This window comes from Myiozetetes cayanensis, unplaced genomic scaffold (genome assembly GCF_022539395.1).
Source record: "Myiozetetes cayanensis isolate MyiCay16 unplaced genomic scaffold, myiCay2020 scf26, whole genome shotgun sequence".
Classification (NCBI taxonomy): Eukaryota; Metazoa; Chordata; class Aves; order Passeriformes; family Tyrannidae; genus Myiozetetes; species Myiozetetes cayanensis.
Genome location: NW_026087477.1, coordinates 4,460,360 through 4,718,569, shown reverse-complemented (window position 1 = coordinate 4,718,569; position 258,210 = coordinate 4,460,360). Strand labels below are relative to the sequence as shown.

Genomic DNA, 258,210 nt, shown 5'->3' with positions numbered 1-258,210 from the left:
CTCCGGGCGGGTCCCCTCCTGGGCTGGGAGCCGGGCTGCAAACCGTGGACAAGCCCCTCGCCTTTAAACTGGAGTCAGATTGCTTCTTGCTGGCTCGGGGTGCAGGAAACCGTGCCCAGGAGCAGGTGAGGAGGGACCCCCCTGGAACAAGAAGGAGACGCATGAAATCAGCTGGTTCCACTCCCCCCAGCAGGCAGCCGGGGGGGCTTTTCCATCCGACGCCTTTTCCCTCTCGGTCCCTCTTTTATTTTTTTCATGGGGGAAGCAAAGTTCACGGTGTGTGGCCCCACTGGCAGTGGGCAGGCCAGGCTGTGGTGGAATCCCAACCTCCAGCCCACGCAGGGGCTCACCTCCACGCGCCCACAGCTGCCCCCGTGCATCCACGCATCTGGCCACAAGGCAGGGGTCCACAAGTAACCCCAGATGAGATAAGATACCTCTCCTTCTTGTGTCGTGTTGGAGGAATGAGGGTCTTCCATGAGAATCCTCAATCCCAGTGAAACAGCAGGTTTTGGGCTCTTGGAGATGATGGAAGAAGAGCCTGGGCTCCTCTCTCAGCTGGGAAAGGATATTTTCTATCAGCTCCAGCTGAACTCTCACTGCCCCTGGCCCAGCTCCTGCCAGCACATGGCTGGGATCTGGTGATCTCCTGACCACCCAGGGCTGTAAATTCAGCTTTGACCCCAATGGAGACAAATCTCCATCCAGGGATGGAACCAGGATGAGGACACAGGGTGGGGAGCTGGAAAGCACCTTCCCAACCCCTCTCATGGGAGCTGAGCCCCCTCCTTTGTAAACGCTCCTTCAAACTGTGCCGGGCACCACCCTGGAGCCACCACAAAGCTCATGTGGCCTTCAAAGATGGAAACCCCACAGAATCGGGCAGGGAAGCACCGTGCCAGGCATGGCCACCTGGGAAAACACATCCATGGGTCCCCTCTCCCCGTCCTCCCTTCGAGGACTTACCCCAAAAAGCGGAGCCACGGGTGATTCAACGGCAGCAAACCCAAACGAAAAACAATCTCCTCGTGCTAATGGGATTGGTTCTGTCCCTACCACGCACATTCCAGCCCGGCTCGAGGGACCGCCCGGGGCAGGGGCGGGGGGGGGGGAGGAAGAAGGGGAGGATAATGAAGCCAAATTATTCCCCCGTCTTCAAATGTCAGAGTTCAGCGCGGTGCCGCGGCCGGGCCTGGCGCAGCTGCTGGGCCGCGGCGATGCCGTGCGGGAAGCGGAGCGCCCTCCCGGCCGCCGGCACGGAGCGCAATCCAGCCCGGCCAAGTGACATGGATTTTCCATTCCCTGGGCTTCATTACTTCTTGGCCGGGCCGCGAGGGGCTTCGCTCCGCGCCGTGTTTATCCCCGCTGCCGTGTGTTCTCCTGCCAGGTGAGGAGCGCAGCCAAGCCAGCCGGGGAGGGCTGGGCCGTGTGGCTGCGGTTTGGCCGCGCCGATGGGAACCGGGCTCTCCTAAAGCACCTGCTCGCCCTCAGGCGCCGGAGCCGTCCCTGGATTCACGGGGTGACACGTGTGCCGGGATCCAGCACGTGCGGAGGGATCCGCTGGATCCAGCCGATTTGGGACGCGGCTCCCGCAGGCCCCAGATCCACGTGGGAGCGGAGGGAGCCCAAGATTCATCAAGGAAGGTGTTGAGACTCTCTCCCCAGGCCAGACCTCTGCTCTCTGCTCCCTGCTCACAGCACTTCCCAGAGCAGGTGTGTCCCTTATCCATGCTGGATGAGACCGTCCCAGTGCTCCACGGGCGGGTAACAATGCTGGGGGTGGGAGCCCAGGCTGGCTCCGTCCCAGCAGGGACAGGATGCTGCTCACCGGGTGTGTTGTGCTGGAGATGGCACAGGTTGTGTCAGGGTGGCTGTGAAATCAGGGACCTGCAGGGCTGATCTGCACCCTGGGATGGTGGGAGCCTACAGAGCTCATCCTGGGGGGCTCCGGCACATCCCTGGGAGTCCCTGGGGCTGGTGGAATTCTCTGAGGCGGCAACTGGCAGTGATGGAGCCCAAGGGGGAAGGAGAGAGTATCTGACCTGGACCAGAGACTTTTTCGTCTCCAGGAGATCAAACACCACCAAACCTGACCGTGGCTGTGGGGAGATCCCATGGGGGTATCCCATGGGGCAGAATGAAAGGGAGGGAGAAGGGCCAGCTCCCAGGGACAGCCCTGGCACAGCAGACACACCCCAGCCCGCATGCCCAACCCCTCCCTGGGATCACAGGCTTGCTGGGATTACACAGGGATTAGCAGAGAGCAGTCAAGCAGAAATCCAGAGGGAATAAAACCAGCCAGAAGCACTGGCACCGAGAAAGCCCACGGCACCCCCTGGACACGCGTGGAGGGTGGGAGATGGAGCCGGGATCATCCCCATGGAGGCAGGGACAGCGAGGCAGGGCCATCACGGCCTCCTCCCCAACCAGAGCAAACAAAGGAGCCCAGAGGATTTGTTGGGCTGGGGGAAATCTAACAAGAATTGGGAAAAAAACCAAACCAAAGCAAAACACAAAAAAACCCTGGATGTGGCCAGCTCTGTGCCTCCTCCAGCCAACCCAAAGCATGTGGATGCTGGTGCTGGAATTCCCGCTCCTGAGCAGGATGGAGAGGTCGGAGGGAAAGGCAGCGCTGCCAGCTCATGATTTTGTCATTAGTCTCCCAGTGTTGGCCGTGGATTTTAAAGCCCAGCTGTGGGAGCCGTGGGATACACAAGAGCTTGGCTTGCAGAGGAAGGTACATGGATAGACCTCATGTTTTGTAAGGGGGAAAAAAAAAACAACACCAAAAACCAGTAAAAATATGACTCAAATACATCCCGATGGCGTAAAATGAAGATCAGAAAGAAGAAGAATGTAAATAGTTTGGAGTTTATTACTTTTTTCTTTTTTTTTTTTAACCCAGTGCAGTTAGATTTGCGATTTTCCAGGCAGAGCACCGCTCTCCACGGTAGGAATTCCAGGACTGCCTGGATATACTGTGTGCAAGGGATAAATATATTAAAGTTGTGTGAGTTGCTCAGACGCTGTGCTAACACTGGTCGTAAAATTCACCTTAGATATAAGGCAGGCTGCTCGGGGAAGGGGCTAAGTGCACTCAACAAATAATGAAGAGAAATAAAAATAAATATCAAATGGCCCATAAAATCAAACAATAATGGTAACTAAAAAGTTCCTGGATTTGCTGCCAGAGGTAAAATCCCATCAGCAGTATGAAATAACAAGAAATACCCCCCTCTTGGTTCCTTCTCCGCATGACACAAGTCAGCACGCCTGGTCACCAGAGTAGTTTTGGAATACATCTTCCTTCCAGAGTCTTATAAATGCATTTTTCATGCTTTGAGAGACCTTCTGGGGTTCAATTTAACTGGGATCTGGGGAACACGTGAAAGGCATTTACAGCATCCAGCCCAGCCTGGCTTTTCCTGCAGGGGAAGCAGAGGTGTAACGTTCACAGCTCCCACCGTCGCCCCACCTGGGACAGAGAGGGCTGCAGCCCTTTACTGAACAGAAATAGATGCACTTAAAATATCTGCATGGGCCTAAAAATAATAGAGGGAAAGGGTTTGTTTTAACCCTTTTAAAGATCAGGGTGTGCTGATCACGTGGGGAGCAGCCGAGGGAGCTGGGGGGGCTCATCCTGCAGAAAAGGGGGCTCAGGGGGGACTTTCTGGCTCTGCAATCCCTGACAGGAGAGGGGAGCCAAGAGGGGGTTGGGCTCTGCTCCCAGGGAACAACAGGATAAGAGGGAATGGCCTCAAGCTGTGCCAGGGGAGGTCCAGGTTGGACATCACAAGGAATTTCCCCATGGAAAGGGTGCTCAGGCCTTGGCAGGGGCTGCCCAGGATGGTTTGGAGTCCCCACCCCTGGAGGTGTCCGAGGAAGGCCTGGCCATGGCACTCAGTGCTCTGGGCTGGGGGACAAGGTGGGGATGGGGCACAGCTTGGACTGGATGGGCTGGGAGGGCTTTTCCAACCTCAGGGATTCTGGGATTCTGTAAAGTGGCCCAGGAGGAAGGGGAAGGTGTCATATGAAGCAGAGCCAGTGTCTGAGGAAGCAGGACAAGCACGAGGTGTTGGTAAGGAGGGGCAGGAGCCCCCAGAAACCAGCACAACCCACAGAGGGCTGGGTGGGAGCCACGGTCCCCCCTGCAGCTCCAAGTTGCAGAAGGGGACGGGGGTGAAACGCCAGAAAGGTGATGACTTACACTATGAACGTCCATCCACGGCCTCTCCCACTCTCCCTGTGCTGACACCTCCTCCTCTGTGGAGGTCAGGTCTAAAATAACAAGGCCCCAAGGTCCTGGTCGGGGTCTCCGTGCGCCGCAGCAACACAAATAGCAAATTAATAAGCACTGCTTCCCTTTCTCCCCAAGGTTTTACGAGGCTTAATTAATGGATGTCTGTAAAACGCATTTGGGGCTGGGAATGAAATGTGCTGTGGAAATGCCAAATATTTTTAATGCTCCAGCAGATTTAGGTTTAAATAAGAAAAATACACAGCTTCTCCTCCGAAACAGATTGCTCTCCTTGAAGCAGAGAGCTCCAGAACATGAAGTTTTCATCAGGCTGACTTGAAAGAGTGTTTTCACGGCTTTCCAAGAGCGTTTATTCTCATGTACGAACTCCCCCTTTCCCTTATACAGATGTGGACACGGAGGCATGGGAAATCAAAGAAATCTACCCCCGGCCGTTGGCAGAGCCAGCGCTACGAATAATTTCCTGATTTCCACTGATGGCTGGAATGCCCTCTGGACCATCCGCTCCCTCCAGATGCTCTCCGGCTTTACAAATTACACGGACCCCGCCACGCTTGGCCTCGGCTGCAGGGTCGTTTTTTTGGGGAGAGCTGGGAGGGCTCCGGCAGGGACCATGTGTGGGGATGAAGGCGGCTTTGGCACCGGGACGCGCAGCCGGAGCTCCGGCGACAGGACTGCACCCTCTGGAGGGTACGGCTGCTCCTGCACAGGGAGGCTTTGGGCCGAAAAATATGGCCCAATATTAAAAAAAAAAAATATGCCAGGTGGCCTGGCAGGAGGCTTTGTCCCCCACGGCGTTGTCCCCACAGTCATGGGTTGGTGGCATATGTGATAGTCCCCGCAGGTGACACTTCTTGAGCCGCAGGTGACACCCTGAGGGGAGGCTTTGAGCCCTGCAGCGCAGGGAGAGCCATCGGCTGCTGTGGGAGAACGGCCAGCTGGAAGGCACTGGTGGTCTGTGGGGTGGTGACAGACCCCTGGGACCCCTCGGCTGAGGGGCAGCGACAGACCCCAAACCCCCCGGTCCCCTCAGCTGTGGGAAGGCGACATCCTCTGGGACCCCTCAGCTGAGGGACGGGGACAGAACCCCAAGTCCTTTCGGCCACGGAGAAGTGACAGACCTCAGGATTCCCTCAGCCCTGGGGGGGGTGACAGCCCTTGGATCCCCTCAGTCATGGGGAGGTGACAGACCCTGGATCCCCTTAGTCATGGGGAGGTGACAGACCCTGGATCCCCTCAGCTTGGGGGGGGTGACAGCCCTTGGATCCCCTCAGCCATGGGGAGGTGACAGACCCTGGATCCCCTCAGCCCTGGGTGGGGGGTGACAGACCCTGGATCCTCAGCCATGGGAGGTGACAGGGCCCTGGATCCCCTCAGCCCTGGGGTGACAGACCCTGGATCCCCTCAGCCATGGGGAGGTGACAGACCCTTGGATCCCCTCAGCCCTAGGGGAGATGACAGACCCTGGATCCCCTCAGCCATGGGGAGGTGACAGACCCCCTCAGCCACGAAGGGGTGACATCCCCTGGTCCCCTCACCGGACAGGGGTGACACCCCCCCAGCCCCGAAGCACTGCCACCCCCGCGGTGGTGCCGGGGCCGCCACACGGCGGGTCCCGCGGCCCCGCGGGGCGGTGACAGCCCCGGTGGCGGCGGCGGCGGCGGCGGAGGCGGCGCCAGGCCCGGCGGGCGCGGAGCGGAGCCCGCGGCTCCCGGTCCCCGCCGCTCCCGCGCCTTCGAACGCGGCGGCCCCGCCGTTCCAGCCCAGCGCGGGCCCGGCGGCGGCTCCCGGAGATGGCGGAGTCCGGCGGGGCCGAGTTCGGCGCGGAGCGGCCGAGCAGGTGAGCGGGGCCGGCGCGGCCTAGGCCGGGCGGCGGGGGCCGTGGGACGGGGCCGGGCCGGGCCGCGGGGTTCCACCGGCTCCAGACTCCTTGAGCGCCGCTCCGGTGCCCGCCGGGGGTCGGGGGTTCTCCTGAGCGGGGCCCGCGGGGAAGGGAACGGTCGTGGCGAGCACACGGCGCTGCTGCTCGTGGGTTGGGGGGGGGATGTGGGGAGTGTGTGCGGGGAGGGAGGCTGAGGGTTGGGGGAGGCTCAAAAACGTGAAATAGCGTGAATGGATTCACCCAGCCTGGGGATCCCACCCCGGTGAATCCCACCCGCTGCATCTCACCCTCTGAATCCCACCCTGGGACAGACCCCCCACCCACTCCCCGACTCTGCGGGGCCAGCAGAGCTGTAGAGGTCTGTAGAGACACCCAGCTGTGTGAGTTGCAGACACACCGAGTTTTTGGTGTTTCAGGCCTGTTTTGGTGCCCCCTTCCCCGTCCCCTCTGGTGTGTCCCCTCCAGCTTGCAGACAACCTCCCCTCGGTCCCTGGGTTTGGTCCCCACGGGGTCACCTCAGCCTTTGAAGGTGGCACAGAGCAGGTGGTGCCTGTTGGGGTGATGTGGTACCTGTCACCCCGTGGTACCTGTTGGGGTGATGTGGTACCTGTTGGGGTGATGTGGTACCTGTCGGGGTGATGTGCTACCTGTTGGGGTGATGTGGTACCTGTCGGGGTGATGTGGTACCTGTCACCCCATGTTACCTGCTGGGGTGATGCAGAGGGTGTTGTAGGTGGTGCCTGCTCAACTGAGGAGTTTCTGTCCCCGGGGTTTTCCCATCCGTGGCCATCCCAAGTCCCCACTGGACATTGTTCAGGGAGTGGTGGTGTCTGTCTCGGGGGTGTTACACTGTCACTGTCAGTCTGCCACTTCGCTTCAAAGCATCGTTTCTCCTCAACTTTGCTCACCGTTGGCTCCTGAAATAACCACCCATGAGGAGGGGAGGCTCTCACAGTCATCCTTCAGCTCTCTCTGAATTCTCACCTTGGAGATATATCCCGGTTTTTTCCCCCCTAATGACGACCTGTGGCCCATGAAGCTGCAGGCTGTGTCACCTGTGGCATCTCATTTCATCCCTCTGCACCTCCTTTTCCTGCCTCTTAGGCAGGAACTCCGGCACTTCTCTCAGGTGTTGGTAGCACTCGGGAGTTCTCAGTGCCGGGTGTGCAGCGCTGAGAAATGGAAGCAATTTGTTTCAGGGCTGTGATAAATCACCCAGGCTGGAGCTGCAGCAGCAGTTTTATTCCCCGAGCTGGAGCTCCCTCGTGTTCTCTATTGCTGCCTGTTTATTTTCTTTGTTAATTTTAAAGCAAAGCCCCTTGAAATTTGGAGCCTGCTTCTTGTTGGTCGGTAGTCTCCTGCTCTAGAGGTGGATTTATTGGGGAATACAGGGAGAAACCTGAGGGGGGGATGCTGGATGCGCGGCATTGTCTCTGGATAGCACGAGGAGGATTTCAAGGGCATTCCCCGTCGGCAGTGATTCCTTGTTAGGTGCTTCCACTTGTGACTTTTTGACACTTACTGAGTATTTACTCTCTAAGGCAAGAGGACAGAGCCCTCTCGCGCTGTTCCACACATGCCATTTCGGTGGTGCACTTCAATTCCAACGGCATGGGCAGAATTTCCATCTTTGGAATTCCTACCGCGTGGCTGCCCCGGGTTACCCGGGAGCACGTGGCTGCCCCGGAGCAGGAAAATTAACTTCTCTGCTGGGATCCTGCTCTTTCATTCAATGAGGAACAGACTGTGCGAGATGGGGACAAAAGGCTCTCTGATGGCATGAGATAAGGCCATTCCTGGGCATTGAAAAGCAAATGGCTCCAATCTTCTGTTCTGAAATAAACTTGGGGTTTGGTTTTTTTTTTCCCTTTCTTCCTCCTTGGGTAGAGTTTCACAAGTTACAAATGGGTTGCATATTTTATACTCCCAGCCCTCTTTTATCATGTAGAGGGAGAGTTTCAAGCTCTGTGGTGCTGTGCTGCTCCCGGGGATGTGATTTGGGATCGGGGGAGAGGAAACGGTGGAACCCGTGGGGAACCCTCGGCAGGAGAAGCTGCTGTGCCTGAGACAACAAGGAACGGTGCTGCAATGTTGGTGAGGTGGGGTTGTTGTGCAAAGCAGGGCTGCAAAAAATCCAGGGAAAAGCGCCATCCCAGATGCTGGATGTGCAGGCCTCTGTGTGGGAATGAATGGAGGTGTCCAGCAGACAAACTGATGGAGAGATAATTGGGAATAATCCCTTCAAGGGAGGAAGGAAGGCAGCCAGGCTGTATAAACGTTTTTCACAAACCTCCCCAAAACCCTGCTTGCTGTCAAACCCAGGATGGATGGACCAGGGAGACCCGCATGCCTTCCTCATCATAAAGTACATATGTCTGGGTCCACATCAAGGGAACGTGGACCTGAACTTCCCCAACCCGATTCCTTCTGAGAAAGTGGTGGGAAGGAGAGAAATGTGCAGGAGGGTGGAGTGAAACCACATGGAGGGGGGAATGTCAGGGCTGTGAGTCTGCCTTGCTCTCGTGTTCCTGTCATCTCCTACAGCTTCAGCCTTCAATCAGACTCGGTGTTTTTTTTTTTTTTTCCCCTTCTGGAACTGGAGTTGAGCTTTGTGGGGTTTCCATGCTCCATACTCTGCCACATGGCAAGTCTCAAACAGATTTAGTTGTTGGATCTGGTAGACGTGGTGTAAATGTTTACGCTCGGATTGAATCGCTGTAAAAATAACTTGCCGCTTGCTTTTGCAACGTTGGGAGAGTCCTGAGCTGGAGGTTTTATTTTAGACCAAAAGTGAACTCGGGTGATGCTTTAAAGATTCCCGTCCTACCCCTAAGTGTTGTAGCTTTGTAAGGGATGGTGGATGAAGTGGCTTTCCCAGTGTCTTGTTTACATGGCAGATAAACGCTGAGGTTGCAGAGAAACTGGGGACATTCCAAAAAGCTGTTGCTGCCCTTCTGGTGGCCTTGGGGTGGCTCTGCTCAGGGGAGGGTGGCACGAAGCCTGTGCAGAAAGGAGCTGCCCCAGGATCTGGGAAGCAGAAGGGTGTCAGGAGGGGTGTAAAGCTGTCAGAAGGCGAGTGCAGAGGACTCAGAGAAACGGGCTGCAGACAGATTGGATCCTGGGAGGATTCCTGAGCTGGAATTGGGTGTTGCCATGCTGGAAAACACCATTTCCTCCCTTTGCACGGCAGGGATGGTGGGTTTGCTGCTGTTCTCTGCTCGTTTCATCACCTCACCTTGCTCTTGCCCGGCTCCCCTGGCTGCTCCCGGCCAGTAACCCGGAGGGTGGAGGTGCAGGCAGAGGGGAGGTGTCTGCACATCCCTGCTCACCTGAGCACCTACTCTGCAAGTAACTACTCCTGTTTTATTGCAACACTGCCCAGACCGTGCAGCCGGGTGCCACAGGCGGAGGCAGACGCTGCTCCCAGGACCTGGCAGTCCCAGCCTGAGCTTTTCCCGAGTTCTTCCCAAGGTGTGGAGCGAAGGGCCAGGGCGGCTCTGAAGGTGGAGGGGGTGGTTTTCTCTCTGTGGGGAACTTTGTGCCCTGCTGGCAGAGCCCAAACGGGCCGTCCCCAGTGGGAAGGTGACACGGAAGCTGGGGCAGGTCCCGATGGATTTTTGGATGGCCGTGCCCACGATCAAGCTTCGCTTTGCTTCCAGAGGTGGAAAAGGTGGAAGCTGTGCTGTTGGAGCGGGGTGCAGGGCAGAGCAGGGGTGGAGGGGAGGGCGAGGTGGCACCCAGCAGGCCAGCAGTGCCTGCGCATGGGCCGGGTGACACTTTTGGGGTGGCCTTGGTGGCTCTGCTGTGCTTCCCGACACCACTAGGTGCCTCCCGGCCTTTGCGGTGCCGGGAGAGGCGCGGGGAGCGCCCGCAGAGCCCTCGGGCTGCTCGCACAGGGTCACCAAAGGGTGACTTCTGATCTGAGCCTCACTTTTGAGGCACATTTTCCTAGAGCTGGGGCCTGGCAGGGTTTGACTGCCAGGTGGGGAAATGTGGAGCTGTCGAAGGCGGCGCTGCCAGGGGAGTATCGAGTGTGGAAGGAGCCTCTGCTTAGGGGGGGACAGGGACAAACAGGCACATTTACACCCGCACCGCCCTTCTGGGGGTCCCTGCGTGCCTGGCTGAGCTCGGGAGCAGCTCTGTCCCTGCGGTGACACTGCCCGTGGCTGCCAGAGGAATTTACGCGCTTGGGGTGATTTTTCTATTTGCTCAGTTGGTTCCTGGCTCGCAGGGATTAGGCTTGGGGCTGACAAGAATGTAATCACAGTCAAGTTGGGGGGGGGTGAGGTTGTGGCAGGGCAGGGTGTTGGTGGTGACAGGGGTGTCACCGGCGCCTGCCTGAGCTCTGCGCTCACAGGAGGTTTCGGGCAGGCCTGAGGAGAATCCCTGTGCAGGACGAGGTCCTCTGTGGATGTGGGCAGAGAGAAGAGAAACAGCAGACCCCGGTAAATGGGATATTTTGTGCCCCTCCAAGCCCCTGGTGCTGCTGGTGCCCTCACCTGAGAGTTCCCCTGCTCTTTTGGGGTGGCGAATGCCCAGCCCCAAACTGCTTTTCCCCAGCACGAAGGTGACTCTGGCTCTGCCACAGCAACATTTTTAAAAATCTCATTCTATTTTTTCATGCTGGTTTTTGCCTCCCCCCTGCACAACCTGTCCTGGGTACAGCACGTACTGCCCAGTCCCTCACGTTGAAGCTCCAGGAGGTGGCACGGAGTTTAATGTGCTCAGATCTCTCACCCTCCACCTTTTTTTTTTTGTTGTTGCTCCAACGCTCTGTTTTACCAGGCCAGCCAGCTTTTTGACAGCCATCCAGTTTTATTAGTGCGAAAACCCAAAAATCCCACCCCCTCTGGCTTGCAAACAACCTACTGATTGATGCCTGGGAGCAGAATATATTCGTGTATGAGTGTGTGTGTGTGTGTCTGCTGGGCCCTGTGTGAGTCCAGCTCAGGAGGAAAGGAAAACACAGATTTGCAAATGTCTGGGACTTCTAAAGGGTATTAAAAAAATAATAATATTGGAAAAAAATAAATAAATTGAAAAGCCTCTTGCTACAAGTCACTGCCTTACCTTTGGGGCTGCAGGGTTTCCTTGGTTCCAGCTTGGGAGAAGTCTGGTGCAGATAAGGAAATCAGTAGGACCTGAGTCAGAAAGCACTTTAAAATGAACCAGGTACCTCCTGACTTAGACACTTCTTTAAGTGCTGTTTTCGGGCCCTGAAATGCAGCTAAAAAATAAGCTTAGTCTGTTGGGCTTTCTCCTCGTGTTTATTGCTTATTGGATGAAAGAGGTGGTGTCAGGAGTGGAAAATGAGTGGAGGCAGAGGAGAGAAACAGGAGAAATTAAGGGAAGGGGGTGGGAAAGGGAACATAGAAATCGATTAAATGCCTTTTTTCCCCTCAGATATCTTTCCTGAGGATGATTCTGTTCCTCGGGAAAACATCCCCTTCTTCGGGTGTGTTAATATTTAATTGGCTGCTGATCATTAAGTGCTTCTTGTGGCTGCTAATTTGGACGGGGAAGTGCTGGGAAATGCTGTTGCTGATGGGTGCTGGTGACAGTGAGCGTAAATAGGTTAACAGGGCAGGTATTTCTGTGCCTCAGTGCCTGGCAGCCCCCAAACTTCAAGGAAAGCTCTTTCTTCTTTTTTGGGGGAATGTTGCAAAGGCCATGGGAGTGTCCCTAAGTCCCACTAAGAGTCTGTGGAGCAGCAGATCCGCAGTGAAGGGTTCAGCCTTTCTGCCCCGACGTAGCATTTGTTAGTGTGGAGTGCTGAAAACTCATTTTCATCCTTTGGGCATGTGATATAAAGCCTGAGGATCTGAAATATTGCAGTCACCATGGCTACCAGTGACTTATCTGAGGGAGTTTGACTTTTGTTTTGATTTTAAGTGTCTTAATTGTAGTTTAAAAATCAGAATCTAAATGTGTTTTTTTTTTTTTACTCAGGCATGAAACTAAAGGCATTAAATGATTTGCATTATTAAAATATCTATAATGCTGCCTGTCAAAGGTTCTTAGAGAAGGTCCTTAATATTCATACTTTATGTTCTAAATAAAGTTACTCCCCAGCTTTGTGGTGTAGTTCTGCTTCTCTCACCACAAAAAAATCCCTTGCAGGTGCCTCGGTGGCTGTTTTGCAATAATCCCAAAGCTTTTGTCCAGCCATGGAAGAGCTGTGCCATTGCACACCCTGATGGATGTGAACACACACACACACACACACAGAGACAAATCCTGCTGGTTTTCCTCCTTCCTGTGTTGTCCCCAGCCATTCCCAGCAGGGTCCCACCTCTGGGGCTCGTGTTTATGGGGAGAGTTTGGCTCTTGGAAGTTTGCCCCGCTCGGGAACTCCGCCAAGCCCCTCGAGTTTGTCCCGGATGAAAAATCACCCAGCACCACCTGCCCCCAAAAAGGGGGAAAACGTGGGGATGCTGAACTGGGAGGGAGAGCACCAAAGCATCCCTCCTTCCAAGGAGAAGCAGGCTGTACAAGGAGAGGAAGAACACCACCAGACCACCAGACAGTCGTGCAGCCGAAGATTCCCCTCCCCACTCCTTAATTCAATCACCGAAATGTTACAATCTGTCCTGCTCTAATTCTCTCCACTTGTGCAGTGGTTGCAAACATGCTGAAATACGAACTCATGCCTGGTAAGCCTTTAATTCCAGCTTTGATGTTTTTAATCATCAGTACAGATTTGGTAAAAATGATTCATTAGCTCGAGAGGCGTCTTGGCTTCCACGTGACGCCGTGGGGGACGGAGGAGGCAGGGGCCGCTTGTTCTCGGGGGTGTTCTCTGTGCCTGGGCTGGTTCCTGAGGTGTGGCCCTTCAAATCTCCCAGCCCCTCAGCTTCAGGGGCCTCTTGGGTGTCCAGATGCCTTTCTGGTCCAAAGTGCTTGCTCAGAAAGCTGTCTGTGGTCAGTGTGCTCTGGGCGAGGGCGAGCTCCTGCCCCAGGTGCAGCAGCAGGAGGATTTCTGGGCTTGTTTGCCTTCCCTGCCCGCTGTCTGGCTGCAGCCACTCCCTTAACCCTTGCTGGAACATCTCCACAGCCCATCCACAGTGTTGGGGTTGGGGTTCTGGGTTGATTTTTCCCCCCAGCACCCCATGCTGAGCTCTATCCTGCGGTGACCGGAGAGGATTGAAAGCAATCTGGCTTCGGAGCAGCGGCTTGGAGGCAAATCCTCAATCCCATTACTCGTTCCCTGGCAGTCCCTGTGTGGAACTGGGGTGCCAGGGGGTGTCATCAGAGCCTCTGAGGCTGCTGCCCAAAAGGCATCACCTTGGGAATCGACGTGCCCGTGGAATTCCAGCTGCCTCGTGTGCGAGGGCTGCAGTCACACCAATATAAAGATCCCTTTCACTGCTGCAGCCATTTCCACGTGGAAAGTGGGATTTCTGCTCCTGCACAGCCACCTCTATACCAACATACCCCATGTCAGAGGCCCCAGTCATGTAAACACGTTGGGATGTCCAGGAGGCCCCTGGGACGTTGATGGGGATGTGATTTGGGAGCAGCCCCACGCTTGAGCCCTGCTCCAAGAAGGAAAGGACCTCACTCGAGGACAAAGGAAAATTCCAGAGGCTCTCCAGCCCTGCCTCCCGCAGAAAGGGAAGCGGAATAAACACTTTCTCACCGGTGTGTGCGAGGAAAGGCTTTTATCTCCCAGGCGTGTTCCGGGGAGGAGGAGATGCAGCTCTTCCCAAGTCTTGTCTGCCAGGCTGTTTCTGCTGTAACAAATTGTTAAGCAACAAGTCCGGGGGCCTGGGGAGATCCGGGCTGAGATAGGGGCAGCCTCCCAGAGGCACTCGCACACGTTCAAGGCTTCCTTTTGTGCTCAGGGTTGGTGGTTTTTTTTCTGTTGTTGGTTTTGTTTTGCTTTTTTACTCTCTGACATCCGACTGCTGCTCCTCTTCTGCACTCCATGCAGGAGCCAGGGCTCCTTCCCTGCCCTGCCTGTGTCCAGCCAAGCCTGCTCTTAGCCCAGATCCCTTTTTTGTCCCCGCCGTGCAAACACTGCTCCTTGCTGTTCTCTCACCTCTCCTCCTCCCGCTTTGTTTTCTGTAAACCTCTCGCTCCATTTCTCCTGCTTCGTGTGGGTTTTGTTTTGTTTCCAGTTTGTGTTGTTCATCTTAAAATCCTCCTTTTTTTGTTTTTTTTCTCCACCCTCTCTCTCCAGGCTGAAGAAAACTGGGCATTATCAATGCTTCTCTTTTGATTTCCTTTCCTCCCCCCTCTTCAGAGTATTGTGTAATCATCGGATCCTTTTATTCTATATCTGTAAACAGACAAAGGAACCAGCACAGGGAGTTTTTCCTGGAGTGGCTGTTCACAGTTACCTGTTGAAATGAACCTCACGTGCAAACACGTTTATTCCACACAGATGTGTCGACCCACCCCTCCTTTACCTCAAACTTGCACTCTGGTCGTTCCCAATGCCTGTAAAAGTTAATTGAGGAAGAGGAATAAAAAGAGGAATATTTGTGCAGGTAAAGCTCGTTGTTTGGAGGGCTGTGGGTACAGTGACAGCGTTCCTGCAGGGATGAGACCCTAAGGCTGGCAAAAGGAGTATCTGAAACCAGCACAGAAGCAAGCACTGAGGGAAATCCCCCTGAGAAGACTTTTGCAGCAGATGGAGTGTAATGAAGTTACAGGGAACTCGGGAGTTGCCATTCCCGGATGAGTCTGTGTGGAATTCACCTGTCCAACCTGGAGCAAAGTGGGTTTGCTCCGTGTCTGGTGCTCTGTGTCCAGAGGGAACATCATTTCCTTGCCACAGCAGATCAAAGTTCCAGGGAGGAGAGTGAAAGGAGTTTGACACGATGAGGATCCGCTCCCTCCAAGCTCTTCCCTCTTTCTCCATGGGAAGAGCCCGAGTGGACAGACAATTCTTGGCTCACAGAGTATGGATAAAGGTCTTGTCAACAACTGTTCTTCTGCTAATCCTTTTTATTCCAGCAAGGAATAACTCGGTGCTCTGATCTGGGACTCTTTAGCACACTTTGATTTTAGGGTAGGGATTTCGGACCTGTGCTGCCAGCGGCACAGCTGACCATTATCAGCCATCCCAGCAGGAGCTGGGCTGGATCCTGAGGCACGTTCCCAAGCCTGAGGAGTTGGAACCAGCCTGCCAAGGTTTGCTCTCTGCATCCCAGCGAGCTCCAGAGCCGCTGCAGGCACAGAGCGCTGCCCTCCCAGCTCTGATGAACATCCCAGATTTCCCCTCACTCGCCTCCCCTTAAAGCTTCCAGGAAATTGCAGTCCGATAAGTTAGGCAAGGAGCAAGTCCTGTCCATTGTTCCTCATTGTTCCAGGATTGTTTACATCCCCCTTTTTTGTTATCCCATCTCCCTGACTCCTCCCTGACCTCCCGGGTTTGTTTGGGCCATTGTGCGTGGCCGTTGCTGTTTTGGTCGGGAGCTCTGAGGGTTGGAGCAGACCCTGGGACTGCACATCCAAACTCTGAGGGAGGGTTGGAGCACACCCTGGGATTATTTAGCCAAGATCTGAGGCGGGGGGAAGGGTTGGAGCAAAACCGGGATGACACAGCCGAGCTCTGAGGGAGGGTTGGAGCAGACCCTGGGATTGCACAGCCCCAGCACGCTGCGTCCTCCTCAGTTCTATCCCACCTAGATAATAACAACAACAATAATAATAATACCCTTGAAGTGCATCCCTGGGTGTGCTCTCCCACTGTGGATTTGGGAGCAGCTCATGCAGCTTTCCATATATAATCTCCCTGGGATTTTTTTATGTTGCATTTCCATAAAATATCCCTTCAAAGGCAGACACCAAACAGCAGGATGCTTCTGAAAAAGTAACCCCCATCCTGAATATTGTCCCCTGGGCAATATTTTCTTCCCAGGAGGGAAGATCCTGAAGAGCCACTGGGAGTTGGATTAAATTTGCAGATGAGTTTGGGATCTCCCACCTCTGCTGGCTCCAGTTTGGTGGGCTCGGGGAACCCGCAGCTATTTCTGGAGCTGTTTCCAGAGGAGCAGGGAGCACCCAACAGCCTCTTCCCCTCGTGCAGGGCTCCCGCTGCCTCCCAGCGCAGCGTTCCCACTGACAAGTGCATCTGAGGCCAGCAGAGCTGGGGATGCTGCTCCGTGTGCTGGGGAACATGTGCGAGAGGCGCTGGGAAAAGCGAGGAAATATTTACGCTGGGAGGGGACTGTTGACAGTGCAGCTCGAGCAGTTGATGTTATTTACAGCAGCCAGGGCTGTGCAATAGTTTGCTTTTGCTCTTCTCCTGAGGGTCAGGCAGGAGGGAAGGAGCAAAGCGGGCTGGCAGGGCCGGCCTTGGCGGCAGCAGCAGCTCCAGCAGCTGCAGGAAGGGAAGGTGGTGAGAAGAACAAGCAGCTGTGACTCAGTGTGGTGGTTGAAGGCGAGGTCAGGGCGGGCTCAGTGTGGGGACACCCAGTGTTCCTTGGTGGTTCTAGGATGGCTGGATGGTCCCTGGAGCCCGTGTGCGCTGCAGGGACGGGGGTGGCAGTGCCAAAGCATCCCTCCAAAACCTGGAAGTCTCTTTTGTGCTGGGAGAAGGGAGCACAGCGTGAGGTGCTGGTGCTGCCGAGCTGGGAACGGGCGTTGCGGCCCACGGTGCCCGTGGCGGTGTCTCCCCCGGCACGCTGGGTAGGTAATACCACAAACTGTTTAAATTTCACACCAGCCTGTCTCTCTTGTTCTGTTTTTAGCATGGCTGACAAGAACAGCACCCTGAAATGCACGTTCTCTGCTCCTGGCCACAGCACCACTCTGCTGCAGGGACTGGCCTCGCTCCGAGCTCAGGCTCAGCTGCTTGATGTCATCCTCACTATAAATAATGAAGTGTTTCAGGTTCATAAAGTTGTCTTGGCTGCCTGCAGTGACTATTTCAGGTGAGAATCTGAGAGGGAAGCAGGCATTTGTACCTTTCCCGTTGGTTTGCTGTTTCCCTGTCCTCCCCCACCCCAACCTTCCCACCGCAATCCCAAACCTCCCGCCCCGCAGATCCCGTCGGAGGTTTGGTTTGCCCCAGGGATTCCCTGCAGGCAGGTGGAGGTTCAGGATCAGTCCCTCTGCACACAGATGAGGTTTGCTCAGCTACAGCTGCTGGGCCAAGGCACAAGTTCAAGGCCAGGTCTTGAACCCACCTGGGCAGGTGTTGGAGGTGTTTTGCCCTGGAGCTGCATGAGCTGCCTGGGAAGTGAGGGCTCCAGAATGACTCATCCCATGGAGAGAGATGCCCACTGTAAACACACTCCTGCTCCCTTCAACCACCACGCTGATGTGTCTGCAGTGCTTGTGGCTCTGGGAGCACCAAGGGGTGGGTGTGACCTCCCCGGGAGATCCGGGAGCATCGTCCCAGCTCCTGTAGGTAGAAAACTGAAACCCTGAGATGAGTTTTTGCAGCCAAATCAACGCAGAGTGAGCCAACTGCAGAACAGGGCATTCACTCCTGAGTGAACTGCTCTGCCCCCACCAGGTGCCAGTGGCACTGTTTTGTTCCTCCCTGCTGGGTGCAGGGCCACTGCCAAGGTGTTTTCACTCCTAAAACATAATTCCTGAGTGGGTTTCTCGCTGTGACTTCTGTGGTGCCGAGGAAGGTTGTCCTGGGGAACGAATAATCCAGCTTTTGGAAGCACTCTCCTTCTTCTGCGGGGAAGGGGAGGGGGGGGGAGAGCGAAATCGAGGCATTTATGTAATCAGCACTTTAGAACCGTAACACTTTTTAAGGGAGTTGCATTCTGGTTGATGGTTTTGGTCTCCAGCACGGCAACAACAACAACGCACACGAGAGCCCGCACGTGTCCGCGTGTCCTCCGGGGCGAGGGATCAGGGCCGGGACGTGGGAGATGCAGGGATTTGAGCGGAATGCTCTCATCTGCTGCACAGACAAATAATTGGGAACAGGATTCCTGGTCACTCGGTTACAGAAAAGCTGATTTCATGTGCAGATATTTTCCTTATTTAGGTCATTCAGGATTTCTGGGGTTTGTGCTGGACGGGGGCAGGTTTTCCAGCCTGGTTTGGACGGGAAACTTGGAACTCCTGTCTTCTGTCAGCGCTCCCAGGATAGTCCTTTATTCCTGTGTTGATGCAGGGTCTGTTCAGCATTTTTTCTGCCTGACTTGCACCTTGGAGCCGGTGCAGCTCCTGAGGGAGCTCTGATGACACCAGGGATTTACCTTTCCAGCGGAAAAAGGTGGAAAAACCAGTCCAGAATGTGCAACTTTAAGGTCTTTCGTAGGACATGGCCTTGCTGGGCCGTGTGTGCAGCGGCAGGACCGGGGACACCCCATGGCCCAGCCCTTCCTGCCCTGACTTTGCCTTCCCCACAACCCTCTTGTTGGATACTCCGGGGTGCAAACCTTTGCCCCCGAGCCCCCCACACGTAACAAAACCCGCTGAAGTGGGATGTAAATGGCTGAAATTCCCCCCTGATGTGCAGCTACACCCCCATCACACCCCCAGCCCCCTGTCTGGGGGGGCTGCAGCTCTGCCAGGGCGGGTTCAGGGAGGGATGGGCGCAGTCCTTGGCATGGAATGTGCTTCCTGTGGAATTCCCAAGGAGCTGATCCGGGGCCTGATCTCTGCAGTGGCCTGGTCAAGTGATGTTCTTGCAGCTGTGCTGTAACTAAAGCTCTTTTCTCCCTGGTTGTGTGTGATTCCCTGTCAGCCCCCCCTGCTGCTGGAGGGGCTGCAGCTCCTCCTTTTTAAGGTGGTGGGGAAGGAACCTTGGAGGGGAGGCTCTGTTGGGTGAGCAGAGCTGCTCAGAAGGCTCGGGGCACCCACAGTGTTTAACCCATCTCCTCCTTCCCTGGGACACAGTGGGATAACAGGCCTGAAGGCCTTGCTGCCAGGGGTCACTGACCTCCTGACACAGGTGTCTTCCTTGTGCTCACAAATCCTGCAGGCCCAAGCCCTGTGCAGACCCTCTGTTGCTGAGTGTTGTGGATTCATGATACTCGTTCACGTCCTGCTCTGGGAGCTCTGCCTCTTTGTCCTGTGCTCTGCTCTTCCTCCCGCTGCCAGGGGGATTGAAAAACTTCTCTGACAGCTGAATGTTCCTCCTCAGTGCACTGCAAGCCTCGTATAAGTCACTGCACTCTGATTTCTCCTGCCTTGTGGAGGTTTAGCCTTGATTTATTCCCCACACCCCCCTTCCTCATCCTCCCTAAAAGAATCAACATGTTAAATAAAATAAAACCCTGAAGTGATACATCATTTATTCAAGGGGGGGGGATTTTTGTCTGTGTGCTCTTGACCCACAGGGCGATGTTCACGGGCGGGATGAGAGAGGCCAGCCAGGATGTGATCGAGCTGAAAGGTGTGTCTGCCAAGGGCCTGAAGCACATCATAGACTTTGCCTACAGCGCCGAGGTGACTCTGGACCTCGACTGCATCCAGGATGTGCTGGGAGCCGCCGTCTTCCTCCAGATGGTGCCTGTGGTGGAGCTGTGCGAGGAGTTCCTGAAGTCTGCCATGAGCGTGGAGACGTGCCTCAACATCGGGCAGATGGCCACCACCTTCAGCCTCTCCTCCCTGAAGGAATCCGTGGACGCCTTCACCTTCAGGCACTTCCTGCAGATCTCCGAGGAGGAGGATTTCCTCCACCTGCCCCTGGAGCGCCTGGTGTTCTTCCTGCAGAGCAACAAGCTCAAGAGCTGCAGCGAGATCGACCTGTTCCGCGCCGCCGTGCGCTGGCTGCAGTACGACCCCGCGCGCCGCGCCAGCGCCAGCCGCGTCCTGTGCCACATCCGCTTCCCCCTCATGAAGTCCTCGGAGCTGGTGGACAGCGTGCAGACCCTGGACATCATGGTGGAGGACGTCCTGTGCCGCCAGTACCTGCTGGAGGCCTTCAACTACCAGATCCTGCCGTTCCGGCAGCACGAGATGCAGTCGCCGCGCACGGCCATCCGCTCGGACGTGCTGTCCCTCGTCACCTTCGGCGGCACGCCCTACACCGACAACGACCGCACCGTCAGCTGCAAGGTCTACTGCCTGCCCGACCCGGGCGGCCGCCAGTTCAAGGAGCTCACGGAGATGGAGGTTGGGAGCAGCCACTCCTGCGTGGCCGTGCTGGACAACTTCGTCTACATCGTGGGCGGGCAGCAGCTGCAGTACCGCAGCGGGGAGGGAGCCGTGGACGTCTCCTACCGCTACGACCCGCACCTCAACCAGTGGCTGCGCATCCAGGCCATGCAGGAGAGCAGGATCCAGTTCCAGCTCAACGTCCTGCGCGGCATGGTGTACGCCACGGGCGGCAGGAACCGCTCGGGCAGCCTGGCCTCGGTGGAGAAGTACTGCCCCAAGGACAACGAGTGGACCTACGTGTGCTCCCTCAAGCGCAGGACGTGGGGCCACGCCGGGGCCACGGTGGGGGACAGGCTGTACATCTCGGGGGGCTACGGCATCTCCGTGGAGGACAAGAAGGCGCTGCACTGCTACGACCCCGCGGCCGACCAGTGGGAGTTCAAGGCGCCCATGAACGAGCCGCGGGTGCTGCACGCCATGGTGAGCGCCAGCGGCAGGATCTACGCCCTGGGCGGCCGCATGGACCACGTGGACCGGTGCTTCGACGTGCTGGCCGTGGAGTATTACGTGCCCGAGAGCGACCAGTGGACCACGGTGAGCCCCATGCGCGCCGGGCAGTCGGAGGCCGGCTGCTGCCTGCTGGAGAAGAAGATCTACGTGGTGGGGGGTTACAACTGGCACCTCAACAACGTCACCAGCATCGTGCAGGTCTACAACACCGAGACGGACGAGTGGGAGAGGGACCTGCACTTCCCGGAGTCCTTCGCCGGGATCGCCTGCGCTCCCGTGATCCTGCCCCAGGTGCCCAGCCAGAGGTGACCCCGGTGGTGCCCCCCCTGGGCCCTTTGCTGCCTGCAAAAGCTGCGTTTTGGGGGGAGAGGGAAGGAGAAAACCAACCTGGGTTCGTTCCCTCCTCCCTGATGTCCCTCCTGCTCCCGGGGAGCCCTGGCAGGAGCAGCCCGGCAGCAGCGCTTGTCAGCCAGGCAGAGCGAGCAGATGTTACAGCTGGGAAAGGCTCTTCTCTCTCTCATCTGGGTGGTTTTCTTTTTTCACTGGTGATGGGGGGGAAAGCGGGGGTGCATTTTGCCAACTTTTTGTATTTTTGATGGTGTTCCACGCTGCAAACGGTGGCAGCTCAGCGGTCACTGGGGTCTGTTTCAAAGAGATCAGGTGGGGTTTTTTATTTATTAATATCTCCCCAAAAAACAAACAAACAAACAAACAAAATCATTGTATGTCACTCTGGTGTTTTTTAGCAGACAAAAAAAGCCCAACCAACCAAAACCTGTGTAACACACTGACCTCCAGAAGCAATAAAGGCACCGTGGGAGCTACAAGATCTCAGGTGCTTTTGGACTGTGGAAGCATATTCCCATTTTTCAAAGGTGACTTTCCCTTTTTTACCTGCCTGAGAAAGGGAATTCTTAGCCCTGCACACCTCTGGTCTTCGTTGCTTGGATCTCACTGCAATTCCTCGCCCCCCCTCCAGACACTCCAGAAATTCTCCCCTCATCGGGGCGTGCAGAGGTTGCAGCACTAAAGCCATGGTTGAAAGCTCGATTATGTGTAAACTGGCACGATTATTTGGTTTTATAACTGCCAAAAACTTGGCTTCCCTGGCAATAAGAGCTCTGCAGTCGTCCCTCTGGGCTGACCCCCGAGGCCAAGAGCTCCTGCAGGGTGTGGGTCAGGACCTTCCCCTTCCTGCTCTCACCAGCACACGCTCATCCAAACTCTTCCTGCAGCGAAGGAGGTGGGTGCTACTCTGTCATCAGCCTGAAGGTTTTCTTCCTTGCCGTGGAAATGAGGTACCTGACCTGATAAAGTGATGGAATTCCGAGCGGAGCAGGGCCTCGTTGTCGTGGTGGGGTTTTCAATTCGACAGGTTCATTTTGAGATGACTCCATCACCTTTGCAAAGGACTGTTACTTCCTGAACTTCCCTCTCCTCCAAGCCATCTTTCCTCTTTAATTTGATTAATGAATTGAAAGGTTCTCCTCTCGTCAGGAGTTCTGTTTCAAGGGCTTTGTTTTGTACCTGTGTCACGATTTGTGGAGGGGCTGTTTCGTTCTGCTGGGAAAGAAATCCCAGCCTGCAACCTTTTAGTGGTGACATGTAATGTCTGGTTTGCTGGTGAATCACTGAGAGGTCTGTGTAAAGCATGAACTCCACACCTGGGAGCCACTGGAAGAGATTTTTCTGGAGTGGTGGAGCCGGGGCAGCCCTGGGTGGGTCTCGGGGAGACTCTGCGCTCTGGGTTGCAGGTCAGGTGATGCATCATTTCCTCTGTTCCCCTCTGTTTGCTGGTTTGCCAATAATAAACTGATGAAAAGTCCTTGCTGTTGCTGAAGTCAGTGGGCATTTGGGCTCTCAGGCAGTTAATTGACTGCTTTGTTCATTTGGTCAGGCCAGAAACACGAGGAAGGGGCTTGGCAGAGACAAGCAGGTCCTGAGAGGGTGAGACGGAGCTCGAGTCAAGCTTCAGAGTTACAAAATGATGGGTTTTTCCTTTTTAATGCTTCCATGTGTTTACAAAAACGGTGCTATCTCAGCTGGGTAACAAGTGCAAGTGTTCTTTGCTTTCCTATTTGCAGAACAAACTTAATCCTCTTACGGGAGTGTCGTTCTGTCATCGTTGCCTTCCTGCGATGGCTTCACCCTAAGGGGGGGGTGGATGGATTGGATTTTAGGATAAAATCCTTCCCTGGGAGAGTGAGGAGGCCCTGGCACAGGTTGCCCAGAGAAGCTGTGGCTGCCCCATCCCTGGGAGTGTCCAAGGCCAGCTTGGAGCAATCTGGGATAGTGGGAGGTGCCCCTGGGATGGACCTGGGTGAGCTTTAAGGTCCCTTCCATCCTGTACCATTCCAGCCTTCTGTGATTCCACAGCACTTAAATACTGTCCCCTGTTTTATTTGAGTGTTCCCACCGAGAGGATTCCTGTGGCAGCAGTTGGTGCTTTGGGTGTTCTCTCATCCCTGGGTTTTTCGGGAGGTGCTTCCCAGGATCTGCAGCTCCTCAAGGCCGGAGAACCACGCGATGGACCCATCCTTGGCCTCCCTTCCCGAGGGAACAGCTTTATCCCTCACTTCAAGCTTCCCAGGTACGTGTGTGTGGGCTGGGGCAAAAGGGGGAAGAGAAGAATCCTTGGAAAAAACCACGGAAAAGCGTGTTTGCCCTCACTTTTAAGGTCAAACTTGCAAAAATGAATGTAAGCTGGGTGTCCACTCCTGTGGCTTTGCAAAGGAGGGACACACAAAGCCCTTCTGCAATGTGTTGAATGCACACACAGTTGCCTGCCACGAAGCCAAACTAGCCTGGGATTCCCATCCCTGCTCCCTGGCACGGGGGGGAGGAGGAGCCGGGAAAGGATCTGGAGAGCCTTTGGGTTCTTTTTATAGCAACGTAAATAATTGTTTTTCATCAAGCCGGCCAGGAATATTCCGGCCCGTCTAAATTTAGCAGGGACTAAAATATTTGTGGGCAGTCAAAGGTTTGGGATAAAATAAATTGGGGTTGACCCCCTGTGAAGGGCGGAGCCTCTCTCTGTTCTTCTGGCAGTAAATGGGGTCTGATCCTTTTGATTGGGGAGGGTCTTCCCACGTGATGGGAGAAAACACTTCCCAGGATGCCCCACGTGGAGAGCAAGTGGCCTGGGCTCCTCTTTTCCTCGGGAATGAGCAAAGCCAGATAAAGGTTTGACGGCGCTGGGAGCCGTTTATGGGTCTCAGAGCAGCAATAAACGTTCAGGGGGCGAAGCTGATTTGGTAGGTTTGGAAATGCCCTGGAGCAGGTGGGGAGCAGTCAAAGCTGTGTCTCCCCCCCCCAGGCACTTCTGTCAGGGCTGGGATAACAACTCCTGTCTTCTCTGATGTTTTATGGGCCTGAAATGGGGCTTAAAAGCAGAAAGGAAGCCCTGGAAGTCTTGGCAGGGTGCGGAGCAGCTCGAGATCGGGAGTGTCTGCATCCCATTAATGGTGTCACTGACCCTTTTCCAGAGGGTCTGTCGGCTCCCAATCCCACTGTCACTTCTCCCTATCCTAGAACCCGGCTAATTCACCCAGACACGGCCCAGCTCTTGTGCTGCAGCCCTGGAAGCCGTAACAGCAGTGGAAAACTTCCCTGCCTTGGGTTCCCGCGGAGCGAAGACGCTCCCAGCAGCTCCCAGGGCTGATTGAAAACTGCTGCTGTGGAAAACAGGGCTGTGAGGGGACCTCGAGAAGCCACATCAAACCCTGCCAGGCATTCCCACTTCCACGTCTCTGATAAGGTCTGGAGTTGCTGAAACTCCGCAAACTTTTCGGGACATCCATCAGGGGAGGATTATTGGAGCCAGACTGCTGTCAGGATAAATAAAACATGTTCCCCAGCGCAGCTCTAATTATGATTTTTAGCCAGTTGTGTAATGTGCAGAACTTTATTTACAATAAATCTTCCAGTTGCTCGCAGAAGTGAATGGGATTTCATCACTTGTGGCTGGAGGAGCAGGAAAAGTGGATGTGGCTGGATAAATTCACAGCCTGGGCGTGTTGGCACGTCAGGAGACGGAGGGAGCAGAGCTGGCTGGTCTTGCCTTCCAAGGAGGGCTCAGCTCTCCTGAATTTCACCTGAGATCGTAGAAATATCACACAAACACCTCCCCTCTGAGGGTTTTTTTTTAACCAGAGCTGCTGCTTCAGCTGGGCAACCTCAGAGCAGCCTCAGGCTGTAAGACAAAGGCTGAGGATGAAGTAGAGGGTGTCCCCATCCCTGGAAGTGTCCAAGGCCAGGTTGGAGCAACCTGGGATAGTGGGAGGTGTCCCTGTCCGTGGCAGGGGGTGGCACTGGATGAGCTTTGAGTTCCCTTCCCACCCAAACCATCCTGGGATTCCATGAAAGCAGAAAAGCTGTCGGAGCAAAAGTTTCCAGAAGGTTTTCTAAGCTGTAGAGAGAGAAATTAAAGCTCCTTGGCTCGGCCCCTGAGGCTTTGCAGTTGCTGTTTCACACCCAGGCCCCTGTAATTAGCTAGAACTGGTTTACATGGCTTCTTAAAAAATGAAAATCTTTACTTTTTTGGTTGTTTGTGCAGGCTGCTGGCCAGGCTGTGCTGGCTGCCCCAAGCCCGAGCTGGAGCAGGGCCTTGGGAGCCACTGGAGCTGCAGCAGGGCAGAATTTACCCCTTGCTCCAGTTAACCCTGGAGCAGCCAGGGCAGAATTTATGCCTTGGTGTCCTTGATGGCTGCCAGTCACAGTGCTTGGAAAAACGAGCCAAGGGGTGTTTTATACACGTGGTTATCTGATGTTTTGCACTCAGGCTGCTGATCTGGGGCTGCAAAGTTGGCAATGATGGGCTTTAAATTCAGCCCCCTGCCGTGGCCCGGGGTCCTGACCCTCCTCACAGGGTGCAGATTCACCCCCTGGCAGCCTCAGTGCTGGCATTCAGCGCTGCTGGTGCCTCCAGGACAGCGGTTTGCAGCTGGATTTGGAAGGAATGTTTGGATTTCACCCAGGTTTGGGAGAGGGAGGAGTTTTACCCCGAGGTGCCCTGGGGCTGTGTAATTTTTCACGCTCTGGGAAAGGGTTTGAAGGTGAGGAAGAAGTTCCTGCTGCCAGAAGTGTGTGCTTGGTGTTCCCTGGGTGGGGGACAGAGGAGCTGTGGCTGCCCCATCCCTGGAAGTGTCGGGGCCCAGCTTGGATGAAAGGAGCACCTGGTGGAGTGGGAGGTGTCCCTGCCCCTGGCACTGGGTGATCTTTCAGGTCCTGCCAACCCAAACCCGGGTTTGGGGATTTTTTGGGTTCTGGGATTCCATGATTTCCATGCTCTTTCCCTGTTTTTGTGGTATTGTTAACCTAGAAATGCTGTCCCATGAGCGACCATCAAAGCTGACCCCGGGCCAGCTCTCCAGCAGGGGAGAACCTCCCCTTTCCACAGGCAAAAACAAGTTGTTCCCTTCCTTCCGAGGCTTTTCCAGGACAGCAATTAGAGCCCCTGTGGGTGACTCTGGCTCTGCCGCTCTCCAAGAGGCCCCTGCAGAGCCTGGAGGTTTGCTGGCAGCAAAGCTTTGCCCCCCCATCTCCCCACCGAGGTGTAACCCCTTGTTTGTGTGGGGTGGGAAATTCAGGGGGTGCCTCAATGTGTTCAGATGGTCATCAGGATTTCAGGCAGGAATTACCTGGAACTGCAGAAAAAAACCCCGACCCACCCCGAGTTCTCCCATTTATTTCCTGTTAAAACCTTGTTAATAATCGGGCTTTGAGCTTGTCCTAAACCCCTGTCCTAAGGCCTGGCCACAGCAGAGCTTGGCTTTGCTCTGGGACGTGAACCAGGGGAGTGTCCCAGAATCCTGGAATGCTCTGGGTTGGGAGGGACCATAAAGGTGCTCTCTTGCCCTGTGGAACTTCAGGATTCCCAGGGAATGGTAAAGGGAGGGATGAGAAGGGAGCAGAACCAGCCCTGTGTGTGAGTGGGTTTGCCTGGGCTGGTGGTGGGTTTGGAGCAGGGATGGAGGTTCAGGTGCTTTTATTTTTGGAACAAGGAGGCCTGAAATGAGAGAAAATCATCCCAAATTCCAAGGGGAACAGGAGGGTGTTTCCCTGCTGGAACTGGGGGGGGCTCTGTGGACTTCAGAGGATATTCCTGCCCGAGGATAAAGGGAACGTGGAGTGGGAAGTGCGAGAGATCAAAACCTCCCTGTCTGCAGGCAAAGAGGAAAAAAAAATATATAAACTGTTCAGCTCTTTTGTGGATCCCTGTGCTGTCTGCTTGGTGTGAGCCCTTCAGCCTCACACCTTCCCCTCAGACCTCGGGGGGAAACACGGCAGAGCCAGATCCCCTCTGCCAGGGCCGTTCCCAGCGAGCTGGAGGACGAAAAACAAGGGATGAGTAACCACAGGCTTCTCCTTTCCAGCCTCCTGCCCCGGCCCAGCAGCCACAGGTTGCTCAGGGAGGAGGTTTTTGGCAGCAAAAGCAGCTGTGGATGGACCATCCCGGGGCCTCTGGTGGCTCTTGGTTTGCTCCGGAGTCTCCACTCCAAGAAACTCTTCCCTAACACGTCTGGAAGGCTGGGGAGAGGATCTTGGGAGGGGTTTTGGGGGGGTTGGAGGAGGTTTTGGGGTGTTGGAGGGGTCTGAGGGGTGTTGAAGGGAGTTTTAGGGGGGTCATGGGGAGTTTGGGGGGGGCTTTAGGAGGGGTTTAAGGGGATTTGGGGTTATTTGGGAGGAGAAGGGGGAGGTTTGGGGGGGCTCAGAGAGCCCAGCAGGTTTTCCAAGGCACGGCATTATCTCCTCCCGGGGTGTGTGGGGGATGAAGGGGCAAAGCTGGCACTGCAACCTCCCTGCCAGTGCCTTCATCATGCCCTGGGGGTTTATTTTACATCCTCTGCAGGGCCCCCCCTCCAGATCCACCCCCAGCCCCCAAAACTGGAGCTCAGGAGGGGCTGAGGAATTCCAGCACCACCAGGGCCCTTGTGGAGAAGTTTGGGGTAAAAGGGGGAGTTCCAGGAGGGAAGCAGGGTGGGGGTCAGGCTGGAATTCGAGCTGATAAAGCTGCAGGAGGCAAACAAGGAGAACTGGGAGTTTCTGGAGGGAGGAAGCCTCAATTCCCCTTCTCCTCCCCCAGCCCTCACCCCCCTGGCCATCTGCATTCCTTCCCTGGAACCAGGAGAGGGGATTTCACTCTGCTCCCACCTCAGCACATCCAGGAGGGGGAAAATTTATCAAGTTCCATCGTAGGCACTTAATCTGGTGGTGCTGTGGAAGAGGCAGAGTGGCAGCTGGGCCTGGATATCGCCAGGATGGGAGGAAATCCAGGAGAACTCAACCCCTTATTTATCATTGTCTCGCCCCTGGAGCAGGAACAATGTGGAGAGTCGGTATCTGGGTGTTAAATCTTGGTGATTTATGTGCTTTTAGCCCGCCAGGCCGATCGTGCAGGTCATGTGCACGCAGCCAGAGGGGGTTTCTAGGGATGGACCTGCCCGGGTGTTTATTCCCGGTGAAAAATGCAAGAAGTGGTTGGATTAACATCTGTCAGGGGGGAGGGAGGGGGGGCTGAGCCTGCCAGGGATGGTGTCAGACCCGGCTCTGCTTCCCCTGATGGTATCTCAGCCCCTGTTGTAAACTCTGAAGTGCAGGTTGGCAGCTGGAATTCTCCTGGTCCTGGAGCGAGGATTCCACGGTGCATCCCAGCCCTGGAGTGGTGGATAATTACAACAGGGGTGGAGAATGCTTAGAAATGTGCAATTAATTCAGTTGAACTGACTGAACCAAGGCCATGAAGGTGAGAGTGGAAGGGAGAGCAGGGGGCCAATTTCTCTGGTAGGATAATTCAGCCCTGATGGGATTTGGGGACTGGAACAGGGACTTGGGGACTGGAATAGGGACTTGGGGACTGCCACATGCACCTTTCAGGGGCAGAGCTGCACTGAAAAAGCCAAGTGTGCACTTTCTCTCTGTTAAAAAGAACGGGGATGAGGACGGGGAGAGGAACAGGAATGGGGACAGGGATGGAGATGGGGACAGGGACTGGGATCAGGACCAAGACAAGGATAGGGATCAGGACTGGCACAGGGACAGTGACAGGGACTGGGATCAGGATCAGGACAGGGATTGGGACAGGGGTCAGGAGAGGGATCAGGACTGGCACAGGGACAGGGACAGGGACAGGACAGGGATCGGGACAGTGCCAGGGGATCAGGACACGGATCAGGACAGACAGTGACAGGGATGAGAACTGGGATCGGGACATGGATGGGGACAGCGCCAGGGACCAGGACAGGGATCGGGACACGGATGGGGTCAGTGCCAAGGACCGGGACATGGATCGGGACATGGTTGGGGACAGTGCCAAGGACTGGGACACGGATGGGGACATGGATGGGGTCAGTGCCAGGGACCGGGACACGGATCGGGACATGGATGGGGACAGTGCCAAGGACTGGGACACGGATGGGGACATGGATGGGGACATGGATCGGTAGATGGATGGGGACAGTGCCAGGGACCAGGACACTGACGGTGACACTGACGGTGCCAGGGACGGTGACACTGACGGTGACAGTCCCTGTTACCGTTCCCATGTCCCGTGTCCCGCTCCCCCTCACGCAGTCCCCTCCCCTCCCTCGCCCCCCCCCCGCGCACGCGCCCCCGCCCCCTCACCGCCCCCTCCCGCCCCGCCTCCGCCGCCGCGCACTGCTGCGCCCGCCCCCGCTTTCCTTCCCCCGGCCCGCTCCCGCCTTTCCCCGCGCGGCGCAGGCGCATGCGCGCCGCCCCCTCGGCCGGCGGGGAGGGGGATGCGGACAGGGAAGATGGCGGCCTCAGAACAACCCGCGGAAATTCAGCGAGAAGATCGCGCTGCACAACCAGAAGCAGGCGGAGGAGACGGCGGCCTTCGAGGAGGTCATGAAGGACCTGAGCCTGACCCGCGCGCACCGGGTGAGGCTGCGGCGCGGGCCGCCCCGGTTGAGGCGGGAGAGGGCGGGCGGGCGTTGGGGAGGGGGTTTGTGAGGGCGGCGTCCCCACCACCCCCTCCTCACGGGAGCCCCCGGGCCGGGGGCAGCGGCGGCGGGCGGGGCGGGCAGCGCCCCTGGCGGGCGGGCAGCGCCCGGGAGGGGGCTGAGGGGGCCGCCCCCTCACGGTAACAACCCCCTTCCCCAAACCCCCCGCCTCGGCCTCCTCCATCCCGGCTCGGCCGCGCCGGGCCCGCCCGCAGCATCCTCCGGAGCCCGGCACCTGCCGCGGGGGGAGGCGCTCCGGTGTCTCTTTCCCCCCCAGGCCGGAGGGTCGCGGCATCGCGGAGCGGGCCCCGCTGTGCCGGGCCGGGTTGGGCCAGGCTGGGCTGGGCTGCGGCGGGGGGACCCTGCCAGGGGGATGAGGCGGTGTGTGTGTGGGGGGGGTCCCGCTTCCCGGGAATGCCGGTTTCATCCCCTCAGGACAGGCCCAGGGCTGAGGAGGGTCCCGGTGTGCCACCTCGGGACAGGCCCCGGCTGTGAGGGGGGAGCTCCGTTCCTTCCCCGCGGGCTGAGGGGGGTCCCGGGGCCGGGCAGGTGTCCTGGTGCCTGCGCTGCAGGCCACGGTGGGCTCCGCGTTCCTCCCCGGGCTGATGTGGGGGGGTCCCAGCCCTGCACCCCCCGTCCTCGGAGCATCCCCCAGCCGCTCGTTGCACATCACGGAGCCCCCCCCGGGCGCCTGGGGCTGCCGGGGCTCGGTGCCGCCCGCGTTGCTCCCCCTTCCACTCGGGGTTGTCGTAGGTGCAAATCGCTGCACTTCCAAAACCCTCCCTCGGCTGGCTTGTGATGTCTCCGCAAAAGCCCATCAGCAGCAGCAGTTCCCGGCGTAACGAATGCGCCTTCCCCGGGGCACAGGACGCCTCTTCTGGTGCGGATTTCTGGGATGTCGGGGCCCTTCTGTGCCCGCTCTTGCTCGTGTCAACGTTTCTGGCTTTTAACCGTTCCTAAAGGAAATTCAGGAGCCTGCTTGGCGGCTGAAGCTTTGCAGGGACGCAAAAAAACGCGGCTGGTTTTGTGGTAGAATGTTTTCCTTTTATTCCTCCGTGTCGAGAGAGGGTAAATATTTGTTCTGAATCGGTTCTGCTGCTGGTTGGGTGCGAAGGAGAAGCACCTGCCCCTGTCAGCTCCTGCCTGGGAAGGTGTGAGGCCGCAGCTCAGGCTCTCCTGGATGTTGGTCTTTCCCAGAGGATGCTCTTGGAGTTCCTGTTGGAGTTGGTTGGGAGCAGAGTGAGGATCATTTGGAGATGTTTGTTTGCAGTGCCTGGAGTCGTCCTGTTTCTCCCAGCTCTGCACACCTGCCTGGCTCAGCATCCCGGGATTTCACCTTTGGTGGTCAGTCCTTGCTGTTCCTCAGGGAGTTCTGGGCTGTCCTTCAGTTCACTCACACATTTAGCATTCACCTTCTGCAGGATAACTCAGAATCCCGGTTCAGTTGCTCCCAAATCCGGGTGCTCCTGACCCGGGTTTTGCACATGGAAACCCGTCGTGCTTTCAAGAACCTGGTTTTGAGGAGAGGACCCAAGATGAATAACTTTTCTGAGGATTCTGGGTACTGAAGTGATGGAAACACTGACCAAAAGAGCTGAGTAAAATGTCTTCTTTGTAGGCTTTCTCTTCTAAATTCCATGATTTCATCTGGGTTTAAAATGCAGCCTAAAAGCAGAGAGGGGTTAAGCACAACTTTGCTGTTTGCTCTCATTTCCATTTGGCAACCAGCGCTTTGCTGTCAGTGTGAAAACGCCTTACTCAGTTGGTGGAAGTGGCCCAAAATCTCTGCTGCCTTTTCATTATTAGTAATTGTCTTTTTGCAGTGTTTACCATCTCGTCTGGTTTATTGTTGGTTACTGGTGGGAGCAGAGGCAGAAATTTACTGTTCCTCCATCTCTTGTGCCTGCACACGCTGTTTCTGAGCTTCCTCTCTGTCATGGTCATCTTCCCCCTGTTTCTGCTCTTGATTCCGTGTGGGATTTGTAAGCTGTGATCCACCTCCCCTGCCCAGGACAAACCTGAGCGAGGTATTAACTCCTCCTTTATTGCCCTCGCCGCTCGCTGAGGGGGCCAAAATAACCAAGGGTTCCTTTGAGAAACAAACAGCTCCAGTTTCCAAAGGCTGCCCCTGCTCTCTGGAGCACCCAAGTCGTGTTTTTCAGCTGGCACAGTGGATTTTTGGCATTTCAGCTTCCCTGGGAGGCGCAGACCTTGCGCAGAGCGCGGAGGTGGGTGGTCGATGGAAGCTCTGGAGCTGCTTAATTGTCTTGTGAGTGGGACCTTGGTGTTTATAATCCAGAGCTTTCTGCCAGTCCCATAGTAACAAAGTGGGTGAGGAGAGGAGAGGAGAGGGGGAGTGATTTCTTTTATTTTTTGTTTTTCATTACGTGACACTGACTCCTGGATTTTGTTTGTGCTTCTGCTCCTTGCTTTTTTAATTTTTTTTTATTTTTTAAATTTTTTTTTATGTGAAGCTTGGAATTTCAGGACTGATTTCTGGGCTTGTTTACTCTCAGTTCCTGGTGTAGCTCAGCCCCAGCGGTGCTTGATGCATCTATTTACTCACACAGGGCTGCTGCTGCCCTTTAAAATCGTAATTAACAAAACATTAACGTGCAACTAACGAAGAGAGCGCTTGAGCTCTTCCATACGTGGCTCTTGAAATGCTAAAAAACCGTAAGATTTTTAAAGGCATTTTGTGAACTGCATTTTAAGGGTGGTTCTTGTTCACCTGGTGATTTTTCACAGCTTTCCAGGATTGGTTTGGTTTTTTTTTTAAATTCATAGTTAAAGTCACTTAATTTTGAGGCCTTTCAGTGGCAGCTGTGTTTGAGCTCCCTCTGATGGGCCTTGCAGTCTTACCTTGGAAGAAAAAATGACCCCTCTCACCCCCCCCCCAAACTCCAAAAAGCTGCCCAGTGGGTGCTGTCTCCCAACCCCACCTGCCCTGGAACGAAAACAGGGAATTAAAATCCAATTAATGGTGATGTTTCCAAACACAGTGAAGAAATGTTTGCTTGTGTGTCTTCAGGTGTTATCAAAAGTTGCACGTGGCTGAGTTTTCTGTGAGTTCTTGGAACCTACGTGAGGGTAAAAAGTCGGTGTTTGTATTTCAAACCTGGGCAGTTTTAATAAAATCCCCTGTTTTAGCTGGATTTTCCCAAGTGGGGTGTGTTGTAGTGGCAAATGTGGCCATTTGACCGAGGAGGAATTAAATAAAAACGTAGTCAAACGCTGCAGTTTTGTGTTTGTGTGTGTGTGTAAAACACACATGCGTCCCCCTGCAGTGAAATTTATACTTACAGATGAGACAGTTACTCATTTACTTGTTCCTGCTGGCTGGGGAAGAGATCAGAATATCTCTTTGTACATCCCCAGTTCATCCTTAGATGTAGATAATATGCAAAACAGTATTTAACAGCTTAGTTAAATCAGGAATGCTAATCTGCTTTTAAAAATGAGAAACACTAATGATGATGATGATACAGAGCCACGGTGGTTCCCAGTGTCTCCAGCAGGGTTTTTATTAAATAATTTGATAAAAAAAAGAAATTCCTGGCGACCCAATGGTGGTTTTGAATGTCTGAGGGATATTAAAGAAATGCATCAAAATCAGGGCTGAGCCCTCCTAGCACGGGGGTCGATGCTTGCAGTTGGAAGTTCAAGTTAAGAGTGAGTTTCTCTCAAATCAGAAATGGTGATTTCTCAAGCTCCAGGTGGTGGTTTTTAACTTGCCCAGGTGCAGGGTTTGGATCCTGAGTCTGCACGTTTCCAAACCACGAGATAGGTGGGTTAGGCTTTATCTGTGACCACCTCCTGATGGCTCTGGTGAATCCCAGAATCCCAGAGGTTGGAAAAGCCCTCCAGGGTCACAGAGTCCCCCTGTGCCCCATCCCCACCTTGTCCCCCAGCCCCGAGCTCTGAGTGCCACGGCCAGGCCTTCCTTGGGCACCTCCAGGGCTGGGGACTCCAAACCTCCCTGACCACCCCTTCCTGATTTTCACGCCTGGACCTCCCCTGGCACAATTTGAGGCTGTTCCCTCCTGTCCTGTGTTGCCATCCCATCGACAACAAAAACCCAGAACCAAACCGGTTGTTTCCGAACCACCAAAGACGCTCCACGTGCCACTGCCTTGGGCATCACCAGACACCGGCTGGGTGAGAGCAACACCCGAGGTGCTGGAGCTGGAACGTGCAGGGTGTTGATTCTTTGAAAGAAGGGCTGCAGCTCAGGCAGGGGAAGGCAGAGGTGAGGGACCCACGGGCACAAAGGATCCCTGTTCTTGTGCAAGCCCGGGCCGGGCTGAGCTGTCCAAGGTAAACACGGAGCCAGCTCTGATCTGCCGTGCTGGGGAGCTCACACACACTTGAGAGAGCAGGGCAAGGTTTCTGCTGGGAAACCCAGGCAGGTTTCGTTGGGGTTTGTTTATTTATTAATTTATTTTTTAAGGAGACAATGCCTTTTTTTGTGATTATCCCATCCCTCCCACGCGCTGCAGCTGCTGCAGCTCTGGACAAAGTCTCGCTCTGTGCAGTGGCCAAATCCGTCGCTTTTAATGATGTAGCAAAGCCGAGAGGGGTCTGTAGGCACGTGAAAGTGGTTGTACAAGTGCTCTGTCTCCCTGTTCCCTTGGAATTCTCGGGGTGGACATGTGGAACTCTGCTCCGGGTGCTGCCTCTCGGTTTTCTTCAGCGCCGGCACTGGAGTGTGGAGCAATTTGCATTTATAGAAGGCACTCATTTAGTTAGAAAAGGCGTTCTCGAGGTGAGGTACAGTCAGTTCTTCCAGCCCTTTGGGGGTGGTTTGGGGTTTTCCCTCGAAACAGGCTGTTCCTGCAGAGCTGAGCTGGGGCTCTGGTCACCACCCTGACAGGCTTTTGGTCTGGGTGCTGACTTGTTGGGTTTCCAGTCACCAACTGAATTCTGCACATCGATGTCTTTGAGTCCCAGAGCTCCTGTGGAAGTTCCAGACGTGCCAAACCCAGCAGTGAACAGGATGCTGGTGCTGTGTTTGGATCTGAATTCCAGGCTGGTACCAGCAGGGCAGAGGTGAACGAGCCATCTGTGCGTGAGGAAAGTGTCCCACCACAAAAGGGTGCACCGGGAGTTGCTCCTCAAGTAGTTTCCAAGAGTATCTGGTATTGGAAAAGGATTTTCCCAGCAGTGTGGCCTGGGGGGCAAACTATCTTCAGGAGCTGTTCTTCACAGCTCCAAAAAACCCAGAGGGGGAAACCCCCCAGGCCTGGAAAGCCCAGAACGTGACTGTGTGAGGGCAAACCATTTTTAGCTGCAGTTTGGTTTCTCAGTCACGGGACTTCTTATTTAAATTTTTTCATCCCATAAACTGCATTTCTGTTCTTCTCACCGCCCTGCATCACCTGTGCTGGCCTGGAAACAAAGCTTGTTGCAGTGTGCTGTTCACCCACCCGCTGCTTCCTGTGCTAACTGTTCCTGGTTTTATAATCAATTTATCAGTGTCATCGATTTTGATTAGAAAGCCTCGACTGCACTTCAGGAATGTTGAGGCCCCAGCTCTGCTGAGGCAGCAGCACAGGGCACGTTCCAGTGGGAGCTTTCCCTCCTGGGCCACAGGCTGGGGACAGCAGGGATATTGAACCAGACTGGTGGGTTGGGGTGTTTTGAGGTGACTTCAACCCTGGAAACTTCCTGCTCGGGGGAGATGTGTGAGTTTTCCATGAGAAATTCCTCTCTGTGAGGATGGGGAGGATCTGGCACAGGTTGGGCAGAGGAGCTGTGGCTGCCCCATCCCTGGAAGTGTCCAAGGCCAGGTTGGAGCACCCTGGGATAGTGGGAGGTGTCCCTGCCCATGGCAGGGGGTGGCACTGGGTTATCATTAAGATCCCTTCCAACCCAAACCCTCCTCTGACCGTGTGAACTCCAGGCTGGAGCTGGGCTTGTGAGCCTTTATTAACTCATCAGCCCCTGTTTACCAACCAGGGATGTTTGGGCCACTTATAAATCAAAAGTTGTAACCCAGTGCTGGTAAGAGCCTTGTTTTGCAAATTATTTCTCGGGAACTGAAAATTCTCTCCCCTTGTACCAGAACAATCCTCTGCAATAAAACAACAACAACACACACACACCCCCACCAGAAGCGGGTCTTAAATAATGAAGTGGAGGAGGATGAAGTGATGCAGCTTCAGGCTGCAGTAATAATCCTACAGCACTTTGCAGCCCTTGTCTTAAAAATCTGTGTTTTACAGGCAGATTTTCTCCGAGTGTGCTTTGCTTTCTTGCCTGGTCTCTCACTTTTCCTGATGACTGGGGAAGTCTCCTCGGTGATATCCCTGCTGGGCTCCTCGCTGGGGCTTTCTGCTGTGGTTTAACTCACACTACGATGTGTTAACGGCAGATGCAGCTCTGTCAGATGAATTTGCAATTAGTTTTGATACCCAGCTATTACTATTTATGTGAATATTATTTTCCTTGGACGGCCCCGGTCTCGGAGGGGAGGGAGTTTGAGTTGATATCCCGAAATATATGAATTTCCAGGCAGATGGTGATAGCTCTCAGCTCAGACAGTGGATTGGTGACACGCTGGGGCCTCTTCAGCCCCGCTGCAGAAGCAGCAGCACGTGAAGCTGTGCAGGAGATTTTTTTTTCCAGCTCTGGAGCCTTGAAGTGATATTTCAACATCCATAAGCTGGATTAAAGGAATAAAAAAACCTCGGCGGGAGAAGGGAAGGCAGGGATTGTTCCACAGACTGACTTCTCACCTCTTTATTCCTGGCAGAGTCTCAGTGTAGGTTGTGCTCCTGGCCACTGGTTGGGGTGGTGTTACTGGGTTTGTACCTGCAGTGGACCAGGACTGTCCTGTTCCCCTCCACTGGTGAGGGAAGAGGGGCATATAACATCTTATTTAATATTTATTTAGGATCTTAAAGCTTGCACAGGTTTGCACCGGGGCAGCTCCGATTCAAATGTCTTATTGACCTTCTGCTTGTAATTAGATTTTCCTGCGGTGCAGGGAGAGATGATTGTGCCGAACGAGCCTCCTGCATTCGAAGAATTTGGGCTCTAATGGCAGATATTTTTGATACCTGGAGGATTGTCTGATGCCTCATCTTCAAAGCTTCAGTTTCCTGGAGCTCGTGGCCACTCTCAGTGCGGATTCAGGTGCTCCCCGATGGCTGATAAACCCCAAAGAGAGCAAAACATGCCCTGCTCGGCTCCCAATTTACCAAACTTGTAGGGTTACATAACTGAATTTTCATTCTTTAGCTAAAAATAAAAAATGGAACATAAAAGCTATTTTTATCTTGCTTAATGAGGGCATCTCTGCTTTTATTTGAGCTTTTCTGAGGCATTTCAATAGGAGGGATGGGGAGGGTTTAGGAACTTTGTATGGAAGCTGGACGTGGGTTTTCCATCAGCCGGCAGACAGAGGCACTGCCCGCTCAAAATGACTGTTCCCTTTAGAGCCACGTTGTTGGCTCATGATGATCATCAAAACAAACAGGTTTTTGGGGGTGTCAGGCTCCACCTAAACACAGCAAAAAAGAATCCTTTGCCTCCGAGCTCCCGAACAATGACCCAGCTCCAAGAGCGGGTCCCCCGTGCCGGGTGGCACCGAATTCTCAGCGGCACCCCCAGCTCCCCGGGCTGAAACCCTGCAGAAAAGCAAGGGTGGCACTTGCTGAGCTGCCACGGGCTGGGGTTTGTTTTTGAAAGCAGTGAAATCAGGTTTGGTGCCTGTTGTAGCTTTGCTTGGCTCCCTGCCCGGCGATAGAGCACAACTCGGAAGAATAGTCACTATTTTAAGGCTCCAGTTTGCTGTATCCTGTTTTTACTTGCTACTCAGTTGTGACTGTTGAGTTTTAAACAGTAAACCTTTGTTCACCAGAAATAGCAAAGTGTTTTCAAACACGGAGCCACAGCCTGTGCGTTAAATTTGGGGTCTCTATAATTATTATTTGATTTATTTATGCAGATTCTGCAAGGTGTGTTCTTGCTGATTGTTTGCCCTCAGAACCCCAGATAGTTCATTAACAGTTAATTAATTTCTGGGAGAAAGTTAAAGGCAGTATTAATGTGTGAAAGAAGAGCCACTGTTCGAAGCTCAGAACAAAACAGAAAATAAACAAACCAGAAATAAATAATAAAAAGCAACAGCAGCATTAAATTGCTGTTACCTTCTTCCTTCAGTCCTCCTCTTTCTCCAAAAAACCAAACATTCTGGTTTCCTTTGGGTTCCCAGCCACGAAAGGCTTTTGGATTGGAGTGCAGTGTGGGTTTGAGGTGGTTTGTGAACGTGAAGTGTGTGTTGGGGTGTGAGATCTTTCCACTTTCACACGAATTTTGGAGCCAGCTGGGGGAGAGGGCCGGGCCTGTGTGTGATTTTTATAACCCCGTTTCCTCACGGTTTCACGGCTGAGGCAGCTGGGGAGTCGCTCGCAGCTCCTGAAGGGGAATCTAATGGGGCCTTGGAATTTGTGGATGACTCATAACGGGACAAAACAATCCAGTTAAAGTGATTTGAGGTCTTAAATAATCTCTTCAGCAGGAAGGTGAAGAAAACATGAACTCGTGAGTAATAATTGGCTCTCGTGGAGCGCTCAGAGCGCAGCGCTCGCGGCTTGGCCACGCCTCAGATGGTTCCTGCTCGGCTTTGCTGATCAATACACATCTCAGCCCTTAAGAATGAGGTTGATTTGACTGCCCTGGGATGCTTTTTTGAGCAAAGTCTTGCTGTCTTTGCAGTTGGGACTTGCTGTGAGTCGTGTGGGGTGTCCTGGGCAGGAGTTGGACCCCGGTGGGTCCCTTCCAGCTCAGTGTTTCTCTGAGAGGTTTCTCTGGGTTGATTTGGATCAGTGATGTTGCTCCTCAGCCCTGGGGTGGGGCAGGGCTGTCTCAGCTTCTTGGGTTTGCTTTCTCTCCCGTTCTCTGCTCCGTGGGTCACCCAAGTGACCCAGGAGGAACCTGGGAGAGCGGCTGCACCTCAAAAACCATCCTTGCCTCCCGTCCTCTGCCAAAATTCCGTGGTTTCAGCCAGTCCCAAGCCAACCTTGGAAAGGGAATGCCTTCCTCAGCTGCCCAGCATCATCGTGGAGACTGGGGATAAGGACTTACTCCACCATCTCCTTCCTCCTTGTCAAAACCCTGAATATTCAGATTTGCCTCCTTTTGGAGAGGCTTTTATGCAGCTGCAGGGGCCTCTTGCAGGTGTTCCAGCCTTTGAGGGCTCGGGATTTTCCTGGTGAGCGACTGGGACTGCAGGATACAGGCCATGCTATCAGGTAACCTTTAACTAATCAGATTTATCAAGTCCCAAGTCAGCTGCCTGGCTGTCCCCTCGCCTCTGCCTGGCAGTTTGCATTACTCTTCATGATGAAAAGCCCTTCTTCAGATTCCCAGTTTGGTTTTTCACGGCACCTGGAGAGAGCTCCTGTTTCCTTCCCAGCTCTGGGAGAGGGAAGAGCAGGATTCTGCTTCCCCCTCTCTCCGTTCAGCCCCAGTGCTGAGCCCCTGTGAGCTGGGACACTCCCAGGCTGCAGCAGAATCCCTTTGCCTCTCCCCCTTGGACGTGCCACCTCCCGTTTTGGTGTTAATTCCTGAAGTTTTGGAGCAAGTTTGGGTGTTTTAACACCGTGTGCTGTGGCATCCTGGTGGAAATCAGGAGCAGGGCTGGCCTCGTGTTTGCTCTGAGGAAGGAGCTGCTTGTGGAGCGTTTCAGCGTGGCAGAAACAAAGCTGCTGCTCTTTTGTGGCTGCTGAATTCCAATGTATTACAACAGCTTCCTTCCCTAAAAAAAAAAAGAAAAAAAAAACAAAAATGCTCTTTTTTGGGCCTTTTCCTGCATTTTTGTCCTTACTGGCTGCCTTTGGCTGGCCCGAGAGTCCTGTTTGTGTCCTGAGCGGGCGATGGGATAATGGAACAAATACTTGCGAGTGACTGAGATGACAGTTGTGGTGATGGAGGAGTAAACAATGACGTAGCAGTTCTGGGCCCGGGGTCACATCCAGTTCATCCCATATGTCTGGATGGTTTTTTTGGGGTAATTTTCACTTAGTTTGTAGTAGACATTTGGCTTCCTCTCTTGGCTTGCCCTGCACTGTCCTTTGCTCTGGGACACCGAGGGGTGGGCAGAGGCAACAAGGGGGAACTTCTGCTCGCCTTGCCCGCCCTTGTGTTCAAACCTCCACTCTTCTGAAACTCCAAAAACACCACTAAAATCCAAAAAACACCACCCCCCCCCCCCAAACTGTTGCAAAACATGGTGTTACGAGCTGCTGCTGCTGCTGCTGGAATGTTTGAACTCCCAGGCGAGCCAGGCAGAGCAGCTGCTATCGCTGTGGATTATACCTTTCCTCTCAACTTCAGCCTTCATTTCCTTTACCCTCCTTCCTGGGAGGAACAGCTGTGCTTTTGGATCCTCTGCTGCTCTTGGAGCGGGGCTTGGAGCTGCAGGAAATCAGTGACTTTAGAAATCTGGCGCCGTGGCCTTTTCTTCCTGAGCGTGACAGAGGGAGAGCAGTGAGGGCTCTTCTCTCTTTATCTGGGGTTTGAAGGATTATTGCCCCCATTTCAGGGCGTTTTCTGGAGTGAAGATGAACTATTACATACAATAATATATCTATATTACATATATGTAATATGCACCTGCTTGGGTGAAAGGGAAAGTGCTGCTGTTGTTACATCTCCCAACGTTAATTTTCCGTGTCTTTAAAAGTTAAGATAAAAACCTCAAGTTGTAAATCCACCCCTTTATTCAACCATGTGCGTGGGAATTTTGATCAGTAGAACGTAAATAATGGAAGTATTTTTAATCATTGGCAGTAAATGGTCAAAACCATGATAAAACTGTAAAAACTTCTCGGCTGTCAAAGCATTATATAGATTAAAAAGTCAGGCATTCCAAAAGCCTTCATTCATCTCCTCTCTGCGAGCAGCAGGATATCTTTAATTAATTTATCACATATTCCCCCCATCCTCCAGTGAGACCCAGCCTCATTCAACACAGACATAAATGATGGGCAGGCTCTGGAATATCTTCATTTTTCCCTGTTTTCCCTGGATTGAAACTGGGGCCAGCACTGAGATTTTCTTCTCCTTTGGCTTACTGGGATTCTCTCTTATTGATTTGTGATTCCGTCCTCGCTCAATTAAATAAATGCAGGCGGTTTTCGTGGTGGTTTAATGCAGGAGCAGTTACTTTAATGTATATTAATTTTAGGAGTTGCTGGAGCAGCGAGTGCTGAGTGTTTGGTGAACTTTTGGAATATTAACAGAGAAGGGTTCATCTGAGGGGAGGGAGGAGCCAAACTCCTGGTTGTCAGAGTTGTTAATCGTTGGGCAGTTTTTGGCAACGTGAAGAATTATTTTAATTGACAGCTGAGGGGTTAATGAGGTGATGTAGTGGCTGCACTGCCACTCAATCAAAATGCAGTCATTAAGTTGATGTGAAGGTCTCTCTTTTTAATTTTTTTTTTTAAGGCTCTATTTGCCTTTTTTTCTCAGCATGAGGATGGTGAATGGGGAGAAATGTCCCTGTGAAGAGAATAATTCCAGGGGGATTCCACCAGGAACTGCCTGGTCTCGAGGGTTGGTTTGACCTGGTGTTTGATTTCACCTCGGAGGAGGAATCCAGGCGAGGGGTTTGGGGAGGCCTGGGAAGCTTCTCTTTGGTGTCACATCAAAAATTTGGGTTCTGAGCTCAATCCCAGCCCGTTTAGGAGCTCCAGGCAGCTGAATCTTCCTGCCTGGGCCAGCTCCTGCCCTGGGGGTGCTCTGGGGGAACCTCCCCGAGGAACTCCAGGCGTGTCCAAGAGGGGCACTTTGAACTGATTAGAACAACGGGATTTACCTTTAATGCAGCCTCTGAAACTTCCAGTTAATCCTTTAAACGGAATTTAATTCCCAATTAAGCTCGAATAATACTTTTCTAATTTTAATCTGCGCTGGTTTTGCTGCTTGTCAGGCCGGGGGGTGCTGAAGAGAGAGGGGCTTTTGGGCAGGGAAAAGGTAAAATCTGTGAGCAGAGCTCGGGATGGAAACTGCAAGGCAGCAAAAGAACCCTTATCACTGAAATCTGGCTTCCTGTAGTCACCAGATATCTGGGGCTCCATCAAACGGACACTCCACCCTGTCATTATGGTGGTGGGAATCCAATTTTCACCTCTTGAAAGAGGCATTTGAAAGGAGGCATTTGCAGTGGGTTGGGAGTGACTTGCAGTGTTCCTTCCACCTGAGCTCTGTCCACGAGTCTGTAAATTGGCCCAGAATCCTTCAGTGAAGAATTTCCACAAGTTGAAGCGTTGAGGTTTTTAATAAATCCTTCCTTTGCTTCCCATCTGCCTGTTTTGGGCACTTAGAAAGTCCGTAGGAAAACTGCATTTGTGTTTCTGATTTTTTTTTATTTTTATTTTTTAAATTATATAACTTGAATCTTTCCCTACAAACACATCTGTGTGTCCAGCAAACCTTAACCCAAAGGGAAAAATTGAGGTAGTTACATAAAATCTCGCATAAAGGATTTGGTTTTTAATGTTTAAATTGGATTTTAAAGGGAAAAAAAAAAAAACAAATGAGGATTTTGAGTAAGAGAAATGCTGGTGGAGGGAGAATTACGGATCTCGTCGTTTGGGAAACATTTTTCCTGAACAAGAAAGCCAAGCAAGAAATGAAGTGGTTTAACAAGCAAAAGCTGTTTCCTTACCAAAAGCTTTCTTGGGAAAGAACTGGAATATTTAGCAATATTTTCAGCTGTCAAGGAGCTGTTTTCTTGGCCACCTGGTACAGAAATGGCAGAGCTGCAATGCAGAGTCACCGAGTTCTCAGGGCCCAAGAAATTAATAAACCTGGAGAACACCAAGTGATTCCTGAGTCACCCTCCACTGTCTAAACCCACCCAGAACCCCAGTTGCACTGACTGAATCCAACCCCAGGAGGTGACAGCAGAGCCACCCCGAGGCTCCTGAACATTTGGAGTGGGGTCGGAATTTTTCTGTTCAGAAAAGGCTTTTTTTGTGTTGATTCCTTTGAAAATCAACCCCCCCCTCTCAAAACCCTCCTCCCCACCCCCCCCAGGTGTCCCACTGGAGTGACAGGAAGGGTTTGTAACATTTCAAAATGCTTTTTTTTTCTTTTTTTCCCCCAAAAAAGCTGCCCAGAAGTTTCAAAGGCTCAGGACACCCCGCTCGTGCTTGATCTGCCCAGATTGCAGGTGGCAGCTGTTGATGGGCTCCAATAAACGGCCCAGCCTGGGGGCCAGGGGAGCAGACACAGCCCCCCACCCATCCCGGTGTGCTGATGGATGAGAGCAACAAGCAGCAATCGGCTCTCCTGGTTTGGCACTGCGGTGTTTATTGCTGGATCTGCTGGGGCAGCGGGGCCGTTCCCCGGGCTCCTGTGGGTTCCCCAGCCCTCCTGTTCCCTCCTTTCCACGCTGAAATGCAGCAGAAAGACAAATGGTCCCGACCTCCCCTGTCCTGTGGGTGCTTTGAGGTGGGTACAGACCGAGGGGGAAGCCAAAATATTAAAAAAAAATATTAAAAATAATCAACCCCCCACCCTCCTCCTCCTCCCCGGGTGCCTTTCGGGGCTGCTTGAAAGGAAACCAACACCTGTTGAAACAGTTACTTCAACGTTTGGCCCCAATCCCAAACGAGCCTCTTTTTTTTTTTTAATTATTTTTTAGATCTATATTTTTTTCTTTTTTAACAACGAAAACATATGTAGGGGCCAAGGAAAAAGCACAGCTAGTTCTGATGTTGTGCTTTTTGTGCTCTGCAGCTCCGAGCTGGAGGGGCTGTGACTCATTAAGCGAGGCCAGCGCCGTGTTTCTCTTCCTTTCACGTCTTGCTGGGCTTGGATTTCCGTGGCAAATTTACACACTTAGAGCAGGGGAGGGAGGGGGAGCAGCTTTTCCTGCTCCTGAGGTGGGATGTTCCTCTGGGATGAGCTGTTTGGTGCTTCACACTGGGAATATCTTCTAGGAGTTGGGGCTGAGGGAAGGGAAAACCCCCATCAGCCGCTTAGTGCCACTTGGGCGAAGAGCTGAGGGGCTTGGAGAGCTCCTGGTCCAAGGACACGACCTTGGAAGGCTTTTCCAGCCTGTGATTCTGTGGTCCATGGAGAGGCTTCATCCCCACGAGTCATCTCGTAAGTTGGGGGTCAGTCCCTCAGCTGGAGCAGAGATTTGAACCGCCTGTGTAGCTGGAAATTGGTGGCTTCCAGGGAAAATTCTGGGAATAAAAGGGGAGTTGAGTTTTCTAGGGAGAGCTTTAACATCAGAGAAATGTGTGTGCTCAGGGTGATCTGGGTTTCTCCTCCTCTCTTCAGGCACTGTTTCAGTCTAACATTCCTCCCTGGGAGGGTTCAGGTGATGGCAAATCCTGCTTGGCCAGTGCAAAATAAAACTTTGGTGTGTTAAATCCGAGGTGCTGAGTGGCCACATCACGGACCCCAGTGAGGATTTAGTTCAAATGTTGGTGCTACTGAACAAAAAATATTGAGAGATAAGAGACCAATCATGATGAATCAGAAGTCACGGGTTCCACTGAGGAGTTTTTAGCCTTTCTGAAGGAAGTGACAATGAAAGTAAGGTGGTGTTTGAGTAGAAGAGAACCAGTGTTCTCTCTTGCACACTTCTTAGCACACCAGAATTGTCTACAGCCATGGGCAAATATCCTGGAATGTTTTCAGGGGAGAGGTGTCACTCAGGACTTGGATACCTGTAACTCAGTGAAACTTTGCAGACCATCACCCTCACTTCCATGTTCCCCTGTGCAGTGAGGAACTCTTGGTGGTTTGTTTGTCCTTTGGGGGTTTCTTTGAAAGCCTCTCTGCCTTTTCTCTGCAGATCCTGTCTCTGCCCTTTCTCCAGGGCTCTTCCTGGTGCAACAAAGCAGAGCAGAGTGGAGGAGGTTTGACATTCCCTGGGATTCACAGTTGGATTCGTGCTGTCTGTAGATGGTTTCTCAGCCATCCCAGCCGTGGTGTGGGGTTGTGACAGTTTAAACAGTTCCAATCATCTTTTCCCTCCTCCTTTTCTCTTTCAGCTACAGCTGCAGAAAACCCAGTACTTGCAACTGGGGCAGAGTCGTGGCCAGTACTACGGTGGGTCTCTGCCAAATGTGAATCAGATTGGAAACAGTGCCATGGATCTCCCCTTCCAGGTGAGCCCCGAGGGATGGGGGTGTTTTTGTTCAGTACCAAATCCCTGCTGAAATCTGGGAAGAAGCTGTAAATTCAAAGCAGAGTGGAAGCCAATCCAGGGGATGTGGAACCAGCTGGGAGATGGGGTGTGGAGGGAGCTGCTGGTGGTTGTGTGTGTGTGTTCTGTGGGGTGATCCTGGGAGAGGAGAAGGGGAATGGGACACAGAGTGGTACCAGAACAGTCACTTTTTTGGGGGCTGATTGAGGAGGAAACTTAGGGATGCCCTGGCTGTCTTTGTGACTCCAGAGGGGACACACCACAAACAGAGAATCAGCGTTCTGGGTGAATGTTTTGCTGTTTGAAGCACGTCTGGACAGGAGATGTTGTGCATGGATCCTTTTGAGGCCTCTGATTTCTATAACTAGTTGCTTTGGGGTGCTCAAAAAAAATAATTAACATTTCTGCATTAGTTTTCCTTTTTTTGAGCAGTATCAGTTACACTTCTGTCACGAGGATGTGGTGAGAAGGAAATCTTGCAGTTTGTGGTTTGCTGATGAAAGGCTGGTTAATAAGCATGGAGAAACTCTTGCTGACCTGCCTGTTGAAATAGGTGGAGGACATAGCTGAATTTGGGCAGGTTGAAAGCCTGAACCTCGTGCAGGAGGAGAAGCAAAAGCCTCTTTTAATCTGGTTGCCCTCAGGGAATGCAGTGCAGGGGTTTGGAGTGGATTGATGTCCTTGGTGTTACTCCAAAGCATCTCTCTCCAAGATTTTCCCTTCAGCTCCTTGCTAAGGAGGTTCAGAGTTCCTGTTCCCTTTAAGCACCAGTATTTCAGTATTTCTGTGCTTTCCTGGTGGTTACTGCACAGACTGTTTTACTCCTGAACTAACAAAGGGAATATCCCAAAACTCCAAAGTTTTACAGGTTGTTTTTTTTTTTTCACACACCCCCATAGAAAAAAAAAAGCCCAAAAATGGATGTTGTCACAGCTAACAAAGGTGAGAAGCAGCAACACAAACCCGTGTGTCTGTGTGAGTGGCGAGTGCTTCCCGGGCTTTTCCCGATTTCCACCTAAAACCCCGGAGTTTTTTTTAAAGTTAAAACACACCGAGGATTCCGAGGCGAAGCCCTGAGTGGTTTGTTGTGTCTGCTGGGAGCGTTGGTGTCTGAGCATCTCGGTTCTTTGATTTACAGCACAACGGAGCTCTGGCTGAAGCCTTTGGAGCAGTTCCTGTCTCTTTGGTAAACAAGCATTTAGGTTTGTGCAAATACGTATTTAGGACTGGTCCTGTTTGCCCAGGTAGATACGTATTTCAGCACAGCCCCACTGCTCTGCTATGCACAGTGTCCCTCTCTCTCTGATCAGGAGCCCTGCTCTGGCACACAAATCCAGGTGTTTTGTTTATTTTTTGGCCGTGCATCCCAGTTCGGAACGTGCATCAGAATTCCCGTCCAGGCTCCCTGGACTTACTGTCTTGTGGTGATTCCTGGGGGATGCACTTGATGCAGGCAGCCTTGGCCTGTGGGTTGAGCGAGCTCTGAGCATGTGCATGTTGAACTCCGTGGGGAATGAGTTCCCAAATCCTGCTTGGCACCAGGAGGCTCTGGAATCTCAACTGTCGTAGGTCCCACTCCTCCTTCCCCCCCCTCGTCCACCTCGCTTGGGTTTATTCCTGAAGCCTTGATCCATCTCAAAGGGACACTGGTGGAGAGCTCGGAGCTTTTTCCTTCCTGTCTGTATTTAGCTGCTTTTTTTGGTGGTTTGTGGGCTTTGGGGTCTGGTCTCGAACCCTTAAATGTTTCTCAGGGAAGTGAAGCACTTCTGCTTCTTCATTTTCCCAGTAAAATCAATGCTCAGTCTGATTTTGTTTTTGTTTTTTAATCCACTTTTTTAATTACAGTTAAATATCTCTTGCCCTGCTGGGGTGGGGATTTCAATCCAGGTGTTTGTCCTGGTGTTTGGCCCAGAGGAAGGTTTGATTGGAGGTGACATCCAGAAGTGTTTTCTGTTTCCCTGAGTCAGGGATTCACTTGGGATCTTTGCTCCTGGAAAGCCAGAGAACAAACACCATTGCCCCCAGATGCCTCACCCTATAAACTGTAGCTGGAACGTGCTCCATGTTTATTTATTCCACTGCTGCACTCAAATGAGACTTTTGTTGGGTTTTTAATAAGGAAAAGTTGTACCAAAAAAAAAAGGCAGGACACAAGAAATAACTATTTTTACGTTCAGCTCTTTGTCTCCTGTGCCCTGACTTCCCTTTGAATTCCAGGTGAGCTCCTGCATTCCCTGGGCTTTGGGCTGCCTGCTCCTTTTTTTAGCAGCGCTGTGGTGAGACCACTGACAAGGAAATTGCTTTTCCTGTTGACCTTCCAAGCACATCTTGGCAAATTCTGCTGCCTTTGGGGCTCGAAGGGCTTGTGGCAGCAGTGCAGGGAGGAGTTGGAGACCTTTTGTTGGGTTGGAATTATAAATATTCCCAGCTCTGTGTGGGGACAGAACGAGGCTGTCGTGCAGTGTTTGCAGCAGAGATTAAACCACCGTGTTTTATTTCGGGTGGCTCAAAACTGAGGTTCTGTTTTGAGGTTTCTCAGCCCTCGGGTGAGAAAGTGAAGCAAAAAGTCTGATCCTGAGGGCTGGGAGTGCGTTAAAAAGTCACTGTGCTCCTTTCCAGCCCCGTGTTGACTTAAATATTCTGCTGCACAGAAAGTGTTGGCCTCTGAAATGAAAAAATAAACACCACAACCGCTCTGCATCCAGTTATATTAACACAGGCTGTGTGTGCAGAGAGGGTGAGGAGAAAAAAAGAGTTCACAAGAGTAGAAAGGCCCGTTAAAAAGTTATTACAAACAAAGCTTTTAAAAATAAATGTAAAGCTTTTTTTTTTTTTTTCTTTTTTTTTTTTTGGGGTTTGGGGGTAAGAATCATTTCCACAGCCAAAGCTGACACTAGGGAAGAAAAGAACAAAAAAAAACCCAAAAAGAGATGAATGTGGGAGCCAGATGGTTTCACTGGGCTTGGCAGGCAGGACAGTGCATTTGCCACGTGCAGCACCTGAATGGAGGAGGAAATTTTGGGTTTCCAAACAGATGGTGTTGAGGGACTCAGCAAAGCTGTTCACATTGGCAAGGAGTGGGAAACTGGGGAGGGTTGTTTTTTTTTCCAGCCCCCAGAGACCCATAAATTGCTGGTGGAGGACGAGTGGGGATCGACCCTTCGGTACTTCCTTTGCGTTCCCCCCCCCCTCCCCAGGTATACACAAGGAAGGGCTTTGGAAAACGTGGGAGTTTTCCAGCTCAGCCTGGGAATTTGTCTTCCCCTGTCCTTTCTCTGCCATCCTCATCCTCTGCAATCCTCTGCTGACAGGTCTGCACTGAGGATCTCGGTGCTGATAAGAGCCCAGGTGGCACCATCCCACCTCGGGTCACCTCCCAAACACCGGAGGCCGTAACTTTTTCTAGACAGAGGAGGAAGGAAACTGCTTTTCTTTTTTTTTCTTTTCATTCTCTCAGTGTCCCCCTTAAAATAATTCCCAGAGGAGGGGGTGAAAAAAAGGAAGCCCCGAGAGCAGGCGGCGCGTTGGGAATGTCGGACTCCTTCCCGCGTCTCCTGCCCGCGGAGTCGGCATGTTCCTTCTGGATGCATCCTGCATGCTGCACCCAGGGCATGTGGACACGGCTGGCAGCTCCCTGCCACCCTCACACGTGGGGTTTTAGGGATATGGAGGTGTGAGAGCTGACCTAGGAGAGGGCAGGTCCAGCATGACCCCTCTCCGGAGGGGCAGCCTTGGGCGTCGCTTCCCAAGGCTGCCCTGAAAACCGTGGAGGGGGACAGTGATTACACTCGTCCACACCTGGTGTGAGTGGGGTTCCTTAGAGCATCACAGCCTTGCACACACCCCCAGTAGGTTCTGGGCAGACCATGTGTGGATTTTCCTGTGCCTGACTTGGCTGTGTCTCCCTCAGACTCCGTTCCAGTCGTCGGGGTTGGACACGAGCAGGACGACCCGGCACCACGGGCTGGTGGACAGAGTGTACCGGGACAGGAACCGCCTGGGCTCGCCCCACCGCCGGCCCCTCTCCGTGGATAAACATGGAAGACAGATATCCTTTGGTGCAGGACCCCCTGCTTCCAGTTCCCTCAGTTCCTTCCTGCCCTCCTCACCTGGGAGAGCTGTTCCCGTCCCTGCTCATGGCACCCCTTCTCCTGAGCTGTGGGAAGGACCTGAAGGGAGTGTTGGACCTTCCCCTGTTCCCTCAGCTCGGAGTGGGGCTAATCCTGCACACGGAGCTGGGGATCCGGGTCCTTTGCTGGTTTGGTGGCACCAGCAAGGGCTCCCCTGGGGGCAAATCCTGCCCGCTGAATTCTGCGGCCTCCCACGATGGGGTCACTGACATCATCCCCCTGGACCTGTGCCAAGCTTTTGGCAGCGTCCCACACCATATCCTTGTCTCTGGACTGGAGAGCCGTGGATGTGATGGATGGCCCCGCTCCGTGGGGGATGGCCACGCTCCCAGAGCTGCAGCCAGCATGTCCACGTGGGGGCCAGCAGTGAGTGGCACCCTCAGGGCTCGCTTTTGGGGTCTCATAATGTCTCTGTTGGTGACATGGGCAGTGGGATCGAGGCCACCCTCAGCAAGTTCACCAGCTTTGTGGCCCCCAACCATGAGAAGGACACGGATCATCTGCTTCCAACCCAAACCATTGCGTGATTCTCTGAAAAGCCAGGGCCGTCTGGGGGAAGCAGAGTTTCCCTTTGGATCCGAGTAAATCCAGCCCGGGCTAATTCCTTGCAGTCGGTTGTGCATTTGATTGCAGGTTGATTCATCCAGTTGGCACTTGCCCAGCGATGTTTCTTCTTGCCTCGATTAGCTGATTATTTCTGATGTGCCACCGTCAGGTTGGTTTGATGGGGCCGGAGGGGCTGTGGGAATGGGGGAGCGGGGGGGATGGTGGCTGCCCAGGGAGCAGTTGGATCTGCAGGAAAGCAGGATGAGTGTCTCTTGCTGCTCAAACATCACAACAATCCACATAATCCTCTGGTTGGAGTGTCCCTTTGAAGTTCCCCCAGGGTGTTGCTTGCTTTTCTCCTGCGAGCTCGGTGCCTTCCGACGGGGCAATTGGAATTATTCTGGGGAAAAGACATTCCAGTGGGCCCTCTGCTTCAGTGAGCAAGTGCTGTTGTTCCCCTTAACTCTGGGCTCACGTGGACAGCTGTCCCTACGGAACGGTGTACCTGTCCCCTCCGTCAGACACCAGCTGGAGAAGGTTGGTAGCACCTCGTTCGGGCAATCAAATTGTCCTGTATCCCTCTCAACCCCATCACTGAAACAGTGGCTCTTCCAACTTGAACTAATTTGTCCTGCAAATCAGTTGTTTCACAAGGAAATCGTCCCTTGGTATGTGCCATCAATAGATTGTTTTGGGTTTTTTTTAATGCAGAGTGTTCAGGTTTTGCTGAGTTGGTTGCCTTGATCTGAGAGGTTGAAATTCTTTCATTTAGAGAAGCTGGCAATAAAAATACCGTGGGTTTTTTGCCTTTTTTTGTTTTTTTGCAGGACAAATTCCGATTCTGCCTTGCACCAGAGCACCATGACTCCAGCTCAGCAGGAATCCTTCTCTGGAGGGTCCCAGGACATGCAGCAGAAAAGAGGTAAACAGGGAAAAATGACTGCAGGTATTCCTGACGTGATCTGCAGGGGAGTTGTGAGACACAGATCTGCTGGTGCTCCCTGGATCCATGACAGGAGTCGGAGTGAAGGGTCACATTTACCTTTGTGGGTGCTGAAATCCAGGAAAAAATGGTTCAGAACTGAGCAAGGACATTTCTCTGAGCCCCAAGTTGTGTTATTCTGGCATTTCTCCCTGGGGAGGAGGATCTGGGCTGGTGGGACTGGTGGAGAGTGCTCCGAGTGCCGCTGAAGGTTGGGAGCAACTCCTGGAGCAGCACAGAGATCACAGCAGCTCAGCCAGGGGTACAACACTTGGAAGGAGCAAGAGCTTCATCTTAGTTCTTAATTTACAGCCTTGAGATTCCCCAGGGGACGTCCCCCCCCAGAGGCAGCACTTCCAGACAGCGCTGATAACATTTCCAGCTCCAGGCTGGAGCAGCCTCTGGAACCACAGTTCTGGTGCCCTCTGCTGGGCCTTGAGCCTGCTCCAGCTCAGGGAACACGGCAGGACTTGAGCATCCTGGAGGTCTTCTCCAGCCTTAACCATTCCCTGGTTCTGTGGAAAGCTCTAAAAATCTGTGTGGGGAAGTTTAATCCTTCAACAGGCACCCAGAGATCGGGGACTCACTGATAGTTCTGAACTTCACATTTTTCAAATTTCCAATCTGAAAGTGTCTCCCTGAGAAGCTTCCTGTTATTGGTGATTAATTATATGGATTGCTTTTTTGTTCTCTTGTTTTAGTTTTGTTACTGACTGTCCCTGGAATGGAGGAAGGCACCTCAGATGCAGACAAAACCCTCTCCAAGCAAGGCTGGGACACTAAAAAGGTGGGAATTGCGCCCTTCAAAGTGTAGAAATATTAATTTTCTAAACACATTGAGGTCAATGAATGCTTTAAACATTACCACAGTAACAAACCACTAGAAGAGATTTGAGATTAAATGTTGTGTTTGGAAACAAATCATAAACAACAGTCCAGAAAGGCATTTTTAGGGATTTATGTGTGTAGGCACGGCATTGATTTTATCAGGAGAAAATCTTGAAATTTAAGATTCATTTGGACAATAAAGCAAAAAAAGGGTGATAAATATCTTCCAAGAGCTTCACAAAGCTCTTGTGTAGAGTAGCTCTCCTGTGCAAATGTATAAAATTAAACTTTTGAGCTGAAATACATCCTGAACACTCATTTCCAGCAGTATCTTTGCCTTTAAAACTCTCTCCCTTCTCTTGTAGACCGGGTCATCCAGACCTAAATCATGTGAAGTTCCAGGAATCAAGTAAGTTTTGAGCAAGTTGGTTTTTTTTCTGAAGAGCACTGAGCTCTTTCTAAGAAAAAAAAAAATACTGTGTGTTGAATATCCTCTTCCTTTGGAATTCCCTGGAAAACCCTCCCATGGCCTAACCCTACTCTGGATGTGGGACGTGTTGGTCAAAAATCCAATGTCTGGTGTTACAGATGGAATTCCCTCTGTAAAAACCACCTTGGAAAGCTGGAATTCCATCTGAGATGTGTCTTTTTTTATTCCCCCTCTCTCCCTAATTCAGCATCTTCCCATCAGCTGACCAGGAGAACACTACAGCCCTGATTCCTGCCACGCACAACACGGGCGGCTCCCTGCCGGACCTGACCAACATCCACTTCCCCTCCCCGCTCCCCACGCCGCTGGACCCCGAGGAATCCACATTCCCTGCCCTCAGTAGCTCCAATAGCACCGGGAATCTTGCTGCCAACCTGACTCACTTGGGCATCAGCACTGCCAGCCAGGGTGAGATCATAACTCCCAGGGCCGGGCTGTGACACCTGGCGCCTGAATTTCGGTCTAAAATGGTGGCATTCTCAGCCCAGAATATTAATGTTTCTTCTCAGAGTTAATTGCTCTTCCCCTGCTGATTGACTTTTCTTTGTAAACAGGTTTTATATGTACAAAAAAAGCCGTGAGAAAGCTGTGTTTAGTTATAGGATGTTCTCGGTGCCCAAACCTGCCCTTTTGGGTTTGAGTTTTGAGTTTTATTTTTGGGAGGTTTTTGTGTGTGTGTGTGTTTTTGTTTGTTCGTTTGTTATATTAGGTTGGTTTGGTTTTTATTTTGTTTGGGTTTTTTTGTTTGAGGTTTTTTTTGGGGGGGGGGGAGTTTTTAATTTTTTTTTTATATTTTTAATTTTTTAATTTTTTATATATAAAACTACATGAGAAGGTTTCTTTTTTAATTCCTCTTGTAATTCGTTGTGCTGAACCCCAGCAACCCCTGTGTTATGGGAACATCCTCAGCAGCCCTTTTATTTCCCTTTCCCTTAAAATGGCATTTTTGAAACGTGAGGATTCTCTTGGAGAGAGAACATTGTTTGCCTCCTCTGAAGCAAAATCTTCCCCTTTGAGCAGGCAGGACCAACGTGGAGCCTTCCCAGGCTGTGCTCACTTTTGTCAGCTTGACTGCTTTGAGTTCCCAAAACATCCTGAATATCCAGGGCTTCGGGAAATGACACCAAGGGAAACATGAGTTGTGCTTGTTGGGGTTTTTTAGGACTTTGGCAAGATGGATAATTTGATTTTTAAGACCCCATAAACCAGCATTATTTGCCTTGTTGGCAATTTCGATTATTCATAGTGATGGTCCTTTCAGGACTTGTTGACTTTATAGGCAAGTAGCCTAAACACCAGTTTATTGATTATTATGATTGTTCTTTAAGTCATTTCACTGGTTTAGACTCCAATAATCATGAAGAGGGTTGAGTTTTCCTGTTGTCAGTGACAGTTGCAGTCTGTTGGTTCCTAGAATAGAAATGAGGCATTGTATCCAAAAATACAAGTTGATTTCCTGTGCTGGGCAGGATTCCCTTTCCCACTTGACAATCCTCTCCTGTATCGGGAAGAGGAAATTATTGTAATCAGGTTACTGACTGAGCAGGTAAGTTTGAGGAGGAAGCAAGAGGAGGGTTTAACCATTTGAGGGCAGAGTGGATTTCAGCGTCCCTGAGCGAGTTTTTTGGTCTCAAAAGTGGCTGTTCCAGGGTCGGGCCGTCGCTCCCAACAGAAATCAGGAATTTTTGCTGCACCCATATCTAGCAAACTAAATGGTGTAAACCCCATTTGCTTTGAAAACTTCTCCTGCTCTCTCAAAAACACGACAAAATAAAGATGGGATGGAATTCCTGCTTCTCTTCACAGACCATCCCACAGCTCAGCCACCGCCCTGCTCAGTGTTGGGGGGCGCCTTTGAAACCGATTTTTCCCCAACTTCCCCTTGCTGCTCTTTGGCAGGAAAAACCTCAGTAAGGCCTTTTGAACCTCGGTGCCCTGCACAGGCACGTCCTTGAGCAGCCCTGGCAGGAGGTGGGGCAGCAAACACTGGTTGTGTCCCTCAGACCTGCACGTTTGTGCCACCCGAGGTTTGTTGGTTGGGTGTTGGGTCACGGGCGCGCTCCGTGAGGTGAAGTGTCGGGTTTGCAAACACAGCCTGGCAGTTGGAGCTGCTCTTGCCTGCTGGCTCCTTGGCAGCCTGGACTTCCTGGCTCCCTGGCATCCTGCCTGGAAGCCTTGAACCTTTGCCAGGTGCCTGGGAGCTCTCAGGCTCCGTGAATCCCTCCTTTCTGGCAGCTCCGGGAGAGAAGCTCGCTCGCTCCGCTGTCCTGGAATCACTTCCCAGGGTGACTCCATGGCTCTGGGCTGAGGCAGAAAACAGGGGAGGTTTCTAAACTTCCAGATTTTTGTCTTGATTCGAACAAATTCAGGGTATTTGTTTGTCCCTACCCCCTGCCAGGTCGTGGCTCTTGGGGAGCGTGATGGATATTTCCTGCGCTGTGCCATTAGAAAGGGAGCTCTTCCTGCACAACCTGTTTTTCTTCTGCTTTTTCCATTAAAGAGGTGTTTGCTTTTACAGTATCTCGAGTGCCCCCTGATTAGCGTGGCTGCAGGATCTGTTCTCTCATTCCCAGAGCCTGAGCCTGTACAAACAGAGCAGGACCTGCTTTGCCCGGCTCGGGCTGTGTGAGGACGATCCCTGCGGGGCCTGGAAGCGCCGAGGCCGCTCTGCCTCTCCCGCTTCCAAGTCATCTGTGCACGAACCTGTGCCTGGATTGAGTCCAGGATAAACCACAGGGATCTTCCTCTCATCCTGCCGCTCCTGAGCCCGGGCAAATTAATTACAAATCACCTAACGAGCCCCGGGCTGCTCGGCCGGGGCGCGTCCAGCCCTTTGCGTGGGGTGGTTGTCCTCTCAGGCCACTTGCTGCTGGTCATCGAGGGGATTACCTGTTGTACAGGTGTCAGTAAAGCCTGGCTGTGTTCCTGCTCAATCTGCTGTGCTCATTCCCAGCAGGAATGACGACGACGCCGGCCCCTTCCCAGCAGCACCGCCCGCCCGCCGTGAGCCCCCTGTCCTTGGACTCCAGGAGACCACAGTCCCAGCAAATGTCCCCCACGCTCTCCCCTCTGTCACCAATCACTCAGGTAGGGCCTGGTGGCAGGGTGGAGGTTGGTTTTGTCACAGATCTGTTGTTTTACTCTGCTCAAACCGGCAGAGAGGGGGAGTTAGGTGGGATATCGGGAAGAAATTCCCGACTGGGAGGGTGGGGAGGCCCTGGCACAGGTTGGGCAGAGAAGTTGTGGCTGCTCCAATCCCTGGAAGTGTCCAAGGCTGGGTTGGATGGGGCTTGGAGCAACTTGGGCTAGTGGAAGATGTCCCTGCTCACGGAAATTTTAACATCCTTGCCCACCCAAACCATTCTGGGATTCCATGAATTTCATCTCTCTTGTCCTGTAATTCCCTTCTTTAAAAGTGTTCCTTAATTCAGAGCCTTAAAAAGGGAGATTTTACTTCCTCTTTCCTAGGACTGTGGTAAAACCCACCTGTTGGGACACATACATTTCCATGAAGGTGTTGTCCCAAAGTGAAATTTGAAAGACATTCCTCATGAGAAAAATCACGATTAACTTTTTAAACTGATTTCCTGAGTGTACCCCTGTGACTGCCCACGGGGATTTCTGAGCTCAAGATTCCACTGGGCTTTTAAAGTGCTTGTTTGTTGTACGCTGGAGGTGCTGCTGAGTCTTTTGAGTTAAACAATCACAGGATGGTTTGGGTTGGAAGGGACCTTAAAGCTCACCCAGTTTCACCCCCTGCCAGGGGCAGTTCCCTCCCAGCACAGCTGATTCTCCCCCTTGTTTCCCAGGCCGTGGCTATGGATGCACTGTCCCTGGAGCAGCAGCTTCCCCCGTACCCCTTTTTCACCCAGACAACTTCCCAGCAGCAGCAGCAGCCGCCAGTGGCCAGTTCCCTGCCCCAGAACCCCCCGATCCTGCAGAGCTCGGGGCTGCAGAGGGGCCCTCAGCTCCCCCCTCTGTCCGTCACGGTACCTTCCACCATCCCACAGTCGCCTCCGGGGAGCCAGAGCCAGCCCTCCATGGGCATAGACATCAACTCGGTGAGTCTGGGAGCAGCTTCCCTTGGGAAAACCCGGCAGGGATCAGCCTGGGCAGCTCGGGTCATCCTTATCCCATTGTGAGATCCATCGTCTCAGGCAGAACTACACGCAGAGTGGAAATTTCTAGGGGAAGTTTGGGTTTAGTGTGCTCTCAGGGTGGCCGTGTTTACGTTAAATTTCGTCCCTTCCAGCTCCAGGTTGGCTTAGGACAGCTTCGATGTATCAGCATTTATTTTACACCTTGCTGGGCTGTTGCTGTGGGAGATTTTTGGGGTGTTCAATGTGTACCCCCAACACACAGACCAGGGAAGCCCACAGAGCCTTGAGAAAAAAAAACCTGCCAAACAAGCATTTTCCAATCCAAAGAACATTTGGGAAATGTGTTGGAAAGCTGTCAAGAGCCAGGTGTTTTCTGCACCTCCTCTACTCAGAACCCTTTTACTTAAGGAATTTTTGGGGCATCCATTGTCACCTTCCAGAATGGGATTTGTGGCTGCCCTCGGTGCCCAGAAGACAGGGAGTGTGTCTGGACGTGCAGGGAGGGTTTATGGGCAAACAAATCCCTTTTCTTGCTCCTTTTAACATGAAATGTTAGGAAATGTTCTGTCTCAGCAGCTACAAAGCCCAAATGCAGGGCCAGGATCAGGGAGGGAGGGATGTCCCAGCTCCTCCTGCTCCTTCTGCCCCGTGTAGGATCCTGGTTGTCCACCCTGTGGTGTCCTGGCAGTGCTGTAGGGACAGGAATTGCTTGGAGAATGAGAAGAAATCATTGCTTATTGATCTGTCACTCGGTTGGGGGTGAAATTTTTAACAGTTTGTGCTGATAAATTCTTCTTGAGAGCAGCTGCTTCCCTCTCAGGACTGGAAGGGGAGGAGGGAAGGACAGTCCAGCAGTGGAAAGGATTCCCACTCAAAATATGTCCCAGTGTTTTGGTTCTAATCCTCATGTAGTGCCAGTACAGCCAGTTCTGATTTCATCCTTTGCTTTCTGTGTTGCTTTCCTCATCCTAAACCTCTTTATGACCTTCACTTTTAGGGTGCTGTGCTTGTATCTTTTAAAGCAACTGAAATAATTCCCCAGTAAACAGATTTAAAAGCAGATTATGGAAAAGCTGAGCTGTCAGAGTCCCACTGGCAACTTCTCCACAGCTTTTGTAAAGCAGAATTGAAATTCCTTTGTAGTTTGGGGGGCTGCTTGCAGTCTGCAAGTGGCAGTGCAGAACAGAAAGATATTTTCCAGAGATTTACAGAATTCCAAACTGTTGGAAGTGCAGTGTCTTCCCACACTGCAAAGCAGCTGATTAAATTTACTGGATTGCAGGTTTTCCTCAATCATCTGTAATTTGTGAGGAAGTAGAGTGAGGAGAGCTGTGCTACTGCTGCTGTTAATTAGTACAGCATTATTTAAATGCCATTAATATTATTAATTTGTTCAAATCCAGGGTTTTAATGATGAGGATAAAGAAGGTAAATCTTGGAAAACACATTTCAGTGTAAAAGTCAGTGATTTAAAGCTGCAAAACGCAGTGTGAATTCCCAGCCAGTGTCCTGGGGTGCAGTGGAGTCTGGGGGGTGACACCCCAGGTGTGTCAAACAGGGGTGTCCAGAACACCCCAGGCTCTTCAGTTGGGGGCAGAGCAGGATCCCGGAGCAGGGCGAACCCACACGTGGGGATGAAGAATCAATGCCACTCCTCTTGAGTTATTCCCAGCTTTCAAGACTTCTTTGCCCTCAATCCTTGGCTGACCTGATTTTTTTATTTTTTTTAATAAATGGAGCACGACTGAGCGCAGGGAGGAAATACTCCCTGGCTGTGCTTGTCCACAGCCCCGTGCTCACACAGACCCCCCCTGAGCTCTCCCCCTGTCAGGGCTGTAACCCTGCCTTCCTCCACAGCCAAGGCCGCTGAAGAGGCTGGTTCCTCCCAGCTGGATCTGCCAGGAGTGTGTGTGTGTGTGTGTGTGTGTGATTTCTGCAGGCCTCCCTCAGTGCCACGGTGTTTAACTCTGTGTCGTTCTGTAGGCGTCACTCCAGCAGTACCGCAGTAATGCTGGATCCCCAGCCAACCAGTCTCCCACCTCTCCTGTCTCCAATCAAGGCTTCTCTCCTGGCAGCTCCCCTCAAGTAAGGGACTCTGTGCTTCCACAGGCCTTGCTTCTCGTGTGTGTTCTAGCTCAGTCTCTCCATCACTGACCCATAGCTGTCTCACTGTAACTCCGTGTGCTCCTCATGCATCTCCAGCGTCTCATCCCGGCTGCACCTCCATTCCAGGGCCAGAGTTTTTCAATAGCTGGTGAATTGCCTTTTTCTAGGGGGGGGAACAAAGCTGCTGTTTGAAGGCTGGGGTTTTTGGGCGGGTTTCTTTGGGGTGTTGCATGGACAGAACCTCCAGGAAGAATCCTTTCGGTTCCCGGTATCCTGGGGGAGCTGATGGGTAAGGCTGGCAGGGCAGAGGGGAGTTCCAGTGCCTCCTGGGGCACTGAATATCCCTTGTGTGGCCAAACCTATTTACAGCAGGACCTTTCTAGTGTGGGAACACACCCTGTGAAGGAAAACACTGGAGAAAATGCTCCTAAAATGAGCAGCTGTACCTTGTGGCTGGCAGGGAGTGGGTTACCAACTCTCTTCCTTGCCTGCCAGCTGGTTTTCCTTCCTCTGTGTGCATCTGCTGCCAGATCCACGTGTCCTGTATGGAAGTCATAGCCTGGGGATGTGTGTGATCCTCTGAAGGGGGATTTTTCCCTACCAGCAGCAAGAAATTAAAAACAAACAGGGTTTGGGGGGTGCCCCAGTGTAAGAAAGGGCATTTTCAATATTGATGCTGCTGAAATAGCTCCAGCTGGGCTGCCCTGGAGAGTCCCACCTGCAGAAACAAGGTGCAGGGAGTTCTTGCAGAGCACCCCAGGAGTCTGAAAATACATTTTCTGTGTCACCATTTAACGTTGAAGGCTGAGGGGCCTTTCTGAGTAAATGACCCTTCACGGTCCCAAAGCAGGAGCTCCATCCCTCATTAGCCAGGCTCAGGCCACTGGAAAGCTCAGACCTAGATCCAGGTCAGGACTGACTGGATATCCTTAACCCTGGCTTAACTGCTGCTCAGCCTCTCTCTCCTTCTGCTGCTGGGAGTCCTGCTGTGTCCTCTGTGTGGCTCCAAACACCACAGTTAACCCTTGGGCCATCCCAGGGGGCAGAGCTGCTGCCCCTCCTGCTGCAAAACCTCAGTTCCCACAGGGGCAGCACAGCCAGCTGGGATTTTCAGGTTGATTTTCTTTCCCCCTTGACAATAATCTCAATCACTCTGTGCTGGTTTTGTCCACAGATTTGTTGCCTCTGGTCAGTGCAAAGTGCAGCAAGTGGGGCACCCACTGGGCTGTAGTTTTTCCTGCTGTTTTATCCCATAAAATCTTCCTTAGGTTTTGCTCTTTTCAAGTGAGACACCACAACTCTGAGAGCAAGGAAGAGGATTTATTAATACTCTGGTATTGGCCTCTTAAAAATGCCCACAGAAGCCTTTATTTCTACCAAATTAAACCCAAGATGGCTTTGCTGTCTCCAGCACCCAAAAGCTGCTGCTGGTGGTCAGAAATATTTAAATGTGGAAGGAAGCAATGGAGGAAAGAAAAACCAGTTTGGAGGGAGGATTGGGGTTGGTTGTGGCGATGGGGGCAGCTCCCAGGTGCCAGGATCCTTTAACCTGCCCACAGTGAAGGCAGAACCCTTCCAACAGGAGAATATCCCCATGGTGGAAGAGCTGCTCTTCCTTCCTGCGTGGATCTCCTCACACATCCACGCGTCCCGGGTGGAAGTCATAGCTTGGGGATCCTCTGAAAGGAGGGACTTTTCCCTGCCAGCAGCAGGAAATTAAAAACCAAGCTGGGTTTGGGGGTTCCCCTGTGTAAGGGAGCGAGAGCAGGAGTGGGATGAAGTAGGTGCTCCTCTTTCTCCCAGGAATTTTGGGTTCCACCCTTGCGGTGTTACGAGGGGCACCCTTTAAACCCGGGAACGATGCCGGGTTTGGTGCGGCTCACACCCTGTTCAATCACCAGAGGTTCTCCTTCATCTTCCCACCTCTCCAAACCCTTTTTTCCCGTGTCCCAGCCCTGTGTGTGTGTGTGTGTGTGTGTGTGTGTGTCCAGCCAGGGATTGGAAAGCTCTGCCTGCAGCCCCAGCTCTGTGTTTGCATGGCTGTCCCCTCCCCTCACACATCCTGCTCCGCTCACACACCCGCCTGCTTTAGTGCCTCCAGCCTGGACAACCTGGTAGGTATTTTGGGGATGGATAATTCCAGCCAGGGAGGGGTTTTGTGCTTGGGGCTGTTTTTTTTTATCCTTGCAGTCCCCCCAGCATTAACCCCAGAAGATCCCCCGCTGACCAAACCCTCTGCCCAGTGTTCCTGCCGTTCACGAGATGTTCTTCCCGGAGCTGTTGATAAATCCTCCCAAGGCTCTGAAGTGTTGGAGTAATGACATTTGCAGTGGATTTCCCTCGGGAGTTTCAGTGCTTGCAGCTGTAGTAACCGAGCACACTTCACATGAGGAGCAAATCCCGTGTTTTGTTTGGAGTTACTGACCCAAACTTGCACAGACACGTCCTGCTCTCCTGGTGATTATTTTTCGGGTTCCCTGAAGTTTTTTAAGGGTGGGAACAGTGCTTAGTGAAACACAGAGATTTTAGGGTTTGCCCTACTGCTGGAGAGCTCCTGGGGAAATGAAAGGACAGGGGTTTAAAGGGGAGAGAAATACCTCGGTGCTCTCTGGAGCTCTGGAATAGCAGTTGGATTTCTGGTGCTGCTTTTGCCTCATGTTGAGCCTGTGACACCCTGAAAATTCATTTTTTTCCTTAGAAGTGATTATAACCCAGAGGTTGGATTGGATTGGATGATCTCAGAGGTCTTTTCCAGCCTCATTGATTCTATGATCCCACAGTGCTGATGCTGTTCCTGCCCCTCCACCTGAGAATCATTTTCCGTGGCAGAGTTATGGTCCTGATCCGCTTGCCTGAGTGAGCTCTGGGCTCTGACTCCAGGTTTCTCAGGAGGAACAGATGGAGCAGGCTGGATAATCTGGAGTTGGGATAAGGCTGCAAATGAGGGCTCAGTGGTTAAAAAACCCCCGCATTTTCCTTTAAATAAATCGATTTGAGTAGTGCTTTGCCTTTTATCAGCTGTAACGTGGCTCTTGTGGTGTTTGATCTCCTCCGGTGTTTGATCCCTCTGGATGTTTGATCCCTTCAGGTGTTTGATCTTTGTGGATGTTTGATCCCTCCCAGTGTGTGATCCCTTCCTCGCAGCCCTCCCGGGCAAGGGATCCAGCAGCCCTTGGAGTTTTGAGGACTTGATGATAGATTGGAAAAGTTATTCCAGTGACACCCATTTCCCACGTTTCTGTGGAGTAGGGATGGCCTGGTTGCTACGTGCTCTGGGTGGGACAGACCATAAATCCCAGGAAAGTGAATCCACAATCTCCCAAGTGCATCCAAACCACCCCCTTGGACACAGGGATGCTCTGGGATCAAAGGGGATCTGCCCAACCAGAAGCTCTGGAATAGGAGTTCCAGCCCCCTTCCCTCGGGGAGCCTGGGCTGGGAATTTCTGCCTTGATGCCACATTTATCCAGAATCATCCCTGGGATGTGTCAACCGAGGGGTGAAGGTGGTTTTGCTTCAAAAGGAATTTATTGGTGCCTCTTTCCTGGTGTTCCCCTCGGAGAGGGGCAGTTTTTGAGTTCTTTTCTTAATACAAGGTATTTTTGGGAGTATCTTTAATCTCTGGCTCTTCAGTGCCTTTAGCTGTGGGGTGCCTGTTCTGATGCTTCCTAAGCTTTTCCTTCATTTCCCATTCTGCTTAGGTTTTCAAGGAGGAAATTTGTAGCCTTCTGCTTTTAACTAAACCAGCAGTTGAATTTCTACCTCAAGGCTGAGACAATCTCTTCACTCAAATTATCTTTAATAGACATTCTCCTTGCCAGTAAATGGAATTTTTTTTTTTTTCAGCTGGAATATCAGAGTTTGTGAGTTTTAAAGAAGTGATCTCTGATTTTTTTTTTTTTGTATCTGCAATTTTTTTGGGGTACAATATTCCATAGTGTTAAATCACTGTCCTCACATTCTTGGTCACCCTTAGGACAATTGATGAATTCTTGGTCACCTTCAGAACAACTGATGAATTTTGGTCACCTTTCAAAGAATTGATGAATTCTTGGACACTTTTTAGAACAATTTATGAATTCTTGGTCACCCTTAGAACAATTTAAGAATTCTTGGACACTTTTAAACAGTTTGTGAATTCTTGGTCACCTTTAGAACCATTGATGAATTCTTGGTCACCTTTAGTTGATGAATTCTTGATCACCTTTAGAACAATTGATGAATTCTTGGTCACCTTTAGAACAATTGATGAATTCTTGGTCACTTTTAGAATAATTGATGAATTCCTGGTCACCTTTGGAACAGTTGATAAGCGATGGAGAATAACGATAAACCCTTGTGGTGCCGGAGGGCACAGCGACTTTTCAGCAAGGCTCAGGAATTCCTCCTGGAATTCTTGCTGATCCCGTGCTCCCCTGGCCTTCCCCCTCACCTCTGCTGCTCGTGGAAAACCACTTTAAACCGTGACTTTTGTCCTTGCAGAGCCAGAGCCAGCCCAGCCCCGCCTGGGCTCTCCCCGCCGCCCTCAGCGTGGCCTTTCTGCCCCCGGGCCCCCCGAATTCCCCCAAAAGCCGAAGCCAGCGAGTTGGTTTTGTGCCCCCCCGTGTGTGTGTGTGTCCATCCCCCCGAGTTTTCCGTGTCGTGTGTGCTCGGGGAGGAGCTGCTGGGGGTTCTCTGCCCGTTCCCGCGCTCGGGGCGCTCCGGCTGCCCCGTGGATGTCCCGCAGCTCCCGTGGGGCCGTGGGGGCCGGGGGGGGTTCGCACCATAAAGCCTCTTGTTTTGTTTTCAGCATTCTTCCATGCTGGGCAGTGTTTTTGGGGACTCCTATTATGAGCAGCAGATGACAGCTAGGCAGGCTAATGCCCTCTCCCACCAGGTGAGCAAATTCATCTCGGCCCCAGCGGCCACTTCCGCCTTCAAATTAAGAGCAATTAACTCCTAATTATTCTGTGTCGCAGCACGTTCTGTCCATGTAGAGTTTTCCTTCTGTTCTTTTTAGTTTCTGACACTCAGGAGTTTCTTTTCTTGTTTTGTTTGGTTTCCCCCACCACCACCCTTTCCCTCCCCCTCATCCCTCGTAGCTGCAGGTGCTTGTAAAGGTGTTCCTCCAGCCTTTGCACTGAAAAGGAATGAAAATCAGTGAAAACAGTTAAAATGACAAAGATTTAAAAATAAAAACGGTGAAGATCGACTTTTCAGAGGAAAAATAATGAAAGGAAATTTAAAAAAAAAATCGATTTAAAAAAAAAAGAAAAATTTTTAAAATAATGACAATTTTTAAAAAGGAAAAGCAATGAAAGGAAATTTAAAAAAAATCCATTTTAAAAAGAAAAAGGGTAAAAAGAGATTTTTAAAATAATGAAAAACTTTTAAAAAAGGGAAAAATAAAGGAAATTTTAAAAAAATTGATTTTAAAAATGAAAAATAGCAAAAGGAAATTTTGAAAACGATGAAAGTTTTTAAAAAGGAAAAATAATGAAGGGAAATTTAAAAAAAAAATCAGTTTTATAAAAGAGTGAAAAGAAATTTTTAAAAGACTGAAAATTTCTAAAAAAGAAAAAGAGGAAGAAAGAAGGAGGAAAAAAGAAGGGAAAATAAATTTGAAAATAACGAAAATAAATTTGAAAAGGGCAAAAAATTAAATTTTTCCAATGGTGAAAATAATTTTTGAAAATTTTTGAATGCCGAAAATTTATAAACGTAATAAAAATACGAAAAACAACCCAAAATGAACATGAAGATAATGCAGAGCGTGGGCTCCCTTTATTTTCCATGGAAAACTCCCTTTTGTTTCGTTCCTCCCATATCCAACCCCCCCCAGTTTGAGTTTTCCCACCCCTCCTCCGAATTGGGCAGGAAACATTCCGGAAAGCTCTGTGCAAACAGCCCCTCCTTTGAGCAAGGGAAGCTAAAGATGAATTTGTTTGCCTGTCTCTCTCTCTCTCTCCCCTCTCTCTCTCTCCGCGTCCCGTCCCGTCCTCGAGCCTTGTGAGTCGTTTTGGCCGCAATTCCCGAGGGTTGGGAGTAACGATTGCCTTTGTGCCTTGGTGTGCAGCTGGAGCAGTTCAACATGATCGAGAACGCCATCAGCTCCAACAGCCTCTACAGCCCCTGCTCCACCCTCAACTACTCCCAGGCTGCCATGATGGGACTGACGGGCAGCCACGGCAGCCTCCAGGACTCGCAGCAGCTCAACTACTCCAGCCACGGAAACATCCCCAACATCATCCTGACAGGTGCGGCCCCGCTCTGCTCCGGCCTGGAGCAGCACGGAGGGCTGTGGGGGGGGGATCCACGAGGAGATGAAGCTGCTGGAGGAGGGATGGGGAGCTGAGGCAGGGCCTGAGGAGCAGCACGTGGGTTGTGGAGCTGGAGCGGGGGCTGAGGGGAGACCCCTCAGGGCCTCCCCCCAAGGGGTAGCTCCGATCTCTGCTCGCTGTGAGCAGGGACAGGACCCAGGGAACGGCTGGAGCTGTGCCAGGGGGTGTTGGGATGGATTCAGGGAAAGGTTCTTCCTCCATAGGGTGGTGGGCGCTGCCCAGGCTCCCCAGGGCAGTGGGCACGGCCCCAAGGCTGCCAGAGCTCCAGGAGCGTTTGGACAACGCTCTGAGGGACAGGGTGGGATTGTTGGGGTGTCTGTGCAGGGCCTGGAGTTGGGCTGGATGGTCCTTTTGGGTCCCTCCAGGCTCAGGATATTCCATGATTCCATGATCCAGGTTTCCTTTAGCACAGAGATCACCTGTCCCAGGGCCAGAGTGAAGAAGGAACACAGGACAGGCTCAAATCAGGGTGTCACATATGGTGGCCAGTCTGGTCACAGTTGGATTTTGGAAACAATCCCTGCGCAGGGATACAGGGAGAACTGTTGGCTCAGTCCATGCTGCAGCCAGGCCCTGCTGTTTGGAATCATGGAAATTGAGGTTGTTCCTCCTAAACCTGAGGGAGAGAAAAGCAAAGAGACACCAAAGATACAGGCAGGAACTTTGCTCTGTGTTTGGTCGTTCTGATGGTTTGGGGGGAAGCTGTGGGGAACCTGTAACTCATCCAGTTGGGAAGGACTGGGGATTTCCCTGGTGTGATGAGGATGTTCTCCATCTGAGCTTCATCCTTAGCTCAGTAAATAATTCCAGGCGTTTTGGAGCCGTTTTATGGCTGGTGGATGTGTGTTGGTGAAGTCCTGTTGACGCCTCCTCCCTGTTCTCCTTCCCCGCAGTGACAGGAGAGTCTCCCCCCAGCTTATCAAAAGAACTGACCAGCTCTTTGGCGGGCGTGGGCGACGTCAGCTTTGACGCGGATTCCCAGTTCCCCCTGGATGAACTCAAAATTGACCCCTTGACCTTGGATGGACTGCACATGCTGAACGACCCCGACATGGTCCTCACCGACCCCGCCACAGAGGACACGTTCCGGATGGACCGGCTGTGAGGGCCCGGAGCCCGGCGGGGCGGGCGAGCCGGAGCCCGTCCCATGAGCAGAGCTTGTCGTCCTGAGCTTGCCGCGCTGCAGAACCCCCCGCCCGGCGCCCCCCCCGAGCCGCTCGTTGCCGTTCATCAGTAAGGAGCTCTTTCCATCAGCCTTCCCCCAATCTCTCTCTCTCTCTCTCTCTCCAGGGCTCCCCCCCAGTTTCCCACCCCCCTCCAGATCCAGCGTGACGTTGTCGGTGTGTCCTTTGCACTAGAGAAGGGGTTGGGGCAGGTGAGGAAGGTGAAGGGATTCCCAGTTTTTGGCTGCGGGTTGGGATGGGGAAGGGGGGGAGGCCCCGGCTGTGCCCCCTGCCCTGTCCCCTCCCGCGGGCCCGGCGGGGACTCTGCTGTGTCACCTCCCTGGAGGCTGAAAGGCTCCTCCTTTCCGTGTGTGTCCCCAGGAATTAGCGTTATTTTTGAGTCTTATGAACCAGTTAAACCCATAACACCCCCCCGAGGGGGAGCTGAGCCTGGAGAGGGAGGCATTTCCAGGGGGGAGGGGCTGAGCAGCCACGGGGATTTTGTTACCTGTCCCCACCCTGTGGGGTGTCCCCTTCCCTCGGCAAAGCAGAGCAGCAGCCCCCCCCCCAAAAAAAAATCCCACCACAAACACTATTTTCCCAGCTTCTGTTTTGTTTTTTATCTTTTTTTTTTATTATTATTATATATGTAATATATATATATTTCTATATATGTCTACATATATAGAGAGCATTTCTGAGCACACAAAAAAGTACTATAATTCATTACTTGATTAGCACAGGGGAAGGATCAGAGCATTTTAAAGCAGCTAAAAACAAAAAAAAAATAAAATAGAGGAGACTAACCTGCATAATTCTAATTTTACTCTGTGAGGGAGATTCCTGGGCAACAGGAAGGGCATTTCCATAGCAATGCCAGGCTTGTTAGAATCGTGATGACTTATTTTTTATTTTTTATTCATTACTTATTCTGTTACTTATTTATGATTTTGTTGTTGTTGTTGTTTCTTTTTTTTTTTTTTATTTAAATATTTGGATATTAGGAAAGTAGGTAAACTACATACAGCCAATTGAAGCACTCTACATTACTACTTGTACAGTACATCTTTTTGTGGTTTTATTCCAGAAATATATTATATATATTATATATATAGGTATTTTTAAACTAACTGGAATTCTGAACAGATGTTGAGCGGAAATAAGGAAGCTTATAAGGCAAGTTTAGATGTTTTCCTTTGAAAAACAGGCAAAGTAGGGTGGCAGGAACTTAGATATTCCTTCTTTCACCCGGGGGAAAAAATCTCTTGCTCCACAGTGACCAGGATTGAATCCTCCAAAAGGCTGAGATTCCGTTAAATTCAGTGGATAATGGACTATTTCTGGTAGTCCCTGTGAATATTCTGTGCTGCAGCATTAAAAAAAAAGTCCCACCCAAACCCCCCCAGTGCCTGGGAATTGGTGGATACCCCCCAGCATCGTGGCTGGGTTGATGGGGATTCCCAGATTTCTGCCCTTGGGTCTCTTAGGAAGTGAAGTGAAGGATCTCCCAGGGGCCCTGGGGCTGCTGCTCCCTGGCAGGGACCGTCCTCGTTCCGCTGGGATCTGCCCAGGGACAGCACCTGCCAGCACAGGGCCCTCCTCTTCAGGGCTCAGGAATCCAGGGGGAATTTCCACTGTTTTCAGAATTAAACCCACAGCACCCCCGAGGGTGAGCTGAGGGTGGAGAGGGAAGCACTTCCAGGCGGGAGGGGCCGAGCAGCCGCCTGGATTTTGTTCCCTGTCCCCTCAGCAAAGACCCCTTTCCCTTCCCAGCTGGGGTTTGTCGATCCCCAACTGCTCCTCCCGCTCCTTCTGCATCCCCTGGATTTGTTTCTTGCCTAAAAACCCATCCCCTTCTCAGCTCTTTGAGGCAAAACCCAACCCCTGCAGCCAAAAAAAAAACCCCAACCCCTCCAGCAAAAATCCCCTCAGCGCTTCCCCCATCCCAGAACGGTTTCCCACCATTCCAGCGAGCGTTAGCGGAGGGAGGAGGAGCCGAGTCACCCCTCAATTAACGAGTTGCCCTGCAATTAGGGAGCTCTCCAGGAGTGGCTCTGCTCCTAATGAGTTATACTAGGTTTCTGTGTGCTTCCAGAAATCCGTGGGCCGCCATCCCGAGGTTCCCGCCGGCCCTGCTGAGCGGGATCGTCGTGGGGATCTCTCTAATCCCGCTGTGTTCCCTCACGTTTTGTGCCATTTGTTGACCATTTGCACTAAAAATGTGGTTTGGTTTTTTGTTTGGTTTTTTTTTCCTTTGATCTCTTTGCTTTCCTGTGTCTTTTTGTGGATTTTGTTTCTTTTTTTGGTCCCTTCCCCGCTCACTCCAGAGGTTTTCCCTCAAATCTCCTGAGAATGCTTTGGGTTCTTTTTTCGGGCAGGATTTAAGCCTGGTGAGTCTGTGGTGACTCTTGGTGGCTGCTTGTTTCAGATGGCTAACACTTTTCCAGTTTAGGGAGGAGACAAAAGGCAGCTCATCCTGAAAAAAAAAACCAAACCAGGAGGGGTTTGGGCACAGGTTTGGGAAGGTGCAGCGGGAGCTGGAAACGCTTCCTGCCGCTCCCGTGGCTCCGTGGGGGGATTCCTGTGTGGCTCTCCCGTTGGAATGGCTCTCGTGCATGTGTGAATCCTTGTCTGTGATCCGTGTTTTTCCGAGCCAGGGCAGAGCATCCGAGTGGGAGCTGAGATTCCTCACGGGAGGCTCGGACAGGGAGCCCCGGATCCCCCGCTCCTGCCCGGTTTTTTAACTCCCAGTGTACATAAGAGCTCTTTTGTTTCTTAGACTTGTAAGTAGACCTTGAAAATGGCCTTAATTTCAAACTAACCCGTCTTTGGATGCAACTGTGGGATTTAGGGACCATCCAGCTGAGGGAAATCCAGGTTTTTGCTCCCTTTGTGTGGACCTGTGGGAGAGGGGAGGAGCAGGTGAGGTGGCTGTGGGAATGCTGAGGGTGACAGGGTGTGTGGGATCCCCTGTGGCCCAGGTTTGGGCAGGTAAAAGCTGCCTCTCATCCCAACCCTTGGAGACCTGGGGAAGGAATTCCAGCAGCTCCTGCCCTTCCCTTCCCCGAGGGGAACCTTTCCCCCGAAGGTTTCCTGGCACATCCTGCCCCAGTGGGGATTTTCCCCCCTCCTTCTCCCCTTGAAATTCTCTTTTCTGTGGCATCAGCAGATCTGAAGCAACCCCAGATCTGGTGGGGTTGTCAGGTGGAAATGTGGAGCGGATCCCAAGTGTTTCCAGAACAAATAGTGGGATTTTTATTTCCAGTTTCGCAGTCCTGTTCTCATTTCCAACAGGGGGGGTGTGTGAGGGTCCCTTCCCACCAGGCACTGCTGGGAGCAGGAGGAGGAGCAGAAAGGGAGGAAAACCATCACTTAGCAAAAAAAAAAAACCCCACCCCAATATCCAGAAGAAAATAGTGTTATTGGTATTATTGATAAGTTTGAGTCCAATGCTGTTGAAACTGTCTGGTGTCTCAAAGGGTGACTGTCCAAACATACCTGCTGAGTGAACCCCACCCTCCCTACATGTGTTTTTATATCTCTCTCTCTCTATATATATATAAATTAATTAAAAAATTCCCAAGCTAGACTGTTGCATTTGCCAATACAATGGGGAATAACAGGAATAAACCTTGGGCTTATCGAAAACTGTGATTTTTATTTTTTTTTTAATTATTATTATTATTTTTAAAATTTTTTTCTTGTTTGTTTTTGTTGTTGTTGTTGTTGTTGTTTTGTTATTTTTGCAGAAGCAAACCCAGCCCTAGTGCTGGTGGGTGGGGTTGTGGGGTGGGGGGGAGTCTCTTTTCCCTGTACATAGATTTTTTTCCCCCCCGTTCCCGCCGGCTCCGTGCCGGCCGCATGTGTGATCCAGGCCCGGCTCCCACGGCTTCTGCATGGCAGGGAGCTCTTGCCAGCCCTTCCCCCCTGCCACCCCTGCCCTGCACACGCAGCCTCGGGCTGCCCTTTGCCCCCTGCTTTTTGTTTGGGGTCGAAGAGTTCTGGGTTTCCAGAAAGAGGCTCCTTCTTTGTGTGGTTTTGACTGAGATTTAACGGCTTCGATCCGGGCATTTTTAAGGAGCCCCGGAACACTCATGGGTGAACCTTGAGCTCAGAGGAGGTTGGATTTGGTGATCCTGCAGGGCTTTCCCAACCTGGATTTGGTGATTCTTTCCCAACTTTGACTCAATGATTCTTTCCCAACCTGAATTTTGTGATTCTTTCCCCACCTGGATTCAGTGATTCTTTTCCAACCTTGATTTGGTGATCCTTTCCCAACCTGGACCCAGCACCTTTTTTTTTCCCAACCCTGATCCGGTGACTCCAAGAGCTGCCCCAGACTGACCTAAAGCAACCCCCAACAACATCCAAACCCACTGAGCTTTCCCTCAAAAAATAAAGCGGCTTGGCCGCAAAAACTCGGATTTCTGTGGAAACAACAACTCAGGCTCGAGCTCTGCCCCTTGGGGAAAGACCCTGGGAACCCCCTCTGGACCTGAAGGAAGCAGAAAGGCCCCTCCTCACCCTGTAATTCCCAACCTGTGCTTTTTTTGGGGGGGACAAAAAAACCTCCTCAAACCAGCGCGTTTATTCCTCGGAGCAGCGGCCCCCCCGTCACTGTGATGGCAACGTGAGAGCGCAGGTAGCCTTTGTTTGTGTGTCTGTCCTTTTTACAAAAAACAAACAGAAAAAAACCTCCAAAAAAAAAAAAAACAACCCCTTGCCTTCCCCTTTAGAATGAACTTTGTAGTGTTCCTGTCTCCTTTGTAAATTTTTTTTTTTTTTCTCTTTTTGAGTTGCATCTTATTTAATATCCGGCGCAGTGTAGGCATGGGATTGCATGTCGGTTTTTCTACGCGGGCACCACGACATTCTGACTGTGTATTATAAATCATTTTTACCTTTTTAAACAGGAGAAAAACAAAAAAACAAAAACAAACAAACAAAAACACCGACAAAAAAACCCACCCAACCAACCAAACAAACACAAAAAAAAGACAAACCCCAACGAAGCATTGTGTGGAATTTCTTTACTGCAAAGCCAAACACTACATGGACGTCCTTTCTCTCTCTCTCTCTCTCTCTCGTTTGTGTTATTTATTTCCCGAGGCGGTTTTGGGGGAATGTGGTGTGCGTTGCCTTATGTGGGCTTGACCAATTTTATCAAAATAAAGGCCTGAAGGGGTTAAAAATCCGCTGGCTGTTTTCTTGGGGCCGAGGGGGAAGGGGAGAGGATTCCTCAGGATGTGGCAGGTGGGGACTGTGAGTGGAGCCTGCTGGAGTTCAGGCCTGGAATCCCCTCAGCTCGACCCCCAAGGATCATCGGTGCCACCCCTGGCTCCGGGACACCCCAGCAGTCCCCTGATCACGGAATAGCTGGGGCTGGGATAGCTGGGAGGGACCTCTGGACATCTCCTGGTCCAAAGCCCCTGCCCAGGCAGGGTCACCTGGAGCAGGGACACCGCCAGGTGGGTCTGGAATGTCTGCAGGAGGGGCTCCAGGGCGTGTGGAGTCACAGAATCATGGAATGGTTTGGTGGGGAGGGACCTTAAAGATCATCCAGTTCTAACCCCCCTGGGTTTATTGGTGGGTACTTTGTCACTGGTTCTGGTCCTGATTCCTGGCCCAGCTGGAAGGTGAATTTAACTGTGGGATTTTTTCCAGGTAAGGTGGAAAACCAAGGTTGGCTTTGAAGTGTTTTGCCTCCAGAACTGAGGGAGAGGGAGGTTCTTGAGGAAAAGGCAAGAAAATTCCCAGCCTGGGCTCTCCCAGCCTTTGGGGGTCTCTCTTACACATCTGTGAGGGAAAACCTCCAGGAGAGGAACAGAAACACACACCTGACCGAGGAGAACCCGAGTATTTATTACCCAACATTCCAGAACAAAGACACTCTCCCTAAAGTGCTTTTTTTTTGTTATTTTTTTTGGCTTTTTAATCATTTTTAACGAGCAACTTTGCACCGAGGCCGCTCCCCGTGCCCTCCTCGCGCTGGTGCCGGCTTTGCTTGGCTGCAGGTCTCCAAAAGGGGAACAACATTCACACCTCGAGGTGGGGAAAACATTCCTGGGGGGGGGAGGGGGGGTTCAGCCACTCCAAACCTGACTCCAGCGATCCCGGCCGCTGCAGGGGGGGCTCCCAGCGGGATCATCCTCCTGCTGGGGTGCGGACAGGCGGGGTCTGCAGCAGCTCAGGCCTCTGGTCACACTCCCTGCCTGCCCCTCTGCCCTTCCCAGAGGGTTCCCGTGGGGTGTGGAGGGGGTGGCTGTCGGGAGGGGGGTGCTGACGGTTCTTCCTGCGGGATTCCAGAGCGGGTTCGGGGCAGCGGGGCCGGCTCCACCCGGGGCTTGATTAGTCCTGCTGGACTCGGAACGTCTCGTAGTCCTCGGGGATGGTGTCTGGGGAGGGGGAGACGAGAGCAGAGGGGGAGATGAGGGGCAGGAACAGCCCAAGGAGCTGCTGGGTGATGACGGCCCAGCCCGGCCGTGGTGGCAGGGGAGGAAGGGACAGCCTGAAGGCAGAGCAGCCCCAGGGTGTGCCCTGGGCTCTCAGAACCCACCGTTGCAGCGGTAGCGCAGGTTGGACCAGATGATGTTCTCCTGGGAGAAGCAGAAGACGCCGAGGCGTCCCCCTCGCATGGTGGTGTCCAGGACGACGCCGGTGTCTGCCACCACCTCAGGGCCCTCGTAGAAACGGGCTCTGGGGGACAACGGGGCTGTGAAGGCGAGACCTCCCCGGGCAAGGTGGCTGCCCCAGCCCTGGGAGCGCCCCAGGCCAGGATGGAGCAGCTGGGACAGTGGGAGGTGTCCCTGCCCACGTCCCTGGATGAACTTTGAGGCCCCTTCCGACCCAACCCGTTCTGGGGTTCCACAGGGCTGATTTTCCTGTGGAATTTGGACACTGTCCCTCCTCTCCTTTTTGTGTCCAAGCCCCCACCCCGAGCCGAGCAGAGGGAATTCAGTGCAGGCCCTCACCTGATGTACCCGACCTGCGGCCGGTGCTGCAGGAACCAGCGATAGGACGTCTTGTCCTTCCAGCCGGAATTCCGAGGGTCTTTCCAGAGCAGTTTGACCTGGTCAGTGGTGTCTCCCGTGTGCCAGAGGGAATTCCGGAGGTATTCACCCGGGCCCGTTTTGGACTTCACCGCCTGGGAGGGGGGAGAGGCCGGGCAGTGCGTGGGAAAAGGAAAAGGCAACAAAAAAAAAAAATCCCCCTTGGAATTGTTTTTTTTTCCCGTGGTTTCTTTACCTTCAGTTGAATTCCAGGTTCGGCTACCGCCCGGAAGGGGTTCGCCTGCCAGTAGGTCTGTTCCATCTGCTTCCACATGACCACGTAGAAGCTGGAGCTGTCCTGGTACCCAAAGATGAAGCCGGCGTAGTCGTCGTCCGTGGCCGTGTTGACGTGGAACGTGCCCTCAAAGTCCACCCCGTTGAAGGCCGTGTAACCTGGTGGGAGAACAACCCCTCTGAACGCCGGGACAAAGAGGCTGATCCATCCTTTTCGTTATGGATTCAGGTCGGGGAGTGGATTTTGCCCGGTGAAATCTCAGGGTTTCTTCACTGCGCAAAGTATTTTGGAGGAGGTGGAGTCGATAAAGTCGCGGCTGAAACTCGTCAGAGCTGCACTGAGGGGTAATTTTCCAACGGGACAAAGAGAATTCCTCACCTACAGCCAGGCCAGGATCGCTGTTCATGGTCTGGACAATCTCCATGCCCTGAGGAAGAGAGGAAAGTTGACTCATTAGTGCAGTTCCAAACGTACCAACCTCCCTCTTGCTCAGAGACCGGCACTCCACGACCCAGGCACCACCAAACCCACAGAGTCTCCTGAGGAAAACTGCACCCCAGCTGCTCCCACCTGTGCTGGGGCACTCCCCTACCTGGTTGAGGACAATCCAGTTGGGGTCAATCTGTGCATCCCCCTCGGGGTCCAGCACCACGGTCTGGAACGCCCTGAAGTCGGTCAGGGTCACCTCGGCGTTCTCGGGGCACACGTCGATCCTGTCGATCACCATGTCCCTGTCGAAGTCGTCCTCGCACAGGTTCCCCACGCCATCACCTGGGGGCACAAGGGCAGGAGCAACCTGAGCTTCCCACGGGTTCTGCTGCCCCCCTGGCACCGGGGTTTGCTCAGCTTTGGTGCTCAGGGCGCTGGGACAGCAGAGAAACCCCGGAGGCTCCTCCTGCTGTGAGCAGAGAAACCCCACAAATCACAGACACTCCTGCAGGACAGCACTTCCCACGTGTGCTCCTTCCAGGCTGTGGAATCTGAGCCTGTCCCTGAGCCGGGGATCTGAATCCCTGTGGATCTCCGGAGCTCAGCAGAGCCTCCAGGAGAATCCATTCCCTCACCATCCGAGTCCTCCTGGCCGGGGTTGGGGACCAGCCTGCAGTTGTCGGGGCCCGGGGGTTTCACGTCTGGGATTCCGTCGTCATCATCATCATCGTCACATTCGTCCCCCAGCCCGTCGTTGTCCGTGTCCACCTGGGAGCTGTTGGGCACTGTGGGGCAGTTATCCCGGGAATCCTGGTGGCCATCCCCGTCACTGGCGGAGAGAAGGGCAGGGAAAGGGTTACCAGGGGCCATCCTTCCACTGGCCACTTTGTTTTCTTGTTGGGGGGGGGATCTGAAGGAAGTTCCACCTCTCTCAACCTCCTAATCTCTTTTACAGGATGAGGCCAAGCCAGGCTGTCCCTTTTTCTCCCTTCCTCCCCCCAGGATTCCTCACAGACTGGTGTGATTTTCACAGCAGGGTCTCACCTGTCCTGGTTGGTGTCACAGACATCTCCCACCAGGTCGTGATCGGTGTCTTTCTGCCAAAGTAAAGGGAGGATCATTTAAATTTCCCACAGATCCAGAGGAGGAACAGGCAAGAGAGAGGGCAGAGGGGGAGCTGAGGAGGCTGGGAAGGTTCCTGCAGGATCTACAAAGCTGCTGAGGCTGAACACAGATGAACAGGGGAAGGAAAGGAGAGCCCAGAGTGCAAAAGTTCCTCTCTGAACTGATGTTTGCTCTCTTTTGTGCTGCAGGGTGGCAGCCAGAACGTGCCAGGGTGTGCCCTGGGTGAGTCCCCAGCGGTGCACACCTTGGCAGGTGACACAGGTGCTGTCTGGGTGAGAAGAATGAACCTGGAAAACAAAACCTGGGATGTTTCCGTACCTGGTCTGGGTTGCTGAGGGTTGGGCAGCTGTCACAGGCATCTCCTACACCGTCCCCATCCCCATCCCTTTGGTCAGGGTTAGGAACCCTCTTGCAGTTGTCCATCGTGTTTCTGATCCCTGGGGGACAGGCAGAGCGGATCCATCAGAAAATCCAGGGCAGGTGAGCTCGTGGGACAAAGCAACAGCTTCAGTGTTTGGGAACATTCTGCTCCCAGGCTGTTTCCAAAGGTTTGTTATTCCCCCAGAGGACACAAAGTGCCTCGAGCCAGGAGCTGCTGGCAGCTTGGAGATTCCCAAATTTCTCCATTTAAACTGCAGTCGTGTCAGGGCTGAGCCTGGCAGAGGCTGGGGGGGAGTTTGTGCCCAACAGGAGGGATAAAAAATCGGGAGCACCACCCTGGGAGAGGCGTTCAAACCCAGCAAGGGCTGAACTGGGAGGGCACTGGTGTGACCGAGGGCTGAGCTGGGGTCCCAGCAGGAGTTAGCTCTGAGGCCTCTGAAGGCCTGGGAGGGTCTGTGTGAAGGGCTCAGCAGAGTTAAGATGACACACAGGTCAGAGCGTGCTGATGACACGCAGGTACCCCCGAAATTCCAGGCAGCGGCAGGACCGGAGGAAAATTCATCTCCGAAGCGGAGAACGCTGGGACTTAAAGAGCATGAATATCAAACACGGGGGGACCTGGGGGCAAATCCACCCAGCCTGTCCTTCCACCAGCCCTCTCCGGGGGCTCCCCCCACGCTTATCCCGCTCCGCCGCCCTCACCGTCCCCGTCCATGTCGTCGTCGCACTCGTCGCCCTTCCCGTCGCCGTCGATGTCCTTCTGGTCGTTGTTCTTCACCTGCCGGCAGTTGTCACAGGCGTCCCCGAAGTTGTCCTTGTCGGTGTTGCGCTGGTCGGTGTTGCGGGTGTACACGCAGTTGTCCTGCGGAGGGGACACACAGAGGGGACACACGGGGGGCACACTGAGGTTTGGGCCCAGCCGCTCCCTGCGGTCACTCCCGCTGCCCTCTGCCTGCTCCGGGGATGCCAGGATGGCCTGATGGCATCCCCCAATTCCCAGGGGAACCAGGGCTTGGCAGGTCCCTCCAGGGCTGGGATGTTCTCTCTGCTCCCTGCAGGTTTTTAGAGCCCTCAGAAGGATGGAATGTCCTGAGCTGGGAGGGACCCCCAAGGATCATCCAGTCCAACTCCTGGCCCTGCCCAGGACACCCCAACAATCCCCTCCTGTCCCTCAGAGCGTTGTCCAAACCCTCCCGGAGCTCTGGCAGCCTTGGGGCCGTGCCCACTGCCCTGGGGAGCCTGGGCAGCGCCCACCACCCTCTGGGGGAAGAACCTTTCCCTGAGATCCCACCTAACCCTGCCCTGACACAGCTCCAGGCCATTCCCTGGGGTCCTGTCCCTGCTCCCCACACAGCAGAGAACACCCAGATTTCAAAGCCAAAGGTCATCTTGTGACCCTTTGGGCACTCTCCAAATTCACCCTGAAGGTGCTGCTGCTTTTTGGGACCCCCCCCAGGTGCCTTCGGGGTGGGGCAGAGCTCAGCACCAGAACCCCAAACCTCGGTGTTTGGAATCCCATCTCCGTCGGCATCGTCGTCACAGGCGTCCCCAATCCCATCCCTGTCCGCGTCCTCCTGCCCGGAGTTGGGGACGGTCACACAGTTGTCCTGCAAGGAGAGCACAAAGGACCCGCTGCCACCGACTTCCCAAGGCTTCCCCAGCGCCCAAGGCCCTCCCTCCTCGTGGGAATCGCCCAGAATTCCCCGATTTCCCCGGCCATCCGGTCGCACCTTGCGGCATTTCTTGTCGGAGCAGCGCTGCTTCTCGTCGGGGACCCCGTCGATGTCCGTGTCCTTCCCGCACACGTAGCCGTTCCCTGCCCACCCCACGAGGCACTGGAAGGCAGCACATGCACAACGTGAGGCCCCTGATGGCCACAGCCCTCCAAAATTGAGGGTGTTGTGTTTTTTTTTTCCATGAGAACCGGCACGAAACACCGCGAATCCAGGCGGGAAACGCTCTGCGGGAGAAACCCCGCCTGGAAGGGACGCTCCCGGTGAGAGGAGCCTTCCCAACAGCTCCGATCCCAGCCCTCTGCTCGCCCCTGAGGCTGCAGCAGGACTCGGCTCGAGGGGGCTCTGGGGAATGTTCCCCCCCACAGACACACATCTGTAGGGCTCGGGGCAAACACGAGCACCCCAAACCAGCAGGGCTGGGTCCGAGGTGCCCGGAGCTCTCCGGGGAGCGCTGGGAGAGCCCCGCGGATGCTGCTCAGGGGACAGGGAAGGGCCGGGAGGGGTTGGGAAGGAGGGTTCTCCAGGAGAGGGCAGTGGCAGACCCTGGACAGCGAGCACGGTGGGAGGGACAGACCCCAAGGGTGGGGAGGGGTGGGAACACACCCCACTCTCAGGGAGCCGGGATCAGAGCCCAGTTGAAGGAGGGTGGGACCAGACCCCAACTGGAGGGGGTGTGAGCAGATCCCAATCACGGGAGGTTGGGACCAGACCCCAATTGCAGGAGGGTTGGACCTGACCCCAATCTCAGGAGGGTGGGACCAGACCCCCTATTGCTGGAAGGTGAGGTGAGACCCTGGTGATGAGAGCATCGGACCACACCCCAATCTCGGGGAGGGATGGACCTGCCCCCAAATTCAGGGAGGTCAGACCAGACCCCAGCTCGGACCAGACCCCAATCCCAGGGGAGCTGGGACCAGACCCCAGCATCAGGGAGGGATGAACCAGACCCCAATTGCAGGGGGGTTGGGCCAGCCCCCAGTCGTGGCAGGGCTGGACCTGACCCCAAACTCAGGGAGGGTTGGACCAGACCAGCCTTGGGAAGTTTGGTGTCAGAGCCCAACCTTGGGGGGTCAGACAGAGCCCAGTTGTGGGGGGGTCAGACAGACCCTGGTCTCGGGGGCTCAGCCCTCACCTGGCAGGACAGGGAGCCGTCCCTCTCCACGATGCACTCGGCCTTCTCGTGGCAGGGGCTGATCTCCCCGTTGGGGCAGCGCCGCCCGCTCTGGCTGCGGCAGCCGCTCACCTGATCCCCCACAAAGCCGGGCTTGCAGGCCCCGCACTTGTAGGATCCCTACGGGAAAAGAGAACAAGGAGTTGACTCCCACAGCCCTTCCCCAGCCCCTGGATTGTCCCGGGGAACTGAGGACACAAGGCCTGGGAAGGGAGGTCCATGAGGGGCTCTGGTGATGTCACGGGATCAGGGAATCCCAGGCTGGTTTGGGTGGGAAGGGACCTCAAAGCTCACCCAGTGCCACCCCTGCCACGGGCAGGGACACCTCCCACCAGCCCAGGGTGCTCCAGCCTGGCCTGGGACACTTCCAGGGATGGAGCAACCACAGCTTCCCTGGGAAATCCATCCCAGCCCCTCCCCACCCTCCCAGGGAACAATTCCTTCCCAATATCCCACCCAACCCTGCCCTCTGGCAGTGGGAAGCCATTCCCTGTGTCCTGTCCCTCCATCCCTTGTCCCAGGTTCCTCTCCAGCTCTCCTGGAGCCCCTTCAGGCTGGAGAATCTCCCTGGAGCCTTCCCTTCCCCAGGCTGGAGAATCCCAGCTCTCCCAGCCTGGCTCCAGAGCAGAGGGGCTCCAGCCCTGGGAGCAGCTCTGGGGCCCTGAGCATTTACCCGGGTGTTGATGCAGATGGAGTTGGGGACACAGTTCCTGGCGGCCCCGGTCTCACACTCGTTGATGTCCGTGCACACCTGCCCAGGAAGAGCCAAACCCACGTTAAATTCCCTCCTGAGCAGCCCCCACGGCACATCCCAGAATTTGGGCACGACCAGGAGCGCAAAGCAAAGCCCTGGCACGCACCTTACTAGCCCAGGGCTAGCAAGTTTTCCTCCTGAGCAGCTCGAGGCAGATCCCAGCAAGGCTCCTGATCCCAGGCAAGCCTCTTCCCCCTCTCCAGAGGAGGGAAAAACCCACTTCGAGCTGCCAGAATATCCTCACTGTGGAGGGATGGCAGGGGGGCCACGGAGCAGCTCCAAACAACCCAACCCACGTGGGGATTGTGTTCCTGTGCTCCCCAGGGAGCCCAGGCTGTGGGGTTTTTGATCCCAATCCATCAGGAGCTGTCAGGGAAGCTGGGGGGAAGGTGGGGGGGGGTGGCAGTAGCTGCGTGAACTCTTCTGTGTCCCAGCAGGAAGGGACACACAAGGAAAGCCATGGAATGTTCTGCCCAGCCTCAGGTAAGGCCTTGGAGCGGGGCTGAGGTGTCAGGACATCCTGGGCACAGCTCTCCCTCTCCCTGCATCCGTCTCCCCACCAAGGCGTGGGATCCTGGGGTCACACACTGCTGTGGGGCAGAGGGCACCTCAGAGACCCCTCCCAGAGCTCCCTCCAGCCTGGCCTTGGCCACTGCCAGGGCTGGGGCAGGGCTGCAGCTCCCCTGGGCAACCCCACCCCATCCCCTGCCCGCCTTCCCTTGGAGGGTTTACCCGGAGCATCATCTCACATTTCCCTGCCGTTCCTCCGAGACCTCGGAACGGCAGCGACAGAGGGGAGAGCGTGAGCGACCCCCGGGGGGGCACGGGACATTCCCTGGGCCTTACCTGCTTGTTGGCCCTGGCATAGGCCAGCCCAACGCCCTCCACCAGCTGCCCGGTGAAGCCGGGCGGGCAGGGGTCGCAGCGGAAGCCGGGGGTGGTGTTAATGCACTGGACTTTCGGGAAGCAGGGGTTTGCGTTGCACTGAAACAAGAGAGAGGGTTGGGCAGCACCAAAGCTGGGCTTGGGGGTGGAGGGGGGACAGTGGGGGCAGGTCCAGCTCTCGGGCTTTTTTTCAGCTCTAAAAGTCGAGGTAAAAATGCTCCGGGCGCTCCTCGCCTGCTTTTCCCTCCCTGCTCAGTTGTCCCCCCAAAAAACCGTGCAGGCAGCTCAAACAGAGCCACTGATCCTCCTTCAGGTGGCACCAGCTGCCCAGGCAGGGGCTGTGCTGGCTCCACACCTCCCTTCCTGGGATCCTCTGAGTCCAGAGAGCTGGACAGTTCCTTAGGCTGCGGAATTTCAGCTCCCGGAGAGACCATGAGAGTTTTCCTTAAAACCACGGGACAAGCCTGCAGCACCCCCAGGCAGTTGTTTGTTTTACCACTCTGGGGAGCAACTCTCTTTCCAAACTTTCTGTGAGTGCTTCACTTTCCCCAGCACTTCATTGTTTTCCCTGAACTCTCACTGGCAGGTGGACCCCCTGAATACAGTGGGTCCCATAATTTGGACCACCAGATTTTCATCAGTCCCAGAATCTCCCACCCACCCCTTTTTAAATGGAAATGCAGTAGAGATGAGATGGCTCTGCCTGGTGGAATAATCAGGGAGCTTAGGAATACGGCTTGGGAACCACAGGAATGTCCTGTGGACCCACGGAATTAGCGAGTAGAGCTTTGCAGGCACACACGGAGCCTCAACTTGACGGAATGCCACAATTCCTAAAAAAAAAAACCCCAACAACCCCACACAGCATCCACCCAGCCAGGTTTGATTTAAGGGCAGAAATAAAGCGATCCAAGCGGTGTGGTGAGATTTGCTGCTTCCAGGACCGTTTGGGAAGGATTTGATTCAATCCCACACGTCATAAATCCTATCTCCAACAACTCCTCAGCTCCGGCCTTCCAAACTCACCTTCCTGTGTGGCACAGACCGAAGGGGTTATTGTGGTGGAGACAGAAATCCCAAGCTGGCCTGGCTGCAAACCTTCAACCCCCCAGACAGGGCTTGGGGAGGGGGAGATCCCGAACCCCTTCCAGCCGGGGGGGATCCCTGCGGGGTTTCAGCTCCCGGAGGAACTGTGGGACTTTCCCCCCCAAACCAGGAGACAAACCTGTGACACTCTGAGAGAGCAGGGGCAGTTCTGGGTCCCCCAGCCCGTGCTTTACCTCGTTGATGTCGGTGCAGTGGGTGCCGTTCCCGGAGTAGCCGGCGGGGCAGGGCCCGCAGCGGAAGCCGGAGCCGGTCTCGGTGCAGGGAACTCCCGGGAAGCAGGGATTGGGGAGGCACCTGTTGAACTGGGTCACGGTGATGACAGGGCCTGTCACCTCCGGGCGCATCCCTGCGGGACAAGGGGGATGTCAAGGGCAGAGCCAGAGGTCTCCCGGGGGTGGGGGGCGGTCTCAGGAGGGTCCCAGCGCTCCCACACACGGAACATCCGTCCCTGAACTCCCCCAGGGATGAGCAGCTGCTGCTCCACCTCGGGAATGGGTGGAAATCACAGAATCCTGGGTTAGGCTGGAAGGGACCTTAAGGATTTCTGACTCAGAGCAGGCAAAAAGGCAAATAAGAAGGCACAGAAGGCACAGAATCACGGGCTGGGCTGGGCTGGAAGGACATCAAAGCTCACCCAGTCCCACCCCAGGCCACGGGCAGGGACACCTTCCAGGTTGCTTCCACTGGACCAGGTTGCTCCCAGCCCTGTCCAACCCAGCCTTGGACACTTCCAAAGTCTTAGCTTCCAGTCCAGAGCTCTGCTTGTGCCTCCCTCCTTGTCTCCAGCCCCTCTGGAGTTCCACAGAAACGAGTTCCCTGCCTGGTTCCTGCCCATCGCTGGTGGGGTGGGCTCAGACCTTTGGCTCCAGGAGAACCCACAGAGGCTTCAGTGTGGGCACTGTTGGGCTGGCAGCCAAGGTCCTGCTGCAGTTTTGGGCCAAATGCCAGGCTTTTGGTCCTCAGTCCTCGCTGCCTGCCCCCCCAGCACAAGCAAACAGAGCTGCACAGGATGGAGAACTTCACTGATTCAAGACTGGGAATGAACTTCCCTGGAACCCTGAATTGTCACAGCCTCCCACGGGGCCAAGGGCGCTTTCTGCTCCCTTTTTCTCCAACTTGAAAGCTCAACATAAAAAAAAAAAACAAACAAAAATAACAAACAACCAAACCAAAACCTGAAATAAAACAACAAACAACACTCTGCCAGCAGCAAAACCTTCACTGGAAAGGAAAAGATCTGCCCTGCTCACCCTTCTCTTCCCGGGAAATAAGAGAGGAGCCCCCCAAGCTGCTGAGAGGGATGTTCAGGGCTCAGACCCTGCAAGGCAGGAGCACGGGAGGACACACAGGAAAGCAGGACAGAGAGCGGGGGAGGCAGAAATCAAGCAACAGAGAGAAAGTTCAGGACAGTTTTATGAGGAAATGATTAAAGCAATTGCAGGGGATGGATGTGTTTCTGTCCCAGAAGCTCTGGGTAATCTCTTTTCCAGCGCGATCCCTCCGAAGGCAGGGATGGCTCTTGCTCCACCCTCTGAGCGTGCTGGTGAATAACAGAGCATCTCCGAGGGCTTTCTGCGAGCCCCAGGAGAGGGAAAACGCGTTTGCTGGGGAGCAGAGAGCACGGTTTATGTGGGGAGAATTTATGAGCCCGCTTCCCGAATTCCCTGTGAACAAACCCACCCACAGCTGGGGCTGCCCAAGGCCAGGCTGGAGCAACCTGGGATAGTGGAAAGTGTCCCTGCCAGGGGTAGGGGGGGTCGAAACAAGATGATTTTTAAGGTCTCTTCCCACCCAAACCATTCCACGATCCTGGGTTTGAAGTTTTTGGGAGCTGCTCCTGCCAAGGGGCCCTGAGCCCCCCCCCCAGAAGTGCAGGCAGCACCAACCCCTGCGGGCAGAACGTCCTGGGGATGGAAAAAGCATCCCAAAGATTGAGCTCTCCCCGTGGCACCTCAGCACAGCTGTGATTGGAGCTGGTTTACTCCATTTTTTGCCACTTTTTGGACACAAAGAGGGTTTGGAGGGGGCAGCTGGGCTGGGTTCACTCACCGCAGGCGTCACACTCCATCACCGTGTTCTTCAGGAACGTTATCTCCTTAATCTGGGGGAAAACAAGAGCCACCCCTCAGCCAAAGGCTCCCAGAGAGCCCCAGTGCCTGCACACAGGGGGTCTGAGCCCCCACAGGCCTCACAAAAAAACACATTAACCGTGTTAATGGGTTTTTTAGTTGTTTTGTGCCCCTCCCTGGGCGGTGTTTCCACCCTGGGTAACAACTGTGGGGCCACAGGGAACGCTTGGCTGGAGGGAACACAGCCAGGTGTGGGGAGAAAGAGGAATAAATCTGTGTTTTCTGCTCTGGAGGATGCTGAGCCAGCAATTCCAGGGAGAAAAGGCAGCAGGAGGTTCTGTGGGTGGCACTGCCTGGACCCTTGCTGGGCCCTCATGCCGTGAATCTCTTCCCAAAATTCCCTCCAGGTCTCCCCAGGGCTCCTGCTGGACGAATTTCTCGTGTGGAGCTGTGGCAGGGGCAGGGTCAGGTGGGATCTCAGGGGAAGGTTCTTCCCCCCAAGAGGGGAAGATTCCATCATTCCATGATCCTGCAGCACGGATCACGGAATAAAAAATAAAATCAGAAGGTGGCAAGAGGGAAAGGACAAACAGAAAAGCTGCCCAGGGAGAAGCAGCTGGAAGGGAATATTGGAAATCACTGCTGGAGGTGCCAGGAGCTGTGTCTGACCTGATTCCCACTAAACAGTGGGTATTTATGCAGCAGCCTGGAATGTGAGAGGAGCTGAGGGCAGCAGATGTTTTTGTGGATTAGAGGCCTCCCAGTTTGTGCTGCCATTCCAGTTCCCTGGCACGGGAATCCCTCAGCCCCCACCGGGAAGGATCCAGGCAGGATGGAGCCTTTTTCTGCCCTGGAGAGAGCTGAGCAGGCAAACCACCATCCCCTCCTGGAAATGGGAGGAGATCCAAGCACCCAAGGAGCTCCAACCTCCCAGGAGCCAACAGGGCTTGGGATTAAAACAACACGAGGGAAGAGTGAACACAGAGCTTGTTTAGACCCCACAGGACTTCCCTCACCAGCACTTGGAGTTCAGATGAACCTCCAGCTTTTCCCAACTTCAGTTTTCCAACCTAAGTTTCCCAACTTAAGGTGTTTTTTTTTTCCAACTTAAGTTCTTCAAGTTGAGTTTGTGGTTTGTTTGGTTGGGATTTTTTTTCCTAACTCCAAAGTTTTTCCAAACTTCATCTCGGGAGTTCCAGACCTGCCGGGCCACCACCTCAGCTGTGCTTTGCAGCACAACAACCTGCAGCTCCTCCTGCCCCAGGAGCAGCTCCCCAGCTCCAGAGCAGACAAGGCAGAGCATTCCAAGGTCTCTTTCCTGCAGAACATCGGGAATCAGGGCCCTTCCTCACCCACCTGCTGCTTCAGCAGCTCCCGAACCTCCGTCAGCACTCGGTTGGTTTCTCTCATCTCTTCCAGCATTTCTGGCCCGACTTCACCTCCTAAAAAAAAAACCCCAGAGAGTTGGGAAAAAGCACAGAAGAGCCCCAGGAACCACCTGATGTCCCCAGCTCAGCATGGAGGATGCAGATCCCACACCGGGCTCTGCCGGCTCCTGGAAGGAGTTCCCGCTGGAATCAAGAGAGGTGGGATTTGCTTTGATAAGGTGACAATCAGCAGCACCTGGGAGGGAAGGAGGGAGGGAGAGAAGGAGGGAGGGAGGGGAGAGCCCTGGGAGCTGCTCCCCTGGCACAGACCCCGCAGTTCTCACTCGGGAAGGACGAGCTGCCAAAAGAAGGGGATGAATGAGCCGGGGCTGGGAAGGGCTGGGAAGGAATTGCTCCCTCCACCAGCCCCAAACTCATCCCTGGGGCTCTCCCAGATGTGCTTCCATTCCCCCTGGGCGTGGGAAAGGGGCACATCAGCTGCTGCCTCACCTGCTGCCGGGGCACTGAGGGGCCTCTTGCTCAAGGAGGGTTCTTTCCTTTCAAAGTGCCGGGTGGGATCTTTGGGGACACAAAGGGACAAAAGTGCTCAATCCGCCTGGGAAATGCCTGGAAAAACCCCTCAGGGGGCACCTGAATGGGCATTTCCCTCCCCTCTGCCCCATTCCAGGCCTGCTGAGCCCCTTTGAGGCGGGTTTAGAGCCTGGGCTGGGCTCGGGGAGCTCAGCGTGTCCAGAACGAGGTGGGTGACAAGAAAACTCGAGGCATAAAAAAATAACTGGACACAGACTTTGCTTCAGCTTTATCTCCTGAAATCCCCCTGTCCGATTCCTGGCTGTCCATGGGAATGCACAGCCTCATTTTTCCATTTTTTCCTAGCATTTCTCTGTTTGTTTGTTTTTTTTCTGGATTGATCAATGCTCGGGCATTAAATCACACCTTGCCTAAAAATAGGCAGAAATTGGAATATCTCCCACAAACAGGGGGGGAAACCAGCTGGGATTTGGGGTCTGCAATGCCTGAGCACAGGGAATTTTCCAGCTCCAAAGGCAGTTGGGAGCCCAGGCTGCTGATTTAGCAGAACTGCCTCGACCCTCCCGTGACAAACCTGAAAACCTGGTGGGTGTTCCCTGCGGGGAACAGAAAGGACTGGGTGAATATTTGAAGCCTCTCCAACACTTTCTGGTTTGGGCACTGACTTGGAAGCCCCACAAACGTTGCCATTCTTAGGCAGAAGGGCTGGAATTAAAGAGATGTTTCCCTAATTTATTGAAAACAAGGAGTTTGCAGAGGGTTCCTGACTCCAAACAGAGGTTTTGGCTCAGCTCTGCCTGAAAGGCTTCGGGGCAGCTTCCGTTATTCCTGGGAAGAATTTTCCATCCCTGGGTGGCAGGAGGGGATTTGAAATCAAAGTTTGGAGGTGGAGAGGGGGAGGAAGGTGAGTTTTAAAATGCAAATTCACGATAGTGACTCAGCCACTCCAAAGGAAATCTCTGCACTTGCAGAGTTTTCCGTGGCTGTGAATCCTTTTTCCACTCCTGGATCCCTGGAGCACTCTGAGCCTGATGGATCCCACAGATCCTCTCATGGGCCGAGAATTCCCCAGAAGAAACCTGTCTGGAGAAGTGGAACTTCTGCATTCCTAGAGCTCGGGGCTTCCCTGGGCTCCATGTGCTCAGGAAAAGGGAATATCCACGGATCCCGGGACAGGACATTCCGTACCATCTGGGGTTTTTGGTGTTTGTTTTGTTTCTTAACTTAAATCAGGTGTAAAATGCGGATTAAGGCAAAGCGTCCCCTTCTGTCGCAGGTCACGACAGAACCCAACAAAAATGTCCAGAATAAATATTTCCCTTCAAAAAACAAACAAACCAACAAACAATAAAATAAAATAAAATAAAATAAAATAAAATAAAATAAAATAAAATAAAAAAATGCAGTGCTCAGGAAGGGAAACTGGGGAGAAACCTGAGCATTTACACCATTTCCTATGAAATCCCCCAAATCCCCAAAGGTTACTGGAGCATCCCCTCCCTCCCCCCATTCCAGAGGAGCCCAGAGAGCAGGGAAAACAGGATGAAGCACTCACCTATCCTTCTCTGCTGACAGGAGGAGAAGGGGCAGGACAGGCAGAGGAGCAGAGCCACGGCCAGAGCCGGAATCATCCTGGGATGTCGGGGCAGGGTGGGCGAAGGAGGAGCCGCTCCTGCAGCGGGTCCTGGACCTGCAGCTCTGCCTCTGCTCCCCATTAGAGCCCGTGGTTTGCTATTTATGAAGCTGCATTCCTGCCTCTGAAGTTCCTGCTCGGATGCTGGACGAGGGTGGACGTCATTCCTGGCTGCTCCTTCCGCGGGGAGCGTTGCAAAAGTAAACAGTATGAGAAACTCATCAGGAGTGGAGCTTCATTTTTTATTTATTTCTCTTTTTTTTTAACAAATTTTTTTTTTTTTTTAAAGGCCAGCTCGCAACAAAATAGGTCAGAAAATTCCAGAATTAAATGGGCTCTTCTCGGGGTTTTCTTTCCTTCTACCCGGACGTGGGACAGACAGGACGGTTCCCAGCCCGGATCCCTCCCAGATTTTCCTCCTGAAACTGCTCACAGGAGATGTCTGGGCTTGCCCAGAACATCAGAAAAGGCTTTTTGAACTCCCCAAAGGCTCCCAGTGGAGGGAGAGTTACTGACTGATCCTGCAGCTCCAAAGGGGAGGGTTTGTGGGGAGCCCAGGGCAGAGATTCCCACATTTTAACATCTCTGGGTCCTTCTGGACAACTCAAACCCCTTCCAGCTAAACTGTTCAAGATAAGAGATGTTGGTTTTCCCAGTGATGATGCCCTGGGAAATCTTTATAACTTGTATTTCCCAGCGATAAATGAGGAGTGAAGGACAAACTCCTGTCACAAATCCCCCCAGGGAGCAAATCCCTCACCCAGAGCTGGGATAAATCACATCCCTCCAGCTTGTGCTGGGAGCTGTTTGGTGTCAGGAGGAGCCAGAGGCATCCCAGGCTCTTCAGCCTCTCATTCCTGGGGCCTCCAAGGCAGCCCCATCAGCCCCTGTGATGGCAAGTGGGGAGTTGTGAGGGAGAGCACAGAGGGTTGTTCATAAAGGGAGGTTCTTGCCAACTGTTCAGGGGAAAAAACCAAAAAAATCTGGGTTTTGGGGTTGGTTTTTTGGAGGTCATCCTGCTGCCCAGAATGCCATTTTATAACACTGGTGATCGCCTGAGAGGGAAAATTCCCTTTATTTTCTAACATATCTATTATTTACCACCCAAATTTACTCACCTGCACCATGTTATTGAGGAGTCAGATAATTTTCTTTGGGGTTTTTTTTGGGTTTTTTTGCCACGGACTGAAGAAACTCAAACAACTGACATTAAAAAAGAATTAACTCTTCTGCATATTAAGGCATTTTCTTTCTGGAAACCCAAGGCCATTTTGTTTTTTAGTTCCTGGGATGGATTTGTTCATTGACAGCAGCAAAATAAGTGTCTAAATTCAAAAGTAACTGGTTCCTGCAGAGCTCCTGGGGCTGAGCAGGACGTGGTGGCTCCACAGGGTGAGGTCACTCCCACCTTTATTTTCCCTGGCTTCACTTTCTACCTTCCTGAATGCAGATGGGAGGGCTGGAAATCCCTTAAATCACTCCCTTCACACACAGGGGGAGATCAGAAAAGTGTCTGCTCATGGAAATGATTCCGTGCCCGTTCGAAAAGGCCAAACTTGATGGCTCCCAGCTCGTCATTATCTGATGGGGAAACATCTCCCACATCTGTCAGCACCCGTTTGGGGAGGTTTAATGATTTAAAAACTCCAAGGGAGGAGTAAAATATGTTTATTTGGGCTTTGGGGAGGGTGTTTTCACCTCTGGGCAGTGCCAGGGTCGCTCCATCTCTTGCCCTGCCCGGAGTTGACATCACAAGAGGCACAAACAAACAGGGAAAAGAGAAGCTCTTGCTGGTCTGAAGCTGAAATATTTTCCATAATCCGTGTTTTTTAAAACTGCCAAGCTGAGGACAAAAGTCAGAAGAAGGGGAAAAAAAAAGAAAAAAAAAGAAAAAAAAAAAGAAGTTATTTTTCAGCCTTGGAAGGTCAAGTTCTAAAAATAAGTGGAAAACATGGAAAACATCTACACCCCGTGAGGTGGGACGTGAAGGGTTTTCCGAGGGGTTCTTGTGGGGGATCAAGGGATGTGAAAGATAGAGGGAAGGTTCCCCAAAAGCATCTCCTTTTCCTCCCAGTCCAAGGGCAAGAGCTCTTCACAAAGGCTCCTCTGTCCCTGCTCCAATTCCATCCCTGGAGGTGTCCAAGGATGGGGCTTGGAGCAACCTGGGATAGTGGGAGGTGTCCCTGCCCATGGCAGGGGGTGGGATGGGATGGGATGGGATGGGATGGGATGGGATGGGGTGGGATGGGATGGGATGGGATGGGATTTAAGCTCCTTCCAACCCAAACCATTCCACGATTCAGTGTAGCTGGACCAACCTGACCCAGTTCATTCAGGAGCAGGTCAATAAGATTGGAGAATTTCTCCCCCTCCCAGGAGAAATCAGAATTTCCCAGCAGCTCCTGTTCAGCTGTGTTTCCTTCGGATGCTGCTGTTTGACGCCTGCGAATTCCCAAAATAAACCCCGGGAAAAGAACCAGATGCCGGAATTTGGGAACCTGGCCGCCAGCAGGAGCCTCAGCCTTGTCCTACCTCTGTGCCTCCAGACAAAACAAAACCCCCTGCTCCCAGAAATCCGTGGATTTTCCAGCTTGACCGTGTCCAAACGTTCAGCTGTTGCTAAAACACAATCCCGACAAAACAGGATTCCAAACGATCCCCTCGCGGTGCCGGGGCAAGGGCAGTCAGGGATTAACTGGAGAGTGAGGAACAACAACACCAGCAGGGAGAGGCTGGCTCCCTGTGGGATAGAAACACCCAGGGTGTGAATATTCCAAACAATCCCGGCGGTTCCAGGGGGGAAAACGGCCCCGTCCCCCTCCCTGCATTCCCTCCCTGCCCTCATCCCTCCTGGCTGAGGAGTCACAGCCTGCTGCAAGTCTGGGTTGTGTCTCCAGCTCTGAACTCCTCAGGGAATCGGGGCACTGAGGACCTTTTGTAAATAATTCTGGGTTTTCTTGTTGTTTTAATTTATCTGTCTGTTGAGTCGGTGCCGAACTGCAGCGAGGGGGGAGTCAGGGCTGGATGTGGCCCCGTTGGGAACTTCGCTGGGTTTATCATTTATTGCCCCTTGCTGCTGCCTCCCCTGATGATGGGATTTGACTCTTGTCCACCAGAGCCCAAAAATAAATTAAAATGCAAGTCACACAGCTCGCTGGGGCAGTGGCACAACCCCACCAGCACAGCCACTGGCACCTTGGGATGAGAGCATTTCCCTGGAAGGAGCCACTTCCTGACACCCCAGACACTGAGCCCTGCCCTCAGGTGAGATCAGGATTCCAGCAGAATTCCTGCTTTCCTGCCTATTCCCCCAAAACTGTTCAAAATCTGATTTTTAAGGTCCCTTCCAACCCAAACCACTCCAGGATTCCGGGAAACCACGAGTAAGGAACAGCAGCAGCTCCTGCCCCACGAGGCTCTTCCCTCTCCCTCTCTCTCGTGAGGCTCCCACCAGGACAACCAGTCCAGTAACTCACTTTTCACTGCCCCATTTCACTCCTGAGGGAGAAAGAACCCCCCCTGAGTGCACCGTGGGAAGGGGGGTGATCCTGAGCAGCAGGAAGCAGGATGAGGCTCAGAGCCCCTCCAGGTGGATTTGGTCACCTGGAGCTCCATCCAGGGAGTCCCCTCGGGGACAGCAGCAGATGGGACCAGTCACAGGATGGGTGACAAAGCCATGACACAGGTCCAGAGCCTCCCCTAGGAATGTGGGATCACCCTGGACGTTGGTCTTTACTTAAAATACAGCCCAGAACCTCCCAGTGCTCTGCTGGGTTCTGCTCCTCTCCTTTCTGCCTCCAGAAAGGTCTCAGCACCGTCAAACATTCCACCCTCCCGGGTCCCCCACTGGTGCTCCCAGCCCTTCCAAGATGCCTGAGCTGTTGTGTCAGCCCCATCCTGCCTGAGGAGAACCTGGAATTAATGTGGCTCGTGCAGAACCCGGGCCAGGGGGCCAGTGGAAGCCCCCCCAAACCCCCCAGCAGCCCTCGCTCAGCCTCCTGGAGGGCTGGCAAAGACAAATGGGGACCAAGCAGAGGGGCTGGACGGGCCAGTGGCACTTTGGGACTGGGAAAAGCTCTGTCCCAGCGCTTGCCACCCTTTCCAGAGGCTCCTGGAACGATCCTGATGGATGGGGGAGGAAAGGCTTGCCAGGGCTCCCTCTCCCCACCATCACCCTGCTCCCAGCTCTCCCCCCACCCGGCCCATGTCGCAATCCCACCCCCCCCTCCCAGGAGGGTCGTTAAAACCTCACAGGAAACTGCTGCACATTTTTTCCTGGGCTATTCATGCCCTTTTTTTTGGTTTTGTTTTTTTTTTTTCTATCAGGGACAATAAAGATTTCCAAGGCTGGGTTAAGCTCCTCTCGCAACAATGAGCTCCTGTTGCTCCAGGAGCCAGCAGGAGCCCAGACATTGAGGAAACTGGGAATAATTCACTGGAATTGTACTGGGAAAAAAAAAAAAAAAAAGAAAAAAAAAGAGGACTGGAGGCTGTTTTGACCAAGAGAGATGCAAAGTGATGTGATGGTTAAGCCATCACGGCTTGCTGGGAATTATTATTGGGACTGTCATTAATGTTTGGGGTTTTAGGCAGGTTTTCCCAGTTAAAAAGGGCTTTGGCCCTCATCTCCCTTTTTTGGATTTTGCTCCTAAAAAACAAAAAAACCACCTCCCAGAGCCATAATGACAATAACACAGATTCACTGCCTGCCCTCCCCTCGGCACCAAGTCACTTCCCAAAACTCCTGGGGATGGCAGAGCTTAAAAAATAAAAGCTTTTCTGAGCAGGCTGGCTCTTCTTTCCCCCCCTGGACGATGTCTAAAATTGATCTCTGCTGTCCAACCTTCTCCTCCTGTAACCCAGGGGTCTTCAGCAGGAGTGTAAACAGGAATTGGCCGGTGGCAGCCGGGACTGGAAGTGCTCAGGGCTCTGAGATCACCACGTGTAGGTGGGCAGACAGCACGTCCACGCTTTAATAGCCCTGGGACCTCTCTTAGGGAGCATTGACTCGGGTTTGAACGTGGACCAAGGCTTGTTAACTCCCAGGGAACATCTGGCACTGCCCCCTGGCCAGGCAGAACCCTGGAGCTGAGGGAATCTCCTCGCTGTGTGAGCACAGGGCTGGTTCAGCAGCCCCCCTTGTGCGGGAATAAAGACATTTCTGTGCCACCTCCCCTCCTAAAACTGCCCTCAAAGGGAGGGTTTGCTGCCCTTGAAGAGGCCACCAGCCCTGGGACATCCAGCTGCAGAAACAGAGCAGCTCCTTTCAGCCAGGAACACCCCCGGAGAACGCGGTGATGATCCCACCCCGCACCACCGACACCTCCAGGACAGGGGGTGCAGCCAAACCCACAGCTCAGGGCAGGGGAAAAGGGGAAAAAACCTCCAGCCTGGGGCTCCAGGGAAAACCCTGTGCCTTCATGGGGAGCCAAGGAAAGGAGCTCCATCCACGGGGCACAGAGGTGGCCTTTCAGTGGGCACATCCCAAAGGGCCAAGGGGGCAGCTCTGGGTTCCACAGCCCCTCCTGCCTCCCCCGTGGGGAGCACTGGGGAGCCCCCCCCTCCCAGTTCAGGCAGGCCACAGAGCCAGCCTTTCTCCTGGAATCTCCAGGGGAACCCCCAGGGATTTTTTTTTTTCCATGCCCAGGGTTATGTTCAGCAAACCTGCTGAGCAAACACACAGCCAAAAAAGCCACAGCCTTTAAATAAGTGTTGATTGGAGATTAATGACAGTTCTCTGGGCACTTCCTCTGGCTGGTTGAAACAGGGGCTGTTTTTTCCCCCCTCCCAGTTGTCCTCTCCCTACTAATTAACTCCACTGCTTACATTAAAAAAAAAAAAAAAAAAGAAAAAAAAAAAGATACCCAGGGGGATTTTAACAGCTGGAATGAAGCAAAACCAGCCCTGAGCAATCAGGTCTTTTCAGGACAACGGTGATCAAAGAGGTGCTCTGTAAAAATGGTCTTGGCAGCCAGCTGTTGGCAGGGGACATAAAGCTTTTTTTTCCCCTGCTGGAAATTAGATTTAAACTTGTACAGAGAGGAAGAAAGGATCGATCATCCTGTAATAATCCCCCTTTCTCCAAACTCAGCTCTTCCAATGGGACAAAGAAAGGGGGGGGGAAAGAAATCCAGGCCGAAGTGTAACACTCTCTGGCTCATCTCAGGAAGAGGCTAGACACTTAAATTCAGTTTTAATATAGACATTTAGCACTTGTGTGAGGAAATTTGTCTTTTTCTTACACCAGGGAAATGGGGGAAAAAAAGCCTTTGTGAATGGCAATGAAGATTCTCTTCTTTCTTCAGCTGCTGAGGAATCAGGGGGTTCATGGAGGGCACAAAGAATAGAGGGATAAAGGAAGCACCAGCAAATTGTCAAGGTTGTTCTCTAAAGTGCTCTCATAATCCAGATGTAAAATGAGGACCCTGAAAAAGAAAATGAGTTTCTTATTATAACAGAGCCTCAGCATCCCACCCAAATCCTCCCTCCTCTTAGGGGAGTGGGAGAGCAGAGCTTTGCCTCAGCCTTTTTGGTTTTTTTTGCTCATCCCCTCCTAAAACTGATCTTAGACCTCAAGCAGACAAGAATAAACCTTCTCCCTGGGTGGAGCCCACCTGTGCTGCCTCCTCCAGGCCATTGGCAGGTGCAGGCCAAAAGAATTAATTAAAAGGGTTAAATTAAAAACAGCTGCGCTGGGAGAGCTGCCCCTTTCCCCAACCTGAGGGCTCCCTGGCTCCCAACCCCCTGTTTTCCTGGCCCTCAGCTCTCTCCTCACACACATGTTGTGTTTTCTGAGCTTTGAGACATTACAGAGCACTGGCTGAGTCCGAAAATGGCGCTTCTTTGCACATCACTGATGAACTCACAGGAAAATTCAGCATCATCCAGGCTGGAGGGTTGTTTTGGGGATGTGTTTCACTTCTTTTTCTCGCCCCCAGAGAAATGGAAAAACAGGCTCACAAGGGGTGGGAAGCTCTCCAGGACGATGGAGAGCAGGGACTAATCCAAACCTCTGGAGTTTTCAGGAAAATATCAGCCCAGAAAACCTCACAGGGACGAGCTGGCTCTGGAGAATTTCTGGCAATTCCTTCTCCCGACCCCACCCAAAGCTGAAAAACAGAAGCAAATCTGCTCTTTTTTTCCCCCTGACATCTTTCAGGATCGTGGTCTGTGCAAAGATCTAAAGTTCACCTGAACTTCTTATCCAAAGGGGAAGAGCACAGGTTGTTCCTGATGGTGATGGGCACAGATTGATTTTAATCCCCCTCCTGGAAATGAGAAGTTTGGGCCTCTGCCCTTTTTGCAGTTCCTTCAATAAAGCCCAATTTTGGCCAGCACAGCAGGCAGGATGTCCCATTGAGCTCCCCTCAAGCCAGGGCACGTTGGGTGGGAGTGATACCCCCGAAAATGGTTGGACTCCAAGAGCTGCCCCCCTCAAAAAACTCCCTCCTGGACGTCCCCTCAGCCTTTGCAGGCTTTCTGCACAAGCCATTCCTTCTTCCAGGAAAAGCACACACCATTCCAGGAACCCCCCAGGCCTCGGGTGGATAAACGGGGATGGCAAAAGCGATTTCCATCCGGAGCCGAGGCTGAAATACTGACCAAAGGGCTCCTGTGCAGGCCAAGATTTCCCCAGGAAATCAACCCCCCAAGGCATGATGGTTTGGAGGGGAGGATTTCTGGAAAGGCCTAACCCTGTGCACTCAGCAAAACCTGATCTGGACAGCCTGAGGTCATTCCCTGGCTCCCAGGCACAGCTGGGAGCTGCTCCCAACGCAGCGGGAAGAGAAGTTGTTTCTGGAGAGATCCAAGTTCTGAACCTCCTCATAAAACAGGAGCCTTGGCCACTGCAGAGCTGCAGGTGCCCCTTGCAGTGCTTTGCTTTGGTCCTCTTTCTTTATTTTCTTGTTGTCCCCCCAGCTGAGGTTTGTGGTGGCCTCTGAGTGGGATAGGGAAGAGAAGGGATGAAAAAAGACAAAAGGTGCAAGGTTTATGCAAAGCTGGCCAGGCCTTCAACTTTTTAAGGCTGAACTGGAGGGAATTTGCTCAGAATTATATGGAAAGGGCTATTCCTTTACCCCACCCTGAGGATGAGCCATCAGTCCAGACCACCTGCAGCACCTCCAAACCAAAACCTACACCCAACACCAGGTTCTCACGGGGCAGTTTTGCTGTTTCCCGCTGTTCCTCAAGTCATGGAGTCCACAGGAATCACATCCCTGGGTTTGTGGCAGCCTTTTGGATCCCTCAGCCAAGGAGGAGGACGGAGGTTTTCACTGGTGTTGGGCTGAGCCCCAAGGGAGCAGCTCAGGATCAGCCTGGGATCATGGGGACCACTCTGGGATCAGTCTGGGATCACAGGGATCACTCTGGGATCACTCTGGGATCATCTGGGATCACAGCAATCTTCCAGGCTGTTCCAGTGCTCCATCTATCCCAAAGTTTGGCTCCTGACAAGACACATGGACCGATCAGGACACCCAATTCATCTGGAGCTGTAACACCTCCCCCCCCCTGCATTTCCTGGTACCCCCTCACGCCCACAGAGAATTCCAGGTTATTTATCTGCCCCTCCCCAGGATTATTCCCATCTGGTTTCCCCACCACGACCTTGCAACGCTCTGGACCTTCCCCAGGCTCTTTATTACCCTGAAGTGCTGTGGGAGTTCTTCCCCCTCTTGGCTGGTGGCCCTGGCTCGCTCCTGCTCCGAAGGAATTCGTTGCCCAACGTTCCACCTTCCTCCCCTGGTTGAAATGACATCATCCCCGAGGTGCTCTTTGGGATTATTGCTCTCCAGGCCTTCTCCATGTCCCTTTTGCAATCTCCCTTTTCTTCCAGCACAAAGTCACGTCCTGCCTGAGGCTGGAATGTCACTGCCATGCCAGGAGCTTCCCGGAGCATCTTTGCTCTGTCCTCATCCTATGGCTGGGGGAAAAAAAAAATAAAAACAACCAAAAAAAACCCCCAAAAAAAGCGGGATCCGGTTCAACATTTCATCTTCTCAATGACACTTGCTAACAACTTACATGGAAAATACTCCTGGGCCTCCTCCATGTGACATCAGGCTCATGGATTTTCTGGAGCGGGGCTGAGGAACCACTCGCAAACTTCTGTTTGATCATAAATCAAGGCCAGTAATGACCTTTCCCGCTGAAAACAGCCCCAGGTTTGCCGTTTCCAGGCTCCAGGACCGGCCTGGAATTCCAGCAGCTTCCATCAGAGCACCTGCAGCAACTTCTGGGCGGTGAATCCCGACCGGCACCGCTTTTGGAAAGGCTGTTCTAGGTGACTCTGGAGGGAGCAGCCTGGGCAGGCTCCTGATCTCTGCTTTTCCATGGCTCTTCCAGGCCTTTTCCCAGCTCTTTACTCCTTGTCCTCCCAGCTGCCTTCCCCCTGAGAGCTCTGCCTCAGGCACAGGCCAAGGATGCCTGGGCAATTCACCTGGAAGTGCCGCTGGAAGCCCGGTCGGGGGCAGGTTGGATGAGATCCAGAGCAGGTCCTGAGGGGCCAGGGGCTCTTAAATCCCATGTGGGGGACCCCCAGGAGGCAGTTTAGGGCAGGGGGGATCCCTCCTGAGGAGCAGGCTGGGAAACTGTGAGGGAAAAGAGAGAGAATCTTCATCCCAGGGAGCACATGGGACACTCCCAAACATCAGTGGCACAGTGAGGAACCTTCTTGCCAGCCCTGAGGGGCAAATCCCTCAGGATTTGGAGCCCTCTGTGTTTAGGAAGCTGGGGGAACCATCAACTGAAACGTTTCATGGAAACCCCATAAAATCCTGGGACCCCAGAGCTTTCCACCCTGCCTTGGCCCAAACCCCTCCGGCGGGGCTGGGGACACTTCCAAGGAGCTCCTGATTTCTGGGAAGGTGTTATTACACAACCACACTGCAGCCATTGACAGAGCTCAGCACTGGGCCTGCTTCCCTCCCCCCTTCCAACCCGCAGCACTCCGCAAGGAAAAACATTCCTTCCACTTGGAGCTTCTCCCTGCCCCCAAGCCAAGCCTGGGCCAGGCCCCCCCAACTCCTTCCTCACCCCCAGAACACCCCAAATGTCCCAGGGATTCCACGCTGGGGGGACAAGAAATAAATGCAGCACCCCAAACACCCCTCAGTTCTAGATCCAGTTTGCTTTGTCAGGCAAGAAAAGAAGTGGATCATCCCCAGCCTTCCCTGTGGCTGCTGCTGGGAAAGCACAAAGTTCCTCACGCTCCTTGTTTTCCGAGCTTTTCAACATTTCCGAGGTGGAGATGGGGAATTCTCATGTTTGACACCCAGAGGAACCGAGAGCTGAAAGCCAGAGGGGGGAAATCCGTGAGAGCTGGAGGCCAGAACGTGAACTGGTTCATGTTCCAGACCTTCCTGCACCTTCCAGGTGTTGAGCCCAGCAGGAACCTGAGCCCCTCCCGTAAATCCTGGAGCCACATTATGGGGCTAAACACACCTTGCAGGTGTGTTCTGACCCCCCCAAATGTTGGGTTCCTTCCCATCATCTCATTTTTAAGGCAAGGGCCAAGCAAAGAGACTTCTTGTCCCCCCAGCAGGAAGAAGGATTTGTTTGGAAGGATTTACTTTAGAGGCAGGGAATGCACGTTGTTCTTGAACAAAAAGCCGAGGAAAAAGCCAGGGGTGGGACTGGAAAATTTAAAAAAAAATAAAATAAAAAAAATACTGGTTTTTCAAGGGGTTTGTTCTGCCCAGAACACAAAACCCAAGCTCCTGTTTAACCCTGCCCCAAAAATTCCAAACCTGGGGGGGGAAAGAGGGAGGAGAACTCAAACTGCCACTACCTGAGGGGCAACACCGCTGATGCTCCAACCATCCCGAAATCCCAAGGAGACCCCTAAAAACTCCCCCCACTTTTCTCCTTTTTCCTCCCCACACCAACCTGGGGAAGTTCCAGCAGGCTCTGAACCCTCTGTGAGGGCCTGGCTTTCCCATCACACTCAATCACCTCCATCTGCCCAGGGAGGGCTGCCAGGAATTCCACGACGCTTTTGTTTTCCAGCTCGGATCCAAAAACATCTGCTCTGGAGAGATCCCATGGACAGGGATGGCCGTGCCCCCTTCAGAAAAGGAGTGTTTTTAACCAGTCTCCTCCTTCCAGAGAAGGGTTTAATAGGTAACAGATACCCTCAAATATCTCCTCGAATAAAATAATTGAATTTTTTTTTTGCTTTTGCTGGGATTTTAGAAACTCTGCCCCTTTTTTTTTTTTTTTTTTTCTGGTGGTTTTTAACTTCTGGGGCCACTTAAACAGGGAGGAGATCCCTTCCTGGGGTATTTTTGTAAAGCTTAAAAACCTGCTGAAGGCCACAAGTTCTGCTGATAAAAGGATAATTCCCTCCATGAGTTCCTTGAATCCAGACCCTTGTTTAGGATCAACACACACTTCAGCTCTTCTCAAGGAGAGGGACTTAGGGAGGATTTAAATACCCTTTTGGAGGGAAGGATTCCGAACTTTATACCGAAATATCACGTTTTTAATTCTTATTTTCCTATTAAATATTTACAATGACAGTTAAACATCAAGATTCCGTGTTAAACAACAACTTAACAACTTTATTGGCTTTTCAATGCTTAGTAAAACAACGAGCTCCGTTTCCTGGCTTTCCCATATCGATGTTACCTTTTTTAAACGTCCCTCATCATCTCCAAGGACCTTTTCCATCCCAGATCACTGGAGAAAAATCTCCAAATCTCCTGCTCCTCTTTCCCTCGGTGCTTGATGTCCCCATGCCTTGTTCTGGGAATCCTTTCTGCAGCCACAGCTGGACCTGCAGGTGAATCAGTTCAAGCAGAATTATCCCGGGAAGTTGGCATGGTGGCAGATATTTCCAAACAAAAGGCTGGTGGGTGTTGCTGCGATCCCAAATCGAGCTGTTCTCTGGGTTTTGTTGTATTTTTTCTTTTTCCCCAGCCCCTTTTTAGCTTTCCTTCTGTGTCCCTCTCGTGGTAACAGAGCAGAAGTGTCTCCTCTGCAGTGGAATAACTTAATTCACAGCCTTCCAACCGTTTTTTTTCCCCTGCTTTTTTTTTTTTTTCTCCAGTGCTTTTTAAATTTTAAAATAAAATAATAAAGTAGACTTGATTGATATTTTGTCAGTTTAAAAGAGAAATATTTTTTATTAAAAAACCCCCAAATATCAAAACAGGTATTCTTTTCTCTTCCATTTATTACTACTCACGTGAGGTAAAAGTTGAAGGAATTTTCATCTGAAGATTCGTTTCCAAGGCCAGGACAGGGCTTGGAGCAACCTGGGCTTGTGGAAGGTGTGGAAAGGTGTGAAGGGGGTGGAACTGGATGGGCTTTAAGGTCCTTCCAACCCCAACCATCCTGGGATCCTCTAAGTTTTAAAACACTCCTGGACGTGAAACAAAAAGAGAAGGAACAGAGAAGTGGGAAAACCAAGTGATTAAATGTGCAGAATAAAGGTCCTGAGTGCATTTCTTGCTCAGCTGGGATGTTGAACATTCCCAGAGCTCCTTCCTCCACATCTGGGCTCTGCTCCCCCCTCATCTCCCCCTTCCACACTTCCTGGCCTTGGAAAGAAGTGTCCAAATGAAAATTCCTTAAAATTCCACCTCACCTGAACGGTGATAAACGGAAGTGCAAAGAATAACTGCGTTGGGTGTGCTTTTCAAATTAAAAAAAAAAATTATCTTCTATATGGACAAAATTTCAATAACATTTTATTTTATAAAAACCCCAAAAAACCTGAAACTGCAGGGAAAAACGTTGGCAGGCTGCGAATGAGTTATCCCACTGCGGATTGGCTGCCGCACCTGTCACTCAAAACCAAACCCCGCCTCCCACACCGCGTGGGCGGAGCGCCCCCACCCCCCTTCCTACCTCGAAGACCAATTGGCTGCAGCTCCTGTCGCTCAAACCCAAACCCCGCCTCCCCCTGTGTGGGCGGATCACGCCCCTCGAGGCCCCGCCCTCCCTTTCCCCTCGAAGACCCATTGGCCGCCGCGCCTGTCGCTCAGAACCGAAGCCCCGCCTCCCTCCGCGTGAGGGGCCCGCCCTCCCCACCGCCCCGCCCTCCTTTCCCCACCTCGAACACCCATTGGCCGCCGCGCCCGTCGCTCAGCGGCGAAACCCCGCCCCCCCCTCAGCGTGTGTGTCTGTGTGGGTGCGAGCGCGCCCCCTGCCGGCCGTTACGGGGGCGCCGCCGTGCGTGTGGCGTCACCCCGCCCCCGCGTCACCGCTCCGGGCCTGGCGCGCGCGGCGGCCGCGGCCGCACCGACCCCCTTCTTCTCCTTCTCCTTCAACCCCCCCAGCCGGGACCCCCTCACGGCCACCCCTCCTCCCCTCACGGCCCCTTCCGCAGGGGGGACGCGCCCCGAGCGAGCGCCGGGTTCGTTCCTCTCTCTCAGCTCTCTCCGCCTCTCTCTCTCGGTGTGTGTGTGCCGTGTGTGTGTGTGGCGGGGGCGGCGCGGCCTGGTGCGCGCGGCGGATCCCGCCGCTCGCGTAGCGCGGCCGCCCGGCGCTCGCTGAGGGCACAGCCGAGCAGGAGGAGGAGGAGGAGGAGGCGCCCGGCCTCGGGCCCCGCCGCCGCCGCCATGAGCGTGGAAGCGTACGGCCCCAGCTCGCAGACCCTCACCTTCCTGGACACCGAGGAGGCCGAGCTGCTCGGCGCCGACACGCAGGGCTCCGAGTTCGAGTTCACCGACTTCACCCTCCCCAGCCAGACCCAGACGCCGCCGGGGCCCGGCCAGGCGGGGCCGCAGCAAGGCCAAGGCCCCCCCGGCGCGGGGCAGGGCCCGCCGGGGCCGCTGGAAGCGCAGGTGAGGAGGGTGGTTTGTTTTTTTTGGGGGGGGGTTTTTTGATGGGGGGGAAGGTCCGGAAGGGGCCCGGGTTGGGGTCGGGGTTGGGCGGGGAGCGGGAGCCGCGTGTGGAGCGGGAAAGGGAGCGACGGATCCCGCCTCCCGTCGCGACAGGAGTCGCGTAAAAACCACCGCAAAAGCTCCGTGTTATTTCAATTTTGGTTTTTTTTTTCTTTTTTCCTCTTTAAACGTGGCTTTGGTTACCGAAAGTTGGGCGCTGAGGGAGTTCGGCTTTAATTTTTTTTTTATTTTATTTTAATTTTATTTTTTTTTTTAACTTCTCGTGGCTAAAATACGCTTTTAGTTTTTTATTTTAAAATGCGTGGGTTTCGTTCGCCATTACGATCGGTTTTATCGTCCTTTTCCACCTTTTGTGCCGCCCCGGGTTTGCTCGGGCTTTGCGTTGGAGGGACAGTCGATACCGGCCTGAGGTTTAAGTTCTGCTTCCTCGTGACTTAAAAAACAGGTTTTGGGGCCTATTTTTTTTTTTTTTTTCTGTCTTTGTTATAGCTCGGTATTAAAAACCCCTTATGATTGCTTAGCAGTTCCCAAAAGCGAAGGCAGGCAATTTGTGTTATATATTATATTTATGCTCACAAGAAGACGTTGCCACTGCTCCACCTTCTCTATGCCTGTGGTAAAAGCGACAGAAAAACTGAAAAACTCGTCCGTGTTTTTTTTTTTTTTTAAAAACTCCCACTTTTCTGCGTTTTAAAGATCATGGAAAGCTCAGCTCCATTCCAGATTCCTGCCCCACTATTAACAATTAAATACTCGCACATTTATCCACGTGTGAAGGGCCGAGTTTAAAGAGGAGTTGAAACTTTTAGGTAAGTTTTTCTCCCCAACCAAACGCGGTGGAGCCGAGGTTTTTATATCTTTTTTGGCCTTTTACTCGCCAAAGCAGCAGCAGAGCCAGCACTGAGGATCCCCAGGTGTGAAGGGCAGGGCTGAGGGGGGTTTTTCCTCCTGTCCCCGGGGGGTTTATCCCGGGACAAATCGAGTCACTTCTGGCGTCTTGAAAGTGCCCGGTGACATCCTGGGTGGTGTCACAGGATGTGCTCAGAAGGGCTGTTTGTTTGTCTTCTTTTAGCTTCACTTTGGGGTGGAATAGGTCAGAATTATTTGGTGCCGGTAGTAAAATCGGACTATGCGTGGATTGATGTTAAAATTTTTAATTAAACCTCGGGTTTTAAAGCTTTTAATGGCTTGTGATCGCTCCAGAACTCGCCAGGAGAGAACATGTGGCCAGAAAAAGGAGAAAAACCACCCCAAAATAAGCCTCATCAGCTAAAAGACCAGACAAGAGGATTAATAATTGCTCTTTTTTTTTTTTTTTTAAATGTCTAAACACGTTTGAAAAACCTTTGAAGTGAAAAGGGGAAAAAAAAAAAAAAGAATCCTAAAAGCTCTGGAGAGCACATTGAGGTGCTGGTTTGTCTGGCAGAAAGGAAGGGATTTTATGGTTGGTTTTTACCTTTTAATCCGTGTATTTTATATTTCTGCCAACTCTGGTCCTCCCTTTGACTTCAGAAATGTGTTTTTTTGGGGGTGGGTGTGAGGGGGATGGACCTGCAGCAACCAGGCCTCTCAGGAGCGGAATGAGAATCCTTCCCTCCCGAGCTGGAGTCAAACAAACCCCCTGGATCTGCTCAGACCTGCCCTCTCAGAGGCCTCCCGGGTGATAAGATCAGGAACGAGGTGGTTTGTTGTGTTGGTTTGGGGTTTTTTTTTCTTTTTATTATTTTTTTTTAAAGGTTCTGGGGGAAATTTTGCTGCCTTCAACAGCTGAGTGAAGCTTGTTGTGCCTTTTGGCAGGGGGCTTATTAAATTATAGCAGCTTCCCAACTGATCACGTTTTGCTTCATTAAATATTATTCCTGTGATTATAATTAAAGCTAATTAAGTAAATATGTGAAGCTGCTGAAGGTGGAAACTTCTACTCTGCTGTTGCATGTCCTGGTGTTTAAAAACAGTAGCTGAGCAGTGCAGGACCCCTGATTTTATTTATTTATTTCAGGGAAATGTGATGGATTAGTCAATAAAAATTTAGTTTCACCAAGTATATTTAATTAATAGCTTAAGAGCCTGTTAAAATTGATTAGTGCCCAATCGACAGAGGATAAAGAGCAGGCGTTCTCTGCTGGTTTTCCTTCAGGGAACTGGGTTCCCATTGCTCACCTGCAATTAAATATAGGAATATTTGAAGGGTCCAAGGCCAGGTTGGAGTCACCTGTTCCCGTGGCAGGAGGTTGGCACCTGTTGATCTCTGAGGTTTTCTCCAACCCAACCCCATCTCTAATTCCCTGAAATTCCCATTCCTGCCTCGTTTTTGGCTCCTGGGCCAAGGGCTGTCCCAGCAGTGCCCCCGGTGTGGAAGTGGGAGCCGAGGCTGGGGCAGCCCTGAGGGGTTTTTTTTTTATGGTCTAGACTAGGGAGGCTGGGTTTGATTTCCAGCCCTAACAAAGCCTTTTTTGTCTCAGCAAAATGACTTCTTGTTGCTCAGGTCCCATCTGGAAGCTCAGCCCAGGGTGGGGTGTGGGGGGGAAGAGTTCTCACCAAGAGCCACTTCCTCCTTTTGAAAGGGAAAGCAAATCAGCCTTCAGGGGGGTTCTCAGAGCCCACAGCGAATACTTCAGGCCTCCAAAGCCCAGAATCCACCAACCATCACCTGGGCTATCCATCCAAGTCCAAAAATGGGTGCATTCCTGAACAGAATTCGGGGAGAATTAAATTTCTGGGGCTTGGGGCTGAAGGTTTGGCTGCAGAAGTCCCTTTGTAGCCAAACACCCCCTGAAGTGCAGTCAGCTCTCCTGGTAAGGCTCAAAAGGCCCCACTCGGGAGTGGGAACTGGGGCAGGTGGCTCCAGGTGTGGCTCCAGGTGTGCTCCCCTGGGCTGGCTGGGCTGGGAATGTTCCCTTCCCGCTGCTCTGGGGGCTCCCACGGGAGAATCCTGCGAGGCTTTGGGTTGGGAGGGATCTCAGAGCCCGCCCAGTTCCACCTCCCTCTATCCCACTCTGCTCCAAGCTGCCCCTGGACACATCCCTTGGACTTTGCTGTCCCCCAGCCACTGTTCCAGAGGCCAGGAAAGGAGCAGGGAAGTGCCAGGATCTCTGTGGCACCTCAGAGCTGCCTTTGGAGCTGCTGAACTTGCTGGGCCAGAAGTTGCAGCCAACAAGTTGGAAAATAGAGAAGTTCTTTCCCCCCCCCCTCCCAGACACACACACACAAAACAGTTGCTGGTGCCAGGTTTTTAATCCTGTGCACATAAAGTGACATCACAGGAGGGTTGGGAACAATCACTTCCTCCCTGGGAGCCTGCCAAGGCCTCTGGCTGCTGCTGGATCTTCACAGGACAGGTGACATCAGTGACACCAGTGACATCATCCCTGCCCAGCTGAGGGCAGGAGCTCCCCGGGGGGGTCACCAGCACAGTCACCTCATGCACAACTACAGGGAACTTGCAGTTATTTCTTCATTTTCTGCCTTAAAAACCAAAAATAAAAGGAAGAACACCCAATTTTTTACAATTGTATTCCGGTTCAGGAATCCCAGGTTTTTAGGAGCACCCAAGAAATGCACTGAATGTATTCAAGTGACAGATGAAGTTTTGTCAGCTGATGTGGACTGAGAGTGTGTTGTGGCTCTTTGGAACAGAGAAATGCACCTGCTTTGGGGTAGGGAAAAAAAAGGAATAGAAAAATGCAGCTGCTTTAGGGCAGAAAAGGCCTGGGAGTTGTGCTGCTGAGGAACTCAGGTGGACTTAGAGCTTTGGAATTCCACCTGTTCCACACTCCCCTGTTCTGTGAAGTGGCACTATCCATTTCAGATGGATTTATCAGTTGGAGATGCTGTTGCACCAGGTAGATTGCATTAAATCTCAGTGCAACCCAGTTGTTGAAACAGTGAGTGAGTGATTTTTTTTTTATGCTGCCATTTGTAGATAAATCTTGTCTAACAATTTGTGCTTCTGAAATGCTGAGAGGGGTTAATACACCCCAGTTTGCTGGGATGGGGAATTTACTTCAGCACTCATTCCATGTTAATGTTGTGCAGTCACTGCTGTCACTGTGGTGATCCCTTTCCCACATTTTTCCACTCAGAATTATGGATCATGACACCCTTAGCCCTCCTCAGGTTTTGGGGGGATCTTGGCTGAACAAATCAAAGAATAAAGAGCCTGAGCCCAGTTTTTTGGGGGGGTGTGGAAGGTGCTGAAGCCCCTCCTTGCTGTAGGTGTGGAATGAAACCAGGACACCTGGGAGGCCCAGTGACATCCACACCCCTTTTGCTCCTTCCTGCTGGGAAATGTGCCCAAAAAAAGGAGTTATTTTTACCAGGAGAAAAGCTGGGGGGGGGGGGGTGGAGTGTGCAGAAGTTGCTGACACAGCACCAAATGGTGCAGAATTCCCTGCTTCTGGCATTGGTGTGTCAACAGCAACAGGAATAGGTGGGGAAAGTTCTGTACAGCAAAGATCCTGAAATTAAAAAAAAAAAACAAACCAACCCCAGTGTTTGATCCTGCTGGAATTGTTTGAATGGAATTCTGTTATGTAAGGCTGTGGAAAAATGGAACTGCAGCAAAGCAATCTCCTTTTGTCAACTTTTTTTTCCCCCCCAACTTATCAGTTGGAGTTTAAATAATTGGGTGAAGCAGGAGCTAATGGGGCAGGTATTGATTATGAGTTATGTAAGGCTGTGGAAAAATGGAACTGCAGCAAAGCAACCTCCTTTTGTCAACTTTTTTTTTTCCCCCCCTTCCCACTTATCAGTTGGAGTTTAAATATTCCTGTGAAGCAGGAGCTGAGGCACTGAGTCCATAATGTGTGTTTTTCCAGCTCTCAGCAGCGTTTTTCTGCCCTGTTGAGGATTTGAAAGGAGACACAAGCCTGTGCTTGGGGCAGTAGGGGTGGTTTGGGGGCAGAACTGAAGCTCTGAGCTGTGTTCCAGGTGAATGGTCCCGATGGGATCCTGCAGAACGGAGCTGTGGATGAGAACGTGGCCAAGACCAGCCAGCTCCTGGCAGAGCTCAACTTCGAGGAGGATGAGGAAGACACCTACTACACCAAGGACCTCCCTGTGCACGCCTGCAGGTAGAACCCAAGCTTTATTCCCAGAGGGAAGGAGCGTTTTGGGGGAGTGGAAGGGGGATTTGGGACCCTCTGAGCTCCTGGACGGACTCAGAGCTGCCACATCCGCCCCTGGTGAGCTCTGACCCACCCTGGGGAATGAACACGAGACTCAGCCCAGCCAGGGATGGCAGTGGTGGGAAGGTCAGCTCTGAACTCCCTGGGGGAGTAAACAGGAGGCTCAGCCAAGCCAGGGATGGCAGTGCTGGGAAGTGTTAAAATGTTTGTGCTTGGCTCGTGTTTGGTGCTTTCACCACCCCTCATGTTTCCCAGCTTTCACTTCCCCTTATTTCTGTGCACTACCAAGTGGCTTAGATGTTTGAATTTCCCTGGGAGCAAGCAGCCACTCACTTCCTGGGTGTTTTTTTCCCCCTCTGAATGGCAGTTACTGTGGGATCCACGACCCTGCCTGCGTGGTTTACTGCAACACCAGCAAGAAGTGGTTCTGTAACGGGCGTGGCAACACATCGGGCAGGTGAGTGGGGAAAGGAGGGAAATACCAGGGACAGCTCTGGGTTTAGGGGGTTTCTTTGCAAGTGTTGTGGTGGCTGGGACTTACTTGGGGGATAAATCAAAGTCTAGTGGCTTAAAAGTGAGGAATTTTTGACACCATTTCCCGTTTCATCCACCTTAAAACATCCGCACGCTGAGAAACCCCATCTGCGGCCTGGGGTGAAAAAGAGCGATAACCGAGCGGATAAATTCAGTCAGGACTAAATGTGATGCTCCCATTAATGGCACCTCCTCTTTTGGTTTCAGCCACATTGTGAATCACCTGGTGAGAGCCAAGTGCAAAGAGGTGACTCTGCACAAGGATGGGCCCCTGGGGGAGACCGTCCTGGAGTGCTACAACTGCGGCTGTCGCAACGTGTTCCTGCTCGGCTTCATCCCGGCCAAGGCAGACTCTGTGGTGGTTCTGCTGTGCAGGTGAGAGAAGGCCTTTGCTGCCACCTCTGTGCCAAGGCTGTTGCATAACCTGCTTTCTAAAGGGCAGCTCCTGCCTTCACTTTGCACCAAAATGCTCTTGCTTTGCCACCCCTTTTCCAGGTAGAGTTCAGGGTTGCAGGTAGGTAATGCAGTAAAGGGAAGTTCTGTTGTGCTGGGCAAAAATATCTTAGTTTTGTAGAAGAATGTTTCTCCCAAGTGAGGGATTCCTTAGTGGGAAAACTTGGTTTTCCCCTTTTTTACCTGAGATTTTTCAAGTTTGGAAGAGTAACAGTGACTCTTCCACAGGGTGTTTTCCTCTCAGCTCATGGAAGCATTTGAGACAACAGTAAATCAGGGATTGTTCTCTGACAGGTTCAGTCAGGTTTTTTAACTGTATTTTAATTCAGGGCTGTCACTTAGCTTGTATTTGACAGTAGACAGTGTGTTTCTGTGGAATGAGTCCTGCTTGTTTAAACAGCAGATGGGAAGTAATCCCAATTTCTGATATAATGGGCTGTAACCACTCCCAGGGGTGTCGTATTTAACATTTTAGATGCAGGCATTTTCAACCCTAGAACCACCCAACCAACACTCCTTACAACGCTGACCCTTCCCAGTGCTGAAACAGCAAACACATGGACTAAAACACTGATTTTCACAGCAGGCTTGGGGTTGTTTTGCCTTTTTTTGCCCCCCCTTTTTAACCAAGATTGGAGCTGTTTCAGGAAGCCCTTCCATGTGTGTAATGAGTGCCCTGGTGCCCGTTTTGGTTGTGCAGGCAGCCGTGTGCCAGCCAGAGCAGCCTGAAGGACATCAACTGGGACAGCTCCCAGTGGCAGCCCCTCATCCAGGACCGCTGCTTCCTCTCGTGGCTGGTGAAGATCCCGTCGGAGCAGGAGCAGCTCAGGGCCCGGCAGATCACGGCCCAGCAGATCAACAAGCTGGAGGAGCTCTGGAAGGTACCTGCTGATACCCCTGAATGCTGCTCAGGGGGTTCCCAAAGCACCGATTCCCTGGGGCTGAGAAGGAAGGAAGGGGTTTTGAGCAAGTGTGGCACTCAGGGAAGCACTGAAATCACCCAGCTGGGGAGTGCCAGAGGGTTCAGAGGGAAAGCTTCACCTTGGGGTTCTTCAGGCAGCTTTCTTTGCCCATATCAAGTCTTTCCACACCTTTCTGCTTTAGGTGTGGAGCAGCTGGACTGTTAATTCTTGTTTTCTGAGAGGTTTCTCTGCAGACTCTTCAGAGCAGGACAAAGCTGGCTGGATTTAACCATGGCATGGAATGCCCTGGTGTAGCTTTTACCCCTTGAGACAACTCCCCTGCTACCAAGGCACAGTATCACTAGTCCTGTTGTCACTTTTTTTATCCTTCAGACTTTGAAACTAAACACCCATGCTTTAAATTCTAGGAAAATCCATCTGCCACCCTGGAGGACCTGGAAAAGCCTGGTGTCGATGAGGAACCGCAGCATGTCCTGCTTAGATACGAAGATGCTTATCAATACCAAAATATATTTGGTCCTCTGGTCAAGCTCGAGGCAGATTATGACAAGAAACTCAAGGAGTCTCAGGTAATTTGCTTTGAAATTTGCCTGTTTGAGGGGGTTTCTGACCAGTCCTCTGGAGTCAAACTCATGGTTAGGGCACAGAAGGAAGCCTGAAGTGGAATAAATGTCCTAATTACTGGGGTGTAGCAGCACTGTAATATCAGCAGTAGTGGGAGAGGAAGGAAAAATCCTCCAACTGAGGAGGTTTTTTTAAGAGCTTGAAACACTTGGGAGCTTCCATCTTTTCTGTGTTACAAGTTTTTCTTCAGGTGCTGATTAGGGCTTTGTCTCTCACAGCTCACTTCTGTAGAAGAGAATCAGCCTCCTGCAGGTGGTGAGAGCTCAGTCCATGGCGATAAATACAGATTTCTGTGACACTGGAACCCCAGGTTTTGGTATTTTGAAGCACAGTTGGCAAACAGCTCTTTTTTTTTTTTTTTTTATACCCTTAGACCCAAGATAACATCACAGTCAGATGGGACCTGGGCTTGAACAAGAAGAGAATTGCTTACTTCACTTTGCCAAAGACCGACTCAGGTAATGACAACTGGATTGTTTTTTGGGGGTGGTTTTTTATACCTGGTGAAAAAAAAAAATCAGTGTTTGAAGCACTGTGAGGATCTGAGCTGGGACAGCAGGGAGTTCTTGAAGGGTTTTTGTGGTGGGAGATGGGTGCTGAGAGCATTTTTTTTTTCCCCTTCCTTTGTAGACATGAGGCTCATGCAAGGAGATGAGATCTGCCTGAGGTACAAAGGAGACCTGGCCCCGCTGTGGAAAGGAATTGGTCACGTTATCAAAGTTCCTGATAGTATCCTTTACTTAGAGAGCCCTCCGTGAGCCTCAACCTGAGGCTGCAGCCTCTCCAAGAACCCACTGAATACATCCAGAAGTAATTCTGAGATAATTTCAATTTATCCTGGGGGATCTTGCTGCCAAAAAAAAAAAAAAAATGACCAGAATTGGGGGAAAATAAACTTCAAATTGTTGCTATAGATTACTACTTAACGAGGTTCTACAGATTATGGTGATGAGATTGCCATCGAGCTGAGGAGCAGCGTGGGAGCCCCTGTGGAAGTCACTCACAACTTCCAAGTGGATTTTGTGTGGAAATCTACTTCCTTTGACAGGTATTGGGAAAACACTGCAAAACCTGCCATGGGGTTGGTGCAGGTTCTGCCTGTGGGGTTGGGGTTTTTTTTTAATCTCTTTGCCTTCAGTGAGTGGTTTTGGTCCAAAAAAAGTGGTGTTGCTTGAACTGGTTAAAATTTCAAGGCATTTGGGGTCTTCAGCCACATCTGTACTACATTTTGTAGGTTGGCTTATTATCCTGTTATTAGGATATTAGAATTCCCTATTATTAGTATATCCTATTATTAGTAGTAGTAGTAATATATCCCATTGCTTATTCTGGGTGCAGATTTTCCTCAAATCCTGCACCTAAAATTACTGTCCCAGGTTTTGTCCCTCTGCACATTTTTCTGATTCCTTTGTGACATTCACATGGAGGAAAAACAAACCCTGTGTTCTGAGGGTGTAACTTTTGTCTCCTGCCTCTGTTAGCAGGGACTTTCCACCTCTCTCTTTTCCAAGAGGTGTAATTTAAGTCTGTGCCTGCTCCATGGGACACCTGTGGACGGTCAAGTTGAGGTCACACTGATGTCCCTGAGCCGTTTTTCTGCCCTTGCCTCCTTTCAGAATGCAGAGTGCCCTCAAAACGTTCGCTGTGGACGAGACCTCGGTGTCTGGGTACATCTACCACAAGCTGCTGGGCCACGAGGTGGAAGATGTGATCATTAAATGCCAGTTGCCAAAGCGCTTCACAGCACAAGGACTTCCTGATCTCAACCACTCTCAGGTAACCCCCTCTGCTCTTTGCTGCTTGCACAAAATATGCTGAAGGATTTATGAACAGAGGTTAAACAACCTCACCGTCCCATGCACTGAATGCTCAATTAGCAATTAACCCCGTTTTTGTAGGTTTATGCCGTGAAAACAGTCCTGCAGCGTCCTCTGAGCCTTATTCAGGGTCCCCCTGGCACTGGGAAAACAGTGACATCAGCCACCATCGTGTATCATCTGGCCAGACAGGGCAATGGGTAAGAACTGCTCTCTGCAGGGCTTTATGTGTGAGGTTACTTTATTAATGGAAAGAATCACCTTGATTTAAAAAAGAAATGAAACTCCTTCGTATCATCGACGGAGCTTTCCTAGAACTGTGTTTTTCTGGGAGGACTTGGGTTCAGCAAATAGCCTTGCCCAGCATGTTTTTACTACAGGTCTGATGGACAAAAAGAACAACTTTGCAGCTTCTTAAGGACTTGTTTGGTGGTGTTTCCCCAGGCCTGTGCTGGTGTGTGCTCCCAGCAACATCGCTGTGGACCAGCTCACCGAGAAGATCCACCAGACCGGGCTCAAGGTGGTTCGTCTGTGTGCCAAGAGCCGTGAGGCAATCGACTCCCCCGTGTCCTTCCTGGCACTGCACAACCAGATCAGGAACATGGACAGGTCAGGAACGAGCAGAACCCCCCCTGGTTTTAGGGACGCAGCTGGTGGGTGTTGTTGTGGCTCAGTTGTTTGCTTGGCTCACTCTTCTGTGCGTGTGTCATGATTAGTTAAAAATGACTTTTGCTGTAATCCTGCAAACAATCAGGGCCTAAAGCAAAATCCCTGGGGGTTTTTTTGCAGCATGCCAGAGCTTCAGAAACTGCAGCAGCTCAAAGATGAAACTGGAGAGCTCTCATCTGCTGATGAGAAACGTTACCGGGCGCTGAAGCGAACCGCGGAGCGGGAGCTGCTCATGGTGAGGCCCCTGGGCTCTGCTCCCACTGGTGGGGCTCAGATGACCCCTGGGGGGGTTCCTGGGCTGGCTCTGAAGGCTGTCCCGTGTGGGGAGGGGTTAACCACGCCCTGTTTGTGTCCCAGAACGCCGATGTGATCTGCTGCACCTGCGTGGGCGCCGGGGACCCCAGGCTGGCCAAGATGCAGTTCCGCTCCATCCTGATCGATGAGAGCACCCAGGCCACCGAGCCCGAGTGCATGGTGCCCGTTGTGCTGGGAGCAAAGCAGGTGAGCCCCTTGGCTTCCATCCCAGCAGGCAGCACCAAGCAGTGACATTCCCCCTGTAGCCACACAGGGATGGCAGGGATGCAAAGTTCTTCACTCTCCTGAAAGACAAACCTAAAGGACTCCTTATTTTCTGTTAGTCCTGTCAGTTTTCTGTTTCCGTGGTGTAATCTTTGCCTGGAACATTTTCTGCTGTTGGAACAATCTGGAGGCTGAATAAGCTTTTATTTCGAAAACATCAGCTGGAAAGGGAGGTGACACTAAATGTTCCTAAGCCTTAGGTGAGATCTGAAGCTTAGCACAGGCCAGACTGATAAGCTCCTAATATATCAGGCAGGGGTTTAAGCTGACAGAGTTTGGGGTTTAGGTTGGATATTCAGAAGAAGGTATTCCCTGGGAGGGTGGGGAGGGGACTGGCGCAGGTTACCCAGAGAAGCTGTGGCTGCTCCATCTCTGGAAGTGTCCAAGGCCAGGTTGGAGCAACCTGGGCTTGATTCTATATCTTACAGTAGGATATTGCCGTTGCTTTAAGCAAGAAAATAAACTTTGTCTACACCCTCTCCTTTCCCACAGCTTATTCTGGTGGGTGACCACTGCCAGCTGGGGCCTGTGGTGATGTGCAAGAAGGCTGCCAAGGCTGGGCTGTCCCAGTCCCTGTTTGAGAGGCTGGTGGTGCTGGGGATCCGGCCCATCCGGCTGCAGGTGCAGTACCGGATGCATCCCGCCCTCAGCGCCTTCCCTTCCAACATCTTCTACGAGGGCTCTCTCCAGAACGGGGTCACTGCAGGTGAGCAGCCCAAAAGCCGCTGTTCCCACTCCCTGAGGCTCAAAGGCAGCTTCTTTAATCTGCCTTGCCCCTCCTGAATGAGAACAATCCCCACTGTGCTTAGTTTTGAGTGTTTAAGGGGTTTCAGTATGGAAATATCCAAGTGTTCTTGTTCACTTCTGTTTCTCCTGCTGCTCTCCTGCTCCTCAGCCGACCGTGTGAAGAAAGGCTTTGATTTCCAGTGGCCACAGCCTGACAAACCCATGTTCTTCTACGTCACCCAGGGCCAGGAGGAGATTGCCAGCTCGGGCACCTCTTACCTGAACAGGTAACTCCAACACCCACCCTGGAGCTGGGCTGGGACACTGAGGGACAGGGCTGTTGATCCCCGTGCTCTGCAGCAGTTCTGAGTCAATGAAACCCTGGGGGCAGTGAATGAAGAGTGAGTTGAAGTGGCTCGTGGGGCTCCTGAGCAGAAGCTGCCGTGGAGGATGGTGCAGGCCGAGCTGCAGGTTGCAGTTGGTTTGCCCTGGGCTCCCCTGACAGTAAACCAGGAGAGAAGGGCACCCAGTGGGAGCAGTGCAGAGCTTAAGTGGGTTTGAATTGCTCTGTGGAGGAGTTTGTCTTCCTTCACTGGCTGTATGAGGTTGTGTAAGGGATGATGAAGTGCCTGATCTGTGGGATGAATAAACTGACTGCAGCTACAGCAGGAAATGCTGATCCAGTTGCAGTTTGAAGCTGGAATTCCTGCAGCTCCTGAAGCAGAGCCCTAAATCTTGGATTTTAGTGGTGGTGCAGAAGGGATGGCAATTTAATTTTCATTCTTTTCTGCCCATTCCAACTTCTTTGTCAAAGAAGGAGCTTAAACCACTTTGTTCCTCTTGGTTGTTCGTGTGCCTGGAAGGGAAAGCAGACCAAGCTCTGAAAAATAGCTGCTGAGATATTTTTAATCTCAGTCTGTTTCCTGAGCAGCATGTGCAAGACTTGGAGACAGCAGAGCAGATTGTGCACAAACAAACAGCACAATAGTTGGCTGATTGGCATTAAAAATATTTCTGTGTTTGAAGCTTTAAGGTGAAGCACCTGAGGGATCTGTTTGCACGGCAGGTTGGGATGGTTTTTGGTGGTCTTGGTTATAAAAGCGTTTTGGAACGGTGGCCACTGGGAGTTCTGCTGTTCCAGAAGTCCAGTTGTGTCATTCTGAGAAGGTGGAGGTGCACCTAAGGAGAAATTTGTGTCCTTCTGAGACTTGGTTTGGGCCCATGTCCCTCTGGGGTGAGATCAAGAGGTGACAGGGGGAATGTTCCTGCAAAGCTCGAGCTGAGTTAGTCATTTGAGCAGTGCAAAATTGATCTTTTCATTGGAGTGGCCTCACAGCATCCACCTTCAAGGCTTTTAGACCCTAATTAAGCTGCAAAAAACCAGACCTAACGTGTTAATCCATCCTCCTCGGGTAATCCAATGTGTCTCCCTCCAGGACCGAAGCTGCCAACGTGGAGAAAATCACCACGAAGCTGCTGAAGGCTGGGGCCAAACCAGACCAGATTGGCATCATCACTCCTTACGAGGGGCAGCGCTCCTACCTGGTGCAGTACATGCAGTTCAGTGGCTCCCTGCACACAAAGCTCTACCAGGTACAGATGGAAGCACAGGGGAAGCCAGGAAAGCCTCACAGTACTTTTCATTTTCAGTCTGGGTTTGATTGTTGAACTCTTTAGTTGGTTGTGGTTGAAACAGAGCAGGGAGAGGAGTTTGGGAGGTGGTTTCAGGTGCCAGGGGGAGCAGCTGAACAGGTAAAAGGAGGAAGCCCTGCTGAGGTCGGTGTTGAAAGGAAGGGTCCTGAGGCCCAGAAGGGAGAGGTCACTGGGGCTCCAGCTGTGGAAAAGTTTGTGTTTTGGATAAAGAGACACAGCAAGCTCCATAATCGCTGATGGTCATGCTGTTTATTTCCTTGGGAACATGTCCTCCCATCAGTGGGACTCCTCTACCAAACATCAGAACTAGCTGCTGCAAACAAGGCAATTAGATGTTTAATCCAGGCTTGTTTTGCAACGTTGGGAACTCGCTCAGTGTTTTCACTGAAGGGAAACTTGGTGGAGATACTTTTCCTTGTGCCAGGAATGATCTGTCCCTGTGATTCAGGTTTCTGGGGAATGGGAGCAGCAGTGCTGATTTGGACCTCTCTTCCCTATGGGGTTTAGGAGTACTCAGAATTCTCCCTGGCAGCCTCCCAGCAAAGGGCTGATTCCCACAGTTTGGGGGAAATGAGAGGGCCATCAAGCAGAGAGTAATTTCTCCTGAACTGAGGCTCTCTGTTCTCCAGGGAAACTATTTAGTGACCAGTGGAATTACCAAATCGCTCCTCATTCCAAAAGTAACATTTTTGGCAGGTGATGGCAGGGTGTAGTGCGTGGCCAGCACGTCTGGCAGTGCCTGTGGGTAGCAGAACTGTTTGGCTTCCGTGATTTACGTGTTGTCCTCCGTTTCAGGAAGTGGAAATTGCGAGTGTGGATGCCTTCCAGGGCCGGGAGAAGGACTTCATTATCCTTTCCTGTGTGAGGGCCAACGAGCACCAGGGAATTGGGTTCCTCAATGACCCCAGGAGGCTCAATGTGGCCCTTACCAGAGCCAGGTAAAGCAGGATTGGGCACTTGGAGGAGGAGCAGGAAGGATGGAGAGAGGCTTTGGACAGGGGCCTGGAGGGGCAGGGCACAGGGAACGGCTTCACTGGCTGCTTAGGTGGAATATTGGGAAGGAATTCCTGCCTGGGAGGGTGGGCAGGCCCTGGCACAGGTCACCCAGAGAAGCTGTGGCTGCCCCATCCCTGGGAGTGTCCAAGGCCAGGTTGGAGCAAACTGGGCTGGTGGAAAATGTCCCTGCCTGCAGGGGGTAGAACAAGATGATCCTCAAGGTCCCTTCCCACCCAATCCATTCCGTGCCATCTCTGTTCATCCCAGCCCAGGCACTGTTCCCGTTTGGCCTCAGGAGTTTCCAGCCTGTGTCCTTCCCCTCTGTCCTCAGGACAGGTCCCTTCCCTGCTTCTTTACCCCTTCCAACAAGTGTCTTTTTGGACCATTTTGCTTCCGATGGATTTGATTCCAGGAAAGGTGGTGTGGAATCCAACATGATGTCCTTTGGCTTCCTTGTTTTCCTGGGAGCTTTGAAACCCAGTCGAAGGTGGTGGCTGGGGGGAACTCAGTGAAGGAGGAAGTTTGTGGCTGTTGAGAAACTGGCTGCAGCAACCAACCTTCCTTCCAGGTGTTTTGTCATCCTGTGGAAAACATCTGCTGTAAACAAACCAGCTGCACCTCCTGCTCTTGGCTGCTTCAGCCGAGAGGTGGATTTTGGAGGCTGCTCCAACATCATTACTGTGTCGTTTGATTTGCAATATCAATTGTTTTTTAACTAGCTTAATTTGAGCTCCTCTGCTGTTGCACAGGTATGGAGTAATCATTGTTGGGAACCCCAAAGCCCTGTCTAAGCAACCACTCTGGAATCACCTCCTGAATTACTACAAGGAGCAGAAGGTGCTGGTGGAGGGACCACTGAACAACCTCCGGGAGAGCCTCATGCAGTTCAGCAAACCCCGGAAACTCGTCAACACCATCAACCCCGTGAGTGACCCCCCTGCCCTCGGCTGTCTGGGACAGGGGGCAGCTGGGGGGCTGTTGATTAATTAGAAAGGGCAGATGGGTGGGGTGAACAGTCACCAGCACAGCCCTGGAACTCTCCGGGGCCTGGTTGGTGTGGTGGGACCCAGCTGCTTCAGCTCTCCCCAGGGTGGAATTTGGGGAGCTTTTTAACTGCAGAATTTCCTGAGGGGGTAAGTTCTGAGGTGAATGAACTCCCTGTCTAGAAATGGCCAGCTCACATGAACTTCACAGCACTGCATCAGACCCTCAACCTGCAAGTTTTATGCTTGATTCTCTAACAAAAAATAAGGAGTTACTGGGTGGGGGGAGCTTGTCAGCCAAGGCAGGACGGTGCTGTGAATAGAACAAGGGGAAAAACTATCAGCAGAGCCTTAAAATAGACTGAAAACTCATCAGATGTTTCACACTTTTTGAGATGCTGCCTCTGAAATCTTACTCGTTGCAGCTGAAATAATAACCAGAGGGGTTTTGGTGTCTTGGGACTAATTCATTTCCTCAGTGCTGGCAAACTCATGATCTGTGGGGTTTTACTGGGTCCCTGAGGTTGCAGTGCAGGGTTTTCAAGGCAAAGGCTTTGTCTGACTCCCCTCATCCTTGCAGGGTGCCCGATTCATGACCACTGCCATGTATGATGCACGTGAGGCCATTATTCCAGGATCTGTCTATGACAGGAGCAGTCAAGGTAAAGGAAATTATCAAAATTACCACCTTTATAGGTTGATTTTTTTTTTTTTTTTGTGTTTCCCTCCCCCAAATGGTCCTTGGGGTGTGGTGTTTTACCCACTTCAAACTTTTAAATGTTAGAAGAGCCACTGCAGAGAAATATGGAATGTAAGGACTGAAAACATTGACAATCTGCCTGGATTTTGCTCTCTGTATGGGGAACCCTTGCCAGTCTAACTGGATGTCTGCAGAGCAAGTGAAAAATGAGGGGAAAAGGGGAGCGTGTGTGAAGCATTTCTGGAATCTCAGATGGTTCTGTGAAAGAGGAGCCCTAGGGGTGAACGTGTGTTAGATGAGCTAGTGGAATTTTCAGGTGTGGAACAAACAGGGAACCAGGAATACTGGTGGTCCTTGGCCTGTCCTTTCTGTTTCTACCTTATCCTGCTCCTGAGTCCTCCCCTCTCTGTTACAAGCAGGGCTGTGAATCGATTTTTTAAAATATTCAGGGTGCCTGAAATCACTTCTCCTCCCCCTCCTCCTCCTCTGCAGGGCGCCCATCCAACATGTACTTCCAAACCCACGACCAGATCGGGATGATCAGCGCTGGCCCCAGCCACGTCACCGCCATGAACATTCCCATCCCCTTCAACCTGGTGATGCCCCCGATGCCGCCCCCGGGCTACTTCGGCCAGGCCAACGGCCCCGCTGCAGGTACAGGGGGTGGGAGGGGGCAGAACACCCCCTGGAGGGGTGGGGCCTTGCTTGGAAAGCTGTTTTTGAGCAGAGCTTTCTCACTGCTGGTTGGGGTCGGTCCCTCCTGCAGGGCGTGGGGCTCCCAAAGGAAAGACGGGGCGCGGCGGGCGCCAGAAAAACCGCTTTGGGATTCCTGGGACGAGCCAGTCCAACCTTCCCAACAGTCAAGCCAGCCAAGACGTGGTGTCCCAGCCTTTCTCCCAGGGCCCCCTGACTCAGGGCTATATCTCCATGAGTCAGCCTTCACAGATGAGTCAGCCTGGGCTCTCCCAACCGGAGTTATCACAGGTAAGCAGGACTGGTCGAGTCTGACCTTTCCCTGGGCTTCGTGTGGGTGTCTGTGCAGGCACATCCTTGTTGTGGCACTGGGGGGGAAATGAAACTGAAACCATTTCATGCTCCTGCACTGTGTGACTCTCAGAGTGCACTGGGGCATAAAGGGGGAATGCTGCATGTCCAGACCTCACCTTTGAGCCACCACAACCCCCTTTTTTACACAAATTCCGCACCAAACCAGATCGTAAAAACCCTCAGACTTTAACCTGGGCCCCCGGGGAGCAGCTGGGGGTGGCGTGGAGGTTTACACAGCCTTTCCTTTCCAGGACAGTTACCTTGGTGATGAGTTTAAATCCCAGATTGACGTGGCGCTGTCACAGGACTCAACTTACCAGGGTGAACGTGCATATCAACATGGTGGAGTGACGGGACTGTCACAGTATTAGAGTGTAAGAACCTCAGGGGGTCCCTCCTCTGCTTCCTCCCCCTCCTTCAGGCTCCTGAGCAGTTTGTGTGAGCAGTGCTGTCCCTGACACAGCCCCCTTTTTTCTGTCTCCTCCCTTCCAGGTTGAGGAAGAAGAGCTAAGCTTGCGTGGAGCTTAGTTCATCAGCATTTTATTCTGGGTAATAAAAAAAATAAAATAAAATGGATACCTGTTTTCCACTGCTAAAACTGAAGCACCACTGTGTGAGAGCAACAGGAGAAAGAAACCAACCAACGGAGAGGAGAGAGAGAGAGAGAGAGAGAAAGGAGCGCGCGAGAGAGCCCACTGCTAGAGCTCACTGAGACAAGGAGACCGACCGAGAGGAGAGAGAGCCCTGACGGACCTGCTGGCGCCTCGCTGGGAAGGAACTCACCCCAAAATGAGTGGTCAGCTGAGTCCCTGCTCCCCCAGTCACCCACGCTCGAGAGAAGGGCCTTAAAAAAGCAGGTTTCACTTCATTCCATCCTTCTCTTGGCGAGCAGGGCATTACTTTTCAGAGCAGAAAGGGGGGGAGAGGAAAACCCTCATCTCAGAGTTGTTGTTCTCGTTTCTAAGGGGTACTATATTTTAGCAGTGACTGTTTACATTTTAGAAGCAGAGTATCTGAGAGAGAGAGAGAGATGCAGAGAGGGAGAGGGAGGGAGAGTCCCTGACTCGGTGACAGCAAGCCAAGCAGAAATGCAGCGGGATCCAGCTGATGCTCAACTCTGAGATGCAGGTTTTGTTGTCCAACACTGGCTCTGAAATCTTAGTGTCATCGTGTCGCCCACATTCTGAACGGGTCTTTCGTGACGAGGTGGTTTTTAAAGAGATCCTTTTCAAAAGGAGCACTGAGTTGTTTATTTTTTGTTTTGTTTCGTTTTTTAAAAAAAGAGGTTTGTCTCTGAATTCTTAGTGGTGGACCTGGGAGATCCTTGTTCTGAGAAGCTTATAAAAACAAAAACCAAAAAAAAAAAAACAAAACACAACAACAAAACCCAAAAAACAACCAAAACAAACAAAAAATGTTTCAAACAAAACTAAATTAGAGCAGCAAACCTTGAGAACTTTTTCTCGGTGTGATTTAAAAGTTGCAGCAATCAGCCTCTTCTTCCTACATTGGCTAGCAGTTACGAGTGAGAGGAGCCTGCGCGCTCGGGCAGGAGGAGGGTTTCGAGGTGTTTTCTCTATGCTTCAATTGGCTACTGTCTGGACTCTACTCTGTGACACACACACACAAACAAACAAACAAACAAAAAAAACCACAAGCCTTTCTGTCAGATGATGAACTTTGCGCTTGAAAAAGGGGGCTGGGGTTTCCTGTGCCCTTCGGCCCCCGGAGGGGAGATGCAAAAAAACAGACCTGCTTTTACTGCCGCGGATTCGGGGGAGAGGAAGTAGCGGGAACCGGGGATGGATAACGTTGGTTCCGAGGGAAAGGCTCCACGTCTCTCCAGGTGGGGACCCACGGGCAGAGCAGGCAGTTGGTGGAAGGTGGCCTCTGAGGAGCTGGGTTTGATCAGAGATAATGGGTCAGGCTGGTTTTTTTTTTTATTTTGGCGTGGCTTCTTGGGCGAGGAGAGAGCAGGGAGGTGGCAGAGCCAGGCGCTGGCAAAAGCGAACCCGGAGCAGCTCTTTTTGTTCAGGCAGTTGGATGCGGCCGTGCCATCCGTGCTGGCTGGGAAGTCAGGACTGAGAACAGCACGCAAAAGAGAAGCCATCCAATTTCTGAGTGGTACCCATGTCTTAACGAGTCGTGTATGGGAACACTGGGAGCGTTTTATTTCTGTCTAAACCCTTTCTAGAAGCAGCAATTCCTACAGAGACCCGTTTTGACCAGATCCCTAAATTAGACTGACCTCTACCTCCCAATTGGCCAAGAGCAGTAGAGAGTGATCCACTAACCTGGGTGTTTTTCAAGTTGGAGTTAAGTTAGCTTTATACTTAAAGGGCTCCAAGTGTTTCTAGTCTTTTTTCTTCTGTTTTTTTTTGGGGGGGGAGGGGAGCTCAAAAATACCTCTCATACGAATGTACTTGGACCCCACTTTTTTGTACCTGGGGGGGGCAGCCCTTTCATTCCTGTCCTTCCTGTAGATTGTTGCCCCTCTTTCATGACCTGTTGTTGCTGTAGTTGCCCCCAGAGTGCCTCCCCCAGCCCAGGGCAGCCCTGGTGTGCCCCCCCCCAGCCCGTGCACACCATCCCAGGACACAGCCTTGTCCTCTGGGCCCCAGAACTCCAAACACCACCCAAACCCACCCACCAAAACCCCCATTCTTTTTCTCATCAACAGCCTCCAGAGTTTAGACTTCTAAAAAAAAAAAAACAAACAAACAAACGTGAAAGAATGGAGACACAGGCCACCTTCCTTCCTTGTGAGATGGACTGTTTTATTTATTAACATTTGCCGAAGGGCTTTTTAATTATTTTTTTGTTTTCCTTCCGTAGGCTGCGTAGCTGGCGTAGACTTTTTCTGATAGGTTTGAGCTGGAACCCCTCTGTGCAACGCTATCCATGAGTAATGTAGCCCCCCCTCCCACCCCCTTTCCTCTCCCTGAACCCCTTTATTTCACTGCTGGGAATGCTTGGCCTCTGCTTTGTGCTGGTTTTTTCCTTTGTAGCAGTTAAAACTCATGAGTTTTACAAATCCAGACATCAGTGCTAGCACGGTGTTTAAAAAGAAAAAAAAAAACTCTTTTTCGATTTTTCTTTTCTGTTTTTTCCTTTTTTTTTTTCTGTCTCAGTTTGTTTTAAAACCTGTTTGTCATCAAATAAAATATGAAAATAAACAGCTCTTGCATTCAAGGTGGCCCCTTAAGTTTCAATGAGGAAACCATGCAACGTTCATTAAAGCTTAGTCTGATTGTATAAACTTCAAGTTTATTACTTTTTTTTTAAACACAGACTAGTACAAAAGTGTTGGGGGGGGGGTGTGCATAGCATGGGGGAGGGAAGGGGGAGAAACTCAACTGGGAAAACTGGTAAATGCCCCAACCCTCTGCCCTGGGGATGGGGGGGTTGTGATGCAGGGTGGGAGCCCCAGGATTTGGGAAAGGCTGGAGCTGGAGGGGCCCAGTCCAGCCTGGAAGCTGCCCCTGCTCTGCAGTAAACATGGACATGGCTTTTACCTGTCCCAGGGCTGGGGGGGCTCCTGGGACCACCCTGGGAGGGGGGCTTAGGCCAGGTCTTGGCACCACCCTGTGCTGTGCATAAACTCCTTGCAGCTCCTCCAGGGTGACTCCAGTGGCTGCCTGGCTGCAGGAGAGGGACATTTGCCCTTCATGGTGTTGGAGTCCCCTCCTGGCCCCAGCACAGGTACAGAACAATTAATACTTGAAGGTTTTTTTGTTTTTAACTCTTGATCCTAAACCTGGGATTTGAGTCCCCGGAGTTCAGCCCTACTCTAAGCCCTTATTAGAACATCTCCAGTGGCTGAAATGGGTTCAGCTGGAGCAGAGCAGGGCTGGGCTGGCCCTGGAAGCTCTCAGGAAACCCCTTTGGGTGGGAAAAGGTTAGTAAAGCTACACCTAAAAGTACTCGAGCTGCTCCAGTCTTGGTCTTCAGCTGCACATTTTAGGGGGTGTTGTTAAGCAAAAAAAACCAAACACCATCACAGGGACCCCCCCCCCCAGTGGTTAAACCCTCAGTGCTTCTCCCGGGGGGAGGAAAGGGAGGTGCTAAAAACTTCATCAGACCTCGAAGACACAACATCGGTACAGAAACAGCAAAGGAAAGGAAAGGCAGGCCACGGGGGCAGGTTCACAGTTAACAAAAAAAGAGCAAAAATTCAAGTCTAACTCGGATTCCTGTTCTGTTCCCACCCCTTTTAACCCTACAAAAAAACCCAGCAAACAACCCCAAAAGTGGTGTCAGCAAAGCCCCACCTGAAGGGCTGGAGGTGGCTTTTAAAACACACACAAACACTTCAGGATTTAAACCTCGAGCTGCTGCAAAACTCGGAGCCCACGCGCTGGGAAGCGGAAGGAAAGTGGTCAATGAGGGGAAGATGGGGCAGGTTTGGGTCCCTGCTGCCCGGGGCTGCTCGTTAGGGGCAGTAAATACCACTGCAGGGGCCTGGGGCCCACACGGAGAGCGACAAATGAGCCGAAAACAACCCTAAAATGCGCAAGGGCCTGAGAGCTCTGCCCGTGCCTGGTGCTCGGCTGCCACCTGGGGGGGACACGGGGACAGAGGGACACCCGGGGACAGAGGGACACCCGGGGACAGAGGTCATGCTGGGCTCATCCATTTGCAAATGAGGTAAATTAATACTGACTTGAGGGGAGAAGATGCCACCGACCCCCTGCCCATTCCCACCCTCCACCACAGCCCCCCCTCCTCGGCCACAACATCCATCCTGCAGCTCCCAGGGGGGTTTTTGGGGGGGCAAAACCTCCCTTGCATTGGGCCCACCCAGCACCCCCAGGCCACGTAACCCCTGCCCTCCCAAAGCACCCCATCACAGCGTTAAAGAGCTCAGGACTGAGCTCCCCCAGCACAGAAACCCACCTGTGTCCCACACCAGTCCTGGATTTGGTCACACAGAGCTTGTGCCCCCATACCATCCCTCTGTCCTCCTCCCCTCACAGCCCCATTTCACCCCCAAAACCCCTTTGTGCCCCCAGAAAGGTGCCAAGCTGAGGAGCCTGAAGCACCAGCGGCTCGGGGCGGGTCTGGGATTCACAGCCTGGTGCCACCACCCCTGTGGAGCAGGGGACGGGCAACCAGCACCAGCCTTGATCATAATCCCATCCCAGCACCCAGGTAGTCCTAAACCACAACTCCAGCCCTAAATCACAACTCCAGCCCTAAATCACAACTCCAGCCCTAAACCACAGCTCCAGCCACGACCCCTTCGCGCCACCCCAAAGAGCTCTCCCAGCACCCCCCGACGGGAAACTCCCCAAAACACCAGCACGGGGTTTTGTTCCCCCCACCCCTCACCCCCCCTGCTCCTCCTCTACCTGCAGCCACACTCGTCCACCACCATGTCCTCGTAGTGCCGCAGCACCACGTTGTCGCTGTTGTCGTAGTAGAGGATGGAGATGGGGGAAAGCCTGACGGGGACGCAGCAGGGCTGGGGGGTGCCCTGGGGGTCCAGCGAGTGCACCATGGTCTGCAGCACGGCGTGGTTGGTGCTGTTGAGCTCGGCCGTCAGCGGGAAGGGGCACTCCCCCCGGCAGTAGTTGGCCAGGTAGCCCTGGGGGGCGATGATCCAGTTCTCCCAGCCCACGTCGCTGAAGCTGATGTGGAGCCGCCGCGCCCTGCACAGGTTGCTGGGGGCGAGCGGGGGGTGAAGGGCACTCCTCCTCCTCCTCCTCCTCTGAGGGGCCTGGCACTGCGGGCTCAGGGTCACCACCAGCAGGGAGGCGTCCAGGAAGGAGTCCACGCCGGAGCAGGGGCTCCTCGGGGCCCCCTCGCCCGCCGAGATCTCCAGGGTCAATCCCAAGCTCCCGCCGCTCGCCCGCCCGGCCTGCGCTGCCACACTCAGCTCGAAGAGCAGAGACTTGTGCAGCTGAGCCAAGGACTGTTCCAGCAGCAGCCTCTGCCTGCGCTGGGGCACCCCTGGCAGGGATGTCTGGGGGGCCCGGAGGAGCCTCAGCTCCAAGGCCTGCCCCTGGCGGGAAGGGTGGTAGGAATTGTGGTGGAATTTGATCTCCAGCCGGGCCATGGTCAAGCGCTCGCCCTCCTCCAGCACCGAGAGGTTGAAGAGCAGGCGCTTCCGCAGGCACAGCCACCCCTGGGGCTGCTCCTCGGCGATGAAGGGGCCTGACAAAAGAAGGAGAAATAGAGGTGGGGGTGGTTGGACCCTTGGGCTGGGCTCCGATTCCAGCCCTTGGATGCACAGCAAGAGGAAGACGGGGCTGGCAGAGGTGGATGGGGATGATGAGGGCGATCAGCCCCCTGGCAGGGCCTTCAGGAAGGGCTGGAGGCACAAGCTGGGCTCCAGCCTGTGGCACTGGGATGCTGCAGCCACTCCAGCATCTCCTCTGGCTGCTGCTTCACAGCTCGACGGGTTATTTTTCCCCCTGGTGAGGAGCCACCTCCACCACCGTGAGCCCAACAGGCCAATCCAGTCACCTGGGACCCAACCAGCACCTCTGGGTGGCTTTAGAGGGTTCCAGGACAGAGCCTGACACAGCCCCGACACCCTCACCCCCAAACTGTGAATAATCCCCTGCTGCACCCACAGGGACCACACAGCAGGGATCCCTCCTGGGAACCAGCCCTGGGCACTGCTCTGTCCCCCCTCAGCCTCAAGGAAAGGAAGGAATGAGGCAAAGCCTCCCATCCCAGGGAATGAGGAGCCTCCAAAAGCCCCGACCCACGGCGTGTCTGTACCTTGGTCTGTCCCTTGGTCGGCCAGGACGCGGATGATGTTGCCGGGGACATTGAATTCCTCCACCCTACAGGCGTCCAGGGGCTCTTTGTCTGCCGGGGGCGGCGTCTTCCTCTTCTGGAAGATCCTCCAGAGCACGGGAGGCACCGGGACAGGGCTTTTCGGGCTGGGCTTGGCGCTCAGGCCCAAGGATTTCAACAGCAAACTCTCCTGCACGCTCGGCTCCGTCCCCAGGACGGGGCCCAGGAGAGCCCAGGCCAGGCTGGGGAGAAGCCACCACATCCTCTGCTCTCCTTCTCCAGACAAAGAGCAGCAGCAGCCCGGGCTGGGGGCCTGGACACACCGGGCCAGGGGGGTGTTGATTGCCTGATTGGAGCCTTTGATCTGCTTTAGTGCTCAATTAGCACAGAGGGATTCCCGGGATTGGGCAGAGGGGTGTGAGTCCCTCCAGGCTCCCCGGGGCTTCTTAACCCTTTGGTGCTGCTCCCACGGCCTCTCCCACATCTCCACTCCCTCGAGGTCCAATGACAATGTCTGTGATGGCAGGGAAAGGGGCTGCTCTTCTCTTCCCACACAAAAATCATCCCTGGTGGCAGAGAAGGGGCTGCTCTTCCCACACGAAGCTGCTGGGAAGCCCCAAGTGCTGCAGACATTTTTCCCCCCTCTGGATCCAGGGGCAGACACAGAGCTGGGTCTCCCCTTCCTCCCCCCCACCCAAAATCAGCTCTTTTTGACATCATCACAGCACCCAACGCTTCTCTCTCAAGGCCATCAACTTCTGGCATATCAAACCATCCAAGTCTTGCTTCACCCTGCCCTCAGGACACACCACCCCCCCAAAAACGTGGCCAAGGAGCCACCAGCTCAAAGCCAACACTGCAAAATCGAGTTTATCCCCCCACGTGGGGACCAGGGACCCTCCTACCCCCAACCCTGCCCTGCTCAGGCCCATCCTGGGACAGCAGCTCCCCTCATTTCCTGCAAATCCCCCTGGAAAAACCAAAGAAGCCCCCTGGCACTGCCACCCCTCTGGCACTGCCCAGGTGAGTGAGAAGATGATGGGTCCTGCCCCAGCCTGGCACAGTCCCCACCAACCCCAGCCAGGAACGTCCCACCCTGGCTCACACCACGAGCCTGGAGCTGAACCCACCCCGCAGACCAACCATGGAAACATCAACCCAGCAATTAACCACGGAATTAACACCCTGAATCCACTGCTTGGGGACCCTCCAAGGCTGGAGCTGCCTGGAAAACCAACACAGGGAGCAACAGGAACTCTTGGAGCAAGTGGGCAGTGCTGGGGGAGGGTCCAGGACCCTCGGCAGGGACCGGGACTGGTTTCTGAAGCGACTCCAAGACCTACACAGGCTTTTGAAGCAAATTAAGTCTCCTGGCCCCCACCTGGCAGGACAGGGGGGCTGGAATAACACTCCAGGGCTGGTTTTCCAGGCAGAGCTGCTCGTGGGGAGCATGTGTGCCCCAGACATGGGTGGGCAGCCCACGGAGGGCCCTTCATCACCTCACCAGTCCCCCCTTGGCAGCTGGAGCAGGGCTGGCTTTGGGCTGCCCTTCCCAGGGGAGGAGAGGGTGTTTCCACCCCCTCAGTTTGACACCAGGCCCTTCAGGGGGTGCTGGGGAAGGGTGGCTGGGAGGGTCCAACAAGGGGGCTCAGGGGGAATCACGGCGGGACCGAGAAGGGCCGAGGGACGGAGCGACAGCAGCGACACCAGGGGACCCAAAGCCAGCTCCAAATCCTGCCTGGCCCAGCCCAGCCTCCCAACTGAGGGGGGGCCACAGGAAGCCCCCCCAGCATCAGGTGAAGCCTGGTGACAGCCCCGGGGGGGGTGTCTGGTCCTGTCAGTGGCATCTGCTCCCCGGCTCCGGGCAGGGGAGGGAAGGGGGGCAGGGATGGAGTTCTCCTTGGGCCTTTCCTGCGCTGGCTCCGAGGGCAGGGTCCTGGTCAGTCCCAGGTCCTGGCAGCTGCCACGGCCACGCCGCCCTCACAACCTCTTGTCCTTCACGAGCCCGTTCTTGAGGTGCAGCCTGGGGAGGGAGCAGAGCACTCGGTGGGTCCGGTCCCCACACCCCTGTCCCACCCCATCCCAGCAGGATCGTCCCGTTCATCCCCGCTCAGCCAGAGCTGCTCTGTGGGATCAGCACCCCAAGATGCTGCTCAGAGGGGCAGCCCCACGCCCAGAGCCAGGCCCAGGTGGGAAGGGCTGGGTGAGGATCCACAGGGCAAAGACGGGCGGGCACCCCACAGGGCCCAGGAATGGATTTAAAAGTCCTTCCTGGCACCTGCAGTGATGTTTTACACCCATCTCCCAGCCCGGGGGTGAGCCCTGAGACAGCAGCTTCCCCTCATCCACGGGAGCTGCGTGTGTGTCACCCCTGGAAGCGTCCAAGGCCAGCTTGGAGCACCCTGGGACGGTGGGAGGTGGCACTGGGTGATCTCCACGTTCCTTCCCACCCAAACCCTTCCACGGCCCTGGGTGCCACCCCCCTGCCCACGCACCCTTCCTTCAGAGCCTTGGGCAGTTGGATTCCAGCCTCCTTCTTCCTGGCCCTGGCGGCTTTCCCGGTGTCCTCCACGTCGTACTCGCGCACGTCGTTCACCTCCTGCATCTGCCCCATCAGCACCTTGGCCACGAACAGGACGATGTACTGGGGAGGGAAAAGACACCCTCAGACACAGATCCCAAAGGTTTGGAGCTCTTCCCCCTCCCTGGATGTGGCTCAGACCCAGGGCAGAATTCCCTGCAGCTCCCCTTCCCCTGATCTCATCCCGCGGGATGGTGGAGTCAGGGATGGTGGAGTCAGGGATGATGGAATCAGGGCTGATGGAGTCAGGGATGATGGAATCAGGGCTGATGGAATCAGGGCTGATGGAGTCAGGGATGATGGAATCAGGGCTGATGGAATCAGGCTCTGCCTGATGTGATCCCCTCCACATCCCTCCTTTCCACACCCTCCCCAAAGCTTGGAGGGGGGATGCCAGGACATTCACCCCCCCATGGAACTCCAGCCTGTCCCAGTCGCTGTCATCTCTCCCTCCCCACGGATCCCTGGAGTGTGAGACCTCGGAATTCCAGCACTGGAGCCCCCCAGGCCTTCCCTCCTCCCTTCCAAAGCCTCCTCCAGCCCTGCAGCCCCCGGGCAGGCAGCAGGGGCAGCGGGGAGGGAGCAGCAAGTGAGGGGGTGGCCGAGCTCCCCACACTCACCAGGAACCAGTAGATGTTCATCAGGGTGAGGATGAGGAGCAGAGCGTTGAAGAAGAAGTAGAAGGGGATGTTTGGGACCACCTGGAGGCTGGAGTAGCAGGTGGCATAGAGCACCTTGAGGGGGAACCAGTAGAGGCGGAACCAGAACCTGCCAGGGCAGAGAAGCAGGGTGGGTTTCCAGTTTATAGTTTATCCCCAAAAACCTTCCCCCAAAATGAGCCTCTCGTTGCTTTTTGGAGCAGCCCAGGGCCGAAACAACCTGCAAGTTGCTCATCCCCACCCTTCATCCCTCTGTTTCCCTCCTGCCTTGCCCCAGGAGGAGCAGCAAGGCTGGGAATCTGGGACAGCCTGAACCTCCCTTTTCCTGCTGGTAACAACAGCTCCTTGCTGCTCAAGCCCTGCAAGCAGGAAAAGTGGAAGCAGCTCCTCCTCCCCCGGGGTCATTTGTCACAGCTGGGAGCACAAATTTCACAGGCACTTGGGTGGTGACAGACGGCCAGGGTGACTACAGAGGGATTCCATGCCCAGCCAAGTGACTACAGAGGGATTCCAAGCCCAGCATGGGGCCGAGCTCTGCGGGAACCTCTTCCCAAACCCACTCGGGAAGGGCCCCGTGGTGCTGAGGGGGATACCAAAAACTGGGCAGGGGGGTTGGGAGCGGGGCCAGGGGGGGGGCCAAACCCACCAGCTGACGCTGAAGGTGAGGCAGCCCACGTTGGAGATGACGTCGTTGAGCCGGTGATAGACCCCCCCCCGGTGCTTGAAGTAGACGTTGAGCTTGGTGAACTCCAGCTGCACGTCATTGATGTCGTGCAGGAACAGCACCAGGATGCCCACGTTGTGGTACCTGAGGGGCAAAAGGGAGGGGGACGGTGGGAGGGGTGGGCAGGGGGTGGGTTTGGCAGTCCCATCTCAGTGGGGGCAGGTTCCAGGGGCAGTCCGGGCAGTCAGGGGTGGGTGCAGGGGCTGGGGAGCTCTGGGATGGCTCAGGAAGGTGGAGGAAGGGGAGAATCCACACCAACCCAGTTCTGAGTCCACCACAGAGTCCCTGAGCAGCCCAGAGAGCCAGACACGGGTGCAGGGGCTGGGGGGCTCTGGGATGGCTCAGCGGGGTGGAGGAAGGGGAGAACCCACAGCAAGCTCTGAGTCCATCATCACACTGGGAGCAAACCCCCCGAGCAGTTCAGAGGAGGGCTCAGGAGCCCTGGGACGGCTCAGGGAGGGGCAGGAAGGGGCGAATCCACCCCCAAACCCTCCCTGTGCCCGTGATATTCCCACAGGCTGTGCTGCCCCGGGCCCAGCCGGGCAGAGGGGCCTCACCTGAAGGCGTAGGAGGAGGCGATGAGGGTGAGGGTCACCACGTGGTGCAGCAGCATCACCACCGAGTCCTTGCGCCACGTGTCCATGTAGGCCGTGGCGTAGATGGAGTGGCCGTAGAAGCTGCACTGCAGCAGGTAGGCGATGGCGATGTCCGTGGGCACGTCCATGCCCTTCTTCCAGCCTGGGGAGGGGGGCACAGGGATGCCCAGGTGACCCCCAGAGCCTCTGGGGTGCAGACCCCGGGGAGCCCCCACAGGGCTCGGGGGCCACAGGTCCCTCCCGGCTCATCCAGGGCTTGGATGGGGGGTACAGCAACCCTGGCCCCCCAAACTCTGCCCCTGGCATCAAACCCCCAAGAGAGAAGCCTTGATTTGGTGTCCCTGCCCAGGGCAGGGGGTGATCCTCAAGACCCCTTCCACCCCAAAACCATCCCACGACTCGATTCCCTCCTGATTAATCTGCTTGACCCCCTCCAGCCCCTACTGACTCTCTGTGAAAGGAACGGTCAGAGCCAGCCCCTTGTGCCCTCTCTGCACCCACAGCATCAGGAAACAGGAAATTTAGGGGTTGTCTTCTCCTTCTCTCACCCACCCCAGCTCCCAATCCCAATCCCAATCCCCCCCCGGCTCTGACTGTACCGTAAAAGACGGATGGGGGGTCGTGGAAGAAGGGGTAGTCGGTGAAGAAGAGCAGGTAGGCGCCGTAGGACCAGGATAACGAGTAGAAAAGCAGCTTCCAGGCACTCTCAGGCATCTTGGCAGCATCTTTGGGCTGCAGGTTGCACCACTCCCCGAAGGGCTGCAGGGAGAGGGGGGGAAACCATCAGAAAGGGCAAGAGGAGAGGCCTCGAGGAACTCAGGGCAGAGATTCCCCAACTCTCCCAGAGATTTGTGCTGCTCCAGGGGCAGGAACCCTGTTTTTCTGGCCTTCCTTACAGCAGGAATGAGGTCAAAGGGGGCTGGAGAGAGCCTGAAACAGGGGGGAAAACCAGGCTGGAGATCCTTCCTGGAGCCTGGCACAGTGGGCATCCCACATCCCAGGCACTGCTCCGGCCTCCAGGAGCCGGGCTGAGCAGAGCTGCTCTTGCAGAACAGAAATAACCAATAAAATAACACAATAATGAATAACATGAAAATAAAGCCCCACCAGCACAGGAGAGGAAGCTGTAACAACACTATCCTGTGCAGATGGACCTTGTAAAAGCTTCCAGAAAAGAGCCTTCAGCTGGGGAGGGAAAGGCTTTGCAGAGCCCTGGGCACAGGGGCAGTGCCAGCCAGCACTGGGGGCCGGGCAGGGAACGGAGCAGGAAAGGCTGGGACAGCAGGACCCGCTTCCCAGCAGCTTTCCCAGCTGCCCAGCACTGAAACCCCGCTGGTGTTTCCCTTCCTGTGGTTTTCAGTACCTTCCCACCCCTCTGGGAAACAGAGACCGGAGGGCAAAGCCCCCCCAGGGGCAGGGACGGGGCACGGGGGGCTCTGCTCGTGTGAATCGGGACAAAACCCTCTCACCCTGCCTTCCCCACGCTCCCAGGGGCGACAGGGGCCACCTGGGCCAGCTTGGAGATCATAGGGAAAGCGAAACCCCAGCTCTGAACAGCCTCAGTCCTGCGGGAGGGAAGCGGAGCAGTCTCCTCTCCACCCTGCGTTGTGTCCCCCCCCGGCTCTCAGAGGGCTCCAGGCACGGCTGTTTTCCCCTCCCTGGCAGCTGAGCAATGCCAGGCCCCATCTCTGCTTCTCCTCACAGCACTGACAGCCCCCCTGCACAGCCCCCCGGGGGGAGCAGGGGAGCCCCAGCCCAGGGAGGGAATCACTGATAACACTCAGAGCACCCCCCATCCATCTGGGAGCTCCTCAGGGAGAGCCAGATAAGCTGGAGAGGAAAACAAAATGCCTGCAAAGTAACTGTACCCTGCCCCAGGTCAGCACTTTCTGCAGCCCCTCGAAGCCCCAGGGCTAAATTAAGGCCCCAGCTGTCCCCAGGCAGTGGCTGCTCTGGCTTTTAGCCCCTCTCGGGGTCCAGTTTTCGGAGGACTCCACTTCAAGCTTCGGCCCAGCCTCGAAGTGCTTTGTTGCAGGCTCTGAATGTCCCGGCACTGCTCAGGCCTGGGAGCAGCAGCCCCAGGAGCCTCCAGGCAGAGGCATCTCCCATTCAGAGCATGGCTGAGAGCAGGAACCGCTGCCAAGGGCTCTTCCAGCAGGAGCCACGGCGGGAGAAAGAGGAGGAAACTCGAAGGGTGAATAAATAATGCAGAGACAGAAAGTCCCGAGCCCAGAAAGCATCAATTATTTGTGTCTCCATGCACTGGAAGGAGCTGGGATACGGGGACAGCTCCCACTGTGCCGTGGCAGAGCCACCGGTGCTTTAGGGATGCTGAGCACAGCCCCAGATCCCTACTTGTCCTGGGATGATTTGGGGTGGAAGGCACTCCAAAGATCCAGCTCCGTGGGCAGGGACACCTTCCAGAGGGGCAGGGTGCTCCAGGAAGCAGGAGAGGGCACAGGGAAGGGTGGGAAGAGAATCAGCAGCACACGGGGAGGGGACACGGGAATGTCCCTGGGCCGGGAGCGGGAGGGGTTGGGGGGAAAGCACAAGCCGAGGAGCCTCACGGAGCAGCCCGGGGGTGGAGATGAGCAAGGTGGGGGCTGTCCTCCCGTCACCCGGCTGCCGTTGCCATGGTAACAGCGCAGAGATGCCTGTTGCTAAGGGTGACGGGGGCTGCGAGTCGGGAACAGCGGATCTGGCTCCGGCTGAAAGAGCCCAGGGCTCTTAGAACGCTTAAAGGGCAACCTCCTCTGCCTCCCCCTCCTTCCCCGCGCCACGCAAACCTCCCCAGGCTCCTTCTGGGGACAATTAACAGTTAATTGGGGGGCTGAGCCTGTCCCCGGCACGCGGCAGCGGGGGAAGGAGCAGAGCGGGGGATGAGAACGTGCAGCGAGAGGAAGGTTTGGAGCCGCAAAGGGAAGCCGGATGGAAGCCGTCCCTGCCCACAGCTCCGCGCAAGTGTCAAAAAAAAACCCCACAACCACTCGTAGCAAGAAGCGAACGCTTTTTTCTCTCCCTTTTCGCAGCCCCCGGCGAGAGGGGAGAGCAGCGAGTCCGTCCCCTCGCACCCCACAGCCCGCAGGACGCGGCTCCTCCCGCCCCAGGGATGGGCTGGGAATTGAGGACCGCGAACTGGCCCAGTCCCAGCCGTGCCACGTCTGGGCCCCCCGGGCACAGCGAGTTCCGCAGAGGGACACAAAGGAACGGCTGGCACGGGGCACCCTCGGCGCCGGGAACTGGCAGCTCCACAGCGGCTTTGACTGGATGCAGATGATGATGATGATGATGGTGTTGGTGATGGTGGTGGTGATGAGCAAGCAAGAGCTCCCGTTCAAACCCCGGACACAACAGGCAGCTCCTGCCCCTGCCACGAGCTGCCCACAGCGCCCTGGGTGGCTTCCCAGGGCTGTGACTCTGTCCCCTCTGTCCCCAGCTCCTGCACCTCCTGCCACCCCAGGGGTGGGGCACAGAGCCTGCAGAACCCCGGACTGGTTTGGGTGGGAAGGGACCTTGAAGATCATCCCATTCCATCCCCTGCCACGGGCAGGGACACCTCCCACCAGCCCAGGTTGCTCCAGCCTGGCCTTGGACACTTCCAGGGATCCAGGGGCAGCCACAGCTTCTCTGGGAAATCCATCCCAGTGCCTCCCCACCTTCCCAGGGGGGAATTCCTTCCTCATTCCTCATCTATCCCTGCCCTTTATCAGGAAAATCCCAGTAAAATGTCACCGTTCTCCAAACCCAAAGAGGGGGCTCTCCACAGCCCGTGCACCCCGGGGCAGTGACTGTGACCCCACTGCGAGAAGGGAACGAGCTGAGCACGGGGTGAGGAGCTCCAGCTCCCATCACCCCATCCCTGCAGGCACCGCTTCCCCCGGGCCTCAGTTTCCCAGACAACGCTTTGCAGGGAAACACGTGGAAAAGGGCACCACGACCTTACCAAAAAAAAACCCAAAAAAACCCCAAAAAACCAAAAACCCGATCAGGCATCACTTCCTCGCTCCTAAAGAGAGAAAAGCAGCAGGAGACTCTCCCTGAGGACCCTCCGAGCTGCCCGCGGTGCTGCGGGGGCTGAGGGAGCCCCTGGCCCAGCCCCGGCGCTGACACAGCAGCGCAGGGGGAGCAGCCCCCTCACTCCGGGGGGGAAAGAAAGGGCCCATTGTTGTGGCTTTTGTCCCGTTTGGAGTTTCCAGCGTTTGTGCTTCGAGGACAAACGGCGGAGCCTCCTCCCAGCCCCCTCCCCAGGGCGGGGTCTCTGCCCTCGGACGGGGTTGGGTGGTCGCTTTTGGGGACGTTCCCCCCACTCCCTCCGGATCACATACCCCGCGCTGGGGCTCGGAAAAATAAACCCTGACGATACCGTGGGGTGGAGAAAAGGGGTGTAAAACCCCTGGAAGGGACAGCGGGAACCCTCCCTGTCCAGCTGCCCCGGGGCCACGCTCTGCCCCTCACTCCAACCCGGCTTCCCCGAGCACACAACACTTCTCCTTGCAGAGGACACTGCAACGTCCTCCAGACTTGGACACCACTGGGAAAAAAAAACAAAAAAAAAAGGCTGGCAGGTGTCTGGGCCAAAACTGGAGAACATTCACCCACTGCAGAACAAATCCACGGAGGGGAGGGGGGACACCTGACCCACCACCAGATCCAGCTCTTACACTGAGAGGATTTTCCTCACTCGGGGACTTGCTCTTAGTTCACTCCAGGGATTTCAATCCCAAGCAGCAGAGGTGGCTCGGGGTGGCTCGAGGGGCTGGGAGCCTCTGCCTGGGATTGGCTGTTCCAGCCCATCCAGTGCCTGAATCCAGAATCCAGAGGAGTGCCTGGAGTTTTACCCATGTGGGTTCACTGCCCTGCCCGGGAAAGGAGAACCAGCACGGGCTGAGCTCCAGGTGCTCCAGCCTTTCCCAAGTGGAGCTGCCTGGTCCTGTTTCAGCAGATCAGCCTCGGTGCCCTCCAGGGTGTTTAACTAACACAGACACAGGGGCTCAGGTTGCTGCTTTTTAATCAAACTCCTCAGGGCTGGCTGGTGTCACACAGGGGACACACCAAGGACAGCGGGGACCGATGGAGCTCGGACACCAAGGGAGCAGAACCCGAGGAGGCTTCCAGGGATGGGAGCACTGCCCTGGAAGCAGCTTAGTCTTAATTTCTGGAGGTGGTTTGCAGCCCCAGTGAGCTCCTGCAGATCCACCATCCTGTCTGTGCACTCAGAATTCAAGCCAGACCCTCAGGCCAGACCTGGAGGGGACGGATCCATCCCTCAGGTCCCTGCAGGGACACCCCCACCCCAGCAGAGCTGACTCTGGGGGTCCTTCCCTGCCTCATAATCCACATTTCCTCAGCTAACTGAGATCTTCCTACCCCAAAACAACCCCTCTCTGTGCTTGCACCGAGGTTTCCACGAAGAAGGCTTTAACATCCTTGTTTCTCACAGGCCAGAGCTCAGCAAGGTGCACTTGGTGCCCTTGTGGTGAGAGTCACTTCCTCCTCACAGGCAGAGGAGCTCAGGGTTTATGGCCTGTGAGGGAAGGGAACCTTCACCCCTGAGCCTTTCAGTTCCTGCAGGGAACACAAAGTGGGCCCAAAGGAGGAAGAGGCTCCAAGTCTGCACAGGGAAGAGAAGTCCTGAGCTGGGGAGAAGTTCCCTCCGAGGGTTTTCTCTCCCTGATGTCCCCCCCCTCAATGACCCCACTCTGACACTGCCCTTAGGGGGGCCACGAGGTACCCACTGATTTCCTGAAGGGTTTTAGGGGAAAGGCAAAGCTTCCATCCTCTCCCAGGGCAACTCCAGCAGCGTGAAAGAGAGGGAAAGCTTCCCATCCTTTTGAGACACGTGTGTGCAGGGGGAGCTGCCTCTGCCCTCGCACTGAGAGAAAGCTGATGCCACTGGAACCCCGCTCGGCATCTCATCAGGATCGCACACGCGGATGGAGCCACGGGAACCCGCTCCCAGCAACCCCCCTGGCCCTTCTGCAGTTACAAGGGTGACCCATTTCCCAGCTCTGGAGCTGCCACGACCCTCCCAGGGCACCCCAGTGGTGCCCCCATCACCCCCAGGAGCTGCTCACCAGGCTCTGGAAGGGCCTCAGGCCGGGAGGAACTGGAGTAGAAAGGGACTTGTAGCCAAAAACTACCTCAGACCTCGGTCAACCCAGCATTCCCAGGTGCTGGATGCTGCCCATCCCAGCCAGGGGTGCAGGGAATGAGGGGAAATTCAACCCCCCAGCGCATTCCTCACCTAAAACCACTTCAGCAGCTTCAAATGACTCCAGAGGGCTCCGACTGGACCCACCTGACATCAGTGGGTGAGCAAAGGAAGAGCCCCTCTGAGGGCAGAAGGGCTGAGATAACTGGGGACAGGGATGCAGGGAACTGCCTCTGATCCATGGGGAGCCTCCAGAGGAAGCAGCTCAGCCAGGGAACGAGGCCTGTCCTGGAGCTGCTCAAGGCCTTGTGTCACTGTGCTGGTGGGGAGGTGGGAAAAGGGTGTCCCCTTGTGTCCCCAAGGCTGTGCCCAGACCCCAAATCCTCCATCCCCTCTGCTTCTGCCTTTAAAGCCCTCTCGAGGCCGGAGCAGAGTCCTGAGCATCTCTCTAGGAAAGCAGCGTGGAAGGAACGGGCTGGGACGAGCCATTGGAAGGAGGGGGGAGCTCTGCCCTCCCTCCACATGTTTTTCACGGCCACAAACGAAGCAGAGCCGCTCTTCCTGCTCAGGGACGTCCTGCCTCGGCCTGTCCCTCGCAGAGGGCCGTGTTGGAGAGGGGACAAGGCCCAGCAAACCCCTCTGGGGGCTGGGAGAGCCGGCCGGGAGCATCCCTGCATCCCCACGCTCGCAGGAAGGTCAGGCCGGCACTGCAGCACCGAGCCAGCCATCCCCAGCCATCCCTCCCTCCCTCCGCCGGGCAGGGAAGGACATTTTCCATGCAAACCACCGGGGGACGGGGGAGAAACGCGCCCCTCTCCTTCCCCCCAGGAAGGCGACGAGCCAGGAATAGCCTGGAAGAAATAACCCTCAGCCTTGTGGGGATGCAGTGACGGCCATGTGGAAGTGGGGGGTGTTGCTCTCCCGGGGCTGGGGGATGCGCGTTCCCTCCGGGATGCAGCCCCGGGGGAAGGCAGGGAACAAGCTGGGAATAACCTGGAAGGAATAACTCTCAACCATGTCGGGATTCAGTGATGGGGATGTGGAGGGAGCCGGGGTGGTGGGGGGAAGAAACGGGTCGGGGAAGGGGGGGATGCTCGTTCTTCCAGGATACAGCCGCGGGGGAAGGCAGGGAATAACCTGGAAGAAATAACCCTCAACCTTGTCGGGATGCAGCGATGGGAACTCGGAGGGGAAGGGATGGCCGGGGGGGGGCTCTCCCGGCGCGGGGGAGATGCTCGTTCCTCCGGGATGCAGCCCCGCCGTGGAAGGACGAGGCGTGGGGCTCATTTCTCACCCCCAAACCGCGGTCAACGCGCCTCCCCGCGCACCCCATCGACCCCAAAGAGACGGCCACCCCCCTCCGGTCACCCCCCATCCCCATCCGCGTCCCCCGCGGCCGGCACTGACCCGAAAGATGCTGCGGGAGCAGGCGCAGCGCAGCGCGGTCCAGCCCAGCGCGCAGAGCCCGCACAGCAGCACCTCCGCCCAGCCCAGGTGAGCGTTCTCGGCCCAGGTCCGCCTCGCCAGCTCCCAGCCGCAGTCCCCGCAGCCCCGGGCGGCCGCGGCCAGGCTCCCGTAGCCCCGGCGGAGCAGGGTCCCGTAGCCGGGCATGGGCTCCGGAGGCGGCATCGCTGCCACGGCCGCGCTCGCCGCCCGCGGCCCCGCGCAGGCTCCGGCGGGCGGGACCGCGGCTCCCCCCGCGCCGGTACCGGGCGAGAAGAGCCGCCCCCCGCCACGGCCCGGCCCCCTCCGGGCTCTGCCGGGGCTCCCCGAGGGGGCAGAGGCTCCGGGAAGCGGCGCTGGAGGGAGTTCTTGGAGGTTGCGGGGTGGGTTTGGTGGGTTTTTTTGTGCGTGTGTCCCGACAACGCCGGAGGACGAGCTGGGAGAGCGGGCTGGAGCCGCTCCAGGAGCGAGGAACGGGCATAAAGAGCGATGTTTCGGTCTCAAGAGGTGATGGAACGCTGGAGGAGCGCCCGGGGGCGCCTTTGGGGCGGTCGTGGAGGTGGAAGGTCCCCGCAGCACGGTCCAACAACACTGAGCTGCTCCGTGTTCCAAATCCTGGACTAAACCTCAAATTCCCAGACCAAACCTTAAAAATCTCGCACCAAACCTTCTCCTTTCAGCGTTTTTTCACCCTCCACCTTTTTTTTTTTTTTTCTTCATTTAATACACGAAGGGAAACGTTTCTCCAGGTAATTTTTCCCCTACCTCTGAGCACCAGCCCTGCAGGAGCAGCAGATCCATCTCCCTCCCTCCCAGAGGTGACCAGGTGTGTCCCACAGGCTCAGTTTGGGCACCTGCTGCAGTTTAAGGGTCTGGAATACTGAGATGCACCTGTAAGATGCAAACACACCCTCCCCAAAGGTCACCCCTGCTGGAAGACTAAATGTCACCTCCATCATCATCATCATCATCACAGGTACCATCGAGCTGTAACTGCAACCAGCTGGCAGGGAGAGGAAAAGACAAGCTAAAAATGAGTTTAATCTCATTTAAAGCCATCCAGGTTCCCCCTGGAACCCCTCATTGCTCCGGGGCAGCAGTGGGAAAACACAAACTGGTTCCCCCACCCGGGGTCCCACCGTGTCCCGTCCTCCCCCTCCGGCTCCTGCTCTGCCACTCGCTTTTATTGTTTACATTTTTAAGTCAATTTATCACGGCCCATCAAGTGGGGACGGGCTGCCCTGAGCACACAAGCCCCTTTCAGGTCTCCCTCAGACAGCTCCACAAAGGGAACATTCATTCCCCGGGCCGGGCTGTGAATAAACCCCTGACTGAAAGGAGCTGCAGAGCCAAGGGAGGGGACAAAGGGCCCTTTGAGGGCCAGCACGGCCAGGGGAGCACCAAGAAAGCGCCCGTGGGACACACATTGACAGTGCAAACCCCCCCTCCTCCCCCTCCCCAAACGATAATTCCCAGGATGATCCCAAATATTCCAGGGCAGGAGGGCCCAGCCGAGGATTCCACGGGGCCATCCGGGCACAGAGGGCACTGGGTGGGACACGAAGGCCACAATCCCAGGGTTGTATCCCAGGACACCACCAGGACACTTCCAGCAGGGGCTGGTGACAAGGGCAGTGCCCCACGTGCTCCAGGAGGGATGCCCTGGCTCCAGGACACACATGCCGGCTCCAGGACACGCCCGAGGCTCAGGCTGAGCCTATTACAGCAGGATTAGTTTTATTTTGGGACTTTTCCCCCTTCCTCACCAGCAGTAACAGCCCTACAGGCCAGGGATCCTTCTCCCAGGGGGTGCTGAAGTCACAGGAGTGGTGGTCAGATGGACTGAGGGAAGATCCATAACTCGGGATTGATCCAGGTGCTGAGTGCAGATGATTAAAACTGACCCTTCACACTCTCCCACCTTCAAACAGGGCTCGGTCCTGCAGTGGAATCACCTGAATTCCAGAAATCAGGGGGGGCACAAAGCTCCAGGAAAAGCTTTATTAGGAATATTTAAGGTACAAGGGTTGCACCCTCTTGATCTGCACCGGGGTTAACCCCGAGTTCAGGGCCCAGGGTGGGCTCTGAGCCCCCAAATTTGGGTGCTGGACACAGGTACAGCCCCACCCCTGCTGGGCCACCAGGCTGATCTGCAGGGGGGATTTCCCACGTTCCAGAGGGGCATTTTTTGTGTTCCAGGGAACAGGAACCCCCAGGAAAGGCCCAGCCTGGGCCCCTCAGGCGCTGGGTGCGTACTGCAGGGCCAGCCGGTCAAAGTCGTTCTCCTGCAAAAGAAAGGAAACTTTAAATAAATCCAAACTTCTGTTAATTCAGAGTTTATCACATTCCCAGGGAAGAGAACAGCTCCCTAAGTCTAGAGGAATTCTAAGGAATGAGATCACCTGCCCCAGGTTTTTTTTTCAGTTTGCTTCCTTTTCCCTTCCCCTCTCCCCAAAATTCTATTTTATCTCTTGCATTTCCTCTATTTAATATCTGATGGCAACAAATTTCCACCTGGATTTAATAACCTGTTCCTCAGAGCTTTTGTGCCGTCCTCAGGTACCTCCCACCCGGCTCGTGCTTCCCAAAAATCTCTCCCAAGGGCTGGAAAACTGAACTCCAGAGTGACAGGGCAGGAACCCCTCAGTCCACAACCCACCTGCCCCATCACAGCTCAAGCTGAGGCCAAATAAATTCGACTTTATATCATTAATTTCTACTCTGTACCTTTGCCTGGTACTCCTTGATGAAGGGGTGGTTTTTGTGAGCATCTTTCAGCTGGGACAGGTAACGATTCGTGACCTGGGGTGGGGGAGGAAAGCAAAGTTTAAACCTTCAAAAAAAAGGGGAGGAAAAGCCCAAAGTGCAACAAATCAACCCCTCAAAGGGTTTGGTTCACAGCTAAAAACCCCCTTTTCTCAGTGTCCCCCACGTCAGCAGCCCCAGTGGAAACCAGTAAGACCTTTTAAAACCAGTAAAGACCTTAAAGGTCATCTAATTCCAAGCCCTTCCACAGGGCAGGGACATTTTCCAGGTGGCTCCAAGCCCTGTCCAGCCTGGCCCACGTGCACTGGATTTCCACCAACACCTCCTGAGAGGTGTGAGCTCCCCACCCCCAGAACTATCCCCCTTTTTCACTGCCCAGGCCCTGCTGGGAACGCACAGAACTCCCAAAGTTCTTGGATCCAGCCATCCAAGAACACACTCCCAATCCAGCCTCACCTCCGGAGCCTTTCCCAGGTGCTGCGAGAGCACCACGAGGTTCAGGAGGGTCTCAGGGTGGCCACTGTCCTGCAAGCAACGACAGCCACGGATTCCTGGGATTGACAGCAGCAACCAGGCCTGCAGGAACCGGCCCTGCCCAACCCCCTGACCTTCAAGGTCCTTCCCAACCCAAACCATGCTGGGATTCCAACCCCAAACCATCCCTGGATTCCAACCCCAAACCATCCCTGGATTCCAACCCCAAACCATCCCTGGATTCCAACCCCAAACCATCCCAGGATTCCAACCCCAAACCATCCCAGGATTCCAACCCCAAACCATCCCGGGGTTCCACCACCAGCCCCACCCTCAGCGACACCAACCCACACACTGGGATTTCCATGGATTTTCCCGGGGAAAGCCCTCGCTGTTCTCCCCAGCACCCCCCTGGGAGGTGGGAAAAGCAGGCAGCACCTTGTCCAGAGCCTCCTGGAGAACTCCCTCGGCATCATCCCACTTCCCCTGGGCCATGTAGCAGGCGGCCTGCCCGTTCAGCAGCAGCAGGGTGGGCGAACACTTGTCTGCCATCTCTTGGAAAATGTAATAAGCATCTTGCAGCTTCTCCCCACCCTGCAAAGGGAGGACACAAAACACCCCCAAGGCTGCCAAGAAGCCCCTAAAACCTCGAGGCGCCAGGGGACAGAGTTAATACCCAAGGTCATGAAGGGGAACAGCGGAGCACCAAGTGCTCCCTGTGATCTCCTGCCCCACAGCACAGCAGCCAGGGCAGATCACAGAAATGCAGGAATATTAAATATTAAGAACCACTTAAATGATCAAATGAGCCAGGCTTGCCTCCTGTGAGGAGGAAGAGCATCAAACCAGCTGGTGAGTTTGTGAAACCAACCCCCCCTAGAATGTTCTCTGTTAAAAACTCAAGCCTGGGTGTCCTGCTGAAAGCAGGAGGTGAGAGGAGCCCCCCCAGGAAGGGGAGCTGTGGTGGTTTCTGGGGGGGCTGTGGGGCAGGGATCCCTGTCCCAGGTACCCACCACGGCCAGGTTCACCCAGGCAGTCGCCAGCTGGGTCAGAGTCGCGTCCTCATCCTGCTCCTGCATCTTCTTCAGCTCCTTCCTGCAGGGCCAAAGCACCCCTGGTTGTGTCACTGCAGGGGCTGGATCCTCCCTCCCTCCCTCCCCTGTGTGGCCCTGCCCACACAGACACCCCCAGAGGGCAAAAGGAGACCAAACCCACCGGGCCAGGTCGAGCCTGTCGAGCTTCAGCAGGATCTGGATGGTCATGGCCATGCTGGAAGGAACAAGAGAAGGGGGATTGCCAGGGCTGGGCTCCAGCATCCTGCTGGGATCCAGCTCGGGGGACTCTGGGATGAGGCCCTGGGATGGATTTCCCGGAGAGGCCGCGGCTGCCCCAGCCCTGGGAGCGTTGCAGGCCCGGCTGCACACCCTGCTTGGTGATTTTTATGGTCCTTCCCAAGCCCAAATCGCTGAGTGATTCCCTGCCCTGAGCCTGGGAGCCTCCTCCCAGCTCCCTGCCTGCCACAGTGCCCGTCTCAGCAATCAGGGGGTCAGTCCTGGCTGCCCCACTCCCACTCACCACTCCAGGCTGTCCCCCTGGTGCAGGGCCCTCAGGGCAGCGTCGGGGTTGTGCTCGTGGACGTAGATGGAGGCTGCCATCAGCAGGAAGGTGGTGTTGGCCACGTCCACGCTCCTGGCCATCTTCTTGTCCAGCTCAGCCACGATGGCATCCCTGGGGACGGCACAGGGGGGTGAGGGAGGTAAAACAGCCCCACAGGGACGGGGCTGCCCCATCCTGGGAGTGTCCCAGGCCAGGCTGGAACAACCTGGGATAGTGGGAGGGGCGAATTCTGGGATCCTGGGGATTGTCCCTTACTGAGATTCACTGCAACAACACAGAAATCACCACAAACCCCCCCCATTCTGCAACAAACTTCCCACAGGGAAACATTCCCAGCTGGGAATTCTGGAGTTACTGTGTTATATAATCTGTTCTATATTACTATATCATATTCTTCTGTATTTTATTATACAATTTATGTAATTATATTATTACATATTGTGGTATTACATAGTATGGTATTATGTCATTACACAGCATATTATGCTGTTTTATGTTTACTGTATTATGTCATAATGTTATATTTTATATTATTTTATTATTTTCTTTTATATTTCATTATATTATAACACTATATCATAATTATTATAGTATATCACATATGTCATATTGTTATATTTTATACTGTTATATTTGGTATTACTCACCATATTATATTATATTATTTTATATTATATTATTTTATATTATATTATACTATATTATATTATATTATATTATTTTATATGTTATTAATTTATATTATATTATGGTATATTTTATTATTTTATATTTTACTTTATTATGACACTATATCACTATATTATATCATAAAATTATGCTACATTTTATCCTGTTATATTTAATACTACATATTATTTTATATCATATTTTCTTATTTAATATAACACTATCCCATATTATAATATTACATTGTGCTGTTATATGATGTTATATGATATTATACTCTATTATACTCTATTTTAGGGGCTGATCTCTCTTACCTCTGGCTCTCATTTGCCAGGTACTCTGCCAGCATCCTCACTGCCTGGAGCTCGGGGCTGGCACTGCCTTTGATCTCATCCAGGACTACTCCGTATTTCCTCTGGGAAAGGCAACAAAGCCCAGCCCGTGAGTCCCTTCTTGTTTTCCAGAAAGAATTCCCTAAACCCTCGGTCAGGACAGCAAAACCCCCCCGGGAAAGGCGGATTTCTGCTTTATATCCCCCCAAAAACCCCGCACCGTCATCCCAGCCCCCAATCCCGGGATGGAGCGACCTGGGAGAGTGGGAACATCCCTGCCCATGGAGGGGGTGGGACCGGATGATCCTCACGGTCCTTCCCACCCAAAACCACCCCAGGATCCCGTGACCGATCCCACATCCCGTGGATGCCTCACCTGGGCGATGTAGGCTCGGAACAGGAACACGTCCCTCTCCACCTCCTTCTCGGGGCTGGACGGCTGCAAACGGGAACGTCTGAGGGGACTGTCCACGCACAGCCCCCCGGAGAGCCCCTCGCACCCCCCCAGCCCCTCAGGGACCCCCGACCCCCTCCCGGGGCGAGTCGGGCCCCTTTAAGGACCCCCCCTCAAAGCACCACCCGGCCCTCGCAGGGCCCCGCCGACCTTGGCGCGCTGCGCCTCGTTGATGGCGGCCTGGAAGGCGCCGATGTAGAAGCTGTTGCGGAGGTCGAACAGCTCGTCCGCGTCCCCGCCCGGCGCCGCTCCCGTCCCGGCCGCCATCGCTCCCTCACACACGTACCCGGAAGCGCCCGCCGGGAGGAGCCCTCCGTTGCCATGGAGACAGCCAATAGGAGAGCGAGGAGCCCTCCGTTGCCATGGCGACAGCCAATAGGAGAGCGAGGATCCCGCCGTCGCCATGGCGACCGCCAATAGAAGATGTAAACGTCACCGCTGCGACGGCGAGAAAACCCGCTGAACACGGCTGTGTGGGCGGGGCCGGAGGGGAGGTGGCCAATGGGCGGCGGGAGCGGCGGTGACGCCATCGGGGCGCGCCCGGGGCGGGGCTCCCACGTGTGCCGGTGCGATGGCGGCGTTCCGGGAGCTCGGGCTCTCGCCGTGGCTGGCGGAGCAGGCGCGGCAGGTCGGGCTCACCCGGCCCACGCCCGTGCAGGCCGCCTGCATCCCCGCCGTGCTGCAGGGTGAGACCCTCCCCCCCCCGGCCCCCGGGAGCGACCTCTCGCGTCCTCTGTCCCATCCCCGGTCCCTGACGGGATCCTCCCTCCATCCCCCGGGAACGGCCCCGTCCTGCCCCGGGCATGGTCCCTGGAGCCCCCCGGTTATCGCTCACGGTCCCCGTCCCTCCCGCAGGCCGGGACTGCCTGGGCTGCGCCAAGACGGGCAGCGGGAAGACGGCGGCCTTCGTGCTGCCCGTGCTGCAGGCGCTGTCCGAGGACCCCTACGGCATCTTCTGCCTCGTGCTCACCCCCACCAGGTACCGAGGCACCCCCGCGGAGGGCTGAGCCCCCTCTGTGCCGGGGAGCGACCCCCTGAGCCTCCCCCCCTCCTTCCCTCCTCAGGGAGCTGGCGCAGCAGATCGCGGAGCAGTTCCGAGTGCTGGGGAAGCCCCTGGGCCTCAAGGACTGCGTGGTCGTGGGCGGCCTCGGTGAGTCCCGGGGGGGCTTCGCCCTCCCCCCTGACCCCCTGGGGGAGAGGGTGCGGTGGGAAAGGGGGGGATTTCATGGAGCCCTGGAATAGCCTGAGCTGGAGGGGAATGCCCACTGCCCTGGGGATCCTGGATTTTATAAATATAAATATAATACAATATAATATAATATATATAAATTACATACTATACAATATTATATATAATGTATATATTGTACACATTTTGTGTATATGAGTATATACATTGTATATAACATGTATGTAATATGTACATTATATATGCATAATAGAATATATAAAGAATGTATTATATGATAGTATATGTATAGTATAATATAGTATAATATGATAGTATAATATGTATGATATAATAGCATTTGTTGTATAATAGCATATATTATATATTAGTTTATATCTATTAATTTAGATTTATTAGTTTAATATCTATTATATGTAGCCAATATGTATAATTGTAATATATATCATAAATGTGTGTAATATAAAATATATATATGTCATATATATAATATAATGTTGTATAATGTTTTATATTATTTATATTATTTATATACATCTATACAACATATATATGCACTATGTATAATATATACAATATATTATTATATAATGTTTAATATGATGTATTATTCATGGTATTATATTTTCTATCCCTATATACAATATACCCATATATACAATATATACATATATATATGTATATATACATATATATATACACACAATATATATATATCCATATATACAATATACCCATATATGCAATATATGCCATATATTGCTGTATAATATATAGTTTTATATTACTTATATTATTATATTTATATACATCTATACAATATATATATGTACTATGTTTAGCATATACAATATATTATTATATAACGTCTAATGTGATTTATTAATTATGGTATTAGATTTTCTACCCATATATACAATATATCCATATACACTGTATGCAATATATACAATATATTGCTATATAATATATAATGCTTTATATTATTATATTTTTATATGTACATACCCATATATATATATATAAAATATACACAATTTCCATACAATTTCCATACAATTTCCAAGCACTGTTCCCCCCCAGACATGGTGGCCCAGGCCCTGGAGCTGGCCAGGAAGCCCCACGTGGTGGTGGCCACGCCGGGCCGGCTGGCGGATCATCTGCGCAGCTCCAGCACCTTCAGCCTCAGGAAGCTCCGATTCCTGGTAAGGCCCTTTCCCAGCTGGAGGGAATGTTTGTGTTTTTGGGGTGCCTGAGGACCGGCTGAGCGCTGAGGGATCCGTTCCCAGGTGCTGGACGAGGCTGACCGGCTGCTGGAGCAGGGCTGTGCCGACTTCACTGCCGACCTGGAGCTCATCCTGGAGAGCGTCCCGGCCCGGCGCCAGACCCTGCTGTTCAGTGCCACCCTCACTGCCACCCTCAGCCAGCTCCGGGGCCTGGCTGCCAACCAGCCCTTCTTCTGGGAGGCCCAGTCTGAGTGAGTCCAGGGAGCCCCCGAGGGAGCTGGGGGGGCTCAGCCTGCAGAAAAGGGGGCTCAGGGGGGACCTTCTGGCTCTGCAATCCCTGACAGGAGAGGGGAGCCAAGAGGGGTCGGGCTCTGCTCCAAGGGAGCAACAGGACAGGAGGGAATGGCCTCAAGCTGCGCCAGGGGAGGGTCAAATTGAAAATCAGGAGGGATTTCTCCATGGAAAGGGTGGCCAGGCCTTGGCAGGGCCTGCCCAGGGAGGTTTGGAGTCCCCACCCCTGGAGGTGTCTGAGGACGTGGCACTCAGTGCTCTGGGCTGGGGGACAAGGTGGGGATGGGGGTGATTGTGGAGGGCTTTTCCAGCCTCAGGGATTCTGGGATTCTGTTGGCCCTCACCTGGTGCTCCCCCCTGGCAGGGTGAGGACGGTGGAGGAGCTGGACCAGCGGTACCTGCTGGTGCCTGAGGCAGTGAAAGATGCCTACCTGGTGCACCTGATCCAGACATTCCAGGATGAGCACGAGGACTGGTCCATCATTATCTTCACTAAGACCTGCAAGTGAGCGGGGTTGCTCCTTGTGGCTGCCTTGCTGGGTCTTTACATCTGGCACAGGTTGGGCAGAGCAGCTGTGGCTGCCCCATCCCTGGGAGCATCCAGGGCCAGGTTGGAGCAGCCTGGGATGGTGGAAAGTGTCCCTGCCTGTCCCAGCTCTGTCCTGATCCCTTTCCTTGGCACATCCCGATCGTTTTTCCCTGTGTTTCTTCCTTCAAGGGACTGCCAGGTCCTGAACATGATGCTCAGGAAGTACAGCTTCCCTTCTGTAGCTCTGCATTCCATGATGAAGCAGGTGAGGGACGGGCACATCTGGGAGGTGGCTGCTTCCAGCTGCATCCCTGAGCTGGGAGACCCCAAGTCCTGCAGCTCCTGTGGATCCAAATCCCCCACACAGACCCTTCTCCCCCACAGAGGCAGCGATTTGCAGCTTTAGCCAAGTTCAAATCCAGCATCTTCAAGATTCTCATTGCCACTGACGTTGCTGCCAGGTACAGCAGGGGCTCTGTTCCCGAAGGTCACGACCACTGGGGAGTTTAGGCCGAGTTTAGCAAGAGGAGACCCTTCAATCCCCTACTCTTGGGTGGGACAGGGGTGTTCCCAGCCCCTCTGAGCCGTGGTCTGGAGCCTGTGTGGGTGTGTGAAGTAGCTCTGATGGGGGGGGTGTTTTTAGGAGGAAGGTTTCTCTGAGGCTCAGGGGGTGTTCCCTGGAATTCCTTTAACTGCTGGAGAGTTGTGTGGGGAAAGAGTTTGTCCTACAATCAGCCCATGTTCATGGAATATGGGGCTGCTGGAGGAAGCAGAGAGCAGGAATCAAAGTGCAGGCACCCCTGGGATGGTGGAAGGCGTTGGGGGGTGGAATCTTTAAGGTCCCTCCCAACCCAAACCGCTCTGGGATTTTATAATTCTGTGATACTAAAACTGTTTCCTCAACCTCTGCTCTCTTCTCCTGCGTTCCAGAGGGCTGGACATTCCTGCAGTCCAGGTTGTGATCAACCACAACACTCCAGGGCTGCCCAAAATCTACATCCACCGGGTGGGCCGGACGGCGCGCGCGGGTGAGCTGGGGGGACTCCCACTGGCATCCCTGTCACTGCCTCCAGCGAGGGGCTGGGCCCTGGGCGGGCTCAGGGGGTGTCCCAGCAGCACCACGGGGCTCTCAGGCAGCGCCAGGTCCTCTGGGATCACTGGAATCCTGCCTCAGGATTGCAGGGATGGGGCTGAGCCGCACCGAGAGCGAACGGAACCTCCGGAGCAAATAAAGACCCCTCAGAGCACCCCTCAGGCTGACTCAGGGAGGGTGGGAGGGTGGGTTTGGAACGGGTTGGGTTCATCTCTGCCTGCCAGGATTCACCTCTCCCTGTGTTTGCACCTCCCAGGCCGGAAGGGAATCGCCATCACCCTGGTGACCCAGTACGACATCCACCTGGTGCACGCCATCGAGCAGGAGATCAGTGAGTGGGGCTCTGGGCATCCTGCTGCCGGGGGGGATCACACATTTCAGCACTCAGGGCAACTTCAGCATCAAAAAGGTTTCTCTTCCCTGCCTGGCAAAGGCTCAGAAAAGAGCAGGAGCACCTGAATTGCTGATTGAGCTCCCGAGCGCGTCGGGCAGGAGGTGTTTGGGTGTTTGTCCTCCTGCTCTTTCTGGTGGAGTCCTCTCTGTGACCTCTTTGTCAAAGCAGCTTCTTCCTCCCTGCCAAGGGGGACAAAAGGAACAGGTTGCTTCAGGTTCAGGTGTCCTGTTTTTCTGGGAAGTAGAGCCAGTAAATGCAGCATCTTGTGCTGTGGGGAGTCGTAGGCAGAGGGGAGTGACCTGGCAGTGATTCCCCTGATGGTCAGAGGAGCCACTGTGGGTTTTTTTCCTAGCTGAGGATCTGCCCCTGGAGTTCTTTAACCAACTCAGTGGTGTGTAAATGTCTCCCCCTGGTTCAGAGCTGCAGCTGAAGGAGTTCTCTGTGGAGGAGCAGCAGGTGCTGGACATCCTCACCCAAGTGAACGTCACCAGGAGGGAGTGTGAAATCGTGAGTGGGAGCCCCTTTGTCCAGGGGGCTGGAGATCCTGGACAGATCCCTGCAGAAAACACTTTGGAGGGGTGTGTGGGAGGGTCGTTTTGGTTTCTCTTCCCTTGGTTTGCTCTATTATTGCACGTTCTTGCAGCAGGTAATTTTTGCTGCTGGGTGTTGAAACTGGTGCTTTTTGGCTCTCAGGCACCAAATGTCCTGGTGGGGCTGTGTCAGTCACTGAGTGCCCTGCTGTGTTCTCCCTTTGCAGGAGCTGGAGGGAATGGACTTTGATGAGAAGAAAGAAATAAATAAGAGGAAGCAGATGATCCTTGAGGGGAAGGTGAGAGAGTTGCTGCTCCAGCTTTGAGCTGGTTCAGTGTGAGAAGGGAAGGACAGTTCCTCCCTCATGCCATGGGGAGGAGGGCTCACTCCCCTTCTGGGTGCTGAGGGTTTGTTTTAAAGGGTATATTAAATATTTTGCTATTAAAAAGTGCCCTGGAGGAGGGTCTGGCTTTGGCAGCCCCTTCCAGTTGTGGGTGCCCGGGAAAGGCCGAGGGGCCGGTGCTGTCCCGGGGGGGTCACCCACTGTCCTGCCCTTTGCCACGCTGCAGGACCCAGACCTGGAGGCCAAAAGAAAGGCAGAGCTGGCCAAGATCAGGAAGAAGAACAAGGAATGCCGGGAGAAGGTGCAGCAGACCCTGGAGAGGAGGAAGCAGCTGCGGCTGAGGAGGAAGCTGCAGAAGAAGATGGAGCGGCGGAAGAAGCGGAAGGTGCCGGAGGAGCAGTGACATCCCCTGGGCTGCCCTGATCATGCTGCTGCTTTGGGAATATTGGCATCTGGCACCTTTTGATGTGGACACTGCTGACTGGAATCAGTGCTGGGGAAAATCCCCAAATCCCAGAATGGGTTGGCTTGGAAAGACCTTAAAGATCAACAAGTCCCCCTCCCCTGCCATGGGCAGGGACACCTCCCACTAGCCCAGGTTATTCCAGCCTGGCCTTAGACACTTCCAGGGATGGGGCAGCCCCAGCTTCTCTGGGAAATCCATCCCAGGGCCTCCCCACCCTCACAGGGAGGAGTTTTGTTCTCCTGCACAGTCCTGGCTGGGCCATTCCTGGCAGGCTGGATGAGCCCCCTGGGGAATTTTTTAAGCAGATCTTTTCCTTCCTCCACCAGAGGAGAGGCCAGACCTGGATTCTTGGGGACATAAAAGCTCCTCTGTCTGTCCCCCTTCATTCAGTCCCTGCTCTCTCCCTTCCCAGGGCTGTGGTTGCCACTCACACTTGTTTGGATCAACAGATTCCCCCCTGAGCCAGAGGCTAAAAATACTGTGACAAAATGAGCTCAGCCTCTTATCTGTGCCACAGTCCAGAGTTTTCCAAGAGGAAAATTCCTGGAGCACGTGTGGGGAGGTTGTGCCTGGGGGGGGCTGATCCCGGGGTTTTCTTGGAATGAGCCTGCTTTGTGCATCCAGTTTATACTCCTGGCTGTGAATTTTTTCCTGCCTTGGCTCAGGCTCTGTCTGTGGCCACTGCCCAAATAAATAATTATTGCAACACGTGGCTGGGCATTGAATTTTCGGGGGGTGAGGGGGATTGTGGGGCCTTGGGGGTGGGCAGCAGCACTTGTGTGGAGGTAAAATGGGGTTTATTTGCAGAGCTGGAGGAGGATTGAACCTGTCTGTGGGTGTTGAATCCCTCCTTTCCTGGGAGCAGCAGTTCCAGGGGTGCCTTTCCCTGATTCCAGGGAGGAAAGTTGCTGTTTCCCCAGGGAAGCTCCAACCACTCAGGTGCCTGCCGGTCTTCCAGGAGTGAAAGTGCAGCCCCGTGGTGATGGGGAGGTGGGTGTGGTGCCCTCAGGGAGGCTTGGAGGTGCCTGAAGCTGCTCCTTTGTCCTGGAGGTCAGAGCTCTGTGAGGTGCTGGTGATGCTCCTGCTGCCCAGCAGCACTTTGGGGGTGGCTGAGGAGGCAAAGGAGGCTGCTGGGCTAATTGGCAGGTGGGAAAATGCCTGAAATTCCCAGATCAGGAATTCCCTGGGCTGTGTGCAAGGGCTGGCCCATCACAACCCTCCCCTCCATCACCTCGTGCCCTGTACCTTCCCTGGCTCTGCTCTTTCCCGGGGATCTGGGGGGGTTCCCTGGCTGGGTTGCCATGGAAACTCTCCTCGATTCGGCATCTTTGCTGCATCTTCTCTCACCTGGACCCTGTGTGGGTCCTGAATCTGTGCTGGGTGTGCAGGGGGGGACAGTCCTGCACCCTCCTCATCCTCCCAAAATCTGCACCTCCTCATCCTCCCACCTGCCTCAGATGTTCCAAGGGGCTCCTGTTTTTCCACCTCCCACCTTCCCAGGCAATTCTGTCTCCACACTGATGGATCACGTGCCAAAATTGGCTGGTTTTGGGTGCACTTAAGGAAATGTTTGTCCCTGGAGCATTCTCTGCCCCTCTTGGGGAGGAGCAAACACCTCCGAGTGCTTCCCAGGAGTTTTGCAGGGAGAAGGGAGAGGCTGGGGATCCTCCTGGGTGAGAAACGCGATGTTTGAGGAATCCTCCCCTCTGGAACTCCTGCTGAGCAAGGGAACGTGGAGGTGGGGACAGGCTGGTGACATTGCAGTGCCCTCCAGGAGATGGCACCCCCTCCACTCCCAGGTGCTGGACGGGGCAGCAAAGCCCTGGATCTCCCCAGGGAATAAAAAATGCAGCTGCAGTGGGGAACTTCTGGGGCCGGGATTGGGTTTCTCTCTGCTGAGACAGCAGTGCTGGTGCCCAGCTTTGCTGCAGCTGCTCTCAGGTGTCCCCTTGCTGCCCAAATCTCCCCCCCCCCCGGTGCCCTCTGCGCTGCTCCAGCTGCCGCTTCGCCCTCGGCTGCTCTTTGCAGACACAAACTCAGCTCCTCTGAACGCCCTAAAAAGCTGCTCCAGCAGCTTTTCCCCCCGGGAATGGCGTGGCCCCCGCCGGCTTTGCCGGCAGGTGGCAGCGGGGGAGCTCCGGACACCTTTTCTCCTGGATCCCGTCCTTGTTCCCAGGGAAATGCAGGCACGGGGATATTGGGATTGGGTTTCAGAAAGCAGGGAGCGAGGGGGACAGGGCTGTCCCCAAACCCTGCTCCGCTGGCAGGATTCTCCTGCATCATTTCAGGGTCGATCCTGACCCTGCACTGCCCTCGTGTCTCCCTGGCAGCACCGGGACCGCAGGAACGGGACAGGGGGAAGAAACGCCCGGTGATGCCAGGGGGTCAGAGGTGATGCCAGGGGGTCAGAGGTGATGCCAGGGGGACAGAGGTGACTCCAGGGGGACAGAGGTGATGCCAGGGGGACAGAGGTGATTCCAGGGGGACAGAGGTGATGCCAAGGGGACAGAGGTGATGCCATGGGGACAGAGGTGATTCCAGGGGGACAGAGGTGACTCCAGGGGGACAGAGGTGATGCCAGGTGGTCAGAAGTGATGCCATGGGGACAAAGGTGATGCCAGGGGGACAGAGGTGATTCCAAGGGGTTAGAGGTGATTCCAAGGGGTCAGAGGTGATGCCATGGGGACAGAGATGACTCCAGGGGGACAGAGGTGATTCCAGAGGGACAGAGGTGATTCCAGCCTCCTTCCCCTTCCCACCTGACACCTTCCTAGACCTGCAGTGGCCTCCAAGGACATGGAATTTGATTCCCCCTCCTTGGCAGGAGATGCCAAGGTGCTCCAGGTGGGAGCTGACTGACACCCGGGTGTGGCTCCCTCATGTCCCCTGTTGCTGGAGCTGCCACATCTCCCATCTGGGGTGTTCCTGCTCTTTTCCACAAGTGCCTCACTTCCAGCACCATTGCAGCTGCTGGTTTTTGGGAGCTGAGGGAGGAGGCAGGGCTGTGTGCACACCATGACGTCCCTCTTCTCCCTCGGAGCAGGAACTGCCTCGCCACACCACGACCTGATAACCATAATAATTATCAAATTACCCCGGGACAGGGGATTTTTGGGGGGCTGTGACGTGCTCAGGAACACTCTCCCAGCCACACATTTCACTTGCCTTTCTCTGGAGCACGTGGAAATGGTGTCCCAGGGCGTGCATGTGTGTGTGTGGGGTGTCACACGCACGGCCTGTGCTCCCTGTGCTGTCAAGTGTAAACAGACCATTTCTGCACTAAAAATAACCCTCTCCTCTGAGGAAGGGAGCAGCTGATCTCTGCAGCCCAGATGCAGGAGCTCAGAAGGCTTAGGTCACCTACTTTTCATTAATGGCGTTATTTAATTACAAATTCCCCCAAGTTCCGTCCTTCGGAGGTTGGGAACAAAGTGGGGGGGCCTCGTTGCTTCGCCTCCATCTGGGGCTTGTTTCAGTGTGTTCTCATAAAGATCCAGAGCTCTAAGCCAGTCTGTTAAGTGACTTTGATGTGAGAATGTCTAACACATCCCTGGGGGGCTCCATGGTGGCTTTTTGGGAAAAGAAAAAAAAAAAAAAAATCACTCAGCGGACTCAGAGAGTCCCCAGCGTGGCCTGTGCTGAACCCTTCTCCTCCTGCCTCTCCAGGCACCTCGTAGGTGCTGCAATTAAAGTCCAACAGGGGTCCAGGGAGGGTAATTTTGTGCTTTGTGGAGGAGGAGGAATCAAAGCTGGTGAGGGGAGGCAGCTGGAGGGGGTCTGCCAGCCCTAGGTTTGCATTCCTGCTCGGCCTGCAAGGGCTGTCCTGGCATCTCCCAGCTGGCCTTTGCAGCAGGCACATCCTTTTCCCGAGATTGCAGCAGGAAAGCCCCTTTTCCTCCAGCTGAGCTGCTCAGCAGGGCCTTGCCTTGGCTCTGGATCCCCCCTGGCTGCTGCTGCTCCTCCCAGGGCTGCAGGGGGGTTTATCTGTTCATCCCACGTGGGAATCATTTCCTCCCCCCACTTTATTAATGCCCTGTCTAGGTTTTCTATCAATAATTAACACCTTAATTTGCCCAGAGAAGGAGGCCTCCCCAGGAACCTGCACTCAGGGGCATCTCCCCCCACCAGGAGCCCCTCTGGGATGGAGCTGCTGACAGGGATTGTGGCTGGGAGAGACTGAATCAAACACTGGGACTGCAGCTTTGCCAGCCAGCCCTGGCTTTTGGAGCCCGGGATTCTCCCCCTTTGGAGGCAGGAAAAGCATAACTAAGAAGGGTGAGGGGCTGGAGGGGAGGGATGTGTCAGCGCTGCCGATGGAAACCCTTTGGAAGTGCTCAGCAGGGCGGGGCAGGTGGAATTAGCGCTGCTGGAGCGTCTGCAGCGAGGCTGCCTCGGCGCTAACCGCGGATTTAGGGCATTTGTGGAAATATTGCTGGTGATAAATGGGTTTTCATTAGCTCAGGAGAGGGGAAGGCTGCGAGGGAAGGCGCCTCCCAGACCCATCCATCATCGCCCGGCCTCGGCAAAGCACCGGGAACAAAGGCTGAGCCCGGGACAGATCTCATCAAAAAGCCACTCTCCTGATTATTCTGGCAAGGAAAAGGATGGCACTGGCACCCGTGGAGGGGGGAGAGCCTCTGGGGAGAGTGGCCCTCCTTGCAGGACTTTTGGCCCTTCTCACACAGTCAGTGGGCCAGTTCTTCGCTGTGGGTTCAGGTGGAGCTCTCCAGCGGTGCCAGGTTGTGTTTTGAGGGTGAAAAAGGGGGCAGGAAGAGGCTTAAAGAGCAGAAAAGCTGAGGTTTGTGCTGAGCTGGGTCAGAGCAGGCGCTGGGAACGGTGGCAGCCAGAATTTCACTCCATGGAGCTGTGGGAGCTCCTCTTGGCTCTTCCCCCACTCCCAGAGCCCCTTTGGGATGTGCACACCCTGACTCAGGTCCCTGTCCCTGCCTGGGGAGAGGTGACTCACCCAGGGGTGGCACACCCAGGTCTGCTCACCCCCAGCAAGGCCAGAACTGCAGGATCCATTCCCAGCTCCACAGGCACAGAGCAGAGAACACGAGGAGCTTCTTCCCGGCTTTCTTTCTCTCATAAATCCCAAATCCCCCCCTCCCCTTGTCAGTGAAAACCAAAGCAAACACACCTTGCTCGGAGCTGATCTCTATTTCAAAAGAAGGCTGCTCCTGTGGGAATAAAATATCAACACTGGCACGGGGTGGGAAGCAAATCAATCCCGAAAAACTTTTTGCCACCCAGTTGCTCCCTTCCCTCTTTAAATACCCCGGAACAAACCTCACTACAGCAGCTCCAGCCCCAGACAGTTGTGAGAACACTTCATGCAACAAAAATTAAAATAAAATAAAAACTAAATAACTCCCCTCTTCCCAAAAAAAAAAAAAAAAAATCAAAAAAACCCCAAACCCAGAAAAGCTCTTCCCTGGCTAAGCAGGTCTGGAAACCTCCACGTTTCCTCACTCCCTCCTGGGAAAGGGGAGGGCTTTGCAGAGAGTCACCAGCAGTCCTCCACTCCAGCAGATTCCCAAGGTGCCAGCCCCGAATCCTGCCCTGACTTGCAGGCAGAGTGGAAGCTGCAGGTTCCTCCGTGGTCAGCAGGAGAGGGAGGGCAGAGGCAGAGCCTCTCCCCGGCTCCACGGGGAACATTCCCGGGATTGCTGCTCTTTGCCTGACTTACAGTGGCAAAGAGGCTGAAAAAAAAAACCCCCAAAAACCCCTCCAAACCCATGGACACTCGTGGAAGGTCACAGGCACAGCCAGACACTGCTCAGCCGCTCCCACAGCTGCCAGGGGACACGGCAATCCACGGATCCCGCGGGCCTTGCTCGATTCCCGTGACCAGACAGCATCTGGGATAACTCCCAGGCTCCCCACGGGCCCCTCAGGGCACAGTCCCAGCTGCTCCCAAGTGACTCCTGCTCTGCTTTCAGCAGGGCAAGCCGGGACCTGTCCCCTTCCCAAGGAGAGCTGAAGGAGCAGGGCGGCCCTGGGGGCTCTTTCCCGATATAAAAGGCCCCCCCCCCCAAAAAAAAAAAACAAAAGGAGGAACCAAGAGAGCAACTGTGACTTGCTCCATTTAATTTCAATTAACTGCAGCCCTCAGAGGCCCGGAGAGATGCCAATCCAGCAGCTTTGGTGGCCGTGCCCTGGGGGATGTCCTTTTCCCAAACCAAAGCCTGCAGCTCTGCTCAGCTGAAGGTTTGAAGGAGCCCTTAAATCCCACCGTGTTAAACTAACAGAGGCTTTAAAACCTGCTGTTCTTTTTCCCTCTGGAGGATGAGTGAACAGTGGGAAGGACACAAGGCCCCTTCTCTGCAGGGATGCTCCTGACAGTGAGCAGAGTTGCTGGATCCTGTTGGAAAGACTTTGGGCTGGGGAGGAAGAAGAAGAAGAAGAAGAAAAAAGGAGAGATTTGTCCCAGGTGTGCTAGAACCTCTCCTCCCTCCCTCCCCAGGTGGGGAAACAGGCAGCTGACTTGCAAAAGGCAAGTGGTTTCCTAAAAAAAAAAAACAAAAACAAACTACTGGAAAAACAAACAAACAAACAAACAAAAAAAACCCAAAAAACCACAAAGGCTGCTCAGCCCCTTCCCCTTAGAAAAGTGTAAAAACCCCGGGGGACACAGTGTGGCAGGAGGGAGGCTGGCAGGGCAGCAGGAGGGTCCCCTCTGGGCCACGCCACAGCCACGGCAGGGGCTGGAGAAGGGCTGGCCAGGCCTTTGGGAGCTCCCTGGGGGGCTCAGCTCCTCCCTGCCCTCGTGTGGGTGGGCAGTGGGTGGGCTGGCCGGTCCCCACGCTGCCCAGGCAGCTGCTGGTACGGTGGCAAACCCTGCCCACGGGGTGGCTGTGATTGCTCTGGGTCAGTGGGAAGGGGGGGCCAGTCCCAGCCCAGGGCTGCCCCTAACCCCGAGGGCTCTGCTGCCTCAGTTGCTCTCCACCAGCTTGGCCAGTCCCTGCCGGATCTCGCTGAGCTCGAAGATCTTCACGTCCATGATCTCGGCCACCTTGGTCACCTCACTCTGCAGCTTCTCCCTCTCTGCCAGGCTCTCCGCCAGGCTCTGCTCTGCCAGCTGCAGCCGCTGCTCCAGCTCGGCGTTCCGGGCCTCCAGCTCCTGCCAGGGGCACCAGGAGAGGGGTGGGCGTGGGGAGGGGGCTGCTCTGCCCTGCCCACACCCCCCACACCCCCCCAAAACGGCCCCTGCTGCCGGGTCCCCACTCCCTGTCTCCCCGAGGGATCTCCCTCTCCTGTCCCGCAGCATCCCAGGGGGGCAAATGTTCCTCCCTCAACCCAGGCACCTGCCCAGCTTTAAATGTCCTGAGACCTCCCAGAGGCTGGGAAAGTTTGCTGGGCTTTATCAGCCCAGAATTTTTCCTTCTCCGTCCCCTCTCCGAAGCCCACGATGACGGACGTGCCTGGAGACTCGCTCGTCGCCCGGGTTCGTCCCTCACCTCGCTTTTTTAATGAGCTTATCCTGCTCTCCACAAAACTGCAGGAGCTGCTGCTGAACAGGAGCGTTTCTGCAGCGCTGTGAGGCGTTTTTTGCAGTGAACTCAGTGCCTCAAGTGTTAATTAACCCACCCCTGCTCAGCTACATTTCCTTTCCTAGCACGGTGACTCCAAGGTCTGTAAAGGTGTGGAACTGCAGCTCACGTGGATCATCCCCAGGCTCGATGGGGACAGTTTTGCCACGAAACAGAGCCTGTGCAGGGGCTCTGGACCTCAGAGACAAACACAGGCAGTGCCCCAGATCCTGCTCCATCTGTGTGTGTGCCCGGGGCTGAGGAGCAGCTCGGCTCCCTCCTGCCAGCCAGGCTGTGCCAGAGCTCTGCTCCCCATCCCAGCAGCCCTGAAGGACTTCAGGGGATGGAGGGGGGACAGGACATCACAGTTCTGCCACACCCCCCGTGTCAGGGGCTGCTGGGGGCTGCTCCCACCCTCCAGAGGCACAGCAGCTCTGTCCCCAGGGAGCCAGGGATCTGGGGTGCCCCAGCCCTGCCACCTTTACCTGCAGCTTCTGCAGCGTCTCCTCCCGCTCCCCCTCGGCTTCCCAGCGGCCACACTTCTGGCTCTTCAGCATCTGGATCTCCTGCAACACCAGGAGGAAGAGCAAACACGTCAGACCTGACCCCCTCCTTCTCCTGGTGGGAGCAGCTCCCATAACCCCCAGGCAGCCCCAAATTTTCATCCCCTCCCTTTCTGACCTTCTGAACCCCCGGGAGCCCTTGGCCCCTCATCTGAGTGCCAGCAAAGCTCAGTGCTCTCTGCATCCCTGTCCCAGGGCACATCCCAGGCTCCTGGGGACAGGGATGAGCTGCTGGGTGAAAAAGCCTGTGCACACCTTGGCCCCAGCATTTTCCCTCCAGCCTGAGCAGGCAGGGGAAGGAGGGACAAAACTGCTCTGAGTAAGGATCAGGGAGCCCAGACCACCTCCCCTCTCCAATCCCAGGGCTCCATCCCCCCCCTACCCTGCTGAAGCAAGGCCAGCAGACAGCCCACAGAGCGTGAATCACAGAGATCCTCTCCACACCTCCCCTCCTCCACAGCCCCTGGAACCAGAACCCGGCTTTAAATCACCCATTCATTGAAATGCAGCGAGAGCTAGAGGCAATTACTACACCAGAGGCTAATTGCCACTGCAGAGGGCTGAGAGGGGAAGGGGGAAGAGAGCTCTGAGCCTTCCACAGACACTGGGAAGCTCCCAGGGCTTCCCCCTCCCTCAGCTTTGCCTCCCTGGAGAGGGAACCAGCACGAGGGGCCTCTGACCCCAAACCAGCAGTGACTGACGGGCCCCCCAGCCTCAGGCTCTGCCTTTTTACCTCATCCTTAGCCTTGATGAGCAGCTCCAGCTCCTCCAGGGTTTGGCTCAGCTCCTCCTTGTTGTTCTCGCTGGAGGAATCGTGGGTCCCCTGCGACTCCAGCTCCGCCACCTGCCAGGCAGGGAAGGCTCCCTCAGGGATGCTGTGGCTCCTCAGCACCCCCAGCCACGCTTTTGGCTTCCTTGCCAAGCCAAAACCTTGCCAGGGTGTTCCCAGGAGCAGGGGGAGCAGGGGCAGCACTGGCTGCCTTGGGTCCATGTCAACAGCGAGCTCTGGTCCCAAAATGCTCCCATTTAGGGACAGTGATTCAGGTGTCTCGCCAAGCCCCAGTGCTGTCCCTCACCCAAAGCTCCCAAAATCCTCCCTGCTGGTTCCCAGCTGTGGGAAGAGCCACAGAGCAGCTGAGTGTGCAGGGAAGAGCCAGCCCGACCCAGACAGTCACAAACCCACGCACAGACACCCACACGAGGCCTCTGCTACGCCCAGAGGAGACAAAGCTGGCCCAGGCAGCCCTTTTCCTGCCCAGCTCCAGCCCTGGAATGAGCTGCAGGCACAGCAGATCCCAGGGATGGCTGCTGACTGCACAGACTGGCCACACACCACAGCCATGGAGTGCAAAGAGCTGTTTAATTGCCATAAATCCCTGCTGCCTTTCCAGTGAGCCATCTCCAAGTGAAACAGCTCCAGAGTCCTTTCCCAGCCAAATCCCAGCTGTCCTAAAAGCCCTTCCCAAGTCCTTTGTGGTGCCTCCCTCCCAGTAAACCCCCCCCCCTTCCCATGTGACTGTCACCCCTGTGCCCTGCTGCACTCAGCTGTCCAGAGTGACCTCCCCGACGTTCTGGAGGTCAAAGGAGCCCCTTATTCCAACAGAACAAGGCTCTGCTTGTGCTGCACCACCCGGCTTTCATGATGTTGCAGCTCGGATTGGAGCTAATTATAGCAGCCAGAGCAACCCTCAGCCTTCCTGTCAGCAGCCAGAGCCTGCCCTGGTGCCTGGCTGGGGGGGGCACAGGCGTTAGTGTGGCTGGGAGCTGGGATCTACCTCCAGAAAACACCAAGGGAAGCTGAAATTCTGTGACTTCGAGCTCTGGTTTCCTCCCTCCACCCCCAGGGACTCAACGCACAAGAAGAAGAAGAAGAGAGGGGAGCTTGTGGGGAGCTCCCCACTCCCACAGCCTCGTTCCTCGACGTGTTTTCCTTGCCAGGCTGGTGCAGCATTCCTGGCTCTCCACCCCAGGTGCTGCTGACAGGCAGGGCAGGCGGGAGAAGGGCCCAGGGTGTCCCCAGGACGGGGCTCACCCTCTGCCGCAGCGACTCCGTCTCCTCCTGGTAGGCCGAGAGCTGCTTCTTCCACTGGTCCACGTTGGCGTTGGCCTCGTGCAGGGCAGCCACCAGCTTGCTGTTGTTGTCCTGGAGGCTGAAGAACTCGGCTTCCCACTGCACCTCACTGACAGAGCTGTGTGAGAGGGCAGGGGGTGAGTTTGGAGGATCCTTCTCCCCCACCCCACTCCCCGATGCCCAAAAAACCCCTGGAAGTGCTCAGAGGGCCCCACAGGTTCCCATTCAGCCCTCCCATCACCTCCCAGATTTAAACTCTCCTTGAACAGCCCTGAATCGGCACCTCTTCCCTTTATCCCTGGGTAACATTTGGCTTTGAGGCCACCATGGAGTGCAGGAAGCTGTGAGATTAATGGGGTGGGGGAGATGCAGGTCCTACAAAAGGGGCTTTGCAACGTGGGATTGTGAATCCACTTTAAAAATCCTTACTGAATCTGAGTTTGCTTTCAATAAAGCCCCATCAGCCCTGGGCTCAGGAGAAGGCAGCAAAGGACACTTGCTTTTGATTTAAAAATGTTCTAAGTGTTCAGCTGGGAGCTTGAGAGGAGCCACAGGGCAGAATCCAGCCCGGAGCCTTTTGAACACACAAAAGAGAGGAAGCAGCGGGGACTTTTGCTGGAACCATCAGGGGAATTAACACAAATGTAGCCCTGGGCCAGCTGGAAAAGTGTGAACATCTTCTGGTATCACAAACTACTGATCTGCAGATAACTGGCACCGAGTCATCCCCGCTGCAGGCACTGGAGCCGCCTCCTTCCCACGCTGCCGTGAGCAGCGCATTTCACCTCCCAGCTGGAATAACTTCCTGCCGGGAAAGAGGGCTGGAGCAGCAGTTTGGGCACAGGGCATGACTCAGCAGGAGGAGCGTGGGGTCAGAAGTGCTGGGGATGGCAGAGAACGGGGCAGCTCAGGAGCCGGGAGCTCTCGTGGCAGCCTCACCCTTCCGACAGCATCTTCTTCAGCCGCTCCTTCTCCGTCGCGATCTCCACGTCGGCGCTTTGGCTGCGGAAGAGTTTATCCTCTCCTGGCCCATTGGAGCTGATGATGGGGCTGGGAAGTACCTGGGGGGAAGGAGGGGTGGTTATGGCCACGTGGCCACAAGGGCTCTGCAAACTTATTCCCAGCCCGGGAAGAGTAAGAACTTTCCCTGGGAAGAGTTCTCAGTGCCCGCCCTGCTGCGGCAAACCTGGCTGTGCCCTAACCCGGGGAGAGCTGTGTTTGTCTGCACAAGGTGGGGGGCAAAGCCCCCTCAGGGGTGGCCCAGCAGCAGCCACGGAGCAGCGATGATTTTGGAAGCTCTGTGGGCAACAGGGCTCTCTTTTGGCTGGTGCTTTGCCCTTCCAGGAGCTGCCACGTCCTCCCTGGGGGGGCAGTGACCCCAGTGCAGGGGGGGCTCAGAGCTTGCACACAGCAGATCCCAGTGCAGGTGGACTCCCAGCTCTTCCTCCCTCCTGCCCTGAGGGAAGGTGTGGAACTCTCTGGCCCTCAGCTGAGCAATGCCAGCAGTGCCACAGCCCCTCACTGAGTCCCACAGCCCTGCCCGGCTCTCAGCTGCTCAAACTGCCCCTTCCAGGGCTTTGCCGAATTCTTAGGAGGATTTTCTTGCTGCTTCTCAGAGCAGTGGAAAGGCTTAAACTCCCAAGCCCACTGGGTTCAGCCCCAGCTCCAGCTCCTGGAATTCAGGCACCTGGTGCCACTGGGATGGTGGCTCTCTGGGAGAGAAGCTCATTGCTCAGGTGATCCTGGCACCCACTTTCCAAAAGGTGTGGGAGAAGGAACAGTCTCTGCACCAAAGTCCATCCTTCCCTGTGCTCCACATTCCTGCACACAGCAGGAACTGAGGCCTGGAAGGGGCAGAAGTTCCCTGTTCTGGTTTGTTGTGCCAAAAGGAACCGGTGGGAGCTGGAGATGCCCCCCACACTGTTGTGTCATCATCCACAGCGATGGACCCTGGGATGGGGGTGCTAAACGGGATGGGGACTGGCCTGAGAGGCACTAAAGGACAGGAGAAAGCTGCTGTTCTGGGAATTCCCCGGCCCTGAGAAACAGAAGGGGAGCAGAAGGAAAGTGGTGCAGAGGCAGAAAAAGGAGGGAGGCCTGATTTGATTCCAGGAGACAGATCCGCTCTCTGCTCGCTGGCAAACACACACACGATCAATTATTCAGGGGTGAAACTCGCGTTCCAGGCTCTGCTGATGCAGAGGGTGGGAATGGGAGGTGGGACAGTGGGAGAAGGGGTGATGGGGAAGGCAGGGAATGAACACAAGGTGTATCCACGCAGCAGGGGACACCGCACTGTCCCTGTCACCCCCCTGGCTGTGGGGTGGCTGCAGGCAGGGCCCTGGCTGAGCCCACCCCGCTCAGAGGGCAGCAGGGGGAGCGGGAACAGGCAGGGTGGGGTCCCTCTGGGGCAGTTTTAGCACTGCTGAGTCAAGGCAGAGGAAGGAACAGAGCCTCAGGCCGGTTCCCCGCTCCGGGTTTGACCTTCCCTCTCTGACCTCCCCATCCCTTCTGCCACCACAGCACTGGGGACGTGTCCTGTTGAGGCACCTGAGGAGTTCTGCCTGGAGTGAGCAGGATAAGAGGGAATATCTCTGGGAGGGGGAGGCTGCAGCTACCCAGGAACCTCTGCCTTAGGTGAAAGACCCCAAAACTTCGGTTCTGCTCCGAATACTCCACTCCCTTCTTCCCTTGCCTCCCCACAGGATGGGGCTTGCAGCGAGCAGGAGCCAACATCTGGGCAGATTTTCCCCATCTTTGCACCCCACAAGACATCTCCAGTCTCTGCAGAGCCACTGCCTCCACCTCCCCCTGCTTTCCCTGCAGGCCAAGGTATTGTTCACACTCCTCCTCCTCGGCTGCTGCCATTCCATCTGCGCCCAGCCCAGGGAACACCGTGTCCTGCATCCATCCCACTGCTCCCCTCCTGCTGCCAGCAGCTCTGGGGAAGAGCAGAGCCACCTCTGGAGGGACCCTCCTTGGGAGGGCACCTCCATCACCCCTACTGAAGCACCATCCCCTGCTGCATCTCCGTGGGGAAAAGCAGCACATTTTATTTTCCTTACTCCATTTTATTTATTTTCTCCCCCCACCCCATCCCAGTGTTGCTGGAGCGGGTTCAGCTGCAAGGTGGGGGAGAAAGGCAGCAACTGGCAGTGGGAAAACACGTGAGAGAGATCTGTGATGGGCTCCAGCTCCCTGGCTTGGTCTCCTGGGGGAAGGAGAGTTGAGTGAGTGGCTGTCACACGCAGCTCTTGCCGAGGGGAGGGTTCCCAAGGGGAACTTTCACAGCACCCCTCAGTCACCAGCTGCAAGAAATCACGGACAGAGCCATCACCAGGCGCTTGGAGAGGAACTTCCTGACCCCCAGGAGAAGAACAAAACCAGGTGGAAATGCCACATCCCCGTCCTGAGCCGGGTGAGGGGCTCTCTGCACGTCCCTGGCCTGGCACTGCCACGCTGAGCCCAGAGAGAGCTCTCCCCAAGGCGAAAAGAAACAGCAGAACCCAAAAACTCCTGACCACCACCACCACCACCACCTCCAGCGAGGCTTGAAATGGTTTAACCAGCCAAGAGGGAGGAGATTGAACCTTGCCAGGAGCTCCACTACAGCACCTCTTGATTAATCTGCTGGGGGGGTTTCAGGAGCGAGCTCAGGGCCCCACCAAAATCACTGGGTGGGGAGGAGGGGACGAGAGCAGGAGGAGAGCAGCTCAGGGACAGCTTTCCCTCCTCCCCTCCTGCCTCTTTGCAAGCATTACCTGGTGGGATGTGATGTTCAGGGCAGGGTTGGTCAGCTCTGTTTTATCCTGGGACTTCTCCCTGGCCAAACGAGCTGCTTCTTTCACTTCCTGGAACTTCTCTGCGAACTGGAGGAGGTGGAGGGGGGAGGGAAAAGTCAAAATGTGGAACAGCTCGAGCTGATGCCTGGGTTATTTCATTCAACATGCTCCCCAATTCCTCTCAGACACTTCAGTTCAGGAACAGCCCCTTCCTGGCACTCGGGTTACCTGGGACAGGTGCTGCTCCGAGGCGAAGCCCAGCCCGTACACGGTGTTGGCTCGGCTGTCGGCCCATTGCCCGAATTTCTGGGAGGTCTTGGTGAAGGTCATGTTGGGGGTGATGGTGCTGTTGATGATTGCCTGGGGAGAGAAGGCAGGGAAAGCTCCAGGTGGGGCTGGATGGCAGAATCACCGGGATAGCAGGGCGGTTTGGGTGGGAAGGGACCTTAAAAGATCATCCCATTAAAGATCATCCCATTCCAACCCCTTTCCATGTGAGGGGGTGCCACTCAGATCACCATCATCCCCGTGAACTCTGGGAATTAGGGGCAGGAACCTCTGCCTTTTCACCTGTAAAACAACAGTTCACTTCAGGCTTTTTGGCGACCCAAAGTCTTTCCAGCCTGACGAGGCGAACGAATCTTTAATCACCTTTTCTACCAAAAAAGGCAAAAAAAAAAAAAAAAAAAGAGCCTCAGTATCAGCAGCTTCCTCCATTGCTGGAAAAGATGATAAGAGACAGCACGGTCTCTGGGGCCTCCACAGCTTTCTGCTGTTCTCCATTTTCATGGTAAGTAAGTACAGGGGAGGGGAAAAAAAGGGCTTAACCAGCACTCAGGACTGGGTGTTACGAAACTCTCTCTCAGGACTGGGTGTTATGAAACCCTCTCTGCCGGGCAGGGGAGCAGCAAAAAGCCTGGGAAGACTCTGAGCCATCTCAGGGTGTTGAGAAGGAGGCAGGAGGATGCCCATCAGGAGCAGTTTAGGGAGAGCAAATCGTGTTTTGTGGAGGTGACCTCAAGGCTCCCTCAAAACCTCTGCCTGCCGTTTCACTGTGCAGGGGTTGGGTTCAGCCCAGGGTAAAAGGCTCTTGGAAAACACTTGGGGTTGGAATGGGGGGTGAGAAGAGAGTTGTGGGAGGGTGTGAGGGACAACATCAGACCCCAGGGCACGTTTCCCACCGGCACAGATTGCGGCGTCTGCCTCCAAACACGGCGGGAAATGAGGAGCTCCCCGAGGATGGGAAGACACCAAAGCGCCCCTGCCGAGGGCTGACCACCCCAAATCCAACCCCACCCGCAGCAGGGAGGTTCTGGGAAGGGGGGAGAGCCTGCTGTGCCCCCCACCTTGGTGCCCCCCACGCTGATGATGCGGTACACGTTGCGCGTGGCATCGTAGAAGTAGGAGACGGTCAGGGCGTGCTTGCTGGCCGGGATCCAGTTCCGCTTGGTGGCCGGGTCGATCTGGAAAACGTGGGCCCTGGTGCTGAAGATGGGCTGCTCCCTGCAAGACAGGAGGACAGGGCTGTCAGGGCAGGGGGGAAAGCTCAGCCAGGGGGGGAAGTGCATTTCCTGCTCTTCCCCTTCCCCGAGTCCTGGGCACAACTCCTGCTTTCCCCCTTGCCCTTCCCCGTGTCCCTGGGGTGCCAAGCACACGGTGTCTCCCGCCCAGCCCACCCCTGGCCCTCTGGGAAGTGACCAGCAGCTCCCCACTGGTGTCATCCAGTGTCACCCCTCTCACTCCAGCAGTGGTGGCCCAGGCTCTCCCCATTCCCCTGAGCTGTTTTCCCGGGTCCTCTGGGTTTCCCTGTGCTCTCCACATCCTTGGCACTCCTCTAAAGCATTCCAGCAATCCCAGGCTCTGCACTCAGGCCACTGGATTTTATGTGCCCGCTCAGGACAGTGTAGGGAAATTGCAAGTTAAAAGCACAAGGAGCCCCCAACACAATCTCGTATTTAGGGCACACCTGGTGGTCCTTCCTGGCACAGCCACACTGGGGCAGGGTTGTGAGTAAGGGGCTGTTTTATTTGCAGCCTGACCTGGAGCTTTCTCTCACCCTCACTCATCACCTCGGTGCTCAGCCCAGGGCAGCTTCACCAGCTCCAGGATTTCTCTGGCTGCTGCATTGGTGGGATCCCCCATTGGTGGGATCTCTGCAAGCTGGAGCTCCAGGGAAATGGGTGGGTGGGTGGGTGGATGGATGGATGGATGGAGGACGTGTTTGGGATGGGAGCACAACAAACAAAGCCCTTCCCCTCAGCACAGCTCTTCCTCCCTTGACTCACGCTTGGGAAGCACATCCTGCAGCCAGGGGTCACATCCCAGCGAGTCCCTGAAGGACCCAAAGGAAACCCTTCACCCTCCCAACGTGCAGCTGCTGCAGGGAAAGCCCTGAACCCTCCACAGAGTCTGAGCTGAGCTGAAGCTCAGGGTGTAACCTGAGCAGGAGGCAGGAAGGGAATGGTTTCCATGACACAACAGCCTGGGGTCTCTGCTTAACCCCAAACCACACTCCTGACCCAACCCTGTGAAATCTGATGTGCTGGAAACAACCCTCCAAAACCCCCTGAGAGCACAGGCCACGGTCCTGCCACGTGGAGCTCCCCAAAATCCGGATTCCCGCGTTTTGCTTCTCATTCCAAGCCCTCAGAGAGCTGCCAGGAACGGGGTGTCCCGTCCATCCAAGCAGTGAATGTGCCTGGGGTGCATTTCTGTCCCCACCACCAAAACCTAGCAGGGGATATTTGATTTCCTTCCCCTCTCCCCGTTGCCAGCCTGTTCCCAGGTCCGTGAGGGCACGAGGGGTCTCACCCAGCCCCTTCCCCATGTCCTCCACATCCTCCCTGCCTGCTTTTCCTCAGCTTGCTTTCGGAGGGAATTCAGGTTTTCCAGGCTCCACTAACAGATTTTCCTTATCCTTTCCCACACAGGGCCCACAGAACAGGGGGAAAACTGATGTTTGTGCCCCTCAACCCCCAAATCCCGGGCTAGTGGTGGAAAGAACAGAGGGGGGGAAGAGCAGCAGTTACCTAGTTGTTGACATTGGTTAGTAAGGGTGTTAGTTAGCTGGTGGAGTTAGTTTGGGCCTCTCCTCCAACAGCTCCTCCTCAGGTGTGTCTCCTAGAGGCTCTGGGGCTCCTTTTTGGTGTTGCCTCCACAGGGATTCATTTCCTAGCGATGGAAAAGGTCAGCTGTTATTTGTTTGTTGACACAGAGTCCAGCCAGGGGCTTTGTCCGTCCCAAATTCCCACGGCTTGGAATCTGTGCTGATTCCCCATCACTGAACACGTGGGGGTTTTTTCCCCCTGCCGTGGGAGATGACTGGGTGAGCTGGAGCAAATCCCTTTGGCAGCTGCTGGGAGAAGGCCATGGGGGAGCCTGGGAGGCTCCAGTGATTCCAGTCATGGAATCCTGTGGTGCTGCTGCAGGAAAAAACCCTCAGAGATCAGCCCTCGTGCAGGGCAGCTATTCCTGTGCTCACTGCCCATCCCTAGGGGCTGTACCTGGATCCCATTCCTGTGCTCCCTGCCCATCTGGCTGCACCCAGAGCCACAGAATCCAGGAATCCCCTGGCAGGGGCTTGGAACGAGACGATCTTTAAGGCCCTCCCAACCCAAACCGTTCTGTGATTCTGTGAAAGTCTTTGTTTGGTTGTTTTTTTCGGTTTCTTTTTTTTTTTTTTTTTTTTGAATCCATCAAAGGATACAAATCGTCTCCAGCTCGTACAAGAATTCCTTTGTGCGGGATCCTGTTCTGCAAACCTGCCGTTCAGTCCTCGCCCGTCTGACAAGGTTAAGGCAGAGGCTCCAGAACAAAAGCTCCCTCGGAATGGGAGTGGTGGAGCACAGCAAACCCCAGGCAGACAGAAAACAGCAGCAGCAACGCGAACCAGGAGAGAAGAAAAGCAGGGAGAGCTGAAAACCCCGGGGCTCGACTGGGAGAAGTCACAGCTGGTTCGGGAAATGTGAGGATTTTAGAATTCCAGAGTGGTTTGGGTGGGAAGGGACCTCGAAGATCATCCCGTTCCACCCCCCCTTCCACACCTTCCACCAGCCCAGATTGCTCCAACCTGGACACTTCCAGGGATGGGGCAGCCACAGCTTCTCTGGGCAACCTGTGCCAGGGCCTGCCCACCCTCCCAGGCAGGAATTCCTTCCCAATATCTCACCTAACCCTCCTCTCTGGCACTTCAGCAGCAAAGAACCACGGGCAGGGTTCGCCAGAGCCAGGGAGGGACAGAGGGACACGGAGGGGTGCCCAGCACGGGGACACCACAGGAGGTGACAGCCAGACCTGTCAGCACGAGGAGCACCCCCTCCTCTGCATCCTGCCCTCCCAAAAAAAAAAACAAAAGCATTTAAAAGCTACAAAAAAAAAAAGAAAAAGGCATTTAAAAATAGCCCTGGAAGTGCCTGCGATTGGAGCTGTCATGTTCTCTCTCCCGTTACAACCCTCCCAACAGCCCGAAATGCTGACTCCTCTTTTCCTGCTCCCAGCTGGGAGTCCCCACAACAATACCCAGCCCCCGGCGGCGAAAAGGCCGCGTGTAAATAAAACCACTTACATCCCCCCAGGGCTGTCCTTCGCAGATAATTAAGGGAAAACCAAAAGCAAACGGCTGAAAGGACAAAGATCTGGCTGAGACACAGACAGAGCTCAGCGAGTGCCTGATGGCAACTGGAAAGGGTCCAGGTCTCTCATCCCTGCCAGCACAGGGGGAGGGGGGGAAGGGCAAAATTCAATATCCCACGGCCCCTGAGAGCTTAAAAATGACTCGTCCCGGGTGGATAGCCCTGAAAACTCCAGCAGCAGCGAAGCCAAGCAGCTGAAAAGGAAAAAAAGGGAGATGATTTGACTGGTTCCCCCATTCCCACACATCAGCAAAGCACCTGGCTCCAGGATGCTGCCTGAGCAAAGGCCCAGGTGCCTCCTCTCGTGGTGTCTCCTTGCAGGGAAGCTGGAAGAAGGTCACAGAGGGGTTTTTGGGGAGGACACGTGGATGCAGAGGGTATGGATCAGTCGCTTCCCAGTGGCTGACTCGGTGGTCATTTAGGGGAGGATGCAGAACTGCACACTGGTCTCATTTCCACCGTGCTTCTTATACTATTTCCCCTCTCTGCAGCCTCCAGAAATTGATTTCTTCATGAATAGCTGCTCATTTCACCACTGCCAGGAGAGCAGATCGTTATTTGTCCTCTTAATTTACGGCCTCAGCGGAGCTGAGGGGGCCGGGCCGGGTGAGGGATCTGGCCAGGTCGGGACACGCTGAGGCAGGGCCAGGCCCCTGTGCCAAGGAGGGACAGATGGCACCAGTTCAGTCACCACGTTTTTGCCCAGAGGGGGCACGGGAGGTGCCAGAGCCTGGAGAGGGCTGAGCCCAGCCTGGGCACGGATGGCTCTGGATGCCCCCACCTTTGCTCAACAGCTCCTGCTCCAGGTGTTGGGAAGGGGGGGTCTCCTTCTGACTGCCCTTTGACTTGGGCTTTGTCCCTGTCCTCCGCTTTTCTGGGCAGCCTGGGAGGTTTTCCCACTGAGATCCAGGTGTGTTCTCGGGAATTCTCTCCTCTCAGCCCGCTGAGACAACTGAACTCCATCCTGCTCCCACCTGCCCCCACCCTTTGCTGCAGGACCAGGGAGAAGCATCCTGGTGTTTGCTGAGCAGAGGTGACGCTTTTAGAGCCACCACTCCCCGAATTCACGTGGAAGTTTCTGCCCTGTTTTCAGTTCCCAAGCGGGGTGTGCGATGATGGAACAGGATTCAAACCCAGGCGCAAGTTTTGAGGGAGATTCGGTAGGTGAGGCCAAGTTCAAAGCACTCCAAGTGGCACAAATGGTGAACAGAACCAGGACAGAGTCTTTTACTACTCCAGGCAGCAGCTGGAACGTGCTGGGGAGGCCGAACTTGGTCCTCATTAGCTGCGTCTGCCTTGGTGCTCCTGGATGGGGTTCAGTCAAGGGCATCTCTGGAAAGTCCACGTGCTGTTCCCCAGCCTGCACCTCCTCTCAGTCTCTGCAGCTTCTCTTTGCAGGGACATTCATTTCCCTGTCAGGGAAAGGAGCCTCTCTGCACTGACAATCACCTCAAACCCTCTGCTCTGCCCGCTGGCAGCCCGTGGTGCCTCCCCCTCTGAAAACCCCAAAAATGCCTCACAATCCATCACAAAGAACCTCCCCAGCAGAATCCCTGGGTTTTGGGGGGGGATCAGAGCAGTTCCCAGCCCCGGGACAAGGAGGGTTTTGGGGGTGGCACCTGCAGAGTGCAGGCACCTGTGAACCTTCTGCCCAGGGAGGTTTGGAGTCCCCACCCCTGGAGGTGTCCAAGGAAGGCCTGGCCATGGCACTCAGTGCTCTGGGGCTGGGGGATGAGGTGGGGATGGAGCTTGGATTGGATGATTTTGGAGGGCTTTTCCACCCTCAGTGGCTCTGGGATCTCCCAGCTGCTGCGGTGGGAGCTCCACAGCCCTCAGCACCATCTCCCCCAAAGTCCTGCTGTCCCTGGGGGGTGTTCCCGGGGCAGCTGGTGCTGGCACAGAGCAGGGCTGGGAGATGTGTGAGTGCCACCCAAACGTGGCTCAGCCCTGGCAGCCGTCCCGGGGCCACGCTGAGTCAGCTGAGCCTCCCTGAACCCGGCAGGACCAGGCTCTCCCTGCGGAAATCCAGCAATCCCTGGGAGAACCATCCCCCCCAGCACCGCCCAGGGCAGCCCGAGGGAGGGGTTGGTCCTGGGGGGTCGGGGGGGACACTGAGACACACAGAGCTCACTGTTCCCAAAGGCACAACTGGTGCACAGAGAGGGCCTGAGAACCCAACTCCTCCTCCTCCTCCTGCAGGGCTGTCTGTCCTTGTTGTTCCTTTTATCTCCCCTCAGCAGCTTGAGAAGCTGCTGTCTGTCTGGCAGGGCTGTTTGGGGAACTGCGGGCTAAAATGTGCAGGGCCAGGACCCGGACTCTGATGATCCTTGTGGGCCCCTTCCAGCTCGGGATGTCTGGGATTCGGATCTGGGCACGCTGCTCAAAGTGCAGAACTGTCCCCGGGAGCAAAGTTCGGGAGGGAGGATTCCCAGCCCTTTTGCCCTAAAGACCGGGAAGGTTTTCAAGTCCCCTCTTCGCTGCAGCTCCGCCCTCATTCCACGCTGCTGCCCGCTGTGACCTCGGGGGAAAAAAAGAGCAGGGATGCTTCTTCCCAGTGTCCAGAAGGGATGGAGGGAGCCGTGCAGGGGAGGTGCGGGAGCTGCAGCTCCAGGAACAGGAGGATCACCCCGCAGGGCTCAGCACGGGGAGGGAAAGCAGCTGCGTGCAGATAAAGGGGGCCCTGGCAGAGCGTGTTCCTGCTGGATCAGCTCAGGGAACAGCGACAGGCAAGGTCAGGCACAAACACACACACACACAGGGGGATCAAGGTCATTTAAAGGCACAACGCAGCTGAGAGGGATTTTTTTTCCTTAGGAAGCCAGTCCCCCACCTATGGAGCATCTTGGCCGCTCCTGGGTGTCTCCAGCACAATCTGGGCATTCACCTGCCTGGGACAACTGGTACTGCTGCCACCGAGCTGCAGCAGCTCTTCTGAGGCACACAGAGCACTGCTGGAAGTCTGTGCAGCAATTAAAAGTTAAAAAAAAAAAAACCAAACAAACAAACAAACAACAAAATACCCAGCAGAGCCAGAGTGGAGCTCAGCAACTCTTAACACACCCCAGGAAACGTGTCCTGTGGTAATGAGAACCAGAGAACGTGGAGGCACAGGAACATTTGGGAATGCTCCCTGCACATCCACAGCACTTCCAGGCTGGATGGAACCAAATTCACTCCCCTCCGGGTCGGGTGTGATTCCCAGCTGCCTCTTTCAGGGGAGGAAGTGCCAGAGCACCCACACCCGTAGCGGGTGGGTGCGGATGAGTCCGTGGAGAGCCCACCCAGAACACGAGGGCACCCAGAACCCTCACGTGGAGGAAGGGAAAGCAGAATCCCTGCTTTAAAAAAAAGGGAGTGAACTCAAATCAGCTGCCTGGACGGGAGCTGGGAGTCAGGCAGGATCCAGAGCCATGGAAATGCTGCTGGAAGCTGCTGGGTTGTCCCCGTGTGACCAACACACAGGCAAAGCCACGCTCTTATCCCCAGAGCTGAGGGAGAATTTGGATGGAAATGCCATAATTACACAGTGATGCCTAAAGCAGACAGAGGTGGTGCATCCCAGCATTTTCCATGGGAGCTGGAAACCCTCTAAAGAAATCCCAGGGCTTTGCTGGGTGTGCCTGCAGGAGATCCAAGAAGGATTCAGCCACAAACTCCAGCTTTAAAGTGCTGCTTCCAAACTCTCGGGCTTGTTAAACCCTCCCTGGCAGTTCTAGAAGTTTTACAGTAACTCTGCAGATCACAGGAAAAAGTCTCAGGAAAATAGGGACACTGTGATTTAACCTGGATCAGCACATACTCTGCCAGCTTCAAAGGATTTCTGCCAGACTCACGCTACTGTCACTTTTGATTCCTCACTTTCTACCTTTCCTGCTCCTTAAATCAGCGTTTTGACTGTTCGATCGTTTCATCTGGGGGAGAGGGAGGGGATAAAATTCCCAGAGGAAAACCGACGAGAGGAAAACAAGTCCCTGAGAACGTTATTTCATATTTGTTTCTCCTGCGCTGCCAAACCCCACGTTTGGAAGGAATCATCGGGCAGGATTCCTAAAGATCCACCGGGCTTTCAAAGAGCCCGGAGACTTCACTGCACCAGGAACTCACAGCGTGGTCAGGTCCTAAAAGTCCCGTGATTGAGGCTCTCAACCAGGACATAAATTAAACACCAGCCCAAGCTCCTATTTCCATGCCAAAACCCGCTGCCACATCCCCGCAGCATTATCTCACTCTTGGAAAAAAATCTGAGGGGAGGGGGAGATCACAAACTAAATCATCAGGGGGAGTTTTCCAGCAGCTGTTTATCCAGCCAGAAACGCAAACAGGACCCACGTTACCGAATGCCAAAGTCACAACCACCGAACAAAATCCCTCCTTTTTTTTAACTTCTGGGAAAGTTTGAGAACACAGCCCGGCTCCAGCCCTCCCAGTTTGGATTCCGCACAACACGCGGATCAGCGGAGCCTCCCCTTCCACACGAGTTTATTTAAAGAAGTTGCAGCGACTCGCAACCCCCCCCCCCGACTTTTCTAACCCATAAAATAAACCCCTAAACTTTAAAGCCCGCAGCGTGGGGGGGAGGGAGTGGGGAAAATGCCATTTAAACCTCCGATTTCTCTCGCCGCTGCCTTAAAAAGCAGCTCAGCGGCCATGACCACCGAAAAAGCAAAGCCCCGAAGAACGAAGGAAGCGCCGCTCTCACCCCATCCCCGGCGGGCGTCGCGTCTCTCCCGTCCTCCCTCCTCCAGCCGCCCCGCGGGGCTCGCTCTTCTTCTCTCCCTCCCTCTCTCCGCGCGTTTCGGGTTTCTTTCTCCCTTCCTCTTTCTTTCTGTCTTTTCTCCGGATCCGGATGCTCTTTAAATTTCCTGCGGAATCTCACCGGGCGCTGCGGGGGTTGCGGGGGGGAGCGGAGCGTGCGGGGCGCGGGGCGGGCAGGGCCGGCGGGACCCCCCGCGCACCCCGGCGCTTCTCCCGCGGCTTCTCCCGCGGCTCCGCGCTCCCAGGAGCCCTCCTCGCCTCCAGCATGGGAGGGAAGGCAGGCAGGGAGGGAGCGGCGGGATGAGGTGGTGCCTCGCCAAGCCCTTCTCCAGGCGAGGCGTCTCCCCGCGAGTCGCGTGTGGGCGCAGCAGCCCCGAGCTCTTTGTTCTCTCGCCGCTGCCGCCCCTACGCGCTCCCTCCCCGCGCCGGCCGCCCCATCCCGCTCGCGTTTTCCCCCGCTCCTTCTCCCGACTTTATTCCCGGGGCCGGCTCGGCTGCTCCACCTGCCGGGCACGGCGGGGCCCAGCGCGGCTCCGGGGGGCTCCGGGGGGCTCCGCGGCCACGCGGGACACGGGGAATTACGGCTTCCCACTGCCGGAGGGAGGAGGCGTGGATGGGATAGGGGATGTTGGGGATGTTGGGAAGGGGTTCCTCCCTGGCGCAGGTTGCCCAGAGCAGCTGTGGCTGCCCCATCATCCCCGGGAGTGTCCAGGGCCAGGTTGGAGCAGCCTGGGCTAAGTGGAAGGTGTCCCTGCCCACGGCAGGGGGGTGGAATGACATAATCTTTAAGGTCTGTCCAGCCCAAGCCATCTTGGGATTCTGGAAATTGCGTCCTTTGGGCTTAGCCCAGACCCTTCCATCGTGGATAGCACAGATATCAGGGACATCACAGATATCAGAGACATCACAGACATCAGGGCTCTTTGTTGTTCCGTCCCCAGAGAAGCCATTTGTGTGTGAGTGGAAAGTTGGTGCAAACCACGAGCACGTTGTTAGGAAATGGGAAAATGCCCCGGGAAAGGGGAGGCTGCAAGGGCTTGGAAGGGGAGGGGATCACTGGCCCCTCATGGGGTGTCTCTGATGCCACCCTTGGGTGCGATCACTGGGCAGGAGTGAACCCTCTGTCTCCTGGAACCCTCTGTCCCCTGGAACCCTCTAAACCCTAGAACCTTCTGTCTCCTGGAGCCCTCTGTCCCCCTTGGAGCCCTCTGCCCCCCAGAACCCTTTTCCCAGGCCCCATGCCCACACCTCCAGGGTGCCAAACCCCAGGAGAGGGCTCGTGGAAGAGCCAGCAGAGAGAAGAGCACACACTTTGCAGTGAGGGAATGAAAGCACTTCATGTGTTCCTCAGAGGACACGGAGTGACTCGGTCACAACCACAAAATCTTGTGGCAGAAAGGAACTGGATCCAAGGTGCTCTTGGCTGAGCCAGGTGTAACTCCCTGTCCTCGGTGTCCCCACCACTGCTGCTGTCCCCGTGTTTGGGGTCACCAGGCGTGACATCAGGGTGCATCCCGAGCGCTGGGGGAGGCAGCCACGGCAGATGCCAGCACAGAGGATCGCTGGCACCGGCACGACGGGACCCAGGGGGAAGCCGCGGGAAGGGGGGCCAGGCTTGGCAAAGGCCCTGGCAGGGTGCAGGTGGGGGGCTGTGCAGGGCTGGCAGCAAACCAGCAGCTCTGGGGCCAGCAGCCCTCCCGTGCCCCGTGTCCTCCTGGCGTCCTTGCTTGGCCACCAAGGACAGAAAGGAACTCAAACTGCACCAAAACCCCGCTGGAAGGAATTAGGGCGCGGTGTCTTTCCCATCGACCCGCTCGCCCAGCTCGGCTCCGACTTCTCCTGGAAGGTAATTACTTGACACTGTGAAATTGGGGCAATTAGATCAGCAGGAGCTGAGAACTCGAGCCCGAGGCTGGCAGCCTGGGGGGGGGGATTCTCTGGGATGGGGTTTTAGGTGCCATCCGCGCTTCCCTCCCGCCCTGAGAATCAGGGAATCCTGGAATATCCTCAGCTGGAAGGGACCCACAAGGATCAAGGCAGACTCCTCACCTTCCTTCTGTGGTGTTTTCACACAACACACCAAGAACCTGAGGTTGTGGAGAGGAGCAGAAGGATAATTTGATCCTGGGAGAAAAAGGCACCTTGGAAGAGATCTGTGATCTCTTCAAAGGTTGGACTTGGTGGTCTCGGAGGTCTTTTCCAACCTAAATAATTCCATGATTCTGTGACTTTCGTGAAGGGATCTTCGTTCATTTATGTTTTAAAGGGAGACAAAACCCTGAGCAGCTGCTTCTCTGCTCCTCCTTCCCATCCCAGGGATCTACATCACCTTCATTCCCAAGCATTCCCGTTCCCCTTGGAAGCAGGTGTCTTGCTACAGCTGGGACAGACTTCCACGTGGGAGAACCCCCTCCCAAGCAGGTTTTCTCCTTCCATTTTCCCAGTGAAAACTGGAGAAAAGGGAGCTGTCTGTGCCTGGAAGAGCATCAGCCCTGCAGTTTACCCACATCTGGCCAGAAGGCAGAGTGAGGCAGCACAGCCTGGTTGTCCAGGGGTTTTCAGGATCAGGAATTCCTGGTGTTTTCCCAGCAAGAAAAGGGAAACTCGGGAAAAGAGTGTCTTGGGAAAAAAAAAAAAAAAAAAGCTCAATTTTCAAGGGCCTTTAGCAGAGGGAGCTGCAATGTCCAAGTTCTGGCCACACCTCGGGAGTAAATCCTAAGCAAGGAGGAAGCTTTTTGAGCTGATTCCAAACAGCTCTGGACAGAGGAAGATGCACTGCAGAAAAAAACACATTTAAAAGGAAAAGAAATGTGTGTGTGTGTGAAGCCTAAATAAAGGGAAAGGAGGAGAAAACAGAGGAAGAGAAAACACAGGGAGATGACTCAGGAGCTTCTAACAAAGCAGCAGCTCTGACACCGATCCTGCCACGGCCAGTGACAAGTAATTTAACCTCCCGTGTAAAACGAGGAGAGCAGCAGCCCCGGGGGGCACCGGGAGACTTAATTAGTTGCTATTCGTAGATTAAGCAGCGAGGCTGAAGGTGAAAGCACCGAGTGCTAAGTATTATTAGCTGCTGAAGGATTAATTTCTGTAATTGGGCAACCCCAGCGTTACATAAAAGTGGATCAGTGCCCGTTTTGGTAAGAAATTCGTTCCGCTGGTTCTGTCCTGTGGAAAAGGGGACCTGGAGAAGGGATTTTGTGTTTTAAAAGCAGGAAGGGGTAACTTTGTTTGTGCAGCTTCCACTGGGGGTGTGGGACTCCCACCCAAACTGACACGCAGGATTGATCTGGGAACGCGAACCGGGTGTATTTGGGTGGCTGATTTCTCACCAGGGCTGGATTCCCACACCAGCTGTTCTGTGGGGGTTTTTTGAGCTGGTTTCTGTGCTCTTTTAGGCCCTTTTAGAAGCTCCAAACCAAGAAGAAAAAGAGGAGAAGAGCAAATCCAGCCTTAAATCAAGGTCCTCTCTGTCCACAGGTTTCTGGTTGCTGCCTCCTCAGGAGGTGGGGCTTGGAAATCCTCATCTCCCACTCCATGATCCTTAATTTCTGTGGCAGTAACAGCCACAGGATCTGCTGACAATTCTTAAAGGCGACTTCTGAACATGAAACTTCAAACAGAGCTGAAGAATCCTTTCAGGTTTTTCTTTTTTTTTTTTTTTTTTTTAAGTCTCAGGGAAAAACAACTGTGGAACAAAAGACATAAAAATGCAGAGTATGTTTTCCTAAAATTAAAGCATCACCTGTTCCCAGAGACAGGCCATGGGTGTGTTTGTTAATCGAGCGACTCTGCCGCGATCCTGGCGTGGTTGGAGCCTCCCTGCAGCCGGATCCCAGCTGGATTTCTGGAATCCTCCGTTAGGGGGGGATCTCTAACAAACTGCACAGCTCCAGGGCTGACACCTGCCTGCCAAACACAAAGGGAGGGACAAAACTTTAAAGGTTGGTTGTTGCCATTAAGGGTTCTCCCAAACAGGGGGTGTCCCCTCAGACCGATCCCTCAGTGTGTGACACCAGGGAAGGGACAGGGAACACAGGGAATGGACAGGGAACACAGGGAATACTCATGGAACCCAGGGAATGGATCTGGTCCCCCAGCATGGTCCCAGTCCCCAAGATACAGTCCCAGTCCCCAAGGCACAGATGGACGAGGGCCTGGAGGGACAGGACAAGGGGGAACAGCTTCCCACTGCCAGAGGGCAGGGATAGTCGGGATAGATGGGACACTGGGAAGGAATCCTTCGCTGGGAGGGAGGCCCTGGGATGGATTTCCCAGAGCAGCCGTGGCTGCCCCATCCCTGGAGTGCCCAAGGCCAGGCTGGAACAATCCAGGCTGGTGGGAGGTGTCCCTGCCCAGGTTGGAACTCCACGACCCTCAAGGTCCTTCCCAACCCACCCCAACCCATCCCGGGATTCTCTGAGGCTGGAGAGAACACACCACGTGCAGGGATTCCTTCAACAGCAGAACTTTATTGCCCACACACAACGCAAACAGTTTCCACACCCGCTGCACTTCCAGCAAGTCTCCTACTTAACAAGGTTCACACACACAAAAAAAACCCCCCCAAAAATAAAACCTCTTTATTTCAGAAGGACCCCGTTGTTCTTTGAGCACGTTCTCACTGCAGGTGTTTATTATTGCTCAAATCTACAGTCTGGTTGTGATTGGCCACTCAGTCACGAGATATGCACAACTCCAGGTGATGCAGGACTTCCAGGCTTTTGTTTTTTAATTAGAAAATAGACCTGCTGTAGGGGTAGAAAACAACCCAAAAGGATAATACTTTGAATTTCTGAGTCCAGACCCGAGCAGAGCGGGATGTCAACATTAAAAATAAACACTGATTTGGGAGAAAACACCATCTGAGAGCAGATGAGGTGTTCACACCAAGGATGGTTCTAAAATAAAAAAAAAAAAACACACCAAAAAATAAATAGGAAAAATGTCACTGGGTCACACCAAGGAAAAGCTCTGAGGGCAAAAAAAAATAACACCATCTCCACGAGTCCAACACAATTAGTCCAAACACTGAATCACTGGCTGTAGTTTTAGGGCACCTCCCCCAAAATGGGGATCTCCTCATTTCTCTCCAAGGAGAGCAAATGGCCTTCCCTCTTGACCAGGTCCTCAAATATCCTAAATTTTTGAAGGAAAAGGAGGGAAAAAGGTGTAGCCAGGGCTTGGACTCGCCCAGGGACTGTCCCTCCACCCTGGGGACGAGTGGCTGCACGAGGTTTAAAAATTGCAGTTCTCTGCAGTTTTCCCCCTCCCCTCCTGCCTTAAAAAAAGAAAAAAAAGGAATTTTTGGATTGAAAGGCCACAGTAAAAACCCCAGAGGTATGGCAAGGGAAAGCCTGCTGCTGTTTTCAAGCCAGCACAGCAAGAAAATCGAGAGAGAGGGTTAATTCCTGGGAAACTCTGGCATTCCAGCTGTGGACAGCGAGGCTGTGGGGACGGATTCAATGCACCAAAAGCCACGTGAGAAAGGAACTGAGAAGTGATTTAGTGGGTTCTCTCAAGGTTAAGAGACATTTAGCAGCACAGAACAGAGGCACCTTCCCAAAAATCCTGCCTTCACACTGCTGGGACACGGCCCCAGCTGCACTGGTTGAAGTGCCAGAAGGATGCATATCTCTCCCAAATGGCCAAATTCACAAGCAAAGAAAACATTTAAACCCAGAGGTTGTGTTAAGTTCTACATTTATTGCAGCTATTAAAAGGTTAACAATGCTAACAGGGTTTGTTTTTTGGGTTTTTTTTTTTTACTTACACTACAGGGAAATGTCAGTTATCCAGAACATAAGCATTGCCACTGGCTTAGCACTGCTGCATCTGCACGGGACAGAAACGAGCAAATTCTCTACAGGATTAATGGCAAAACCCAACCAAAAGACAGCAGACACACCACTGAAGTTAGTTAAAATGTTCACTGAAGCTTGCAGTCTTCATGGAAGAGAGCCTGGAACTAAAATAACAGAAAAAGAAGCTTGTAAAAACCTCCAGCGAGGCAAAGCGTCTGCATCACAAACGTTTCACACCTAACAAAAGCACCTACAAACTTCCTCAAAGCTGCCTGCAAAAGGCAGGTCAAAGCCAAAAGGAGGAGGGGGGGAGCAGGGGGGGGTGTGGGACACGTAATATAGCAAAGAAATCTTTCCAAAATGTAAATGGGAAAGAAGAGGTGAACTGGAATCGTGCAGGGGATTCAAAACCAGGGGCAGCAACCCCGGCAGGTTCGTCCCTGGGCTAAGAGGAAAGCTGTGAACCCTCTGGGGTGGGGCTGAGCAATAAAATCAGAGGCCAACAGTGCTGGGTCCAGTTGTTCTAAGCCAGACTGGCTGAAGTTTTACACTGATTAGGCCCAGGAAAGGAAGGGGAGAGGGGCAGTGAAAACCACACCCAGACAGGAGTTAAACAGCTCAGCATCCACTGCCAAACGCTGGCACTGAGGATTCTCCCAGCAGGAGGGACCTCAGGAGGTCCACAACCAGCCTGTAAGAAACGTCTGGGCTCTCAGATGCCCTCGAGTCTGACAACCAGACAAACTTATTTGGATTTATGGCCTCTGTGCTCCAGCTGCTTGCACTGTTGGAGGTGAAGATTCATGTGATGCTCATGGCAAAACCAGAACCACCAGTGGGTTTCCCTGTGGGGTCCTTCAGTGATTTGGGGCTTCAGGGCAACTAAAACTGAGGGAGCAGAAAATTGCACACAACGCCATGATCTTGTTCCTTTTGGTTCCAAAGTCAGTAAAAGGGGAAAAAAACCAAAATATAAAACTCAACTTGCACTGATAAAACAACAGTGCTTGGTACCAGGCAAGGAGAATTTGCTGCTGGGGACTGGACATGGAGACAACTCCAGGTTTTGGTGGAGGAAGAGCAGAAAAAGGGTCTTTAAACAGCAGACACAGGCAAGTTGGTGAGCAAAGAACACACTGCCAGGAGCTGGAGATGCTGCCACACCCCCCTGGGTGCTGCCAGTGGTTTTGCCACAAGCTCTGCAAGGATGGGAACACCAGGACTCGCTGCTGGCCAGCTCAGGAGCAGCTCTTTGGGAGAGTGGAGCAGGCTCTGGGCACTGTAACACTCCAGTGAACACCTGGGGCTGGTTTTTAAGACAGGTTAAATTCTGTCCCTCTCAGGAATGCCTCAGTGGTGTGCAAGTCAGGGAAAAGATGAAGGATCAGACCTCAGAGGGTTGTTTTTGGTAACACTGTTAAATCTTCCAGGTTTTGTTCATTAATCCAGTCTTCTCTTTCAGTAAATTCTGGAAAAGTCCCTTAAAAGTACAAGTTTTTCTTTGTCTTGGGGTTCTTCAATCAAAGAACTTGTGCCAGGAAAATGCTTAAGAGAAATTACTCTCTGAACTGGTGGTCTTATAAAACTGATGATCCACTTCCAAGTGTTTCCTTCAGTATTTCCTGCAGGCACGTGAACTGCACCTGCTCATGACTTACAACTCCTTGGAGGAGGAGAAGAAACTGGGGGAGAGCTGCCAAATTGGTGTCAAAATAAAAAGTACACTTAAAAAACTGCACAGCTTGTTCACTGGAATGAGAAACCTCTTCCCAGCCGAGGTTCCCAAGGAAGGGTTTGGTGGTGTCAGACTTGGAGGAGCCTCAGCTGCTCACCCTGCACTCAAAAGTCTGGATTCCCACCCCAAAATAAACCCACAGGTGGAGGCTCTTCTTAAAACTGGCGTGGGGAGGAAAGGAAGCTGCTCTGTGCAGAAGTGGGTGGGAAGGTGGACCCCCCCAGCAAAATGCAGGGTCACAAAATCTGAACTGCCCAGCAAAAGGATCTGGATCTGGGCAGGTTCTTGATTTCAGAAAGGACCAGGACCAAAGCAGGTCCCTCAGGGTTCTCCTGCCACTTATTCCAGGTTTGGTTTTTTTTTTGGTGAGGAATCTCATCCCAAAACAGGTAAACTTGGCCAGAGAGAGAGAGAGACAGAGAGAGAGAGAGACAGAGAGAGGTAAAAACAGGCACTTCTGAGCCCAAACCAGCTGTTTCTTCCTCAGAAGATGAGACACCCAAGTGTAGCTTGCACAACACAAGACTAACTTGACTCTTGGAGGATGTTTTAACACATTAGCATTCGAGTCCACTACTAGAGACCAGAGTGCTCTTCCTGCTCTGCTGAAGATCTTTCCCACAGCAGCTTTGCATTTCCAGGCACTTTTTTTAGCCAGCCAGTCTCTTATGTCAAACCTAGAAAGCAAGATTTGGGGTAATTCAGCAGTTCAAAGCACTTCACTGGAGGTCTGGACTCTGGTGAAAGGTTAAAAAAAAAACCAAAAAAGCCAGCTACACTCGTGGGAACAGCACTGATTTCTTGGAAGGGGAGGGTTTCAACAGCCCTGGGAGTTAATGTTGGCAGCAATGACTACCCAGGCGTGGCCACAGCACCTACCTATTTACTTGCTCTTTTCTGCCTGTACATTTGTATCATTCTCTGACGGAAAACGTCAAATGCATCTTCTTTATTTTCTTCCCCTGCAACACCCAAGCCCTCCCCTGCAGAGGTAGCACCCCTAGGGAGCAAAATGGAGAGTTAGAACACTCTGAGCCCAGGACATGGCACAACGAGCAGAAGAAAGAGAAAACAACAGCTTCCAACCCAGACACAACTCAAGGGGAAGGTCAGAATTCCAGGGGGAAAGTCAAAATTCAAGTCATAACTCAAGGGGAAAGTCAAAATTCAAGTCATAACTCAAGGGGAAAGTCATTCTGCTTCACCTGGGGCAGAAGGGGAGCAGAGGTCTGGGAGCAGAGATCATCTAGAACATCCCCACCTCCCCTTTCAACATGCAAACCCCCCTGCCAGAAGAAAGCTGGAAAACCCCTATTTTCCCCCACTCAAAATTAGAGGTGGCCAGAACATCACAGAATGTGCTGGGCTGTCAAGACCACACACAATTAATGAGCTGCAAAACTTGTAGCCAGGAGCTACAGAAAACAACAAATATTCCTCGTGTATTTGGTCCCAAGAGGTTTTGGGAGGTAAAACCCCAAGGTTCTAAGAGTGCTGAGCTACAGGTGGCATGAGCTGCTTCCTCACTGTCTTTTCCCTGCTGAAGGAGGAAACATGGAAATACAATTATGGCTGCTGGAATGAAATCATTTCATAACCCATTTAAGTGGCCAAGGCACGAGGAGAGCACAGAAAATGCCTGGAGAAAAAAAGACTTGTTAAACCACAGACAGAAAGTTGCTTGTGTGGGTTCAGAGAGAAATAAATTATGTGGGTTCAGAGAGAAATAAACATTCTGCTCCTTATTCAGCTGGGGAGGGAAGGAGGGATTATCCATGAGGAGATATTATCCATTCTCTGGCAGCAGTGGGCACTGGAGACAGCGGCTTTAAATGACAAAATGAAGATTAAAAACCCCCAAAATTTAAAGGGAGAAGACACACTTACCTCGTGGCAGGTGCACTTACCTCTCTCCTCCTGCAGTGGGATGAACCACACAATTAAGAGTGCCAACAAATGAGCTGCCTAAACCTACCAACGTGTGACATTCCCAAATCCCATCTGCACTCTACTGGGCCTGCTGTGGCAGCAAGGAGATCCCCCACGTGTTAAAAAATCCCTGACAAAGCTACTGTGAGCACTCCCAGGCTTTTCCAGAGCTGCCAGAGGCTCTGGAGGGTGTTGTGTTCCCATTACATACACTTTTACAGGCTCTCTGATCCCTTTCCCTCGTGTGCCGAGGCCGTGCCCCTCCTGCCAGCCCATCTTCTGCAGCATCTGGAAACCCACATTCCTGTGTGTCAGCCTCTTGTGGGAGAACTCCAAATCTTTTGGTTTCTATGGAGAGGAGAGACAACAGGACAACAAAAAGGTGGGTTGTTATCCAAGGGAGATCATGAAAAAAAGAAAAAAAACCACCACCCCTCAAATCCACCCCCACCCCACCACAAACTGGGTGTGTTTGAATTTCTGGATATACAGAAATAGCTTCCCAGCAGCATTTCAGTAGCTACACAGAAAAAAAAAAATAAAAAATCAAAGGGCAATACCTGCCTTGCTAGTTCAAAAAAATATCCATTTCAGGTTCTCTAATTGTTTAACTGCATTGTTAAGATGACAGCAAATGGTAGCCCTTTGTATTTTAAAAAGTACTTCTGTTTTTTTTAAATAGATAGATATTGAATGATCTGATGACTGAAGCCCTGCTGCAAACACAGAAGCAGCCAAGTAACTTCTCACCAATTCTGGGGAAATTGCAGCCTGTTTTTCGGGCAGCAAAGCACCCATTTCTTTACAGTGTAGTTTTTTAACACCCAGCTATTCACCGAAACGTTTCATTTTGATACAGGTATTCCAAACCTAAACCCAACAGGTTTATTAGGAGGAGTCACAGCTCCCCTCAGGTTTAGTCCAGACATCTCCAGGACGGGGTTCTGCAGGTTTTGGTTTGATTTCATGGCAGGGAGCACGTTTTTGGGGCTGCCTCTTGTCAGAAGAGCTGATTCTCAGGGTGCAGCTGCAAAGCAAACGGGTCCTTTACCTTCTTCTTCTTTGTCACTGGGCAGCCCCGAGGTCTGTCATAAGCAATCCTGACAGGCTCGTGCACTGCAAGGCAGACCAAGGACAAAAAAACCCACATCAGTTGTGAAGAGAAACCTTTGTGATGCAGGACTCCAAAAGACCACCCAAAAAGAAACATCTCAGCTCTAAAACCTGACACTTAAAGTCACAACCAATGGGAAAGATCAGAGTAAAACAGAATAAAAAAAGAAGAGAAGGCATTAAATAGATGTTCAGAGAGTATCTGAGGAATGATGGCTGATACAAACCCTGCGCTGCACCGTGGCAGAAGAACTGTCACGTGATTTATTCAGTTTAATGGACACTTAGAGTGAAAATGTTGTTTTCATTTCTGTACCCGAATTCTTTCGACCAGCAAAAGCAGCACCTGAAATCCAGGAGTTCTTTACTGCTGTCTACGAGCTCTCTGCTGAACGAGACCCACCTTTTGGTTCTTCTATGAGGCAGATCCTTTTAGAGGCAGGGATCATCCCAACTTTCAGGGACTTGCTGCTGATTCTTTTGCGAGGGAAGGGGGTGCCGGGGGCAGGAGTCGGTGCCTGTGTCGACAGATTTGGTACAGCACCATCAGAGGAGCTGGAAAGCTGCACTTCACCTGCTGACATTTCCTCTCCTGTTTTGGAAACCATCTCTTCATCTAGGTTTTCCACACTTCTACCTGCTGACACGTCCTCCTCGTCTCCCTCCTCTGCTTGCTCCGTTTCTTCCAAGGGCTGGGAAATGTCCTCCTCAAACTCAGCTTCCTCCTCGTTATCTTCCTCCTCCTCTTCTTCTTCCTCTTCCTCCTCTTCCTCTTCTGAAAGATCCAAATTCCTCTCTCCAGCTTTGGCACCTTCCCCAGCCTCAGCTGCCTCAGACACAGCACTGAAGTTGATGGAGGGACACAACTCATAGACCTTCATTCGGTAAAATTTGAAAGCAGAACTGTTTTGATCCTGTAGAAACCTGAGCGAAAAAACAAACAAACCAACCACCAAAACAGTCAAAAGACTATCAGAAAAAGACCTTCTCTTAGCTGGTGTGAAGCAAGGCATTAGAAATCAATCTCTGGTTAATTTTGGGGTTAATTTTGGGGAGACCAGGTGTAGAAGTGTGGTGTTCCCTGACAGCAGGTACCACAAACAGCAATTACTCTCCTCGATTCTGGCGTTCAGCAGCACTTCCCAAACCGTGCTGGGAAGAACTCAGTGGCATGATCTTAAAAAATGGTCTGGCAGGGCACTGTTTCAAGATTCCAGCTGATTGTTCAGTGTACAAAAGAAAGGGATGTGCATTTGGGGGGAGCGTTTCCCCTTCTCGGGTATTTGGGATATTCACCATTAACGGAGGTGCTGCAGACAACAGGGAGTATTGCCCCAAATCCTCTGTTCCTAAACACACCAGATAAAAACACACAGCTCAGCAAACAATTCCAGGAGAGGGGAGCATTTGGAGGTTCCTGATCAGCCCCACTGACACAGGTAAAGGTGCAGTTACTCACCAGAGGTCTGGGTTATCTGCACTGTTGTCTATGCTGAACTGCTCGATTTCTGGTCCTACCTGAGCAACAAACTTGGCAAGTTTCTCTGCAGTTTCCATGGTTTTGGCATCCACTGCAAGAAACCAAATGTTCTGTCAGCTTCCTGCGAGCCCTGCCCCGCTGGGAGGTCAGAACACTCGAGAACTATCAACTCCAGCAAAAGAAATCAGAAATCAGCAGAACACTCGAGGCAGTTTTCTCGTATCACTGATAGTTCCAAAGCTGATCCCCAATCTTCACTTACCATCAGGAAACTGAGAGGCCAACGGCGGGAAAAGCTCTGGTGGTGCTGGTAAATCCTCAGGGTCTGCCCTTTCCTCTGGTGGCAGAGAGCCCTCGGGGCTGGGGGCACCCTGTGGGGACGAGCTGGTGCCGAGGGGAGAGTTCTTGTGGGACAGGCTGGATCCTGCCACCGACACCTTGGGCTGGGCTGGACCTGGAAGATGTTTGTCTTGGTGCCTCAGCACTGTCCCAGCTGAAAGCACAGTCTGTGTCCCTATGGTTGCTCTCCTCACCTTCCTTCCTCGGGTGCCACGCTGGGGGAGCCCTCCAGGCCTTTTTCTCTTAAACAGCCTTCTCTTAATGCTTGCAATTTTCCTGGCGTAGAGCAGGGCCCTGATGGACTCTGTGGCGGCTTCTTCTGGGGTCCTGCCCTCCCCCCTCCTCCTTCCTCCTCTGCGCCTCTGACAGCTTCAGTCTGTAATATTTGTACTCCAGGCTGTCCTCATCAGACAGGAACCTGAATTAAAAATCACAGGAACGGAATGAGAGCCGGGCTGAAAGCATCAGAAACTCAGCAGTGAGCCTGAGCGGGTTTTTCTTGGAAGAACAGCCAATTCCACGTCTAAAGCAGCGAGGAAAGTGTGCCAAGCGAATAAAGAACGGAGGGGGTTTGACACAAATCATTTGGGTGGTAATTAATCAGCCCTGGTGCAGCTCACACTCGAGGAGATGCTGTCATATGGAAAGATCAACGTGCTTGGAAGTGTCTCAGCTTTCCCTTTCCCACGTTACTCGTGGAACACCAAACCCCTAAGCCTGTTACCTTCCTGGGTGTTTCCATCAGCCACACTTATTTACTTTTTTCACCTCCTAAATGCAAATTTGCTTTTTTAACACCTTGCCTTTGGATTGACAAAGACAGTGGTTACTGACACATCAAAGGGAAACGTGAGCTGCTCCACACAACGGGAGCACCAGCCCCATTTCCAGGGATACCAGCAAGCGTAATTGGCTCAGGAAACATCTCCCAAAAAAATCTGATTAAACAGACAATAGGCTTTGATCTGCCTCCCATGGAAACAGTGAGCCTAATTAAACCTATCCCAAATATCTCCACAGGAGGGGGGAGCATCACAACACACGGTCCAAACACACCCACCAGTACTCAGGGCAGTTCTTCTGAGCGCTCCTGTCCTTGGCAGACAAGGTTCCTGACACGATGCTCTTCACCAGCTGCTCAATTGTCTCCACAACTTTCCTATCAGCTCGTTGTGGGACTGTGGGAAGACACAAAATACCATCAAAGCCAGTCATTGATTATTCTCGTCACCAGAGTATGGACAGGTTGTGGGGTTTTTTATTCTTTGACACGCTGATATTTGCAGTTTTTCAACATGTTCATAGAAAGCAGGTTGCACTTTCATCCCAGAATGCCAGGATAGGAGGGGTTGGAAAGGGAGCTCTGGAGATGCCCCAGTCCAATCCCCCTGCCCAGGCAGGGTCACCTGGCAGAGAGGTGGCACAGGGACACATCCAGGGGGGGTTGGAATGTCCACAGAGAGGAGACTCCACACCCTCCCCTGGGCAGCAATGCCACTTCCATGCACAGAAGTTCTTGTCAGGTTGAGCTGGAACTTGCTGTGGTTTAGTTTCTGGCCATCACTCCTTGTCCTGTCTCTGAGCACCATGAGCAGAGTTATGGCCCCATCCTCTGACACCCTCTGGAGATATTTATGGATTGATGGGATCACCCCTCAACCTTCCCTTCTCCACTCTCTGCTCATCAGAGATGCTCCAAACCCCAAATCATCTTTGTGGCCTCTGCTGGACCCTCTCCAGCAGCTCCTTGTCCTTCTGGAGGTGTGGAGACCAGAACTGAACCCAACTCTCCAGATGTGGCCTCCCCAGGGCCGAGTGGAGGGGCAGGATCCCCTCCCTGACCCGTGACCACACTCCTCCCAGTGCACCCTTCCAAAACTACAGTAAATTAAGGAAACCTCTAAACTTTTAACTGAGGTTCCACACCAGTTTATCATGAAAAGCATGATAGCCCTGGGCAAGTTAAGCCCTCCTTAAAAAGGCCATTCCTTATTGCACCAAAAGGATTTTGTGCAAAATAAAATAATTTCATTTGCACACTCGCCCTGAAAGGGGCACGTTCCAAGTGATCAGTCAGTCGGTGCCAGCCCTGCAGGACCCCCCTGAGAGAGGATCTGAAGTTCAATTAGGAAAAAACAAACAGATGGGTAGAATGATGAGCTGGAATGTTTTAGGGAGGAGGAACTCGCTGGCCTAATGCAGTGGAGAGTGAGTGTTCCTGTGGATGAGAGGATATAAACATTTTTTTAAAAATTACACCTGGATCTGATAAGAGTGGTGATGGTAACACCTCCAAATTTGCATATATGCAAATACTTGCCCTGTAATGAAGCCAGTTCCAGGTTGGCCCTGGCCTCCCTGCCCCGAGGTGGGGAGGCTGGAGGGGCAGCCAAGGGCACGAGGTGAAAATCCTGGATTTAAGGTATCGGCACGTGCCCGAGAGGGGAGGGAGGAGGCAACAGAGAGCATTCACTCCCTGCCTCAGCTGCTGGGGATTTACACAGAATCCCCACAATTAGCAATTCCTGACCACAAAAAAAAGCAGCAGAGCAGTTCCCTCCCTTTTACCTTTGGTGTCAGGAGAGGCTGCTTTGAGCTGTTCTGCGGCCTCGGGCTCGGGTCTCTTCATCTGGATGGGGTAGCCGCTCTTCTCCAGCCAAGCCTTCAAGTTCTCGATGTACTCCCTTCCGAACAGGGTGGAGTCGTCGAAGTTGGGGAAGAGCGTTGGGGCCGGGGCCATCTCCTGCAGCCCCACGGCCTCCAGGATCTTCTCCTGCCTGAAAACGGACGCCAGGGCAAAGGTCTGGCCCAGGAGAGCCAGCGACTTCCGACAGAGAGACACGGTGGTCTCGAAGGCGCCGGCCATCTCCCGGGGGTTCCCGAAGCCGCTGGTCTTAACGCTCAGCTCGTAGGCGTTGCAGGCCATCAGCAGGGGGGTGACCCCCTTCAGGAGGCGGTCCTGGAGCCTCATGATGTACTTGTCGAAAGGTTTGATGATCTCGAAGAAGCAGTTCTTGGTTTTCACGGCGCCCTTGTCCAGCAGCATGTTGAGGAACTCGTTGTCCACCTTGGGGGTTTTCAGGGCGGCGTGCTGCAGGCTCTTGATGGTGAAGAAGCAGTAATCCCTGTGCTCCGGCCTCAGGGAGCACTTGAAGGAGGCCAGCATCTTCGCACAGGTTTCCGTCTCCAGCTCGAAGAGAGCCCCGAAGAGCCGGGAGAACTCGGCGTCGTTTTTGATGGCGTGGAACCCGGCCCACTTGATAATCTCCACCCCAAAGGTGGAGAAAATGTCTGATTTATCCACCAGGTCGAAGTTGAGGTTCCTGAACACGTGGGCAGGCTTGGGGAGCCTGAGGATGGGTCTCTGGGCTGCCAGGGCCGGCCTTTGGTTAGGTCGTGGGGGCAGCTTTGGGACGGGCAGCGGCCTCTGGCCGGGTCGCTCGGCAGCTTCCAGGGGCTGCTCCGGAGCCTGCGGATCGAGGCCTGGCTGCGGTTTCTTCACGTCCCACTTCTTGAGGGGGGTTTTGACCTCTCCTTTGAACACCTTAGCTTTGACCACGCCCCTCGTGAGCCGCTTTCCCCTCAGGATCCTCCCCCTGCCAACGGCCCCCCTCCGTATGGGGGGCCGGAACTCGCTGTCTTGAACCCCGAACTCCGCGTCGTACTCCTGGTCTTCCGCGCCGCCGAACTCCTCGTCCACGAGCCCCGGCGACCTGAAGTCCCCCAGGATATCCGTGGAGCTAAAGTCGGGTTCGGCAGCTTCCCAAGAGTCAGGAGGGCCGTAATCCTGAGGGTCGTGGGAGGCCAGGCCCCCGTAATCCCTCTCGTGGGAAGCCGGGTGTCCGTACTCCCGGTTTTGGGAAGCTGGGTGCCCGTACTCCCGGTTTTGGGAAGCTGGGTGCCCGTACTCCCGGTTTTGGGAAGCTGGGTGCCCGTACTCCCTGTTCTGGGAAGGTGGGCGCCCGTACTCCCGCTCGTGGGGCGCGGGGCGGCCGAACTGCTCGTGGTAATAGTTGTCCTTCCGCAGGAGGGGGCTGGCGGGCCTGTAGGAAGGGCCCGGGTAGTCCTCCCGGGGGTCTTCCCCCCACTCCTCGTGGGGGTGGCGGTGCTGGGGGTTGTCGTGGGGGTACCTCCCGCCGTCGGGGAAGCTCTCGTCGTAGCGCGGCCTCGGCGCGGGCCTGGGGGGGCCCTGGGGGAAGAGAACACACCAATGCACTGCCAGTAGCGCTGAGAAAACCCCTTCCAGGAGCACATTCACGGGCTGAAAGGAGTCAGGATGTGGAAATGACCGGAGAAAACACACCTGTCTAACTCTAGGATGCTCCCATTCGGTTTCTTACGTACTTAACGTAGCACAAATTCTGCTATAAACCCCTATTTTTTATTTTCGGTCAGCGCTTTCTCGGCACAAGATGCTGGGTTTTTGTGCTCAAGATGGGGTTTCTCAGGTGGAAAAATATCCGAGTTTTTCCTGAATTTGCTCTTTCCCAGAATCACTGAGGTTGGAAAAGCCCTCCCAGACCTCCAAGTCCAACCTGTGACTGATCCCCTCCTTGTCACCCAGCCCAGAATTCCCAGGCTGAGTGGAGGAATTCCACAGTTGAACAGAAGCTCACATTTCCTCCAAACTCATCCAAAAATTATCTAAAATAGCACTGCAGCAATTCCCAGTATTTCTGACTTCAAAAGTATCCAAGATCCCTATTCCCTAATTCCAGCAGTTCAATGCAGAAAGTAAAGAATGCTTGGTGAAAAAAAAAAAAAATAAGATGCATTTAATAGAAATTATTTCTCCAGGGCTCACTTTAAAAATAACAGATCCCATTTCGAAACCCTCCTATGAACGCACATTCCCGTGAACGTGATCCGAGTTATTTTTATGGCCATTTTATACATTAAATTTAGAAGACCGAATCACTGGGAGATCGCTCGTTTTCTGTGCGTTCACGAGCTTCGATGCTTTGGCTCTTCCCCCGAAAATAACACGGGAGGCACAAAGCCCCAAAGGCTCCTTCCTACGTTGGTTTAACTTATCAGCCATCACCAGAATTCCATCCATCCATCCTGCGGCGACGTCCCCGAAACCGGGACCCACTGCCCTGGACGGAGCTCCTTTGTCTGAAATCCCCATTATTTATTATTTTTTTTTTTTCCCTCCCTCCACCTCCCTCCCCCTGGGAATTCTGCGAAGCGTCGCCAGCCATATAAAAAAAAAAATAAAATAAAAATTAAAAAAAATTAGAAAAAAAAATTTTAAAAAAAATGGATGTGGAAAAAAAAAAAAGGGATTTGAAGGGCCCCCCCCTCACCTTTGAAGCGCTGGCTCGCCTCGCCGGCCGCGTCCCCGCGGCAGCGCCTCGCCCTGTCCCGCAGCGCGGGGCCCAGCGCCCCGCGGGGGATGCGCCGGGAGGCCATTTTACACCCCGCGGCCGGGCCGCAGCGGGGCCCGCCGCTCCTCAGGGCCGCCCGCCCGCCCCTCGCTGTCCGCGGCAGCAGCAGGAGGAGGAGCCGGAGCCGCCCGAGGAGCCGCCGCGGAGCCGCCCCGAGCCGCGGAGCCGCCCCGAGCAGCGGAGCCGCAGCCCCGGCCCGGCCCGCCCTCAGCCAGGAGGGGGGGGGGTAAGGGGAGGGTCCGCACTGCGCGTGCGCGGCCCCCAATCCGGTTAACGCTCCGCGCGGCGTTTTTTAGAGTGGAAAGGTAAAAAAAAAAATAATAAAAAAACCCCACCCCACACACCAAAAACCAGCTGTTTAATAAGACGTCTGAGGCGCACGGAGGTGGGGGTTTTACGTGGTTACGGTATCGCTTGATTCTGTGGTGTCATCTGTAGTATAATGAAGATATATAACCTTATTGATAATTATAATTAGCAACAGTAATAATAATAGCAAGAACAAGAACAATAATATAGGTAAACTATAATAAGGTTATAGGTAATAGTAGGCTATAGATATAGTAGTATCTGTAATACTATGGTATAGTATTATCCAATTCTTATAGCATCATCGATACTACGGTATAAATATAGAATATTACTGATAATATAGATAATACAGTAACAGTAATAATAATAACAAGAACAATAATATAGGTAAACTATAGTAAGGTTATAGGTAATAGTAGGCTATAGATATAGTATTATCTGTAATGCTATGGTATAGTATTATCTAATTCTTATAGTCTCATCGATACTACGGTATAAATATAGAATATTAGTGATAATATAGATAATAGAATACTGTAGATAATATAATAATCATATAGATAATATAGTAACTATATAGATAATATAGATAACCTATAAGGGTATAAATAATACTATAATGTAGCATTGTCTAATTTTTGTAGTATCATCTATACTCTAGTTTAGATACATGATATATAGGTAACATAATAATGATAATAATATAGATAATCTATGACAATATTACTGATAATGCTATAGTATAGTATGATCTAATTATTATAGTATAATCTATACTACAGTACAGACACATGACATTATAGATAATATTTTAGATAATATTTTAGATAATATAATAAGCCTGACCTCGCCCCCTCCCGCCTCTGGCCACGCCCCCTCCGCGCACCGGCCACGCCCCTCCCTCCGCGCCTGCGCCGCGCGGCGCCGCCTCCTCCCCTGCAGGCGGGCGGTGCGGGCGCAGCGCTGCGGGTACCGGGCGGTTCCGACAGCGCGGGCGCGGTGCCGGTAAGCGGAGCGGGGCGCGGGGTGGGGGAGCGGACCGCGGCCTCCCGCTCTGGCTGCGCGGGGCCGGTTCTGTCGCTGCCCCGCGGGGGCGCCCCGGCCACGCGTGGGAGAAGAACGGAGGGCGCCGCGCATGCGCGCTGCCACGCCCCGCGCTCTTTTTCGCGCGGCTCGGCGCGAGTTTTGGTCCCCGCGCGTGCGCTGAGGAGGGGCGGGAGGGGCCCGTACGGCGGCCGAGCGGGGCCGTGCCGCCCTCGCCTTTTGTCCGGCGGGAGCGCGGGCGGGTCGTGAGGGAGCCGGGGCTGGGGCCGCGCCCCGCGGCTGCCGCCGCAGCACCCCGCCGCTCTCCGGGCCCTCCCCGCGGCTGCCGCAGCACCCCCCGCCGCTCTCCGGGCCCTCCCCGCGGCTGCCGCAGCACCCCCCGCCGCTCTCCGGGCCCTCCCCGCGGCTGCCGCAGCACCCCTGCCGCTCTCCGGGCCCTCCCGCGGCTGCCGCAGCACCCCCCGCCGCTCTCCGGGCCCTCCCCGCGGCTGGAAACGGACAGAGGTGTGAGGAACGGGGCTCGGGGCCCTCCGTGTCACGGTGACACCGCAGCGCATCCCCAGCCCGGCCCCCTGAAACGCCTCCTCGTTCTTCTTCGTCGCTGCGGTTTTTTTTTCCCCTCCGTGGAATACAAGAATACCGTGCCGGTGTACCCGTGGTACGTTCGGCGGGGCGGTTTTTGGGGGGGGGGGGGGTTCCGCGCTTTTGTTTCGAGGGGAAGAACCCCGAGTCACTCGCGCTGTTTCTGGATGGTTTTGGCTCCAAAAGCTTTTTATGGGCTCTCTCTCCACCGCAGGACACGGAGGGGGGGTTTATCCCATTCCCGGGAAAAATGGGGTCCAAGCAGATCGCCCAGGAGACGTTTGATGATGCAGTGCAGGAAAACATCACCGAGTTCGAGATGGAGCCGGAGGAGGCTGTGAGAGAAGCTGTGCAGCAGTTCGAGTCCCAAGGTATTTGACATTCAAGGCCTTACAGGGTTTTACATCTGTGAGGGTTTAAGGGGAACCTGCTCTCAAAGGCAGACCAGCCACTGTTAGAAAGGAGCCTTTGTGAGGTGAAACAGAGGCACTGTTAAAGCTGACCTGGTTTCATGCAGTAATTATGACTGGGAAACTGCTTGGAAGGGAAAAACTGGAGGGTGAAATTTGGTCAAGGAAATTAAGCTCCTTTTTTTTTTTTATTTTTTTTTTTTGTTCCCCTCATCCTTTGTTCCAGGGTGGATTTAACCACTATAGTCAGAATTTAACATTTCAGCATCTCTGGGCATTGATTTTTACAAGCTCATCTTAGCTCGCTGTGGTAAACTTAGCAGATTTTACCTATAACTGTAAATAATGCTGTTCATTTTGCTCTCATTAGCCTGCCACTAATGTTAATCTTGGTTTTATTCCCCCTTTTAGGTGTGGACCTCAGCAATATTGTGAAAGCTGTGAGACAGCCTGCCTCAGAGAATGGGCAGAGGCAAAAGCATCAGATCCTGCTGGTAGGAGCACAAATTGCTGTTGTCTCCCAAGAATCAAGATTATATGACAATATAAGTAGCAGGCCAAGAATTAATGGCACGTGCCCTCTGATTCTGCCCCCGTCCCATTTCTCTGGGAGCTCTTCAAGAAGTTAATCCCGTTTGTTCTGGGATTTGTTCAGTAGGAATAATGTAAAAAATTCAAAGAGCTTCTTGCCCTTTGCAGGGAAATACCTGTGTGAGTGAGGCTGTACCGAGGGGGGTCCCAGGGAACAAGGGGCAGGACAAGAAACGGCCTCAGGCTGTGCCAGGGGAAGGTCAGGCTGGACAGCAGGAGGAATAGCTCCATGGAAAGGGTGCATTCTGGGATTCCAAGTGCAAAATGCCAGCATTTCCTGCCTGGGGAGTGCAGGAACTGCCTGTCATGACTTAGGAGCAGATTCTGCTGTGGCCAGGGGAACTCGAACCACAGAAGAACTTCAGGTGAAAGAAACAAAAGTAACTCGGTTGGTAGGTGTGAGCTGGCTCTTCTGAGGGTGATGAAAAGGCTGAGCACAGTCCCTCACCAGCAAGGGTATAAAAATACCCCCAGATATAAAAATACTCTCCACTGACCCCTGGGAAATCATAAAATCATGGAAGGGTTTGGGTTGGAAAGACCTTAAAGCTCATCCAGATTCACTCCCTGCCGTGGGCAGGGACACCTTCCACTTAGCCCAGGTTGCTCCAAGCCCCGTCCAGCCTGGCCTTGGGCACTTCCAGGGCTGGAATGTGCTGGTTGGACCCAGTTCACCTGCCAGTGGTCAGACTGGTACCCAGTGGTGGTGTGGCAGTGGGGGCAGGAGCCCAGGGAACCCCCGTTCCTCCAGGGGTTCTTTGCACGAGGGCAAAGCGCTGCTCTTCGAGACCACCTTAGAGACAGCAAGCTGAGCTTGAAACTGAGGACTGAATGAACAGATCTGCCTGGTCCCGTGGAGAACTAACCCTTGGTGTCTCCCCCAGACCCTGGATTCCCTGGGGAGAGCCGTGGCTGAGGCGGACCTGGCGGAGCTGCCGGAGCAGCTGGCGAGCTTCTCAGCGCAGTGCCGGGAGCAGCTGGCCTTCCGCTACCTGGCCGGCCAGAACGGGGCCTACCCCGTGGTGTTCTCTGCCTGCCAGCTGGCCTCAGGAGACAGGGATTTAACTCTCCAAGCCTTCTCCACCCTGTGTGCCCTGCTGGACGGGCAGCCGGACCTGCTGGACGCGGCGGGGCAGGAGCTGCTGCTGCGGAGCCTGCGGGAGCGGCGGGAGGACGCGGAGATGACGCTGGCGGGGATCCGGTGCGTCCGGAACGCCTGCCTGAAGCACGAGCAGAACAGGCAGGACTTTGTGAAGGGCGGGATCCTGCCCCTGCTCACCGGGGCCATCGTGCAGCACGGGGACAGCGCCGACGTGGTCAGGACGGCGGCCTCGGCCCTGCGGGTCATGACGTTCGACGACGACATCCGCGTGCCCTTCGGCCACGCCCACGACCACGCCAAGATGATCGTGCTGGAGAACGACGGGCTGAGGGTCCTCATTGAAGCTGCCAAAGGTAAGAATGAACCCCCCACCTGCTGCTCTTGGTGCTGATTTGGGCGCTGGGACGAGGCTCCCCCAGGGCGGTGTCACAGCATCGAGGCTGAGGAGCGTTTGGATGATGCTCCTGGGCAGGGCCTGAGTTGGACTCTGATCCCTGTGGGTCCCTTCCAGCTGCACATTCTGTGATTTTTTTCTCTTAAAGCCTTGGAGTTTAAGCCTTTCCTCTCTCAAAACTCCAAGTTTTGTTGTCGCTCGCAGCTCCTCCGAGGTGATTTCAGAGATTTGCTGCTAAAATGGTGTTTAATTCAATTGAGGAAATGGGCCCTGAGGGAGAAAAATAAGTGCCCCCTCGGTGCTGCTGATAACCTCTGGAGCAGACACATTATCAGAGCTATTTGTCACCGTGTTTAGGAAGTATTTTACAGCCCAGAGCGGGTTTTCTGCAGGCACATTATCCCTGCTGAGGTGCTTCTTGCCGAGAAAAGACATTCTGACTCTGTCTAGAAACAGAGTGAGCAGGTGTCATCTCTCCTATTTTAATATATAAAGGGAAATAACACTCTTTCCTGTTGTTTTATGTTTTTTAATGAAGCAAAGTAAACCACCTTAATTCCCTGCTCATAGTGACTCCCTCCCATCTTCTCTCCTCTGCAGCGTTCACGGACAACTCCGGCGTTCTCAGTGAGCTCTGTGCCACCCTCTCTCGCCTCTCTGTCAGGAATGAGTTCTGCCAGGAGATTGTGGACCTTGGGGGCTTAAATTTCATGGTGACTCTGCTGGCTGACTGCATGGACCACCCAGTGAGTGATGTGAAGTGTTTTGGGAGTGGGGGGAACACAGCAGGACGTGCTCTTTGTTCTGAGGAACAGGATTCATTTTAGGGAACGTGCAATATTTTAGCTGCAGTTAGGGTTGAAACCCAACCTCTGCTCCCTGTTTACAGCCTTATATGTAGAATATGGCTACATGTGCTCTGCAGGTAAGATTTGTGAGTCTTTTGCTCACAGCTGCTCCTCTGTCCTCTGTGCTCCACGAGCAGAACTCTGCTCACTCCCAGATCAGCTGAGTGTCTGGTTCTCCACCATTTTAGCTAGAGGAGAGGATTTGGATGCTCACGTCCCAGAGGCTGATGCTGGATTCTTTAAACTGCTTTAAAAACCTCTGGCAAACTCAAGTTTCCTTATAACTCCATAAGTGAGAGCAGCCTTGCCCCTTGTAGCTGGTAATCACACCTGTTTGCATGGAGCTGCTGGTGGGATGCTCTGGCTCTCTTTCCAGTTCTAAACTGGTTTTCCTTGGTGGCACAGGACGTGGTGAAGCAGGTGCTCAGCGCCATCCGCGCCGTGGCCGGGAACGACGACGTGAAGGACGCCATCGTCGACGCCGGCGCAACCGACCTCATCGTCCTGGCCATCAGCCACCACCTGGCCAACCCCCAGGTACCACCTGCACGGCTCCCACTGGGATGGGAACGCAGCTCCAGCTTGGGCTGCGTGAGGGAGCTGCAGTTTTGGGGGGGTCTGCAGCTGAGCAGGGAACGTGCGGTTTGAGCGCGCGCTTGGCGGGTGTTTGTGTAAATGGAAAGGTGTGTGCACTGGGTGTTGGGGTTTTTTCTTGTGACTTAGGTGGATAGAGTGGGTATTTGCACCTCTGGGGTGTAAATCATTAAGGCTGGAGTTAAGGTTGGAACAGGGCTGTGGTCGCAGCACCGAGGCTGACAGAACTCACTCAAGGAATGTTTGGATGATCCTCTCAGGCTCAGAGCGTGAGTCTTGGGGATTGTCCTGTGCAGGGCTGAGGGTTGGACTCAGTAATTCTTGTGTGTCCCTCCCAACCTGGCATGTTCTGTGACTCTGGAAAAGACTTCCAAGATCATCCAGCCCAGCTCACTTTACCCACCAGAGCAGCAGGAGGGAAACTTAAAAAACCCCACAAAACTGAACTAAAAAATCGCCACGAAAGGAAACAAACTCCATTTTTGTCTGCCTTAAAGGCCCCATTTTCAGCCAGCTGAGAGTGTGCCTGCCCCTTTGCCTTGCAGATCTGTGAGCAGGGCTGTGCTGCCCTGTGCATGTTGGCTCTTCGGAAGCCCGAGAACTGCAGCGTCATCATGGAGGGCGGCGGGGCCCTGGCGGCACTGCAGGCCATGAAGGCACACCCCCGAGAAGTGGCTGTCCAGGTAGGTGTCCCAGGGCACCTGGGGCTTTGCTCAGGGCTGGGCTTGGCTGTGGTACCTGCTTCCCTGGGATTCTGACCTGGACTGGGCAGATTCCAGCGGGTTTTGGGTGTGTTGGCGGGGCAGCAGAACCCTCTGCGTCTGGCACCGTGGTCTGATCAGAGCCAGACTTGGTTTGGGTTTCAAAGCCATAATTAATGAATTCAGGTTCATAAAACCGTGGAATGCCCTGCTCCTCTTCCAGGCATTACTTTCCCTCTTCTTTGAAAAAGGGCAGGCTGAGGATTAGCTCCTTCAGGCCCAGCCTGTGCCATCAGTTCTCCAGAGTCAAGTAAAACACCTGCACGGCAAGAAGTTTTGCCTCTGGTTTCTCATGCAGGTCCCAGTAGGTTCTTTGCCCACTGTTGCGCTCCTCAGAACATTAAAAATCCTGAAGAAAATGTTTTCTGAAGGAGAGATTTAAGCTCAGTGCCAGGGAAGGTGCCTGGAGCAGCACAGGAGGGGATGGTGGGAAGGTGGGGCTGCTGAACTGGAGAGTTCTTAAGTGTTGTCATTAAAATACTAAATATGAGTATTTAAATACTAAATATTAGTATTTATGGAACCAATTGGTCTTGCCTGGCTGGTGTTTGAGATTTGCTGGTGTCCTGACAAAAGCAGGAGCTCTGGTTGTGTGAACCTCGAGGGGAAATCGCTTCCATGCCTTTGTCCGTGGGTTTTGTTGTTCCAGGGAATTGTGACTGCCTGCAGCATCTCAGTTTGGTGTCCTAGAAAAGATGCCGTAGCTGGAGGCAGATCCTGCAGGTGTGGGGTTTCTCTGCAGGAGGTTCTGATGTCCCTCTCTCCCCAGAAACAGGCCTGCATGCTGATCCGCAACCTGGTCTCCCGGAGCCGGGACTTTTCCCAGCCCATCCTGGAGATGGGAGCTGAGAACCTGATCACAGAGGCTCGTGCTGCCCACAGGGACTGCGACGACGTGGCCAAGGCTGCTCTGAGGGATCTGGGCTGCAAAGTGGAGCTGAGGGAGCTGTGGACAGGCCAGAAGGGGAGCCTGGCCCAGTGAATCCTCCCCCGGGGGTGGGGGGCTCTGAAACACCTCTGCACCTGGAATCTTGAGAGGGGGGAAAAAAAAAAACCAACCCAGTGGCATGGATTAATCTGCACTGACACCCAGCTGGAATATCTGAAGCAAATGCCTGGCTTGGGAGGCTGCAGGGAACTTTCTATCGGGAGCTACAGCTGCAATGGCTTTGTGCATTCACAGGCTGCCACCCAACCCTGTGTCGTGATCATTCCCTGGATCATCTAATGCCTGAAGATGATCTGCTCCCCTCTTAGCCGTGCTCCCTGTGTGCAGGACAGGGCTGCTCCCTCCTGCTCAGGATTTGTCCCCGTGCTGGTGGAGCCCGGTCCCAGGATGGATGAGGAGGAAACTGCACTGTCTATGAACGTGTTTCTGTCCTGTTGTGCTGTCCCCCCCCCCGTTATTTTACTGCTGACCATCCTCTGTGCCGCTGCTTTGTTTGGGATTTTCAGCCAACACAACATTTGAAACAAAAGCAAAGGAAGGACTGGGGGTGACACAGGGCCCAGAGGAACATTCCCTGGGATGTTGCTGTTGGAATCCAGGAGGAAGGTTCGTGTTCTCCCTCAGTGGGATGAGCAGTGGGGGGTGATGGTTCCCAAAGTGGGGAAGCAGGAAGCACCTCGTAGCAGGGCAGCACTTCCCTGAACCCCCAGGAGCGCTCTACTTGTGGTGGAGAGGCAAAGAACCACATGGACTGAGGAGAACTGTGGATTTGGGGGCAAAACAGGCCCCAGAAAGGCTCTGAAGTCTCAGCTAAAGGCTCCTGTGTTTTGCTGGGCTGTGTCACCAGCCCTGCTGTGGTGCTGAGCCTTCCTTTTGTGCTGCTGCTGCTGCTGTTGTGCGTGAATGGATGTTTTTAACGTGGTAACTCTCTGTAGAAATGTTGACCCTATAAAACATACAAATGTCCAAGGGTGGTTGGCTCTTTCTGGAGCCCTTTTCGAGGCAGGAGAAGAAAGGTGGGGGAAAGGCCTCTGTGCTGAGCTTGGACATAAAGCCTCCTGCAGCCCTGTGCTGTCTCTGCCAGCAGATAGCAAAGGTCACTGTGTTCTTCAGAGGTTCCTACCCTGGTGTTTGGGGGAGGAGAGGCTGTCCTGGCTCCTCTCTGCGTGCTGGGGGAAGAGCCTGGGGGGATTTGGGCACTACTCTGACCTCCAGGTGAATGTGCCCCCCTGCTTTGGGGCAGAGTGGGCACCAAAAGAGGATGAAGAGACCTTTGAGCTCCCGAGTCCTTGGGGTGCCCAGAGTTTGGGAGAGGCTGGCCGCTCTGGGGAACACGTTTGGTGCAGCCTGGGGGCTGCTGGTGCGTCTGGGATGGGTGAAAAGCAGCACCAAGGCTGTGGGAGAATCAAGCGTGGGCTTTGCCCCACAGGGTTTACTTCCCTTCCCCTTGAAGCAGGTGCTGGTGTAACCGGTGTACCTGCAGTGCCTGGGGGTTATCCCGGGGGGACCGGGTGGTACCGGGGCCGGGCTGGACACCGGGGCTGCCCCCGGGGCAGAGCCGGGCGGGATCACGGGTGGGACAGGGCGGGATCTCCGGGGCTCTCCCCGCTGTCCTTGGGCGGCATCTCCGGTCTCTCCCCAGTATCCCCAGTCCCTCCCCGGTCGGTGTCCCCGCTCTGTCCCCCTCTGTCCCCCGCTCTGTCCCCGGTCCGTCTCTCCCCGCTCCGTCCCCGCCGCCCCCGCCCGGTGCGGACACACCGCACGCCCCGCCCACCTCCCCTTTGTCCCCGCCCCTTCCCCCCTCCGATTGGCCGCCTGCGCCGTCACTCGGCGGGCGTCCCGCTCTCCCCCGCGCTGATTGGCCCCGCGGCGGGCCGGGCCCCGCCTCCCGCGGCGCAGCGGGGGCGGCCTGGCGGCGGCGGCGGCGGCCGAGGCGGAGCGGAGCGGAGCCGGTGAGTGCGGGACGGGACCGGGACGGGACAGGGGCTGGGACAAGGACCCGCCGCGGCCGCTGGCACCGCCCTGGCCGCACCTCACCGTGGCCCTGGGCCGGGTGGCCCCGGGCTGTGCGGTAGCGGGAGGCACCGGGTGACATTGGCGCGGCCTCCCGCGGGGTCACCCCGTGCCGGCCCGGCCCGGCCCCGCGGGGCTCCGGCCGCTCCGGCCGCAACCCCTCCCGGGAGCTCAGGGAGCGGCTGGAGCCGGGCCCGGGGCCGGCCCGAGCTGCGGGAGAGCGGCCTCGGCCGAGCCCAGCCCGGGCGGCGGCACCGCCGAGAGGCCCGGCCCGGTAACCGGGGGGGTGCGGGCTGCGCTCCCTGCCTGCCCTGCCTTGCCTTGCCTTGCCTTCCCTTGCCCTTCCTCCCTCCCTGCCTTGCCTTCCCTGCCTGCCTGACCTGCCTTGCCTTCCCTGCCTGCCTGACCTGCCTTGCCTTCCCTGCCTGCCTGACCTGCCTGCCTGACCTGCCTTGCCTTCCCTTACCTTCCCTTGCCTTACCTTCCTCTTACCTTCCCTCTGCCTGCCCTGCTGCTCGCCCCTTGCCTTGCCCTCCTTACTCTGCCCTTGCCTGCACCTCCCTCCCCCCTGCCTCACCTCGCTGCTCCTTGCCAACCCCCTTCCTGCCCTGCCCACCTGTCCCCCTGCCCACCTCCTGTCCCCCCCTGCCAGCCCGTGCCCTCTCTCAGGTGTGGGGTGTCGCTGTCTGTGTTGAGCTTTCAGGCTCCTCTTCCCTTCAGAGCCTCCTGATCAGGGCTCAGCCCCACGTGCCAGACGGGATTTTGGGCTCTGTAAATTGGAATGAACCTGGAGATGAGGTGCAGTGGTGTCTCTGTGCTGAGGGACAGGTACCAGAGGGCACGGAGGTGTCAAACAGAGATCCCCTCCTGCTTCTCCCACTTCAGCACCAGCAAAAACTTGCAGAGCTGGGGGGGAAACTTCCCTGCTCTGCCTCCAGAGGCGGGGATGGAAGGACCGGGTTTAAACTGTAACGTGAAAAGTCAGTTGGGAAGTGCTGGAAATGCTGGTGCAGGGTTAATAAACACAGTTCCACCTTCTCTTCTGCCCGTGATGACCTTAAACCTGGGCTCCCCCGAGGCCTGGAGGCACTGGAGATGCGTCTGTGTGCGCTGCAGACGTGCTTGGTGTGTGTTTTTCCTGTTGGCTGGTAATTCAGGGTGGGTTTGGAACCTGCTGTCACTTTGCTTTGGGTTCTTCTGCTTCACGGTCGCCTGAGCTGCAGAGCTCTTGGCTGGAGGTTGTTTTGCTCCTCCGGTGTTTGTTTGGTTTGGTTTTTTTTTTTTCCCCTGTGGTCTGATGAATTTGGAGTGTTTTGGAAACATTGTGGGGCTGAAATGACTCCAGGTTGGAGAAGGGGGGGTGTGTGAAGGAACAGAGGAGATGTCTGTGGGTGTTGGAAACCAGCTGAGGAAGGAGAGGCTGTAATAAAGGTACCAGAGGGTTGATATGATCACACCAAGAACCTGGGGGTGAAGGTACTTAAAAATAACCTGAGTGTCTAAAACACCAGGGCTGGACTCTGGGGGGCTGAGCATCCTTACACCCTCCTGGAGCTGTGGGCGCTCAACACTTGGTTTTCTTTCAACCAGCCAAGTCAAAAGGATTGTTCAGGACCTCTGGATGTGGGTGCTGGGGAGAGAGGGGGCACTGGGGCTGTCCTTGGTGTTGGGTTTCAGCAGGAACTCTGGCCCCAGTGATTGCTTCAGACAAGGGAGTTTGGGCCCTTGATAAGCCCAGAACATGAGTCAGGAGCTGCAAGAATTGGCCTGGGGTTTTTTTGAGGGGGGCTGGAGCCCTGCCTTGTTAAGGGAGGGCACGTTTCAGATGTGTCTGGTGTGTCCAGGAGGTTCCAGAAGGCAGAAACCCCAGCCCTGAGTGTGTGGTTGGGTGCAGGTCAGACAGGTTTGGAGAGAACCAGCAATGATTTCCTTCGAGCAGCTTTGCTGCCAGTGACAGGAAAGTTGATTCAGGTTTGTACTTTCCCCCCTACACAACTGATGCCAGTTCTTCACCCTGCAGTGCCCTTTTCCAGGTGATCCATCGACATTCCCGGGCTTGGAAAAGGATGTTACATTTTGCCTGGGGCTGAGAGGTGATCTGAGATGCAAAGAGCTCGTTCCAGGCCACCATGTAAATAAGGTTTTAAGGAGCTCTTTGCTCTGTAGCTGTGCTTTAAATCTGCTGCTCCTTGGTGGTGGTGGTGCTGCCAGGCCTGAGCTACCACCAAATAACCCAATTTAGGTGAAACCTGCAGCGTTTTGGCTGAGCAGAGGTGATGCTGAGCTTCAAATCCTGCCAAATTTGAAGCAGAGTGAGCACAACACCCAGTGGGGGGGGGAAGGCAGCTCCTGATCTCCTGGGCTCCATCAGTGTGGAAATCGTTGCCCTGAGGGGAATGGCACCTTCTTGGCATGGCTGTGGCTTCAGGATGGAGGATTTTAATCCCTTATTTTCCCTTTTTCACAGTTTAAACTGCTTGGGGTGGGGGTTTAGAGCAGAGATTGCAGTGGCTGTGTGTGCTGAAGCAGTTCCTGGTGAGCACTGCCTGTGTAGTGACTGGGGGGGGGGGAATCACTAATATTCCAAATAATCTCGTTTAAAAACGTCACCCAGGCTGGGATTTGCCCCTTCAGGACCTCATGTGTGGGGATGTTGAGATCAATCTGTGCAGGATCTGTGCTGGCATGAGCTGTGGATGATATTTTATTGTCTTTTCCTCGTGGTGTTCACCTTGGAAAAGTGATTTTTTTTTTTGAGGAGTGTTCAGGCTGAGGATTTGTGGGGTAGGTGGGTGGGCTGCTCGTTTTCCTTACCTTCTCCTGGAGGAAGGGAATTGCTCCCTGACCCGTGGAGAGTGTTCAGCCCCCCTCTTTGGCTGCAGGGCCGTGTCCTCCCTCAGATAAAGGCGGTTTCTGCCTGGCAGATAAGAGCAGCTCTCCAGCTTTTGGCTGTGGAAAACACAAGCTGAGGTGTTCCCAGCAACAGGCTCCTCTCAGCAGCTGAAGAATGAAAGCTCTGTCTTCCCTTGCCAAGATTCCCTCGGCTCCTGGGGCTCCTTCCCAGCTCTGTTCAGAGCTCCAGCACTCGGAATAATCAGCTGCCTCTGCTCGCAGGGCTTTGGGTTGAACCATTTCCCAGTGCCCCCAATTCGGGTCAGATCATCCAAAACCACGCCAGGAATTTGGATCCCCGTGCCGGGTTTTTATTGGCAGACCCGAGTTTTGTCTCGGGGGAGGCAGGAGGAGCTGTGAGAAAATTAAACTCTTCCAGATATTGTAATTTAGGGAGTCTTTTGGGGCAGTGATCCCCTAAAAATTATTCCAATAGTTTCTATCCAGGTCTTTAAGGGAAGGGGGGCTCTGGACTGTTCCCAGCTGGTGTTTTGGGGCTGGATTTGTGTGCGAGGAGATGATGTGGCTGAGCAGGGCTGGGGCTGCAGGGCTTGATTTTTAGCAGCTTGATCAAACTGGAAGGCAAAGCTGGACCTCCAGGGCCCATCTGCTCAGAGTTCATCCCTTTCTGAGCGTTTTCAGCCCTTTTTTCCCGTGATTTCCTGTGATCTTTGGGTGATGCTTTTGCTCCAAGGGTGAGTTTAAGGCTGCAGTAATCTCACTTTTTACCACGTTCTCTCTCTCTCTCTGTCAGACTCAATTGCTCAATTTAACAACAACAATTGAAGGAAACCTAATTGAGCAACTTCCCTGGGTCACTTCAGCCTGCCTGGGAAAAACGTGTGAATGTTCCTGCAGGAGCCTTCTGGGTTTTCTTCTTTGCTGATTTAATTATGTGCTTTCATTAGCCACGTTAATGACATAACAAACTAAAACCAAAACAAAAAAAAAAGGAGTTAGGAGCTGGATAACTGAGCAATGAGGGAAGCTGGAATGTCTGACTGGAGTTATACAAGGGGCTTTACCTGAAGGAAATGGAGATTATGCCCCAGAGGTGAACTGTGGCATCGTGTGGGTCGTGTCTGTGGGCTGAGAGTGGGATGTGCTGCTCCCAGTTGCTCAATTTGAAAAGTCTTTAATTTTCTGTCTGCATCTCCTCAGCCCCGAAATTTCTCCTTGAATCCAGTGAATTTTGTGAGCATCAAAGGCACAGCTCTGCCCTTCCCTGTCACAGGGCACGGGCTTGGAACTGTTCTGGTAATTCCTGCTGGGGTTGTTCAGGTTTGGGGGGAGAAAAGCAAACATTTCTCAGCAAATAACTGTTGGTTGCTGTTTGCTCTGCTTTGCTGGGGAGATGATAATTCCCCTCAGAGATCTCAGTGCTTTGGGACAGATCTAAATTCCACCGGGGAACATCACACAAACATGTTTTCCAGCGAGCACGGAATTGTTGAGGTCGGGGGCGGGGGAAAAAAACCCTTCCAAGATCAAGTCCAGCCAAGGCCACCACTGCCCATGTCCCAGGTGCCTCCTCCTGGCTTTTAAATCCCTCCAGGAATGTGACCCCACCTGTTCCAGGGCTGGACAACCTTTTGCATGGAGAGATTTTCCCAATATTCCACCTAAACCTCCCCTGGCACGACTTGTTTGCTCAGGTTCCCTGGGAGCAAAGCCTGAGCCCCACCTGTTCCACCCTCCTTTGGTGGAATCCCAGAATTGTTTGGGTTGGAAGGACCCAAATAATAAAGATCATCCAGTTCCAAACCCCCTGCCCTTCTTTCTGATCTTCTTCCCCCCCGGGGGTTGGTATTTCCCTGCCATGGGAAAGCTGGGAAAATCCATAAAGGAGGGATTTCAGGCAGGTTGGGAAGGCAGACTTTTAAAGAAGGTTTAATTTGGAGTTATTAACAAAATGTGGGGGAGTTTGTGCTGGTTTTTTAGTTGTGGAAGTCACTGACTCTTGTGCTGAGGGGCTCATTACGGTGAGGATGGTTTAAAATGGAATTCTTTGGAAATACAATTACAGAAATGCAGTTATAAAATCACAGTTATAGAAATGCCATTATAAAGCTTGATTATAAAAATATAATTGTTAAAATAACCAAAATAAATAGCTGGAATTGAGCACCATGGCTGGAGTCAGGAGTGGCGTGGACGGAGTTGGTGCTTGTGAACCTTCACCCTCTCTGGGCAGTAAATTGGCTCCTCCCTGTAAGTCCTTGTCCCTCCCAGGCTGCTTTATCAGCTGATTTATCACCTGAATAACTGGATTCTGTCTTCTCTGTCCTTTTACTCCAGCCCAGCAGCAGGAAGAGCAGGGGGAGTGACTCGGGGTTTGACAGCGGGGTGGAATCGCCCAGGAGTACCAAGGAAAGCTGGGAAAAGGGAAGGGGAAAACTCTTTGTGCATCCCCTGGAATGTGGGGAAGGAAGGTTGTTTTAATGCCCAGGTGCTCCTGCAGTTGCTGGAACACCAGGATAAACCTGGGAAGGCTCCCATGGTCCAGAGGGCCATCACAGGCAGAGCTTGGCCATTTTAATAACCTCAGTTTTGTCTGGGCTGCCAGAAAGGAGGGGCCTGAGATTCCCCATTTCCCCTCAGCTTGGGAAATCTTTAATCTGTGTTAATCCAGGGCAGAGCACTCTGCTGGATGTGAGGGGAGGGCTCTGCACCCTCCATCAACGATCAGGAATTGTCAAAGCACGGGATGTGTTACTCATTAAACCCCTCGAACTTCCACACTCCCCTCTGCCAGCACTTTCCCTGCCTGGTTCCTTCAGGGGGGGAATGGTTTGCTCTGCCCTCAGGATCCAGATGTGTGACAAGGCCCTTGTGTAACTCTGATATAAATAACCCAGTAGTGTGTCATTAAAAAAAAAAAAATCTAATCCACAGCTATTTTTTTTTCTGGTTGCCTGTGGCTTTGTAAACAGAGGGAATGACTGTGTAGGGAGCAGGATGAAAATACAGGGATTTCAAAAATACCCACGTGGCTTTCAGTGGCTTGTGGGGTGATACATGTGCAGAGCAGTGCCTGGCGTTACAAATTCACCCCAAAACTTTAAATTCACTTTTTGAATTTGAAGATAACCTTCATTCAGTGTGGCTCCAACAAATGTGCATTATGGGTCAAAATAACCCCCTGACACCAGAGCCCAGCCCAGCCCCAAAATAAAGCACAGCTGCCTTGCTTTCCATCAGCACATGGGAATAAGAACAATAAATAAATGCTATTTTTACCTGGAAGCCTCTGGGTGTTTGGAGCCTGCAGAGCAATGGGGGCAGTTTAGTGTGTAAAACTGAGCATAGAACAGGTGTTGGTGAGCTCAGGGCACTAAAAATAAAATGCATCTCCTCTTTGTGCCCGTGCAAGTGCCAAAAACAAGTCAAAGGCTTTAACATCAGTTTTGCAAATTCCCTTTCGGGCGTCTCTTTCTCAATCATCTTTTAAAATCAGACTTGAAAAAAGTTGCATTTTGCATCCCCAAGCCCTTTAGCACCGTTTCTATTTTTGGGGGGTTGTATGTGGTTTATGTGTGTGTGTGTGTGTTATTTTTGGCAGAGATAAATCTGATATGGTGACCTACATTCCTTTGTTGGAGCCAGGGAGAGAAATATCTCCCTCCACCTGTGATTTCCTTGGCTGCAAAGCTTCCTTTCATTTTACGAGGCGTTTCCCGGGCAAGGTGAGATGAGAAGGAAGGAGGAGGAAAGGGAATGGCTGCGGGCAGCAATGACAGATAATTAACTGTTCTTCAAGAAATAATCAAGTGCTCTGCTCTGCTGTGCTGTGGGATCATCTCTGGGCTCCACCCCGGAGGGGGTTTTTGCTCCCAGGACCAAAGTTCTGTGAGGGAACCTCCTGGGTGCCAGCACTGCTGATGCTTGGGTTGTATCAGGAGTTAGAAGCTCTCTGAGTGACCTTTTTTTTGGGGAGAAAACCCCTTCAGGAGTTGGAAACAGGTGGGATTTGTGTCTTCCCAAAGCTCCAGCAGGTGAAGAGAAGCTTTCACCACTCCAGGGCCACCTCTCTCTGTGCCACCCCGGGGTTTTTTCCAGCTGCAGCTCCTCCATTTCTGGATAATTAAGAATGGGAAAAAAAAAACCCCAAACTTGGGTGGTGGAAAAAAACCCCTACCCTGTAAAAAAGCAGAAATATTAGAAATTTAAAGCTTAAAAAAAAGAGAAAAGCTTGTCTTCAAAGCATTCTCTCAGCATCTGCACTCTGCAGCTCCAACTGGCAGGTATTTCTGCTTTTCATGGTGCAGCTGTGAGGAGAGGGAGCCCTAAAATCACTGATGTGCTGCTTCAGGTCAAGTCCCTGGTGTCCTCAGAACAGCCTTCCTGGCACGTGTGAGCCACTGGATCTCTCTCCCTTCCCTAAAATAACCTGCACTTGCTCATGCCAGGCTTTGGGGACTTGCTCCTGGCACTGTTTTCCTCCTCCCCACACCCCTCCTTTTCCAGGGGCAGGGTTTTAAATTCCTCCTCTGATATCTAGCTGCTCAGCAGGGGAATAGCAACCGAAATCCTGGCTGTGAGAGGGCAGAGCAGGGCCCTGATCCTTCCCCATCCTGCAGGTGTTGGGTGTTCTGGTGGTGCCTCCTGCAGCTGAGCCCTTTGTGGGGTGGGAGAGGTGAATGTGTGATTGATTGACACAGGTTTGACACGGCACCAAAGCAACCCCCCCCACACATCCACTCACACCTTAAAGGCAGGGAATTGCAGGAGGATCCTGGGAATGCTCTCCACATGGGAGCTTGGAGAGGGGTTTCCTGCTGGGAGTGTGTCAGCCCTTGCTGGGCTTTCCTTACCTGGATGTTTCCCGTTTTTTTGACGCTTTCCGTTGGTTTTTGTTCCCCACGCAGGAGCCATAACCCTTCTGCCCGCTTGGAAGTGCAACTGGTAATGGGTAATGGTGTGAGAGAGGGTCCAGTGGATTTCCCAAAGGATGTGGAGCCGGTCACAGCAGCCCATCTCCCAGCAGAGGTGAGAGCACGAGGTTCTGGGGAACCAAAACCAGCGTGGGAAGGAGGGGGATGAGGGGGGGGAATTCCAAGCCCCCACCTGCAATCCTGCATCCAGCTCGGGGGTCTCCAGCACAGCAGGGACGTGGAGCTGCTGGAGCAAGTCCAGAGGAGGCACCAAGTTGATCAGGGAAGGATCATCAGAGGGTGTGTGCCAGCCATGGAATGTGTAACTTGTGCTCCTCTGGGGAGAGCCAAGAGTTTCCATCCCCTTGGGAAGAGGCATCGCTGCCAGGCAGGGCTGGATTCCCTGCTGTGTCCTGGTGGCAGAGCTGGGACCAGGCCACGAGCCTGGAAATGCAGTAAAGCATTTTAACCCAAATCCTGGAGAACAGGGGATAAATTCCACAGCAAAGGTGAAATATTGCTCCTTATGCTTGGGGTTGGCTGTGTCCTACTGAGCAATGCTCTGTTCCAGGATAACCAGGAGAAGAAGAAGGTGCTCAACTCCCTGATGTCTGGTGCACTGGCTGGTGCTGTTGCTAAAACTGCAGTGGCTCCCCTGGATAGGACAAAAATCATGTTCCAAGGTGAGTCCTGTTGGCTTCTCCAAAAATACTCCTTATTATGGTGGGCAGGGCCCAAACCAGCTCCTCTGATCTGCTCAGCCAGCCCCTTCCCCAGCGCTCCAGGGGGAACACAAGGAGCTGTGGGGGCTCTGGAGGGAGGGGATTGAGGTGTTGGAGTTTCCTACCCAAGCTGAAGCTGGATTGGTTTGCGGGGAGGGTTGTCCCTTAACCAGAGACTGAAAAATGGGGCTCTGAGCAAGCTGGGCCGGTGGAAGGGGGTCAAAACTAGGCTGTCTTTAAGGTCCCTTCCAACCCAAATCCTCCTGGGTTTCCACATACTCTGAATTTTCCTGTGGCGGAGGGAGAGGAGCTTCTTTTCCATCACAATTGGATTCATTTCCTGAAAAAAAAAAACAAAACCAAAGCAAAAAACCAAAAGTGATGATTGGCATAAAGGAGCAGGGGGGTGAAAGCTCATTTGCATGTGATCCTTGGATGCACTTGAGAGGTTCCAAACCTCCGACGAGCGGGGGAGAAGCCGCGGCAGCCGCTTAATTGGGCGCGCGCTTCGTTAGCGGCGCCGGCCCCGAGCCGGCCCGGCCTTCCTGCTCGCAGGGCAAAGCAGGGGCTGCCAGGAGAACAAACCCTGCTCCCAAATGCCTCTGGTTAGGGGGGTGCTGTCAGTGGGAGCGGGTGCAGGGAGGGGAGCCGGGCTGGGATGGAGCCGCTCGTGCGTGGAGCCTCCGCACGGCCCCGTTCCGTGCTGGAGCCTCCAGCTCCAACCAAGCGGTCTGTTTGGAGTCAGGGCATGGAAATGCTCTGCTGAAGTGTTGGTTTTAAATTAATTTTTGTGTTTGTACCCTTGGTTTAGTGGTGTGTGGCGCAAACTGACTTCTGTGCTAGTTACCCTTAGTTAAACCCCCACCCCCTCTGCTCCCTCCTGCATTAATTCTTTTGCTTCTCTTTTTATCCCTTAGATAAAACACCTGTATGGTTTATTTATCGTATTTATTTATTTGTATTTGATCCATCCAAATGTATTGCAAGGCTTAACGTTCCTTTTTTTTTTTTTTCCCCCTCTTTTTAGTGTCTTCAAAAAGATTTTCTGCCAAGGTGAGGTGATGTGTCTTGTCTGCTGTTGCCCTCTTGATTAATGGCAGTAACAGCTCCAACAGCATCTTTTGTTTGCCTTCATTTGACTTTCTTGCTTGGGATTTATTAGGAGGACTCAGTGAAAAGCACAGAGGGAAAGGCTGGGAGTAGCCTTGTTGATTAGAGGGCAGTTTTTAATTGGATTTTTGGTGGCACCGAGGGGCTCAGTCCTCGCTCATCCTCCTGGCTTTACCTGACGTTAAGTGTGACATCACTCAGGGCTTGTTTTTTGGGACCTACTCCAGTGATTTTAATTTTTTTTCCTTTCCTCCCACCACCACAGGAGTTATTTCAGCATTTACAGGGAATTAAATCTCTGCCAGTCTTGCTGTGGGGTGGTTTTTTTTATGCCGCATTTGGGCCGTTCCACACGTGCCCCACTGGTGTTTGTGACCCCAAACGTTTCTGCCTTGCCCTCATAAGGTTAATTTGGGTTGAGGGAGGTTCTGAGCTGAGGGAAAACGAAGATGCCTGGGGTGGAAAACTCCTCCTGTGCTTTCCCTTGGACGTGCCTCGCTCGGAGCAGTCGGGGTTGCGCTCGGGGTGGGGGGGCTTTGCAGAGGTCAATCCGTAGGGGGTGGCCTCTTCCCCCCGGGATTGTTTGGATTGTTTGGATTGTTTGGATAGCCCCCCTGCTGCCCTGCTCTCCCTGCAGGAAGCTTACAGGCTGATCTACCGCACCTACCTCAACGAGGGCTTCTGGAGCCTCTGGAGGGGGAACTCGGCCACCATGGTCCGCGTGATCCCCTACGCCGCCATCCAGTTCTGCGCGCACGAGGAGTACAAGCAGCTCCTGGGCAGCTACTACGGCTTCCAGGGAAAGTAAGGATGCAGGAGGAGCCCCGAGGGAGGGAGCTGCTGCCCTGCTGGGGAGCTCTGCTGGCACAGAGCTGTGCCAGCCCCAAGCGGGGCGGTGTGATGTGGTGTGCTTAAAGAACGGGGTGGGGGTGGGGGCCAAGGGAAGGATGGGGTGAGGAACGGGGTGTTTGGGGGGCCAAGGGAAGGATGGGGTCAGGGATGGGGTGTTTGGGGGACTGCTGAAAGGATGGGGTGAGGAACAGGGTGTTTGGGGGACTGATGAAAGGATGGGGTCAGGGATGGGGTGTTTGGGGGGCTAATGGAAGGATGGGGTCAGGGACAGGGTGTTTGGGGGGTTAATGGAAGGATGAGGTCAGGGACAGGGTGTTTGGGGGCCCAAGGGAAGGATTTGGTCAGGATTGCGGAGCAGGGAGAGTAGGTTTTTGGGATCAGGCAGAGCAGGGTTTTGGGATCAGGCAGAGCAGGTTTTTGGGATCAGGCAGAGCAGGTTTTTGGGATCAGGCGGAGCAGGGATTTGGGATCAGGTGGAGCAGAGCCGTTCTCCAGAGCGTTTTCCCTGTCCAGGTGACACGTTTGATCTGCTCTGTCCCCTCCTGCAGGGCCCTGACCCCCTTCCCTCGGTTCATTGCTGGCTCCCTGGCGGGCACCACGGCTGCCATGGTGACCTACCCCCTGGACATGGTCCGTGCCCGCATGGCCGTCACGCCCAAGGAGATGTAAGTGCCTCACCACAACACCTACAGCCACCACCCAAATGCACAGCTTGTGGGTTTTTTAAGGTCGGATGCCTTTATTCCCATTTTCTGGATTTAATTTTTTTTTTAAGGTCACATGACTTCACTCCCATTTTTCTGGGTCGCTTCTTACTCAGAGCCTCTGGTGCAATAAACCTCTTGTTCTGGGCTCTGAGCACTGGCTGAAGGACCAGAGCCCTGGGTCTGGAAGGAGATGGATACTGGGAGACCTCACTGCTGGAAACCGTGTGTTGGGTTCTTTAGGAGACCACTTGGTGCTTCCAGAAAGATCCAGCAGATGGAACACAAGTGGTGGAAGGGCTGTGGGAGAGCCAGGGATTGGTGTCTCCGTTTGCTGCTGAAATCCCTTCTGAGCTGTCTGATGAGCTCAGGGCCCAATTAATTAATGGCTGATCCTTCAGAAAGTGCTGCTTAGGGAATATTTCCTGGAGTGTTTCCAGCCTCTAACCAGCCCAGGTTTGCTTTCCCCTGTGTCCACGTGGCAGGTACAGCAGCATTGTGCACGTCTTCATCCGGATATCCCGGGAGGAAGGGCTGAAAACCTTGTACAGGGGCTTTACCCCCACCATCCTGGGGGTGATCCCCTACGCCGGGCTGAGCTTCTTCACCTACGAGACACTCAAGAAAGTCCACGCAGGTAAAGGTTTGCTTTTTGAGGGGGAGGCTTTGGGGCCAGCTCCAGGTGTTGGAATTGGGGGATCAGGTAAAGGTTTGGGGGAGGCTTTGGGGCCAGCTCCAGGTGTTGGAATTGGAGGGGGCAGGTAAAAGTTTGCTTTTTGGGGGAGGCTTTGGGGCCAGCTCCAGGTGTTGGAATTGGGGGATCAGGTAAAGGTTTGGGGCCAACTCCAGGTGTTGGAATTGGAGGGGGCAGGTAAAGGTTTGGGGCCAGCTCCAGGTGTTGGAATTGGATGGGTCAGGTAAAGGTTTGGGGCCAACTCCAAGTGTTGGAATTGAGGGGGGGGTGCACATAAAGGTTTGGGGGCAGCTTTGGGGCCAACTCCAGGTGTTTGGATGGAGGGGCTGCAAATCCTCTCCCTGGCCTTGGAGCCAGCTGCAAAGTGTGTCTCGTGGAGCTTCGGGAGCCTCTCCAGCTCCAGGCCACGAAGCTGCAGGGAACCCGAGTCCCGCAGAAGGGCCGAGAAGCCGCAATTCCCGGGCGTGGAAGGACTCGGGAACAGCGCTGAGCTCTGGGCGCTCCCTTTTCCCAGGGGTATTTACCACCAAGAATTTCCTACCCTCTGCTGCTCTCCCCCCTCCCTCAGATCACAGCGGGAAGGCCCAGCCCTCCCCCCCGGAGAGGCTGCTGTTCGGAGCCTGCGCGGGGCTCATCGGGCAGTCGGCCTCGTACCCGCTGGACGTGGTGCGGCGCCGCATGCAGACGGCCGGGGTGCTGGGACACACCTACAGCTCCATCCTGCTCACCATGCAGGAGATCGTCAGGGAGGAGGGACTGATCCGGGGCTTGTACAAGGGCCTCAGCATGAACTGGGTCAAAGGGCCGATTGCAGTGGGGATAAGCTTCACCACCTTCGACCTGACGCAGATCCTCCTGCGGAAGCTGCAGGGCGGCGCCGGCGTGGAGAGGTAGTGCCGTGATCCCCTCGGCCCCTCGGCGTAGGAAGAGCGATGCCCTCGCCTCGCCCGTGCCCTCCCGCAGCTCAGAACTCGCCTGCCTTGTTTGGTTTTCCTGTTGTCCCCCTGGATTTTTGTTTTTTTGGTTTTTTTTTTTGACCTTCCTAACGAGCGTCTCGAGTTCCTCGGAAACCTCGGCCCGAAGGGGGACTCTGCCCTAAACAAAATCCCCCCCTCTCTCCGGTCCTGCAAGGGCTGAGTCCTCTAAAGCAGCTGCCTCACCCTTCTGCTTGACTCTGGTGCCAGGAGTGGAGCCTCCCAGAACCAACCCGTGCTGCTCCTGCTCCTCCCTGGGCTCCATGGGCAGAGGGAGCGGCGGACGATGGAAGAGGGGGCTCGGTGCTGTTGGAATGACCACCTCCCCACCCCGGGATGTGGGAAGTGGCTGCTGCTCCTGGCAGGCGGTTTGTGGCCCCCAGAACACGTGCTCTGGCTGGAGGCAGCCTGCCAAGTGCAATATTCCAGTTAGTCTGGAGGGAATTCCGCGTGCTCCTGTGAGCTGGGAGCGCGCTCTCCTCCTGGAAGCTGAGTGTTTCTCTGCCCTTCTTCGGCCGTTCCTCTCGCTTTTTTTGGGTTGAGCTGCGTGAATCCCCCTTGTTTGTGGTGTCTCTGAGATTACCAAAGACTGTGGGCAGCAGGGGAGGGGAGTTCTGAGCCGTTCTGTAAATGGAATTCTCGTGTGTGTTGTCGCCGTCGTCGGGTCAGGGCTGGGCTGACTCCAACCTCAGTCGCGTTTCGGGGCTGCCCAAACCCTTCCATGTTGTCCTGGTCTGGAGGCAGCGTTTTCCAAGGGCTCTGACAGCCTGCAGTGTTGATGCACTAGGAGAGAGGGCGTGTTACATCCTTCAGATTTCAGCAGTTTTGTCCTTCAGTATTATTGTTGCTGCTCTATGCACCACGTGAGAACAAATACCTGACTTTGCTGTCCCTGTGTGGTGGAACCAGCCTGGGAGCTGATTCCAGCTTCTGGCCCTGCTTCTGAACAACCTTGTTGTCTTTTGGTACCTGCTGTGTAGGTCGTGTCACCTCTGTTTGTTCATCCACGCCTCACCCCACGTGCTTTCCTATTCCTAAAATTCTCCTGGAGCAGCCTGGTCCTTGGGATTATGGGCACCACAGCCAGTGCTGACCTTTCAGGAATGATCTATAGTGCCAATCACTTCCACCTGTAATTTGGAAATTAATGGTGAAGAAGCTTTTGGTGTTTGTGTTTCAAATCAGTTTTCAGGGAAATGGAGATTTTTGGGGGGTGGGGTTGTTCTGTGATCCGTTCCTCTATTGAATTTGGAGTGCAAGAGAGGTCAGAGCAAACTTCAGACTTCCCTGAGAATCAGATTAGCTAAACCAAGATTAAAAGTTCCCCTTTCAGCCTGCACAGTCCATAATGTATAAAAAGAAAAACATGAATTAGGATCTGTCCTTTCCTGGTGTTTGTGTTTTAGCCGTCGTAGCTTGAGCCTCGTGTCACAGATCAGTGGGAATGGAGGTAATTGCACAGCTGGTAGAAGCAGCCTTCTCCTCCCTTTTGTCTTTGCACTTGTTCTTTGGAGCAGAACTTGCTTCTGATGCCAAATATTTCCTTAGGAATCAAGCACCTCCACTTGTCACGGGCACGGCCCAGAGCTGGCACGCCGGGGTATTGACGTGTGGTTCCCAGAGCTGGGATGGATCAGGCTTTGCTGGCTGGGTGTTAACCTCAGCAGCCCCTGCCTCCAAGCCCAGAAATGGTGATTTCTGCATCCCTTGGCTGCAGCCCCCTGGTCTGCAGTCAAAGAGCTGTCAGTGGGGGTGAGGAAGGGCCCGTGGAGGCGATGGCCACGAGCCCTGCGTGTCCTTTGCTGACAGAAGGTGATCTCAGCCCCTCCCTCCCTTCGTGAGGGGGAAGCTTTGGTCGGTCCTTGCAAGAGCTCCTGATTTCTTTTCTCCAATGGAGAAGCCAATTATCCCGCTCTTGTCTTCACCTTGCCCAGCCCAGGGAGGGAATCGTCGCTTCCCAAGTGCAGGGATTTGGGAAGTGTGTGTGAGGAGCAGTTTGTGTGTCCGATCCACGCCCAGTCCCCTCCCAGCCTGGGCAGCTCCTTCCTTTCTGCACAGCCAGGGAGGAGGAGGAGGAGGAGGAGGAGAAGGTGAACTGTGACATCCAGCTTGGAGCTGGTTCCTTTGCTCCATGGAATAGTGGATCATCTGAGAGCATCCAAAGATGCTGAGCATCACTGAGCCCCCCTGGCCACAGAGGTGCTTTGATTCCTCCTGAGTGTGTTGTCTGAGAAGGGGTTTGCTGGATGGCTGGCCCCTTGTTTGGGAGTGAATGGGAGGGCAGGTGTGCACAGGGAATCTTCTGCCCTGTCAGGAGTGCAGCCAGTGGATTATAAGGATGGGAATCCTCTGGAAGAGGCTGAGCCTGGAATCCCCACCTCACAGCCAGAACCTGGAGCTGAGGAGCAAGCACAGCCAAACTGGCAAGCACTGGGCCAAGGGAAGTTGTTCCTTAAATTAGCAGCTGCACCTGATTTTCATTCAATGGAATTTGAGCCAAACCTGTTTTTTCCAAGTTCTGCAGGCTGAGTGTTTGTTCAGAGGCAGAGCTTTGAATTCAGTCCAGGGTGGTTTTGGTGCTTTTGTTTTCTTGGGCAGAAGTGTTTGAAGTAACTGTGTGTTACTGCTTTGGGTTGTTTTAAATAGTGGGGTTTTTTTTGTTGTTGTTCTTTTCTCTGATTTGAATGTAGAAAGGGAGAAACAGAGTGTTCTCTTCCCTTCTCTTATTCCTTGCATGAATTGAGACGTGTTCCAGATCTCTCTGCTGCCTGGAATGAGGTGTCCTGCTTTGGGAAGGGGGATATCTGTGTGCTGGCCAAGAAGGTCCTTTGCCTTTAGCCCTGAGAAAGGAGACAAGTCAAACAGGAGTATCCTCTACTCCTTCTTTCCTTTAGAACTTCTTTGCTACTACTGCAATCCCCCACTTTTTCATTTTGTCCTTCTTCAAACTGCTTTTTATTGCCACGTCACGTTTCCCCCGTGGTTCCTTTAATGAGTTACACTCAAACAGGAATTTGTGCTTTTTTTTTTTTTGCCCCTCTTCTCTCCCTCCTTCCCTCCTGCTTCTGCACCTTGAGCCCTGCACTAGCACTTGGAGAAAATCAGGTCCAATAAATGCATCCAAAACGACCGAACTGCAGCTCTTCAGCTCTTCAGCCCAACCTCGTAGGGCTTGATGCTTCTGGGGGGGGACACAAGAAGTTTTAAAGGCACTGAGCGATGGGAAGGGAGGGGGTTTTTTTGGAAGCTTCTCGAGCTACTTGTCCAGTTTAGCACCTTCACTTGTCCCAGCACCTTCCCTGAGATGCTGCTGCTCGGTGTGGTTCCCTTGTGGTACCTCCAGCGATGCCCCCTGGCAGTGGCTGCTGGCTGGGAGGTACCTTGGGGACAGCCTGTCCTCCTGGGGAGCTCAGAGGGTCGCTGGAGGGTGTTGGGGGTGGGATCTGAGCTGGCTTCTTGCAACCCTGTTTGCCCGGCGTGGTGGGAGGGTCGGGGATGGAGCCGCAGCCTCCTGGGGTGGGCGGTGTGGGGGCTCCCTGGGAGCTCTCCAGGAGCAGCTCCATCGCTTCCCCTGGCACTTCCCATTGCCTTCCACCTGGAAGGACTCGGGCACCACCTTCACCCTCTCGTCTTGTGACCCAAAAGCAGATGAAAGGAGACTTTGAGCAGGGTTGATGTGGCTGGGGCCAGTCCTGGGTGGGCAGGGGATGTGCTGGGATTGCTTCCCAGGGAGATTCCTCCAGTGCCTGGACAGGGTTCCTGGGCTCTGCAGGTACTTCCCAGGTTCCTGGCCAGGTTCCTGGGCTCTGCAGGTACTTCCCAGGTTCCTGGCTGGGTTTCTGGTCTCCTTAGAGAGCTGGGGGTACCTTCTGGACTCTCCCCACCTGGACTGGGCCAGAGGAGGAGGAGGAGGAGGTGGCCTTCCTACAAAACAGCCTTTTTTTTGGGGTCTTTTTAGGGGCTGTTTCCTCCTGTTGTGTCCCCCCCCCAAGAATGCCGTGCCCTGCAGGGTTTCCCAGCACTGCTCACTGCCTGTGTGGTCTATGCATTTATTAGCACAAACACTGTTAAAATGCCTTTTGTGTCCTCACCATCGGTGTGTGTGGGTGTGGGTGGGTCGGTTTTGACTGCTTTTCTTGGATCTGGAGTTCTATTTTATTGCAGTGAAGACACTTTGTTACATAATGTTTATATATTTTGAGATTTGTGCCAAGAGAGGATGTATATTTAATAAAAAATCGAATTGGACTTGCAGGCTCTCTCTGGGGGTGTCTCGTGGTCCCCACGCTGAGAGGGGTGGGTTTGCTGGGGAGGGACTTTGCATGGAAGTTGGGAGAAGCCTGAAAGGAGGGAAGGAAGCCCCGGGGATGGTTCAGGCCCTGCCGTGGTGAGGGACAGGGACACAGGGCCGGGTGTGTGGTGGCAGCAGGTGGCACTGTCGGCTTAGCCATGGCCTGGTGGCTTCCCCCAAGTTGGGGACCCCCCAGCTGCTGCCACTTTTGGGGGATTCCGGTGTTTTCCAGCCTCATTTCCAGGTCCGGTGTGGATGTGACAGCCGGTGCTGGGCAAGGTAAGAAGGTCAGAGCAGGGAGGGCAAGCCCAGCCCTCCCAGAGCAGCCTCCCTGTATCCCATTGCTGTTCCCTGTGATGTCCCCTTGTATCCCAAGGGAAATCGAGACCCAGGGGCTGAGACTCGCTCTGAACCCTGTAGGAGCTGGTCCCTGTCCCCTTCCCTGGAGCGGGACCATCCCTCCCTTCGGGACCATCCCCCCTGGATTGCTTTGGGCTGCCAGCCCCGGGGAGAGCTGCTCCGAAATTCCCTGCTGCTCCAGAGGGGAGCAGCTCTGCAGGGTGGCAGGGGGAGCTCAGTTTGGATGGCAGAGGGTCACCTGTGGCTCAGGTGGGTGCGTGCCAGGCCGGTGGGAGGTGCCAGCAGGTGCCAGGCTGAATCCTGGTGCCAGCGGAGCCTCTGCGGCAACAAAACCTCCTGGTCCCACCTCCTGGAAAGCCCGAGCACGGTCCTTGCAGAGCCCAGCCCATCCTCTGCACAAAACCAAGGCACAAAGAGCGAAAATAACCCGAGGGGAGGAGGAGGAGGAGGAGGAGGGGGTGGGAATCGTCCCCTGCATGTGCTGTGGCCCAGTTTGGGAGCCCGTGGCGGTGTCTCCTGCTCTCGGCTGCTCTATCCGTCATTGTCCCCGCCGGGGAGGGTCAGTCTGGGCGCATCCCAGGGGAGGATCCGTCTGCGTGTCTGACTCCGGCGCAACCCCCGGCCTTAGCAACGGCCCCGCCGGCAGCGCGGCCCGCGGCTGCTCCCTGCCCGTCCCGCCGGGAAATCACGGAGATGAGCCAGCCACGGCCTGGCTTCTTAATGGCACGGCTGGCAGGATGGTAAGGGTCCCCTCCATCCCCCCGCGCCCGCGTTCCTGCGGGAATCGCTTCTCCCTCGCACTCGGCACCCGCCCCGCGCTGCCCGGCCCGGCTCTGCCTGCCCCGCGTGTTCCAGAAATGGGGAGTCCCCCGTGTGGTTTTTTTACGTGTTCACAGCGTGGATTCTCCGGGAGGAGGGGAGGAGGAGGAGGAGGGCTGGATTAGCCCAGTTAACACCGGGCAAAGGGCTGCTGTCTCATCCTGGCCCTTAGCAAGAGGGAATTAAGACCATTACAAGGCTATCAAATAGGATCAGAGCCCCTCTCCCTTTCTCTGAGCAGCCCAGACCTGCTAATCCTGTTTCATGCAGCTGGACCAGCACCCACCGCGTGGAAGGGCTCGGCTGAGACGGACAAGGGGCCCTGTCCCCCGTCCCCCACCCCCACAGCCACCAGGCTGAGCGGTGTCACCAGCCCCGGTGTGACCCCAGTGCCGAGGGAAGGGACAGGGACAGGCACTGGGCTGGGCTGGGCTGGGGTGAGCCGAGGTCTCCTCCTCAAGTGTGTGGTGCCAAAAAGCAGCTGCATCCACATGTGGGACCCCCTGCCCTGCTCAGGGATGGGGGGGGGTGGCTTTAGGGACACGATGTGCAGGCCAAGCAGCAGCTTTTGGGATGGCAGCGACTCTGGTCACTTATTTATTCCTAACCCGGCCAAGGCCAAGGCCGAGGGTTCCCAGGAAGCACAGGGAGCTCTGACCCAGCTCTGGCCAGGGCAGAGACCCTACAAAAACACCCTCAGCTGGTGGAGGCAAACACGAGGCAGAGCCCACCCCAAAGTCTGTGCTGGAGGTCCCTCTGCCCAGCAGGTACCCACCTGGGCTGGCAGGGGCTGCTGCCCTCGAGGAAAGCAGAGCAGTGGAGTCCCCCACGCTGGGCCAGGAGGTGGCAGAGGGGCTGGAGGGGGTGGGAGCAGGCACGGCGGTGATGGGTGACAGGGACGGGCGGTGCCCACCCTGCCCTGGGCACAAAACCCATCCTGCCCTGAGCTGGCAGCAGAAACATCCCCCTGCCACGTGTCCACAGGTGCAACCAGCACGTGCAAAGGGAGGGGAGCAGCCAGGGCAGGAGCAGGAGCCGGGCACTGACCGCGCCCCCAGGGACATCCCAGCTCCCCCAGTCAGGACCCCGCCAGGTACTGGTGGAAGTAGAGGCCGAAGAGGCTGGTGACGACCTGGCAGGCAGCCACCCACCAGGTGAGGAAGGAGAAGAGCCCCCGGAGCAAGGAGGGGGTGAAGATGCAGTCCAGGATTCCCGTGATCTGCCGCACCACCACCTGCACGTCCTCGCCGTCCTCGCCCGCGGGGCCCGGCGGCGCTGCCGGGGACGCCGGGGGGGGCTCCGGGTACAGCCCCCAGGAGTGGTGCCCTGGGGGGGACAGAGGGGATGGGGCTGTGGGGGGCGGTCCCTGAGCTGCAGCCCCGTCCCCATGGCACAGCCCTGCAGGGGGCTGAGCCCCAGCACCCTCCCTGAGGGTTTGTGCCAACCGCAAACCAGGGAGGGTCATGGAACACAATCCCAGAATGTCCCGAGTTGGACCCCCAAGGATCATCAACCCAACTCCAGGCCCTGCCCAGGACACCCCAACAATCCCCCCCTGTCCCTCAGAGCGTTGTCCAAATATTCCCTCCTGGAGCTCTGGCAGCCTTGGGGCCGTGCCCACTGCCCTGGGGAGCCTGGGCAGTGCCCACCACCCTCTGGGGGAAGAACCTTTCCCCAATATCCATCCCAAACCTCCCCTGGCACAGCTCCAGCTGCTCCTGGATCCTGTCCCTGCTCACAGCGAGCAGAGGCTGGTGCTGCCCCTCAGGATGAAGCTGCAGATGGCTGGGAGGTCTAAACCTTGAGTCTGGGGACACAGTGGGTGCTGGTGGCCTCACGATGACCTGCAGGTCTCCTCCTACCCCCCATAATCCCCCCATTCCCCCCTCCAGCTCCTCACCCAGCGTCTTGAGGAGCAGAGTGCAGTGCAGGGTGAGGATGACGGGCCCCAGGTACTGCAGGGTGACCACGGGCACGTAGCAGTAGATCCTGGTGATCTGTGGGCAGCGGGATCAGTCGCTGCGAGCCCACAGAGCCCTCCCTCCCGCCCCCGCACCCCAGCTCCCGCATCCCGACCTTCTGCTGGATCTCCAGGGCCGGGATGCGCCCGGCCTCCTTCCTCATCTGCTCCACCCAGCGCTCGGCCAGCCCCAGGTAGGCCTGGAGGTGTCGGCGGGCGCCGAGCAGGCGCAGCAGGCACAGCCCCACCACGGCCCAGAGCCGGGCGCTGTCGAAGGCCGAGTCCGACATGCTGGGGGGACACAACGGGAGCGGTCAGTGCCACCCCGGGAGGGTCTGACGGGGCAGGGGGCTTGGTTCTTCCCCCCACCCCGGGGAGCAGGACGGAGCCCTGTCCCACTCACAGCTGCACCGTCTCCTTGCCCATGGGCGCGTGGAGCAGGAAATCCCGGGAGATGGGCCTGACCCACATCACCACCACCAGGACGGGCGCCAGGAAGATCAGGTGGAGCAGGAGCCTGTGGGGGGACATGTCAGAGAGACCCCTCTAACCCCCCTGAGCACCCCCTGACCCTGCGCCTTCCATCCCAGCCCATCCCCACCCTCCCACCACCCTTCCCCGTCAGAGCTGGGGGGGAGGTGTCCCAGCCCCCCGAGGTGCCAGCACCGCCCCCCTCCCTCCCTGCCCGCCCCCAGGGTTCACCCAACTGTGCCAGGGGCTGGTCGGCCGCCATCCTGAGGGCATCCAGGTGTGTCTGGGCCAGGCGCAGCCCCGGGAAGGTCAGGCAGGCGCCCAGGAAGGAGCAAAGGGCCACCAGCCCCAGCTTGAAGCCCAGCTTGGCCAGGGGCAGCCTGTGGAAGGAGAAGGGGGGGGTGTGAGGGGGGCTGCGCTGCCTCCACCCCAGAGCCCCAAAGAGCCTCCCGAAAAGCCCCATTTCCCTCCCCGCACGACTCACGTCCACTCCCAGCCCCGCTGCTTCAGGATGGGCTCCAGGTTAGCGCTGACTCCGGCCAGCCCTGTGGGGAGAGAGCCCTGGGAGTGGGGAGAGACCCCTGGGACAGGGGAGAGACCCCAGGGAGTGGGGAGAGACCCCCACCGTGAGCAGGGGAGACCCCCACAGAGTGCAGATGCCCACAGACCCCCCTGGTGCACTGCCTTCACCCACCTGCCTCCCACCCCTCCCCACCTCACCCACCGGCCTCGAGGCCGAACTCCAGGTGCTCCTCGCGGATGACCAGGACCACCATGGCCAGGAGGAGGAAGAAGAAGGCGAAGGTGAGGCACACGGAGCGCTCCCCCCCCTCCTCCGAGCGGAAGTAATGGCGCATCACCATGAAAAACACCTTCCTGGGGGCGAGGGGTGGGGGGCTGTCAAGGAAACCCAGGCCCTTCAGGGGGAACCCCCCCCCCCTCCCCTGCTCACCAGCACCCCCGAATCGCCCACACCACCAGGCCACCACCACCTTTCTCTGCAGGGAAGGCCCTGGGGGGCTGTCACTGAAGGGTTTATAAACCCAAGAAATGAAGATTTCCACCCCCCCAAAAGCAGCAGAAGGATACAGGGAGAAGAGGACAGTCAGCAGGCACCAGAGCACCCCCAGGTTGGTCTCCCTGGGGGGGCTGGCCAGGCAGTAGTAGCCCTCGGTGAAGGCGTACACGGCGGTGGCGTACACGGCGAAGTCCACGAACCACTGGTACTCCAGGAAATAGCGCAGCACTGGGGGGGCACAGGGACACGTCACAGCCCCGGGGGGACCCTCAGGAGTGGTCCCTGAGCCCAGGGCAGGGTGTGTGTGGGGGAAGGGGGTTACCCAGGGCGTCCACGGCGGTGATGGGGGCGGTGTCCAGGCGCAGGTCGATGTCCCGGGGCACGGAGAGGGGCTTGTCCTCCAGCACCCCGTTCATCCTCCTGCCCGGGGAGCCACGAGTTTGTGCCCTGAGTCACAGTGTCTGCCACGGGCTGCTCCCTGTCAGCAGCCCCGAGCCCCTGTGCTGCTGCTGCTGCAGCCCCCCAGCACGGCCCTATTGACCCCATTGACCCCAAACCCACATAGCGACCCTTTCCAGCCCCTCCTCACCTGTCCCTCTTGGCCTTGGGGCGCTGCTTCCCGGCCAGGGCGCAGAGCTCCTCGTCCGAGGGGTGTTTGTAGCGGTACAGGCTGGGAAGGAGCACAGTGGGGGTGTCACCGGGTGTCCCCAAAGGCCCCCCAGGGTGGAGCAGGGAGGGGCAGAGCCCGTACCTGCCGTTGCAGAGCAGCCAGCGGGCGAAGGAGCAGTGAGGGGCCATCTTCTGCATGAGGCTGGCGGCCAGCAGGGTCACCACCACCTGCACCCCCATCACCGCCTGTGCCCGCGCCGGGGACACCGCGGGGTCACCCCCAGCTCCCAGGGGTGGGGGGCGGGGGGAATGGGGCTGGGGAGCCCCAGCCCTGTCCCTGCTGTGGGACCCCCTGCGATGGGACCCCCTGGGATGGGACCTCCTGGAATCTCCTCCTGGGCTGGGAGGGACCCCAAGTCCTGCAACCCCTTGGGACATCCTGCTCATGCCCCCACACCAGGAACCCCAAATTTAGACACAGCACACACCCAGGCTGGCACATTTTGGGCAGGGACCCTCCAGGCGTGCAACCCCGGGCAGGGACCACCCCCACCCCTTCCCCCTGGCAGGGGACCCCCCGGGCAAGGGACCCCCCCGACCATGCAACCCCTTTGGGACCCCCCGACCATGCAACCCCTTTGGGACCTCCCCCCGGGGCAGGGACCTTCTGTCCAAGAGACCCCCCGGGACCCCCCGGTCATGCAAGGAACAGGGACTCCCCCGGCCAAGCGTTCCTCTTGCCCGGAGCATCCCCAAGAGTTGGGGTGCGCAGATTTGGAGGGTCCCGCATCCCCCCCTTCCCACGCACACCCCTGGGTCACGCGGGTCACGCACCGCGCCGGGCAGGGGCTCCCCTGAGCACGGACCCGCCTAAGCACGCACCCTCCCGGGCACCCTGGCCATGCCCTCCCCTTGCCCCGTGCCCGGCCCCCCGCACGCCCCCGCCGTGCCCCCCGTGCCCACCATGGCGGGCTCAGCGCAAGGGCGGCCGCAGGAAGCGCCTCCCGCCGCCTCCTCCGCCCCGCCAGCCAATAGGTGGCCGCTGTCCCTGTAATTGGCAGCTGATCGACCAATGGAGAGGCCGCTCCCCGCGGGAGGGCGGGCTCTCAGCTGTTCTCCACCCCCCAGGATCGCTGGGCCCGGTGAGGTCGAGAGGCCGCGGGTTCGGGTCCCGGCTCGGCGGGGTCGGGTCCCGGGGCGACGCCCGCGACCCCGCGTGGGTTCATATATCAATATCTATCATAAATCATATCCACGTGTCCTCCTGCACCCCAAAGCAGCTCTATAGCTCCCCATCCGCAGCCGGAAGGGACCCATGGAAGTCACAGACAAACCATGCTCCAAGTTGGGGAAATTGGTTTAATTTATTGGCAATCGAATCAGAGCAGGACAATGAGAAGTAAACCCAAATGTTGAAAGCGTGTTCTCCATGCCCCTCCCTTCTTCACTCCCAAATTCTCTCCTTCCTTTCCCCCAGTGGCACAGGGGGATGGGGAATTGGGGCTGTGCTCAGTTCATCACGTTTTCTCTGCTGCTCCTTCCTCCTCACGCTCTTTCCCTGCTCCAGGACAGGCTGCTCTCTCCATAAGGCTGCAGATCCTGCCAGGATCTTCCCAGGGGGTCACAGCCTCCTTTGGGCATCCCCCTGCTCCAGAGCGGGGTCTCCTTCCACTCCTTCCCCGGCCTTGGGTTCTGCAGAGCTGTTGCTCTTTCTGGCTGCAAAAAAACCCCACTTTTTCACCAAGAAAACCAGTTTTTTCTTCCCCTTCTTAAATACATCATTCCAGAGGAGGGTGCAGGAATTTGGGTGGCAGCAGCTCCATCCCTGTCCTCCCTCATCCCGGCCCCCGGGGCTGGCTGAGCTGGGACCTTCCCCTCCCTGCCGCCTTCCCTGGAGCAACAGTCGTGGAATCACAGGTTGGAAAAGACCTTTAAAAGCTAAGGAGGGGTGGGGGAGGCTCCACGGTGCTGGTGGGTGCTCCTGGTCCAGGCAGGGTGCCGGTATTCCCAAGGGGTTGCCATGGATATGGATCTCCCTGGCGACGGGATGCGTTTCCCACTAGATGTCGCTTCCGCCCGTGCCCGGAGCATCCCCGAGGGTTGGGGTACCCGGGTTTGGGGGGTCCCACATCCCCCAGCCTCCCCAGGCATCACTGGGGCACCCTGGGCAATGCAGCCCCTCCATCAGTGGCGGGCTGTGATCCCAAAAGTCCCCCCCTAGACTTCCCAAAGTCCTTCATCTCCAGCCAAGCCAGACTCCAGGGAATTAGCTGCTCCATCACCTTTGCTGTCTCCATGTCCTGGGTGCCCCCCTCCCACCGGGACCCCCAGACTCCCCCAACCCTTGCACTGGGGGACACTTGGGGCTGCCCAGAATGGTTCCTCGGCTCGTCTGGAACGAATCCAGAGCCTCAGGAGACCCCCAGAGCCCCCACAGGGCCGGCTTTCAGCCCCTCCGAGACACAAAAAAAGGGAGGGAAGGGTGGAAGATGGATGCTCGAAGCACCCCCGGCCCGGCCGCCCTCCCCCCGGACACAAAAGCCCCTTTTGAGGGCTGATTTTACACCGCTCCTGCCGGGGGTGCCCCAATTTGCATCAGCAAAGGGAGCTGGGGCCGCGGGACGCTGGAAAGTTGGGAATTAACGGGTTTCCAGCTCCCAGAGGGAGGGGAGGGAGGTGCCATGCCCAGCACCCCGTATTTACAACCGGGAGCTCACTTTTAATCCCGAGCACCCACCGGGCCGGGACCGACCCCAACCGACCTCCCACAGCCCGGGCACGGCCAAGTCACGGCCACACGGGGACTTCCCAGCCCTGGGCGATGCCGGGGGCAGCTGGCACCCCTCTCCGTGCCCGTTATCCCCCGTTCTTTCCCCCCCTCCACCCCCCCCAAAAAAAAAGAGAAGTTTCCCATTGCGCACAAAGGCGGCGCGGGCATTGTCCGGGGCTGCATCGCATTACCCGGCGCTCCCTCCCGCAGAAATCACTTGTATTTCACGCTCCATTGAGCAGCTGCCTGTATATATTTTCTGTGTTGCACTTTTAGCATGACAAAAGGAGAGGGCCTGTGAACTCCTTGCTCTTCAGACCTCTCCGACACGTCCCCCCCCGAGCGGAGCCCCCCTGGGTTAGCATAACAAACTGCCACGCTCCCTCCACGAAGTGCTCCGGGCTCCCTCCCGGCCCCCTTCCCCCTCCTTTTTTTTTTTTTTCCCCCTGCTAATTTAATGTATAGCTCAATATTTGGGCGTCTGGGTCGCTGGTGGCGGCGGCCGAGCGCGTGCTGGGGGGATTGGGAGCCCGGGATTTCCAGGATGCCCTTCCCACGGATCCGTGGGGATCCCCCACGCCGGGGTTTGAGTGGTCCCTGGTGGGAATCTCTGAGCAGGACCCAACTCCAGGCTCAGGAACCGCCACCAGAGTCCCCAAACCCTGCAGAGGGTCCTGGGCACCGGACAGGACATCGTCCCCTCCAGGGCTGGGACAGGAAAGCTCAACCTGTTGGGAAGGAAACGCTCCCTGGACACGGCAGCTCAGGGGGTTTTGGGAGTCCTGCAAGAAAAAGGGGTAAAATTCCGCTCAGACACCAGGCTGGGACACGACTGGGGGCTTTCAACACCTTTAATGCACTGGAATTTCCCCCTTTCCCTGGCTGGCTGTAGATCATCCTCCCGGTGCCTTGGGCCGGGTGGCAGCAGCTCCGTGTCCTTCCAGATTCCTGGGATGTCCCCTCGCTGTCCCCTCTGGCACTGCAGGGTGAGGGACCCCGGGTGGGACCCTCTGGGCACATCTGGGGCTGGTTATTTTGGGAAAGGAGGGGGCAAGCCCTTACCCTGGGCACGGGAGGAGTGTCCCACGGGTCCTGCCCACGTTCCAGTCCCAGCCTCGGCTTTATCTCCAGCATTCCTTGGTCCCCTGGGCCCCACTCCTGTCACCTGTTAATGGGAGAAACTGGTGTGAGCCCCGTGCCAGCCCAGGCAGAGCCAGGGCCAAGCTGGGAGGTGACTGTGTCCCCACCATCCCAATTCTCTTCCCAGGTCACTCCTCCTGTCCCAGTCCCGCTGAGCACTTGGGGACATCGGTGTTGGGGTCTGGCTCCAGCCTCCTTCAGGGGGGGACAGGCAGGAATTTGGGGTATTTCAGTGCCTGGGGGCACCCTGGGACACCTTGAGAGAGGGCAGGTGGCAGCAGGAGCAGGAAAATCCACATGGATAGAGATGGCAGGAGAAGGGGTCACAGAACCATGGAATGGTTTGGGTTGGAAGGGACCATTTAAAGCCCAACCAGCCCCAACCCCTGCCTGGGCAGGGACCCCTCCCACTATCCCAGGTTGCTCCAACCTGTCCTGTCCCGCAAAACTCATGGAAGGGGCTGCTGGGTGCCCTGGGAGCTGCTGTGGGGTTCAGGGGGGGGGCCCACCTCCCGCCCCAGCCCCACCTCCCACCACCATCCCACTCCAGGAACTCCTCACCTCCTGCTGGGGACAGGGGGTGGCACCTCCTGGCTCATCCTTGGTGCTCCTGGTGCCTCCAGGGGGTCCCCCCGTGCCCCAGCTGGGGGGTGCAGTCAGCCAAGGCCCTGGAGCTGCTGGACACTGGCCTGTGGATGGACATGGATGGACATGGATGGACATGGATGGGCATGGATGGACATGGATGGGCGTGGATGGGCGTGGATGGTGGGAGGTGCTGCCACACCTCACCCTGCACACCCCCCCTTCCCAATTCCAGTCTCCAGAGTTATCCCTATGGCTGCACCTTCCTCCCCACCCCTCCTCCTCCTCCTCCCAGCTCTTCCCTCTGCCCAGCCCTGCCCTCGACTTGGGCTTGGGAACAGCTTGAGTGTCCAGGAGGGAATTCATTTCAATAAATTTCCATAGGGATTAATTTCCCTCCTCCCAGCAGGGTGGTGGAGGTGAGTGAGAGTGTGTGTGAGGAAAGCTGAGCCTGTTTTGGGGGAGATGGCAAGACAAGGAGGATTTGGGATTCAAAGCGTGAGCAGGAATCCGAACAGCCTGGGTAAATAAATCAGGGCAGAGCCAACACTTGGAAACAAGCAGAGCAACAGCTATTTTTGGCTGTCGAATTTGGGAGGTTTCAAGGCTCCTTCAGGGCAGGAATAATGCAAGGATTCGTTTCCACTGCAGGAAGAGGGAAGCATGGAGAGGAGGGAGTTCCCTTGATCCTTCCCCGGGGAGATGGAGGTGGGAAAAGCCAGAGATGCCAGGGGGGGTCTTGCACCCACAGAAATGCTGATTTGGGGCTCTGGGGTGAAAAATGGGGGTTCTGGGGTGAGAAACAGGGTGATTCCAGGAGGGAATGACCCCACGGAGGGTCTGTCACTGCCAGGGCTCCCACATGGATGGAAAGCAGAATTAAACCCCTTCCTTTGACAGTGCCAAGGGGGGCAGAGAGTGCAGGATCTAAAAAAAAAAAACCACCACCCTTTCCATCTGGGTTTTTCTGCAGGGATCCTGATGTTGCAGTGACTCACATTCATTCCCTTTGGGAACAGCCCCAGGGTGCATTGCCAGCACTCGGGGCTCCAAAGTGCCCACCAGCACCCAGAGTCCTGCCCCTGGTTTGCTGGGGTTCACTGAGCCCTGGAGACAGTGGGAAAACAGGGAAAGCTGGCTCATCAGCACCAGTTTGGGATAAAACTGCCCTGCACCCGGACACGGCTCTGCCTTCAAACCCTGAGGCTGCAGAGCTGGGCCTGCAGGGGATGAGGAGCAGCATTTTTAGGGGTTCCGAGAACCCCCCTCCTTTTCCAGAAGAGGTTCTTACCCATTCCCAGGTAAACCCTCCATGCTCTGTGGGCCCAGAACTGCCCCACCCCAGGGTGGGCAGCCCCCAGGGGTGCTGGGGAGCTCCCCCAGAAGGGGCAGCACCCCAGTGAAATGAGCTGGATGCCACCTCGAAGGCAAAGCTCGGCGTCCACGTGGAGGTTCCCGGCTCTTCACCATGGAAACCAGCGTTGCCAAGGGAGCCCAAGATCCGGGAAACCCAAGTTTACGTGGCAGCAGGATTGAACCCCCGCTCCTGGGGAGAGGGGTTGTCGGTTCTCCTTCCACAGGGAGAAACCCCCGGGATGGAGGGAATGTGGGAAATCGGGCCCAGGGCGCTGGGTGGTTTGGGGTGAGCTTGGCCCCAATCCTGGCGCTCCTCCAGCGCAGAGTTGGGGGTGCCAAGCCCACCAGAGTTTAAACCGAGCTTATTTGTCCTTAAACAGACCCCCAAAAAGAGGCACAAAGCCACCTCAGAGCGGGCACAACCCCGGGCCATCCCTTCCAGCTCCCGCTTCTCCCACCGCCCTCCGCGGGCACGGAGGGGCTCCCGGGGAGCTTTATTAAGTTTATGGGCACGAGGAAAAGGGTCGGGGTGGGGACGGTGGGGAGTGGGGGTGGGAATAATGCAGGCAGGGGCCACCTCTGACCTTGACCCCCGTCCCGGTCCCCGCGGCAGCTGGGCCGTGGCGGCTCCGCCGGCGGCTCAATGGGCGCTTTGTCTGCGCCCGCCGGCCCCGCGCAGCCCCGTCGCCCCCAATAATATTTATGGAGTCTCCAGTCACCCCGTCCCCTGCTCCCTGCATCTCAATAACCGCCGGCCCGCCCGGATCCGGCGGGATTTATAGCCGGGAAGAGCAGCTGCTCCTTTAGCCCCCCCCCTCCCCACCGTGGGTGTGGGAGCGGCGGGTCCTGCCCCCGGCTCCGTGCCGGGTGCTGTTCCCACCCTCCAGCTTTTGTTCCTCCCTCTCCTTACCGAGAAAAAAAAAAAGAAAAAGAAAAAAATTAAAAGCAAACAGGTGGAGGAATTCTCTCACTTTTCCCAAGTTTTTTTTGCAAAGCCTCCTCAAACCGCGGGCACGGAAAGGGCGGTGGGAGCGCAGCGCTGGGTTGTTTAACTCTGCTTCTCGCTCTGTCCAGCTCCTCCAGGGATTAAAAAACCTCAAAAAACATCTTCCCAAATCTCCAGCGAGGAATATTTTATCCTCCTTCCACGGGTGGGTGCAGCCTCAGCACCTCCAGACATGGAGGGACTCCGAGCCCGTGGAAATCCTCAGGAGGCTCCTCAGCATCCCGAGTTGTGAAGCAGATGATTTAAGGGAAGGGGGTTTTTTTGGGAAGTGTTCAACCAGGAAAACCTTAATATTTGGGGGTGAAAGAGGAGGATCAGTGAAGGTGTGTGGAACAGCAATGACCGTGATTTGCTTGGATTTGGGAAATCCTGAGGAAGGGCAAATTTTCCTTGGTGGATGAATCAGGGCAAGAAGGGAGGGGATGTGAATCCGAGCTCCTGCTGAGTTATTCCAAACTCTACCAAAAAGAGGGCTTGAAGGTGTGGATCTCTGTGGGTGAGAGGAGATTGGGCCAATGCAGGCTGTTAAGGGTGTTCCCAGCTTCTCCAGCTGCACAGGAATTCCTGCATGGCTCTTCCAACACCCAGGCAGGATCTTCAGGGACCCCAAATCCCCTTCCATGACATGGAGTTGCTCCCATGCGCCGCCCCATCCTACAGGAACTGGATTTTGGGGCCATTCCATTGGACTTGGGGAGATGTCCCGGGATCAATGAACCAAACTGGTCCCTTTCCAGCTTTTCCATCATCCTGTGGTCAATCCTCCAGTTGGGAGCACAGTGGTGCAGAGCGGGTCAATCCTCCAGTGCCAGCGGGGGGGTTTTGGTGCTGGTTTGGTGCTCCCTCCTGGCAATGGGGCTGGGAGGTGACCGGCAGCAAAGTGCTGGGATGCTGATCCCCAAATCCCACGTGGGAGAGCGGAAGGAGGAGAAGGAGGGACGGTGGGGGAGGCAGAGCCGTGATTTCCACGTGTGCCGAGCTCTTCGAGCTGATCCTCCAGGGAACAGCTGCAGCCTCTGTCCCACCATGGAGCAGGAGCATCCCCTAAACCTGAGCCAGGGCTGCTTCCAGCCTGTTTTAAGGAGGAAAGCAGATTGTTTTCCTCCTCCTCTGCCGGTTGGAAGGTACCTGGGGCACGAGCTGTGCTGTCCTTTCCAAGGGCTGCTCCACTGAGCATCTCCTGTCGGCCCCTTCCCAGTCCCCTTCCCAAGGGCTCCTTCAGGGAAATGCTGCCTGACACCAGGCCTGGAGCTCTGCAGGCTGGAGATGGATCCAGAGTGTCACCTCCTGACACCGCCCTCGTCCCCAGGTCCGTGGGGGATGAACACACACCCCTGGTGTGGCAGAGTCCTGGCAGGCAGATGTAGATGGATTTTTCGGGAAGCTGGAGTGGCAGAGCTCCTTTGGGAAGGAGTTTGTGTTGCTCCCCGTGCAGGGCAAGAGCAGCAGGATGCTGATGGAGCAGGAGGAGGGCGGTTCCTGGGCGCTGTGGGTTTGGTTCGGGTGGGAAATGTGAGTTTAACCACAGGAGGAAGGTGTGGGGGTCAGCTCATGGAGGGATGTGCAGCCACCACCGAGCCCCAAACCAGCCTGGAGAGGGGCTGGACCTGCCAGGAAGGGCAGAGGGATGGGGTCAGACCGTGGAGCTCACGCTCCCAAAGCGGCTTGGGAAGGGCTGGGACTGGCAGAGCCCTCCCGGGCCCGAGCTGCCGGTGGGTGCCGGAGGGTGGCTGGAAGGAGCATCATCCCCAGCTTGCTGAGCTTGGCATAATTGTTGGAAAAACCGCTGCGCACATGCTGAGCTTCATAATTATCAGCCTTGTCTGCCAGGCCCTCCCCTCCCTCCCTCCCTCCCCCCAGCACCACGGCACACTTGATTATGATTATGGTGGCTAATTTTGTCTGGTGCATCTTCGGCATATGGGCCCCCACCTGCTCAGAATATGCAAACGCCGCTGATTTGCTCCTGGGGACTTGGGGGGTGGGAGATGGGGGCCGTGGGCAAGCGGGGAGGGGGGCCCAGGGAACAAAGAAACCCCCCCAACCTCACCCCGTGCTGGCTGGGCACAAAGAGCTGCTGCCCCTGGCATGGCAGTGCCCGCCCTGGGGGGGTTGTGGTGGCAGTGCCCACCTTGGGGGGGTTCTTGTGGTGGGTGTGGTGGAGCAGGGAGCCATGGAGAGCTCGTCCACACAGCGTGGCAGGGGACACGTGGCATGGAGGGGACATTTGTTGTCGCCATCAGCAGCCCCTTGGCATGCAGTGCCCCACACCCCCCATCCCTGGCTCCATCCTGGCTTTCCCCCACTGCCACGGGAATGTGTGCCCATCCCACAGACCTGCAGGGCCATCCCTGTGTGGTTTGGGAAAGGCAGGAGAGGGGTTTGACCCTGTAGGGCCATCCCTGTATCCCTGCATTGTTTGGGGTTTGGGAAAAGGGAAGGGAAGGAGCTGGGTTTGGCCCTGCAGGGCCATCCCTGTGTGGTTTGGGAAAGGCAGGAGAGGGTTTTGGCCCTGCAGGGCCATCCCTGTGTGGTTTGGGAAAGGCAGGAGAGAGTTTTGGCCCTGCAGGACCATCCCTGTGTGGTTTGGGAAAGGCAGGAGCCGGGGTTGGCCCTGCAGGGCTCATCAAAGGCTCGCTGTGACACGGGGAAGGGCAGCCGAGGTGGGCTCACGTCTGCCTTGTCAGGGGGCTTTGCCATGCTAATGGATAATTAGACAGGCAGACAGACTGACAGGGATCCAGATGGATGGATGGATGCCACGAGGATCTGGTGACAGATAAATAGGCAGATGCTAATGGGCAGCGCAAACAACAGCTCAGACTCCTGCTAATTCCCACTGTAATTTTTAAGCTCTCTCCATCCTCCCCACCCCTCCCTTCTCCCCCCTCTCTCCCCCAATCCCGAGCTCTCACCAGCGCATCACTTATATTTATTTTAATTTTTTTTTTTCCCCTAGAAATGGTTCCAAGGGCTCAGAGGGATAACGAGCAGCGCTGAGCTGAGGTGGGTGTCATGGGGGGGGCTCGGGGAGGTGAAACCCCTGGGACCAGCCAGGACCAGCCCCAGCTCTTGGGGGCATCTCCCCCACTCTGATTTATTTAATTTTTTTTAAATTAAAATAAAAGATTTCTCTCTTTTTTTTTTTTTTCTCTTCCAACTAGAAGGTGGGAAGAAAATAGTGAATGGAGGGGAGGAGGCCGAGGTGGGGGGTGTGGATTAGAGCCACGGCCCCCGAGCCGAGACAAAAGAAACATCCTCGCTTGTTTTCCCTTTTGCCGCGGGGAATCCACGTGGCGGCTGCGGGAAGGCGGGGAAAGTGGGAAGAGGAGCTAAAATCCTGCCGGGAAGGGAGGTCTAACAGCCCTGCCCTCCGCAGCCACCTGCCCCGGTGGGCGCTGCTCACCTGCTCGCTGGGGACACCCCTGGATCCCCCGCGGGATCGTGGGGGGTGCTCGGGGGCTCGGAGACCTCCGGCTCTGCCCAGGTGGGCAGAGGGGACGTGGCTGTCACCGCTGTCACACATTCCTCCCTCCCCCTTTCCCACCCTGGCACGAGATGGGTCCTGGAGGATCCTGCCGGGGGTACCAGCTCCTCTGCCTCCTCCCCTGCTGCTCCTCTCTTGTCTTGTCTGCCCATCTCCTGCTTCATCACCTCGCCCTCATTTGTGTCCCAGCCCACCGGCCCCCGTCACCCGCTCCTTCTTCCACTCTCTCCCATTTCCTCTCCGTGCTTTTTCTGATTTCTCCTCTCTCTCTCTTTCTGGTCTATTTTCTCCCCTCCTTTGCAGGTTGCCCTCCTTTTCCCCCCACCTTGCTCCTTTTCCCTCTCCCTGGGGTATTTTCTGCCCACCCCAGGAAGGCCTGGCAGGATGGTGGGCATGGGGACAATCCCCCCTGGGGCTGCTGTCCCCGGTAAATTGGGTCCCACAGGAGAATCTCCCACTCCTATTTCGGGCTGAGCCACAGAAATCCAGCCCAGGAGATGCCACCAGTGTCTCCTGCACCCCGAGAAATGGGCAGAGCCCGCTCTGGGGCGAGGCAGAACCCATGAGCTCAGCCCTACAGGCTCCCAGGGCAGCCCTGCTCGAGCCCCCTGTGCCCACCCCTGGCAGGAGCAGGGGGAGAAAAACCCACCATTCCTGCCTTCTTTCACCCAAACTGATGCCAAAGGGGAGGCTCCTGCCTGTCACTGCAGGCGGATCCAGCACCCGCTATGTAGGTCAGGGCTGGTGGCGAGGGAGAGCAGGGGGCCCAGCCCCGGGGTGGCCCCTGTCAGATCCCGGGATTCCAGCTGGGATTAAACCCTGGCAGCCTCTCACCACCACCAGATAAATGTATATAACACAGATCAAAGTACACACACCCTATCACCCTATATATATATATGTCTCCCCACATATATTTATATATATATGCATAATTTCAGGTAGAAGTAGCTCCCCAACACCATGATGAGTGTTCCCAGGATATCACAAATATTCCCATTTTTAAACAAGCCAATCCCAGTTCTCACCAACTCGATGAGAAAGTTCTCCAGGTGGGGTGTGGGGAGGTGTTTTCTCCCACAGGTATTCCTAATTTCCTTCCTTCGCTTCATGAGGTAAGAGGGAAAAAAAGGGGAAATATTTTCCTTATAAATACAGATGTGTCTAATATATCCCAGGAATTTGGTTTTTTTCCCTGTGCAGGTCCCTCTTTCTGGTAGTTTCCAGGTCTGTTCACGTCACCCAGCTCAGGTGGATAAATCCCAGCGGTTACAGGATGGGCACCATGGGGAAAAAAAAAAAAAAAAAAAAGGTGGGAATGGCAAAAACTTTAAAAAAAAAAATCCTTTTCTGGATTTTTGGAAACTCCTTCCATTCCCAAATCTTGCCCTTCCTATGGGAGAAATCCCCAAGAGGAGCTTCACCCATCCCTGTCCACCAGCAAAGGGCAGCACTTGGACAACACCAGGCCCGTTGGAGGTCGGAAAGAAGGACGATATTGGGAATGCGAGGACCAGAGAGGATTAAAATCCTACTTCTTTTTGGAGGGGAGTTAATTTTGGACCATGATTTCTCAGTGATCCCATGGCCTGCCCCAAAATCCCGTTTTCCCTCCCTTTTTTGGGCGGCCACCCAAAGAAACACCCGGATGTTCTTTTGGAGGGGGACGAACGGCGCGCGTTGGCCAAGACAGAGGGACGACATTCCCGGGCATGACATTCCCGGTCCATCTGGGATTGGATGGGGCGTTAATTAGGATGCAGGAGCGGTGCCTTGGGTGCAAGAAGCGGAGGGGGAAGGGTTAAGGGGCGGTGGGGGACGGGGGGCGAGAAGAAAGCCCGGGGAAAAAAGAAGGGCCCTGGTGAAGCACCCGGCGCTCTCGGGAGCAGGAGGGGAGGGGGGAATTGATGGCTTAATTACCATATTCAAATCTAATTAATTCCCCTTTGCATAAAAAGGCCACGGCGGGCGTGGGACCAGCCTTGCAGATGGCGTCTCATGCTCAGCACCATTTTGGGGCCGCCGGCCATCTTAGAGAGGAGGAGGAGGAGGAGGAGGAGGAGGAGGAGGAAAAGGAGGAGGAGGAAGATGGTTCTGCCCACGGCGCTGAGCATCTGCCGGGGGCACCAACCGGCCCAGCCCGGTGTCAACGCTCCTTGGAGGGAGAAGAGGATGTGCCAAAGCAGGAGGGAGGAGAAACAACGGCAAACTGGGTGGGCAGGGGGGCTCAGTGGGATGGAGCAGCGTCATTTGGGGTGTCAGGGGGTCCTGGATCTCAGCTGGGGCTCCCAACGCCACCCAGGGGTCTCGATGGTGCCAATCCCACTCACGCTGAAGGTCCACGTGGGGATTGGTGCCCCCAGGGGTGTTTGCTGGAGGGGTGATGAGGAGCGAGCATTCCAGACCCACCTCCAGAGGGTGATCCCAAAGGGATACCCCTCCATCTCCCTCGGGTGCCACCCAGCAGGAAGACCCCGAGGAACTCCAGGCCTCAACCAGCAGACCCACAACCCACCCTGTCCTGCACAGGCGTGGTTTTTTGGGGGGGGAAAATGGGGATAAATATTCCTCACCTCCCCACTGGGAGTTTGGGGTGAGCCAAATCCCTGCCGGAAAACCAGCCCGGAGAGCGTGGGCTGCCCGTGGGCACCGTGGCAGTGCCCGCACCAGCTGCCAGGCTCACCCTGGGAGAGGTGAAAGTTATTTTTCCTAATGTTTTGGACAGCTCTGCTGTCACGTGGGGAAGACTTGGAGGAGGGAGGACCGCAGGGGATGTGGATTTTCTCCCTTGACTGACTCCCAAGGATGGGATGAGCTGCTGCTGCTGCTGCTGCAGGGCTGTGTCCTCCCCACCCCCCCTTCCCCAGCGCTGAGGGGGGGGCTGGGATGAAGCTCTTACCCCAAAACAGGCTCCCAGAAAGAGCTGGAAGTCCCTTTTGTGGCTAAATCCTGGGAAAAGCATGGTTTATTTTTTTGGGGGGAGGATTGGACGGGGCAGCACTGGAGGATTTATGGATGAGGCCGCACACTCAAGGTGGGGGCAAAGCCAGAGGTGAGGGCAGGTGGAAAATTCCTCTTTGTGCTGTTCAAAGGGTGTGTTTGGGGTCGTGGAGGAAAGATTTTTAGATGTAAATTAAAAAGAGAGCAAGGGGGGAAAAGTCAATGATTTGGCAACCAAAATCTGGCAGTGATAGCCCAGTTTTCCACCTGCTCGGGAAGGGGGAGCAACCCAAACGTTCCCAGAAGAGGAATATCTGTAATATGGGGATAAAACCTGGGGTTTTTTCTCCTCCCCAAAAACAACCAGAAAATAATCCTTGTGGCACCTCCCAGCCTGGACATTGTGCAGGTGAGGAGCTGCCCCCTTATCCCTCCTAAAATCCCTGCTGGAGGGAGGTTGTGCCTGGAAAACCCAGTGCCAGCAGTCTGGGCTTGCAGGAGTGGAGAGGAAAGCAAGGAAAGCCCAACCTTACCCGGTCCAGGAGAGGTGAGAGGGTGCTGAGCATCCTTGGGAAAGCCAAGCCTACATCCCGAGCCTGGATCCACCAGCGCTGCCTCATCCTGGAGGGACAGGACTGAACAGCTTGGTCACTCCAAACCCGTTCCAGGAGCAGCCTGGGAGCTCCCAGGGGCAGGAAAACCCAGTCCATGGCACCCATGGGGCTCATCCATCCTTGGATTTCCAGGGTGAGGGTGTTTTGGGTGGGTGGGGGGTCTTCCTGGGGCTCTGGAGGCTTCGCCCCATCCCTGCTCTGGATGAGGAGTGTGGGTGGATCACGGTGATCAGAGCAGTGTGGGGACTTCTCCTCTGCAAAAAAACCCCAAAATGGGGCAATTGGTGACCTCCAAAAACACAGTGATCATCTCTAAACCCTCACTGATCACCTCCAAACAGTGATCACCTCCAAACAACAGTGATCACCTCCAGACCCTCATGTATCACTTCCAAACCCTCACTGATCACCTCCACACAACAGTGATCACCTTCAAACCCTCAGTGATCACCCCCAAACCCTCACTGGATCACCTCCAAACCCTAGTGATCACCCCCAAATCCTCACTGATCACCTCCAAACAACAGTGATCACCTCCAAACCCTCATGGATCACCTCCAAATCCCCACTGATCACCTCCAGAAGCACAATAATCACCTCCAAACCCTCATGGGTCACGCCCAAACCCTCACTGATCACCTCCAGACCCTCATGTATCACCTCCAACCCTCACTGATCACCTCCAAACCTCAGTGACCACTTCCAAACCACACTGATCACCCACAGCACCCGCTGCTGGGGAGGGGACACCTTAATCTGCCCCAAATTGGCCTTTTTATCACCCAAAACCACATCAGGTGGAGGTGAGAACTTCACCTCCCGCTGGCCCCAGCACCCACCTTCACCCCGGGGGGCGAGAGGGGGGCACCCACCCTAAAAACCCATCCCCTCCAACCCCAAAAATCCCGGGCTGGGTGGGGACGAGCTGGAGGCGGGGAGGGGACACACACACCCCCCCCACCCCCAGGGGGACACCCGAGGGGACGGGGTGGGGTGGGGGTGTCTCAGACACAATGGGGCCATTGAGGGGCCGCGCCGGGGGTCCCGGCCCTTCCTGCCCAGACACAATGGGGGCGGCCCCGCGCGCCACTTGTGCGCTTTGTGCGGCCGCCGCCCCCCGGCCCCTCCTCTCCGTCCCCCCTCGGATAATGGAGCGGCTTTGTGTGCGCGGCTGGACGAGGACTTTGTGGCGGAGAAAGAGCCGGTGTTTGTCTGTCGGGGGTGGTGGTGATGGGGGGGGTGGTGGGATCGGTCGGGAAAGGGCCCGGGGAGGAGCGGCGGGAGCGGCAGAGCCGCAGCATTGGCCTTGCACGGCCCCGGCGCTGCCGGCCGCGTTCCCGGCGCTGCCGGGGAGGGATGCTCCTGGTCCTGCCGGGGAATGGGAATGTCCAGTCAGTGCTGGGAGCTTGGAGTGGTGGAGCCTGGGGACCGTGATGCTGCTGGACCTGTCACTCAGACCCCATCCCTGGTCAAACCCATCCCATTCCATCCACTGACCATCCCAGTGACCACCTTGGTGACCATCCAAGTGACCATCCCAGTGAGCATCCCAATGAGCATCCCAGTGATCATCCCACCAAACACCGACTCCCACCACAAATACCCAGTGGCAGAGGGTCCTGGTCCTGTCTCTCTCCCCCAGCCCCTCGGATTCCCCCCTGGCCGCCATTCCTGGGGTTGGGATCAACAAAACCTCCAGGAGATTAATTCCCTGTACCAGCATTCCAGAATGGGGATGGGATGGGATGGGATGGGATGGGATGGGATGGGATGGGATGGGATGGGATGGGATGGGATGGGATGGAATAATCCCTGCCAGAGCTGCAAAGAGCAGGATTAATAAGAACTAGGCCTTAATTTCAGCAGCCCTAAACAGGCCCTTTTTTCCTACAGCATTCCCAGTTCCATCTCAGGCATTTGAGGGATGGGGAAGCCCTGAAGATGATGGTCCTTTGCTGCTCCAGGAGGGGAAATCCAGCCCTGGCACACCATCCAGATGGGAAAACCACTGGACTGCAGCCCAGGCAAGCATCCAGCACTGTGTGAGCACACACGTGTGCCCGTGGGGACACGCTAATGCCACGCGTGTGCCACGTGGCTCCACACGGAGCAGGGTCAGGGTCCCTCTGGCAGCAAAGCCTGCACAAAGCAGAGCTGAAAACTGGGATTATTCCCTGACAAACCAAGCCTGGGAACCTCACATTTATCCCCTAGATTGGGGCAGGGGTTTAAACTGCTGAGATTGGGGTTCTGAAATCGGGTCCAGCCTCATCGGTTCTGTGAGTGCTGATGTTTGATGGAAACGTGGAATTTTGTTGCCCCAGGTTTCAGCCCGATGATCAGTTCCTTGATGTGCTGATGGGCCTGTGCTCGCTGTGGGGCACTCAGGGGACATCTGCCAGCCCAGCTCCTTCCCGAGGGGTCAAGGTGGGGTTGTGACTTCTGGAAAATCCCAAATCCTGTCGCACCGGGAGCAGGTTCATCCCCCCCCGGGCTCCAACAGCACGTCCTGGGATTCCCACCCCATGCAATGGGTGGCATTTTGAGGTGACAGCAGCCACGAGGCTGGAGGTGACATCTCAGCAGCTCATCCCCCTTCCATGGGATATTCTCCTGATGGTTTTTTGGGGTCTGTGTGGCTGTGCAGGACGAGCATTCCCAGCAGTGTCACCCCGGGGTACCCCAACCCCACATCCCGGGTGCCCGCAGGGCTGAGCCGGGGCGGGGAGAGCGGCTGGACCGAGGGGATGGTTAGGGTGGCCTGTGGAGTAATTATCTCATTGGGCAACTAATACCCTTTCAACCGGAGCGGGGTGGGGAAGTATTGTTCGGGCTTAGGGATTACATCAACCCGCTGGAGCAGACAATGTGCTCCCCCTGGGAAGAGGCAGCTCAGCCCCAGGGGGAGAGGAGGGAGGCAGGGGCTGAAGCTGTCTCAATTAGCGAGTGTCCCAGCCAGGAACAGGGTGGTGGGGGCTCCCTGAGTGTGGGGGGGGGATGTTGAGCATCCTTAACCCTTGGTGCTCCTCCCACCGGGGCACTCGGTCCTTCACCCCCACGGGGGTGCCAGGAGGGCTGGCAGTGTCCCCTCCTCCCCACCGTGCCGGGCAAGGAGAAGCACTGCTGGTTTTCCCCTTTTTCTGCCTCGTTTTCTCCCTGACAGCCCAACGCCAGCCCCTTCCAGCCTTCCCATGCAGCGGTGTCAGCCTTGTCCTTGTGGGACAAGGGACCTGCCAGAGGGGCCGGGCAGGGGACACCAGAGTGGCCAGCAAGGGACGAGCAGGGCACATCCCCATCCCCAGAAAAACCCAGCGCCAGGGAGGGCGATGACAAAGGTGGCGACCCCGCACACCCACCCGCAGCATTTGGGGCACAGCAGGCCCTCGGCATCCCCACGGAACAGCTCAGGCTCCCGGCCTGGCGTGGGGCTGGGGCAGGGGGGGTTTAGTTTTGGTCGGGCTGGCGGTAAATCAGGCGTGAGCCCGGGCGGGCCGGCGGCGGCCACCGCGCCAGGTTAGCGGCGGAGCGAGGGGGACGGCCCCACCTGGCCCTCGCCATCCGAGGGGGTGATTAAAACACGGGGGCTCCCAGCTGCCATACATTTTTAAATAAATGAATAATACATAGAGGGGCTGATAAATAAATAACGGCCGCACATTTGAACTTAGCCTCTGAGAAAATCCTTTTAGTTCAAAAGGACCGGGGCGCTCGGAAAGGGGAGCCCATGCATTTTGAATGGGGCTGCCATCGAGTGTCAGGGCTTGGCAAGGGAGACGAGGCAGGGGGGGAGGGAGGGAGGCAGGGAGGAAACAGGCCTCGAAACACTCAGAGGGGGTGGGTGGGGAGGGACAGGCACGAGGGTCCTTGGGCATGGCCAAGGGTGGCTTTGGTGGGATCAGGCGGCCATGGATGCCCCAAATCCTCGGGAAGGACGAGGAGGAGGATGGGGGGAGCTGTGGTTGGAGGGAAAGGGCAGCCCCTGAGAAAGGTGAGCAGCACATGAAAGGTCAGGACCCACCAGCCCTGGCCGTGCCGAGGAGGAGCCCCCGTTTAGCAGAGCAAAGGCAGCGTTTACTCAGCAGCGGCCCCATAAAGAGGTGGGTGGCCCTGGAAGGCGGCCCAGACAAATACAAGGGGATTAGCCAAGGGCAAGGTGTGAGTAGAGGGGTGAAGGGAGGGGAGGACAGGCGGGGAGAGCCATGAGTGGGGGCATCACGGGCTGCCCAGAGCAGGAAAGGGGTACCAAGGCACAGGAGGGTGGGATGTGGGTGTGGGGGACCCTTTTGGGGGAATCCAGAGAACCCCCAAGGTGGCTGGTGGCCCAAACCTGCCCTGCCATGTGGCCCTGCCAGGGCAGCCAAGCACACACACGTGTTCTGACCATGCACAACCACCCACATGCACTGCACCTGAGTCCCTGCCATGTACACACGTGTGCTAGCCATGCTCATGTATGTTCTAGCCATGCACAGCCATTGACATGCGTGTCTGGTCCATACACAGCCATGACACGTGTGCCTCAGACATGCACACACATGTCCTGACCATGGCCATGTATGTCCTAGCCATGAACAGCCACGAACATGCATGTTCCAGCCATGCACAGCCACAAACACACCTGTTCTGGCCATCCCCAGCCATGGCAGGCGTGTCCCAGCCATGTACACACATGTGCTAACCTGGCATGTCCGTGCACTTGTGAATTCCAGCCCAGCCCAGCCGTGCCCACACGTGTCCCAGCCATGCCCACATGTGTCCCAGCCATGCCCACACGTGTCCCAGGACAGCTGGGACTCTCCCTCACCCTTCCCAAAGCCCGAGAGCCGCCGAGGCAACTTCAGATCTTTAATTCTCCGCTCGAAGCGCGGCCGCTCGCCCGCCTCGCTAAGTGGGTATTGATTTATTAGGCTGTAATTTAAGGCAGAACGTTTTAAAATGAACTCACACACCAAACCCGGGCACCAGAATAAACAAGGCCTGATTTATTTGCTGCCCGTCTCGCGGCAGATGCCGGACTGGGCTGGGCTGAGCTGGGTTGGGCTGGGCTGGCAGCACGTGGGGATGGATGGGATGCACCCAGGGATGGGAGGGCCTGGATGGGAGCAGCCCCCTCGCCCCCTGTGAGGGCTGCAAAGCAGCATCCCTGCACCCCACATCCTGCACCCTCTCAGCAGCAATGACCCCCGGAGCCCCCCCAGTGCTGGGGTGCAGGGGATGGGGCTGGGAGCAGTGAGGGCAGCACCAGCAGGGCCCGGCCATGCCCTGTGCCCTGTGCCCTGTGCCCTGTGCCCTGTGCAGTGAGACCCCGCTGGCAGCACCCAGACCACCCCAAAACTCCCCATTAGGGCTCTGCAACCTGCAGGGTGCTGGGCTCGAACAAACCCCTCTCCCCCAGCCAAGACCCCCCCCCAACTCCACCCTCCCGCCAACGCAGCCACGAGGCCGGAGCTCTGCCGGCATCAATCAGCCACGCTCCAGGGATGCCCACAGCCCGGATGATGGGGGGGCTTAGGGGTTATTTCACCCACCCCCACGGGCTCAGCATCCTCCCCCACCATTGCTCTCCGCCTCCACCAGCTGAGTCCCGGGTGTCAGACCCCGCCAGGTCCCATCTGCGGGGCCCGGCGCATTCCTGGAGCCGCGGCCCCGGCGCAGCAGCTGCCGGACACAACCCCACAACCCATCCCCACCACCGCCGCCGCCGCCACCACGGCTCGTCTTGACCTTGTCGGTCAGGTGTTGGGGGGGTGGGAGGGGGTAAAAAAACACCAAAAACAACAAAACACCAGCCCTCCCGCCCCCTGCGCGCCGCCAGCCGTCGCCGGGGCACGGGGAGGGTTTAATGCAGCGGGGACCATAATGGGGCCGGCTGGGGGAGCGAGGGCGAGGAGAAATTAGTGTCAGTGTGTGTGTGTGCCTTAAACAAACCTGCGCCGGGGTGACGTGAATGAGGGCACAGCCTGTGTATATATTAGTGATGGGATCTGACCTCGCTGGGAGGGCTCCTTCCCTCGCTCCGCTCCTCTGGGCGTGGGAAAAAGGCCTGGGCTCTTTTCACAGCTGTTCTCGCTGCTGCACTGAGCTAATGGAGGGGCTGCCCGGCTCCCTCCTCCCCCCTAACCCCCCACCCCAACCCCGCCGCCTTTTCAGTCCTTCAGCAAAAAAAAAAAAAAAAAAAACCACACAAAAAACCCAAAAAAACCCCCCAAACCAAACCAAAACAAAACAAAAAAAAAAAAACGCCTTTCACAGTCCCTTAAAAACACACCTCATTGTTCCCGCCCGGACCGCATTGAAATGCCACTCGCAACCCCTGTCTCCCGGAGCAGCCGGCCCCGGGCCCGGCCTGCCTGCGCGTGCACACGCGTGTGCAAGCCCGGGGGTGGCCGTGGGAGCACACGTGGGGCCCCTCCCGGCTCTGCACGCCGCAGCTGCCACGGGGGTTCGGCCCTAAAGTCCGCCCTGGAAGGGGTGTCTTGTGGAGAAGTGTAGGACCTGGGAGGTTTTCCACACCCCAGGCAGCCACCCTGGTGTTAGTGCCCCCAGCCTCGTTTATCCCTGGCGTCTCCGTGCTTGGATTTTGATGGAAGAGCTGAGGGATAACGGAAAGGGGGTAAAAAAGTACGTGGTTGGTAGCTGTGACCCCCTCCACCACCCAGCCGGGGAGACCCCAAACACACCATCACTCCACTCCACGCCCTGGCCATGCCCAGGTTTCACAACCAGCTTTTAGCGCTCCTGGAGTGAATATTCCCCATTAAATCCCCGCCTGACACACGAGGTGATGGGATTTCCCCAGGGACGGGGCAGCATCACACCTTGATTCCCCCTCGACATCGAGCCCGGGGTGGTTGCCCCAAAAATCCTCTCCACGCTCCGTGGAAATCCAAGATTTCCAGCAGACAATAAACAGCCGCACAAGGATCAGCCCTCGCCTGGTTTCCCAGGGAATTAGGGCAGAGAAAGTCTGGGCTCAGCCTCCCGGGGAGCTCCGGGGATGGTGGAGCAGGAGGGTCGCTCCTCGGAGGTGGCACAGCCCCCATTCCCAACACCTTCCCCTGCTGGCCAAGGCCCAGCCCCGGAGCAGCCCCGGGATCGTGCTTTTCATTAAAAATAAATAAATACATTCCTGGTGGCAGCAGAGGAGGAAAGGCTTGAAAACACTGTCCTCAAAGGACCCCCCCCAAACCAGGAGGCAGCGGCGATGGGACCCACAGTGATCAATTCCCGGGATTTTCGAGGCCCATCTCCCGCTCCCCTCGGTGGGGGCAGCGGGACGGGCAGGCGGACAGGGCGCCGTCCTCGGGGAGCGCCTCGTGCTCTCCCCGCTGACCTTTCCCCGCCGCTCTGACGGATCCTTTCTGACAAAAGCGGGGACGTGGCACACCTTCCGTCCTTGCCGCGCGCCCGGCGCAGGGACATGGCCACGGGCGAGTCCCTGTCACCCGCTATTAGAGGGAGAAGGTCTGCGCCGCCACCGCGCGCTTTCCGCATGAGCTCCGGTGCTGGTGCCGGGCAGGGGGGTCCCCCCGGCCTCCCCCTCCACCCCACACCCCATGGGGCCCAACGCACGTGCCCTGCGCTCCGAAATGGGGACTGGCTCACCGGCCACGCTCCGGGGTGGGATCGGCCAGGTGGGGTTGGGATCGGTGAGAGTGGGGTTGGGATCAGCAAGGATGGGGTTGGGATCGGCGAGGATGGGGCTGGGATCAGCGAGGACGAGCTCTGGGAAGCCAACACACGTGTGTGCTGATGAACACGTGTGTGTGTGTGTGTGTGTGTGTGACCTACATTCGGGACTGCAGCGCTTCCCACGGGTGGCTGATGCCCACTTGTGCCCGTGGCGAGGGGGCTCAGCCAACCCTCTCATGCCAAAGACCTATTGGTTCCCGAGGGGTTTTCCCTGTGCCTGGAGCATTCCCGGCGTGGGGAAGGAGAGAGGAAGCTCCAACCAAGCTCGCAGAGCCCTTGCTGAGCCTGGGAGAAGGATCTGGCTTTGGCAGGAGGGACAAAGCGCAGCCACCGAGGCCACGTCCTCGGCACCACCCTGAGCACCACAGACACCGTGGTGGGTCCCCCCCACATCCAGCACCTGCCCCCTACCCCAGTCCAAGCACCCACCCCGCTCTCTTTGCTTTCCAATATTCCCATTTCCTCGTCTGGTTTTGACTCCTCCGCCCGGCACAGCCACGGAGTTCCCATAGAAACATGGAGATATTAAACTGTAAATAATAATTTCTCCATAAAAAAAAAATAAAAATAAATAAATAAAGAGAGAGAGAGAGTGAAAGCAAGGCTCCAGCACATCGTGTGGGTCAGGAATAGACCCTGATATCCCGGGAGCAGACCCCAGTGTCCTGGGAACAGACCTTGATGCCCTGGGCACATGAAGTCTCATCTCACCCACCCTGCACGGGTGCAGGTCCCACTCTCACCCCTCTGGCACTGAGGGAGGGCTGGGAGCTCTCACACTGCTCCCTGCACTTCCAGTGCCTGATTTATCCAGGTTGGATAATTCCTGACGTCTTCATCCTGACATCTATAAAAATTAGCAGCTCAAGAGGCGGCCGGGCCATCCCCCTGCTCCCAGCTCAGGGTAAATAAATGGGAGCTCCAAACCTGGTGGGAAGGGATGGTTATTTACCAGGGCCAGAGCAGTGGTGATTTGTAAATGGCCTGAAGTTAAACCCATCACCGGTTCTCCTTCTCTCCATCCCATGGAGATGGTTTTGTCTGGGGCTTTGATGCTTTGAGTCCATTTCAGTGACACTTCTTATCACAAATTACTGGGTTTTCCTCCTCCCTCACCGTTATCAAGTTGGAAAATCATTGGTTTGTGGTGGCAGAAAGCACAAATGCCAGGGCTGGGTCATGAGGGGCACAGGGACCCTCTCAGTGAGAGATGGGGAGATTTGGGTTTACAGGCTGAGACCTTTGGACACCTGCAGATGGTGTGTCTGGTCCAAATGGCTCCGAACTCAATTCCTGCCACCTGTCCCCAATTAAAACCTGGACCTTGTGCTGCTGGTGGGGGCAAAGGTGGAGCAGCCTCCTGGCTCCTCTCGGCACCCCAAACCCCACCGTCCCTGCAGCTCCTTCCATCCCTCACACCAACCACGGCACAAAGGGCTCCCCAGGTCGGATCCAACCTCTGAGCCACCGCAGGGCAGAGGCACCACCCCGGCATCCCAACAGCCACGAACTCTCTATTCCCATCTCCACAGCTGACACGGGATTCTGGGGGGCACCCCCCTGCCCCCTACTCACCCTGCTGTGCTGGCACTGGGGTGCTCATCCCAGCTCCTCTCCCTGTGCTGGGAAGCAGGACTGGGGAGCCCCAGCTCAACCCCAACCCGGGGCTGGAAACCACCCCCTTGCCCCAAAGTAGCTGTGCCGGGCAGCGCCCGGGATTATCCCCGGCATGACATCCCCCGGGAACAAGATTGCAGCTTAGGGCCTAATGGGAAAGAGGAGAGAGATGGGATTAAAAGGAAAATAATGACTATTTCTTTAGCGGGGCCGGGGAAATGAGACGGGGATTAGCGGCCTCTTTCCCAGCAGCTCCCAATCCCGCTGGGCAGCCCCGGATCCAGCTGGGGTGGTCAGAGGTGCCCGTGCTCAGCATCCCTCCCAAGGGTGACACCAGGGCTGGCAGTGCCAACCCCAGAGGGACCAACCTGGCTGTCCCAAGCACCATCTCCCTCCGCCACCTCACCTGCCCACACACAGACACCACCAAAACGAAGGCGATTTCCCCAATATTTGCCGGCACGGTGGGTTTTTTTCCCCACCCCCCAACCGCTCCCTGCCGGGATTTGCCGGGGAGAAATTATAAAATATTCTGCCAGGGAATAAAACACTGGGAATTAAAACTTCACTCGCAAAGGCACAAGCCCGAGAATAAACCTGAAAGGCTCCTTTCTCTCGCCTTCGGTTGCACACGCCGTGCGGTGCCATTGGCTGCTTCCCTGGAATAGATTCCGTTGCTATGATACCAAGTTTGCTTTTAACGAACCCCAGAAAATTAATGGTATTCAGAAGATAAGTCCTTAAAGTGGAACCTATTTTAAGAAATTCTTGCTAAATGGTTTACAAGTAGTCAGGTGGGAGGAGGAGGTTTCTGGAGCGCGGCAGAGCCTGCGCCGGCTCCCCGCTGACTCCAGCCGGGGATGTTGGGGTGCGTGGGGGTGGGTTTTTGGGGTGTGCTCCAGCCTGGGACTGCGAGAGGTGGGAGCAGGATTGGTGCCCAGGAGCAGCTCCCTGTGCTGGGTGCTGGGCACCCCTCCTGCTGCAGCACTGGTGGTGCTTGGCTCGTCCCAGCTGTCCCCACGTGGCCTCGCTGTGCTGAAACGCTTCCTCCCCAAGCCAGTGCCTTCCTCTGGTGCTTTGGAAACCTCTGCCCAAATCCTGCCCAAACTCACACACAAAGCTACAGGATCACAGCCGGGCCAGACCCTGGAGAGCCTGAGATGGGTGAAAGGATATAAGTGGGTCCAGCATGGAAAACCTGCTCTGAGAGAGTCCTACCATTCCTTGTAGGAGCTCAAATGAAGAACCGAGGAGCCAGGGAAGGTTCTCCTGTCCATCCAATCCCACAGGGTGGCATCAGCTCTGGGACAGGGCACGTGTCTCTGGCAGGGAGACAGCCCGGTGTGCCCGGATGCCTCAGCAGCTCCGTGTGGGGCTGCAGCAAAGGCCGTGGCCCAGCTCGGTGTAACCATGGCTGGAGCATCCACACTCCTGCTCCCGGTGCCCAGGCAGAATATCTGCATGGGACACAGGGCGTGCAGGGGACCCTCTGCTCTTTATCCCACACCACAGGGTGTACAGGGGGTGTCCCTGCTTTATCCCACACTGTGGGCAGAGTCTGTGTCCTCCCTGCCTGGAAAAAGGGCCAGACTGGGTGAGCCCAGGGTGTCCGTGCAGGCTGGAGGGGCAGGATCAGCACCAGGGATCACCGAGATCCCAGACAAGGAACTGGCTTCTCTGCTGCCTGAACAAAGCAAGACCAGTGGAGAGGGAGAGGGAGGAAGTTGCACCTCAAATTCCTCCTGTGTTGCAGGCTCCAGACACGTCAGGTGAAAGAGGAGGTGCAACCAGGATGTGCCAGGCAAGGAGAGGTAGATGGAGCGAGGGATTGGGGCATTGGGATTTGAATTTTTGGAGCTCTTCCCTTCTCATTTCTCAGCATCAACCCAGCCAGGGCATTGATGCTCCGAAGACCCAACAGTGAGGGGAGAATGGGGGTGCCCCAGTGCCACAGCCCTGTTCCGGCTGCCCTCGTGCCGTGCCTGCATCCCGCTGGATGCTCCTGATCCTGCTGTGGCTTGGGAGCCTGGATCTGTCTGTGGAGCCTCCCCACTTCCCACTTCCAAATGCCTGAGAGCCCTCGGGCACGGAGGGCCCTCCCTCGCTACCCGTCCCACTGCACCCCAAAGCACCACCCAAAAACACCTTCCCTGAGCTTCCCAGGAATAACTGGGCACGGCTCAGCCTTTTGGGGTCACCACTCACAGCATTTCCCCTCTCCCAGCATCAACCACGGGGCTGCACCCAGAGCTCCAGGGCCCCCACTCAGCCCTGCAGACTCTGCTGAGTCTCCCCGGGCACCGCCGGCATCCGGAGGGGTTGGGGGAGCAGGAGGGAAGGAGGGAGTGGGATGGGACTCCCAAATCCACAGGCAGCAAAGGAGAAGCACGGAGGCTCCAGGAGGGACCCGGGGGTGGCTGAGAGCGGAGCGCCCTCGGAGCGATGCCCCCAAATCCCTCCTCTCCCAAGAACAAAGCTGCAACCTCCCCGCAGATGCAGAATAAGCGGCGAGCGGCGATGATTTATTTCTCTTCCCCAGTAGATAAATCGGCCTCGGAAACGGGTCTGGTGCTAAATTACAATTTGCATGCGGTAATATATTTAAGCAACTTTCCCTCTACTTCGTTATAAACAGGGTTTCTCGGGGGGTTATTCCTGAGCTGGCCCCGTTTCATTTATCTCCGGCACGAGGGAGCTCTAATTGTCGGCATGGAAATTAAAACCGCAGCGGGGGGGAAAAAAAAAAAAAGAAAAAAGAAAAAAATTAATAAAATAAAGGTGCTGGGTTTGTGGGTAGCCTGAGGAACCCCAGGTTGGAATCAAAATAACCACCTCGGCACAGGGCGCCAGCTCTGGGCCTCAATAAAAATGATTAAAGACAAAACCCCCGTGAAATCTCCACTCCACGGCCGCATTTGGGCTTCCAGCCGCTCTCCCCTCGCCCGGGCAGCCGGGGCCGGTGGCTCGGGGAGGCCGGTGGCCACCGAGCCCCTCTCGTGCCAGGAGGGCAGGGCTGTTCTCCCCCGAGGATGGCAGGCGGGTTTTTACATTCGGTTCTCTAGCTTTATGATATCACATACACTCATACAGCTAGATAACCAAAGAGAAAAACCGGCCCAGGTTCTCCACAGCAACGGGCCTCGCGCCCGGGGGGGGTTCTGCTCCCACACCCGAGCCCCCCGGGTGGCCACAAGCTGTGTGCCCTCGCTGCCAGTGAGATGAAGAGACCCCAAAGGTTTTGGAGGGAGAGCAGGGATCGTCTCCGGCGCCTTGGGATGCAATGCACAACCCTCGGGTGCCCGCCTGGGAGCCCCACACCCCAAAAGGACCCACACCCCAAAGCGGGCTCAGCCCCTCGCAGCCCCCCATGGCCCGGGGGTCACGGCAGGGCAGGATGTTCCCCCAGGATCCATCACTGCCGCCTGCGGCCCAGGCACCTTCCTCCTCGTCAAGCCCTAAATTCGCCCCCGGACCCAGCCGGGAGCCCACTCCCACTTTATAATTACTGGAAATTACTGGCACGGATCTGCTGAGTCATGAGAGCGGTTGGGGAAGGGACGGGCCCAGCCGAAAGGGCCCCCCCCGGGGGTTTCCACCGCGCCCCCGCGCTCTTCTCCTCTTCCTCCCCTTCCTCCCACATCCTCTCCCGCCAGCCGGGCCCTGCAAACCCGGCAGGGATCCCGCGTATCTTGGGGGTCCGGGCCGTGAATTTCCCGGGGAGGGGTGTCCTCCCTGAACCCCCCCGGGAAGGCCCCGTCCCCGCAGGGATTCTGCGCCCCGGCCGGGAGGCTGCGGGCACCGGCCCCGGGCACCGGCGGGGATGTTGGCATGGAGCTGCCCAAGCCGGAGGCTCCGGCCGTGCGACCGCTCGGAGGGAAACTCGGCGGAGCGGCTGCCCCTGTCCCCAACGGGGGGCGTGGGGAGGACGAGAGACTCGCAGAAGGGGTGCCAGGAAGGGATCGCGGGGACGGGGTACCTGCTCGCCCCGCCGGGGCCGGTGCTGCCCGCGGTCTCCGTCTGCTCCGGGTCTCCGCATCCTTCCCAGGCTGGCAGGGACGGGAGGAGGCTCAGCCCGGGAAGGAGGATGGATGCTCCCATCCTGTGCCTGTACCGGGTCCCGCTCCCGCTGCCCGGCGCCTCCGGGACCTGCCTCTAAAGTTGAGGCAGAGTCGTCGGCGGAGGGATGGCTGGAGGGCGGGGGAAGGTGGGAGGAGGGACGGGGCGGCCGGCGGGGACAAAGCCCGAGCGGCGGGGCTGGGACAGCCCGGGTGTGGGGCCGGGGCAGAGTCACCCCGGGGCGGGGGGAGAGCACCATTCGCCACGGCCGCCGCTGTCCCCAGGGGTCGGTCCGTCTGCTCGCCCCGGGCCCCCCCGGACCCAGCCGGCCCCCCCGTCGGGGAGGTGGCGGTGCCCCGGGGGTAACCCCGTTAGGGCAGGGCGGTGGCGGAGCCACCCGCCCCGGCAAAGCCTGGGGTTAAACCCCATGTGCCGGGAGGAGGAGCGGCCGTGGGAGGGGGGCGGTTGGTCCCTCCCGTCGGTGCTGCGCTCACGGGCCTCTCTTGCCGAGGGGAAATTTTGAAGGTGCTCAGGAGTAGAACACGGCTGGAACCACCCCCTATCCCGGGCGGTAAAGAGGGTGCCCAGACGGGCCCGGTCTCGGCTGTGCCTCCCGGTCGGGAAGAACTTCCCTAGCCCGGGACAGAGTGAAGTGGCGGCTCGGAGGGGCTGCGGGGCAGAGCCCGGGGCGCGGGGCCGAGGTCCGGCTCCACGTCCCCCCCGTGCGGCCACCCAGGGCCGGTCCCCGCCGGCTCTGCCAGGTGCGGGGGCCCCGCTCCGCTCTCCCGGTCACGGGCGGGGGGCAGCGGCCTTTCCCCGGTATCCCGGGAGCGCCCCGGTGGGCACAGCCGCGACCCCCGCGGGCACACAGCACCCAGGGGGGCTCGGGCACCGGTGGGCACACCCGGGAGCACCCAGAGGTGACCCGCTCAGCCCCCAGGACACGCCTGGGAGCGCTCACACCGGCACCCGTCCTGATGCCCGCACGGCCCCGCACAGGCACCTGTGAGAACCTCATCCTCGTAGGACCCCCCGGGCTCTGTCCTCTGGCTCTCCCCAACCTCCTCGCACCCCTGACCCCTCAACTTGGCCCCGGCCCGGCGGGTTCCGCAGCCCTCGCGGGGCCGCCGCATCGCACCTCGCTCCGGTGAAAAGGCGGAAAACGAAACCAACGGGAGGCCCGGGCATAGCACCGGCCCCGGGCACAGCGCTGGCCTGTGCCCCGGCCGTGGCCAGCACCAGGAGGGCTCCTCTTGCAGCGGGCACCGGGAGCAGCGGGTCGGGGTGGGCGGCGGGGCCCGGCTCCCGCTCGCAGAGCTCCGGGTTTCGGGGAGGAGGCACAGATCCGTCCCGGCCCCCGCTGTAAACATCCGCCCTTATATATGTATATATACCCACCTATATGTCGAGAACATATATAATATATAGAATATCTGCATTTGAAGGCGCGATTCACGGCGGTGCCTGCGGAGATGCCAACCCGCAAGCACCGGGGGCTCCCCGGGAGCAACGGGGCTTTCTGCCCCGCACCGGGGATCCCCAGGGCTGGGGAGCCTTTGGCAGGAGCCCCCCACCCGCGATCGGCGGCCGCAGTATCGCGTGTAGCGGGAGCGGAGCATCCTCCCGCCGGTAACCGGGCACCGGGGACCGGGCACCGGCCCCGCCGCTCTCCGTGGTGCTGAACCACCGCCGCGCCGCGCCCCGGAGCCGTGCGGGGTCGTGCCTTCTCCGTCCTTCCCTCACCAAGCCGCCACTAATTAATTATTATTATTATTGCCATTAATTATTATCGTTATCGCCCCCGCGGTTCCCGCCGCCCCGGTGCACCGCGGCACGGCCGAGCCACTGCGAGCGGGAAGATGGTGCCAGCGCGGCAACCGGTTGCCAAAATTAAAGGATCACCCACCCGCACGCTCCCGGTAGCTGCGGCCCCGCCATCCTCCCCGGGGGTCCGCACCACGTGTGGGCCGAGCCGGTGCCGTTACCTCCGAAATCGGGCTCCGAAATGACTCCCTAGCCATCCCCGGGCGGCCGCGGCCCCGGCGGGCTCGGCCCCGCCGCCGTCCACACCGCCCGGGGCACCGCCGGGCCCGGCCCCGCTCCGCCGTCCCGGTGGGTTCTGCTGCCCGAGGCTCCTTCCCGGCCTGGCACGGCCGCGTTCCTTCCCCCAGAGGGTAAAAACCCCGACAACGACCGCGGCCCCGGAGCTCCGCCGAGGGAACGAACGGGACCGGTGGAGCTTCGTGGCTGCCCCGCGAGCCGCCTTCGGCCCGGGCCCGGTTCGAGGAAGGGCCACTCCGGGCACCGGGGGACACCGGTGGCAGCATCCCCGCCGGCCGCGCTCCCCGCCGCCCACGGGCCCGGTAACCCCCGCGCGGGGCCCGGGAGGGCCGCACCGCCCGGTTCGCCCCCGCCGGCCGCCGGTGCCCGCTGCCCACGTCTGCCTGTCCCCGAGGGGCGCGGGGGAGGCTTGGCATCGCCAAGGCGGGGAAGGCGGCCGCCCCTCGCGTGTCCGCGGCGGGGGCTCCACGGGGCCCGCCCGGCCCCGCTCCTCCCGGCACTTACCGAGCCGTCGCCCGCCTGTACCCGCCGCCCCGGCGGCTGCGGGCGCTGGACTGGCCCCGGCGCCTCTGGTGCCCCCCTTCTCCCCTCGCCTGCACCCCCGTGTGAATCAAATACCTTCACTACAGCAGCCATGTTGGGCTCCGGTGCGAGCGCGGCGCTCGCCGCAGGAACCGGCGGCCGCCTCGGCGGGAGGCAGCGCGGAGGGCTCGGCGCGGGGGCCCCGGGCCCCACCGGAGCAGCGGAGCCCGGGCAGCCCGGCCGGCCCCGGCTCCCCCTGTCCCGTGGCACCGGGGGATGCGGCGGGTGCCGCTCCCCGCCCAGCCCGGCAACTTCCCACCGTTACCGGTAACGCGCCAACTGCGGGTCCCGCACCTGCCCCGCATCCCTCCGGGAGAACCGGCCGCATCCCGGCGCTGCCTTTGGGAAAGAGGAGGGGGAGAGCCGCGGTTACCTCCGCCTCGCCCGCCTGTCCGGTCGCCGCGACGCTTCTCGGCCGAGCCCACCTGGGGAGGGAAAGAGAGAGAAGAGGCGTCAGGAGGAGCAGCCGCCATCGCTCCAACTTGGAGCAACTTTCCCGGCGAGGCCGGCGGCGGGGGCGGGGGTGGGCGGCGCTGGAGCCCCAGCCCGGCCAGCCGGGGTCGGTCCCGCCGGCGGGCAGGGCGTGGGGAGCCCCCCGGATGGTCCTTTCCACGCGGGGAGTGGGGACACCCACCCGGCGCCCAGGGCCAAGGCGGGACACGGCCTCTGCTGCCGGGGACAATCCAGGGCACCCTCGCGGAGGGGCAGCCTCACACCTGGTGCCCGTCCATCTGTCTGTCTGTCTCTACCGGCTGGGGGGTGGCCCGTGTCCCCCGTGCCGTGGGCCCCGGAGCCTCGCACCGGGCAGCCCCCGCCGCTCCCCGGGCACCGGAGCCGCTCGCCCGCCCGGCCCGGTGCCCCTCGAAAGCGGATTTTTCAGCTCTTTAATTTCCCTCCTTTTTTTTTTTTTTTTTTTCTCCTACCGAGATTTCTCCCCCCACCACCATCACCACCCTCCGCCTTTTTCATTTTCTTTTCCCGCCTCATTTTTTTTTCCTTTAATTTTTCCCCCCTCCCTCGTTTGATTCCAACGTCGTCGGGAATTATTTGCATTTAAAATACAACGACTCGTTCCCCTCCACGTCGCTTCGCAGCTCAATTCAACCAGCACCGCAGGGGCGGGGGGGCGACCCCAAGGAAAAGGGGTCCCCAAATCGCCAGCCAAATTTCCCCGAATTCCTGCCCAGCTGGAAATATCGATGTGAGCGAAAACTAAAGATGTAACACATTATAATGATTTTTCTTTCTGCGGCCGCTGTCACCCAAAGGTGTTGTGGCAACAAAGAGCGGGGATGGCATTTGACGCTGGTATTTTTGGCCTGTTCCCGTGCAAAAAAAAAAATGTTTCCCCAGAGCCCCCGAACGCTTTGCAAAGATTGATCTGACTCAAAACAATCATAGCCTGCCTTGCAAAGCGCTTCCAAGGAAAATCTGATTTTCCATTTATCCCCCCGTCGCTGCTAATCCCGTCGGAGGACGCACAACACGCGGCACCCGTTGAAACTAATAGCGAGGAGAGGGACTGGAAACCAAACAACCATTCCCAGTCCAAACTGGGAGCAAACGGTTTTCCCTTCCCACTCCCTCGCGCACGGCAGAGATTTCCCAGCTCGGGAAACAACGGCGTGGAATTCCCTGCCGTGCCCGCTCGGGCAAAGCCGGGCAGAGGAACACCCCCAGTCACTTTTTTTTTTTTTTTTAAGGGGGAAAATAATAATAATAATAAAACAGGATAATTAATTAATTACAATTTTTTTCTTCCTTTCTCCAGAAACGCTGAATTCCGTCCCGGCCCTTTGCGTGGGGATTTTTTTTCCTTGGCTTTTTCCTTTTTTTTTTTTTTTTTCCTTTTTTTATAACGGTTGGGATACAACCTCGCACCAACGCAGAGCTGGGAGGGATGGAAGGGGATGCCCACACAACACCTCTACCCCAGACACAGCACCCCCAACCTCCCTTCTCCCTGCTCACTTTTTTTTTCTTTCTTGGTTTTCTTTTTTTTTTTTTTTTTTTTTTTTTTTTTTTTTTTTTTCCCCCCAATCCTTCCTCCCCCAAAAATTAAAATAGCTGCACACATCGAAACTTCGCTCCGGCAGCCCCTTACCTCGGGCACCGGGCAGGGCAGGGCAGTCGGTCCGACCGGCCCCGGGGCTATAAACCCCGGGGGTGGCTTTTGTGAGTTTGCCGGAGTTTCCCCGGGCTGTCCCCTTTTGTGTCCCATTGCCATCTAGAGGCCCCGATTAATTAATTTCACACCGAAGCTCGGGAGAAAATTTTCCCACAAAACAAGTGACCGAGGAGATGTGAAACCCCAAAGAAAAGGAGTCAACATCAAGTTCAACAGCATGCGGGGAAAAGGCCTATTTCCATCACAATCGCGTCTGAGCGGGGGCCGGGCGGGGGGCGGCGGGCGGCGGCCCCCGCGCCCCCTCCGCGCGTTCCCAGGCTCCGAACAATCGCGCTCTGTTTGCCTCGCACATGCCGGCGTTTGGGCACGGAGGCTGCCTTGGGATAACAGGAATAATGAGGGAGGGGGCACGGGGGAAGAGGGGGCGCTGGGGAGCGCTGGAGGGGTGGGAAAGGGCCGGAGAGGGGGGGGTGGGATGTGGGGATCGCGCACCTGGGCACTGCCCGGCACCGACCTGTTGATCCCCGGCCGGGAGCACCCGCTGGAGTTCGCCGGAAGAGCCGGGATGGGCAGGAGGGACAAGCCGGGCTCGACGGGGCGGGGGCGAGGGGGGTCCCCCAAAGCCGGGAGGGGACGGAACCGACCTGAGGGGTGGGGTGGGGACACTTTTGCCTAAGTTTGATGCACCCCCTCCCCGCCCCGCTTCCCGCCCCACCATCCCTGGCCACGCGTTTTCCCACAGCCCGGGGAGGCAGGGGTGCGTGTCCCGGGAGAGCGGGGGTGCGGGCCCCGGGGGAGCGGGGGGCCGGGGCCCGGGGTGGCCGAGGCGGTGGTGGACGTGTCCTGCAACCCAAGCAGCTCGGCTCCGCCGGGCATTGTCCCCACGGAGCCCGTGGCCATTGTTCCCGGCGCTGCGGGAGCCGGAGGGAGGGCAGCTTTCCACGCCTCGTCCCCGTCCCCCCCATCTCACCCCCACTCCGACACTCACACCGGGGCTGCCGGGACCCTAATCCGGGATAGGGATGGGGGGTGGGCAAATAACACCCCACCCACCCCCCAAAAAAACAAGGCGAGGGAGGGGGAGGCGCGGGGTCCCCCCTCGCAGACTTCCTCCAAGTTGGGAGAAGCGGGAGGGGGAGCGGGGCGGCCACCGGTGGTGCCCGCACAGCCCTGCCCCTCCTGCGGGCAGCACCGGCGGCCGCCCCGGCCCGGCGAGTTCAGTGCGGGGCAGGGACAGGGGGGAAAAAACAGCGACGAAAAAAAAAAAAAAGGGGAGTGGGGGGGGATTATTTACCTCCCTCCGCACATCTGCATCCATTAATGACTTAGCGACAGCGGGAGCCGAGAGCCGCCGGGACACCGGCAGCCTCCGGGGCGGGGGCTGGGGGAACCGGCCCCGGCTGCGGGCAGGACGCGGAGCCCGGGGCCATCTCCAGGCGGTGCGGGAGCCGGGCTGCGGCTCCCGGAGAGGACCGGCCGGGAGCGGCAAGGGCTGTGGGAAGCGGAGCCCCCCGCGATCACGTTGCCTTTACGTGGGGTTAAACAGAGAACGTCTGCCCGGGGCTTTAAAGCCAGGAACCACCCCCCCCCGAGCGGACCGGGCAGCCCCGGCCCGCCGCCACCGGGACCTTCGTGGAGGGGGGGGCGTAGGGGGGCGTATTCGGCCCAAACATCCATTTTGTCCCTTTTGGAAATGGAGATGGGAGAGAGGAGGGAAAAATGCGTCTTTTTTTTTTTTTTTTTTTCCCCTTGCTTTCTCCATATTTTACTACGTAAGGAATGACGTCCTCACGTCGGGAGCGGGATAGGTTAGCCCTGCGCTGGTGGGGGGGGCACCGGGCTTGGGGAAAGGAGGAGGGCTCAGGGGCGGGGGCGGCTCTGGCAGCAGAACCTAAAAATAACGAGGATTTTATTATTTGAAAAAATATATGTAATAATAATAGTAATCCCGGTGACCCCGCGGATGCGGCCCCGCACGGGCAGCGGGTGGCAGGGACGAGTTCGAGCCCACCCCCCCCTCGCCCCGCTCCGCGTCTTCTCCCCGCCCTGGGTGCTGCGGGACCCTCAGGGTTCAGGGTACCCCAAGGGGTGATTTGACGGGGGGGATTTGGGGGGATCCTCCCTCCGTTACCTCCCTCTGGGGGCTCCGGGAGGGGCTTGGGGCAGGGGCGCCCCGTTCCCGGCCAGTGCAGGATTATTCCGTAGAAATGAAGCAGAAATTGGCCCTTTTTATTTAATTTAACCAAAAATCTTCCCCCCGCCCTGATCCGGCCGGTCAAGACCTACAAGCCCCGGAGCGGCCGGGAACGGATTCCCCCCCCGCCCGCCACCCCCTCCCCTGGCCCTCGCTCCTCCGCCGCACCGGGATTTTCGGAGCGCTAAAAAACGGTGGCTTCGCGCAGCGCTCGGAGGGGTTTGCGCCCCACATTCGGCACCGAGGTGGGGGGGAAGGGGTGGGCACAAAGAGACACACAACGCCCCGCAGACCCCCGGGCACCGAGCGGGGCCGGGGTGGGCCGTGCCCGGCCCCGGCCGCCGGAGCGATCGGGACGCGCAGCCCCCGCCGCGGAGCCGGGACCGCCCCGGTGTCCCCCCGGCCCTGCCCGCCCCGGGTACGGGCAGCCCTCGGCCCGGCGCTGCCGGGGAGGCCGCCGGCTCCGCGCTCCGCCCTAATGAGCTCCGCTTATGCATTTCCTCATTAACGAATATTTCTCCCGGCCGGGCTGGGGGGCACCGGGACTCGCTGTCCCGGTCGCCCACGGCCCGTCCCATCCAACCGGGGCTTCAGGGGGGCTCGGCCGGACCCTCCCAGCCCCGCGGGCTGCAGGAGGCCGGGCCTGCACGCAGGGCACCCCAAATCCTGCCGCCAGCCATGGAATAACCCTGCCCGGCTGTGGGGTGCGACCCCCACCCTGAGTGGTGGGGAGACCCCCGCGTTGCCCGGGGACCACCACCGGTAAAAGGCCCTTGGGTCGGGCTCGGGTCCTCCATCCCCCCGGTACCGGCGGGCGCGGTGCCCCCCACCCCCGGCGGGCTCGGGTTTTGGGTTGGGGGGGGGGGGATGGGTGGGTGGCGTATTTTGGCTCCCTGATACAGTTTTGATCAAAAATTCATTGAGAGGCGCCCGGCGCAGCGCCATCAATATTTCAGGGCTCTCGCAAAACAGCAAAGTGGGTGTTTGGGGGAGAATGCACCGGGGAGGGGGCGAGGGGGAAAGGGAGGCAGCCCCCGGTGAGGCGGTGAGGAGGGAGCGGCCACCTCCGTTCCATCGGGGCCGCGGCCACTCGTGGCCAGCCCCGGGGCTCGTTGCTGCCCCGTTATAAGGCGTGGAACAGTTCCGGGAGCAGAGATCGGCCCCCGTCGGAGCGGGCGGCTGCAGGGACACGCGGTGTCCAGCCCCGGGGCCACCGCGACAGCCCGGAGCGTCCTCGGCCCTGCCCGCGGTCACGCGTGGCCGCGGGGCTCCGAGGGGCCACGCCTGCCCCCGGACAGGCCCGGTGCTCTCCCAGTGGGGGCAGGGCCGAGGGCAGGGGGCAGCGGAGGGACCCGGGATGTGTCCCCCTCGGTGGCACCACCACCCTGAGGGACACGGACCTTCGGCCCACACCCCAGCCTGGGCTGGGATCCGATGACACGGGGCTGCTCCCCCGGGGCTCTGGGGAGGGGACAACCCCTCCAAAACCAACCCATCCGTCTTCCCCCAGCAAGGGAAAACCCTGATGGAAAGGCGCACAGCCCCCCAAATCGGGGTGCAGACCCTCGACAGCAACATCCCCCACCCCGCGCTGGGAGAGGGACCGGCACCGACCGGGAGACAAAGCCCCACCGGCTCCGCAGCCCCGAGCGCCGGAGCCCAGCACCCCCCCGGAGCAGCACAGACCCCGCCGTGCTGGCTCTGCAGGTAACTGGGCTTCGCTGGGGCAGCTCTCGGGCCAGCTGGGAAGGGGACAGGGAGCTACAGAGGACAGGAGATGGCCCAGACCCCTCTGCAGTGGGCCAGAACCCCGTGGGATGGATGGTGGGGGACACAGAGCGAACGTAGATGCTCTGTCGCTTCCCAGTGTCACCACGAGCGCTGTCCCCCCTACCCCCCCAGTAAAGCTGGGGATCCCTGGGTGCCACCTTTGGGTCCAGTGCTATGGGACACCCCCCCTCTCCTCTGCGCTGGGGTCTCAGGGCAGGAGGGCAGCGACACGAGGCTGGGGCAGAGAGACCTCTCTGCAGCACCAAAGCACCCCAGGGCACCCCAGGGCACCCCCAACCCCAGTTTAGGACCTGTCGCAGTGGGCGTTACTGGACCTGCAGGTGCCGGTGGGATTCGTAACTCCGGTGGTTCCGGGTCTCCATCTCTGCCCTCCAGGTCCCGCCGGCCATTCCCGTGTCCCGGTGGTGGGATGCGACCAGTCCTTCCCCCCACCCCCACCCCCGCCCCGGCAGCCCCGAGCCCCTCCCCGGGGCTCACCTCGCCCTGACATTTCCTGGCGCTCCTTCCATGCCAGCGGGTTGCCATAGCAAATCTAAATCTTACAAACAAAAAAACGGGGAGAAAAGCCTTATTAGCATATATTCAAATGAGCCGTGCAATAATGCAAACCATAAATCATGCAGTCATTGCTATTCAATCAGTGTCTCTTACCCCAGCCCCCACACTTTCGCCGGGTGTCTCGCCTCCTCCTTCCACGCAAAAGCCCCTTCCCAGTCCCAAGGGTGGCCCAGGAGGGGACCCACCATCGGAGGGGGGGTGGCCTGGGCCGAGCCTGGATCCAGCCCCGGGCTGCCGGGGCTCCGCACAGCCCCTAATCCCGGCTGGTATTTATGTCGCTCTATTAAACGGGGCAAACTCTTCCCAGGATTAATCTCCCGCCCAGGTTTTAATCTCGGGGCTCGGCTCTGTAATCCCCCCCGCCGCGGGAAGGGGCCCAGCTCGGCGCTGGACCCCCCCTACCCCCACCTGATCCCCACCTGGGGGTGCCCAGGCAGCGCTGGGGGGGACCCACCACCCCCAGCAAACACCCCTCTGGGGTGGTGGGCACTGCAGGGCCCTGGTCCCCCCCTCCTCACTCACCTCTCAGCAGCGTGGCCGTGGCTGTGCCCACCAGGCCCCGGGGGATGATCCCCCACCCCAAAAAGCGGCAGAACCCCCATGCCCTGAGCTCTGAGAGACACAGCTCAGCTGGGC

General features: G+C 55.3%; 14 protein-coding genes and 1 long non-coding RNA gene across 39 annotated transcripts; 6 read left to right on the top strand and 9 right to left on the bottom strand.

Annotated features, from left to right (window-relative positions):
- The first annotated feature begins 5,914 nt into the window (after positions 1-5,914).
- On the top strand, positions 5,915-22,497 carry KLHL26 (kelch like family member 26). 3 transcript variants are annotated; one of them, XM_050320876.1, is made up of 3 exons: positions 5,915-6,098; positions 16,841-17,023; positions 19,400-22,497. In XM_050320876.1, the coding sequence occupies exons 1-3, from the start codon at positions 6,052-6,054 to the stop codon at positions 20,979-20,981; spliced, it is 1,812 nt and encodes a 603-aa protein (XP_050176833.1). In that variant the 5' UTR covers positions 5,915-6,051; the 3' UTR covers positions 20,982-22,497. The 3 variants fall into 3 exon arrangements, with proteins under 3 accessions (XP_050176833.1, XP_050176835.1, XP_050176834.1); XM_050320877.1 differs by lacking the exon at positions 5,915-6,098 and adding an exon at positions 13,768-13,781; XM_050320878.1 differs by lacking the exon at positions 16,841-17,023.
- Positions 22,498-29,402: 6,905 nt separating this feature from the next.
- CRTC1 (CREB regulated transcription coactivator 1) lies at positions 29,403-70,421 on the top strand. Its single transcript, XM_050320884.1, has 15 exons — positions 29,403-29,570; positions 44,653-44,769; positions 45,946-45,993; positions 48,718-48,855; positions 49,959-50,020; positions 50,311-50,405; positions 51,167-51,252; positions 51,659-51,702; positions 51,971-52,191; positions 54,740-54,870; positions 55,593-55,844; positions 57,867-57,968; positions 62,779-62,865; positions 64,045-64,225; positions 65,203-70,421. Exons 1-15 carry the CDS (start codon positions 29,538-29,540, stop codon positions 65,412-65,414), a joined length of 1,809 nt encoding a protein of 602 aa, XP_050176841.1. The 5' UTR covers positions 29,403-29,537; the 3' UTR covers positions 65,415-70,421.
- Positions 70,422-71,346: 925 nt separating this feature from the next.
- Positions 71,347-86,093, bottom strand: COMP (cartilage oligomeric matrix protein). 2 transcript variants are annotated; one of them, XM_050320869.1, is made up of 20 exons: positions 85,888-86,093; positions 84,291-84,359; positions 83,770-83,855; positions 82,394-82,445; positions 80,518-80,690; positions 79,199-79,336; positions 78,272-78,349; positions 77,560-77,718; positions 76,422-76,526; positions 76,191-76,298; positions 75,394-75,553; positions 74,629-74,747; positions 74,230-74,282; positions 73,821-74,014; positions 73,349-73,527; positions 73,135-73,183; positions 72,718-72,914; positions 72,444-72,616; positions 72,029-72,168; positions 71,347-71,867 (listed from the first exon to the last, which is right to left on the bottom strand). In XM_050320869.1, the coding sequence occupies exons 1-20, from the start codon at positions 86,045-86,047 to the stop codon at positions 71,821-71,823; spliced, it is 2,439 nt and encodes an 812-aa protein (XP_050176826.1). In that variant the 5' UTR covers positions 86,048-86,093; the 3' UTR covers positions 71,347-71,820. The 2 variants fall into 2 exon arrangements, with proteins under 2 accessions (XP_050176826.1, XP_050176827.1); XM_050320870.1 differs by lacking the exon at positions 84,291-84,359.
- Positions 86,094-92,141: 6,048 nt separating this feature from the next.
- Positions 92,142-99,718, bottom strand: LOC126642898 (uncharacterized). 3 transcript variants are annotated; one of them, XR_007629630.1, is made up of 8 exons: positions 99,575-99,718; positions 98,156-98,332; positions 97,597-97,744; positions 96,856-97,033; positions 94,993-95,558; positions 94,614-94,891; positions 94,125-94,415; positions 92,142-92,390 (listed from the first exon to the last, which is right to left on the bottom strand). It is a non-coding gene; the product is annotated as an uncharacterized LOC126642898 (long non-coding RNA). The 3 variants fall into 3 exon arrangements; XR_007629629.1 differs by having other exon boundaries at positions 92,142-94,415; XR_007629631.1 differs by lacking the exon at positions 94,125-94,415.
- On the top strand, positions 99,390-119,907 carry UPF1 (UPF1 RNA helicase and ATPase). 2 transcript variants are annotated; one of them, XM_050320866.1, is made up of 24 exons: positions 99,390-99,758; positions 104,748-104,890; positions 105,312-105,401; positions 105,686-105,853; positions 106,632-106,812; positions 107,262-107,423; positions 107,852-107,936; positions 108,109-108,207; positions 108,409-108,526; positions 109,095-109,254; positions 109,377-109,495; positions 109,740-109,904; positions 110,085-110,199; positions 110,322-110,465; positions 111,036-111,249; positions 111,439-111,556; positions 112,706-112,862; positions 113,718-113,860; positions 114,668-114,842; positions 115,482-115,563; positions 116,094-116,255; positions 116,368-116,585; positions 116,900-117,022; positions 117,141-119,907. In XM_050320866.1, the coding sequence occupies exons 1-23, from the start codon at positions 99,534-99,536 to the stop codon at positions 117,017-117,019; spliced, it is 3,363 nt and encodes a 1,120-aa protein (XP_050176823.1). In that variant the 5' UTR covers positions 99,390-99,533; the 3' UTR covers positions 117,020-117,022; positions 117,141-119,907. The 2 variants fall into 2 exon arrangements, with proteins under 2 accessions (XP_050176823.1, XP_050176824.1); XM_050320867.1 differs by having other exon boundaries at positions 99,391-99,758; positions 108,418-108,526.
- Positions 119,890-124,665, bottom strand: GDF1 (growth differentiation factor 1). Its single transcript, XM_050320891.1, has 2 exons — positions 123,378-124,665; positions 119,890-122,804 (listed from the first exon to the last, which is right to left on the bottom strand). The coding sequence occupies exons 1-2, from the start codon at positions 123,655-123,657 to the stop codon at positions 121,996-121,998; spliced, it is 1,089 nt and encodes a 362-aa protein (XP_050176848.1). The 5' UTR covers positions 123,658-124,665; the 3' UTR covers positions 119,890-121,995.
- Positions 124,666-124,813: 148 nt separating this feature from the next.
- On the bottom strand, positions 124,814-135,767 carry CERS1 (ceramide synthase 1). The gene is made up of 7 exons (XM_050320895.1): positions 135,514-135,767; positions 128,555-128,714; positions 127,917-128,097; positions 127,282-127,443; positions 126,597-126,744; positions 125,891-126,039; positions 124,814-125,418 (listed from the first exon to the last, which is right to left on the bottom strand). Exons 1-7 carry the CDS (start codon positions 135,733-135,735, stop codon positions 125,376-125,378), a joined length of 1,065 nt encoding a protein of 354 aa, XP_050176852.1. The 5' UTR covers positions 135,736-135,767; the 3' UTR covers positions 124,814-125,375.
- Positions 135,768-137,536: 1,769 nt separating this feature from the next.
- Positions 137,537-142,149, bottom strand: COPE (COPI coat complex subunit epsilon). The gene is made up of 10 exons (XM_050320896.1): positions 142,012-142,149; positions 141,784-141,846; positions 141,390-141,490; positions 140,365-140,517; positions 140,005-140,058; positions 139,803-139,884; positions 139,228-139,383; positions 138,772-138,840; positions 138,277-138,351; positions 137,537-137,834 (listed from the first exon to the last, which is right to left on the bottom strand). Exons 1-10 carry the CDS (start codon positions 142,126-142,128, stop codon positions 137,787-137,789), a joined length of 918 nt encoding a protein of 305 aa, XP_050176853.1. The 5' UTR covers positions 142,129-142,149; the 3' UTR covers positions 137,537-137,786.
- A 267-nt stretch (positions 142,150-142,416) lies between these two features.
- Positions 142,417-148,631, top strand: DDX49 (DEAD-box helicase 49). Its single transcript, XM_050320881.1, has 13 exons — positions 142,417-142,547; positions 142,717-142,840; positions 142,926-143,011; positions 144,134-144,255; positions 144,340-144,527; positions 144,932-145,072; positions 145,286-145,361; positions 145,481-145,557; positions 146,027-146,124; positions 146,446-146,520; positions 147,002-147,090; positions 147,341-147,412; positions 147,684-148,631. The coding sequence occupies exons 1-13, from the start codon at positions 142,433-142,435 to the stop codon at positions 147,858-147,860; spliced, it is 1,440 nt and encodes a 479-aa protein (XP_050176838.1). The 5' UTR covers positions 142,417-142,432; the 3' UTR covers positions 147,861-148,631.
- Positions 148,632-153,064: 4,433 nt separating this feature from the next.
- On the bottom strand, positions 153,065-171,819 carry HOMER3 (homer scaffold protein 3). Of its 2 annotated transcripts, XM_050320892.1 has the most exons (10): positions 171,202-171,811; positions 164,901-165,042; positions 163,218-163,374; positions 162,100-162,231; positions 161,851-161,958; positions 159,029-159,150; positions 158,051-158,207; positions 156,752-156,862; positions 155,941-156,021; positions 153,065-155,046 (listed from the first exon to the last, which is right to left on the bottom strand). In XM_050320892.1, the coding sequence occupies exons 2-10, from the start codon at positions 164,912-164,914 to the stop codon at positions 154,858-154,860; spliced, it is 1,071 nt and encodes a 356-aa protein (XP_050176849.1). In that variant the 5' UTR covers positions 164,915-165,042; positions 171,202-171,811; the 3' UTR covers positions 153,065-154,857. The 2 variants fall into 2 exon arrangements, with proteins under 2 accessions (XP_050176849.1, XP_050176850.1); XM_050320893.1 differs by lacking the exon at positions 164,901-165,042 and having other exon boundaries at positions 171,202-171,819.
- Positions 171,820-175,709: 3,890 nt separating this feature from the next.
- SUGP2 (SURP and G-patch domain containing 2) lies at positions 175,710-189,072 on the bottom strand. Its single transcript, XM_050321523.1, is given in 10 exon segments — positions 175,710-179,796; positions 180,937-181,073; positions 181,777-181,841; positions 182,242-182,762; positions 183,298-183,409; positions 183,581-183,992; positions 183,994-184,075; positions 184,718-184,835; positions 186,226-187,992; positions 188,967-189,072. Coding segments are annotated over 10 exon segments (3,441 nt in total). The 3' UTR covers positions 175,710-179,675.
- Positions 189,073-190,277: 1,205 nt separating this feature from the next.
- ARMC6 (armadillo repeat containing 6) lies at positions 190,278-197,603 on the top strand. Of its 2 annotated transcripts, none has more exons than XM_050320883.1 (8): positions 190,278-190,364; positions 191,200-191,356; positions 191,807-191,889; positions 192,871-193,441; positions 194,083-194,228; positions 194,736-194,867; positions 195,470-195,607; positions 196,455-197,603. In XM_050320883.1, exons 2-8 carry the CDS (start codon positions 191,236-191,238, stop codon positions 196,665-196,667), a joined length of 1,404 nt encoding a protein of 467 aa, XP_050176840.1. In that variant the 5' UTR covers positions 190,278-190,364; positions 191,200-191,235; the 3' UTR covers positions 196,668-197,603. The 2 variants fall into 2 exon arrangements, with proteins under 2 accessions (XP_050176840.1, XP_050176839.1); XM_050320882.1 differs by lacking the exon at positions 190,278-190,364 and adding an exon at positions 190,907-191,061.
- A 935-nt stretch (positions 197,604-198,538) lies between these two features.
- SLC25A42 (solute carrier family 25 member 42) lies at positions 198,539-215,717 on the top strand. 3 transcript variants are annotated; one of them, XM_050320888.1, is made up of 8 exons: positions 198,539-198,586; positions 206,408-206,528; positions 206,985-207,096; positions 208,163-208,188; positions 208,883-209,049; positions 209,646-209,762; positions 210,287-210,438; positions 211,064-215,717. In XM_050320888.1, exons 2-8 carry the CDS (start codon positions 206,448-206,450, stop codon positions 211,387-211,389), a joined length of 981 nt encoding a protein of 326 aa, XP_050176845.1. In that variant the 5' UTR covers positions 198,539-198,586; positions 206,408-206,447; the 3' UTR covers positions 211,390-215,717. The 3 variants fall into 3 exon arrangements, with proteins under 3 accessions (XP_050176845.1, XP_050176846.1, XP_050176844.1); XM_050320889.1 differs by lacking the exon at positions 198,539-198,586 and adding an exon at positions 198,828-198,921; XM_050320887.1 differs by lacking the exon at positions 198,539-198,586 and having other exon boundaries at positions 206,217-206,528.
- A 1,788-nt stretch (positions 215,718-217,505) lies between these two features.
- Positions 217,506-222,000, bottom strand: TMEM161A (transmembrane protein 161A). The gene is made up of 12 exons (XM_050320880.1): positions 221,961-222,000; positions 221,140-221,243; positions 220,978-221,058; positions 220,711-220,835; positions 220,460-220,616; positions 220,095-220,246; positions 219,855-219,915; positions 219,607-219,750; positions 219,303-219,416; positions 219,016-219,190; positions 218,840-218,936; positions 217,506-218,265 (listed from the first exon to the last, which is right to left on the bottom strand). Exons 1-12 carry the CDS (start codon positions 221,961-221,963, stop codon positions 218,018-218,020), a joined length of 1,461 nt encoding a protein of 486 aa, XP_050176837.1. The 5' UTR covers positions 221,964-222,000; the 3' UTR covers positions 217,506-218,017.
- A 344-nt stretch (positions 222,001-222,344) lies between these two features.
- LOC126642890 (collagen alpha-1(I) chain-like) lies at positions 222,345-257,777 on the bottom strand. 15 transcript variants are annotated; one of them, XR_007629621.1, is made up of 7 exons: positions 257,668-257,777; positions 257,494-257,554; positions 251,277-251,328; positions 234,815-235,149; positions 227,759-229,461; positions 225,469-225,596; positions 224,605-224,932 (listed from the first exon to the last, which is right to left on the bottom strand). XR_007629621.1 is itself a non-coding variant. In XM_050320900.1 (6 exons), the coding sequence occupies exons 1-6, from the start codon at positions 257,760-257,762 to the stop codon at positions 222,619-222,621; spliced, it is 741 nt and encodes a 246-aa protein (XP_050176857.1). In that variant the 5' UTR covers positions 257,763-257,777; the 3' UTR covers positions 222,345-222,618. The 15 variants fall into 15 exon arrangements, 7 of the variants coding, with proteins under 7 accessions (XP_050176857.1, XP_050176862.1, XP_050176860.1 ...); XM_050320900.1 differs by lacking the exons at positions 225,469-225,596; positions 227,759-229,461 and adding an exon at positions 222,345-222,713 and having other exon boundaries at positions 224,830-224,932; XM_050320905.1 differs by lacking the exons at positions 227,759-229,461; positions 234,815-235,149 and adding an exon at positions 222,345-222,713 and having other exon boundaries at positions 224,830-224,932.
- Between the last annotated feature and the right edge of the window lie 433 nt (positions 257,778-258,210).

What these genes read in the sequence shown, in the direction of transcription:
- LOC126642890 (XM_050320900.1), bottom strand. Translation starts at nt 257,762, where the DNA reads ATGGTGGGTCCCCTCCTGGGCCACCCTTGGGACTGGGAAGGGGCTTTT. An exon ending in CCAGGAAATGTCAGGGCGAG is followed by an intron (nt 251,329 to 257,493) that starts GTGAGCCCCGGG and finishes TTCCCTCCCCAG; the next exon opens with GTGGGCTCGGCCGAGAAGCG. An exon ending in GACAGGCGGGCGAGGCGGAG is followed by an intron (nt 235,150 to 251,276) that starts GTAACCGCGGCT and finishes GTTTTTTTGCAG; the next exon opens with AGGAGAAGTCCCCACACTGC.
- KLHL26 (XM_050320876.1), top strand. Translation starts at nt 6,052, where the DNA reads ATGGCGGAGTCCGGCGGGGCCGAGTTCGGCGCGGAGCGGCCGAGCAG. An exon ending in GGCGCGGAGCGGCCGAGCAG is followed by an intron (nt 6,099 to 16,840) that starts GTGAGCGGGGCC and finishes TTCTGTTTTTAG; the next exon opens with CATGGCTGACAAGAACAGCA. An exon ending in GCCTGCAGTGACTATTTCAG is followed by an intron (nt 17,024 to 19,399) that starts GTGAGAATCTGA and finishes CTTGACCCACAG; the next exon opens with GGCGATGTTCACGGGCGGGA.
- SLC25A42 (XM_050320887.1), top strand. Translation starts at nt 206,292, where the DNA reads ATGGGAGCTTGGAGAGGGGTTTCCTGCTGGGAGTGTGTCAGCCCTTGC. An exon ending in GACAAAAATCATGTTCCAAG is followed by an intron (nt 207,097 to 208,162) that starts GTGAGTCCTGTT and finishes CCCTCTTTTTAG; the next exon opens with TGTCTTCAAAAAGATTTTCT. An exon ending in CAAAAAGATTTTCTGCCAAG is followed by an intron (nt 208,189 to 208,882) that starts GTGAGGTGATGT and finishes CTCTCCCTGCAG; the next exon opens with GAAGCTTACAGGCTGATCTA.
- CERS1 (XM_050320895.1), bottom strand. Translation starts at nt 135,735, where the DNA reads ATGCCGCCTCCGGAGCCCATGCCCGGCTACGGGACCCTGCTCCGCCGG. An exon ending in GCTCCCGCAGCATCTTTCGG is followed by an intron (nt 128,715 to 135,513) that starts GTCAGTGCCGGC and finishes CTCTCCCTGCAG; the next exon opens with CCCTTCGGGGAGTGGTGCAA. An exon ending in TGAACATCTACTGGTTCCTG is followed by an intron (nt 126,040 to 126,596) that starts GTGAGTGTGGGG and finishes TTCCCTCCCCAG; the next exon opens with TACATCGTCCTGTTCGTGGC.
- CRTC1 (XM_050320884.1), top strand. Translation starts at nt 29,538, where the DNA reads ATGAAGGACCTGAGCCTGACCCGCGCGCACCGG. An exon ending in GCCTGACCCGCGCGCACCGG is followed by an intron (nt 29,571 to 44,652) that starts GTGAGGCTGCGG and finishes TTTCTCTTTCAG; the next exon opens with CTACAGCTGCAGAAAACCCA. An exon ending in CTAATGCCCTCTCCCACCAG is followed by an intron (nt 62,866 to 64,044) that starts GTGAGCAAATTC and finishes CTTGGTGTGCAG; the next exon opens with CTGGAGCAGTTCAACATGAT.
- COMP (XM_050320869.1), bottom strand. Translation starts at nt 86,047, where the DNA reads ATGGGGAGCAGAGGCAGAGCTGCAGGTCCAGGACCCGCTGCAGGAGCG. An exon ending in CTGTCAGCAGAGAAGGATAG is followed by an intron (nt 84,360 to 85,887) that starts GTGAGTGCTTCA and finishes GTGTCCCCAAAG; the next exon opens with ATCCCACCCGGCACTTTGAA. An exon ending in ACTGGATTGTCCTCAACCAG is followed by an intron (nt 73,184 to 73,348) that starts GTAGGGGAGTGC and finishes TCTCTTCCTCAG; the next exon opens with GGCATGGAGATTGTCCAGAC.
- COPE (XM_050320896.1), bottom strand. Translation starts at nt 142,128, where the DNA reads ATGGCGGCCGGGACGGGAGCGGCGCCGGGCGGGGACGCGGACGAGCTG. An exon ending in CTGGCAAATGAGAGCCAGAG is followed by an intron (nt 140,518 to 141,389) that starts GTAAGAGAGATC and finishes TGCCGTCCCCAG; the next exon opens with GGATGCCATCGTGGCTGAGC. An exon ending in CAGGGGGACAGCCTGGAGTG is followed by an intron (nt 140,059 to 140,364) that starts GTGAGTGGGAGT and finishes TGTTCCTTCCAG; the next exon opens with CATGGCCATGACCATCCAGA.
- DDX49 (XM_050320881.1), top strand. Translation starts at nt 142,433, where the DNA reads ATGGCGGCGTTCCGGGAGCTCGGGCTCTCGCCGTGGCTGGCGGAGCAG. An exon ending in CATCCCCGCCGTGCTGCAGG is followed by an intron (nt 142,548 to 142,716) that starts GTGAGACCCTCC and finishes TCCCTCCCGCAG; the next exon opens with GCCGGGACTGCCTGGGCTGC. An exon ending in GGGCCGGACGGCGCGCGCGG is followed by an intron (nt 146,125 to 146,445) that starts GTGAGCTGGGGG and finishes TGCACCTCCCAG; the next exon opens with GCCGGAAGGGAATCGCCATC.
- UPF1 (XM_050320866.1), top strand. Translation starts at nt 99,534, where the DNA reads ATGAGCGTGGAAGCGTACGGCCCCAGCTCGCAGACCCTCACCTTCCTG. An exon ending in CTGGCCAGACAGGGCAATGG is followed by an intron (nt 109,496 to 109,739) that starts GTAAGAACTGCT and finishes GTGTTTCCCCAG; the next exon opens with GCCTGTGCTGGTGTGTGCTC. An exon ending in CCCAACCGGAGTTATCACAG is followed by an intron (nt 116,586 to 116,899) that starts GTAAGCAGGACT and finishes TTTCCTTTCCAG; the next exon opens with GACAGTTACCTTGGTGATGA.
- ARMC6 (XM_050320883.1), top strand. Translation starts at nt 191,236, where the DNA reads ATGGGGTCCAAGCAGATCGCCCAGGAGACGTTTGATGATGCAGTGCAG. An exon ending in GCAGCAGTTCGAGTCCCAAG is followed by an intron (nt 191,357 to 191,806) that starts GTATTTGACATT and finishes TCCCCCTTTTAG; the next exon opens with GTGTGGACCTCAGCAATATT. An exon ending in ACCACCTGGCCAACCCCCAG is followed by an intron (nt 194,868 to 195,469) that starts GTACCACCTGCA and finishes TTTGCCTTGCAG; the next exon opens with ATCTGTGAGCAGGGCTGTGC.
- HOMER3 (XM_050320892.1), bottom strand. An exon ending in TGAACATCACATCCCACCAG is followed by an intron (nt 159,151 to 161,850) that starts GTAATGCTTGCA and finishes CCTTCCCCCCAG; the next exon opens with GTACTTCCCAGCCCCATCAT. An exon ending in AAGAAGATGCTGTCGGAAGG is followed by an intron (nt 158,208 to 159,028) that starts GTGAGGCTGCCA and finishes CCTCTCACACAG; the next exon opens with CTCTGTCAGTGAGGTGCAGT.
- GDF1 (XM_050320891.1), bottom strand. Translation starts at nt 123,657, where the DNA reads ATGTGGTGGCTTCTCCCCAGCCTGGCCTGGGCTCTCCTGGGCCCCGTC. An exon ending in CGACCAAGGGACAGACCAAG is followed by an intron (nt 122,805 to 123,377) that starts GTACAGACACGC and finishes TTCTTTTGTCAG; the next exon opens with GCCCCTTCATCGCCGAGGAG.
- TMEM161A (XM_050320880.1), bottom strand. An exon ending in TGGCTGCTCTGCAACGGCAG is followed by an intron (nt 221,059 to 221,139) that starts GTACGGGCTCTG and finishes GCTCCTTCCCAG; the next exon opens with CCTGTACCGCTACAAACACC. An exon ending in CTGACTGTCCTCTTCTCCCT is followed by an intron (nt 220,247 to 220,459) that starts GTATCCTTCTGC and finishes CCTCGCCCCCAG; the next exon opens with GAAGGTGTTTTTCATGGTGA.